The sequence below is a fragment of the Anomalospiza imberbis genome, chromosome 1 (assembly GCF_031753505.1).
Source record: "Anomalospiza imberbis isolate Cuckoo-Finch-1a 21T00152 chromosome 1, ASM3175350v1, whole genome shotgun sequence".
NCBI lineage: Eukaryota > Metazoa > Chordata > Aves > Passeriformes > Viduidae > Anomalospiza > Anomalospiza imberbis.
Genome location: NC_089681.1, coordinates 47,124,832 through 47,413,189, shown reverse-complemented (window position 1 = coordinate 47,413,189; position 288,358 = coordinate 47,124,832). Strand labels below are relative to the sequence as shown.

The 288,358-nt window shown below is 40.8% G+C and overlaps 6 protein-coding genes and 3 long non-coding RNA genes across 19 annotated transcripts; 6 read left to right on the top strand and 3 right to left on the bottom strand.

The window, feature by feature from the left end:
* Nucleotides 1-17,855: 17,855 nt before the first annotated feature.
* On the top strand, nucleotides 17,856-56,220 carry RBBP8 (RB binding protein 8, endonuclease). Of its 5 annotated transcripts, none has more exons than XM_068190777.1 (19): nucleotides 17,856-17,882; nucleotides 25,148-25,367; nucleotides 30,172-30,214; nucleotides 32,552-32,647; nucleotides 34,701-34,813; nucleotides 36,343-36,418; nucleotides 39,470-39,633; nucleotides 41,033-41,134; nucleotides 41,832-41,929; nucleotides 42,558-42,685; nucleotides 43,606-44,491; nucleotides 44,576-44,702; nucleotides 46,572-46,672; nucleotides 47,062-47,176; nucleotides 48,083-48,235; nucleotides 48,835-48,904; nucleotides 49,865-49,961; nucleotides 53,535-53,676; nucleotides 55,626-56,220. In XM_068190777.1, exons 2-19 carry the CDS (start codon nucleotides 25,256-25,258, stop codon nucleotides 55,721-55,723), a joined length of 2,721 nt encoding a protein of 906 aa, XP_068046878.1. In that variant the 5' UTR covers nucleotides 17,856-17,882; nucleotides 25,148-25,255; the 3' UTR covers nucleotides 55,724-56,220. The 5 variants fall into 5 exon arrangements, with proteins under 5 accessions (XP_068046878.1, XP_068046863.1, XP_068046856.1 ...); XM_068190762.1 differs by lacking the exon at nucleotides 17,856-17,882 and adding an exon at nucleotides 22,089-22,182; XM_068190755.1 differs by lacking the exon at nucleotides 17,856-17,882 and adding an exon at nucleotides 22,424-22,574.
* Nucleotides 56,221-86,103: 29,883 nt separating this feature from the next.
* On the top strand, nucleotides 86,104-157,280 carry CABLES1 (Cdk5 and Abl enzyme substrate 1). Of its 3 annotated transcripts, none has more exons than XM_068190730.1 (10): nucleotides 86,106-86,944; nucleotides 120,035-120,106; nucleotides 122,356-122,448; nucleotides 129,204-129,281; nucleotides 139,139-139,238; nucleotides 140,751-140,907; nucleotides 141,705-141,808; nucleotides 151,313-151,419; nucleotides 152,335-152,542; nucleotides 154,097-157,280. In XM_068190730.1, the coding sequence occupies exons 1-10, from the start codon at nucleotides 86,430-86,432 to the stop codon at nucleotides 154,235-154,237; spliced, it is 1,575 nt and encodes a 524-aa protein (XP_068046831.1). In that variant the 5' UTR covers nucleotides 86,106-86,429; the 3' UTR covers nucleotides 154,238-157,280. The 3 variants fall into 3 exon arrangements, with proteins under 3 accessions (XP_068046841.1, XP_068046831.1, XP_068046846.1); XM_068190745.1 differs by lacking the exon at nucleotides 86,106-86,944 and adding an exon at nucleotides 89,505-89,527; XM_068190740.1 differs by lacking the exon at nucleotides 129,204-129,281 and having other exon boundaries at nucleotides 86,104-86,944.
* Nucleotides 157,281-170,758: 13,478 nt separating this feature from the next.
* TMEM241 (transmembrane protein 241) lies at nucleotides 170,759-225,852 on the bottom strand. 5 transcript variants are annotated; one of them, XM_068190820.1, is made up of 16 exons: nucleotides 225,661-225,850; nucleotides 222,171-222,217; nucleotides 220,358-220,435; nucleotides 215,960-216,041; nucleotides 212,711-212,788; nucleotides 211,311-211,333; nucleotides 209,597-209,648; nucleotides 208,807-208,855; nucleotides 206,766-206,811; nucleotides 205,775-205,810; nucleotides 199,513-199,547; nucleotides 198,203-198,272; nucleotides 195,420-195,513; nucleotides 174,807-174,871; nucleotides 173,051-173,121; nucleotides 170,759-171,444 (listed from the first exon to the last, which is right to left on the bottom strand). In XM_068190820.1, exons 1-15 carry the CDS (start codon nucleotides 225,730-225,732, stop codon nucleotides 173,052-173,054), a joined length of 897 nt encoding a protein of 298 aa, XP_068046921.1. In that variant the 5' UTR covers nucleotides 225,733-225,850; the 3' UTR covers nucleotides 170,759-171,444; nucleotide 173,051. The 5 variants fall into 5 exon arrangements, with proteins under 5 accessions (XP_068046921.1, XP_068046912.1, XP_068046937.1 ...); XM_068190811.1 differs by having other exon boundaries at nucleotides 211,311-211,336; nucleotides 225,661-225,848; XM_068190836.1 differs by lacking the exon at nucleotides 173,051-173,121 and having other exon boundaries at nucleotides 225,661-225,839.
* LOC137474362 (uncharacterized) lies at nucleotides 196,210-197,398 on the top strand. Its single transcript, XR_010999320.1, has 2 exons — nucleotides 196,210-196,609; nucleotides 197,216-197,398. It is a non-coding gene; the product is annotated as an uncharacterized lncRNA (long non-coding RNA).
* Nucleotides 225,853-230,386: 4,534 nt separating the features above from the next.
* On the top strand, nucleotides 230,387-241,031 carry RIOK3 (RIO kinase 3). Its single transcript, XM_068190690.1, is given in 14 exon segments — nucleotides 230,387-230,500; nucleotides 230,502-230,582; nucleotides 231,362-231,483; nucleotides 232,283-232,428; nucleotides 232,557-232,661; nucleotides 233,216-233,325; nucleotides 234,024-234,167; nucleotides 235,060-235,187; nucleotides 236,083-236,268; nucleotides 236,755-236,914; nucleotides 237,926-238,006; nucleotides 238,095-238,184; nucleotides 238,496-238,603; nucleotides 239,712-241,031. Coding segments are annotated over 14 exon segments (1,662 nt in total). The 5' UTR covers nucleotides 230,387-230,401; the 3' UTR covers nucleotides 239,814-241,031.
* On the bottom strand, nucleotides 234,990-238,500 carry LOC137474280 (uncharacterized). The gene is made up of 2 exons (XR_010999271.1): nucleotides 237,899-238,500; nucleotides 234,990-235,678 (listed from the first exon to the last, which is right to left on the bottom strand). It is a non-coding gene; the product is annotated as an uncharacterized lncRNA (long non-coding RNA).
* A 2,692-nt stretch (nucleotides 241,032-243,723) lies between the features above and the next one.
* Nucleotides 243,724-261,057, top strand: RMC1 (regulator of MON1-CCZ1). Its single transcript, XM_068190679.1, has 20 exons — nucleotides 243,724-243,969; nucleotides 246,976-247,052; nucleotides 248,384-248,468; nucleotides 248,899-248,955; nucleotides 250,051-250,137; nucleotides 251,322-251,462; nucleotides 253,044-253,147; nucleotides 253,617-253,706; nucleotides 254,377-254,482; nucleotides 255,775-255,886; nucleotides 256,853-256,897; nucleotides 257,311-257,364; nucleotides 257,672-257,800; nucleotides 258,144-258,250; nucleotides 258,981-259,100; nucleotides 259,299-259,376; nucleotides 259,529-259,633; nucleotides 259,720-259,788; nucleotides 259,921-260,146; nucleotides 260,880-261,057. Exons 1-20 carry the CDS (start codon nucleotides 243,739-243,741, stop codon nucleotides 260,957-260,959), a joined length of 2,103 nt encoding a protein of 700 aa, XP_068046780.1. The 5' UTR covers nucleotides 243,724-243,738; the 3' UTR covers nucleotides 260,960-261,057.
* NPC1 (NPC intracellular cholesterol transporter 1) lies at nucleotides 260,973-287,952 on the bottom strand. Its single transcript, XM_068190700.1, has 25 exons — nucleotides 287,734-287,952; nucleotides 280,943-281,065; nucleotides 279,583-279,689; nucleotides 278,802-278,977; nucleotides 277,752-277,919; nucleotides 276,884-277,133; nucleotides 275,574-275,650; nucleotides 274,571-274,941; nucleotides 274,003-274,229; nucleotides 273,526-273,626; nucleotides 272,528-272,630; nucleotides 271,385-271,574; nucleotides 270,800-270,982; nucleotides 270,035-270,149; nucleotides 269,095-269,222; nucleotides 268,865-269,005; nucleotides 268,206-268,295; nucleotides 267,902-268,092; nucleotides 267,009-267,124; nucleotides 266,323-266,452; nucleotides 265,407-265,607; nucleotides 264,402-264,633; nucleotides 263,246-263,359; nucleotides 262,244-262,406; nucleotides 260,973-261,598 (listed from the first exon to the last, which is right to left on the bottom strand). Exons 1-25 carry the CDS (start codon nucleotides 287,809-287,811, stop codon nucleotides 261,516-261,518), a joined length of 3,858 nt encoding a protein of 1,285 aa, XP_068046801.1. The 5' UTR covers nucleotides 287,812-287,952; the 3' UTR covers nucleotides 260,973-261,515.
* On the top strand, nucleotides 262,379-264,588 carry LOC137474281 (uncharacterized). The gene is made up of 2 exons (XR_010999272.1): nucleotides 262,379-262,494; nucleotides 262,566-264,588. It is a non-coding gene; the product is annotated as an uncharacterized lncRNA (long non-coding RNA).
* Nucleotides 287,953-288,358: the final 406 nt, after the last annotated feature.

Genomic DNA, 288,358 nt, shown 5'->3' with positions numbered 1-288,358 from the left:
TTGTGTATGTAAAACTCGAGATTCTGCTTTGCCATTTCCTGGACAACATACAACCTGTGTTGAAGGCAGTGTGCAATAGGTACACACTGAGATTCCCAAAAGCAGGCATCTGTTTCACATTTTGGAAAACTCTTGCACTACTGTAAAGGCTGGGAGGGCAGGGGGAGGCTTCTTCTCGGTCTTGCTCACATTGAGGCTAACGGAGAAAGTTCCTTTCCACTTCTTTAGGAGCATACAGTGGATTTTGTCTTTTGCTACTACCTCGTAAACCCATGCTGTAAGAAGAAATTGCCCACACAGTGTGACAAGGAGAAACAGCTCTGGCTCTAGGAGCTGGTGGGTGACTGATGCTGGGGTAGCAGCTGACTAAACCACTCCAGACCCTGGCTACCGACAGGCCAGGGGACTCCACTGACTCCAACTTGAAAGGCAGAAGGGCTAACTTGTTCTTCCTGGGATTACCAACACTGGCACACCAAAGCCAAAAGTCAGATTACCTTTGTATAACTTGCCAACAGTTCATTTACCCTGTTGTTATCCAACATCCCATCACCGGGGGGTAAGGATGGAGGGGGGTGGCAGGTAAGCACCAGGGCACAGGGTGGGCACTTCTGCAAACTGCCAGACCAAGCAGGTTAGCCAGGGGAATTCAGAAAGGAGTGTGAAACAGTTGACCTACCTAAAAATGAATCCTCTCACAGACATAATGAAGACAGAATTTGCATTAGAAATTCATACAGCTGTTTGGAGAGGGGAATGTTGCCCTCAGGGACAAATCCACTCCCTAACACCCAGCCTTGGCGTCTCCCTCATGCCTGGCCAAGGTCCTCCCCCTCATGAGGAAGAATCCTGCCCCTGAGGCACCTAAGCAACAGTGGAGCAATCCTGAGGAGGCTGCTTTATTAAATTAAATGTCCTCGTGGGAGGATGCAATTCAGGGTTTTTTTTCCTTTTTTCTTTCTTTTTTTTTTTTTCCTCCCCTCAAATGAAGTTTCCTTCTCAGAGAGAAGAGTTTCATTTGGAAAAATGAATTCTGTGTGGCATGATTCAAATTGAACGTTGTCTCTTTGTTCCTTTTTTAAAGTCAAATTTCATAAAAAGTAATACATTTCCAAAATCAGATTGTCTCCTTCTTCAGGTCTGATTACTTACTCCAAGTTCATCATTAGGATAGTGTTATATGGATCCATGCTTTAAGCAGGACTCTCCAGTGAAAACAATGAGTGTTCTGCTTTCTGCCCAAATTAATAACACAACATGTCCAGTAGAAAATGACTAAAAGATAAATCAAGCCAAGTTAGTTTCATTTAGGCTAAATGTGGGAGTTTTGCTTTGAAGTAAGAACACAGAAATTTGGTCTTGTTCTGTTCTAAAAGAAATTAATTTGGGAAACATATCCCAAATAATCAAGACAGGCAAGCATTTTGTATATAAGTAACTAGAATGACATCCTTGAAATACATATCAGGATTCTTTGCAGATTTAATATCAGGTTTTCCATACAAAATACTCAGCATAAACTCTCAAATCCAATACTCCACTTCTTATAATTAGCTTTTTTTTTTTTACTTTAGTCATTGTAACTGCTTTATAACACACTTCTTTTGACTATTTTGTACTATTCTGCTCATACTAGACCACAAAAATAAAACAATTTCATAGAAGATGCTTAGGAGGTCTGTACTTTTGTTAAGTATGTGCTTTACTTGGTGTATCAGCACCACAAATAAACAAAGGCAGGAGATCGCATCATTGTGCCCCTGTGTGGCTCCAGTAACAGGACTTTGGGCTATAGTCTACACAGCTGTGGCCATCACAATGGTCACTTTTAGACTGCATTTCAAGCTTGTGTCCCTCAAACTTGTTTAAGCTCAAACTTGTTTCATGTCCAAATAATTTCAGTATTAACACCCAAAACAGAGCTTCAAACAGAGATTTGGAGTCATACTATTCTTTAGTCCAGATTCAAACATGTTAGCATGCAGCAAAATTACACAAGGTAGATAAGGCAGTGTAGGTGCCTTCTAAAAAGGCTGGTATCTGCAGCAAAGACAGGTAAACAACTGAACTGTACTTCAGGGCCAGAACTGCAGACACACAGATGAGAAAGTGAATTTTGTTTCACAAAGCTTTCTGTCTTGTGCTTTACCCACAACGGTAAGGGAGATGCAGCCTATGTGGCCCAAAATTTCCTGATTCTTCTTTAAAAAACCACAATTTGTTAAGTAAGTTCTATTTTAACCTAATGGCCACCTCCACCTCTGCAAGACAGTCCCCATGGGAAATCCTTTTCACAGGACAGAAAAGACAATCAGACTGTCAGAAGGGCTTTTCAGCTTGCCTTTGTTCATTATATCTTTTCAGCTCTTGAAGGTGCCGAGCCAAGTGGCAACACCTGTTGTGAGAAGAGAGAGTACAACAGACCTTGTGAACTTCTCTTCCTACCAGTCTGCTCTCACTACCCGTGTTCTACCATCTCGTACTTATATTGTTTAGACACTTTACACTTACCAGGGGATTTGTGTTGTTTTCATCTAATTATCTTCAAGACTTTCTGTATAGAACAACTTCACATAGAGCAACTTCACCCAGCTGAGAGAGGTATACAAATAAAATTTTCACTGCACTGTAGACTGGAAGAATGAAGAGAGGTCACACCTTATCTACTCATGCTGTACAAAGCTCTTATTCATGTAGGTATGGTCACTGATGTAGAGTGGACTTTAAATAACTTGTTAAGAAGAAAATTAGTATCAGAAAAGTAAACAAAATTACTAATTTCTTGACTGTTCAACTTTGCTGAGACCCACAACCTCTTTCTCATGCCTTCCTCCAAACATAAAAGGCATCTTAGCATTTTTTGTCATGCAAAAATTCTAATTTGTGTGAGACTCCGGTGACTTGTCTCATTGGCCTTTTAGGGCATAAATACCTCTTCTAAAAAGAAGAAAAAGGTCAGATTCGTTAAAGACTTCACTCTACTCATGACTACCAGGCTATTGCAATATAATGACTCCAGGAGATAGGTCTTCAGTCCTAGTGTTAAGGAATGCGATTTGAGCCGTTGCCGGTACAGACATGTCACTGATGCTACTAAAACAAAACTTGAGCTAAAATTTGTTTCAAGTCTTTACTTGCTTGCAATGGAAAGTTTGCTGGCAGCTGTTGTCATCATTAGCCTTGTGGCGATGTTTTTTTCTGAAGTGTCTTGTGTCTTATTGAAGCTTAACGCTTGTTAAGTTGGGAGGGGACTTTGGGTGATCTGCCAGCAGCAGACAATAAAGTGTTCTTTTCTCCTGTTGTAACAGAGTCGTAAGTTTTGGTTTATGGATAATGGCAGCTACACACAGTAAATTAAAACACACACAAAAAAGAGGAAAACATGAGGGCTTTTCTCTAAGCAGTCTATTTAGCCTATTACAGGCTCCCCTCGGGTTTTAAATACAACCATAAAAACACTCTAATTTTTCACCATTAACTATTTTCTTTTCTTACTAAGCTAAGAGCAGGCATTTTTATAGCCATGTCCCTCTAGGGACCCCAGCCTTACAAGCTTTGAGCAGCATAACCATCACCTCCCTTTGCTGTGGGTCCCTAGACATGCAGGTAAAGGTGTGATCTGGAGAATACCCCTTTCTCCCTGCACAGCTCTCTGGGAAGGAGCTGAAATTCATCATCTGCTAGTATGTTGTCCTCTGGTTCTGCCTTCTCACTATGGATTTCTGGGATGGATGGTGGTCTAGCTTTTAAATATGGATCAACTACATCATCTTTGTCCTTTCAACTGACATGGGGCTGTATCTCAAAGCATGCCAGGAAGCCCAGGAAAGAACCACTGAAGGAAACCATGCAGTCCACAGCAGACTCAAGTACATTGGTACTTTGCAGTGAAGCCTCACATATGGCATAGGGAGGTCTGTCAGGGCCATGGGACCCACTGCAGGACATCTGGTAATTTGTTGGTTAAAAACACCAAATGCACCAGAACCAATTAACTTCACCAGCTTCTGTGCAGAGGCCCTGTAATTCCTGCAAGCAGATAGGGAGGTACTATACCACTCTACAGAAACACACAGCAGTCTCAGATTGTTAGGTTCAAGTTTAGGTTCATTATTCTAAAACAGGTCCAGTGAAAGCTAATCAGATTAAGATAATTAAAAGCAACCAGGTACCTTCAGCAGAAAAAAACAAGACTAGAAGTCCAAGCAAGGAGCAGCATGTTTTTGCCCACTGGTTGTGGTTTTCCTTGTTTGCTCAAGTTACCTGAGTCCTTGAAGTTACATGGAGCAAGCATGGCCAGGTACTGGCATTGTTTTAGCAGCATGATGAAACTAAACTGTAAAGAAATCTCTAAGGTTTGTGAAAATTAACACAGAGCTCTGTGGGTAGGTTCTGGGCTGGTGACATAGGTTACAAAGGGAATTAATTTCCTTACAGTAACTCCAGCTCCTCAGGGCAACCTTGGACTTGTCACTTCAACTCTCTGTGTCTTTTCTCCACCTTCACATTACAGCCTCAGTGATGATGCATTGCTGCCTTACCCTTTCCTGCCTCACCTCCTGGAACAGGAGCTCCTCGGGAAGCAAGTTCCTGGCACCAGGAGAACAGCCTGGCACAGTGGGGCCACCGGCACAGATGGTCATGGCTCCACCAGCAGCAGGAGGGCGTGTGGCACCCCTGTGTCACCACAAGAGCACACACAGCAAGGTTCACTGTCCCTGCCACAGTGCAGACAGAAAGTCAGCAGGCAATAACCACCCTCTGCACACTTAATAATTTAAAGGAGGTAATTGCCATACATAACTTAAACCTTATGGGTAATTCAGGAAAAGTGGAATTAATTAACTATCTTGGCACTTGGTCTTGATTCTACTGCTAGGATGTATTATAAAACATATAAACATAATGGAAGTGTTGTTCTATTTGTCATGCTGTGTAACAAACTGGGGAAAATACTACTGAATAGGAAGCCAACATCTTTTCTCACATACACGCTGCCTTAAGAAGTCATCTCTTCAGTACAGATCTGAAGCAACAGCATTCCTGCTATTAGCTGTCTTCCAGTTACACAGGAATATGAAATACAGAAATAAAATTCCACTTGTATTACATCTGCCTTTCCTAAGTGGCCAGTGCATATACCTTGCTCAATTTAATTCTGGAATCTCAGACCCAGCCAGAAGCCAACTCAGTCTCCTCAACATCACTCACTTGGCAGTCTTTTGCCAGGTTCTTTGCACTTGCATCTTTTCCTAATTTTATTTCACGATGTTTGTGTGTCTTTTGATCTTTCTGAATGATAAAACAAGGTAACCTAACAAAAAAAAAAAAAAAAAAAAAAAAAAAAGGAACAGAAAAGCCATGTGTGAAAACAATCTCATTGGAATTTCTTTGGAAGGCTTGTAGTCTGATCTTGTAGAGGCAAATACCTCAGGTTGAGTCCTTTTTCTTGTTCTGACCCAAACATTTGCAAAAAATGGGGAGTATTCTCTCTTTTTTTTCTCATAGGATCTAGATTTCTTAAAAAAAATATTTCACACATCAGCTTTCACTTAGGTATTGAGACAGCTGGCTGCTCTGATGGAAATGCAGAGACCCCAGCTGAGCTGAGTGTCCCCTCAAAGTAAAAGGTAATTGCAGCTCAAAATTAGGCAACTGCCATGCTCTCAGTGGCAAAACTTTACAAAGAGTTCAGACTAAACAGCTGTGCCAAGAGAGATGTCACATTCTTTTGCTTTTAAAGTGTCCCTAAAGCTCAGATTTAGGAACCAGGGCTTTCCTCAGGTGCTAGAACTCTGTAAAGCAGCAGTAGCATATGTATTTCAAACATCAGCCACTGCTGAAAGACAATGAACAAAGGGCATGCAAAAGGGAGGAGAGAACTCCGAGCCAAATTCTCTCAGGTCACATACCAGGTGAGATGACACTAGTTCAGGCTGTTCACTTGTCCAAACGAGGCCCTACTGCCATCTGCCCACATATTTATATTTTTCCGGTGTTATTGTCACAGCAAGTCGTTAATTCTTTTTTTTTTTTTTTTTTTTTTAAAGCCACCTGAACTATTGTATGTGTATTGATTTGGTTGATTTGCTGCCTGTGTAACTCAGAGCATCATTAATCTGATACAGAGAGCACCATTTGAAAGGCTTTGACTAAGTACAATATCAAGTGTCACCCTGGGCTTTAGAGTACAAAAAGTACAGATAACACAAACAAAAGGGCCATATTCACCCTGGTTTAACTCTTCCAGCCTTGCTAACAATTGCCATAATGTGGTTATTCTGTAGTTGAATCAAAGGAAAATCTGAACCAGAATAGAAATGGGAGAAAGTTGCTTGGACAAAGATGTTTTCTTGATTTCTTTTGCTTGATTGATACCACTGAAAATGCCAGATGATTGACAACATTCATGTTACTGTTTCTCAGATGTTGGAATTGTCTGGTTTCTGGATAGCAATATGCTTATCAAAAGTGCTAATCACTTTCTCCACATAAATAAGATTAATTTCTCTCCAGAAAATTAATATGCAGATAGCCTCTGACCAGGACTGGTGAACTGCCTCATAAGCAGTTGGGTTACAATAAAAACCTCTGATAATGTATTTGGAGAAAGTAGAAGCAGGCATTTGCTTTCACAACAAGAAACCTTTCAAACCCAAATACACCTTGTGTTCTTGTCCAAATTCCTCCCCCTCACCTGTATTCTGGTCCATACTTCTATGGCTGTGTCAGCTGTGTCCTTGCTGTTCCCATGCCCTCCTTCTCTTATTCTCAACAACTGCTGTCAGCTACTGTCTTCTCCAACAGGACTTAACAACTACAGCACACAGGGCTGCTGTACAGGCTGCAGGTCATCAGCCAAGTGCTTTGGAGTATGCACTGTGATCCCACATGGATCTTCAGTATGTTTCCCCTATTCCTGCAACCACACATATGCATCCAGAAGAAGAGGGAGACTTTCATTATGCCAACTGGGAAAAAAAAAAAGTATGCCAAATCTCCAGTGCAATAGGGCTGTCATAAGCCTGAAGCAAAACAAAACTCAGCACCCTGTCCAGCCTTCCCACCCTTGATCACTCCTGATATTATTCACCCACAGGGCTCAGTCTAACCTTCATGTCATGCCTGTGGCAGACAGAAATTCCTATAGTTTTACTGAAGCTGAATATTATTTGAATTTTCAGTCATTCAGATGTCCCTTAAAAGAAACTTTGCAAGACAATTCAATTACTTGACCTTTGTCCTACCAATAAAATTATTTTTATCTTGAAAAGGGTATTTAGATCTGAATGACAGAGGCTGGGCTGGACCCTGCTTTGTTTCCAAGCCAACAAGGCGGTAGAGGGCCAGGGCACACTTCAGCTTTCAGGTTTTTATATAGCCCAGAAATGGGCAAAACATGATCTAGAAACTTTAAATAAGGTGAGAGTAGAGAACCAAAGCAACTGTGAACAGTTTTTAAACCAGTTCCATTACTGGTTGAAATCAACCCCATGTGCCTTGAAATTCGCTGAGATCAGAACACGTCTTTTTTTTGTGTGCGTGTGCTATTCCTCTGGTTTAAAGTTGCAAAGATGTAAAAAAGAAAAAATTATTTTCTAAAGAAACTGATGTTGTTGCTGACCCAGGTAGAGTACCTTTGACAAAAAAACAACTCTCTGCCACTGAATTATTGTTTCTCGCTGACGTTAAGAAAACAACCTGGAGATTAGCCATTGATAAATGGTTTCTACTTCCCCAAAGGTAAGTTTCCCGTTTTACGCAGCAGTGCAGACAATCGAGCCTATGTCAGATTGTCAGTAACGCGTGACACAGGTTTCCTGTAACAAACAGGCCATGTTCCAGTCTGCACATTCCAATTCCATTAATCCTTGTACTGCTTTGTGTTTAAAATATAAGTAGCATGATTGGAAAAACAATAAAGATATCATCTGAGAAGTAAGTATATAAGGGTGCAGAATTCTTAGAAAACAGTATTGCTGACACTGGACTGTCCCTGGGATTCTGAACATGTAGGGAAGATGAGACCGTGACAGAACAGGTTAACGTAATTCACATGTGCTGACAAAACTCAGGAACTGAGGGCTTAACCCCTGCTGCTGCAGTGAAGAAAGCAGAAGCAACAGATTGCTCCTGCAAAGAGCAATCACCCCTCCTTCTGCTCTGCTCTCACCCCAAAAGAGTCTCCATTCATCTATTCTGCTGGCCTATTACTGAGGAGCAGCTGGATAGCTGGCTGCACAGGGAATGCAGATGTCCCTTCCAGCACAGGCATTCAGGCAGCAGAATCCAGAATCCTTGCCAGCCCAGTTTATGAAAGAGAGGGACACGTTTCATTCCTTGGTTCTCTATGCCCCCACACACTAAACAGAGACAAGTCTTTGAAGAGTCCTAAAACACAAAACCTAAAGAGCAGCAAATTAGTGAAAAGAGAAAGTACAAATGGACGATTTCCTCACACACCTACACCGAGATCACCCATTTCAGGATGAAAAATTATTTTATGCACTTCCTTATGAAAGAACAATCCCTTAATTTCTAACACAGAAGCCTGCTTTAAAAGTAGCAGAGCCTAGATCAATACCTTAGATGTGGTTTGACACTTTATGCTTTTGTTTCACTGCCTTTTAAAGCATAACTCAAATAAGAGTCCCTGATATTTGTTCTTAGAATTAATTATATTCCTGTATTTGCTTGAATACAAGCCAGAAAGTAATGAACTACAGACCTGAGTGTCAGAAAAAAATATATGATCAAAGGTACAAATACACTATTCACTATTCCATACATTCTTTAAATTGCTGGGGTGGATAAAAGTTAGCTCACACATTTTCATTTACTGAATTAAAAAAAAAAAAACATTTGTTGGTCAGTATTCTTTGCTTTCTTTTAAGTTCCTAGCTGCTGCCATTTTACAGAGCATACTGTCTGGTCCTGACTGCACATGAGTCAGCCCAGTTTTAAGAAGGTAGGTGGAGAATTAGTGTTTGGGCCAGGTGAGAGTGTGATAGTTGTTTCCCAGTTAGTTTTGACTAGAAGTAGTTTATTGGGGAGCATGGGGTGGGAGTCCACAGAAATGTAGTTGTGTTAATTCTAGAAGATGCATCAGAGTGATTTTTCTTGGTGTTGTGCCTAGGAAAGAATAGTTTCACCACTGTGTTCTGATTTTGCATTTCTAGATGCTTACATAAGAAAACACCTTGCTGATTTGCAAATGGAAACACTCGAGGGCTCCACACTGCATGAGTAAGTCACTTTTTTAAACTGTAGATCAAATTCCAATTGTTTTACTTTCAAAAAAGCATCTGTTAAAACATTTATTTCCTAAAGAAGACCATACTGCAAGAACCTGCACGAAAGATGATTAGGAGAATTCCTTTTAGACAAATGAATTACATAGTACCCAGTTAAATGACACACATTACTTGTATAAGCACCAATTTAGAGGACATGCTCCAGGTCAACCTTTCTGAATTTGCTGAACATTTTTTGCTTATCATGGAGGAATACAAATTAATCTCATGAGTGGGATATGAACAAGCTTCAGTGGATTAAGTCCCAGCTATAAAAGGTAACCACTGCCAAAAGGACTAGGGAACACCATCAGAATTCACTAGTTAGTCCACTTTGACAGTAGGATACATTGACACTTCCTACAAGAATTTGTTCAGAAGGGACTAGGGCAAGGTAGCCAGAGTGCTGTAAATTCACACCTTAGCTTACTTCTCTCTAATCTGCCTATGTCAGACACACTGATGAAAGACAAAATTTTAAACTGATTACATTGAGCAAATCCAAAAAGTTGTCTGATCACTGAAGTTCACCTTCAAAACCAGACTTCCTGTCTTAGCTTAGCTGATTTGGAATGGAAGTCAAAGTAATTGGCTGCAGATTAATTTAGTCTAGCTTAAGTGAATCATCCAAAAAACTCTTCTATACTAAAATTCTGTAGTATCTGTTTTCTCAGACAACATGACTCAATCCTTAGCTATCAGCTGGATGCTGACCTTGTCTTAGGTGGAGACCCGGATAAAGGCAACCTGAGCCATCAGTCCTGACAACCCTGCCTTCTGTCAGAAGCTTATGGAAGCACCAGAAAAAATACACTTTCCTTCAGGCAAATTACCACTTCCCTTGGAATTTTCAGAAGCTCATTAGTACTTAAGGAAACAACAATACTTACATTGTATCTGCATTGTACTGCTTTCTTTTTGATCACTAGAGCATTGAAAAAGCTGTGGTGTTATGCTCAGCACAGTAAACACAGTGCAAAACGAAATTTGACTGGCATCATGTAACGAAGAATCACTTCAAAGTTCATATCTTTCCTGTGCAGGTGAAGAATTTGTTTTAGCCATGCAGTTTTCCTGAGGGAGGAAAATAACTTTAATACAAAAGGTGAAATCACCTTTACCTTTTCTGCGTTTGTTTTTTTGTGGCTTTTTTTTTAGTTGATCCCACCTCTTTAGTGATAAAGCAGGTGGAAATGAGGAAAATGTATAGTATAATTTCTAGACTTAGTCCAGTAACATGCTCATACTGTAGCTATCAGTTCTTTATACCGTTTCCTCATGAAATTTTTTTGAAATTGTTTTGCTTCAAAAAGTAATACTGTGAGCCCACCACTTTTGTCTGCCCTGCTGAAGTTTACCCATACCTCAGCTATCCTGAGGTATCCAGATTTTGCTGGGCTGTGCTATTATATTTATTTAATAATTGTGGTTTAAAAATTCCTTTTGTTTAAGTATAAAATTATTAAACCAGACTGTTTCACTGATACCCTCCACCAAGAAAGCCTCCCAGCATTTTCATTGCAATATTTTGGAGACAATGGCAAAGTTTGCTTCTGGATAAATCAAGAAGGTGAGTGACAGCCTCTTTGCCATTTGTGGATGTCAGAGCTTCAGATGTATGTCTCAGAGGAAGGCGGACAGAGGCTCTGCAGAGACCTGTGCTGGGGAAAGGCACTGCCACACCCTTCCCATTGCTCTTCCCCTCCTTCTGCCACAAGATACCTCCTCCCAGAAATCCTCTGGGATTTCCCAGAGGCAGCTAATCTGAAATAGGATAAAGAAAAATACTGAATGAGACATGAAAACAAGACGCTCTGTTCATGCAGTTTCAATAATGCTGCAAGACTGGTGTGAACTCTTTCCTTTTAAAGTCCTAAGAGAGCTGACAGCAGGTTAAACGGTGTGACTGTTGTAGCTGCTGAATACAAACAACTGATCATAGATGACAGAAGTTGAAGAAGTGAGAGAGGGAGAGGCTGTAGAACTATCTGCTGGGTGATGTGCTGAACTGATACAAGCATACTTACGGTTTAAGTCACAGGCTGAAGGTCAAAGGTGGAGGCTTGATGGATCTGTCTTGATTTTCCGTTTTTATCATGCATTGCCAGGATGGGAATCTTGAGTCACAATAAAGCATGGTTCTGTATACTGTATATGGACTAGCACCACAGAGAAATGGCTGCCTAAATTTATATTTCCCCCTTGCTTCAAAAAGTGAGTAGCTCCCTTAACAGCTCAAGCCAGAAAACATACACTGGAACATTTCAAAATTATTTTACCATACAAGAAAGATAACAAAAGAGGATTAAAAATCTGGCTTCAGTAAGGTCATTAGCAAAACTCCTTCTAACTTTAGAAGCTTGGAATTTTCTGTGAAAGTCATTATTGCAAAAGTCAAAAGCTTTGTTTTTGAAAAGTTGGAAAATACATTTACATTCATCTGGTGTTTTCCTAGTACCCTCTTCCTCTTGCTGTTTCTAAGTACAATAACCAGGAGAGACCAACAAAGCTTTAGGTATTGGAAGAAAAAATTCTGCAACAGGACTGCTGAATGAAGTAACAGAATGTAAGAGTGGTTAGGTTTTCCTCAATGTTCTGAATTCTGAAGATGCTTAATTAACGTGGCATTTTAAGTTTCTAACAAAAGATATTGTCTTACAAAACAAAAATACATTTTCTCACTCAATGAACCAGAAAGCAACAAATAACATATTCTTTTTTTTTAAAAACACAGACCTACTGAAAATTTTAGTGAGTCTTTCTGCAGTAATAGCTCGATTTAAACTATTTTTTCATTTTGCATATGAGACACTAAGAGAGATCTAATGTGCTAAGAATATTTCAGCAAGACTCCTACAATAGAAAACTGCAGCTTCTTAATAAAACTCTCTGGTGTATTAGTAAAGCAGCAGACAAATTAGTAGTAGAAAACCTACTCAGATTTTCTAAGGTCTTTGACCAAGACCATATGTACAGATTAAGGGATGGGAAAGTAGTTCTCATATTTAAAATAACTGAAGGCCTACATGAAAAAACAGAAAAATAAAATATCCGATTTCAGCATGTGAAAAGATAATTGTGAGGTCCATGATATCCCATGCTTCCATGTCTTCATATAGAAAGCCTGTTCCTTAATACAGTACCATGTGAAAAAGAAAACAAATAACAAAAAATATTTATCACTCAGACACCCAAACCATGACAGCAATGCCTCTTCTGGCTCCTGCTTTATAACTCTCTTTACAGCAAATACTCACTCTTCTGTAATGATTAATCTCCATGAAGAAAAAGGAAAAGCAGTCCTAAATGTCTGTAAGACAACAAAAAATAATGACATCTCAAGGTTTTTTCCTCTCAGAGAAAAATGGCAAGATTTTGTATCAGGCTTACTTTCGTAGTAAGAATAGTTATAGTTCTCTTGTAATTCATTTCTTATATCCTGCTGTCTCAGACACGGTAAAGAAGAAACTGTTGTCATCAACAAATTAGTTGCAACAAGTTCTAAACCTGATTTTGCTCAGGAAAGCATCAAAAATGCTTTAGGTTGCATCCCTTGGCTCACTTGGAGGCATTTTTCTCTAGTTAGCCTCTAGGTCAGAAATTAACTGCTGCTAACTCTCTTCCTTTTCCAAGGTTGGACTTGGCCTGCTTTTCATTATGCCCCTTATGAACCAAGTCTCCTGCCTTTACACTGCTACACAACTAGTCAAGAGGAAAGAAATATTATCTAACTGTGATAGGGGGTGGGGGCATGTGTGTTATCTGAATTTGCTTGTGAATGTACTGAACAGCTCTTGATAGCTACAGGGAGGTATGTTGTAAACTCTCTGTAATGAATACTTGTAGACATGAATGTTTGTGCATACCTTCACTATAAGAACAAGTTGAAGCCTGCACCATTTATATTGTCTTACTTTTCAGAATTGCACCTCTCTGAGACTCCTCTCCTGAAGAAGATTTTATGTGATCACTGTATAAATTGGTAGAGTTCACAGATAAGCATTACAAGACTTTTCTTGATGGAAGCTAGAAATGATGAACAACTTGTACTTTATTCTCCACTGGAAAAGCATGGAACAGTAGGTTTGATTTTGAAGAGAATTCATCTGTGAAATCCATTTAATGCAAATTATATTTGACATAAGAGAGAAATGGGTCCTTCAGATAATTATACTGCCTTCTTCAGGAGGAAAAAAAATATCTCTCACAACAACTCTGAGGAAGCCTGATACAATATTTATGTCTGTGTCTGCAAGTCTGTAAGTCTACACTTAGAACTGTTATGAGGCTGAGAACAAGAGTCAACTGATGTCAAAATATGCGTTGATACATACAATAACTTCTTTGTCTTATACTTTTGCCTTTTACTTATGAAAAAATAAATTTCTATAACTTGTGGAAATGAATATAAATGCTTAACTTAAAATCTCAATCCTGACAGCAGCTCTCTATAAGAAGCCCTAACTAAAGAAAAGCCCCTGCTGAATCTCTAAGCTGTGTACATGGTGGGTTTTCTTTGGGGGGAACAAGAGTCTGGAAAGAACAAGCTCCTTTAAGCTCTCAAGTCAAAGAAAGAGGTAGTAAACATCCCTTTTATCCCTAGGCTTTTCAGAGTCCAGTAAAGAGTTCAGTGGCAAGTACAATGCCTTTAAAGACCCACCATGAGGTTCACTATAAGACTCCAAGTTTAATGATGACTCAGGATGCAGAAAGCAACATTTCAGACCATATCTTTTTTAAGACCAGCTGACACAGTTGGAAGTAGACCAGCTTTGAAGCAAGCACACCAGCCCTCCTTAAGTCTAATATACAAGTAGAACCTTTGCCACATTGCACATTTTTACAGATATTTTGGGTGGTAATTTATTTGTGGTAATCAGTTACACAGTTTATCCAACTGTGTGACACTCATGAAACCACATCGTAGGCACACAAAGGTACATTCACATTGGACAGGGATTTACAGCTCAATATTGAATGCTTGTGGAAAGGGCTTTGGAGTCTTTAAAAACTTCCATTTAATATGGCACCAAGACTGGGGCATACCCAGAACCCAATGTCTCCATCACATTTGGCAGTGATGCCCGATTATTCAGTACAGCCTCGTGAATCACCAAAACCACTTCCTGCAGCGGACTCTCTGTAAATCCCTTATCCAAGTACTGACCTAGCCCAGCCCTGCTTAGCTGTATGCAATCATAGCCTAAGGTGGTGTGACTGCAAGCACAAATAGCATACATCTGGCATTTCAGCTCAGTTAGCTGTCTTTTTCAGAAAAGAGCCTTCCTTTCAAGGTCTAAGATGCAGTTTTATAGGAAGGGTTACTTTCCTGTAGTAAAATCATCTGACTATATTCAAATATCAGCTTGTCTTTCATGTTCAGGTCAATGGTGAAAACACTGCCTATGCTACGCAGCACTGTTTGAATTTGGTGGTAACTTCCTGCTCTGATCACAGGTTGTCTAGTAACTATTATTAAAATTGGTAAGTAAGAAAAGATGATCTAAAAATTATAAATATCACTGTGGGATCATTTTATGAACAAACACAGCTTTCAATAGTTACTCACAGCCTTTGACAACATTCAATACAGCAAACCTTTTCAAGCCCAAATGTTTAAATTTTAGGAGCCTAAACAAAAAAGAAGTACATATTTAGCAAACTGATTGTATACGTACCCATGATTACATTTCCAGAAGTGTTAATTACAGCTCTTACTGATTTTACTCAACATCTCTGACAATCACAGCAGGAGATCTGAAAATTATGGTCTATATTTGTAATTGAATAATAATAAAAAAAAAAAAAAAAAAAAAAAGAGTACTAAGTTTACACAGATGCAGGCTTCTGTTGGGGCATATGCTGATCTCTACCTACATCCTGAATAACCATGCAATATGCAGGACTACTGTGCAAGTATTCTTGCCCCACAGCCATGAATAAAAAGCAGCACAGCTGCCATTGCAGCCCATGTGCTATTCTAGCAGGGCAACTGCTGTAGTTCTTTGCAGTTATGGAAGCATGGCCCATGTGTTCCATGTTCTCTGACCTGTTTCACCTTGAAATAGGCTGTGCAGTAATTCAGGCTCAGCTTGCACAGACCTAGGGCTCCACCAAAGTCACAAGGTGGATATTCCACGTGCAAGTTCCCAGTATGCTGTTTCTCATATGGTAACAAAGATATGCTGAATCCTATGCACACAGTAAATATATTTTGCACTGGAAATAAATCTGAATTAGTGCACAGTTTTGGAGGGTTTTAGCAGGTCACACTAAAGATTTGGTGTTACATTATAACAAGTCTGTACTGTTAGTGTTATAAAAAAAGGGCATTTACTTCTCTGTCTCTCTTTGCACTTATGCTGGGCAGACCTCTAGCCCAGTTCATCTGCACATAAAATGAAACAAAATTTATAACAATAAGATCTTGCTACACTTAACAAGGATGTATCACTCCCCCACCCCTCAGTAAATTATTTTGCTGGAGGCTACATCATTCTCTCAGAGTAGTATGTTGGGAGTTGACAGAGGCGTGAATAATTCGCGGCTGAGAAGCCTCCCCAGCAGAGCTGAGCTGAGCTGCAGCATGTTGGGCCAGCCTTTGATGCAGACTGGTTGGGCAGGTTCCTGGGTGCCCCGGGAACCGGTCTGACGGGCCTGTTATGCCAACAAATTCTGGTATGATTCCATGCTCTCCAGAATGCAGAAACCTGCCCAGCCAGTTAAATGAAAGGCATATTAGGTTATCCATTGCACATTGTATATATCTTAGGTGCAGCAGATCTCCTCTCGGCATTCTCTAGTGTGGTCCACAGTGGCTTCCTCATCTCACTTACACTTGAGGTTTATAGCTGGAGGGGAAGTCAATAGTAAATATTTATCACCCCGACCAAGAACAGAACTTTTCACAATTCAAACAGAAGGGTGAGTTTTGAAAATCTTTCTTTAAAATTAATTTAAGATAACCTTAAGCAAAAAAATTCTCTGATGCTTGAAGTGGTATAGTGGCTATCTCCTTAATGTGTCTGAGTACTGCCAGTCTCTACAGCACTTGTTGACAGGATTTTGGTAAGTGCAGCTCTTTGAGCCTTTGGTGTGCAGCTCAACATCATCTGCTCTGTCTGCAGAGTATTTACTGCTGAGACAGTTCAATGAACCTATAACAGCAGAGAGAGATAGCAACTCCACAGCCAATGACTTGGTATTTTGAGCAGTTCATTTAAGTATTGCTTATATTGCTTCTCTTTTATACAGCGTTTTTATAATCCCTGTCACTTAACAACAGTGTTGTGATAAGGCATAGTGCCATTACAGTAAGATGTATGGTTACTAATTCTTGCCAGACTAACGTTTTAATAGTTAAATTTTATAAAGTGAGCTACTTAAGGCTAGATTTACCTATTTCATGGTAAGATATAGGAAACTTACTTGTCATTTTTACTGCTTTCTTTCTACATACTTATTAGAAATTTACCTGTTTAGAATGAGTAACGGTGGTGGTAATGGCAATAAAAAGCAGTGCTAGTCATAAAGAGTAGGCTGACCTGAAAGTTGTACCTGTATCTGCAGCTGAATCCATTCACAGGTTCTGTGTCAAATAAGAAAAATTAAACAGTGTGAAAACAAAAGCTGTGGAATCTGGTAACTGATTAACTACTGGAGCACAGAACTACTGGCTGAGCTGAATAGAAAGGAATGAAGACAGGTTTTGTCATGCCTGTTAGGACAAAATAACTCTTTAACTTAAGTAAATGTGAATCTTCTCAACATCTGTGTAGCTACATTTTTAAAAACCCTCACATAGCTACTTCCGTCTCCCAGGAATTCTTGATTTTGTCTAACTTTAAGCAAAACAGTTACCATTCTCTTTTGCAATGGGAAAAAAAACCCATATCATAATCAGTGGATACAAACCACTAGATACAAAATATTTATACTGGATTATGTTAGATTTTATAGTAGCCACACAGCAGGAAGCTTCAATTATGTTTACTGCCAGCTATTTCCAGGCTGATGCTAAAATTAATATTATTCTTTTGTAGAGTGCCAAGAAAAAGGCCTCCTGAGCCTCTTAAAAATCAATTAATTGAAATCACTTTCTTATTAGGAGCACTGTAGGTGTGTGTAAAATTTTTTCTTCAACGTGTGGATAAACAGAAAAGAACCTAGGAAAATTTTGTAGTCTCACAGAGGCTGATAATATTAATCAGGAAAAAAATGTTCAATTTTCTTATATTCTCAGTTGATTCTGCTATCAAATATGTAATGAAAACTTGCTAAGGGATAAACCATTCTCCAAAGAAAAATTACAGCTGGCTGAACTGCATAGTTTGCACAAGGACTCTGTGTAGAGCCTCTAAAATGCTACAAGAGAGTGTTGATTTCTAAAGTTATAGGATTTTAACACAGAACATGTTGAATATGTTTAAAATTCAAACTAAATAAACAACTTTTTCAAAATGCTGCTTGCCATCCCCTCTCCAGTTTATGTGTTCTGTTTTATTGGGTTTTCCTCAGCTGCCTTTTTTTTTTTTTTTAGGGGTCTGGAAGCACAGGGGCTATTGTTTGGGGATTTCTTTTTCCCAAATGGTAAGTAAAATATAACTTCCTATATGTTGCTTCTTTTCATGTTGTTCACTACAATAAAAGGTAGGTGGCATGATTTTTTTCACAGATCTGTTAACTTTTGCTTCAGCCTTCCAAAGCTGAGATAAATATGCATAACTACTCAAACTGGTCATGTTACCCTGAGAAACATCAGTATGAGCAAAACATTTCCGCATGCAGCTAACACAAATAGGTGCTGCTGCCTAGAGCCTGAAGACCAGGAACACTGCACTGGGGTCCTGCAACAGCATCCCTCACGTTGCCTTTTTTTTTTTCCCCCATCCATCAAGTCTTCCTAAGAGACCCGAGAGTCTGAGTTGAATAAGCCCTGGCAGTTTCTAACTATAGATGAGGGGCAGTGAAAGCACTTCAAAGAAGAGGGCTCCTTAAAAGGAACAGTATTTCTGGCATTGGGGAATTTGATCTTGGCTCAGTTTCAAACATGGCTACGCAAGCAGCTTGAGAAGAATCAAATTCAACTAGTGGGGTGATGGAGTGGCTCCTCCCTATTTTTCCAGAGAAAGCAACCACCTGTGCCAGACAGCAGTGGTGGTGTCTGTTGTCTATGTGCCCTCCCATCTGTAAGAAATCATACTACTGAGAGCACTTCCAGTTCCTACACTTCCAGTTCAAATCCCATTTAGGTAGCAGCTGAACTGTGACACATACTTGTATTTGCTGCATCTGAAGCTGGGCTCCTTCGATGTCCTTATTGGCAATTGCAATATAAAGTACATTAAATGAACATGACTAGAGAGCTAAACAATATATTTATCCTTCAGTTGCAGCTCTGCAAGTCAAAGAGGTTGTGAACACACTAGCCATGTGTGATCTATTAAATCTGATGCAAATACATAAGGACCTCACTCTTTTATTTTATACATACACACAGATACACACACACACACACATATGTGTGAAGAATGAAATAGTTACCTTTGTGCACAAAGCAAATAAAATATTTAAATTTGACTTCCCATTGTAATTCAAATCTGGTTTTAATCTTTACATCTTAATTTAAAGTAATAGAAACAAAATAAAAGTAAACTTTCTGCTAATATCTTTTAGCTCTACTCTGTATGCATATGCAGTTGCTAGGTCATCTGCTGCTACCTGAGTAGAAACACTGATGCAGCCTCTATACTCCCCCTCAAAAAGGGCAGGGGGGTCTATGAATTAAAGGCTATTTTTAATTTTATCTGTGCTGCAATACTGCAGTACTCTTACAATAGAACTTCAGTTATTAGTTGATTTGCTGGTAAATAGTCCAGTCATCAAGAAGAAAGGCATTGCCACTAAACTGTAACTGAAAATTGACAGTTCCACCTACTATCCTTAGATTAAACAGTTGAGACCATCCAGGTCTAAAATGGGCTAGGACAAAATAAGATTCCCTTTTTGCAGAATTGCTCATGGATAAGTGTTCTGTCACCTAGTTCAATGTGCCACTGTAAGGGTTATTCTGAAATCTGGACACGAGCCATGACACCACAGGAAGTTTCATATCTGTTGAAGCGCAGCAACGGTGAAGCATTTTTCCCACAATTTTATTGTCTAGGTGTGTGTGTTTACTCTTACGAGGTGAATGAGATGCAGTTCCAGTTAGACTAGTCATCTTAAGACACCCAGTGTGTGAATGTGGAATATCAGACTCTCCAGTAGTTTTCTAGCACATTCAATGAGCCAGGAATCTATTCAGTGGCCAACTATGTGATTACAGAGTACATAAAATCAAATAAATCTGGAAGGGAGATACAAGTTCAACCGTTAACGTTAATCCATTTTCACTTACTGTGGAGCAGATAAGGATAGCACTGTAGAAGACAGTGGATTTATATTGCTGTAAAGACAACATGAGATAATATGAAAACAAACAGCTCAGAGTTTATTGGGAAATAAAAGGGATGACATAATTATTTGCCAGAGTGCTTCCTATAAATAGTAAGAAAGGTACAGTTTATGGTAAAATATCTAATCGATCAGCAAGAGGAGTATTTTATTGCTACTTATCAGATCTGTGCATAGATTTAAGACATCTGCTTCTCTTAACATGAGGAAATGATTGCTTGCCTACATCACAAACTTTTAGGTCACAGAAATTTCAAACGTAGAATGAAAAGCTGGCAACAAGCATTATTTAGAAAGACTGGAGTGTCTATCACAACCTATTATGGCATGACAGCTTCTTCCAAAACAAGTAGCTAATTTTAGTTCCACCATATGTCTACTGATTTGATAACGGATCAAACTTACAATTTGATCTTACAATAAGTAATCTGCTGCTGAGCTCCTGAACAACATGTTCATTTTATTTACATCAAAAAATAAGTGGTCAAACAATGATGAGGAATGAGCAGAAAAGTACAAGATTTTTTTCAAAATACTTCAGAATTCATGGTACGTACTTGATGGGAAACCAAGAATATTCTCAACAGTGGGGAACAACAGATTTGAAGCTTGAATAATGTGTCATCTCCTGTCGGACAGTACTTCAAAATACCTCAAAAAGGTTGAAATAGTATTTCAGATCCAGTTTTATGCTGTAGCTCCTTATTTATGATGTTTTCTTGAGACCTGAGAGATTTGAGTAATGTAAAAAGAATTAGATGGAACAGCTACTAACAATTATGAAATACCTGAACACTTTTTAAATATTGCTATTAACAATCTAGAAAGTATATGTTTGCAGCACTGTCTCTTCCAAACTGATTACTATTATGCCTTCTACTCATGCCACCAAGATGTCTCTGCAAGAGTTCCTATACATATCAAAATGGTCCAGTGAAATCATGTGAAGGCAGACTAGTAATAGTGAAAAAATGTGTTTTGTTTCTATTTCATCACTAAGAACTACCTAAAATCAAGGGGTTTATCTCATTGCAAAGAGTAGGGCTGGTCCCAATGAATGAAGGAACATTGATCTGCAACTTGGGGGAAAAAAAAAAAAAAAAACCTTGAGAAGTAACAAAAAGTTCAGCAGCCTTATAATTGTAATAATTATATGTGCCTACTGGTTTCCATATTCACATAAAACAAAAATATGCCTAGGCTGCTGTGTTGTACAGCAAAATGACGAGCCATGGAAACTGTTAAGATCAAGAGAGTGGAGGGAAGGCCCCCCACATACTTCTGTGTGTAAGCCCCACCAACCAGATTACAAATCCTGGGGCACAGATAGATTTAAGAGCATAGCCTTAAAGGCAAGGCCACTTCTGGCACAGTTGTACATCCTGATGATCCTCTTTACATCTAAACCAGCAAGAACTTCTTTCAGGAAGGCTGGGGCAGCATTTGTTTCAATGCAGGCTCCTGCACACACCCTTGCTTTTCCAGAGTGTTCTGTGCCTGCTGTGACTCCGAACTGTGGCACCAGCCACGGCCTGGCTCGTCCCCTTGGCTTTCCTCTGGCAGCTCTCTGTGGAAGCCCCAGGGCTAGAGGAGGAGAGGGCTGAGACAACACCTGGTGACATCGATGAACAAACGTGAGGCAGCAGTATGGTCAGGCAGCCAAGAAGGCTGATGGCATCCTGGCCTGTGTCAGAAATAGCGTGGCCAGCAGGATCCTGTACTCGGCACTGGTGAGGCTGTGAGGCTTGGGCCCCTCAATTCAGGAAGGACACAGAGGTGCCGGAGAGTGTCCAGAGAAGGGCAGCAAAGCTGGTAAAGGGTCTGGAGCACAGGTCCCACGAGGAGCTGCTGAGGGAGCTGGGACTGTTTGGCCTGGAGGAGGCTCAGATGAGACCCTACCGCTCTCTATAACCACCAGGAAGGAGGGTGCAGCCAAGTGGGGGTCAACCTTTTCTGCCAGGCAACAAGCGACAGGACAAAAAGAAGTGGCCTCAGGTTGCTCCAGAGGAGGCTTAGGTTGGACGTTAGGAAGAGTTTCTTCACAGAAGGGTTGATTAGACATTGGAATGGTCTGCCCAGGGAGCTGGTAGTCACCCTCGCTGGCGGGGCTAAGGAAAGACTGGACGTTGCACTAAGTGCCGTGGCCCAGTTGCCACAGAGATGTTCGGTCAAAGGCAGGACTCGATGACCTCAGCGGTCTTTTCCAACCCAGCTGCTCCTGTGACCCTGTCACCCTGTCACCCCTGCCACCCGAACCCCCGCCGACCGCACGGGCCGGGGGACCCAGACCCTGCCGTTCCCCTCTCTCGCGAGAGCAGCGCGGAAGCCTCGCGAGAGCGGCCCGCGGCCCCGCCTCCCTGGGCAGGCACGGCGCTCGCTGCGGCTTTTCCTTTTTTCCCGCCGCTGGCGCGCGGAGCCGCCGGGAGCCAACCAGGTAACGGCGCGCGCTCTCCTCCTCCTCCGCCGGGGAGAGACCGCGAGCGCGCCGGCCCCGCTCCGCCCCGCCCCGGGGACGGGCCCGCCGCAGCCCCTCCGGCCCCGCCGCAGCCCCTCCGGCCCCGCCGCAGCCCCTCCGGCCCCGGGGCCCCGCCGGGCGCTCCTCAGGCACTGCCCCGCCTGCCCGAGGGAGCCCCGTCCTCTCCGTCCTCTCCGTCCTCTCCGTCCTCTCCGTCTGGGGCGCTCCCGCCGCTCGGGAGAAGCGGCGTGTGGGATATGCCATACCGCTCCTCTGGCGTCCCGGCGGCGGGGTGTGACCCAAGCCTGGCGGGAAGCTCCCAGGTGTTGGTCATGGCAGGATTTCTCAGAGCATCCCGGCGTGTCTATCGAGTGAGTTTTCTGTGCGGTGTTCGTGCAGGAGGGGAAAGAGAACAAAGTTCACCGCCGGGAAGTGCAGGAGAGTTGAGTTTGTAGGAGCAGCCGGTGGGGATGGAGGCGCCGTGTGCTCCCCAGAATCCCGGAGGGGCGGTGTGTCCCCGGCGGAAAGGTATCAGCACCGATAAGCGGCCTCGGCGCGTTTATCGGTGCTGATGGATTCCTGCAGGCAATCATTGATGAAGCCGTGGAAAGCCTGACGGTGCCGGAGGGAGTCGGTTTGTGGAAGAAGAGGGAAACGGACGCTTTTAGGTGGCTCTTTGAAAGCGGCAGTCGGCGGGATAGCAGCAAAGTAGGACATCCGGGAGAGGGGCTGGCACGGTGCTTCCACCCCCAAGCAGCTTCCAGTTCTGTCCCTGCCTGCAAGTGTCCGTACATCCAGCTCTGGTGTTTTTTCTCCCTAAGGACTGGCAAGCATTTTCTTAGAGTTGGAGACTTAGCCATCACTTTTACACTTGTGCGGCTGCCCAGGCCTGTCAAAGGCTCGACTTGAACGCTTCTTGCGAGCCCTGTGTTTTAAGAGAGGTTGAACACCTGTAGGAAGCAATGTGTCATTTTGGGATCTTGAAGCTTGGGAAAATGCCTTGCTCTTTTTTTCTTATTTGTAGTCGGTTGATGTCTGAATAATTTGCAGAAACTGAGCGGGTTTTGTGCATTTTTTTTTCTTGCAGTCATCTTGGGGGAAAAAAATTCAAAACAAACACTACGAACACCATTCATTGTCTAGAGTCAGGTGACTTTTTCATGGAAATGAGTCATCTAACATACTTAAATCTCAAACAGTAAGTGAAAGCAAGCGTGTGGTTTTCACTGCCCTAGTACTTGATAGAAAAAAGCTTGATCCTGAAACATCTGTTGAAGGTGCAAAGCAAGAGTTTAAATGCCATTCCTAATGTCACTAGGCAATTGGTTCCACAAAGAAGTGTTGTAAGATGGCTTAATGTGGCTGCACACAAAGTGGAGTATTTCAGCAGCAAAGATGCAAGCAAATCACTGTTCAGCTTATGTTGAATACGTGTAGGCATTGCTAATTTCAAAGGGTAATTTTATTTTCTATTAAGGATTTCTCTGAATATTTACTAACATGAAGCCGTATCCTGAATTTGCTATGGATAGAGCAGGTTAAAGCAAATGTGGAGCTGCTGGCTGCATTATTGTAACATTTAAATATCCTTATACTACAGAAAGCATACAGTTCAAGGGTTTCTGTTGAGAATAATGTTTTGTTCCATTATTTTTATTACATTGTAAAGACAGCCACACTGAAAATGTGACTTAAAACCGTGCACAGAGAGATGAGACAGGAGAGTGGAACCAAAGCCTCCAGGCCCTACACTTGGTTACTGACCACTGGACTGAACATTTATTGTGGTGAATCTGGGTGATCAGCTAAACCAGTAGCTGCATTCAGACACTCAAAGTTGTTTGAAGGCTTTCAAGATAGGAGATGCAGCTTCTTGACTAATCATAGACCTTGTATCATCTGAACTATAACTTATACCTCAAAAATTTGTGAGCAAATTATTCCTTCCGTTTGGCATTATAGGCATAGTGGTTTGCTTGCTCAGGATGCTAATTTAGGAATAGTACAAAATACCTAGTTTTTTTTTTTTTTTTCCTTACTGCATTTTATATTACAAGGTCATGGAGGTAGGTATGTCCACCTGGTAATGAACAGTCCCTGTTCAGAAGTGTTTGTTTAAAATTGACTGCATAAAAATGGGGAAAACTTAGAATGTCCATTTTCACACAGAGGGAATTGAAGGACAGAGGTACAGGAGTATTTCAATATTAGACACCAGAAGTGTCCAGAATCGAGTCTAGCCTTGGCTCAGAGCCAGATCTGAGTACCATGCTTCCTCTGTTGTCTGCCTGAGGGCATCATCTCTGTAAAAAACCCTTCAAAACAAGTGAGAATTATGGGTAAGATTATCCAAAATTTTATAGGCAGTCAAGCTTCTAAGAGTTATCTGACTTTGATTGTTCTTCTCAAATATTAATGTTTTGGAAATTTATAAAGTTTTGTGATTACTCTCAATTTTTTTTTCATCAGGGAATGGGAATCATTTTAATATACAATTATGAACACTTCAAGTGGATGTGAGCTTTTCTTTGCAAAAGGATGTCATTTGAATCCAAGTTGATATAAAGGGTGTATATAGACAAATCCATCTCTGATAAAACTTTTGACAAATGCTTTTGCTGACAGCCAGATTTTGGTACTATGCCTTACTTTTGGAAAACAGGAGTTCGGTATAATTCTATATTTAGATAAGAAAAAAATAAAGACTCTTAAGTGTTTTAAGCTAATTTTAAGTTGATAACTTTTTAAGGGGAGGAAAATTCTGTTTGTAATTACCTGCAGCAAAATACTTAGCAGTGTCCTAGCTTTCAGGGTGACTGTCAGTATGAAAGTTCATAAATATATATCCTCAGCAAGGTTAGACAGTAAAATTTGCATTCCATTCATGGCTACAAGTTATGCTGTGATAAATTCAAATGTAAGTGTTATCATTCTGTTGTTACAGACATACCCCCCTCTTCAGAAACAGTTTCATAACTATGTAATTTAAAATATAAAGTTTGGAGTGAGCCAGTTCTGCAAGTCAAAGAAGCTGGGAGCAGAATAAAGCAAGATGAATGCATCTGGAGGAAGCTGTGGGAGCCCTAGTTCTGCAGAACCTACAGGAGATTTCTTCAAAGAACTGTGGTCCAAACTGAAAGAATGTCATGATAAAGAAGTACAAGGTAAATCATTGAAGGTTGGGTTTGTCAGGTTAAAGTTGGTGTCTGTCAGTTACCACAGGACAACTTTGAACCAAAATACTCTGCAGGGAACTAAATAGATTTTTAATGTTTTCAGTTATGCAGAAAGTTGGACCCGGGATTACAAATGATCCTTAGAGATTGACCACCTAAGCCTGGTTTAACAGGATTAAGCTATCAACACATATAAATCATTTGCTAGGTCAGTGAAGAAAACGTAACACAATGTTACATGGAGTCTCTGCTTGCCTACAAAATATTTATGTGTTACTTTACCTTTATTGGATTATGATTTCCAAACCATGTTATTTGATGGATTCTTATCTTTTGCTTTTGGCTTTAGTTGCTTCACATACATTAAAATTATTTGCAGTGTTTTTTTCCCCTAACTTGTGCAAAATCACAGTGCAGATTAATGTTACTGAAGTGCAAATTATTTCTTCAGATTTTAGTATTCTACATTTTTCTCAGCAAAATTTGTGATGTTTTTATACTATGATTATTCTTACATTATGTGACTTGTAATAACAATTTTACTACAGATTGAACAGACACTAACAGCCATTCTTCGGTAATTCAGAAAAGATGAATTATTGCACTATATGTATTGTTACTGTAATATTGTTTTACAAGGAGTATTCATAAGGGTTTTTTGCTAAAAACATTAAATAAGTTAGCATTTTTTTCTGCTAAAGTCACATGATCCATTCTTTTTGCATGGAATTAAAACAGAATTAGTGTCTTCTAGGAAGTCTTTCCTTATGTATGAAATAGTATTTATATTAGACTGGAATAAAAGTGAGTGAGGTTTTGTGATTTAAGAACTGTAGTTATGCAAGTGGATCTTTACCCAGAACATTTCAGGGGCCTTGGTTGTTTCTACCAGCCTCAAAACAGTTTCTGATCTGTCCATTTTGGCCCAGTTAGACCATCACTTCTTAGTTTGAAAAACTCTTGGAGATTGTTTTATAATTAATAGATGTTACATGCCTCCTAATGAAAGTCTTGATTCAATAATTTGCAGCACTAGGCCATGACACTTTGTTGTTGATTATTTAAAAAAAAAAAAAAATCAGACCAAACAACCAACCAAAAAGCATATACCACTAATATGGCAACTGGAAAGAAAACAGTAGCAGACAGTAGGATTTCTTGACATTAACATATGGACTACAGTTTTATATTGTGTTCCAAAACACAAAAAATTTAACTTTTTTTAATAATTATTTTTTTAAATTGTTGATGGTTCTTTTTGGTGTGGGTGTGATGTCAACCACAGATAAACGCGGAAGTACTGACAGAATGGGATCTGGCAATCTATGGCATGTCTGAGCAACAAATACTTAAGAAACAAAAAGCTCTGATGTAGAGACTTATGTTAAGTGACCCTTTCTCTAGTTTCTTGGGGTGTGCAGCACGTGATTTTCAAGTTTGGGTTTTCTTTATGCAAGCAAGATACTCTTTAGAATGCATGCAGGGTGTGGCCAGGTAATTTTGCCACCAGGCAGTCTTTTTCATGCCTAGCCCTTTGTCAGTATGTCCCACACTCTGTTAGGTAAAATTAGGTCTTCCATGATAACATCAAAGACATGCCTGAAGGATAGTTAATTTTTCCAGAAGGTGGGGATCCTCTTATAGAAAATGGTACTGGAAGATATTTTAGAAACATCAAACACAGACTTGCCTAGACTTTGCTTGTTTCTGAAGTCTATAAATAAGAATTAAAATTGACTCATGAGTTTCCAATCTGAATGTCAGCAAAAATTATTTTAAAGGTGGTAGAAGGTGGATTAAGGGAAAGTTAGTCATTGTTGAAAAAGCTTTTTGCATGTACAATGTACTGAACACTGAAATGGTTGAATTCTTCTTACTTAAAATCCATGAAAAGTAGAATTTACGACACATGAACTTGACATGGTCAGACATGTTATGCAAGTTATATCTATAGAATGTAGACTGAAGAATGCTTTAAACTCATGCAGTTTGAAAGGGATTTTATTGAATGTCGATATTACTATATTGTAAAGGGTGTGTTTTTCACCGTAATGTAAAGAAATCCAGCTTCTTGTTCTTTTAAATTGATCACTTCCAAAATAATCCAAATTTTGGCCTTCTTCAGTCAAAATAGCTATTATTTAACTTAAATTCATTATGAAACAATGGGTAGGACACCTATATCCCAGTTTCCAAAGATGTTGGGTATGGTCAGTGTCAGTTGACTTTTCATGGAGTTCAGAAGCGCTCAACAACTTAGAATAATGGTCATTAAAACTCTTTGCTTTTATTTCCTATGTGTTGGATACTTCCATAGTGCCCAGAAGATTCAAAGGAATTTAATAGTGCTTTTTGTAATTGTAGTGATTTATTTCTACAGGTGGTAATTCTTGCCTCTTGCTTGAAATAATTATATAGATGCTTGCTGCACGTGGATTGAGATGGTTTCTGAGGATTAATTTAAATCTAAAACTCTAAAAATATCTATCAGCATAGAGATGTAAGCAGTGTTTTATGTACAAGAATGGTCTAGTTTTTTTAGTTATTGCTTACCTCTGAAAAGCAGAAGATACCAATGGACAAAAAACTGTAGTCATAGAAGAAGAGAAACTTATGAGAAAAGCAATCTCATTGATAGATTGCTGTAGGAAAGGAAATGGCTGGAAGTTCCTCAAAAGTAAATAATTATAGAAAACAGAGCTGGAAGGGATTTTAGAAGGTCATCTAGTCCATCTCTGTACCCTTGAGGCAGGATTATGTCTGCATCATTGCTGATAGTAGCTTGTCCAACTTGTTTCAAGAAATCTTCAGTGATAAAGATTCTGTGGTCTTCCCAGGCACTGTCAGCTTTAGGAAGTGCATTTAATGCTTTTGAAAATTCATCAGAACAGAAATTATCATAGCCATTAATTGAAATATTACAGCTATATAGTCTAATCAAATAGCAAGCTTCATAAAATAGTGTTTCATTAATCTGCCTAATGATAGTTTAATTAAGATCTCTGTTGCTTTAATAGCTGTAGAGTGTCATTTACTAATGCACTTACAAGCTTTAGGTAATGTAGATTTATATAGTCTACAGCTTGTCTATTCCATAAAAATATTGTGGGAAAGATAAAATTGAATTGGGAAGGGCCATAGTGTAGTTCCACAGAGTTTTAGGTGCTCCCTATGTCAAATAAGGAAACTTGAAAAAGCAAAGCTCCTTAAATGAACATACTTAAAAACTCTCAATGCTCTGGAAAAGCAAGAGGAAGAGACTACAGCAGATGTAGTAATTCAAGGCTCTTGGGTAAATCAAACAGACTGGTTTCCTGCCTTCTTATTGCAGTCATTTGAACTAAGGAAAAAATGCAACCTTTAAGTAACTAGTTTAGTTCCTCCTGAATTCAGGTGAGAGGGGAGATAGTGTTACCTGTAGCACAGTACTGGGCCTTTTGAGCCCAGCCTCTTCAATTGGTTGTTCAGGTTGCCAAAGTTACAATCCTAAATACTTGCTGAACAGACTACCTGTTCATACAGGAGATGCATTGTTGTGCAGCTTCATTCCTTCCGATGGGAGTGGAGCAGCTTTAAAGCAAGCTTTATAGGGGTTCTAATTGCAGATGCCTAATTGACTTGATGAATAGCAACTACTTAAAAAATAAACCCTCTTTCTGTGCTGATCTGCATGAAAGAACATAATGTCTCACAGGTGCTGAACACTTGGAGATAAAAGAAATCTTGCTATATTTCCTAAGAATTTTTTAAGTAGTCTGTCTGCATTTTTAACTCATTGTCTCACTGGCATCTTGTAGCAAGTATGGGTTCACTGAGTCTGTGGCTGGCTTGACATTTTAAGTAGCCTGAGGAGTGAACCTTCTCGAGCAATGAATTTTTCCCTTAGAGCTGTTCCTAGTTGAGTGTGGTAGCAGAGAAAAAATAGTCTGTTAACTGCTTTAACCTACATTTTCTATAGTAAGATGTAGTATCAACTATTTAAGCCTATTTAGGCTTAAATTCAAAATAGTCTGAAGTTTTCTTACAAGTGTTGTGGTTTTATAAGTTTATCCTGCTATCCTAAATATCTAATGCTTTTGCAAGAGAGCTTACAAGACACCTAATGTTCAACGTGATGTTGATAGCAACCTTTCATAGCTGGCCACTCCTGCTGAGAACATCAGTTATATTTGAAAACCTTTTTCCTTCTGCTCAGAATATATAGTTAGGAACGTGGAACCCTTAGGGGGAGAAAGGCCACAGATGAAATATCATTAATCAGTTCACCTTCAGATATTCCAAGGAAGCTTTGACTGAGAGAGTCTGGTAGCACATCTCCAAAAAAAGATTTTGTGCTTTAAAGCTTTGAATCACATATTTTTAATGTTTCCTTTATGTATATACACTGTAAAGCATTTCTCAGTTCAGTGATTGGATGCTTCATTTCCAGTGTGGTATTATGAATTTATGTGCACACAGAACATATTTTATGCTACTTATGTGGGCATAGTCAATGAAAGTATATTGGCAGTGCTGGCTATTCACGTGTGGTCATTTCACAAAGGTGTTTGTTTACTTGTGTAAGTGGAAATCTGTGTGTTTGTTTAAGAAGTCCTTATTTCCTGGACATCACAATGACTATATTTGTTTCCAAGATCCTTTAGAACACACTCAAAAAATCCAGAAGGAACCTTTTTCCTCTCCAGATTAGTGACATTTTTTGTCTCTCTTTGCAGCTAACAGTGGCAAACAGGGAGTTAATTTATTACAATCAGAATTCTATAACATGTGATTTCTTCTTTCCACTTTTCAGGCTTACAGCTGAAAATATCTAAGTTGAAAAAGGAAAGATGCTTGTAAGTACTCACCCTAATGATCTAGTTTATTAAAGGAGAGTCAGAGTCCCATTAATGAGCTGCAATTCTTGTAAGATCAATTAAGGTTTTGTGGATTCTTCCTTTAGATGTGTCAAAACCTCTGCTTACTTTAATAATTCAGCTAAAGTCATCTGAAGATGTACAGAGCTCTTTACAGGGTGTTTCTTAAGTATAATTTATAAATTAAGTAGTTGCTCATTTTTAATCTGAAATGATGAAATTGTCTCTCGCTTTTGATATTAGCCTGGTGTATCGTAAGTTGCTTCCATGTTCTGGAATCTTAAATTGATCAGTCAGTTTTGTAGATGAGAAATATTATCAGTGCTGTGACTGAACAAATACCAAATAGGTTAGTCATTGTTTGTTGGACTCTTTCTACAAATGCCACATTGTGGATACAGTACTGTTACATAGGAGGTCTTGTTCTCCTTGCTGCATCTGAATACCTGGGGTTTAGTATTTCAAACTTGGTAACCAGCTGACAATGAGCACCTTATTTTGTATCCCACTTCAGCATTGGAGCTAATAACTTGTAAACCCTAGGCTAGGGACCGGCCATTATGCAGTGCCTTCATAGCCAAAGACATCTGTCATGTCTATCAGGTGCACTGGAATTTTAAGGAAAGAATACCCAACCAAGAGCCTAGTTCCTTCTGTTGTTTTACTTTCTTCATGGGGCATTTTACAGGGATTAGGTGAAGGCATGCAGTATTAGTGTACATTAATATCTTACTTTTTTATTGCAAATGACTTAATGCCATAGAATGACTTAGAATCAACTAGAAGCAATTTTTAAATTTGCTATTTTAAACCTTCTGTGAGTGGCATAAGCAGAAAATATAAGGGTTTTTTTGTGGTTTTAGTTTTTTGTTGGAGGGATTTTTTAATGTCCTAAACATCAGGAAAATACAGCCTGCTTTTGTCAGACTTCAAATTTTGTCATGGCCTGGCTGTACTTGGTTAGTGAACTGAGGTAACAGAATTTTAACATTTTGTGCTTCCCAAGTAAAAGTACAAGCCTTAAATAGTCCCTCATGCTGCTTGCATGTAACTATTTTATAGGTTGAATATGCAGTTGGAATGGCCTATGTGGGTCTGTGTGATAGTACAGAAAAATAAAACATCTGTACTTAAAGATTAATTAAATATGCTTGTGACTGTACACTGTAGAGGCTTCCAGCTGTCCCACTCACCTTATGACCTATGGTTGCTAGTTTCTTGAACTACTGTAGTGCCAGCAATATGAAAATGTGGTTGGCTAAACATATGTTAAAGCGGTAGTGCCAATTTAAAAGTTTGTTTGTGTAAAATAATTGTATCAAGTTAGTAAATATGTTTTCATTTCCGGATGTATGTCTGCTTAACAGCTTTTCATGAGCCAATTTCTTGACTTCCACAAATAATCAGGCACACTGAAAACAAACAACTGCTTTCATGGATATATACAAAGGATTCCATAGCAGAAAGAAGAACTGGGAATTTCTCAGAAGTTAGTCGCTGTCATGTTACACAGATTTAGGCACTTAGTTTTTATTGAACATTAATTTCCCTGTAGAAAATAATTGTGTGCTTGTCACTCATACCATGTTTCATCTTGAAGAGATGTTGTGATCTGATAATAACATTGAAAGGGAGCTAAAATTGAGAAGTTAACATTACTGCTTTTCCCTAGCTCTTTTAAGGAGAAAATTTTCTTTGTTAATTAATTAGTTCTGGTTTTTAGAGAAGGTATTTTCCACAAGATCAAGTGCTTCTGAGGGGTTTCTTTTGTCTTTATTCATACTATGGGAATACATGCTCTATAGAGAATTTCTTCTTGAGGAAGTAAACCTCTAATGGATCTAAAGACTTTCAGAGATATCCAAACCTAATGTAGGTTTGCCACACTGCAGAATTTACTCACTGATACAAGACCAAAATGACCTGATTGTGAAAGCTCCCATTAGATTCCCAACAGCTCCACAACACAGTAAAGTGTAAGAGAAGTGTTTGAGTTTGTTCTCTGAAATTGTTGCTTGAACATTGTTAGCTTTTATGTGTTGACTATCATTAATTCTAGTTTTCACCTGAACAAAAATCAGACATAACAGATCGCCTCTATTATTAATTAAAAACTAGCTGCATCTTTCCTCTGTCATTTGTAAATTATTATTAATCAGAAGCATTAGCTTTGTTTATTGTCAGGATAGTATTTGTGCTGATGATAATCACATTTCCCAAGGATATGAAAGAAACATGCCAGAGAAAATTCTCTGGTGATAAAATAATTACTACAATTTAAAGCTAGAACAATTTTTTTCCTCTTTTTCTTTTCAGGGATGCAGAGAGGCTTGAAGAGTTCTATACCAAAAACCAACAGCTCAGAGAACAGCAAAAAGCACTTCATGACACTATCAAGGTTTTAGAAGACAGGTGAAGTAGTGTCTTTTGGTTTTTGAGTTTGCTGAATTTTGCTCTTGCAGAGTAGCTCTGGATACTTTGCAAGTTAAGTTTATTGTGTGTTGGTGTGAAATTACTGACTTGTGTTTTTTAGTAAGCCAGTCCTTTTCTAATGCAATCCAAATAGTGTGTTATAGAGAAAGCTGTAGAATTTACATTTTTCTGAATGAAGAACAATCAAAACATATATAACATATATATTATCTCATCTATATAATTAAACATAAAATCAATAATGAATATAAATAACAATTTATGTTGTATTGTTATTTTCAAAGTGCTTAACTTGTTTAATTCGGTTTAGATAGAAGTTAGATCAGCTTGGGAGGCAAACGGACATTTTAAGGCTTGTTCTTTTGTATCCATCTTTGTACAGTTAAATTTTATGTTGATCAAGATGTAATACCAGTACAAAACCCAAAGGCAAACCCATATGTTGTGAAACTTAGGAGATAACTCACTAGAAAATGTTTCAGATTTGAGGGGGTCTTTTTTACCAATTGCCTGTTTTACCTGAACTTGATCACAGGTTCCATCTGTTACCTTCTTTTGGACTTAGGTGTTCAACTCACCTTTTGATCCATTCTGCCTTTTCCTTATTTGTTCCTGTTTAATCTGATACAGCAAAGCAAAACTGATAGACGTGAAATTACAGTGCATTTTTCCTTCTTTAAAAACTATCTGTTTTGGAAAGTAGATGTTAAATTTGCTGTTAATAGGCTCTCAGAAGCTTTCTGGGAACAGGAGATCATTACATAGTAAATGGTTTTCCACTATTCCTTGTGTTACCTCAGATTTTAAAGCTGTGATAGTCTTTTTCTTTCAACTCAATTTCTTTGTGAAAGGCATTAGGAATAAGCTTGTAGCCATGCAGGTAATAAACTTTCATACCATGTAAGTAGAGAGGCACTCATGGTGTGGATGGACTTTTCTAATCCCTTAGCAGATGAATTACTCACATTGTGAAAAACAAAACAAGTATTTCAACTGATTTAATACAAGGAGATTGTAATACTGTGTTTGTTACACATTCAGATAAGCTAGTATGAAGAGGCATTTCAGTATTTTACTCTTGCCATAATTCCACAATATTAAAATACCAATAAACCAGTATGGCTTTTACTTCCAATATTCAGCTGTGAAATTGGAAATTTACATAGTTTGTTTACTTGGGTTTTTTTTTAATACTTGATGTAGCAGCAGCAGCAGTAGTGCAGAGCTTTTGACAAACTGGTTTCTTATTTAGCAGGCAAAAGAGAGTCTGGTTTTCACTTTGGTTATACTGTTAGCTTTTTGCTGTGTACCAAAAATAAATACATTCCATTTATCACCTATAAAATGAACACATATTTTATTGCATGAATGAATGTGTCAGGTAAGATGGAGTAATTCTCACCAGTCCTTTTCTGATCATGGATGTGTTTTAAACAGCTAATCTAAACTATTAGAGACAGTGGAGTAAGTGCCTCTCATGAACTTTTGGCTCCACTTCAAATTATTGGTGCTTAAATGTTTCACATTTGCTTGGCAGTTGTTGCAGAGTAAAATTACTATTCGTCCTTTTTATTGGGTTATTTTGCTTACTGACAGTACATAGCCTTCTTAGATGAGGTAGTAATTCTATTTACTGAAGTGATTTGCTTATTATTTGTATTTTCTTGAATGAACTTTATGTAAAATGGTGATGTATATCCAACAGTACTTTTAGTAGGATGCCTTACAGAGGATTTCAGTATAAAGGTGTAGCATGCTCCACTTTATATAATAAAGTAATGCATGTTGCTTTAGAAGTATCCAGTACCTACAATCATTTATGCAAATGTTAGAGCATATAGTATTAGATTGTTCAGAAATCTCAAAACATTGCTATGTGAACGTATAAAACCACAGTACTTAGTGGTGTTCTGCAGAGCTGTCAAAAGTTTTCTGGTTTTCATTGTTCAAAAGATCTGTTAAACATTGGTATCTGCTTCGTGCATGGCAATATTTTTTTAACAGAGACCTTTTTCTCTTCATTTTATTGTAGATTAAGAGCGGGGTTATGTGATCGCTGTGCTGTAACTGAAGAACATATGAGAAAGAAGCAGCAGGAGTTTGAAAATATCCGGCAGCAGAATCTCAAACTTATAACTGAGCTTAGTGAGTTTTATCCCCAAGCCTGAAGACAAAACTTGCTATTTTGTAAACCAGTTCTCCAGTAATTCCTGTAACTTGATAAAATTTATGTGGTGTGTTCAGTAAGCCCAAAAAGTTCAGTCAGGGGATACTTAACTGTACAGTTTGAAAATATGTAACATACCAGTGACTAGTCATTTGACCCACCTTCTTAGATTGAAGTGCTGATACTGAAAGTGAACTGACGTGGAAAATCTTACACTGTAAAGTGGCTACTTTAGATAAAATGTGACTACTTCTGTTTATTCCTACAGCTAGAATGATTGCCAGCTTTCCTAAGAAAATCCTGACTTCAAAAGGAACTGGTGATTGCAAAGTATCAAGTTCAGACATAAGTTGGTCCAGCTTGTGTCCTGTAGTTGGTCTTGGATTTTAACTGCAGTAAACCCATAACTGTCACATAACCAACTGAGGCCACAAAAATAGCTTTATACCAGGCAGCTTGTAGCCAGCTCATTTTGAAATCAAGAAATAGAATACGTGACACAAATTACACTGTTTGTTTCAGGTGATACACAAGCAGGACACAAATATGTTTATAAAGAGAGTTTGGAAAGATTGGTTGTATAAAGCATACAGGACAGAATTTTAAAATGTTAATGGTATCTTTACCACTAATTATTTTGTATCATTTAGTTGTCTTGCTTTGTCAAGAACAAGCAAACATTAAGTGAGATTTAGAATACGGGAAATGCCAGACAAAAAATTGTGTTTTGGTGATTAATTAAATTATAGAAATATTCGGTTCTATGCTAATACAAAACACATCAGTGTTTCAAGGACTTCTGATATTGGGCACTTATATAAAATTATTCTGAATTTTGAGTTTAATGATGAACAGCAAACAGGGTACAGCCAATCTCTTAAATACAGCTCTGAACCTTAAAAATCAAGGTGACACCTATTAGGTACAAATCTTGAACTAACACACAACAGTAGGCTCCCATGGGTTTGGGTTGAGATCTGTATAACAATGAAAAGATCATTTGATGAATCTAGAGGCAAAATAGACAACAACAAAATAAAAACAAGAACATTAAAATTAAAGTTTACAGAAGAGTTGGAGCTATCACCACATTAGTTTGAGACAGCATGGAAGAAAGGCTTAATGGTTGCTTTAGTGGCTAAAACCACATTCAAATTACTTTGTGTTTCATAGGTTATCCTTAGCCTAAGGAAGCAATTTTGTCCATGGAGACGAGTGAGCAATTTGCTCATCTTTGCAACACAGTCTCACTTGTGTGTATGTGGACAAAAGTAATTCATGATTGTGTAGAACTAATGTTGTGATACAGTAATTGTGTCACCTCTGCCTTTTCTAACATGTCATTTTATTACTTTGTAAATGACTAGCTTGAAACTTAATTTTTGTAAACGAGAAGGTGTGTTGTATTACATTTTATAATTGGTTCTGTTTCCTTCAAGGACCTGACAAGATTATCATGTTAACAGGTGTGAATTAATTTTTTAATACTTTTTTCTATAAATTTCAGTGAATGAAAAAAACAACTTACAGGATGAGAATAAAAAGTTAACTGAACAGTTCCAGCAATTACAGAAGGAACTAGAGTAAGTTTTGGGTTGTTTGGGTTATTCCCCCATTACTCAGTAGAAATGTCTGGGAATATAAGTATCAGCTTTTAAGTCTTTAAATCTTGTTTCCTCTTTCTGATAGATAGACTGTGAAAAGATAGCCTACTGCCACTATAACAACATAAGCCCCATTGAATTTTATTGTGTAGATTTTTATTTTCTTTTAGCTGTGTGCATCTTGTTTTAAACTGGGAGAAGTGAATTTATCATAGAAATTTTGCTTGACTTTTGATGACAGTGTATAGCAGAGCCTTACATCTCATGCTTTTATTCCTTGGTCGCCTCTTTACCTTTTGTTTACTCCTAGGCTAAGACTTCAGAAAAGTAGCTACTTAGATAGTCAAAAAGTCCCAGGATCTTGCAATACATTTTTAAAATAAATTTACTATAACCTTGCAATTTTAAAAGAAAAATACTATAGTAAATTTTGAAAACAAGACATAGAAATAGTGAGCTACAAATTGTGAAATTTTAATCTGCTATAGTAAGAATGTGCCATCTAATGTTGTGGTTAATGTGTGAATGTGGTGTACTGTGCAAGGCAGAGGTAGTGTTCCTTTCTTGTTGTGGTCTGACATCATCTGAAACTTATCTCACTTTTCCCTATCTGTGACTAAGTTGTATGCATGCCTGGGAAAAAAGGGACAGGATGTGTGGACTTGGTACAGAAGGTGTTTTATGCATGCGGTTTATTTCTTGTCTCTGTCAGAATTCAGCTTCAGTAGGGAGTGAAACAACTACAGTTCAGAATGACTGGAGTCATATTCCTCCTTATTTCTTAGTTTGTCTCCCATCTTTGCACCTTCATTGTCCTTTCTTTTTTCTGTATGCATTTCATCTTCTCGGGGTAACGTACTTCATGACTCCAGATTCTGGTAAAAATCTCTGGCCAATGCAGGAAAGCTGACAATGACCAATGTAACAATACATTATTTGCTCTGCATGTTAAGTGATCATTCAAATAAGAGCAGAGTTGAGTGGATAAACAGTAATTTACAAGGATGGTACTGCTGTTTTAATACAGTCACTGCATTTGGTTGTTTTGGTTGAGCTATAGTCATGGTGTTTTATTTAGAATTAGCAACTTATTGTAGGTGCAAAGTAACAGATTGTTTCTACTGCATGATACGAAATCAGATTTTTGCAGTCTTCTGTGTTTTGTAGCCAAGTTGTAATATTAAGAATAAAAATCTGAGAATTCCACATATAAGTGAAATCAGTGAAAGTGTAGAAGAATTGTATTATCTGATCCTTTATGACATTGAGATTTCATTATGCATGGATGGGAACAGCAAGGAAATTTCTGCAAAAACCTCTTCTGGGTCTCAGATAAATCCATGATTCAGAAATTATTTATTACATAGTTATTATGTACAGTATGTATGGCAACTGCTTAATTTGATGTTTTTTTCCTGTGATGGTATGTAGAAACTACCTTTTGGGTTATATAGAAGCAAGGTGCAGAAAAATATATTTTTAGTAGGGTCATTTGTCAAACAAGGCCACACGTGCCAGTACATTTAAAGAGAACTCTAACAACTAACTTAAATTTGCAAAGTAAATTGATCAATATATCACTCTGTTGTTTATTTTGATTTGCGTCTTAAGATATTGCTAGTAGATAATACAGTTTCAGTGCTTTATTTTTAAATGTGCTAGAAAAGAGGAATTACAAAATCACACAAGGGATTCGTCAAGGCTTGAGAACATCACTGCATCAGTATTTGTCATTAAGTGTTCAAAGTCAGAAGTGGTAAAAAGCCTAACTGCAAAAATGCTTTTTGTTTCAAGCCAGACGGCTTTTTAAAGTTTTCCATTACCTTACTTTATATAAGATATTGTGGTTCAGCTTCAAAGCAAGCAAAAATTTATCTGTATTTCCTCTTTTTCCCTTAGATCAAAACCTTATATCCTTCTCTTTATAGTTAGGAAATGATCTTTTGGCCTGTGTTTTCTCTTGAGAATCGTAAGGGAAAGTGCAACTGAAGGAAGATGACCAAGCAGGCTGAGTTAGATTTCTGTGTGCTTTTCTTTTACTGCCTTTTCCACATCTCACTGCCACCACCATAGGGAATTTAGCCCCTTGTGAAGTACTAAACAAGCTGTTTAAATTCAAAGATCCAAAATCAATCCTTTTTTGTTGTTATTTCCTGGCTATGTATAGATAGAATTTTTGGAAAGTAAAGACACTGTTGTTTGTTGCACCAATTTTTATATACTGACTCTCCAGCAGGCTGCTAGAGTTGACAGTGTGAGAGAAGGTAAACTTCATAACTCATCTTGTATTTTACATTACTTGTTTTCCTTGCTTTTTTACATTACTCCCTGAAGACCTTTTTGAGTTGTGTTAGAGGTAACATCAGTGCTTTGGAGGGGGATTGCTTTGAATACAGTGCTATTCAGTACTATTTAAAATTGTCCAAAAGTTTTTATTTTGTATTTAAGGCAGTATTTCTGATCACTGAATATATTCTGATTTGGAAAGCACCCAACAAGGATCATCAAGTCCAACTCTTAAGTGAATGGCCCATCCAGGGATTGAACCCAGACTCTTGGTGTTATCCAGCACTATGCTCTAACCAACTCAGCCAATCTCAGGGTCATAAACTGGGAAGATGTACAGGGATTTCCATACAGGGGGGTGGGAGAGAGACACTCATCCATCCATCCATTTCATCATTCTTTTGTTAAAGAAGCACCTGCTTCAGAGAACAAGCTATAACCTCTACAGTACCTAGCTTCTTCTGGGAAAAAGGGCTTCCATAGTGCAGTTGTATGTTGACTTCAGATGTGAAGACCTAGGGTTGTATGCTGTTCTTGGGCTCGATGGAGCAATGGTCAGTCTTTTGTTAGATGTATCTAAAAACTGGGTTGAGTATTACTTTTTTTTACAGTGTAATGTTATTGAGGTGGCTGTATTTCCAGAATTGTTGGGTTCTCATACTGTGTGATGTCCTGCTTGCTGAAGTGAAAACTCTTCATCTTGCTGACTTGGGGTTTTATTTGAATACTTGATTTGGCCTCCAGGGTGCAAAAGCAGCAAGCAGTGGAGGCAGAAGTTATTCCAGATTCTCCAGTTGTAACATCGTCATTTTCTGTGGTTAATCGTATGAGAAGAAAAAAAGAGAATAGGCATGTCCGATATACAGAACATACACCCCCAGATCTGGAACTTAGGGAGAACAACAGTGGTAAGAGTAATTTTTTTTTGTAATTAATTAAGGGCTAAAGAGAAATATCATGAATAAATTTGATTGCAAAGGGCAAAAACTAAAAAAAAACCTAAAAGCTTTTTCCTTTTTTTTGCTCTACCTTTTCTCTTTTTGTATGATAATGCATGAGTCCAGGGAAAAAAAGGTCTATAGCAGTAACTGTTACATCAGTGATATGCTCAGAACTTATTTCAACCTTCTACTTTTATTCATCCATGTACAAATGCAAATGTAACAGTTTTCCAGCCTATATTTCTTCTCTACATGCAAATTGGCTGAAAAAGCATCTGTTCAGGTTTGACTTGTGCACGCAGCAATGTCACCACCTAGTGGAGAGCGAGACAGATGTTTTGCCACATTCTGTAATTATTCTGCAGCTGAAATAATGTTACCGAAACTGGTAGATATCTACATGATCTCTCTTCGTCTGTTTTCTACGCTGTTTGGATTTGTTTTGTGTCTTAAGTTCAGAAGTATTGTGTGCATTTAATTTCCAGACTTAGTTCTGTAGTGTCATAGAAATAACTCTAACATATTTTGTCTACAAAATGTATTTTTGTGAAATAAGGCACTTTGTGCTTGTATTTTATTGATATATAGGAAATATCATAATCCAGGTCAATTTATCTTGTGGCATTAAAAAAAGGTATCTTAAGTATGAATACATCTAAATATTAGTCTTGACTAAAAGCCTCTTCCCAAGAATAAAAATAGGATAATTGTGGGATGAAAAGGGTAGGCTGGTTATTCATGCCCTTTATTTTGCATTTGAAATTTTTAGTGCTGTGAGCAGTTTCTTTCCAAGCATTCCTATCTCTTTCCATATTCTATATAAAAAATTGAGCTACTAAATGAATCCAAAGTTTAATATGTAAGAAGTGGTGTGAATACCCATCACAGTTAATGGCTGTGAAAAGCTATTGGTCATCAAGGTAGAAAGGACTAAATGGCTTATGTTTGTCATAATTCAGATCTCAGGTTTTTCACCTTTTTGTTACCTTATCTGATGCAGAACTTTGTTGTCTTGGATGGTTTATCCTTCAATAATTTCATTGCCCTATTAACAGGTCAAATACAGCTTGAATAACTATTTTTATGTGGTCGTACTAGATGGTGGTGTCTTTTGTGTTGGTATTGTTTTAGGGCTGACTGGCTGAGATCATATTTGTGAGAAAAAGGATTAATATAAAATATTTATAATTTTATTCTGACATATCACTGTCACAAATTATCAGATGTGCTTGCATTGCTGGATCTACTGAAATATTAAATCTTGCATTTAAGTGCTTTAAGGTCTGGATCATTGTCATTATCTACGCAAAATTATCACAACAGGATACCTAATTTCACCATGTGAAAATGTTTCCCCATCTCCTAGAGTTTGGAAAAATGCCACTCTTTTCCACACAAGTGAGCACTCACCATGGAGGAGAGATACTAGTGACAGACACCTGTGATCTGCAACTGTCCCCTGTGCCAAGTAAGTGTATTAATAGATTTAGTTCTAATTCCATTCAAAATAAGGCAAAAATATTGTAAAACTGAGGTTTCATCTCTTTAAACTTTTTAACACAGAAACTTAATAAAGCACAAACCTTTTTAAATACTCTAATGACTGAGAATCAGGATGGAATTATTCATGCAAGTCAGGGTTGTTGTGGCTGCTGTTCATGTGCTTTCCAATCTTATTATATTTCCCCAGTTTAATGAACTGAGTAATGTTAAACCCCTCAAAGAAGGGAAACTCGTCTATTTGTTTTCCTAATGAAAACACATGAAAAATAATGGTTTCTGTCAGTTAGGAAATATGCAAGATAAGCATTGTATTATAAATACACATTATCTCTGTTCTACATGCTTTTATCAGACTATTTGTGCCCTGGACTGGGAGTGTGAAAAGCAACTTATACATTGATTTTTAATTTTAGGAAGCTGTATTATTCAAATTGGACACATATTTCTCTGTATCAAAGTGATACAGCAGTTTGCTCTCATCAGAAATTCTTTTGCCACTTACTGCTTCCAAATACGACTTTTATCTGACAGAGATTGAACTATTTCCAAAAATGCCAGTTTTAAATTGTGAGCTTTTTCATTCTTTGTACCATCTCTGTGAGTCGAGCAAGATACTATAATGCATACGTAACTTACTGTGATTTTTCTTTCTACTCACAAAGATAAAGCTAGGGTGGGAGGATACCCTGTTCCAAAGCCATCTTTTAACTTGGCTGCAGTCGTCGCAGAAACAATTGGACTTAGTGTTGAAGAGGAATCTGTAAGTATTCCCAAATTTCTTACATAACCATCTTTTTGGGCCAGTTGTTTACAAAAACAGTGTTTTTTTTCTCTTTTGCATTAAAATTCTGCAAAAGTATTCTGAGTTCCAGTAAGCTCACTTTGGTTTGCTTTTGCTTAGTCTTTACTGACTTGAGCATGAAGAGATGTAATTCTGCTGACCTGTCTGGGGGGGTGAGGAGGAAGGTAGAGACATGGGTCCTCCTTTCAAATCTTGTTAGAACAGTGATCTAAATCCTTGGGTCTGATAAATTCCCTTTGTGCAGTAATCAAATCTAAGACACTGAAAACTGTTTCTTGGCCATGAGACTGGTTGGTGAGTCAGGTGAGATTATTTGATAGTTTTTGTTGGTACCTACCATGAAAATATAGTATGAAGACTATTTTTGTGTCCATGCATGTGAATGAATTTTTTTCAGTTTCCATAAGATTTCTTTAAGGCTTCTGGTCCATATTTCATCTCTTAGCTTTTATGATTTTACAGAGTTTTGAATATTTTGATTTGAATGGAACTTTAGAGTATTTATGTGCCAACCAAGCATATTTCTAGTTTTAAATCCAATATCTTCTCACACTTCTTTTCTTTGTTTTCCTTCACCACTTGCAAGGAGTCCCAGAGTGTACTGAATCTTCCCCTCACTAATACAGTTATGAGCCAGGCCTCAGAGAGCATGCAGTCTGAAGACTCAAGAAAACATCCAGCTTCTGAATCAAGAAATGATGACAACAATTTAGGGTGTGTTTCCACTCAGTTATAACAGTTAAAATTGTTATAAGCAGCTTATAGAAGTTTGGGTCTTCGTAGAATTTCAAACCATGCAGCATTTTGCTTTAAAGGTATAGAAGTGGAAATAAGTATTTTCATATCAGAGGGATTCCTTTCAAGTAAATAACATGAGAAGCAAAGAAACTGATAGAATGCAAAACTGTAGGCTTTTACTTATTTCACTTCTGGTTTGGGCTTCTTGTATACACAGTCCCTTATTTCCTAACTTCTCATTATTGCAAGGTGTCTTCTGAGGCCCATAACCCTGTGGATAGTGGGCCTAGAGCTGGAATACAGTAAGGATCTTATTGCTCTGATTAGGTGCCAAACGAATTGACTGTTGCCCTTCCCACTCTCCTCAGAATATTGTGGTCTTATCTGGATTTTTTTGCCCTATTTGTCATCTTGAATGTATGTTTTGTTGATGTCAGGTAAAAAACAGTACCTGAAAGGAATTTTTTTCCTTCACTTGCAGAAGCTTTAAGCATCTGTTGTGGTTTTAAGATCTATACAAGAACCTAAATAGACTCCTGTTGCACCCATTCTCACTTTCTTCCTTTTCATTGCACTGAAAGGTAGGGAGTCCTTGGATAGAAGAGATACTTAGGCAGACTTAACTCTGTCCTTGGTTCTCAGTTGAATGTGGAACAGAATTTCACACCATACACCAAAATGAAGGATGAGAGCTGTGTTTTGTTTGCCTTCTACAGCTCTAAGTACCTATCCCTAGAATAGGTTCATTTTTATTTTTCCTTCTGTTTTCAGTTAACACTAGCAGCTCACGCAGGTTTAAAGCAGATCAGCAATAGGAAACATTATAATTTTTTTATAACACTTCCTCTCCTTCCATCTGTACACCAGAAAAATCTCTCATGTTTCATTGTATTCAGTATTTCAGATCCATCTCATAACACTCCACCAAATGATGACTGGGATTCTCGGGTAGCTTCTCCTGTTTTTGGAGCTTCTAGCAGCGTGAAGAACAACTCAAGTACAGTTCATGCTCCTTGTATTTTAGATTCAGGATTGAAGCCTCATCTCAAAACCAACCTCTTCAACAATCCATCCAGTTCCAGATCTCATAAAAGTAGATCAAAATCCGAAGATGTTGCTTTTGTTGCACCGCTGAATCTTGGGTCGGAAATCAACTCAGTTATCAGCCAGGCATCTGTCCATAGGCAAATGGTTGTGAAAAAGAATTCTAATGAGGCTGTAGCCTGTGTTGGAAACACCTGCACAGCTAAAAATGAAGTGATCGAGAGCGATGTCCTTCTTGTATACCAGAAGCAACTAGAAGGCAGGTGTGCTAAGAGAAAGAAAGCTGAAGATGATCATGCAGTTAGCTGTGAGAAAACATCATTCAGCAAAAAGAACTCTGTGCCCTTTCGATCTGATGTTCAGCAGGTTAATGGGGAACATACAGGGGATAAGCCCTTGGATCTGTCTGATCGCTTCTCTGGAGTTCGTGGTCAAGAGAAAAGACAAGGAAGTGAGGAGACATATAAAAATAGACTGAAGCAAGTAACTCTGCATGACATTTTTTCACACATAGGGAAGACCATTCCTGAAGGTTCATCATCCGTTCAAAATGCCAACAATGTGAGCTGTTTATTTGGCAGAAATCTACAAGAGGAATCCTGTGTACAAGAGGCAGTGCTGGGAAAGACATTCTCTGACAGGAAAAACCAGATCCCAACAAAAGAAGAAGTTCCTCCCTTCAAATTTGCACCACTGCCAAGTTCTGCAGAGACAGAGGAGCTTTTTGATGATGTAAAGGTATACTTTTCTGACTCTTTTTCTTCTCCTTTGAAGTATTTTATTTAAGTTTTGGGAAATAGTAAAATTGCAATATGTTGTTAGGTTGCCAGTGGCCATGTACCAAATAGAAAGAAAACAAGGACAGGACATGGAGAGTCTGAACCAGCATCTGTACTTCAGCCAAACCCTTGTAGACTATCAAAAAGTAAAGCCCAGCAAAACGAGCAAGGTAACTTGATGAAAATGTTCCTTTTACTGCCTGCCTACTCCCTCAGCCTGTGCTTGGATTGAATAGAATTTTTCCCTATCTTCCTTTCTTCTACTTTAATCCCTTTGTTCTGCTTCTAACTCAGTCTCATTCTATTTGGGATTTCTCAAGATCACATCCAACATTTACAAGTTTGTGTCTTCCTGGCATACTTTTGCCACTGTATAATAAATATATCATTGGTATTCAGGTGTACATTCAACAGGCTAGGAATCTTGTTCTTTCTTGTTTGTTTAGCATTGTTATTTGTTGCAGTGTAATAATAAAATCTCATGAAGCTTGAGTTTAAACTATCTATATCAAATACTTGAAAACTATTCAAGTGTAAGCATAAGTCATTTTGTTAATATTTTCCATTATTCATAATGATCTGGTAAGGAAATTTGTACCTTTATTGATAATGAGCAAAGGATGTCATATGTTCTTTCTAGAGCATGTGTCTTCTTTCCTCTTAAGTGCTCCCAGTTGGAAAACTAACTTTTTTGAACTAGCATTTTAGAATCAAAGCTTCTCTACTCCTCAGCCAAGCTGTTACACTGCATACTTTACGTAGAAATACTTGCATTATGAATTTAAAAGATACTTGCCAATAGTGGCTGTGTGGCTTGGAATCTAAATATTCCCCTCAGAGATAAATCAAGAGGCATCTTTCGAGCAATGACCAGACATTTTTGTACTCTTTGCTTAGACCTGACACTTGTATTGTCATTGATCTAACTTCAATAGTGAACCAACTAGGGAAGGCACCCCCTGGATCTGTTGTTTGTAAGCAGAGAAGGACCGGTAGGTAAAGTGATGGTTGGGGCCATCTTGAGTACAACAGTCACAAAATGATAGTTTTCCATTCTCAGAAAAGTAAGAAGTGGGAGGTAACAGAACTGCTACCTTGAACTTTTGGAGGGCAGACTTTGGCCTGTTTAGGAGATCAGTTGACAGTCCTCCCTTGGGAGGCAGTCCTGAAGGGCAAGGGAGTCCAAGACATTCTTGAAGAAGGAAATCTTAAAGGTGTAGGAGCAGGCTGCCCCATGTGCTGCAAGGTGAGCTAATGGGAAAGAAGGCCAGCCTGACTGAACAGAGAGCATTGGCTAGAACTTAGAGATAAAGAAAGAGAGTTTATGACTTTAGGAAGAGGGGGCAGGCAGCTTCAGGAGAACTACAAGCTGTTGTGAGGTTACACAGGATAAAAATAAGAATGGCCAAAGTCCAGCTAGAGCTTAATCTGGCTACTGCCATAAAAATGTTTCTGTAAATCCATCAGCAACAAAAGGAGGGCTAAGAGAATATCCTTGCTTTATTGGATGTGGGGGAAACACAGGGACAAAGGATGAGGAAAAGGCTGAGGTACTTGGTGCATTTTTGCCTAAATCTCTAATAGTAATTCTCAGGGTAACCAGGCCCTGAGCTGGAAGACTGGAATAGGGAGCAGAATGAAGCCCCCATAGTCCAAGGGGGAATTGTCAGTGACCTCTTGCACCACTTAAACACACACAAGTCTATGGGGCCAGGTGGGATCCACATGAGGGTACTGAGGGAGCTGGCAGAAGTGCTCAGCAAGCCACTTCCCATAATTTATCAGCAGTCCCGTATAAGCAGGGAGGTCCCAGTTGACTGGAGGTGAGCAAATGTGACACCCATCCACAAGAAGGGCTGGAGTGAGGATCCAGGGAACTTCAGGCCTGTCAGCCTGACCCAGGTGACCAGGAGTGTTATGGAGCAGATCACCTTGAGTGCCATCATAAAGCACATGCAGAACAACCAGTGGATCAGATGCTTCTGGCAGAGATTGATTCTAATTATTTGTCTTTTGTTTCTTGTATTCTGTGCATACAGATGTGAAAGATAAACCCTCTTTAGAAAACTTCCAGTGGAGCATAGACCCAGGAGCTGACCTTTCACAGTACAAAATGGACATTACTGTGATTGATACAAAGGTGAACTTTTATAATAAGTCTGCATGTTCTATGATGTTGGCAAAGCCTGCAAAGCAGTACAGTGAACATTGTTCTGGGCAGACTAAACCCACTTTGTAACAAATGTGAAATTTGGCTCATTTGATACTTGTTCATGCTACAGTTATCCTAAAACATTTCCACTGTTTAGTTGTACTTCATAAACTCAGCAGGCATATTCTCAGTATGAAAGTGGACAAATGGTTGTGAGAAAGAATTCTAATGAGGCTGTAACCTGCAGGAAAAAAAGTAAATCAGCGTCCAAAAAGAAGCCAGTAACTGCTTTGAAAGTGTTTCAGATACACAGCACTGACACTGACTAAGCATTTTTTTCTGGGTGCATTTGTCACGTTTGCTTTTTTCCCTCCTAGGGTGGTTCCCAGACCAGAGTTGGAGGGGAAGTTGTTGATATGGATTATACATATGTTAGTGACAGTGTGCTACTAGAAATGAAAAATCAACAGCAAAATCAGGAAAGCAGTCCACGTAAGACTTATTTCTTTCTCTTTTCTTCACTTTGGTTTGCTTTTTTGTGGTATGATGGGATTCTGGGGATTTGTTGGAGTTTTTTTTTTTTTGGTTGGTTGGTTTTTTGAGGAAGAGGAGGAAGGAGTAAAAGGGCACTTTTTTTCCTATATGGCTAGATAGTAGAAAACAGTGTGTAGGAAAATACTGGTGATGCATTTTTATAGGCTACACAGGTCAGTCTGTTTTCTAGAGAGTCGGTGGTGGGTTTTGAGGTTGTTTTTTCTAACATAGGTTAAAAAAAAGACAGGATTTGTGCTGAGAGAGCCAGTAGCTATTCCTTTACAGTGCTTAAAGGGTGAAATACTTAACAATATAACAGTTCTGATCTCACCTGCAGTGAACAGGTAATGTTCTATGTGATTTCTATGTAATCACATCAGACTTTGTATGAGAAGACTAATTTTGTTTTTAATGACATATAAATAGAACTAGTATGTTTAAAATAAATGCAAATATGTTTATATCACTTTCACCATATGATATGTGATGAATCATGGCTGCAGGGCAGTGACTATTTCCTACCCACAAAAAGTATTTCCTTCTGCTTGGATACGTCCATAATTACAAGAACAAAAATTTCACATATCCAGTATTAAGCTCAAAGGTACCTCACGGCGATTTAGCAGTTAATCAAATTTTAGAAATGGGATCCAAGGTATCTGAAAAATAAATGAGCATTGGCCACATTTGAAAGGTTGACAGAGAGGTTGCAGCAAGAATTAAGGTATAGCTGGTTTTGAGTTAATTGGTACTGGAGCAGTAAGTAAATGTTAATTCTTTTGATATACATTTAGTCAAATTGTGATTTCTTGACTAAAATAATTGAGACACTGATTTAGATGTTCTTTGTGCTTTTAATACCAGGAGGAGAAATAACAGATATGTTTGATCAGACGACCCATGAAGAATATGAATCCTGCCTACCAGAAGATAGTCCATCTGCATGTGATGAAAGAGAAACTCTTCATGAGGAAGAGCAGGAAAAGGGAATAATAGAAGCAAGCAAGAAACTAAAGAGTGGGATATAATTTGGTTTTGCCTTTATTAGCTTACTTAAACTGCAAGAGTTGATTTGAAGTCAGACTCTGTTCTTTAGGAACAAATATGCCAAATAAACCACCAGTTCTTTTTGCATAAATTTGTGGTAAAGTTGATTACTTGTAAGGACGTAACATAAAGCAATATAAATTTTTTGGTAGTTCATTTATCACCACATAAATGTGGAATGCATAGTGGAAGTTGGCACAGCAGCAGAATACTAAATTGACTCTAAAAGAAACACCAGGTTTTGGCTACAGTTACTTACTTCCTTTCTTCTCACTATTCTAGGTTCTATTGAAGATTTTACAGTATTTTGTATTTTAAGCAGCGTTTCCTTTGATGTTCTTCGTGTCTTTTTTGCTTGCCTCACTGCTGCTTTCCTTCTGCTCCAGTAATGTTTTTTGATTGATGGTTCTATCAGTTCTGTTTTTTTTTTTTTTTGCATCTATTTGAATATGTTGTCTCAGACTGAAACATGGCATTCTTATATTTCTTAACAGTTGGTTAATAATTTTACAGAAGTTTCTGCAGGCAGTCTGTTAACCTTGTATTTTGTTTTGCATATATATTTACAGAATATGAGGATAAACAAGATAAAGCCAAGCAGAAAGCTTTTGTAGAGCCTTATTTCAAAAGTGATGAGAGGTAATTTAGTTTGTTCTCTATGGGCATTTTAAGGCTCTTTGTATCTTCCCTATAGGAAACTTGATCCTCCATAAAATAAACATCTTTGTGTGTAACAGCCTAGCAGTTGAAGATGCAGAGGTAGAAGACCTACTACATTAGATAAAAGACTTTAGATAAAAACTGGGGTAAGGGAAAAAAATGTTGAGATGCCTGTTACATTTGCTGAAGAGAAGAGATTACTTCTTCTGCTTTTTATAATTCTAGTGAATGCAGTGTTTTGTAATCCATGTGGTTTCTTACAGGCATGTGATCATGCCTGAATTTATGAGCCAAGGACCTGTGGGCTGCTTGTACAAGTGAAAAGATTTCCTTCTCTGGTATTTTTGCTCCTTGCTCTCTAGGCAATAAATGAATAGTCTTCAACAACTGCACCTCTTAGTGCCTCCTCTGTTGCCTTCCAGTATTATCATAATTGGAAGTCTGAATCTTCATTTTGTAATGATACCAAGCCCTTCAGTTAGCTTATATTTTACCTCAGTGCATGTTTTCTTTGTAGAGGAAAACTTGTTTATTATTTTGAGAGCAGTTAAGTTGAAAAGAACCTACTGATCTTGAGCCCCAACATATGGTCCTCCATGGTAATTATTGTAAGCACAACTCTATCTTGGACAAAAATATTCTATAGAAGATCTGTATTTGAGTAATTTCTATATAGTAATTACTTTTGCACTCTGAAAAGCCATAATAATGAGACACACATCTCTGGTTATGTAAAAGTTCATACTACGTTTGAAAGCTGTTTTATTTATAAAAATTGCCCTATTCAACTATGAAAGGCAGTATGATTTGGGTTTTGTAGATATTTTCTGAATTATTTTTTTAACTTGTCTGTCCATCATTTTGTTCTAAAAAATGGAAATTTCCAGTCATGTAGAAGAAATAAAAGTACTATTATGTGAAAACATTTTTGTTTTTCAGAAAGAGCACTGTGTTAGATTTTCCTCATATTGAGGTTATTCGAAAAAAAGAAGAAAGAAGAAAATTACTTGGCCACACTTGTAAGGAATGTGAAATAGTAAGTAATGCTTTAAAATGTGTCAGTCTGCCATTCTTTTAACTCCAGACAGTATCTAAGTGCTGAAGTGCTGTTTTTAATTATTAATCTGGCTGCATCATCATCATTACCTACAGCAGCTGGGAAGTAAGTGTTTACCAAAGCTGGATAACCATGTTTGCCGGTGGTTTGTTTGTTTTTAGTGCAGTAGCCACATTTAGCATGGAAAGACTTGAGTTTGATTTTTTGTGTGTATCTGCATGACAGAAGAGCTTCTTATTTCATGGTTCCAGTACAATTACTGTTAATAAAAAATACATTAGCTGGTCAAAGAGCTATTACAGGTTTCCAAACTTCAGATCAAAAGCTCTACTGAACTTTATGGGCACTGGGCTAAATAAGTTCTATATCCTGTTGTACCTTTATATGATAGACAGATCTCATTTTAGTTTGGTTGATTTTTTCTTTGTTTTCTGGGTTAATTTTTTAGATAATTGCACCAGCATAGGTGACAATGTGTATATTTATGCAAATATATACAAAAATGTCTAAAGTTACTTGTTTAAAATACTTGTTAAAAAGTACAAAATTTTAGGTTTCACATTACACATTTTTTTCCTTGCTCTCTATTTACTAAGCTGCTTTCAGATACTTGGTGTAGAGATAAATTATTGATGTAACTACATGAGTAATAAGAACATATTTTATTTAACCATTAATAGAGTTATGTTCTAATAAATGATGACTCAGTAGAAGTGTGGATTAATGACTGATCAATGGTGGATTTTCTGGAATCTTTTCCACTTAATTTCCACATGTATATAGAACCAACATTTTTCAGAGATTCTCCTGCTATTCACTTTATAGTCAAGTCCCATTTACTTAGCTGAATAAATTTATTAGAGTATGTTTTTAATGAAAATATTTTCTGAAAAATATTGGTAAAACTCATTAAATACAAATACTTTATTTTTACAGTCAACTATAAATACCATTTAAAAAATATGTTTGATTTAAAGAGTTTAAAACAAGAAAGAAAGAAAACAAGAAAGAAAACAAAACAACCCCCAAACTTCAGTCTGTTTCATGGTTCCAGAGACATGTGTTAAGCATTTTAATTTCCTGTTTCTTTAAGCTGCAGATCTTCCTTCTGTAAATCCAATACATGTTACTTTCTGTCAAATTGGAGTGATAACTGTAGTGTCTGGAAACATTCACAGCTCCAGTTTTGTGACAGTAGGTTTCTAGAATAAATGCTAGGAAAGTTTGGGTTTGTTGTTGGTTTTGGCTTTTTTGGGCTTTGTTTTTAAGTCTTCACCATTCAAGATTAATGTCTTGGAATGTGTGGAATGCTTGGCTGTGTCATTGCACAATTATAAAACTAGCTTTGAATTAAATGCCTGTGGAGGAAGGGAGTATTGGATAAAGCATAAGTGATGCTTTAGAAAATCTTGGCTTGCTGATTAGCCATATGGGTTTGAAAAGCTGCCCGAGTCTAAGGGAATATTTAGGGAGTGGATAGAGATCAGTAAATTGATTCTGGCCCTGTACTGCAGGTGGTGTGACTGGGGTCAGTTACTGTCACTCTGAGAAGACTTGAGATTTAACTTCTGCACGTGCCACAGCAAGCTGATATTAAAGTCCTTTATAAGTGCTTTTCTTAAAGCTTTGTGGAAGCATCTCATTCACTTTACAGTGTAGAACTTTTGATAAGAAGTCTTGTTTTGGTTTTTTTATGACCTTGTGATACTATCAGAGAAAGATTATAGGCAGAAGTTACAGGTAGCTTGGAAAAGTAAAATTTGTTAGTGTGGTTATTAAGTGTAGCTACATTTAGGTGAGTAGGAGGATCACTCAGGTGCATTTTTATATGCATTTAGATTACAGGAATTATTCTGTAAATTTTTGCTAAACTAATGGGAGGAATGTTTTTAGGGTTTGTTCCCTTTCTGAAACTGCAAATTGTAGAGTTCTATAAATAATTCTTTTACAGGGAGGACAGGATGAGAATGTAGTATCTTCACACATGGAAAAGCCTAGCTCGAATGTTTTGTGTGGATTAAAAATGCTGTGGACAGTAAGATCAATCTAGAAAACAACTGAGAGTTCTTTTGCTGTTTAGCTGACATACATTACTCTCATTCTCTGTCAACCCTAATAGATTTCTAAAGAAGCCAAGAAGAAAAGTTTCTTTCTAATTTATTTATAAAACATGCTTGATTTTTGATTGTTCTTATTTTCTGTTCCTACTAAACTGTACTGTATTTTTCATTGTGGGATCTGTAATTATTCCTTACTAATCATAAATTGTTTAATTAAAAAAAATGCAACACACTATCAACTTTTAGTAGATTAATTTCTAAAATTTCAAGCTATTTACAGGACTAAATAAGCAGCACTGCTAATTATCCCTGAATAAAACTCAGCAGTATTTGTCTTATACAGACATTGGAGAATTCTTATCATTCATTTTACTGACTTAACACCTTGTTCTTAATTTCTGTCAGTAAAAATCAAATTTTTACTTTACAATTCCAAATAGCTGAGAGCATGAAATAATCTCTGTTGACGGAGGTATCCTGTTCTTTTCCTGATTTCCCCAGTCTAGGTCACATGCCGTATGATTGAATGAGTTATAAACTTTAATTTGTGTTTTTGAATAGTAACACTGCCATTTCAGTAGAATTGTTTTACCATTTTCACAAGGGTCAGGTTTCTTGTGTGGCTGTGACTGTTGACTTACCAGTTGAATCAAACAGTGCATTCACTTTGAAAATATTTTGACCCTGTATGTGCTCTAAGGTCCAGATTTGTATTTTTAGGAGATACAATTAGAATTATAAATTAAAACTGTAGAAAACTGTATGGAAAAAAAATATACTCTAACTTTCTATGATGCTACTCAGGGAAACACCCAGCAAAAAGGTTTGAAGGGAGTATTTGCTTTTCTCATTGCAGCCCCCTGTACAGCTGACAGGGCTGAAAGAGTATATCAAATTTACTATAGAGACTGCTCAGCTGACAGATAATTTCTGGAGTCCCAGTGTCAGTCAGCTTCTTTAACTCTTTATTTACTTCTGATTTGAGGCTAAGTAAGTAATGAAGCATTTTGATTTAAGTTTGCAGTTACTGCTGTAAATTTGGATACTGGAAATAATTCTGCAGCATGGGTTTTGTAGTGGACTTTTTTTCCTTTTTTTTTTCTCTATAGATGGAAGCCTGACACTTACTAAATTTAAAAATTCCGATCTCTTTCAACACCTGTGCTACTTAGCTTTGTAAAATCAGTCAGTAGACTGTTGACATAAGTAATTGTACACATGCCTCAACCTTGTTACTTATGGTATGTTAAAAGATAGAAGGCTAACAAATTTGCCACGATAAAGTTATACTTAGTCTGTAAATTCAGTAAGCTTTTAGGATAATTGCCAGGTGTTTGTCACTTGGATAACAAATCTCTACTCTGGCTGTCCTCACCATTGTTTTTAGATAACTATGTTAATAAACACAGTGATTGATAGCATCAATTGTGTAAAGCAGTCACTCTATTATGTATGAATTTGTTAACTGGGATTTTCCCCCCCTTACATTCAGTATTATGCAGACATTCCAGAAGAAGAGAGAGAGAAGAAGCTAGCTTCCTGTTCAAGACATAGATTTCGCTACATTCCTCCAAATACTCCTGAAAATTTCTGGGAGGTTGGATTTCCTTCCACCCAAACCTGTGTTGAAAGAGGTTTGTGCCAAAAAAATCCTGAAAAGTACTTTTTAAAACTTTTTTTTTTGTCCTTGAAATTATCTCTAGTTTATATAGCAGCCTTTCTCACCCAGTCCTGTTGAGGTCTGTTTATCAGCAGCCACTGCAGCCACCATTGTCTGGTTTTAGCAGCTCCTGTACTACTAAGAAAGGAATATAAGGGGAATTTCTTAGAGCCTAGATAGAGAAGGCAGAAGTAATTGGGATTTTTCATGGAACTTTAAATTAAACCCTATATATTTTTGACCGTAAACAAGAATTGGATTTTCAGAAGTAAAGGCCAAGAGATTGTACTTACTTAGGAGAGACAGGCAGCACTATTGATGTCCTTTGTCAGTGTTTTTAGAGCTTCATAATACCAGATGATAATGGAAATGTTGCAGGTAAGGAGTAGTTAAACAGTTTTTCATACATATACCTCGCTTGTTAGTGACAATGAAAAGATGTGGTGTTTGGTTTGGGGTTTTTTTTAAGCTTGTCTTCACATAGAAGTTTGTTCTTTCTAAACAATTTTTCAAAATCTTAGAGCCTGGTGTAAAAATGAGGTTTTACAAATTATGTTAAAACACTGAGTTCGTAGTGTACTCTATGTACAGTTCTTCAGAAGTGGTGAAGTGCTGGGGTGAGGAGGCCTGTAAGAACTCTCTGAGTTCCTTATATCTTTACTTGTGCATTAGCTGTGAAACATTAATCTTTGCTTTTATCTGTTCTTGTAACAGTGTCAGGTCAGGCATAGGAAAATGTAGGCAGAGTTGTGAATGCATATTGTGTGATAGCATTGCATTATCATCCTTAATCTTCCACAACAGGGAGCCTTGATTTTTATGGACCATATAACTTGCTACTGCCCATTTGGAATCTGCTTGCAGCCTCATTAAAAATTACCTTCTTGGCTGTTTCCTTGTTCTTCTGGAGTAAGGGGTTGAATAGTACTTTTTAAACTTTTCAAAAGTTCAGTTGTTAATGGTTCTCAACAGGATATCAGAGGCAGACTTTAGATCAACCCTCCCTTGGAAAAGGAAATATTTTGTAGCAGTGCAGCAAGAGAACTAAAATAGGAGAGAGAGTTCCCACGATGAGCAATTGCTCTTGCCACTCCAGTGTAGTGGGATACAACATAGGTATTTCCTAGTCCTTATTGGTATCTTGAACCATCTGTTTGTGTTGTTCTGGTATGTTTGTTTTTGTTTTTTAAAATAACTGAGTTACATAGACAGAATTTTCTAGCTATGAAGTAGAAATCTACTACTCTCGTTTTGGTGGATGTTGTTGCTGATAAAGAGTGAAGAATTGACAAAAGCCAGGTGCTGAAACTGACTTGCATAAAATGTCTGTTCACTGTCAGTGTTAGCTAAGTTAAGCATGTTATAGAAATTTTCTATCCACTTTTCTTATCAGAGAGCTTTCAAGGTGTGTTTGATCCATAGGCTCATGTTCAGCTTTTTCCAGTCTTTAATAAATCTGGGTGCTCTTAAAACAGAGGGAGGTACTGTTTATATCTACAAAACACATGTGCCTGAAGTTTCCTCTGTATGACTAGGATTTACATTTTCAAAATTGATTTTTCTTAGTGAATTGAATTAGTAGTTCTTGCATACTTTGTTACTCTTATGTAAAATCCTTGGTAGAAAGAAAATGGAAGGTGCAGTTTTGTTTTGAATAAATGAACAATTCATAGTTTCCATTCTGTTCTTCATTGTCAACTGTCTGTATTGCATTACTGTGCAGTCACCTACTAGAAAGCAGCTGCGTATTTTAATGAATGATATTTGCACACTGGGATCTCAAAACTTTTATGTGAAGTCAGAACCAGTTGCCACAAAAGGAAAAAAAAAAAAAAGCTATTTTTTGAGTCTAAACACATATTAAAGCTAAAGTTATGCCTGTTTTTATATTATATTTCTTACCTCAGGTTTATTCTTTTTAAGGCTACATTAAAGAGGACCTTGCTCCCTGTCAACGTCCAAAAAGGCGGCAGCCTTACGCTGTGATGTTTTCTCCAAAAGGCAAAGAGCAGAAGACATAAAGGATGGGGAAGTGAGAAGTGCCAGCCTGAAGTGGATCTTTCCTGTCCGTAGATATTTATAGTTAATATAAACTTGAAATAAAGAATTGTGTTTTCCACAATGATAGATAAATTGTTTAATTGAATATGTAAATTTTATAAAATTAATTTGCAAGTCTGATGTACCAGGAAACAAAACTATTTAATGTATGTTTCATATAGTGTTAATACATTTTGTATTTGTTTTTGCACCTGTCAGAGAAGTCTCCTACTTTTCTTTTTTCTTTAAGGCCAGCAGCTGAAATTCCAGCAATTCCTGTCTGAACTTTGTGTGAGTGAGTAACTACTTTGAATTCACTGAAATCAGTTGTTCTTGCAAGAGTAAATGTCTGACAATGGGAATAAAAGTGACAATTTTCTAGGGTGCTTTTATTTTGCTCTAGATTTTCTTGTATTTCTTTTCTCTTGTTGCAATAATGGTTGTATCTACTTGGAATAAAGCTGTATTAAATATGAAATGTATATACTGTTCATAGTTTGGAGGTGTGAAAACCAGGAAGTCTAAGTGTCTTTCTTCAATTCTAGTGTTAAATGTACAGCACCATGTTTTCCTCAGTGTTTAAATTAGAATATCCAATATTCCTTTTATTTTTTCTTTGAAATCTCTTTGCATAGACATGTCTCATTTATTGATAGAGGTAAACATTATTATTTGTAAATTTGGGTGACAACTCTACCCAGAGTTCTCCTAGTGAACAGCAATATTCATCACCTAGGTTACAGGATTCTCCAGAGAGATTTTAAATTAATCTTTTGTAGCTGGGGATATATTTCCATACTTGCATTGGGAAAGTAAGATCATGCAGTATCACAGAGGCAGGGTAATACCTACATAGGTAGGCAAGCCAAACATCACCGTAAGATCCCTAGGAATAAAGAAGCTACAATGAGAGTTGGGTTCAAGCAGTGAGAACTCATTTAAAAAGAGATCATAAAGCAAGCAACTACTGAAATACCTGAAGTAAAAACAAAATAATAGAAAGTACAGATACAGCTGGGGGTTTATCTGTATATATTTATATGTAAAAATGTGTCTGTAATTTCTATTCTTGTACTTTATGTATGGGTATAAGAATATATTTGAAAACTTGGTGGATAGGACCATTTAAATTCAGCTGCATTTATATAGGAATGGTTTCAGGTTCTGCTGGTGGAGAGGTTGTAGCATAGTCCCAAGAAGAAAACTAAAACAAATGTGATCAATTTAACTGTAACACTAAGTGACACAAAATTCTTTTGGGTTGAAATTGCAGGCTTTGCAGAAAAGTAGAAGGGATAACAGCAGGCACTGTCCCCATCCTACCTGCTTAGTTTTACTTACTTCAGCATGTCACAGGGGTATATCCTAAGGAATGCCAAAGGCATAAAGCCTAATAACAATGAAGGTCTTTAGTCATTCCCATATATACTAATGCATATTAATAATAAATGTTTGCAACACTGTAAAACCATTTCTTGGAACAGGCAGTCAAAGAACCCATGCCAAGGTAAGTCAGGTTTCCTGGATTTTTTTTTTTTTATTTAAAAAAATAGGTGCTGCCAAAAAGTGGAATTCTTGCAGGTATCTTGAAATTTGTTTTAGAACAACTATTACATGCTCTGCATAAATATTTATCAATTAAAAAAAGTTTTTAACAAGAAGAGTAAGGTAGGAGACTGCTTATAACTAGGGGGAGCCTTTACACTGTAGAAGCTACGTCCACCAAGAGTGGAAGTACATTGCAACTTAGCAAATGTAAATTTTGCTATGAAGTAGGCTGTTTTGATGCCTTAAGTTTTAGCTTTCATATTTTCCAGATTCTGTACTGCATTAGTATATAATTCTTAACTTCATATAAAGTGTTAGCAAGTTCTCTTCACAGTTTAGTCATACAAAACAATCCTTTTCTAGCCTGAGAACCATGGACACCATTGCAGCTTCAGGCCCAAAAAGTATGAACAACAGCAAATTGAGGAGAGCAATCTGGGAGGATGGGACTTCATAACCTGAAGCTGTAATTGGACAATTAACCCGAATATGTAAATGGACCAAAACTTAGAAAAGTGTGAAAACTTGGGACCTGCCATGCATCTTGGGTGGAGTCATGGCCAGGCTCTTGTACTGCCCAAGGTGTATCCTTTGAAGGCCTTTTTAATAATACCTTAATAATACTTTTTAATAATACTTTATGCCTTTAACACTGTCTAGCCTCTGTTCTAGGTAGCCTCTTAAGGCATCAGTTTGAGAAAGTTTCTGAAAGAAGTAACTATAAATCCTATTTTAAGAACTTTATCAGTGAAAGGTAAAGTAAAAGATCAAACAATAATGGGAACCGTTTAAAGGTAAGATGACAAGAAAAGATGGGGTTTTTACAGCAATGTTCATTATGGAAGTGCCTGGGAACCTTTCTTTGCAGGGTGGGTGGGCAGAGCTGTTGGGAACTGAAATGGCAGAAAAGGTAAATGAAGTGGGTGTTGGCAAGCGGACAGGATTGGAGCCTGCTCCCATGGATGAGAAGGTGAGAGGAAAAAACTGCTAAATCCCTCACTATAGCATGGAACATGACAAGCAAACCAGCTGTGGTGGTCAAGGAGAACAAAGTAACAATTCTGCCTTGAGGCTTTAATGAAGACTCCAAGGAGATCAGTGGGGCTGCAGCCTGCTGAGTTTTACGGAGTCATGGGATCGCTAATTGGTAGGAGTGTAATGAACAAATTTTCAGACCTTTATAAATATGGTGTGAAAGAATGGCTCTTTTTACAGCTGCCATTCTAATTGCCTTTTAGATACTTTGAAGATGTCAAAATATTATTCATCTGACAGTAGAACCAAGTTGTCATGGTGCAGAAGTTCTCTCCTAGAGGATGCCTGTTTAAAGGTGCATAAGACATTACAGTGGGATTCTGCTAAGTACCATTTTATTCAGCCTATTCGTATTCTGAGAAAAGGTGAAGGGAGAAGTCTTTTAAATTACTCACTGAGCAAGTGGAACTGGGATATAGAAGAGGGGGAAATTGCAGAACAGAACCCCTTCACACACAAGAAGGGATGTGATGGATGCTAATGAAGTCATGAAGTGTGAAAAAAGCAAGGATTGCTCTCCAAGGGCAGCAGGTTTAGTTACAGGAAGAAAGGAGCACAGTGTCTATGAGGATATTACTGCTCCACTAGAGGACAGTAAAGAACTGCTTGTGAGCTTAAAGTAGTGTAAGAATTATTCTTTCTTACCCTTTGATAATTGGCCAATTTTATAAGATTTATATTTATTTTAAAATTGTAGATCTCTTGTCTAGCTCCTCTAATGCCAGAAAAACTATTTTGCTTCATCTTGAGAAGCAAGAGATCAATTGTAAAAATCAAGAAACAAGAATAGAAACAGACTGATTTCTCCTCCAAAAATAAGGATAAAGAAATAACAGAAGTCTAAGCAACCTTTGTGTACCAAAAATATTATTGAAATTTATAAATTTTTAAAATTTAGTTAAATATTTATGTTTTCAGAAGTTTCTAATTATGACTGACCTGCATTTTTAGGACACTCTTGGAATAATATGTATCTTTTGCCTGAAAGGAATGGAAGAGAAAAAGGGAGGCAATCAGAGCCAGCAACGAAAGTCTGCTAAAAAAATCACTTTCAATATTGTTACATTTATACATATTGGCTATCTTTGTCCTCTTTATGGCATGGCAGCACCTTGTAATTGCAGTCAGCTGCACTGTGAAGAGGAGTGGACTGTGTTCTTTGAGATTTGTGGGGCTTTCCACAGTTGGCAGTGGAAAAAAAAATCGGATAAAAACCATAAGCTGAAGTAGGTTTCTGTCTTTGGAGATTGTGACTGAAACCAGTGTTTGTAAGCCAAATATTCAATGACTGCTTACCTGAAGGCATTACTCAGAAGTTGAGAGAGTGGGAGAAATTTCTTCAGGTGTATTAAGTATGAGCATCCATCCAAATGGGTGCACTGTACTCTGTGTCTATTGGGTCGTGCATCCACCACCTGGCAGAACAGCCAGGATAGTCTCCTAGTTTCCTAGTCTCCTAGTTTCCTGTCCTTGGCTGGGACTACATCTTAGGATTCATGCTGCCTCTTCTCATTTTATGAGATAAGGGAAAATTTAGTAATCAATGCTAGGATTTGTGCATCTTGCAGTTATGCAAATAAATACTGATATAATATTGGTCATGACTGGAAGAGCTTGAGGACTTGACATTCATGTAGGAAGTACCCCAAACGAAACAGTAATATCTAGGAACTCATCCATTCAACAACAGCAAAAACAACCCTCTCTGGAATGGGTTGAAAGCTGGAATGGGCTTCTGAGTTTTTCTGAACTCAGATCAAGGTAAACCTCTTGGGTTCCAGCTGAGCTTATGGCCTGCTGGAGTACAGCACATCCCTAATGGTTCTTAGCATATATTCCAGCCTGTGACATTCAGACACTGGTGTGGACCCAACAATTATACAACTTCAAGTTGGTGACTTAGTGTCTTTCCCAAAAACATAAAGATGGCAAAGTCATGGCTTTAGCACTTCCAAAGTTTTACCTGTCCACCTCGCAAACAATCTCAGCCTGAGAAGGAAGCCTTTGATCAAAAAATTGGTTTTTTAGACTGCTTGGAGCACAGAAGTCAGATTGTTGGTAAAATGTCCTCAGGCAAGCTGTTTCCTGCACTGCCTATGAGGCCAACTTGGTTGCTAGTTGCTTTTAATTAGTTGTGCTTTTGAACTTTGCCTTTCTCATGCAGAAAGGATGAATGCCTTATCTCTAATGAAGCAGAATGCCTTGTCTCTAATGAAGTAGAAGGAAAACTATGTCTGTTTGCTGATAATTAGAAACTCCTGTCAAAAGAAAAAAAGAAAAATAATACAAGAGCAGAAAAATCATAGGCCAGAGGAGAGTGATGAGGTTCTTGTTGGTGGTACATCATGGAGTATCTTGTTTTTAGCCCTAATTCTCATGAGAAGGGATTTTCTGTGTTCAAATACATCAGTTGTGGAGTTTTTGGAAGCAGAAGCTGACACTTCCTTTGTCCTGTGTGTCTCTTAGTGTAGAAAGACTGCTTGGTCTCAGCATAGTCTGTCTTTATTGTGTTCCTGCACAGAGTATAAAGCTTCCAGGAGTGTTCTCTGTGTACAAGTATGAACACCTAACTATGAAGGAAAGGTAGCAAGATACTGCAGAAATAAACCCAAGGTTTACCTCATTGGAAGATGGACTTTACTCTAGGCTTAGTTGCTTTCAATAAAACCTGAAATGTAGAGTGGTTTCCTCAGATTTCCTCTTGCTTCTTTAGTCTGTACATTGCAATCTATATGTCCCCGTATCGAAAAATTATGTGCTGTAAATAATAAAAACAGTGTTGTCCTCTGTGAATTATTTTACAGGTTACAAAGTGGCAGCACAGGTTGGGTTATTGCGTCTTAGAACAAGGATGTGCTATAAAAATACACAATTCATTTTGATCATCAAGTTCAAAATTATGATTCCTCTAAATACACATAAATCTCCCCTCAATGATAAATATAAGATTTTTTTTTTTTTCGAATTGCAATTGTCTTTTGTCTCACCGCACTCCTTTAAAAGCTACTTCTCCTCTTTAGAATATTTTGTGGGATACATATGTGGCTGGATATTTGGCATCCTGGACACAGTGCAAGCACCATCACAGCAGAGCCACCTGGACTTCCTGGGGTCTGGGAGAAATTACTGTATCACTTTCATTGTGAAGAGAGCCTCCAGCCAAGGGCAGCAAGGTCTGTCTCCCACACTTAGCAATGGTGGGAGATAACCCTGCCCAGCAGGAACTTTGAGAAGGACATTTGAAGACCGCTTGTCCTTGGGTGGCTTTTGTCTGCATTCCAGCTGCAGCCATGAACAAAGCTTATCAGTCTCACTTATAGCCAAGGCTCCTGTTTAGCATCTCGTTATGAAAATTAGTCGGAGTTTGGGTCAACACGGGAGAAAGGTTTTTTCATTACAGATGGGAAAGCTGATTTGAGGTAACAGCGTGTATTTATTGGGAAGGCATCCTCAAACTAAAACATGTTACCAAATCAGGACAATAACATTTGGTACATACTTTCTACACCGGTAAGTGACTGCACTTGGAACTAACCAATGCACCAACAAAGTTATCAGTACAAACTGGTGACATGTATCACATATTCAGACAAGAAAAGTGAAGAAAATATCCCCAGAAATAACTGCAGGAAGAGTTCCATGTTTGCCTCTATTCTACACCATGTCTTCTACAAAGATATTACACACATGTTGTGATAATGCACATTAATATATTTCAGGTACTGTACCAGAATAAATAAAAAATTAACAACCATTTGGAAATACAGAAGATCTCTCTTTCCCCCCCACCCCCCCCACCCTTTCTTATTTCTGAGTGGTCTACCCAGGCCTTTAAACTTCAAAGTAGAGATCAGTTCGATTTTTGGTTTGGGTTTGGGGTTTTTTCACTTTTGATAGTCACTAACTTTAATAACTGTTTTGAATTAATTTATTTTCAGTTACTTAGTACCTTACTTGGCACGGTTCCTACTTAAGACAACAATTTCATGTGGAGAATGCTTTAAGAAAAAAAAATGTAGTGATACAAAGGACAAAACATTTATATTCCTGTATTCCAGAGCCAGTAGGAATAGACAGGAGACAGTGCTGTGGATCAGACACGCATGAAACAAGAAGCAGAGGAGACAAAATTCAGATGTAGTCATCGCTCGAATCCATATGGTGATAAAAGCCGCACAATTCCCTCACAGTCAAAGTTACCAACTCTATGAGTCTTTTTAGAACAGTTTTAAATAAAGTGAGAATAAACTAAAGCTAGATAAGAAAGAAATAACAATTTAGGGGCCTTTAGGAATACATTTTTTGTGCTTTACTTGTGCCCTTGGGTAAATCAGTTGTGGGAAAAGATAAAGAGATTAAATACAGTCTTTGAAATTGCATTCCTAATGACTCACCATTTCAGAGAGCTTGGGAATTTAAGCTGCAATTGAAAAGAAGCATAAAATGAAAAAAAAGCTAACATTATCTTGGATAATGTGTATCAGATAATGAGTTGATACTCTTTTAATGTTGAACAGATGTCCTAGAAGAGGCAATTATTTTAATTCAAATTTTCTTTTAGTTAAGCCAGTTTGCAAAAATACAGGTACTCTCTCACACAAATGTAAGGATGAATATAATTAGAAACAAGACACTATAGCTGCAAGTCAGAAAATCTAATTTTCTATTTCTATTCCATGGAAATATCCTGCATCTCAAATTGTAGTAGTCTTACACTTTGGAACAAAATAACAAAATTTTCCATTAAATGAAATCTAAAATAATAGGGTTTGAAATATTAGGCTTCTTGAAGTATTTCACTCTGCCCTAGCAATTGAACTTATATCATTACTGTCAAATTAACAGAAGCAGGCAAGAAACCCAAACTCATCATGACAACCCTCTCTGAAATCACTGTGCTCTTTATATGTTTCTAAAGTGTTTTACTTGCTGGATTTGAAATGAATATTTTCCAGCTTGCTAGCCTGCCAAGCACACTCTATTAATTGCTAATAGATCAGTAAATGCTTGGCAAACCATTCAGAGAAACCAATGGGACTTTTGAAGTTTAATCCTAATAATTTGACTTCGGCAAGGAAAAAAAGAAATGTAAAATGTTCTAAAGAATATTTTTAGTCATACTTCCCTCTACTTCTTTTTTGGTCAATAAGAGAAGCACATGAAATCATTGGAAATATGATTCTCTTCTTCTCAAACTTGTGTTGGAAGAGTTAACTCTTTAGGGAGGGTGTCAGAAAGGAATTTTTATTCCTCAGCCTCTGAGTATTGACAGAGAATATTTTCTTAGCAATCCTGGGAAAGTATTACGCATTCCCAAGAAAGGAATTGCATTTATGTCTCATCTGCACCATCTTCTGCTGTGGTTAACAGAGAGCATTGAGCGAGGGAGCTCTGGGATTGGTGGCACTTCATCCTAAGGATAAGCAAAGGAGGCTTTTGTGAAAATTTTGTCAAGACATTAAATGGCCATGTTGTTCTGATACAGTATTGTGGAAATATATATGGAAATACATGACTTATTTCACAAGTCATTAAATCTGATCAATATTTCTTTTAAAAGACAGGTATGTGCTGTGGAGACTGGTGGTTTCCAGGCTGTGCCAGCTCTTTGAAGTTACTGCATGTATGATTTTCTCACAGAGCTGGTTTCATTTATAAAAAGACATTTATGTTAAAGCAAATGTGAACTGGCACTAAAACAATTGCTATTAAAATATATTTCCCTTTGCGATGTCAACAATTTCCAACTCAGTATATATAAAAATAGCTGTCATGGGCTTTCTCAGAAGAAAACTTCTGCAGAATCTGCTTATCCTAGGACTGACCTGGGAAGGACATGAGAATAGGAACAGTAAGATTTAAGGCATTTGTTACCCAGAGAGGCTACAAATTGTTACTCCAAATGGGTCTGTAGACTTGACATGACCTCTTCTAGGGGCTCTCACCCACGTCCCCAAAACCCATGGCAGTTCTTTTACACCCAGCAAAGACACCCATGAGCTGTAGCACACACCGAGTCATTCTAGAGGGAACTGCCTTCAATTTGCAGTTATGAGACTCACAGGAGACTCCCAAAACCAAACATTTCTTCTTTCTCCCACTCTAATTTGCTACCTAGAGGCAGTACCCTGCTTTATTTTGCTCTTCCAAGTTCTACATGTACATCCATTTCCAGGAACAAAACTGATGCTTGCCTGCCAAGGGCCATCAAGGGCCTGCATTCCTGGTGGTGAAATCTTTTCCCTCACAATTCCCCATCTCTCCCACAATTCTGGATTCAGGCTTTCAGCTCAGACTAATTGAAGTGTTTTGAAAAGGGGCCCTTATTTCAAAGAGCAAGAGACTCAGCATGTTCTAAAATGTGATGGAGTTCAGCAATCAGAAAGCAAGGTGCTGTAATTCACACCCCATTGCAGAAAGCTTGGATATAGGTTGGGGCACTGGCAGAAGGCAACTCATGTAGAGGGAGTTTTGTGTGAAAATATTTCATTTTCTCAAAAAAGCATGTTAACTGTAGGATGCTCCAAGACCATTTTGGTCAGATCCTGGCCTACTCTTTCAAAACTGCCACTTTCAAAACTCACAATCTGTAAAAACCCACTCTAGTAGCTTTCCTCATGCCATCATGCAACTGGTGGCAGTTGAATCAAATGCTTCAAATTGGCTTACTGTATTTTAAATCCTATTGCCTATTTGTTGTGTTTTTAGCACTCAGACAAAGGAAACTACATCTCTTGTATAAATTTATGCTATATAGTAGCCAAGAATAAATCATGCAAGTGGAAAAATATCAAGGACAGAGTGTTGAAAAGTAAGATAATGTGATTTATGTGTGTGGCTGCTGTCTCTGCAGTCTTCAAGCAGAATATCTGCTTCTTTGCACATCTCTCATTTTTTCAAAGCTTGAAAAAATGAAAACCATAAAAGACCTGCTATTCCTTGGCCATGGCTGAAGCTGAAGGGAAGAATTTTTCAGGGAGGATTTCCAAGCTCCCACTCACTAGCCTATTCAATTTTTTAAGGCTTTGGGATAATACAGACTCATTTATTGCTCAGAAGTGGTCTGCATGTAACTTTATATCAAGGAGGTTTGATGAATTTTCAACATGTGAAATTCCAGTGTTTTCCTGGCCTACTGCCAGCTCTTCTGAGATCTTGCTCTTTTACTGCTTTTGCGTGTGCAATCAGGTATTTTGGTTGTGTTTTCAGACCATTCCCCTTTCCTATTTTCATTGCTGCACTGCTTTTGAAGGTCCTGATCTCACCACCAAGCCCACGGTTGTTGTATCAACAAAGCTGCAACCCCTAAAATCCAAAGATTGTATAAATTCCTGCTTTTACTTAAGCAAAGCTTTCAAAGTAACCTGAGAGGGCAAAAAGGCTTTCATATGCCAAACCCAGTGCTGTTATGTGACAAAAGGTAGGGAGACCCTGATAACCTCACTGGGGACATGATCCCTCCCTGCCCTTTGCTGGACTGTCGCAGGGAACCCTTAGCCAGGAGTGACATCCATCAGGGTGAGACAACAGAAGAGGCTCACCTGAGGGGTTTGGCACCTTATGGGGTGCAAGAGAACAATGTCTTGGGATGCAACAAATTTAGAGGATGTTATGGGGAGGAATCAGTAGTGGCAAAAGGAAGGGATCGTGGTGGTTTGGGGAATAATGACTAGGCAAGAGTTAGGGGATATAAGAGACCAGTCACTACCCTTGTCTGGCCATGCCCTGCACCTCATTCTGCCATCTGTCCTGTCTGCTCATTAAACTGTGTCCAGCTACATCCCTGGGTAGAGGCTCCCTACTGTTGCTGGCAGGCAAACAGAATAGGTGGCTTGGGAGACAGATACAAAAGCAGAAAAAGCCTGGGCCAGATATTTCTCCATCCCTACCTGCAAAACAGCTGGAGGAGCTGGCTACTGATCCAGGCCAAGCACAGGGAAGAGTGTGAGGTCTGGGGTTCACTGTGAGACTTGTGTGTGTGTGTGTGTGTGTGTGTTTGTGTCTCCAAAGATTGATAAGGGCATCCCAGTGCCAGCTGCCAAGTGGGCTAGGTGTCCATGACTGGCTACAGGAGGGGTCCATAGCCTCGTGTGGGTGTGTGTGCATGTTTGTCTCTGCAAGTGAGTGGGGCTGGAGCCCTCTGGGGGCTCATGCACCCCCCAGGTGCCAGTAGGTATTGGATATATTGGATCTATGAGGATAGTTCCTGCCCACATGGTGTGTCTACATGTATTCCCAACACACAGGCCTTTGTGCAGATCAGACACAGAGGGAGACAGGACTAAAACATTTGTGCTGCTTGTGCAAGTGCTGTGTTTTCTAGGTGTGCTGGTTTTGACTGGGAAAGAGTTGGTTTTTTCAGTGTGGCTGGTGCAGGGCTGTGTTTTGGATTTGTGTTGAAAAGAGTATTGAAAACACAGGGATGTTTTTGTTCTACCTGAGCAGCACTTACACAGGGTCAAGACCTTCTGTGCTCCTCATTGCACCCTGGCAGCCAGGAGCCCGGGGGTGCAGAAGGAGTCGGGAGGGGTCTGCTGACCCCAGCTGACCATGGGTGTATTCCAAACCATATGGCATCATGCTCAGCATGTGGAGATGGGGGAAGAAGTAGGAAGGGAGGGATGCTCAGAGTGATGGAGTTTGTCTTCCCAAGTCACCATCAGGTGTGATGGAGTCGGGCTTTCCTGGAGGTGTCACTGGGTAGGAGTGAGTGAGCAGCTGAGCTGCCAGCTGGGCTTAAACCACCACATTGGGTTGTGGTGTGTGGCCACATATGTACGGGTTTTGTGTGTGTGTCAATTTGGAATTCATACTCAACCTGCCTACAGACTATTTTTAGCTGCTGGGCTGCTGAATCCAGCGACCTCCGATCCCACATGTCCAAGTCTCTGCTCTACTGAATGCAGCAGGAATTAATAAGTGGCCTAAAGTCTGATTTTAACTGAGTTTTAGACTATTGGGGTTTCTAAATGAATGATTTTTTTCTTACACAGGGAAGGCTTACAGACACATGGGGTCCACCCATTCTCTGCTGGTGGCTGCTCAAGGACCTGTACAGGGGAAAGTAATTTCTAACTGCTGCACAGCCACCATGCAAAAATTAGAGAAACAAACTATGGAGGGAGAAACTTTTAGCTGCCATTAGTGTAGAGGTTGCAGCTTCTCCCATGAAATTTAACTAATGCAAGGCCATGCCTCCAGGATGGCCATGCCTGTGGGTTTCATTCTCTCATGCTGCGAGGGATCACACAGCTTCCAGCTCAAGATCATAAGATACCTGACCTGGGGCTGCAGGTCCCTCCCACTATCCAGTTACCAGGAATTTTCCAGTAAGTGAGACCCCATAAGGAGGTGTCAGTGATAAAAGCCAACCTGAGAAGAACCCTCTCAGCATCAGCGCTGAGCACACTAATAAATCATTTAGCCCAGCACCTTCTAAATACCAGCCCAAAAGAAGCAATATTTACATAAGTTTCTCCAGCCCGTGCACAGATGGTCTCTGACTGCTCATGCTCCAAGAGAGCTCTCGGTATGAACAAGAAGCGCCCTGGATGGGGGAACAGCTCAGACTTTTCACAGGGACAGTTTGCATGGTTAGCCTTGGGTATTAAACAGTGCAAAATAAAGCAGAGAGTATTTCCTATGAGTCTGGGAATTCTGACCTAATTCTAAACAAGCATCTGTTTGCTCCAAGCATCAAAGCCATGAATAAGCACAGTACACCCCTTCTTCTGAAAGTAGAGTGATGGAAAGCTTTCAAACCCTTTAAAATCCCTGAGACCCTTTAAAATTCCCTTTCAGACTCCTGTGTTGTGGTATCAAGCAGAAATGTCACCTCAGCACCTGCTAGGATGACGGGCTGGGCTGGCTGTGACACTGCTTGGAACACTTGAGCCACTGCCCAACTGAGCAGAGACAGGAAATTGTACAGGTGATGCCTCATGTCCTCCCACCAGGATAGCAAACAGCACGGTGGAAACAGGTCAGCCTTATCTCCTTGTCTGCCTTTTGGTCCCAAGTGGGACAGTTTCTCTCCTGCAAGCATTGCTAAGTGTGAGTAGTTGAACCACACTCTCACTTTCCCTCAAAAAAGTAACCTTTTTTAAGCCATGCATTGATATGGGGCAGTCCTAGGAGATGCATCATCAAAGGAGATGCATGCACAGCTGGGGCTGTGACATGGTCCTGTGCTGGAGGCTTCAACTGCAGCACTAAATTAAAAAAAAAAAAAAAAAGATGCATTAATTCCTGATTTCTAAGATTTTCCATGAAAGAGGCAATAGCAAACCCAAAAAATAGAAAAAAAAACCCAAATAGAACTAAACAACAACAACAACAACAAAAACTCACAAAAAACCCACAGAAAAAAAAAAACCACAACAAAACAACAACAAAAAGGAAGCAATAAACACATCAGCTCCACAGGGCTGTTCCAGAGGTGTCCTGGGGGCAAGCTTGGGTTTCCCCGACGGTGTTTGCAAGTTGGGCATACAACATCATTTGGCCTCCTCTTTTTCTCTATATTGTCATCTCCTGTTTGCTTCTGTTGGAGCTGTGCTTCTGCAGGTGCTTTGATAGGCAGGAAGCTCACTCAGAGTTCTGCCTGCAGGAATCTGCATCACACTGTACTGGCATCCACCCCCCACACGCTGGTATGCCCATGCTACAACAAAGCAGGAACACGCTCTGCCTCCAGCAGCTGTACCAGCAGGAGTGCGGAGTACATCTCAACATGATAGTCCCTCAGCAGACACCACTTTTCAGCCCCCACTGATGTTTTCAGCTCCTAGATGGGTGTGAGTTAGGATTTAATTCTACCCAACAGCCTCATGATAAGAAAAAAAAATTAAAACTTGGAGGAGCATAGTAATTTAAAAGTCATAACACAGAAACTGTGGATAATGCACCAGCTGCATGAAGTAACATGATCCCAGAACAACACTGCCAGAGCCCAAAACCATCATGCAGTTTTCTTTGCAAGTCTTTTGTCCCATTCTGCAGCACATTGCACACCTCAGACTGGTCCCCCTTTTTTACAAGACACCCGTCTCCCTGGCTTGTGCCTGTATGCCAATCTCCTCTCGAATGCCAGAGCATTTCTGCCTTGCCTGAAGTGTCTTCCCTGAGGCTGGGAAAGAGAAAGACCTATGGTCCCTCATCTCTTCCCATGCTTAGATAAGCAGTTCCTTCGTTGTTTAGTTCCTTTAAACAGCAGAGCAGCCACGGAGGGTTAGGGAGTCACAAGAGATGGGGAGATCCCCTTCTCCATCCTCCTGTGCCACTAAGGGAAAGAGGGAGATAAACTGGGAGCCCAGGAAGAAGGGAGGGGTGAGAGGAAGGTGTTCTAAGACTTGGATTTTATTTCTCATTACCCTTCTCTGACTTGATTGGTAATCAATTAATTTCCTGGAGTCAAGTCTATTTTGTCTGTGATAGCAGTTGGTGCGTGTTCTCTCTGTCACTATTTTGACCCATGAGCTTTTCTATATATTTTGTTACTTTTTATCTCCCCCATCTAGCTGAGGAGGGGTGGTGTTAGATCATTTTTGATGAACACCTGGCATCCAGCCAGGGTCAACACACCACAGCCTCTGACTGTGCATGCTGTAAGCAACAAGGATCTCTCTAGCCTCCACCTAATATTCAGTCTGCTCCCTCAGCAGGTAAATACTTCTGGGGCAGGGATTTCTAAAATATGTGCCAGGGAGACAGACAATGAATCACAGAGGTCAAAGTTAGCAGTCAATACTGTGACCCAAATGCAAAATGGTCTGGCACAATCTGTTCCACACCAGGGACAGTCTTCCTCACTCAGAGACAGACACTGACAAACTTCCCCTTTCACCTGGGTTGAAATTTTAAGAATGGAAGGCAGCAGTAGGAAGAACAGCTCCCCTAAACCACTGATGTGGATTGAAGAGTCTAGAAAAAGAACAAACTGTAGTAAAAGTGTAGGTAAAGTGTAGCAAGCTGTTCTTCCTGCAGCACAGCATCCCAGCTTCCGGAAGTTCAGAGATTTCTCCTACCACAGGTTGTTCACTGGACCATCATCTGAATATACAGCTTGCTCTTACCCTCCATGGAGGAGTGAGGCTTGTTCCCATGTAAAATGAACAGATATCTCAGTGGAAGTGAACAAAATGTCTCCAAGGGAATCTGCCATCTCATACTCCCCAACACCAAAGCTCATCAGCATCCTGCCATCCTGCCAAACGCTTGTGCAGCTTGGAGTGAGCTAAAGCTGTGAGTCAATAGCAGGATCCCTGTGCTGCGCATTAAAGGAAATATTTCCCTATTTTCCTTTCAGATTGTGTTGAGATTGCCTCTGTGCTGTGGGCCTGACTTGGTAACGCTTGCTCACAGCAGAAAAAACCCAAGTGTCAAGTGATGTGGAGTCCCTTCTAGGTCTCACTTTAGGTCTCTCAAGCAGAGGAGAGGAGCTGTAGTCCAGCTGTAGCCCAGCAAGCCAAGGGGAGGGAGCAGGCCAGCCAGCAGAAGCTGACAGTATCACAATGACTTGTGAGCCACCTGGAGGTCCCAGGAGGGTCTCAGGAGGTGCAATGTTCAGTTGTAAAGAGGTACTTTTCTCCCTGACAACCATAATGCCAGCTTGGGGCACTGCTGCTTTTCACCAGCTGAGCTAATGTTAAAAGTATAGACTGTTTCTTTGAAAAATCCTCAGGGAAAGCAATCTCCTGCCATTATGCCGAGGAGGAAGAGGATGCAGTCCCCAGAGAAGCCCTGCTGGCAGCTGAAATCTATCCACCAGACTTTACCAACTGGATTAGGACAGGCAGGAGAGGAAGAAGGTTTCCCACAGCCCTTCATCTCCTTGTTTTGGCACATGCATGGCTCCAGACACAGGCTTGGATCTGTGAAGGCTAAAATTTGTTTTTAATCACATCTCTAAGAGAATATAACAAAAAGCTGTTAGCATATTTGTTTGTGGTATGAATAACTAATGAAGCAAATACCAACCAAAACTGAAACTGTTGTAATTAACCACTGTGTAACAGAGATTTTGGTTCATCACAGTACTTTTACATTAGGGTGTTATCTGCTCATAAATTATAAGTATTATTTAAAAAGGGAATAATCTTAGAACAACTTGATTTGCTCTAGGAACACATTCTGGAAGTCAAATTTTTCTTTATTTACAGACAAGCAAAATGAAAATATTATGTCTATTTTCATGTGGCAGGCTTAGAAAACAAAAACAGTCACAGGAAAAGCATTTGTGATGGAAAGTTACTGTCCTCTCACTGGGACTTCTCAGACTGTGAGAAGAGAAGGAAAGGGGAGGGAAGGAATATATATATGTGTGTGCGTGTGTATGCATATATAGATGTATATATTTATCAATATATATTTAGTGCATGTTTATTTATATATATTTATGTAGAGAAGTAAGAATCACAATTTCAGGAGAAACCAATATGAGTATTTTTAGTTAACATGAGAATAAATAATACCATTTCTTAGGCTGGAAGGGAGCAATGTGTGCACACAAATGCACGCATCCCTGATGGGAACTGGAGGCCTGAACTATTCTAGTTTTGATGAAGGCAGAAATGGAAGACAACTCAATCCAGGCTCCAATTGCCTCCGCAGCTCATGTCCTGAAGACAAGGAGGGTGGCTGGGTAAGGAGAAGCATGAAGGGGGGCTGCAGCTCTTCCCCAAGTTTCCCATGAGATGCCTTAAGGGGAGATACGTGTTCTATAAAGATCTTATACACTGCACGCTGTGAATGTGGAAAGTGACTATAGGGACAATTACCATACCTGTCTCCTTTCCCTGTAAAAAGGAACATCTCTGAGAGAGAGAGACTGGGGGGGGGGGGGGGGGGGGGGGGTGGGGACGGGACAGACAGAGAGAGAGCAAGCAGGTATCTCACTCAAACTCCTCTGTTCTGCTGCCGCCTGTATCTCCCCAGCTTTGATTAAGCCAGTCCCAACAAACACCAGCCCTGACCTCGCTTCTCCCTCCATCTGCCCCAGGGGCTCAGCCCCTCTGTAAGGAAAGACAGGCAAAGAGAGAGGCTGTGGCCCAAAAAATCAGCATGTCAAAACATCAGCCAGTGCTTTCATAAATAAAAAGGAAGAACCATTGGATAAGACCCTGAGAGGCCAGGGCAATGCTCGGAGCCCACGCGTGTGCACAGACACGGTGCCACCTGCCCAGGTGGGTGTGCAGCAGGCAGCGAGGCAAACCTCACGTGCAGCGATGCTGCCTGACTTGTGGAGAACAAAACCCTCCATCAGCTCTTCCAGAAAAGAAAACAAAAGCCTTGAACAAACCATCCCCGGGACATTTCAGCCAGCAAAAAAGCTAACAAGCAAATCAAACAGAGAAATATCCCAGCAGACCTCAACTGGCTGAACAAACAAACGGAGAAACTCAGGTTCCAAAGAGCAGGGAAGCTGGGTTATGAAACAAGATTTTTGATACAAAAGGAAGCTTACAGCTATCGCTGGTGATTAGACATGGAAGAGAAAGGTCACTCTGGGTGTTAGACCACACTTCACACACACACAGAGGTTATTCAATCAATATTTGTCCTGGAATCACATGCGGCTGAAAAAATTTCAAGTGAATGGTCAGCAGAATTTAATGCTCGCATTCATTCATGTTGTGCTCTTGGATGAACATGTGTTTTTATATCTAGCACAACCTAAGCTTTAGAATCCAGGAGGTTTTTAATCAAAATACAGGAAAATCATGGAATTAAACACTACATTTGTATATGCCTTTCAATTACATTTTCAGCAAGATAGGAACACCTCATGATTTTAGAAAGGGATCTGTGATTGGAGGGAAATTATTTGAATCTCCAAGTTCTGGAACTAACAGTAAAAATAATTCAGTTAATGCTCCAGAAATACAACAGTGTCCACAGAAACCTTTCCAAAGCAGAAGGGAGGGACTTATTCCTGCCATCACTGTGTCCTCCGGCCATGCTGCTGCACTGGCATTAGAGGTTTTATTTAGGGACACAGCAGTAACAGCGGGAAGATATAATCCTCTGATGAACAAGCAGCTGTTACCCCCTGCCTTTGTGAAAATGATGATCTCAGATTGAGGATATTGTTGCCTTGAATCATCATATTTTTTTATCCCCCTGTGAGTTTGTCACAACAGATTGTTTGCTTATATTCAGATCATAAGACCATGGCTCAATTTTCTCCCCTCAGCAAGAGTTAAAGGAAATTTGACCGTAGGTGCCCTAACCATGGACTTTAGAATTTGGGTGCAAATAATGATGGTTAAAACACAAACAAAGCAAAACAAAGACAAAACCCAACCCTCTTGCCTAGTGACTTAATTACAAAATATTTGTGAGGCACAGCAGAACATCCAGTTTGGGTTATGATATACCTGATGGGTAGCATTCAGAAGACTACCACAAAGGAAGGATGCCTCCAAGTCCTTCAAATAGTGTCATAGTGTGACTGAAGTGAGATATTAGTGTTGTCTAAGATTGCAGAGGGGTTAATTTCAGCTGCACAGGGAATAGCCTTGGAGAGGAGAGCCCCAGTGAACACCACAGAGAGTTACAGAACAAAGGCAAATATAGGGTGGCTGCTTCAAGGCAGAAGCTTTCAGGGAGAAGTTTATTTTAATATCCCAGCTGGAAATTCACTGGAAAAACAGCTCTATCGGCCCTGGTCAGGAAGAACAGGAGGGCAAAGATTCTGTTCCTCTGGCAGTTAGTCTTGATGAAGCTCCTGTGCTCCAGCACAGGACAAAGCCTTGCTACGTCCTGCATCCAATGGCAGTGCTTTCTTCCTCATGCAGCTAACGCAAAAGAAAAAAGCCGTAAGTTGGTGACACTGCATTAAGGATCGCTTTGATGAACTTCAAAGAGCTGTTGAAATCATCTGCTGTGCACGCAGTGCCACTCTGCTGCTAGAGGAGATGCTGCAGGAGGGCAGGGGCCTGAGCGGGGAGCAATGTCCAGGTCAGGCACCACGTCCCGTTTCTCTTGCAAACCATTTTTCTTCACCTGCGCACCTCCTCCCCTCTAAAAACACTCACAGGGAAATGCTGATGACCCACGCTGGTGCTGTCTATGGAGAGGAAACTCCCTATTCAAAGCGGGACACCTTGCCACAAAACAGGGTTTATCCTGCAAATGGGCTGGCAGGCTTCACAGGGGATTTGCTCTTTCTAGGTTTCATCCACACGAGGCTACTGAATTTATATTTTGTAACACCTGTAAGGGAATAATCAAAGCAGAGAGGGAAAACAAAGATTGTCCGTTAATGTGATTTGTTATTCTCGGAGATTTGGCTCTCACTCTGTTTGGCATTGAGCACTACAGTGCCCTGTCTCACTGCTTCTCTGGCTCTACATTGGGGCAAAAACTGCACAGATTCAGGCACAATTAAAATGGTGGTTCATGGGAGTCACTCAGTGCTCTGTAATGTATTTCCTTAAATAGCCACAGACTTGGCCTAAAATTACTTGGCTTGATGCCCTTTAGAAATGTCCACTTCAGAAACAATTGCAAGCTGAATTTGAGCATTTGAAGTTGTGGGAGCGATTTCCCTACATGCATTTGTCTTCCTCTTACCTTTATGGGCCATCATCCTCCTGCTTCTCTCTGCAATCCAGGTATGTTCTGTACAGAGCGATAAAAACAACATATCCCTCACCTATCTCATTCTATTGGCAAGCAAATACTAAAGGCTCAAGACCAGCAGATGGCTGTTCAAACAAATTCAGGTCTTATCAAGCCTAGAAAGGATTGACACACCCATGTTTTCACTGCGTGGCTCTCCCGTGAGCTGTAAGGGTTGTAAGGGTTGTAAGACAGAAATTACAAATTTTTTTTTCAAGGGCAGGAGTATGCTTCATGATATAGTATTAAATACTGCATTTGGTCAAATGCTGATTGGGTGTCAGACAGTTTAAAATTCCTATGCATTCTTAAGAACAAAAATAGGGAGAGGTGACAACATGTCATTACTGTTTGGAGCAGCATGAAATTTAAACTAGGAAATTTCTCGATGTTAGAAAGAGGAATTTCAACACTAATTGAAGTTCTGCCATTTTAAACATTTCTCTATAGCCTGTTCCTCTTAACTTTTTTTTTCTCATGAACATGCTTACACCTCCTACAATATACAATCACTCAGGTGAAACTGTGCAGGCAGGTGGCACCTCAAGGCCCCTTGTGAGCTGCTGAGGTAGCTGAAAACACCAGTACCACATAAATCAGTGAAGACAACTCCTGAAATGTACTTCAGGTTTCTCAACACCAAGTATCAATCCTACCACAACATGACCAAAAACCTCCTTGGATGTTTTCACTGGTGCCTTAAACATAAAGGTTTCTTAGGCACCTTTAGGATTTTCTTCTTAGGGCCTCCTCACCACACTCTTCCCTAGGGATGACAGGGGAAATGGCACTCACAAATGGTCCCCACACCTGTAGCATGTTAATGTCTCATCCTGGTCCTTCAGAACCTCAAGTGGGGTGCAAGAGAAGCTATATTGATTTAAGAGCAGCAGTGAGGCAAACCAGGGCTATGTTAGCAGAGACAAGATATAGATGAACCAGGACTAAGAACAGAGCTAGAGAAGATATTTGAGCAGTGGTTAAGAGGGGTCTTATCTTGGAGTGAAACGACCCTGACTGGAAGACACAGCTCTGACATCCTTGTTTCATTTCTTTCCATTAGAAAACTGGTATTTCTGCACTCCTAGTACCAGATGGAACATAATGAGACCACACTTGGGGTTTCATTTACAGATCTACTCTTGATGTACAGGACTTCTGACTTCATTTAACTGTGTAATTCCCCCAACTTACAATCCTCCTTGAAGTCTGAGTTCTAGTCTCCCTCTAACTTCCAATCTGTTCATTCATTACCTGCTGGCAAAGAACTGCAGGTGAAGTTCTGTTTCCCTCATATCACTTACAGACATAAAAACTACTTTGCTGGCAATTGTAGCAGCTCAGAGTTAAAAGGAAAGCACATATAGCTTTGATCAGCTTCACATCAGGGAATGAACACTCAGAATATAGATTCAAATAAGTATTCAGCTAGCTGCAGCAATTGCTCGGGACTCTGACCAACTAGTCAAATGAATGTTTTTCTTCCCCAGAATCTCTTCTCTTCAAGGCATATCATAGAACTGCAGAATATCCCAAGTTTGAAGGGATTCACAAGGATCACTGAAGTACAACTCCTGGCCCTGCACAGGACAAACCAAGAATGGAGTGCCACGTGCCTGAGAGCATTGTCCAAATGCTTCCTCAGCTGTGTCAGGTTGGGTGCTGTGACCAGTTCCCTGGGGAGCCTGTTCCAACCTCTGGGTGAAGAACTTTTTTCTAATATCTAACCTAAACCTCTCCTGACACAGCTTCATGCCACTGCCTTGGGTCCTGGTGACCAGAGAGAAGAGATCAGTATCTGCCCCTCCATTTTCCCTTGAGAGGAAGCTCTGAACTGCTAGGCGGTCTCCCCTCAGCCTCTTCTCCAGGCTGAACAAGCCAAGTGACCTCAGCCACTCCTCGTACAGCTTCCCCTCTAGGTCCTTCCCTTTAGAGCCTCCTTTGGATGCTCTCTAATAGCTTTGTAACTTTCATATGTTGTGGTGCTCACACAGGGCTCGAGGTGAGACTGTCCCAGTGCAGAGCACAGCAGGACAATCCTTGCCCAGCTGGCAATGCTGTGCCTGATGCTGTGCCAGGACATGGCTGGCCCTCCCGGCCGCCTCATATGCAACTTGCCATCAACCAAGGCCTTCATGTCCCCTTTCCACAGTGCCACTCTGCAGAGTTTCATTCCTGCCTGTACACAAATACAGGGTTGCCCTGTTCCAGGTGTAAAATCCATCACTTGCCCTTGTTAAACTCCATACACTTGGGGATTGCCCAGTCTGATGTCACCCCATTCACCGTAACCCTTTGCACCTGAGCTGTGAGCAGTTGCTCACCCATCCCATAACGTGTTTATAATATTCAAGACAGCTTTGAAGTTCCAGAGTTTTCTTCTATAAGCATTGTTCCCACTATAAGTCAACATCGAGACAACATAAAGCACTTAAAATATACAACACAAGACCTTGTTTTTCAGAAGAGATCTGCTTTCAGGGCAAACATTAACCTAAAGCCAGACTCCAATGTGCTCCCTCCCACAGAACAGTACTTAATCCAAGCAGTAGTCCCATTAAAGCCTATGGAGTTACTCCTGCAGTAAGGTGCTTTTCAAAAGAGACAGCATCACTAGACTGCAGCTCTGAGAAGTAACATTGTGGTTGCATGAAGGGTGCAAACAAGCTTTTACTGCCTAGGATGTCCTAATTAGTCTTAATGATGGTTTGAATGTGACTGATTGTGTCTTGCCTCATTGGCAGAGTAGAAAAGAACTGTTTCAATTAGTATTGAAAATGAATGAATTTAGTTAGAATATTGCAGAATGCTTCATATTGACAGAATATTTAATTTTGTGCTAAACACCAAGTTTTTAGCCAGGATTTTTGTACTCTTGATACAGAACCCTCTTGCTTTGAAGGAGCTTGTTCCCATAGGAACACAGCCACACTGGCCACATGGAGACAGCTCAAACATTTCCAAAATCAGCCAGCACAAAAATTCTGATATGTATTCCTTCTATTGCTCTGGTTTGAGTCTGTGTATTATGTCCTATTATATCTAGTTGGAATTACAGGGCAAAGTAAAATATATATATATATATATACACACATGTAAAAACACACACACACAGAGAACCAAAATCTCGTTAATTTTTTTTGCTTTTTATCTGAACTATTTCCTTTTTCTTTTCTTTTTTCTGAGGGACTGGCCCAAAAACCAGCCATCTCCAAAGACATTGCAGTAAATTAGAACTAAAATATTCACTTTTGCTTTAGAAGAAGGAATTACCAGTGTGTCAAACATCCCAGCAGAGATACCCGCAGATGCACCAAGTATGTACCAAAAGCCATGCCAGGAGTGCTGTACCCTCCTGCTACATTGCCATTTCTTTCCATTTCCTTTCTGGTCCCTAAGTAAGTTTTATTTTGTCATAAGTTTTAGGATGGATCAGATTCTTTCCAGGTCTTACTTTTCCCAGGTCTTATTTCTTCACAACTTAATGGATTTATCCTTTCCTTGGGGCTCAAGGAAGCATGAATTTTAGTCTTTTAAGTTAAATGCTATCTCTCTCTTCCCTTACATTCTTCTACACTTGAATGCTTGATTTATTTAACAGCCTCACTGATCTCAACGTAAAAATTATTACACCAAGGTGCTATTCAATTTGAGCAGAGAAAGCAGAAGACTTTGGATCTGTCTTGCCTGGTGATTGCCTTTCCATTTATGTAATTTCCATTTGTTGCTTACAAAACTTTCCTGCCAAAACATGCAAAATGTATCCTGTTTAGACCAAATTTTAGCAGCTTTAATTGCTATCAGACTATTTAAAACATGTATGTGGCAAGCTGCGGTTATGGGGGTAGGACTGAGCTGCTGTTTTCCCCTGCAATGGCAGTAAGACATCCCCACTGCACAGGCAGCCCCTGGTCCTGGCAGACCCCACTGTACACCCGTGGCCATTCCTCTGGAGGTAAATTTGCTGCTCCTCCAGCAGGTGGCTGGACTCCCTCCCATTGCAGCATGAAGGCAAGCGGGAGGATTTGGGAAGTGGAGGCAGCAGCCCACATGAGCACCACAGCCATGGCCCAGGGCAGCAGGGAGCAGTGAAAGACCTCTGGAAGGCTGTGATGGGAAGCCTGTGACTTGACCTGGCTGTGATGAGAACTGCAGCCAGGCACATGCCAGATCACAGGTGCACAGCTTTTAGCAGCTCACAGGTCTGGGGAGAGAGAAGCTGCCCATCATCCTCCTCCCACCCAGCCAGCTGAGGCTGGACCCATATTCCCCTGCCACCAAAGTCACTGCCATTTCACCTTCTTTCTCAGGAGCCCAGTCACTTGTGCCAGCTTTTCTGACCACCCTGGAACAGAGGCAGAGCTGACCTGGCTGGGTTTTATCATGTTGGAAATTTGCCAGTGGCAAATATTTAGCTGAGAATATTGCTTAGGGGATCCAGGCAGAATCTGTGCCCTATCCTGGGGGCAAGGTAAAGTGGCTGCAGACCCTTGGGACTCTCATGCAGGTGGCCCAAGGTGACAGACCACAAAGATGCAGGCGCAGGTTTTATCTCTCCCCTCTGACTGCAAGCTTTCCACACCAACCTGCAATGAGCACTAACCACTGAGGATCTTCCAAAGTTAAAATGGCTCTGAAACCTTCCCTGAAATTTTGGAATGAACCAAGTGTGGTGCTCATGGGATATCATGTTGCCTGCAGACCGGAAAACGCTACAAAGCTGAACACAAAAACCCAGCTTCTGCCACCAGAAGTTTTCATTTGCTTCCTGTGTTCCCCTTGGAGTCACACTCTTTGAATATTTTCAAGAGGAGGAAAAAAATCCTTAGAACTTTTTTTTTTCTCCCTTTTTCTTGTATATTAAACATTTCCAGTCAAGCTGAACTTGTAGGAGAGTCTCTGGAATGCTCCACCAGCATGTCCCTCTGGGAACTTTAGATTCTATTTATCTAGCGTTTTTACTCACTGAAGACCATGTCTGAGAAGGTGTCAACAGCATTTTCCTTCTCATCCAGCTCCTTGGACTGACTGTCCTGCAAACTGGAGGGTTTTCTTACCTTCAGCAACCAGCAAACTGAAAGACTTGCCAACATGAATGTTTCAGAAACCTGCAGCCTGTTTTACAATTATCCTGAGGCAATTAAAAATTAACAGACACTGTGACAAAGACAGATATTCTTCCAGGCTTCCCTCTGAAATCTTAATGTCCAGTGACTCTGTACTTGATTCCAAATTGCCTCAGAATGGTAAAGAACAGGATAAATCATTGCTGTCACTTAACGAAAACCTTAAAACAGCTCTTCTTAGCAACGAGTCATTCTGTTCTACTGCAGTTGGAAGTTGATTTTTATTTACACCACTGCCTAAGGTGATTTCCAAGTAAAAAGGACATTTGCCCCTTCCTTGTTACAATAAAGATGACTCCATTTTGAACCTCATGCCTATGTTAACTCATGACAGTGAAAAAAACCCAAAACCTAAGCTTTGATTTCAAAGAAGAAAACTGCAGGAAGACAAGGACAAACAGAAACAGGGGTTGTTTTCTGTACAAATGCCCACAGTTTTTGTTTTTCAAGGGAGGGAGGAGCTATGTGGCCCTGTTCCCATTTAATCACTCTAGTAGGAGCCAGCAGGAGCCAGCAACAGCCACATTCCAGTTGCAGTTCCTACATGGCCACCTTCCTTATTTTGTCTAGATATCCTACAAGCTCACTGAGAAATGGGAGAGTATTTTAGCAGCACCCAGTAAAATGGAGCTTCTGGCGCAGTGTGGGTCTTTAAAGGACCCAATAGTATATAAAGTGAAAAAACAACAGCAGCAACAACAAAAAACCTCAAAACCAGCTTAAGTTGAATTAGGAACTTTAAAAATTCAAGGATGCAAGAAGGAAGTGAGGAGGAATCCATGCTGCATGTGCAAGCCCTCAGCCCTCCTGCTGTGTGCATGCATATGTTTTTCATGGTTTTGCCCTTGGAGCTTGCATAACCATTTTGACCAGTTTTCCAGGAAATGCTTGGCCTGAATCAGATCTAGCATGGATCTAGCAATGAAATATATTAAGTATCCTTAGTGAAGGCACAATAAGTTGGAGTAATGATACAGAGGCCAGTTTTGACTTAACTAGAATGCCCTAAATTCTTTAAGAGACAAACAACTATCAAATTGGTTCTACCACCCGTGTGTGCACTACCAGCCACTGATGATCTCAGGAACTCTTCACCACAAACATAAACACCATGCATGCCACACCTCTGACATCCAAAATAATTGGCAGGTTGGGTGCCCTGACCATCCACACCTCAGCTGATCTGAGGAGACACTGTTTCGTCTTTGCTGAGGGCACCTGCTTCTGTCTGTGGGTTCTGCCCCACAATCACACACACCACTCCAACCATGATGGTCAGTGCTCACAGATTTCTCTCACTTTCTCACTACTGTATTTGAATTTGGTTTCATGTCAACTTGGTGATGTTGGCACCTACCCTGGAATGATGCAAGCAAAATGAGGTTCTGCACAGAGAGGCAAGCATGGACCAATCCTACCCAAGGAACACTGCTTTTCCAAGAAGGTGACACTCTTCTTAGTGTCAAAATTCTACCTTTCAATTAGCAAAGGTGACCCTTAACGAGCAAAACATTCAGACTCCTCAAAAATCACCAGTGAAAAGCACAAGCACTTAGCATTTTGGAGAATCAGGATAAATTTACAACAGACTGAAGGTTTGGGCCTGGCACTAAAACAGGTCTTGCTATCCAGATGCAGTATTAGTCTTTTGCAAAGAATTTGTACTGTCTTTATCCAATTTCCATTCTTAACTATGGCTGTCAGTGAAATTTGTTCCAACTCCCCCAACTTTTTTTCTGCCAGACACTCCTTCTAAACAGAAGGATTATTAAATTCACATTCCAAATCTTTCTTCAATGCTACAGCTGCTTTCTCCTTCTGAAGTGCAATTCTTTTTTTGCAAAGTAAAGGAAAAAAAAAGTGTTTCTAAAGACTGGATTTTAATTGTTTCTCCAAAGTCGTGCACAGCAAGATTAGAGTACTCACAGGCTACGGGCACTCTGCCTGGCTATGGGGATCTGATAGTGCTATCCAAGACCACTGGTAATAATGATCTCTGTTCTCACCTACAGGAAATTATCACCAGACATCTTTGCTGAACTTCGCATAACAGCATTACCTGACTGAGCCTGATGGTCAGAAAACAAGACTGTCAAAATTACAAGTACCAATTTCATTTGCTCTTTCTTCCCCTAGCAGCCTAGGTCTTGCAGCTCTAACAATTACAAATGACAACAAAAAACTTGTTTTTGTCCCCAAAGCAGGCAAGCACTGTGCAGAAGCCACTCAAGAACTAGCCTGGTGACTCACACTGGTGACTCAGGACCGGTTATTCTCGCAGAGTTAACTCTCAGTATAACACAAAACTTGCCTCTAACTCAAATTCTGGGTGAAGTTTTCAACTCACCTGCAAAGGTATTTTTAAGCTTGTCCTGACAAACTACTCGGGACCCCAACTTTAGCTCAAGGTCTGTGGCCTTTCTGGCTGGCTTTTCACATCCTGCTGTCCACACACTTGCCTTGCAGCAGCACCCACACCATTTAAACTAAACTAAAGACAACATGAGCATTCTACATGTGTTAACTTTCCTCTGAGGGCAGGTATGTAGAGGCACTGTTTCTCTAATCCCATTCTTGAGAAAGATAAACTGCTGAGCTTTTTTTTTGTCCAAACACCCTCCACCTTCTTCAACCTCTACAAAGAAAGCCTCTCCATCACCTGTGTGAACAGGACCCCCAAATTCTATCCCGCCTTTGAACACCCACAACTGATGAGTCTCTCTTGCACGTCTTGGTGCACTGGGTGAAAAAGCCATCATGCTCCATCACTCCCATTACCACTTGTCATCTAACCTCTTACATAAGCCTGTGACCTCTGAAATAAAAACATTTACTTGCACTTGGGTAGAGCTGGTTGGTTGGAAGAGAACTTGGAGAAGGAAATGATTGAAAAAACAGTGACAGAAGCAAGCTTCCAGAATATGCCTTTTTGGTTTTCCTTTCAACTTTGCTATTTCCTCCAGTCAACCGCTGTTTCTCCATCAAACAAAAAAGTTTCAACCAGCAAAATCAATTTGTTTAACATTTTCACATATCCTCCAGCACACAGGACTTCTATAGCTCATGCTTTCACCTAAAGTTTTGCTAAGCACAGATCAAGAGGACATAAGTAATTGGAAAAAAAAATCATATTATGTTGTGCAAATTAATTTAAATTTGCTACTAAATGTATAAATAGGTCTAGAGAACCGGGTATTTCTAATGTGCCAATTATCTTTGTACTGTGGTACCCCACTCATTATCAAAAATAGGTTCACTTCAGACTGGAAAAGTAATTTTCTTCTTGTATGTGGCTTTCTCAAATTAGTTTATTTTCACTTGCAATAGAAGAGATATTTTCTCTTCTATTGCAATAGAAAACCAACCTTCAGTGTGATTTTTGGAAAAGACAGTATCCCTCAGAGGCAGCTTGTGCATATTAGACCACAAGCATCTGTTTGGGTTCATGGGAGTATTTAGGTTAGTGGGCACAGACAAGCACTTTGCAAAGTGACAAAGTGAGTTCAGCTGGATGAGCCAGGCATGGAAAGACCTACGATCTATCCTGACCACTCTAATTTTGATGCAAGGAGGTTGATAGGCTCGACTATTCATGTAAGTGTTCCTCATCGCAGAGACTGTAAAAAATGATTTTGTAGAATTCAGGTACCAAAATAATTCGGATGCACACGTGGACAAGGGAAGAGGTAACATTTCCCTCTGGGTCAGCTGTAGAGGAGCTCTAGAACAGAAGTTGTGGCTTCATTTAAAATAATGCTTCCAACAGACAGAAATTTATCCCATCACAAAAGTAATCTTGTAAAAGGAGTGCACACTTCTGCACTCATAAAAAATATCCTAAGTTAAACCAACCTCTGGAACCCCACCTGGCATTTTGGTGGCGCTTCTCTTTCTCAGACTGAGTACTGTGGGAAGATGAATTTGGGAAATATACACCAGCACTCGGTTGCCATACAGAGTTTTTGAGCTTCAGAGGAAAATACACACTGCTACTGCTGCCCCTCAGAAATGCAAGAGGAAAAAAATATCGCAGTGTATAAATTACTCGGTTCTAAGGTGGGAGGCCCGAGTTCCACAACCTATTTACAACTTGGTAGTAGTCCCTGGACCAAGGGTAAGCATTCAGTAACATACCAACTGCCAGGCTACAAAGCTGTGACATTTTTCTCTGACCCAGGAGTCCTCCTCCAAAAAGTCCTGAACTCTTTTAGAACTGGTAAAAGAAGCCTGGAACTCCTCCACAGGAGCCAAGTGCATCAGTGTCCTGACATCTCACTGGTTGCCACTGCAGGGACAATGCCTTCGGTCAGGAAAAGGCACTGCCATCAAATGAAAGTGGCAGGCCTGAAATTTCTCAGCCTTCCTCTCCAAAACAGAAGTTTGAAGGAACCACTTTGCAACCACAGGGGTACAGAGCATCCTTCCAATAGATGGGACATGTCAGTTAGGCATTTCTCTAGGGAGGAGAGTTTAGCACTCTGGCCTACCCACTTTCCATCCAAATGATCCATCCCTGCCACAGGGACAGGCACAGAAGTATCCTCTGATAAGAAAGACAAAATCAGTGTAAATCTCAAGAGAGCAGACTGAAATGAGAATGTCCATCTCAAAATAGCACTCACCTACGTCTCTAAGAAGGTGTGATCTGGAAAACATCTCTTTCCTCCATCATTTCCCCTTCCCTTCCTCACTGCTCCTGCTCAGGATGCTGCCCATGCAGTGTCCCTTACCAAAAAAGTAGCACACCCCAGAGATTTGGTGCCTAAATTTAGGGGTTGTGGTACTCAGTGTTAGTAGAGGCCAGAGATTCAGAAGTAAATCCAAGTCACAGAACATGATTCTAAGATCTTTGAATATTCAAAATATCACTTTTGAGAGGAACACATACCTGGGTCCATAGTTTCCTCTAACAATGGGATTGGGTTCTCCTTTCTGATCAATCTTTTTTTTTAATCATCAAATTAGCAAGGTTTTGATAAAATTGTAGGAGACATCACAATATTTTGTGACAGTTTGGGATGGCTTGTGAGTCATCCACCAGCTATAACTGGAATGTAATACAAGCCATTGTAATGCTTTATGAAGAAAGCGCGTGTTGCTATCTTGCGACAACCATATGCTCCTCTGTTTGTATGTATCTGTTATCCAACCCTTACATAAGCCGTTGATGAAATTATCATCACAGGACAAGCACGCTTGGAGCACGGTTGGGTTGATCACAATAAAGTAATGAAGGAATGAAGGAGCTGGATGCCGAGGTGGACTGGCCACCCGCCTTCGCGAGCCACAGCTGCAGACAGAGGCAGCGGGCAGACCTGCAGTCAGCTGCTCAACAGCCTTTACTTTGGGACGACACGAATGCAGATATCCGGGGCTTGGGCTATGTGCCCTTTTGGGAAAGAGCAAAGCAAATGTGCTTTCTCTGGCGCAGGAGAGAGGGAAGGGTTGGGGACGGAGTTGAAGGAAAGGCTGGGGAGGAGGTTGCTTTAATGTTTTAGGGAGCCCGTGAGATGTTACTTGCAGACACAGAGGCACTCGCACCCCTCAGACTGCAGCAGGGGCAGCAGGTACCGGGACAGCCCAGGCTTGCCGCATCGCAGGACGCACTGTCGGCATTCAAGCGCATCCCCAAGGGCCGCTCCCCGTCCCCGACTGTCCTCCGTGCCCATCGAGCACTACCAGCGTCTGCCCCGGGCACCAGCCCCCACCCGGGAAAACCAGCGGACAGCGCCAGGGCCACTTGGCACAGCTCGGCTGCATCCCGGTGCCGCTCCCAGTGCTGCTCCCAGTGCCGCAGACGGGCCGAGCAGCAGCCCTGGGTCCGGGGCGGTCTGTGCCGGGCTCCGAGAGCCATGTGCCGAGTACTACGGGCACAGACTCCACCTTCCCCGGCTCCCGCCCGCCCCCACGCATCCAGGAAGGGAAAAAGAGGAGGAGGAAGGAGGAGGGAAGGGGGTGAAAGGGAAGAAAAAAAAAAAAAAAAAAAAAAAAAAAAAAAAAAAAAAAAAAAAAAGAGAGGTTGAAAGGAGGGAGCTAGCCGAGACCCACCCTTCTCCCTCCTCCTCCGGGCTGCTGGCCGGGCTTTTGTTTTCCTCCAGCGCCCCGTTTCCCACACGTGATTGCCGTGTTATTGCACAGGGCGCTCGGCGGCGCGGCTGCTGCACCTATAAATACGGAGCGGGCGGGCGGCAGGGGCCCGGGGCAGCGCGGCGCGGCCGGGCGGAGCGCACCCCTCGACACCCCCATGCACCCCGCAGGGACCGCGGCGCCCATGCCCCGCCGCCCGCCCGCCTGACGGGCCGGCAGCGAGAGGCAGCGCCCGGCCAGCGGCGAGGGGAGGGGGAGCCGGCCGACAATGGCGGCGGCCGCCACCGCCGCCAGCCCTGGCAGTCCCGCCGCCGGGCCCCTGCCGCCGCCGGCGGAGCCCTGCCCCAGGAAAGCGCCGCAGCCGCCGCCGGGGCCGCCGCAGCCGCCGGCGCGCAGCGACCCCCGCCGCAGGCAGGCCGCGCTCTCCTTCCTCACCAGCATCTCCCTCGACGGGCGGCCCCCGCCGCCGGGCAACGACGGCCCCGCCGCCCGGCCCCGCCAGGCGCAGCCGCCGCCGCGGCTGGGCAGCCCCCCGGCGGCGCCCGCCGAGCCCCCGGAGGAGGAGGAAGACGAGGAGGAGGAGGACGCCTTCGCCGCGGTGCAGGTGCCGCCCGCCGTCTTCCTGGGCGCCGCGGCGGCGGGCAGCCGCGGCCGCCTCAACTCCTTCACGGCGGGGGTGCTGCCGGCGCCCTTCGGCCGCACCAGCCCCCAGGGCAGCATCGGTGGCAGCGGAGAGCTGGGGCAGCCCGGCCCCGCCGCCGCCTTCGACCTGCAGCGGTCCCGGTAAGCAGCGCCGCGGGGATGAGGGATGCTCGGCGTGCGGGGATGAGGGATGCGCAGGATGGCGATGGGCTCGGTAAGGGTGGGCACGGCCGCCGGGCGGCCGGGGGAAGCCGTGGGCAGGGAGGCCCGATAGCCGCGGGGCGGGAGCCTCCCTCTGCGGGGCTGGCTCCGCTGCCGTCCGGCCGGGGGAGCGGCGGCAGGGATGTGCGAACGTGCAGTGGAAGGTCAGCGGAGGTGCCCGAGCCTCCCGGGCGGCAGCAGCCTGTCGCTCGCTGAGCGCGAGTAGCTGAAAGTTTCTCTCCCGCTCAGCAGTGCGGGCGTGCGGCTGCACAGCCGCCGTGCCCCGCCGCAGCCCAGCCCAGCTGCGCAGCGGCTGTCACCCCGCTCTCCCGACTGCTGGTGCATTCAGCCCGTCGTGCTGCCTGTCCTATAGACAGCAGACTGAGAACCGGCTCTGAGTCAAGTGAGCTGTAGCCAGATCTGGTAGCCCACAAAGGGGTAGGAAATCTTTGCATCGAAATCCACGGATTACTGTGTGAGCGCGTGGTTTAAGCAGCGTCTCGCTACCACCCTAAATAAGCTCTTTATCTCCAAGCACTTTGTTCCTCTGGGTCGTTTCTTGCCGCCGGGTACTCTTTTGCCTTTTAATTCCCAAAGGAACAACCTCACCTGCTTCAGCTCTCAAACTGAGGCTTCTGGCTAAGAAGCTGCAATCATGTAAAAATGTGTGAATGCCTGTGGATACAAAATCACCTTCCTTCGCTTCCTTAACAATATACTCAGATACCAAAGACGGAGGGGGGAAGAAGCTGGAGGAAATGACTGTGCTCCCCAAGCCCACATCGGCAGCCACTCCCACATTCCCCATTTGCCACACTCCCTCCTAGTTTCTCCCTTGGACAAATAGGTAGACTTTGAGTCACATGTTATTGCAAGGGTTTATAAGGGTAATTGAGCATAGATCGCTGTAGAAAAGTCCCTTTCAAAACCAACCAGCTTGGAGAAATTGGAAGTATTCCAGGGGAAGGTTATCTTAGCTGCATGCCCCATTGTTTGTTTGGTTCCCCCCCCCCCCCCCCCCTTCCATCTGGGTTGTATTGGTGGCTTTTTGGAGCCCCTTTTCAGGTGCTGTGCTGGAGGGAGCCCCACCACCCCAAGTAGCATGCCTGCTGATGAGTTACCACCGTTCTCCCAGTCATGTGTCTCTCAAAACATTTTCTGCAGTGACAACCCTCTAATTGCTCAGTGGATCAACTGCACAGCTGTGTCACACACACGCTCACACTTGTGCATTTCAGTCTGTGATGTGATTCTGCCCACAGCCTTGTGGGGGAGAAGTGACCCACAGACCATGATTTGGGAATTGCTTTTCTGCTTTTGAGCTTAGCATTCAAGAGACTGGGTTCTTCTCGACCTTCTACTTAGTGAGTTTATTAGTGATGCAGGATTCCAGTATTACTTTTCTTGATTCCCAGGGATCATCCTTGGCTTTTGTTTCTTGCACGCTTTGATCTCACAGATATCACTTCACTTAGCCCTTCCTCTTCCAGTCATTTTTCCCCTTGCTCCTTTTTGCCACTTCCTGAATATTTCCTTCCACAACCTGTTGGGTTTTTTTGTTTGTTTGTTCATTTGGGTTTTTTTATTACATGAGAACAGAGTGGAGTTTAAGAGGGAAAGGTAATTATTCTTGTTGTTTACAATCTAAAAACCCAGAGTCTTGCAAGTTCAGCTGCGCTGCTAGCATGCAAACAAACTGCATGGATAACCCAAGTCTATGGCAAGGGAAGTCACCTAAGAAAACCCTTCCAGGATGCTCCTCCAGTCCTGTAGTGGCTGTCATTTGTGCTGTATATTTTCTTGTGATGCAGACTGTAAGGAAAGCAGGCTGCTGGTTTTCTTATGCTGTTTTGTTTTGTTGAGAGCTAGATTCAGTTATGGTGGGGACTTTGCATTACTCCACTGACAAGTATGAGGCTCTCCATTGTAGCACTCACTTAAGGCTAGCCCTGGTGCGGGAGAGCTCTGGGTAATGTCCCCTGCCTTTGCTGGCTGTCGTGATGCTGCACGTGTGCAGTCCGGAGCAGACTTTGCCTTCAGTAGATCTGTTTCTGTTCTGGAAGAGGTATATATTTTCAAACACCAGGCAGCTGCAGACCATGGAGGTCGCACAGAATGTTAGTGGCTCATCTTTTTAATGAAAAGGTGTGGTAGGAGCTCTGATTGCTGGGTTCAGCCTTGGCTGCACAGAAGTTAAATCACAGGCATGCACCGGGCTGGCACAAGCCCAAGAACAGAGGGTTCGAGCAGCCCTTCTGCTACTCTCTTAATGGAGAGGAAGGAGCCAAATTCCCAGCACACAGCCAGCCCTTCTCAGGACTACAGGGTGAAAGTCACAGCACCTGCTCAGGGACAGGCATTAGCTCATCTGAAGGATGAGGCAGAGAGGAAAATCAGATTTTTTGGTAGTTCACGTGTGCACCGGCTGCCTTTCCTCCCACCCTTCTGCTCTCCTTGCAGTGAGTGAGCTAGAAATTGAGTTTGAGGAGTTGTTTGACAGACTAGTCCTCTGTCCTGAGACATGTAAGTTATTACATGAAACCTTTTTCTGTTACAGTATCAGGCAAGACAGGTTGCCTTATGTTGTTAATTTTATTTGGCTTTCAAAACCATTGTGAACATATAACCAGAGTTCCCTGGCTTTTTTGTTTGTGTTAGCAGTTTGTCTAATTGCATACTAGTTTATATTTAACAAGGTTATCATTAGTGTGGTTTGGGTTTGTGCTCTATGTATATTCACAAGAAACAAACGATACAAAAAAGGAGCATGGAGCTTCTAGCTGCTTGGAGGCTAGTATGTAATTATATGTAAATGGCAAAAAATAGGCTTGCTCAGAAGTTGGGTGGTTGGTGCCAAAGGCTCCGGTCTTCCTGCAGGGGTTTGTTTCAATTTGTGGTGAATATGCGGACAAGGACATTAGTTTATTAGAAGCTAGGGCCAGGGTTTCTTTCATTTAAAACTATAATTAATTTTAATAGAACAATCTGAAATTAATGAGGAGTTCTGTGAAACCAGGTTTCAGCAACACTGGTTTAAAATAATTGCACATCCTGTGGATTAGGGGATGGTCCAGGTACCTGGTTTTGTGTATGCCTGGAATTCATCTTGCCATAGTTTTCTTTGGGAAAAGTATTGCTGTTTCCATATGTGAAGTTTCCTTTTCTAGTGGGCCATGTGTTTAGAAACAAGCGCATGCCCTTTTTTTGTATTGTTTGGTTTTGGATTTTTTTTTTTTTTTTTTTTTTTTTTTTGCTAAGGAAGCAAAACAGAAAAAGTGATTAGATTTGGAGTTCAAACGTTGCTTACAGTTGCATTTGTCTGTGTCACTACATCAGGTTTGAAGGCAGATGGGCAGAAGAATTCCTTCTGGGAGCAGCAGGTGCTGGGAAGCAAGGAGAGAGTATCTGCTGAGTAATCACTGAGGAGAGGTCCACTCAGAAGGACACTGAGGTTATCATGGTCCAAATCGATTTTTCTTCAGAATTTACTGACCTACAATATATCTCATTTCCTGATTAATTTTAAAATTAATTTATAGTTAGTAAAGCTTGTGAAAATTTAATTTATTTCTACCTGTTAGAAAGGACAGAGCTGCATTTGGCCTCAGTATTTATCTTCTGGAGAGATGCAATGAAGGGAGATGCTGGAATGGTTGACTTGCTTGACTTTTTTAGGGTTTGCAAAGTTCAGTAGGTTGTTAGTGCTGGAGGAAGCCTCCAGGATGCTGAATCCTGCCATTAAGTATTTGTGATGGAGGGCTGAGAGGTCAGAATCCAGTTCTCCATGGCCTTGGGCAGGCAGGCAGTGCAGTTTCAGCCCACAGCAGAAGATGCCTCCAAACTGAACATGTAAGAGACAAAAGAAGAGTCTTTCAGAAACAAGTATCTTACAGGCAGAGTCTGAAAGGGGAGCAGAAAACGAGCTGGGGGCACCCTCTGCCCCGTGGGGTCATCCCAGCATCAGGAGGTGGCCTGTGAGCCGCTGGAAGCACATCAGCCCTTTAGTGTGTGATGGACACTCTGCTAATTCCCTCAACCTAAAGCCCTTTGGGCAGCCTGAGTTTCAGAATGGTGTATACAAGCATAGCATGAAAACAGTGATTTAATGGTCTGAGAAGTCAATGGGAAGTGCACATGCTAAACAAAGTCTTTTCTTAGGTGTGTGACCTTGTACCACTGATAGCTGCTGGCTCTAAAGAATGGGATGCTTATTGACTTCAGCTGTCACTTCAGGAGGCTAAATTCCCGTGCCTCCCTGAAGTGGGGGGAAATGTTCAACAGCAGGGTTTAGACTCAGGTAATAAGGGCTGTTTCAGAAGGAGCACACAGTGTACAGGATCCTCCATGAGTCCTAAGGAGGACATAAGGAGTGCTGGGCGCACCCACGTCCTTCAGCACGAGCACGCTGAGAGGCTGGGTCCTCACGCTCCCCAAGAGCCGTGCAGGGGCACTCACTGATGCTGCTGGGCTCCCTGAGCTGTGCAGGTGCTGAGCGTGGCCAGCCCCACATCACACGGACCGGCTTTCACCACCCCTGGTCTCTGCCAGCCAATTCAGGGCACAGATGTTTGTGCCTCCCTCTGTTACTTCCTTTGAAACTGGTGCAAATGGGGTTGTCTTCCAGGTGTTCGTTGAAGCTGACCAGAGGTTGAGAAGTGATTGGAGCAGGATGACACACACATGGATGGACACCATAGATGCAGCACCCTTGTTCCCTTAGTACACAAGCTTTTAAAAACAAATCCTGCAGAAATTTGTTCTGGCATATTTTAGGCTCTTATTATACTATTTAGTGAGCATCTCTGTCAGATAAAAAAGGTTAATATTCATCAGACAAGGAAAAATTCCCTTTGCTGTCAATTCTGAAGAGTAGAACAGTGGGACAGAACATGGTGTTCATGAGTACTAAGGAATTAATTAGAGAGCTTCACAGAGGGACAGATGCTGAGAGGCAGCTGTGTCTGCCAGAGCCTCAGGACTCCATAGGCTTCAGAGTCAGGCAGCCTTAGAGCTGGACAGATGAGAGGGATATACCTGGTTTGGGTGCATATTAACCCCCGTAAGGAAACCTGAGCTGGTAACACATGAAAAGTCCTGTTTGCCCTCCCTGGCTGCCAATTCAAAGCTTTCTAGGTGCAGCCCTGCCACGGGAGGTGCTGTGGTTATACCATGCAGGTGCTTGGCTGGTGTGCAGTGACCCCTCATTAGCTGTCAGGAGAGCAGAAGGAGCAAATTTCAGCAGGTTTGCTTATGTGCTGGGTGCATTTCCACTACTTGATCTTTCTTTTCACCCTTTTCTTTACCTGCAAAGCTCCTGTGCAGGAAGCCAAACTGGATCTTTTCCTTAGAAGCCTGCTACACAGCTTTCGTCTGCACCATAGTAGTGTTGAAAGCACCTTGAAATAGTGAAGATTGGTAGCAGCTGTGTGAGTCACTAGCCCTCCAGACCATCACAAAAACATAGTTCCATGGTAGATAAATAGGATAATGACAGATCATAGTTTAATGATAGCTTTTGAATATGAAGTGTGCTTTAGTCTGCAATTATTATGACTTTGAGAATTCTTCTGGCAGAAGATACTGCTTAGCTTGGAACAGTTCAAAACACCTAAAACACAATTATGAGATTGCCAAGTGTGCTTTCTGAAAAGAAAAAAAAAACCCAATCCTCTACTAATTCTGTGATTTCCTTGTTTCAAAAACGTAAATATCAGGTGGGCTGTTTGGAGACTCAGTAGTGCAGTGAGTATGATGGAAGATAAAGATGAGAAGAACCAAATCTTGATTTGTTTATTTTATTTTAATTTTTTTCCCTCTGATTTCAGCTGTAGTACTTTTGTAGTGTAAGTTCTCACTACACAAATGAAAAGGCTACTCTTTATACTTTAACCTAAAAATGCAGAAGTTTGGTTTATATGTTGGGACTTGGATACACTGAAACTTCTGTAGGCACCAGCTTGTCCCTTACGAAGCGTGGGAAAGCAGATTCTATTTGCAAATGGGACAAGCTGGTGTCTACAGAAATCTATATGCAAATATCCACAGAATTCACCCCTGAACACTTGCCAGTACCTCTGAGGGTGTACTCAGCCTTTATGACAAACTCTTTTCTGGACCCAGAATTGCTGTGGATGTCTGTGGGGCTGCCACCAGATACCAGACTTAGCAACGCAGCAGGTGCAGCAAGACACAGAGCTGGCTCTTTTCACAACCAACTGAAAAAACCCGTGCCAGTTTGCTGTGAGAAGTATTCTTTCTAGAAAATGGAAATGACATAATTTGGCATATGGAGAGTATCTGCTTGCTGGCCTGTCATTTGCAAATAACATGCTGAGAAATTTAAGGAATGGTGTTTGTTTTCATAGGAAGGGCTTTCAGGAGTTTTGGGGGTTTTGTGGTGGTTTGTTTTTTTTTTTTGGTGGGGTGGATTTTGTTTGTTTTGTTTTTTCAGGTTTTTTTTTTTTTTTTTTTTTTTTCCTGCACGGGTAGGATAGAGAGACTGGTAGAGCATTTAGCAGAAGAAAATTTAACGGTAGTTGGAGAAAATGTGATGTGCCAGTGGGAAACTTCTAGGACTCTCGGAGTTTGCTTTTCAGTGTGCAGTATGCAGATTTAGGGGGATACATATTTAAAGAACTGTGAGGTTCTTTTACAAGGGCTACTGTGTTTTGTTCGTAGCAACTGCTTTCCTGTCATCAATGCTAAATGTATTTTCTGTTCTCATGAGGTGTTTCAAAGCCAGCGCTGCTTTTAGAAGCAGTGTTTCAGGGTGTTTGCCTAAGGAAGGTTTTCTGTTGTGGAAAATTGAGAAGTGAAGCAAAGGCTATCTTCTTTGCTAGAAGAAGTATTAAAAAAAAATAAAATAACCTTCACCTCATCTATGAACATAAAGCACAATTGCATGTTCTTAGGAAGCAGTGGTGCTTCCCCCTGTGTTGTTATAGATCAGGCTTGCAATTTTGTAAAATTGAGTTTTGGGGAAGGATTCACTCACCACAAATGAAATATGTTTTCCACTCTTCTTGGATGACAAAGGAAGGTATGTCCTCTCTGACAAAAGATCCTGAAAAGCCTGGGCTGTATGTTTACTTATATACAAGACTACTCAGTTAAATCAAGCACCAGTATATGATGTTTTGCTAGTAAGTAAATCTCTGCAATATCAGGGATTTGACTCTATAGTATTGGTGGGATTAAAAATGGAAAGCTAGGGAAGTGTATGATAATTTTTCAGTCAACAATGGATTGCATTTTGTGCTCCTAGAGATAATCATATTACCAAGGTAAATATGATTAAGTTTTCAAATCTACATGCTGTCAAAGCAAATCAGACATAGGCACATCAGTTTGTTGGTAAAGGCATTAAAAGAAGCATCAATTTTCCTGAAAAAAAAATCCCCTTATTGTGTAACAGGAAAAATCTGTAAGGTGACATTATGATGACTTCTTTCTGCACCATGTAGCTGGAACTGAGCTGTATGAAACAAACAGGGATGAAGCTCTTGAACTTGCTTTTCCCTTTCTCTGGGTTTTGGGTAGAATGCTGGGCACCAAAAATTCATCAGTGCTACTGGGTTAGCAGCCTGCTTGCATTAAGCCGTTTTTTTCTGCCATCCATATGCTGTTTGCTGTATGTGGCTTCACCCATGACTGTGCAGGTCATACCTGTAGGTTTTTTTGTGTGCACAAGGGACAGAGAAGTGATACTGGGATGTGGTAGTGGTGCAGCCTCAGTAGGTACCAACCACAGGCACCTTTGCTGTCCTTGCTGCTTGTGTCTTCTGTAGTGTGGGAAGGCTGGTGACAGGTTTCTCTCTATCTTCTCCCTTCTGTGGGGCATCATTTCCTTTCCCATTCCAGAATGAAGAAAGAGCCACTGCAGGTGGCTAACAGGGTTAGTAACTTCTGGTGAGGAAATTGAATGGACAAATGTGGAAAGCTCCAGCATTTCCAGCATCATTGTTTCTGGTAGGTCTGCCATGGCTGGAAGTGCAGGGAGATATCCCAGCCCTCTGACACAGTTGGATGACACAGAGGTTCATATACCAGAAAGGGGAGAGGAGAAGGCAAGAGACCCTGAGCTCTCTCTCTTTTTGACAGGAGGTGTACATGCTGGCAGAGTGGCATGAATTTAATTTCATCATGATTACCATTGCTTTTCACAGAGATAACTCACAGTACTGGAGCAGTCTGTTGCCCACTGCAGCTGCTAGCAGAGAGGTGGATTCCACCCCCAGCCTCGTAGTATGCCCTTAGAAGGGTGCAAGCAGCACAGCTTTGCCAGCCTGCTTCAGAAAGAGGGCTGCTGAATTTGAGTTTCCTGGGTGCATGGTGCTGGAGGAGGGGAGAGCAGAGCCTCACTGCCCCAAGGAGACAGGATGCAGGATGCCTTTGGCAGTGAGGGAGGACCACTGTGGCAGCTGGAGGGTTGTCTGGTTTCATGCGGTACCCCCAGCACATGTAGGGATGGAGAAAGGGGGAGCCAAGAGGCAAATGACGAGGAAGGTCCTTTGCCTTCAGGCCTGCTTGGATCACGTACAGACATTTGCATATGCACAAGTGCAGCCCATACCTACACTTCATAAAGCTCTCATTGCTCCCTGTTCAGGACATTGCTCCCTGTTCTAGGAACCTGCAGTCCCCACCTCACTGTACTCAAGCTGTGTGAAGGGTGGAGCATAAAGCAGAAGCTAGATGTCAGCTGTGGTCTGAAATGTGTCTTGAAAATATCTTTCTGGGGTTTTAACTCACCAACTTCATTCTTTGTCTTTTGTCAAACTTATTTTCCTGTTGCTTCTGCACCTCTGTTAGGACCTACAGATCCAACATAAAAGGAGAAGAATTGCCTCCTTTTCCAGTCAAGGTTGCAATCAGCTACACCCAGACAAATGCTGGGTGACAGAAGTATTGTCCACGTGTCCATGGGGTGTGGTGGATGTGCACAACAAGGAGTGAAGTCCTTATTAGGTGACAGCTACTTGAAAATGAAGACACCCATCTTGATACCTGGGGACATGGGCACAGTTGAGGAGGTTTGGTAGTTACAAGCACACTCCGCAGTTCCCTGAATTTAGTTAAGTGAATGATACCGTTTCTGACTGGAAAACATGGAGATGTTTTTTGGATAATAGGAAGAGAGGCAAAACAGCTTTCAGGTGCTACAGTGCAAAGTGCAGGCTTAGGTAGGTGCATCATGCAGGTGCTGCATCAGGTTATGTAAAAAGGTGTGGAAAACTCTTCGTCTGCTATTAATAGACTTGGAAGCGTGGCCTTTAAAGCACAAAGGATTGTGTTGGTATTTTTAAAAACAGTTCATGTAGCCTTCTGTCTTCAGCATTGTGGAACCTCCTTAATTTTATGAGGCTGTTTTCCTAAAGCAAAACTGGGTTTGATTTTTCATTGGTGGTGTTCACTGCTTTGTAGAATCCCATTTTTTAGCATAAGCTAATCCAAAAGAAGTGGCAGCTCAGAGGTGGTTGCTTAAAAAGGCAGAATTATTTACAGCAGATCACAAAGTGCCACTGTCAAGTACCTCCATTGTGGCCTTTGAGATTTATTTGGAAAATCCGTATTTTTCCATGTGCATGACTTGCCTCAAGATAAAATATTCTTCTATTTTAGAAGGCACTCCAGGTACTGCAGAACTCGAGAGCAGCCTCACAAGTAGGAAGTGACTGCACACATTTGTTTTGAGGAACAGACTTCATTGTCCCAGGCTTTTGTTTTAAAGAGATTATTAGAACTACTCGTTTCTTGTGTGTTCATTAGTTTCATTATTGATGTAAGGCTATTCAAGTCAAAGATGGTGCTAGGGTGCAACAGGGAGCAACTTTGAGCAGATGCATTTGAAAATACAAACCGCAAATTGTATGAATTTGCCGGCACCCTTGAACAGGCACTTTCAAGGCAGTATTTTCTGTTGCTGCCCTCACGCTCTGTGGGAAGGTTGAATAGATGATGTGAATGGAAATGTGTATTTTCTCACAGTGTGTTTGTGAGCTCGCAGGCTTTCTTCTCCTGGAAGATGTAGCATTGCAGCAAGAGCGAGGATGTTTTTCCCAGTGCAGTACCGGTGCTGTGCTCAGTGCTATACAAAATGCCATTACTCCTCCATATTCCTTAGGAGCTAAGCCCCAAGCCCAAGACCTGTTTAGTGCAATAGGGCACTGCAGAAGGGTGTGGATTGTAATTGGAATTCACTCCCTTGAGGATGGGCAGAGAGCAAAGAGGCTGGTGTGAAAAAGCACTTGTAAGCCACTGCCTGTTTGCAAAAATGAAGGCATCTGAAAACAACCAACCTCTGAATTAATTGCAGGGTTGCTCAGGTACAAATGAGAACAGGATTAGGCCTGTCTTTTCTATTTTAAGTGCAGAGGTAGTATTTCCAACCCTTGGAGCAATTGCATATCTTGAATATCTTACTGGATAAATGAATGTGATAGCAACAGTCAAGGGTGGCAGTCTTTTGTGTAACTGGCACTTACCTTGCAGTTGTTGCAGTTCTTTTGTATGATTCCCCAGGAATATTTCAACATGGTCTTGTCTGGCTTTTGTGGATTTTTTTTTTTTGTGTAATTTTCATATGTTAGAAGAAACTATCTTTTGAGAAGCTCTTGACACTCACATCTACTTTCCAAGATGAGGGGTTATGGTAGTGAAAACTTGATTCACATCACATCCCTGGACAGGTGGGGAGGGATCTGTTTTCTTTTTACTGGTCAGTTGTGGGCTCTCTAGATTTTAATTTTGTAATGTGGTAGATTCTGAAAAAAATTGATATTACGTTTTTTTTATTCAGTTGTTCACATTAACAGACATATTTCCTGTCTGTTGAGTGGAAAAGGTGAAACGGGAAAACCAAAATTTCAAAACTGCCATCACATGCTGATGGCAGTTTGTGAGCTTGATCAATGTAAGAGGTCTGATGTCATACCCAGCATGGTTTTACCCTTGTCCAAGGCTTCTTTTAGATGTGAACATGCAGTGACTGAGGAAGTAGTGGTTTCTGTTTGTGTGGTCTGGCAAGGGGGGCTCACTTTTTAATCAAAAGAAAATAAACAGTCCTGCTTTTATACAAAGTATAGCTGATTTCACTTTCAGTGCAAGCAATAAGGCAAAATTTTACCTGTGACTTCTATGTAGGAAGCTACCAAATGAGCCTTCATGTATCTCTCCAGAGATTTGCCAGGGGGAGCCACACCAAGGCACAGAGGGGGAGGGTTGTGGTCTTCTCTTGGTGCTGCTGTCTGCAGCTTCTCACCCTTGTGAGAAACACCTTTGTGTTTCTTCCTTATTCCAGCCAGATGCAAGTGGGGTTTGGCAAGCACATCTCTGCATTTATCTGTTCTGACCCATCCAAGCACAAAGCCATTCCACCCTTTCCTCCATGCTAGACAAGCTCATTATTGTTCAGGTCTAAGGAGGCAAAGGGTGACAGAAGCAAAACAGTGCAAGTTTTGCATAATCTGTTTTTTTTCCTGCTGCTGTGGGGGCCATGGCCCTCATATAGTGGCACTTTGTTCAACCTTCTTCCTTTGCAGAGACTACCGAGAAGGACGGAAAATGCTGCGGGTTCTCGGCCAGTTGCAGAGACAGCAGCAGAAGTGTGGTTTTGGTTCCATATCTGGACAGATTATTAAGGTCCTGCTGCTTCAAAACAAAGAATAAAGGCATATGAATCTCCTGTTATCCAAATAGCAGTTAGCAGATCCTGCCAGGAAAGGAAATCTTCAGAGTTCTCCTTGTTGCTCTGTCACAGGTAGCTGAGTGCTGCTTTGTTAGCACTTGCATCCCGCATTTTACTTGTTGAATTTTTGGAGATGGTTTCCTGCTGTCAGGATCGAGTATCCCAATTACCACTGCCCCACAACAACGCCTGTGGGGGACCCTCAGCCCTGGCTGCACACCCAATGTCTGCTCCCCTCCCCACTGCTGCAGCCTCCTGACACCTCCTTGCCCTGGAAAGCTTCACCACAGGCACATGGTGGTGACCATCACATTATTTGACCATCCTTTTCCTTGCTGACATTGTCCTGACAGTCTGCGCATGGCAGGGGGCTGGAGTTGTCACTGTGAAGGCTTTGGATGTGCTTTTCTTCAAACAATAGCTGTGTGTCTAGATTATATTTGTTCTTATTAGTACAATCAAGGATGTTTATTCTGTATTCATAGCTGAATTTACTCTGTGAGGTGCATGAATAAGTTTTTCTGGTTGCTAAAACACTGTTTTTCCTGTCTAGAGCTGCAGCAGTTCTACTCCCAAATTTGTTCTCCATTTTTTATCTTTATTTTTCTTAAAAACCTTCAAAGAATGTATGCTTGCTGTGGTTAGGTGAAAAATTAGTTCATATATTAAAAAGATGGGAAGAAATACTCAGTCTTAGGGCCTCTTTCTCTATACCCCTTCTCTCTAATATGAATACAGAAAAGATTTTGCATGCAAGCAAGTTCAAAAAGGAAGCTGAACAGTTTGTATTCATGTGTTGTTACACTGTCATCATGATACTATTTTCTGTGTATTACTTACCCAGGTATTGCATTACATATAATTTGAGAGCTTTAAATTACCAAAAATACTCTACAAAAGTGTAAGTTTCATGGGCTCCTACTTAAAGCAGAGAGATTTGCGGATGTACATTTACAGTTGATAAAACGTAATGTTTGGGGGAGGATTACTGTTAGTTTAATTGCCTGTCTGATATCCTCCTTGCAAGATTAAGTATTTTTGGTAGCAGCTTTGTGGTCTGTACCCTGTTGGCTTAATATCTGTCAGAAAACGATGTAACTGTTACTGGCACAGGTAAAATTGAGCTTGTGTTCAGCTCCCCAGGAGGGTGTTGTGAATGGGAAACCATTGTTTATGCATAATCCCATTAGTCAATATTGTTCAAAATCCTTTTTCTTCCCCTTTCTCCTCTCACAACAAAGCTCCTAGGTCTGTGGTGAAGTGTTTTGTGACACGTTTTTGAATGGGCCTTTTGCCCTGCATTCAGTTCTTTAATGCAAGAAGCTTTACCAGGAAACAAGAATCTCTTTCTTCTCTGTCTCTGTTTTTTCAGCTTGGGGCTGTGATGTTGAATATGCAGACAGACACACAAGTCAGATGATCTAAGATGTGTGATATTATGAGGTTATCCATTTCACATGATTAGTATCTGTACTGGAGTTGTTGGGCTGCATTTCATGTCTGTGCCATCTAAATATGTCTTAATCCTTTTTAAAAGATAGATTTTTGTGTGTTTTAACACACCCTCAAGGCTATTATAAAGTAAATCTTCCTTGTATTGTATTTAGTGCCATCTCTTGAATGAGGTAATTTTTAAAATTAGTTTTTGTCATTGATAAAAGGCTGTATAAAAATAGAGCCTGATCCTGCAAACACTTGCAGATATGTTCAGTCTTACTTTCCCAGGTAACTTGTTGCCTTTGACTCATAAAGACATTGCCTAAAATAGTAAAAATTGAGTAGTTTTGTAGTTTTGATTTGAGCATGAGCCCCATCAGCTGAGGTTTCTGCAGAAATGCATCATTAGTCATGCAGTTAGCACCTTCATTAAGAATACTGAAGTGTGTTGAGTTTTACAGGATTGGAACAATTTATTGCTGTAAGTGACTTCTTTGCACTACTAGGCTAGTATATTTTAAAATCTTAGAGGGAAAATTTTGAGATGTTCTTGTAATACTGAAAGCTGAATGTAGCCTGCAAGAGCACTGGACACTAAATCTGAAGTCTGTGACAAAAAATCCTTTTTATCCGAAGTGGGGTCAAAAGGAGATTTTTTTTCAGGGCACTTCATGCTTTAGGTTCTTTTTAATGTACTTAATCTAAGAAGACATGATGAGCTGCTATCAGACTTTCCTCAGCTGGTTTTACCTTTAAGGGTTTTGTTGTCAGCATAATGCTGCTTATGGAACAAAGATTTTTCTGCCTGGAGGTGCCTCGAGCTGATTTGGGGCAATTAAAGGGATTAGTGGCCCCAAAGGAGAGGCTCACTGAAGCAAATATGTTCAAAATTCCAAGATTTTATTTCACAACCCAAAGTATCACCTTGAGCTCAAATAGCTGCTGGGTTAAGCCAGCACAGAGGTCTGCCTTTGCTCTCATATTACCCCCATTTAATTTTTTCAGTTTTCAGAAGTACGCAGCTTAATTGAATTGGCTGAATGGAGTAGGGGAGCCAGATCGATATTATCCATTTTCAGGGACTCAAATTTTATCTTTTCTTTCTGCATAAGATTTTAATACGTTTTTTCATGATGGTTGGAGGCATTAGCAACATTTCTGATTCGCATGACCTGATAAAGCGTCCTATGTCTCCTCTCCATCTTTGTGGCAGAGGAAGTTATTCCAGTAGTTCCAGCTCCAGAGTCTTCCAGTCTATGGTAGAGGCTTTTCAAAGTCAATGGATTGTTGAGAAGAGGTGGAGATGCTCAGTCTAATCCCCTTGCATTCTGCTGTTTTGACAAAGTTTCTAGCTTTCAAGATAAAAACAAAAAAAGTACCCCTAAAGAGCCACATAACAGAAGGCAGAAAATAAAATTCATTAAGGATTCACAGAAATTCATGAATGTTTAATATGTTTTAGCTTTGTTTTTGTTGTTTAAACAGAGTCACAGGTCTCTCATGCCTTCCACTTTCAGAGAATCAGCAATGAATACTGAATGCAGCATAAGCACATGCAGAGTCTTTTTGTATATGTTTTCATGGAGATGAGGCTCTCTGGAAAATGCAGGATGTCACCATGGAAGTGGTAACAACTGTGCCCATTGCAATGCTGCTTTTAGTGTCGGCCTTGGTCCTGCTGTCACGGGAAAATGCAGCTGCTGGGGCAGCTCAGGTGCCAAAGTGTGCCCCAGGAGCAGGGAAGGCTGTCTGGGGAGTTGCCTCTGCACTGGCATCTCCCACAGCAGGAGCCAGGGTAAGGTAGATGTGAAAATGGAAAACAAGTCACCACACCCTAGTGATCAGCAGTGTGGTTCCTGAGGAGAGGGTGAAGAGAAATGCAAGGAGAACTGTGCATCCTTCTGGCTGCTTGACTCTGTTCTCGCCTCCTCCACCCACCCACCCACCCAGTGGTATTTGAGGTTACGGCCTGGGTGTGTGGACAGCTTTTGTTCTCTTCTCCCAGAAACTTGGGATACTGAAGTCCATCAGGAGAGACTTCTGATTTTATTTATTATTTAAATTACTTTTCTTTTTCAGCAAGGCAATTGCCTCCTGTTTCAATAACACCTTTCTCTGGATGTGACCCAGGGGCACCATTGCCTGTCACAACAAAACCAGCCAGCTGCTCTGGGGCATGCCAAATCCCCAACAGGTTGTTAACCTGTCGTGAGATGGGGTGTTGTCTCCTGCTGGAGATGTTCAGATCCCGCTTGGAGCTTTTTCAGAATTACCAACAGCAGTGCCTGTGAGTAGCTCACCGCTGCTCTTGCTGAAACTTGTCCCAACAGCAGCTGCTCGCTTTGTGGTGGCTGTGGGGCTGACAGCTGCCCACAGTCCTGGCTTTGGGGTATGAATCCAGCTGTGTGGTGTCTGATTAAAATGCCTGGGCGTGGTTGACCTAACAGTCTTTGACAATAACACATTTACTGACAATAGTAAAAGTACCTTGAAAACTGAGCAGTTGCACTGCAGGATTGTCCCAACATGCAATGTCGGGCTGGGACAAACAGCTGCCCCTTGAACTTGTGAGCCTTATATATAAGAATTTCTCTCCAGTTGTTGCTGTAATCTGTGAATTGAAATAAAAACATACTTCCTCCCGAATATTTGTGAAATTAGACAATTCCATGGCCAGCTTCTCAGTCCATAGCTTGGGAGGTTGGTGTTACTGAATTTCCTTTCAGTTTCTGATTTTTCATGTGTGTATGGTCTGTCAAATCATTTGCCCGTGGAGTCAGAAGTTAGAATGAGCATCTTTGAGATCAAGATAAATATTTTTGAAATTTAAGATTTGCTTCTGTGGAAGGTTTAATGGACTTTTTGTTATGCTCTGGAGTAGTTCACTGGGCATCAAATGGGAATAAAAACTAAATGCTGGGAGTGACAATTGTCTTTGCACAGGATTCTGCAGCCCAGCAAAAGATGCTGTTTCAGCTCCCCAGCAAAACTGGCAGGGACAGGGTAGATGATTTACAAGAGTAAAGAGGTTTTTGTCCATCATTTTGCAGGACAGAGGAAAAGAAAGTATCTCCTGTTACACTCGATGTATAAAGTGGAGATCAAAGCTTTCAGAAGAAATACCAGGTTGGGAAGGGGAAGCAGCTGTTTCCTTCTTCCTCCCACTTTCCTCTTCACTTCCCCGTCCTCCCCCATAGCTGGGATGATCTCAAATTGCTGCAGAGATTTGGGATCAAGACTTTTGTGGTGAGATGTGGATTGTGAGTGTGGTTGGGGGATATGGCTTCATGTGGTTTTTCCTACATTTGCATTAAGTGCAGAGCTGGAGGCAATATTCCTGAAGCCTGCCCTAGAGAGGCAGGCTGTTGTGGTGTCATCCTTGCATTGCCCTGGGAAACTGAAATTTCATTGACATAAAAAAGTGTCTTTTGACCGTTCCTGTTTAAGAATAGGATAGATAATTTGATGTTCCCATGTGAAACCTTGCCACCTCCAAGTGTTTGAATACTTTACAAAATACTTTGAAACTTTTTTTTCCTTTTCTGTCCTCCACTGGCTTGTCTGACAGCAGTGGCAGAATACCTCCTGCTCCTCCTCTAGTTACAGCCTGGAACTAGCGGCTGAAACAATTTCTAGAGAATAAAATTGAGGGGTAATAGAGGATAGAGAACAGCGTGGCCACGCTTCATATGTTATCTGTGACGCCTAACAGAGCTTCTTTAATACAAGACAGCTCTTCTCTGCTGTCCTTGTGTTAGTGGGACACAATCCTACAAGAAAAAATTTGGGTAAGTGAATATTAATGAAATCTGTCATTAATTATCACCAGAGCAGACTGAGGAGAATTGGGTTGCATTTTCAGTGGATTTAAACATAACTTTGCTTATGCAATCCTGTTAAACATTGTTGAAATATGTCACTGAGAAAGCTCATTATACTTGCTATATAAAGATTACGACTTTTGGGGGAGATTAAAGTTTTAGCAGCGGTCGCCGTCTTTCTTGTGGTCACAACAGCGACCTTTTAAATGTGGAGGGGTGGGGGGGGAAGCTGTGGGTAAGCCAGATTTTCTGTCTGTCTGGAAGCACAACATTTAAAGCTGTTAAGCCAAACCAGAGGAAACTCTGTGAACTTTTTTCAGGAAGCAAAATTCCTCAGAAAGGGGGCATGTTCAAACAGTGGGAAACATTCTTTTGTTTTCCTGAGTATGTATCTTTTGTATCATACATATCAGAGATGAATATGTATGCTTGTGTGTATATAAAAAGAAAGTCAAATCTAAGTGAAACATTGGGCAAATCAAAATGCTCTGTTCCCCATGAAATAGGAGTTTTTTTGATTTTGCTGTGTATGGTGTCAAAAATAAAAGCAGAAAGTCGGAGGTGGGTGTACAAGGAGGCAGGGCTGCCTTGGCTTTGGTGTGCTGGGGTGTGTTTCAGGGGGCTGCTCTGCAGACACTGCCCTGCAGGGTATTTTATTCACCCCAGGCAGCACTTGCTCCAACAAGTCACCTGCCAGTCTGAGTTAAAGCAATGTCTGCAGATAGATAGCTCTAATTAGACACAAGGCACCTGCTGTAGCAGGGATTAAAAATAAGAAACATTATGACTGGTTATTGTACAACTTGCTAGAAACCACTGTATAATGATGGTACATTTGCCATCAGATTAGGTCATGAAGCAGCTTTACTGCAGCTTGGAAAATTAGAATCAAAAATAGTCCTCTGATTAAAACTTGAGCTTTTGAAAGCTCTTCAGAGAAGAAAGATATGCAAATGCAGATGTATGGGAGAAATTAAGCAATCTGGATATGCATGATTCTTGAATTTAAAGAGAGTAATTGGTGTAACCACTGTGCTCCTCATTTCTCACAGTCACCCTGTCTTAATACAATTAAATGAAACATCAGAATGATCTGGAAATAAGTTGCCTAAAATGCAATCCATAATGGCTCAATATATTAACTTAGGAGTTTCTGTGGTCATGCAGCTATTCTGCATGTACCAGTATCAGCCTGCAATAGCAGTTTTCTTGAGTCAGATTTATTAATTTCTCCCATATTTAAAAAAAAGGCCCCATAACTTTATCACATATTTGTCAGCAGTCACATAATTTCTCTTTGAAACAACATTTGCTTTCTGATATCATCACGAGTTGGTCTCCTTCTCCTTTGCCCTTTGCTGCTGCAGTATGATTCCATCAACCTCAGGGCATCCGCAGGTCCCTTACATCCTGTCAGGTCATTTTTAAACACCGGGGGAAAAAAAAGATTGTTTCAACCAATAGAAAAAAATGGTAAAGTTCCAAAGACTGGATGTGACCAGTATTAGCCACAGGCCTGTTTGGCATCTCTATCTGTTGAGCTTGAAGGAGTCCAGCCTATTCCCTGTGACTGTTTTAGATGCTGCTCACTGGCTGAGTTGAAGGAGGTACCCATAGCTGCAGTGCAGAAAGGCGTGAGGACAGCCAGCAGCTATGGGAGCAGCCTCCTGGGATGCAGGAACAGTTCTTCACTTCTTGTGATTTGAGGACTGTTTTGTGCTGATCCCATTGAGGACAGCAGATCTTTTTCTCCCTCACAAAACCCAAGAGAAGCTGATCACTAATAATTTGTGTGCTTCCCTTACCTGGCTGGCTGCAGGAGATTTTCTGCTGGTGTGATGCACGGGGTGGTAGATGGCTGAAGCAGCATGGTGCCTTTTGGTCACAGCATCAGCTTATTAGTATAAATGAGGCTGTTTTAAACCAATTTGAAGCTGCAGTTTGCAGGAGGTCTTTGCAGGGGCTGACCTTTACTTTGCTTTATCTTACTTTGATGTCAGGATGTTCTGCAGGTCTCCAGGGGTTAAGTTGTCCATGAAGGCAGTTTCTCTGCACATCAAGCCTGCAGCTGTAGGCTGTGCTGCATGTAAGGTATCAGAGTTTGATAAGTCTTGATGGTACTCACTTCTTAAAACCTCATACCCACCTTAGCCGAAATTCATCCCCGTGTTCATTGACATCTGTTTAACTGATGTTTGTTTACACCTGGCCCCAGCCCAGTTTTGTGTATTAAAAGTGATGCTCTGTTGAAGCAGATGTTGCCTGTTGTCTGTGGCATGGGCTTGATTTATGTTACTGATGACGAGCCATGATCATGGTCAATCTAGTTGCTCCCTGTGCAACAGCTCCAGAAGACTGAACCACCTACAAGCGTGGTCTTGGAGAGAAGCAAGGAATTACAGGAGAACATAAAATCAAATAATGATACAAACAAGCAGTGTACAGTAGGATGTACCCCAAGTTCAAACATGACGTGCTCCAAAGTCAGAGGTCAGCACAAGTCTAGTGCTTATTCAGAGAATTCCCACAGGCTGGGCTGGAAAGGGCAGTGGTCCCAGCAGTGAGCACACCCCCCATAGCTGGGGCAGTCACGTTCCCTTGCCTGTTTATCAGTGTTCCCAGTCTGAAAGGCTGTTAGAAAGTGCTTCCTGATCAGCATGATAAATGGAATTTAGCATGATAATTATGTTTACAGCAGGACAGATGTACTAATGACACGTTCCCTAAAGATTTCAAATGAGCTGTAAAAGAATCAAATCTCTGCTGAAAATGCTGGCAGCAGTATTATTGATTGTGTAAGTTACAGCTGATAATTGTCTTGTTTCATTTGAATGAGACAGTCAGCTATTAATGGCTTGTGCTCTGTAATACCAAAACAGCAGACCGTGCAAATTTTGTCAGTCTGGATAATATAGCTGTATATTAGCAATGTGTCCTAATGGACATACTCTGGTGGCTAGGGAAGGGAAGAAGTGTTACAGTTAATTTCTAATGCTGTTTCATCTTTTCTATCAAAATACTTGCGTGTGTGCCTTCGGGAAGAGAACTGGTTTTCCTTATCTACAGATTGTTTGATGTAAGACAATGCCTGCAGTAAAAAACCAAGCTCTCTCTTTGTGGTTATCGAGGGTTGAAATGGAGAATGACTAATTAGCTGTCTTGTTCCACTTACCTCTTCCACAGTGGTGAAATGAATGAAAGTCTTACCCTTTTTTTTATGTGTGAGAGATCTCACAGATCTGTTACAAAGCATCCGTAAGTGTACAGTGGCATAGAGATATACATACATATAATAGAGACGTGACCTGAAAATCTGTTAGTAGTTATCAGGCCTGATTTTTAAAATAGCAGTAAAATGAATTTCAAATTGGAAATCACAGTAAGGATTGTACCAGGTTTACAGTTAAATAAAGGTCTTGTATGTAACTAACCAAATTCAAAACCCCACTGCTGCAAATTGAATTACTTTTTGTGACATCCTAATTCATTTGCATTCCCAAAGCACGTTTCATTTCATTTCATCTTGGGTAAGTTGAGCTGTAGATAATATCCCAGAGGAGCACAGTTCTCTTAGACCTAACCTACATCCATGCTCTGGCTGATTAATCTGTAAATCCTTCAAAATTTCTCTCCCCTGCTATTACATCAATGCCTGAGTAAAAAACATGTGAGCAGAATCCTGAAATGTGTTCCCATAGCATGAGAAGGACTCTTTGTGTGTTTCATTAGGCAATACTTTGGGATTTTTTTATGGGGAAACAGACCGTTGGCTTTCTAAAGAGTGTGAGATGTGTTCCTGGGTTAGCAAAAGAGAGCTCATGATCTGGAAAAACTGCCTGGAGATGCTTTGTAAAAATTGTCCTTGGTTCCTTGTGACCTTTCATCAACTTAATTCATTGCTAATGAGCTGCAAATTCATTGCAATTCATTGCAGAGCTTTAAAATTGCCCCTGAGTCAGATGACAAAGTGCCTTGTTTTATGTTATCAAGAAAAGTCCTCTGACTGAGGGAGGGCTAGGCCATAATACAACTCTGAAAAAAAAGTCACAGACCCTTTGTCTCTAAAGGCTGCTGGTGGAAGTACAGAGATTTTGAGAAGAGAAAAGGAGGGGGAGACCAGAAAAACTGAAAGTCATACATCCGCATAGGTTCTATCCGTATTCCTGTTCACCCCAGGGAAATGGTAATGTGATTGATTTGTTCCACGTAGATAGGCAGAACCTTTAAAATCAAATATATCCATTTCTGCCTTAGCTTAGTGGTTTTTCTTCCTAAAGCTATTTAAAAAGTTCATGTATATAAAGAAATTAAACACCAACAAGAAAAAACACACACAAAAAAAGGGTCTCAGCTAAAGAAGAATTAAATATGTTTTTGCCTCTACAGTCATGGCATTTGCAATGGCATTTGCCAAAGGTCTGCCTAAGGTTGTACTTAGCATAGCTACAGTTACAGCCACAACACTACTCTTCCAGACCCTAGGAATCACCCAGACTAAGTAATTTCAGACTAAGTCAGTGGACCACACCGCAGCTTTGGAAGAACCAACCACCACATCAGCTCAGGGCCCCATGGCAGGTGTTTTTCAGGTCTGGTGTTGTTATTTGCTCCTGTGCTTCCCAGATGCTTGAAACAGAGACCTCAGGCAGCCAGCTTTGACTGCTGGGAAGATTCGATAATGTTGACTGGTGCTTTATGCCCTCCTGAATTTTTTTTATAAAGCTATTGACAAGGGGATGTCCTTCATCAAAAATGTGGGATTATGGAAGCTGTCCCTGCCTCTCCTGCGCCCCAGAAGAGGAGGAGGGAGATGCACTATCACACTGCCTGTCTGGGACTTTACAGTAATTTCTAGACTTTTTGCCCCCACCTCCTGAGTGCATAGATGTCTGAAGTAATGTACAGGTTATATAAACTCGTCGTAGCTTAATGTTGTGTTGTTTGTTTGTGACAGGGAGAGCTTGGTAACTCAGATCCCCCAGACTTCCTGTAAGGTCAGGGTGTGACCCCATTCCCAATGAATCATCTCTACCAGGAGATGGGTTTGCAACTACAGTTAATTGTTTATTATTTTGCTTTAATGATTGCTTTATCTATTTATTTGCTTATATGCTCTATAGACTAGATCAAACTGAGAGCTCAATACACATTTGAAGTGGATCACTTTGAACACATTGGGGTTGGTCAGCCAACCTCTACTCTTCCTCTTTGCATAGTATGAATGCAACATCCCTTTTGAGTGTGCTGTCGAGACACTGAACAAATCACTGAATCATCCCTGAGGTTATTTGGTACAGCTATCAGTGCTGCTTTAAGGAGGTTGCCTGCTCTTGCATCTGCCAGCCCTCCTGCCTCTGATCCTTCTGACACAACATGAGGAAAGCAAGACAGTGAAATACGGAAAAAGTGAAATTTGTGCCTTGTGCTGCATTTTGATATCAGTCCCCTAAACTGTTGTTGGCCAGCTTTGTCACTATGAGATGCTATTTTATCATTCTGATAATATAAAATATCAGTAGACTCAGTCTAACAGAGTGCTCTGGCCATTTTCCTCACTTCTGATGTGTTAATGAATCTGCTTTTAGAATAAAATAGAATAAAATACTGCAGTTGGAAGGGGCCTGCAAGGATCATCTAGTCCAACTGCCTGACTAGTTCAGAGCTGACCAGAAGTTAAAGCATGTTGTTAAGGGCATTGTCCAAATTTCTTGAAGTTTTTTGTGGGTTTGCTTCCCTCAAAAAATGATTGAAAACTGCTATCTCATTGCTGAGTATTTCCTAGCCAGCAAACTTGCTGGCACCCACAAAAATTCAGTTCTCCAGTAATTACATAATTTACTAAGCAGAAGATTACTCAGATTACATTTTATAACCCAGCACTGTGACAGTATGTGGGGAATATAAGAAAATAGAAGGTCGTAAATTTGGGAACCTTTCAAGTCTGTATATGTAACTGTTTGTGGGGTGGCAGAGCAGCATGTGTTCTCTGAGCGAGTGGGGACGGTGCCCTGGAAAGAAGCTGTTTCCAGCAAAGAGTTAGACGGGTACTTTCTAGCCTCTGGCCTCTGCCCGGTGCCATGTGTGCTCTTGGGGGCGTATTGATCCCGGGAAAGGCAGTTCCCCAGCCTGCAGATGTAGGCTGCATTTGCCAAGTCAATGAAATGTTCATTAGGGTGACTGCTGGGTACTCTCTCTTGTGAAAACAGGTGGGGAGGCTTCTTGGTCATCTTCTCTAAATATTGGACACGACTGTACCCACCATACCTTCAAAGAGAGCAATGATACAGTTAGACAAGCAAATGTTACCAGTGTTACGAGAAATCCTGCAACACTTCCTTACTGGAAGTAGGGGAAGCGAGATTGGAGATCCAATCTCTTAAATGTCACCTTTTAAACCACTATCAGACTTTGTGCACCTGTGATAGGCTGAACCATGGTGTTCAGTCTGGTCTTTCACCTTTGCAGAACTAAATGTTCACAGTGGAGTAAACTGGTTTTTGAAAACATTTAAATTTTTATTAGAGTTCTGTACCAGGAGAGAGTAAGTTCAGACTGGGAATGAGCCAGTTGTCATAAGCCATGCTGAGCAAAGGACCTCAAAAGAGAGAGAAGAAAATGATCTAACCCTCTGCTACCAGCAGAAACTCAGTGGTCAAGTAACAGGAAGATGCTGTGCCCAGTCGTGGTGGCAGGGATGGGGGGAGGAGGAGGGTGTTTGCTTTTCCTGGAGTGAAAAATGCTGAGTGGCTCTAGGATCTGTCCCTAGTGAGACGAGCAGGGAAGAACTGAACTCTCCCCCTGCAAGACTCAGGTCCACAAGCTCATTGGTGCGTTGAAGTAGTTTTCCTTAGCAGTAAGGATCTGCCTTTACCCTAATAATGGATCTTGTGGTTCTATATTAGGAACATATCCCTTGTATTGCAAGTATGTTTCTTAGTAAGGCATAAGCAATTGCAGTATTTTAAGCAAATACGTATGTTTATACTCTAAGGCCTTTGGCATTGAAACTGACCATGCATGAACTAGGAAACAACAAGGCAATAATTCCTGTAGATTTAATAATATTTAAAATTATGGCATTGGACTGTCTCTCCTTATCACAGATATCAAAAAGTTGTCTGAGCTGTCCAGTATGATAGCTAATCTCTGAACAATATACATAGGCTTGGTCTTCAGCAATGAATGGCCAGGGAAAGCAGGTCATTGACTCTTGGGTGTGTAATGAGATGCTGGGAAAAGTGCCTGATCCCAAGGGTATGTGTAGCATGTGTAGCCAGAACTAAATGCAAAGTATGCCCCAGTGAATGCTCAGATTGCCATCACCTGTGCCAGCATTCGTATCTCATGCCCGAAATGCCTCATGCTAATAAGCTTTCTCCTATTTGTTTGTTGTTTGTGCCCTGCTCACGCAGGGGCTTTTTCTTTCTCTGTCAAGAACCCTTTTCAGACTATTCACAGTGTCTAGGATATATTTTTTTAGCAGTGCAATTAATTGGATGTTCAGATCTATTCTAAGTCCAAGAATATTAAGATGTGGGATTGCAGAATACGTTCTCCCAGATAGCACATGTGTGTCTGGAAGCAAGACGGGGATATGAGGTTGGGCTGTAGATAAGCTAAAAAACACCTCAAATGAAGGAGGAAAAGGCTGGAATTTTAATTGCATGGTTATGTATGCAGGCTAGAATTCATGTCTTTTTTTCAGATGACTTAGTAGTGCGTGCAGTGTGTTTCCATGTTTTCTGGTATCTACTGCATTTAGCCTTGAATTGCAAGAGAGTTTCTTAGTTAATTACAGGACTTTGGGTGTTATGGAATACAACTTTTGTGATTTGATACTTTCGAGACTTGCACACGTTCTGGCAGCGTGTGGTTTTCTCAGATACTTGGTTTGAAAGTTGATGCTTCATTTCCCTGGGATGTGATGTTTAAGGGGCAATACCTATTTTGAACAGAACTAAATATTCATTGTTTTGCAATGCACAGAGTTTTGTCAGGGATAAATGATACATGAAGAATCTGTTAGATTCATGTTAATCCAATGAAGGCTACTAGGGTGTGGTTTTTACTGCCACAAAAGGACATAAAGATGGACAGTTTGTATGTTCTTTACAGTGCTATGGTATCTGTTTTGGCAGGCATCCTTGTTTTCATAGTCAGGTGATTAATCTTGTTGTTTGCTTCTTCCCTAGTTTTGAGTGTCTCTAAATGCCCATTGATTTCCTGCTGTGGTAATGTGTGTTAGGTTATGAGGTAATGGTTGTTCTGAAAAATATAACTATGGCAATGTTGGGGCATACTCAGAATAAATCACTGCACAGAACCCTTCTGAAAGCTATCACACTGCTGCAGAGTCAGTAATGTGAAGACAGTGAATCTGTAAATCATTGGTTAAAGGTAACAGGATGTAATTTTTTGGTGCTTCAGCATCTGTGAGAGCTCTGCTGTATGTAAATGAATTTTACTGAATTGTGGCTGTAGCTCTTCATTATGGCTTGGGCAGAGCCAACAGTATGGGGACTGGGTGCAGAGGCAGCTGCCTGCAGAGGGAAGATAGCATCATTGAATCATGGAATCATTTAGATTGACCTTTAAGTTCATTGTGTCCAACCATTAACAAGCAGTGCCAAATCTACCGCTAAACCATGATGGTAAGTTTCAATTAATTACATCTTTGGAGAATTTGAAATCCTACTGGGGAAGGTGAACATTACATGTTGCCCAGAGTTAACAACATGTGGCGATTGCTCTTCTGTTCTCCCTAGATTAAACACTGGGAGTTTTTTTCCCTTCACTAGAGATTTCTTGAAATCGTGTCTTCTAGAAAGACTGATAGTGTGTCAAGTTGAATTGTGCATAATGCTAAAAAAGCACAAAAGTAAAAAAATCCTGTTCTCCCATACCTTCTGTTTTTCTGCACAGTTGCATGTACACATTCATACTATACAAATGCTTTGTCAGTGAACTGCTTGCTACTCAGCACTTGTAGTGAAGGTTCCTTATGTCTTTGGAGTGCTGGTAATCTAGATTTTATATTTGATTTAGCTAGACACAGATGATCCCTCTGGGGCATTGGGACAGGGCTGTGCTAGAATTTTGTGTGCTAATTGAAGGATCATGTGGGTAAAACTGCATAATAATATGTGAACAGAGCATTGTGTTGCATTGTGAAAGGTCAGTGGGATACTTTGGTATTGTTGTGTTTATTTTCTTCATTGTTTCTTAACTTCTTTCCTCGTTCCTACTTAATTCTAACTTACATCCTACCTCTGGGATGGCAGTGTAAGTGTTTTTCGTGTTGAGATGTTATGTGCAGACAGGTCAGGAGGCAGCAGTTCAAGTACTGTGTATTTCAGAGCTTCTTCCTTGGATATTGTGGGAGGATGAGGCTTGGAGAAGGAGTTGAGTGACAATATAGATGAAATACTGAGTGCAGGGGGTACCCCTGGTTTAGGAGGAGTGTGTAGCATGGAGCCATGTTCATGCCATAGCTCTCCTGTCATCTCTTTGTTTCTGTCCATCTTCCTGCTTATGCCCAAAAGGTTGATGTGGAGACATTTGGCATGGCATTATTCTCCTGGTTATTACTAGATTTGAAGGACCATCTCCTTGCAGTGCATATCCCAGGAAAGCAGGTTGTTGAGAGTCCTGCTAGCTCAGGATCTCTGCTTCAAAAACTTTCTTCACAGCCCACTGCAGAAAGCTGTGGTCTTAGCACGTGTTGGCATCCTGCCTGCACACAGGTGACAGCTAAATGGAGGGCTCTCCGTATGTTCTGTGTGTTTGGGTTGGGCTGCTGAATTAACAAAGCAGGCCATTTTTCAGCATGTGCCAGATGCTTTTAACTCCCTTATTGTCAAGGGCAGCATTGACAATACACTGCACGGTGTGGAAGTCCTAAATGGAGTTTGATGTTCTTTGCAGATAATGGCTCTGCTGCATAATTATGATAGCACACAATTAAAAATGGCTTTATATCGCTTTGGGTAGCTCCTGGAAATTCTATTTCCCTTAATAATTTTCAATAGTCTCAGGGTTTGTTTTTCCTGTGTTTGTCTTCCTTTAATATTGGCAAAAGATAGGAAGAAAATGAGCTGGGACATAAGAATCCCAGTAAAAACTTCAGAGGGAGGGTGAGAGGTGACTCATTAGCGGGTCTTTCATCTGGGTTCATGCTGGGGCATGAAGTCAGGGGTCAGGAAGTGAATGGGGATTCGTTCACAGCTGATGTCTTGTATAATATTTCGTAAGAGTGAATTAATTGTTGCAGCTTAGCCCGGGAGTTTGGGCAGAGGCGTTCGGCTGGCTGGCTGAGGAGCAGTTGGAGAGAAGTGGCATCTGAGTTTCCCTGGAGTGACAAAGGGGCTGGAGCTGCTGGGGACGGGGCATGGCCTGTGTCTGGCAGCTCTGCTTATACCTACTCCCCTGGCCCCGGAGCGGGGAGAGAGCCAGCAGCTGCGCTTCTGTTCATACCAAATCCAGCTCCAAAGGAGTTAGGAAAGAGAATGGCAAATGGTGATTTACTCAAAACTCAGAGTAACCTGCAGGATATCTTTGTAGCCATAATATTGTAATATATAATATACATATTTTTTTAAATTTACTTTTAGTGGTTTTTTTTTTCATTCTACTACGTAGAAACCTAGTCTTAAATCTCACTGAATAGTCTCCTTGTTTTCCTTTTACTGTTCAAGCCATTTTGGTGCTGGAAGGAACAATATGAAGCCCAAATGAAAAAAACAGCCCTAGGTGTTGCTGTTCCCATAGAGGATCAAGGTGGTGCTCTGCCTGGATTGACCTTTGGGAACTGCAAGTCCAGGGTATGTTTTGGTAGCTCCTCAGGGAGCGCTTGCAAAGGACAGATCAGCTTTTGAGCAAGACGTCTCTGAGTCTGGAGCTGGCACCTTTCAGAGGTAGATGGGTGCAGAGGGAGACTCTTCACTTAAGCCTCTAGGCAGGCCCTGAGGTATCCTTACAGGTATCCTGATCTCATTCCCAATCACTGTAAGTTTATGGTTACTTTCTTTCCACTCCCCTTCTGCACCTATCCAGGGTAGTGTTTCTGTGTGTAGGATACATCTTTTGTGATGAAGGCACAGTGGAAATAAAGAATCCAGCATTTTTGAAGTGTCAAGCAGTCCTGTGCTTGTCTGATGCTTCCAAGCCACATTAGTATAACCACAGCTGTGATCAGAAGGCTGATGGCCCAGAGGTTTCTGCCCTGTGATTCTTGCCCATTTTGCCTGGCCACCTGAAGGGAGGAGGTAGCCCAGACGTGGGAGCTGCCAACAGTCTTCAGCTCTAGAAATGTCTTTGTCCTCCTAAGTTCTCCCATCAGTGTTAATGCAGCCAGCAGGTGTTCAGGTGGTTGGCACTTGTGTGTCCTGTGTCACTGCATCTCTGAAGGGATGCAGCTATTCCAGACAAAGTGAAGAAGCTTATACTGGGGGGGTGATTTTTGTTCTGGGAGCCAGCAGCACCCACACTGCTGGCTTCAGCTCTTACAGGTTTGTAATTTTAACAGAAGCAGGGGGGAAATCACAGCCTCAACTTTCATAGAAATTAGTTGTATTTAAAATGCATCTTTTTCTTCCTGATTTTGTAGCTGTGCTAGAAAGTCATTACACATGGATTTATTTTGCCTTATCTCTTGGATTATCATTGCCTTCCTTCCTTCCTTCCTTCCTGGAGGAATTTATCCAGTGTTCTGATTGCAGCTCCTTCCTTTTTTTTATCACCTCCTGTCTATGTGGCTTAAGATTTTGTATGTTTAACATAACTGAGCTGAGTATTTTGCAGCAGCTGAGAGCAAAGATAATATTCCACTGATTGACAGGATGGTTACGGTGAATATATTTGCAATCTACTTGCCTTGGCTATTTGCTGTTTTGGCTACAGACCTGCCTTTTTTCATTTTTCCTTGTATTTAGTTTCTTTTTTTGCCCTTGTATTTTATTTAATTTTTGCAACCGAGCCATGTATTAATCTGACTTTGGAGAGGGGGAAATGAAGACAACATTTTAGCTTTTAAGAAACTTCCACAGAGATTCAGACAGCTGGTCAAAGATAAATCCAGTATGCAAGCAGGGTCATGAGTATCTTAGAAAACAGCCATTTAAAATACCGTGGCATCAAATGTCTCTTTAGTTTCTTTCTTTGGTCTGCACTTGGAATTTGATTGCAGGGTATTGGTTATTTCTGGGCACATGCACAGGGAACCAACAGCAAGGAAACAGACAAAAAATATTTTAGGTAGGTGTTGAAGGGAAAGTGATATTATTTGGTTTTTAAACAAAAGAAGTCTGTAAGTTACTTGAGACTGTGACCATTGTCCTGCAGGGGCTGATCATTAGAACAAGGAGGTCATCATCTTTCCAGTACTGAACTGCCTTTTTCTGTGTGCATTGGCTGTGGGGAGTGAGGGTGAGTTTGAGGTATACCTAGAATGTGGTGATTAAGCTAGGAGGAATTTTTTAAGGCTTTCTATGGACTAGGAGAAATTAACATTTTTGTTGAAACATCTTTAATTTGGTTATTGAGGTCAATTGTGGTTTTTGTGTTAGTTTGACATTTAGTCTATAAAAGTTTTAAAGCATTTTATATTGAAATTGCATCTGCTTAGAGACTTACCCCAGAGCCTGAATCCTTTGTGTCACATAGTGCTGTTTTGTTTTGTTCTGCATATATTCTTCCTCCACAGTAGAACGATTTTCCCATAATTATTATTGAAATAGGGCATTTTTAAACACAAAATAGGTATCAACACAGCTTTACATCAGAGTGACGGTGATGTGTGATATGAAGCAGTTTGGGTTATTTCAGTGCAAGTGTCTACATATACCAGCTGCTGTAGCATGCTAATCAACCCTTTTAGGAGTTGTAGAGACAAACCCTGGCTGCTTGCCCGAAGAGAGAAAGATGATTAATTTAAATACTAAACACCAGTTGAGGTGATTAATTCTTAATGAAGTCAGTGGAAAACTGATTTTTCTTATATTCCCTGGAAGATCCTTTCAAAAGCTTTCCTTTTCCGGAATTTTTTTTTGTCCCATGTCTGTGGCACAGGATGTGACTTTGTTCTCAGCAGGTAGGTTCATTAGTTGGCATTTCTTGTATAATATCCAGCTGTGGAAAACTTATAAAATACTGGTATTTAGGTCATCTTAATTAGGTCTGGAAATAAAGATTTAAGATAAAGTGGAATAATTGTGCATCCTTCATTGCAGCTGAACTTCTTCAGTGAAAAGAGGGTGTGATTCCTGGACAGTATGAACTGATTTCAACAGAGTTGCTCCAAATCCACCTCTCTGGTGCTCCTGTGACAGTACTGGGAGTTGATGTGATTAAAACTAATAATTCTGGGGAGAGGTGAAAGATTGTGGCAGTTTTCAGCTGGGTTGGGGTCTGGGCTGGATATCCTTGCTCTCACTGCTACCTGTGTCCGTACCTTTTATGTGTTTTCTTCCTTTCTTCCTGGATGGATTTATCCAGAGTTATGCTTGTATCATGCCCTAGGTGAGAGGGAGCTCAGGTATCAGTGTTCCTGTCCCAAGTTTGGGTGAACAAACAGTTTCCCCCACTCCTTTGCGCCGACTCACTTGCTATGTAAGGTACCTAAAACACTGCAAAATCAATACTGGTGAAAATTGACGTGAGGTCTTTCATGCTGAGAGGGGTGGCAGTGATTCCTGTCCAGCCTATGCTGCATTTGAGGATAGCAAGCAAAAATAAGGAGGCAGCATTCCTGGTGCTGGGTTTAAGAAGCTGACAGCAGTGAGGGAAGCCAGAGGACTCCAGCAGGCAACTGGATGACCAGCTGGTGAAATGCAGTTGTGTGTGTTCCTGCCACCCACTGCATCTGCCTTAATGACAGATGCAAATGCAGGATCTTCAAACCCGTGTCTGAGAAACTACCGGTGGTGAAGTTGAGGATGGCGCATAACTTTGGGCAAGGAGACTCTTGGAAAAAGGCTTCAGTGGCAGCTGGAATGTGCACCTGGTGCTGTACAGGCACCTGGCATCTACAGGAGATACCGAGTGACTAATTTGATAAATTTAGTATGAAGAATGTGGCAAGGTTGTACCGTTGTTTATCTCTTTGACTAACAACATGCCAAGTATGCTTTTGGTGTTGTAACACCACAAGATGGGAGCGTGCCATTATTTGTGTTATTAAGCTAATGATGTATAAAGAGATATTGAAAAGCCAGCAGCTGTTATCTGCCATGTCACTTACCAGTGGTGCTGGTAGTTGAAACTTCCAGCTTTTGCTTATGGATCAGTGAAACTGAAAAAGGAAGAGGAGCTCCTCCTGATCTGAATATCTCGCAATAAGAGCATGCCTGTGTCCTCTCTGATTACGGATGGAGTTGTGGGAGAACCCATGGGTGCAGGAGACAGGGGTTTGGTCTCTTCTTCCTTGTCTATGCCAGCACATCCTGAAATGCAGACTTTTTTTTTTTTTTAGCATTTTGAAGATGTATCATATCTTGCACCAAATCTTCTAAAATCCTAGTTTAGACAAAGCCTGAGGGGATTTAGGTTTGCATATTTTTCCTAAGAGGATTATGCTTCACACTTAGTTGATCTATAAATTGTTTGAGGGGTTTTCTGTGATTTTTCTAAGGACACAAGAAGCTGCGTGCACATTCAAATTGTCCTGGAATGCGTTTTCTGTGGGTTAGTGATAGAAATTTGGTGTTTGAATTAATAACAAATTGAATCACTGAAACTCAGTGTTATTTTGAACTGAAAAACATTTTGGTAATCAGATTTGTGGCACGGCTGCAGGGACAGTTGTAGCAGCACAACTGGAGGGGCAAGGGAATTGCAGGAAGGATTAGAAACTGCTTACACTAGCAACAGAGAAAACAATTTATTGTGAAAATACAGACCAGAAATAAATTAATGAGCACCTTTCAAGCATATAGGAGTGCTCATGACATTCTTGAAACTCTTCGCTTGCAGATCAAGGGAGTAAGGCAGCTCAGTGGGAATTGGGCAAGAAATAGTGATAAGTCTTTGAAGACTTTTGTCGTTCATACTCATGAAGTCTTTGTCGAGGTGCTCTGTGTCTCAGCCATGACCCTGGGAACTGATGGGTGCTGGCATAGCTCCTGCCAGCCGGGTGCTGGGGCACAGTGCCACGGCTCTGCTGGCTGTTGCAGCTGTTTTGACACCCATCGACGGCGGAGTAGCTTCAATGATTGCTAGCTTAATTTCTCTTTATGAGCCTGTGGGTGGGCTGTGTCTTACACATTCATTTATGGTATTTATGGTGTTATTGTGGAGGGTTGGGTGCAGTTCTTGTTTTATGCTGCTGTCGGGGTGATTGGAGGTTGTGCAGCAGCAATGGCTGCTAAAATGAAGCCTGTACTGGGGCATCTTCCCTGCCTGCTAGTCCAGCCAGAAAACCTGTAATGCTAAGATTTCCATCATTATTTCTTTGAAGGTGGAGGAAGGATGTGACTCAGACATAGGAAAATGGTTTAAAACATAGCTTAGCTCACCTGTGCTGCTCATGGGGATGGTCAAGCGCTTCTGTTTAAACTGCTGTTTTATAACCAGTATTGCTGGTACTATCATCTTTCATCTCACTTCAGACACTCCTCACAACAGTGATGAGATGGACATCATGGAGAAACAAGTGGCACTTGCTTGGTAGAAAGTGCAAGGGGCAAAGAGAAGTGCCCCTGTGGCAGCGTGAAGGACAGGCAGTCTCTATGGATCTATGTCTGCATTATTTTGTCATAGCTCTGTACTTGTAGCGTTGCCAGCTGTACTGCAGCATATGTGGGACTGTGTTAGATGAGTGTTAAACCCTTGAAGGAAGGGGAGCACAAACTGAGGAGGAGCTGTTGAAAAGCTGAAACTTGTGCTTTGCTGTAGCAGCTCATATGGAGTAAGTTTGCTTCTGGGTGGAATCAAACGGATTAAGATAAGCAGAACAGAACAAAATTTATTAGTATCCAAGGGTGTGGCTTGGCTAGTGAAGGGCGGTTTGTGATCTTTACTCAGTAACAGCTCTGAGGACTTCCTTGTGCCCTCTAATAAGCAGTAATGTTTTGTGTTCTGCTTTCTCTGCAGACGTCGGCTGATCTCCCAGCGATCTTCTCTGGAGACTCTGGAGGACATCGAGGAAAATGCCCCACTGCGGAGGTCATTTTATTTACTCTCTCTGGCTTCTTGTCTGTAAAGCACATGCATGGGCAGGCTTGCTCTCCCTGCTCATGTTGAAAAGTAGCTGGGTCTTCACATTAAGATATTCTTCATAGTGAGTAAAAGTGTTAAAACTTCACATGCCGTGCAAGGTGGTGGCTGATATGAATTGCACATTCCCTGGCTTTAGGTCAATAAACAAAAAGGCAGTATTTAGACAAAATGCCAGGAATTAAAATGCCAGATTTGATTAATAGTCACCATTGTCACCAATGTGAATGACTAGCCCCTAGTCAGTAGTACATCTGTGGTACATTTAAAAAGTATGTACAGATGGTTTAATACAGTAAGTTTTTGAAGGCTAGTATTTTTAATGAATTTTTACCATCTATTCTCTGAGCACATGCAAGCTTATTTCGATTACCAGCATTGCTGTCTGTGTATTGGCTGGTAGGTTTGTGACTGCTACCCCACTAATAAAAGTGCTCCCATCCTTGTTATGTTGGCCGCTCCAGTGCGGTTTGATTTGTGCATCTGGGAGACCACAGCTTCCTTCTCTGGGGACCACAGTAATTAGTCGCTAGGCAATCCTCTGGGGTGATGGAAAATGGAGCAACTGCTTAACAGTTCAAAAACTGGCTGGTCAGTAATCTGACCAGTGCATGGAATGCTTCCAGGTCAGCTGTTCAGCAAGACCGCAGCCTAAGTTTGACTGCCTCTTTATCTTAGGACCTGTAGTTCAGCTGGTTTATATTGGTGTTTAGCCTACAGCCTTGTTTATCCACATGCAGATTGGCTGTCTCTCCTTACCTCGAAACAAAGATAGCAGAGGCTGTACCAATTGGCTTTTTACCAAAGCTTGATTATTTTTACAAAGCTCACTGTTGCATGCTTACCAGCACGTTATGAAGTGTTCCCATAAGTGATTCAAATATGTATAATTGGTAAAAGATATAAACAAAGTATGGTTTGCCAGGCAGTATTTTTACTTGCTAATTTGCAGAATTGGTGGTAGAATGTCTCTCTTGGTGCCATTTTCCTGTGAAGAAGCTAACAAGGCTAATTGCAATCAGGGGTGAGGGAATCTCAAGGCCTTTACTAGCAGGAGGAAGGCAGAAATGGTAAAGTGATGGGGTGCCCCTCTCAGGGTCTGCCCGTGCCACACTGTGGTGTTTGGGTACAGTGGGTAGGGACTGGCACGGTGGTCTGTGGTTTCAGTCCAAGATAATAACCTCATGGGCTTGAGAAGCTGCTGAACTCTGCCTGTGCAGGGGAGAGGATGGAAAATAAAGGTTAGGGAAGCTCAGCAGTGAGGGACTGTGCTGGTCCGGTGCACTGGCAGAGGATGCTGGTCCCATAGGTGCCATGGAGGATGCAGCGGCCACGGTCCAGCCCTGGCTGTGCTGCGAGCACGGGACTCATCTCCAGTGCCTGCGAGCTCTGCCTCGCCCTGCAACAAAACAGCCCTGAGATGAAACAGAGAATGCTTTCACATGTGCTGTGGTTTCAGCTGATTAGAAAGAGCAAGGGTGGAAGGCAGAGGGAGGATACTGCTGTTTGTCTCATCTCTCCTCCCTCTGGCAATTTCTTTCTGTAACTGCAATTTATAAAGCACATTCAGATGTAAAATAGATTTAAGGCTTAATGTTTTGAAGAATGATTATTTTTTTTCCTGGGGTAGTTTATTTTCTTTTCAGTTGTTTTGTATACTGTCAGGAATGTGAAAAGTAATATTTAGAGTTAAAATCAAACAGGAATTATCTTTGCCAATAGGAGATTTTAACTATTTCTAAAATTAAAACAAGAAAGACCTTCCCACAATGGCTCCTTTATCAATAGGTGAGGAGCATACAAAAGTGTGGGTGTTGGTGTGAGTGGGGAAAATTGCATATTTACTAGGTTTTGGTTTGGTTTAATTTTTTTTTCTTCTCAAAGCTTGGGCTAAGCTGTCATGGCAGATTACAGGAAGTTTTACTTTGCTGAGATTTTTTGATTTTTTTTTTTTTAATGAAGGGAGGGGGATGGTGCCTTTTCTCATTATTATTTTAAATATTTTTTTTTGTTTGAGCTGTCACGTTTCCAGACTTTTTGTCTTTATTGTTCTTGCTGATTCCTAGCACAGGGTGACTTGAATCATTTGTCTCGTCTTTCCTTCCTGCTTTTGTGTAGACTTCTTGGCGGTACAGCAGGGAACTGAGAACTTTTTTTTTCTTCTCCCTCCCTTCCCTCGCAACTGATTTATTTTTCAGATGTCGGACACTCTCAGGATCACCCAGACCAAAGAACTTTAAGAAGGTTCATTTTATCAAGAACATGCGGCAACACGATACCAGAAACGGCAGGTACTGTGCATGCAAAGGCTGCTTCTGCAGAGGCAACCCATGGGTTCTGAGGGAAGGGGCAGGATCAGCATCCCCCTGCAAGAGCACAGCCGTTGCCGCTCACCACCTAATGGTCTTTGCCAAATAATCTCTGAGGGTGCAGGCTGCAGTGCATGCTCCATTCCCTAGGGAAGTACATGTCAATGGAAGTGCTGGCCCACAGATTTTAAGATCTGTGTCTCCTTAATGCAAATAACCTGCAAAAAAGGAAAATCTGTGATGATGCTGGAGCAAACCAGGCATAATCTGGTAGCGTTTTTTCAAGGATGTTGCCAAGTTCTAAGTGTGAGAGGGGAACACAGCTGAAACTGCCTGGACCAAGTTTAGCAATGGTTCAAGGATACTGCCAACATCTATTAGTGGATACAGCATGCTGGTAAATGCACAGCCAAGGATTGTTGTGGCAAGATGAGGCATGGGATCCTAGTTTCCATGGCAGATATAGGCAGAGAGGCTTCCAGGGGATGTGTGAGAGGTGCACCTGTGTCTGCAGCATGCCCTGAGCTGGGATGTGGACTGCCCAGGTTACAGCCATAGGCACTGGTGGGACCTGTACAGCAGCCCTTGGCTGAGACCTGGCTTACTGCAAAGATGTATTCCCATCTGCTGAAGGTGTATCCATCAGCAAAATAGGATGCGGTGTCATCCAGCTCAGAAGTGAAACTGGCTCCTCCCTGCTTATAAAGAACATATCTGTCCTCTCTGATTTTTCCAAAGACAATTTTTCCTTGTGTCTTGGGATTTTTTTTTTCCTTGTTCTTCCAAATCTGAGTAGTTTTGAACTAGGCCACCTAAATAGGGTGCATGTAGATTAAAGTATCCCACTGAGAGTTGACCCTTGCACATGCCTGTTCTCATAAAACTGCCATGGCTGAGAACCATGTATGCTTTGTTGGACTGATTTGTGCCTGTAGCCTTTGATTTCCATCAGACATGGAGCCACATCAGTAGAAATTCTGGCACTGCATTGAACCACAGGTTTTATGAATTGAATTCTGATAGGTGTTACTTGGCTCAAGAAAAATTTTCTTCACTTACTCTCACACATACAATTGAATGCAGTGAAAGGTAGTAATTCACATGAATGCTGTGCAAGGTGGCCCTGAGAGATTTTAAAAACAGCTTTTAGACCCAGCTGTAGTATCAAACAGACACACGCAGAACTATTGACTTGACTATTTTCTGACTAGCTGCTGATTATTGTCTTTATAAAAAATACATGTGGAATCAAACACTGAAAAGCAACCCTTTAATTTTAGTCAATTTTGTGCATAAGTAGATATATGCTCTGGGAATTTCTTACAGTAGAATATGCTTACAAGGTATTATGCAAATTCCAAAGAGAAAAATTTCTGAGATGTGTATATAAAATCTAGGCATAGACTTGACAGAAATAATACCTGCAAAAGAATGAATAAATATTTGATTTGTAAACTCCTTTCTTGATGTTTTGCAAAGGAGTATTTTTAACATATATGCAGCATTTTACCTTAATTCAAAGATCAGTCATTATGTCTGACAATATAACTGAATATTTTTCTTGCTAAGAAAGCTGTGAGAAAGCTTCCGTTATTCAACTGGCTTCTTAACTTTATCAGCAGACACAGTTTTCCAGAATATTTCCACAATAATCATAAAGATCTCTTTATCTAGAATACAAATACAATAAGAATGAGGACACAGTTTTGGCAATAATTTTCATCCTATGGTTGTAGAGCTGCAATGATGCTAGCTAAAAATAAAATGCAGAGTTAACACTTTGTGTCACCCCTATGTCTAGCAGTAAGTAATTTGAGGGCACTCTGGTTTTCCCGGGGGTCTGGATGTAGTCACTGGAGTTAATCGGCATTCTGGATGAAAAAGACCTCTAGAAATACAGGTGGATCTGCTTTGTGTATTCATCCTAAAATCAACAGTGTTTCTGAGTACGTTAAGACTTATGAAGCTGGTGTCCTCCCCAGCTGCCTGTGACACAGAGGGGCACGGGTGTTGTAATGGATATAAAACCCTCCTGGGGCTCCTTTCCATGCCTGAGACCTTGTCCCAGGTGGCTCATGTATGGTTGTGCAGGATGCAGGTGCTGAGCTGGGCTGGAGTCAGGCTCTGAGCTCTCTCCAAAACCCCTGACCCTTCTGCCACAGCATGTCAGTCTTTCACTCAAGATGAGGAACCCAGTTTTGAAAACATCTACACGGAATATATTTTTGGGTGGTGAATTTCATGACTGGGTTTTAAAATAGCCAGCACTTTCAGAAGTTGTTTCTGTGGCTTGTGACTGTGTCACAGCAAAGAAAACTGTAGTGTGAGTGATAGCTCAGGGCTCCGCTCTCCAGTAGCTGCCTTTGTTTGCATCTCTCAGCCTGTAAGGTGATGTGTCCTTGTCCTGTGGCACTGAGAGCTGTTCCCCTCTCAGCCTCAGGGATGACGTGTTGAGCAGCAATGCTCTGGGTCCAGCCTTTGGCAGTCCTGCAGCAAGGTAGGACCCACTGTGGTTAAAATAAGAGCTCAGTTATTTAGCACAGAGAAAAAGCTCATACAGAAAAATACACAGACTGGAGCTTAATCAGTGTGTCCTTGTAAAGCTTCCTCTTGATAGTTCTGATCACTGGTTAAACCGGTTTCTTTGGATTTCTAGGTCGTGGCTTATTAAAGGAGTTAGAAATTAAGGTTCCTAGACTATATTAGCAAAGCAGTCTTGTAAAACAGCACAAAATAAATTTTCACATTTAAAGACAAAGACAAGTCAACCTTGAAATACAAACTAGCACAGGTAGGCACCAGCATATGGTTTTACCCACTTTACTCAGCAGGTTTATTGGCGATATCCTCCGTAAACACTGAAGCAGAACATTAGCAAAAATGAGCCACCAAAACGGCAACCTGAGCCAGCTGAACAAACAGTTACTGGTGAGAATGGGACAAGAAGGACTCTAGAGTTATCATATATAGCAGGTATAAAAAGCACTAAAACAGCGTTCCTCTCCCACCCCCATGCCATTGCTTTTTAATTTTTTTTTAGTAAACACATCTGAGTGAAGGCCAGACACCATCATGAAATGTTTCTTTTGCTGCTCTCTTAATTGCACACACATGCAGACTAAGAGGTTGATGATTGGCAGCACCTTCACAGTTCATAATAACTCTCAGCCAACTTCTAATTGCCCTTGAACTTTTGAGATTCCAAAATGAGGGCTGCTACCCTGACAGCATCCATGGTTTGTGTGTTCACCTTTGCAGGGCAACAGAGCCCTGGCAGTCAAAAATCATCATTCAGGAATGAGAAAAGAGGCTGCAATATTCCACGTGTGGATGGTATATGTGATGTATATCACATTGTCTGACGGCAGCCCTTTGAAGCAACACAATCAAACCTAGACAGATGCTGCGGAAAGCAGACATTATTCTTCAAGTCTATCAAATTACTGATTCTGTTGAGAGCTTCGTACTCATTAAGGTTTTTTGCAGTATACACTTCATAAAGAAATTGGAAGATTAGCTTTTATACCCTTTTGCACATTGTCAGAATTCTCTTGCAAAATAATGGTTGCTCTGAACTATAATAATTAGCACAACTTTTCAGTGAAATGTGAGAATTAAAGAATGAAAACCTTTTGTGAAGTGGTTTTAAACATGTCTAGATGGCACAATTGGAATCAAGGCATGTAAACACTCTCACACAGCTTCTGAGATAGCTCCTTCAGAGGTGTGCAGGATTGTAGATGCCCTTTGTTGAAGAGTTGAAATCCAGGAAAATACTTTTCTCCCATAAGCAATAATTTGATTTTCTTGAGCAGCAATGGACTTCCACAACGACTTCTTCTCCAAAGCATACTTTGTGGCAAGTTTCTGGACTTTCTGCCCCAGCAACCAATTGCAGGCCTTCAGATTTTTTTTGCTTCTATGCATGTCATCAGACCTATACATAAAATGCTATTTTATCCCTCTATGATGAGTATTTGGCCACTGCTTTCCCCACTTCCTTTCCAGTCCAGCTCCTAAAGCTGTTTTGCATCACTCTCCCCTGGCAGCTTTGGAGATGAGGTTTTGTGGCATCCTAGCTGTGGAGGCCGTGGGTTCCTCTCATGCTCTGCCTGGGAGATCTTTGTATAAAGAGGATATGCTGATTTATGGAAAGAGAGGCAATACTTGGGTCCCAAGGGAAAGAAATCTGAAAAAAACAGAGGCTGGGCTGGTGCTTTTTATTTCCTTTCTTGTCTGATTCTTTCTGATACATACAGTTCTATGGTAACTTCCTACTGTTGTCTTTGCTTGTGGACATGGAAGCACCAGTTTGTTTTTCTTTTAAGTATTAAGAGTTGAGCGGTATTTTTAGGGAGGTGTAGGGCGTTGGTGGAAGAGCTGTATTTCCAGAAGCAACCAGGGAGGGGGATAATATGCTTAGTGGGTACTGTGGTTTTCCAAATTCAAAGATGCTTTCTGATGTCAGCCTCGAAACCTGTGCCAAGTTTCATACATCAGCAAACAAGGCTTCCAGTGAACAAGCAAGCTGTTGTGAGTAGCAGCCATTCAGCAGTAAGCAGTGGCAAGCACAAAATTAATCATATGCCAGGGTTTTTTTGCTTGTGGATTGCTGTTCCCAAATGGGAAAAATTATTCCTCCCTGCTCTGTAACTCAGTGCCGCACTGTGAGACCATCTTGAAGGATCTGAGATTTCACTTAGGTAAGGAGTGTTACAGCATTCAGACAACAATGAAGTTGTACTTCATCTGCTGCAGGAGAACTTCCTAAAGCTGTATGTGTGTTCATTATTAGAAACCCTTCTTCATTAAAGGTTATAAATCCCTCTTTGCTTTCAAACGGGATTTTAAGGAAGAAAATAGGATTGCTGTAACGGAGTAATCCAGGAGAAGGAAAATTGATCATTCTGCATTTTTCCAAGGATTACATGCAGCAGCTCTCTTGGGGAGCTAAACCTTTTCCAAGAACAATGACTAAGCTGGTCCCTTAAGGAAACAGTGTTCTAATAACAGCGTATCTGGTATGAGATTCATAGATGCATGTGCTGGTTTTCAGACAGCAAAGAGCAAAAGAGTTTGCTAGGGTTTGTTGTCCAGCTTTGACCAGTGCAGGACAAAGGATGAAAAATTCAGATTAAATCCTCACACACAGATCTGTGGGACACATTGTCAGAAAAAATCAATTTTGGAGAGTGGCAAGGCAGTGCAATAGCCCTGACAGCCAACGTAGTTGTAGGTCCTAGCATTTTCACCACAAGTGGAGATTTTTAGAAAGGTAAAATATCAGTAAATTCTAACACTAAACAGGTCAGAAAACATCACAAATTGCTGTCACTCTGTCTTAGAGGCATTTAACATGGTGCAGCCTGTTAGCCAACTTAAGAGGGAAGAAGGGTCAGTTGTAGAGTGGTACAATTTTTGGTGTCCTGAAGGTAATAAGGAAAAAGGGTCCATTTGTAAGCAGTTACATACTGGCGTTTTATATCTTACTTCTTGACCGAGCTTCTCTTTGCTTCTTGCAAGTCTGTATCTTCCAGAACTTTAATAATGTAGCTACTGGCATCCCACTCTGTTTTATGGGAAGTGGGTCTTGACTTCAAGGTGGTTTTGGTGTTGCTTAATATGTCAGAGCCTGATGGCTGAAGGCAGCAGTGTGTCTGTGTAACAGACAGGATGCTCCAAGCTATTTGATTTAAAGGAAAGTAACTCTATCTGAGCCAAAACCAGGACAGTATGACACAGTGACTTTGCAGATGTTGCAGAGATTTGGAGACTGGTTAGAAATACAAAGCATCTGCTCTGAGAGTGTCCTGGATTCTGAGGTAAGCACTCTGCAGGCAGATGATGTATGACTTCATGTAGTCAAATCTTGGCTAACTGCCTATGAGGAGCAAAGGCAAGCCATGCTTAGAGGAGGAGGGATTCAGCCCTGACATTGACTGAGACAGATGTAGCAGGAAGACGTGGGATTTGTTATGTCTGAGTGTCAATGCAACATCATAACCAAGAGGGCTAATGTGATTGAGCACAGAGGCTGGCAGAGTGTCATGGCTGGACATTGATCTTAAAGGTAAGACTGGAAGATATGCAACTTCTGAGGTCAGGGATAATGCCTGGAGACCAAGAAAGAAAGGTGATGGGGCAAAACTGGAGAAGACTCAAAAGAGGAATCTTGGAAACAGTGACAGGATCTGAAAATTTAGCATAATAGCAAACCTAGCCTGGTTGATGGATGAAGCCTATTTCAGGAACAAGAAGCTGACAATCAAGGGAGTCCTTTGGTTTAGCACAGAAAGGTCACAACCAGCAGGCAGAGTGTGTATCAGAGGTATTTGTTGGTGTGTGTCACCTGAGTTGCTGCTGGGTTTGTCTGTTGAGTTTCAGCCATTGTAGTGAGTTGACAGAATGGTCCTGTGCTTCTGTGGGTAGATTTCTTTTACTAGGAGAGCATCTGTCATGGATTCCAAGATAGACAAGATAGTCTTCATAGAAAGCCTGTAGAGGGAATGGGGCTCTACTACTCATTCACTGCTCATTTGCTGTGGCACAGGCTTCAGCACTTCTGTAAAGACTCCATAGCACAATATCTGTGAGATGTAAAAGAGGACGGAGAAATCGTCCATTATGGAAGTTTTATGATTGCAAATTTCTCAATGGTAACATCTAATGCTTTGCTTATTGTGGTGGCATTTTTAAATTTTAGTCTTTGATTTCTTTTATTTTCTTTTATATTTTAGAATAGTCCTTATCAGCAGCAGAAGATCCTTCTGTAGCATATTTTCAGTGCTGCCATATCGAGACTGTACCCAAGTCGGGTATGTATATTTATACGTGTACTGCATAGTCTTTCTGGGCCTGCATGTAGACCTGATAACAGACAACAGCATGATGAAGGCTAATGCTTTTACATACCAGCTCTGAGAAGAGATAAATGCTCTTAGGTGTATTTTCCTTTGTGGACCATTACCTGGTTAAAACTAGAGCTCTCAGTCCCCACTTTATTTATATGTGTTGTGGTATCTTTGATTATTAAGCTGGAGAAAATTACCCCCATGAAATCAATGTTCTTGAAAAAATGCACTTTTTTATTGTTTCTTCTGGCTTCACTCATCTTTGACAAAACAAATACTCCAGACAGCATGACTTTAATTGTGTAAGCCATCTTCACTGTCTCTTTCTCCTATGCAAACATAGTGCTATTATATCTAGATTTCCAGAACTATAAAGAAGCACTTGGATTCAAACAGAATACCTTTTTATTTATTACTTTTAGTCACTGGTCAGATCATTCAGTCAGTGAAAGCATTATTTTGGTGATAATTTTATACAGGTTCATAGCTGTCTCTGCAGCTGCCTCGCATCCCCTGACATGCTGAGACACTGTAACTCTGATAGAAAAGTACCTTTGGAATGAAGTAGTTCTCCGCTCTCCAGAGACTGAGAAAGCTTTTAGCTCTTCCACTGAAACCACAGAAGTGGAAGAAACTGGATTTGGCTGGAGGACGTGGCCTGGCAGACTCCGATGGCCAGCTGGGTGCAGTGCAAGGCTGGGATCAGCAGTGCTGGTGGGCAGCAGCTCTGTGACCCTGGGAGAGGCAGGAATAGCATGGCCACCATGCTCACTTGCCAGAGACCTGAGAAGTCCTTGTGGTTGACTCAGTGACTGCAGAGCACAAAATGCATGGGAAATAGTCAGTTGATACACTGAGGGGGGTTTGAAAGATCCACAAATCATCTACAGTCAAATCTTTCCACTGTATAAAAGACAAATTTGGCTCATATTTTCCAGCCATCTATTTAGTTCTGGAGAGTGATTTGTCACAATCTCCTTTTGCACCAGTAATTCAAAACAAAGGGAGATTATTTTTAATGCACAAAGGAAAGGAAGCACCTTTGTCAGAAGGTTGACTCTGTCTGCTAACTCTTACAGTAAATTTTTTCCCTTAATTAAACTGTGATGACACATCAGGCAAATTCTTGACAGACTGGAAGATTTGTTCTTTGTTCTTGAGTAAACTGTCATTCTTTTATGGTCATCATCCTGTGGAAATTGCCTCTTCATTGAAAATTGAACACATTTTGAAATTCTGATGACTGGTTATACCTTCTAAATTACAGCAGTAACGAGCCCAGCTGCAAAACTAAATATTATTTCAGCATGTCATGTCTTGTACTGTGCTTGCACAGCAAGAAGAGCATGGGATGAGAAGGTAGCAAGTGCCAGTACACAACAATCCAACCCTGTTCCTTTGGCTAAAAAGCCAAGATTTAAAAAAATGCCCTCCGTCTTTCTTCCAGAGCATCAGAGGAAGAGAGAAACAATTCAGTGGCACCTCCTTCCAGGAACAGCTGGTGCAAAGAACAGATGAGGCAGTATAGCATAAACTGTAGCCACTCTGTTCAGGCTGCTTGCTTACTTGCACATTTTGGATGTGAAGTAGGAGGGGGGAGAGATACTGGATACTCTTATGAAGTACTGTAATGATAGTATCTTTTAGCTTGGTTTTCTCTGAATCCCTGGATTGCTGATGTCTGTCCCCAGGTAAGATGTCCCAACTGGTTGTTCTGCAAATATCACTGAACAGATAATGAAAAGAAGCAGTTCCTTGCAGGGAGCCATGGGCACATCTGAAATCTGAACTGAAGAGAGCCCCGGCAGGAGTGGGAGGGTAGGATGGATGAGCAGGCAGAAGGAACTGTGCCGTGTGAGACGAGCACATAATGGAGCTGCTGCTGCTGCTTCTCCACCTCTGCTCCAACTCACAGGCACTGTGGCCAGTGAGGAAATCTCCAGGCAGAGTTGTTTTGTGGAGGCTGCCAGCCCATGTTGTACTCGAGGCAGTGCGGAAGAGCTGTACTCTACCAGTGCTGGTAGATACAGTCTGCAAGAACAGATCCATTATAGAATTATGGTAAAAGGCACCTTCTGAAGTCACAACTCTATGTACCTGTCCTGTGTGGATGGGACAGCATCACCCCTCACCACTGAGGTGCAAGAAGTGTATTCTAGACTGTGGCCCTCACTTGCCTGTCCTCCATACAGAGGTCAAACTACAACTGCAAGAATCCTCCCCAAAAACCTCTGAACCATGATTTTTAAGTGGTTGTACCAATACAAATGGAGGTCTGGGGAGAGAGGTGTATTTGTACATGAGGGGATGAAGTCTGAGGTACCCCTGGAATAAGTTTCCTAAATGCTTACTTTTCTTCCTCTATCTAGACCAGCAGAGCAAGCGTGAGAGCAGATATATAGCCAGGTGAAAGCAATGTAAGGAAAGCTTCACTGCAAGTCAGGAGCTGAAGGAGGTGCTGAGCATCTTGCTTGCTGGTATTCCTTGCCCTACAGTATCTCTTGATGTTACAGCTACCTTAGTGGTAGCTAAGGGGAGTCATGGAGTGATGTGAAAACACTTTTAACAGTGTTATTGCCTCCATTCTTAATTGGACAGACACAGAAAGGTTGCCTGAATGTTTGGCTTTATGATATACAGAGTCATTGTGTGATACACAGGTTAGAGGCAAGTGCTAGTACTGCACGTTTGGGTTGTGCAGTTGCCTCTCGTTTTTCAATGCATTGGAAACCTTAATGGATAAAGGGTTCCTCTTTCTCCTTTAAATATAAATATATCCTTTAAATATAATATTCCAAAATATGTAAGATCTGCTTTGTGAATTGTGTTGAAACTGCCTCACTGTTCATGTACTATCTTCCTTGCCAGAGATCAGCATTAATCCCCATCTAGTTCTGTAGATGGGCAGAAAATTGGAGGTGTTGACCTCCCATTTTTAGCAGAGGTGCATCTTGTGCATCCTCTGAGCTGCTGTGTCACACACCTCCTCTGTCAGAGGTTGGTTGTCACTGTAGAAGCTCACAGAAAATGGACTTGAGCCTTGATAATGTTCCACTTCCAGGACAGGGGAAGATGCCTCAGGTCAGCAGCAGGTAGCTGTGCTACCACACACACCCTCAGCACAGGTGTGTATACCCACATGCTGACCTGCTCTGGGCCCTCAGAGGGGATTTGTGTCATGGCAAACTAAAGAGTGAAGCCATTTGCAGATGGATTAACTAAGACTTGAAGGAATTATTTGTTTGGAGATATGTTCCAGATGGTTTGAGGTGAATTGGATTTCAGCCCTTTGAGACAGGAGACGGGGATCAGACACAGCAGATATTATCCTTTTAGCCATTAGGGAGGTCATGCTCCGGACACTTGAGTCCCTAAAGACGAGCTGTTACAGCCAGACTCTCCGGGAACATTCCTGAAGCTTTCTGCCCACTCCACTCCCCAGTATGGTGTGTGTAAGGGCACTCTGTGGACCCACCATGTGGCCCCAGCCAGGATGGAGAAGAAGCAGGTTCAACTCTCCCTTCTCTGGAGAAAGCAGATATCCTGGGCAGGGGAGAAGGGAGACAATTCTCCATTGCTTGCCTGTTCTTGGAGCTTCTTTAGGCACCACTTCTCCATCAGCTTCCAAGGAGATGGTGCAACTCTGGCAGTGCTCATAGATGTTGTCAAAGTTGCTCCATGTGGCTGGCAGGACATGGTGGCCTGCAAAAATGGTCTGCATATGCTTGCAGCCAAGAGAGGACAATCCAGTCCTCATTAGTATAGCCTAAGCAATTTCAGAAAAGGACAATGGCAATGTTTGTCTGTCACTGTTGGAGGTGTTACAAAGGAGGAAGAAGGTGCCCAAAAATAAAAGGTATTGCAGTTAGTTGGGTTTACAGTTCTGATGTGAGGTTTGTTTTTTATCTTTGGCACACACCATTATGCTTCATGATTTAAAAATCTGTTTTGGAAAAGGCACTTTTTAGGCTTGTTTTTATCAATGGCAAAAGCATCCACAGATTGAAATTGTACCAATTCTTATGATATTTTTGTGATGTTGTAAGAACTCTTTTAAGAGCTTCCAAGTTTCTGTGAAGTCCTGTCCAGAAGATGAATCTGGAGGACCTGGGGGAGGAGGAGAGCTGGCAGTATGACACAAATGCAGCACTGCAGCCTGGTTAGTCTTACAAGAGCACTCAGACCTGAGCTTGCAGTGACTGACTGACAGCAGGGCTGGAGGTGATGAGCTACAGGACAGAAAACTCAGAGCATCAGATAGTGCACATTCTTATAAAGATGGCCAGTTAATCTCATCTTTTCTTCTTCGTGGCATTGAATTCATTAAGTGGTTAGAAATCTACCTGCAGGAGGCATAGCTGCTGAATATTGCTGTCTTGGCAAAAATACAGGTATTCATCTGACGAAACTTGCCTCCAGCTAAAGGAAATAATGCAGTATGAGTAATCAAATGGATTGAAGCCCAGGAAACAGACTATTCTTCTGAAGTAAAGCAGCAAGTCACTAGATAAAAAGAATTTTTGTCCTTCTCAGAAATGCTACTTGCCAGCTTCATCCAGTTTTTAAAGATAAGTCACTGCTGAATTTAACTTCAGATTTAGCTAAATGCTGGCCAGAACAATATGTTCAATGATGCCAGGATCAAGAGGTTTTCAGTATAATCACCCCAAATAAATATCTAACCAAAATGATCAATTAGTCCACAGACTTGGCATTCCCAACAGCCTTCTTTCCTAAACTCTGCAATCTTTTTTCATATTTAGTGTTTAAACTGGGTAAGAAAGCCATATGCAAAATGAGGCAAAAAGAAGGACTTGTCTTGCTGCCATCAGTTATTTGGCAAGTTAGTGAGTGTGGAAAACAGGGCAATATTTACAAGAGAAATGAGAGCATCTAAATTGCCATATGGATAGTAGCAGACAGCAAAGCAGAATACTCTGTTTCATCCTTCGGATTTGTTACGGAGTTCCTTGCTGTTCTTCTCCAACAGATTTTGTATGTAAGGAAATTTTGATTAAGTCATCAATCTTGAGGGCTTCTCCTAAGCATGTATCATTCTGTAGGCCTGGGGAAGAACAACTATCTGTTTTTAGCCTGTGACAGGGAAGCTGAAATATCCCTGCATTTCTTTGCTATTGCCCATTTTCCCTACTTCTCACAAATTGAACAAAAAATGAAACCAAGCGCCTATTAGCTTTGCAGAAAGACACATAAATCTGAAACTTTTTTCTCACAATAGGACATTTCAAAACTCACTATCTCATGTATGAATTTTATAGAGCTACCATTGCTCTTTCTTGTGAGTTGCCCCGTTCCCTTAGGTTGAAATTGGCCAATGAATCTCCAAAAGTTAGTAAGTTTAATTCTGAACTTTTACTCTGTGTTGGGCAAAACATCAGGAGATGAGCTGGCATGCTGACAGCTAAATATCTTTGGAGAGGGAAAAAGGAGGCTGACCCATTAGAGCCACCTTTCCAGGAGTTTTTTTGCTGCTCCTCGCTGTAAGTTGCAGGTGGAGTTGTTCTGGCAACACTAATGGCATTAGGATCTGAAAGCTCTTGATCAATTATAGCAGGCAGTCTCAGGCAGTGGGAGATCTGCTGCTGGTCTGACTGGCAGTGCATCTTTTCCAGAGCTCTCATTGTCCTTGTCTTTATAAACAGAGATGATAAGTAACAACTATTTACACTGACAGGTGAGAGTGGCATCTTTTCTTGATGTCTCATGAACCTCTTTTGCTTTTAGAATAAATCTTAGCAGTGTGGGGGGAATAGCTAAGCATAAAATACAGGCACAGACGGCTGACATCTCTAAACAACAATTATCAGATTCCTTTTTGCAATAAGCAGAAGGCTTTTTCATGTATCTGGAAGTCTGTTTAATATTTCATGGACTCCTAAATTATTCACAGGTTAGAGTGCTCAACTGTTACTGTCATTTAAAGAGCAAGTGCCCAGCAGGAGTGTTGCATGGGACTTTGTAGATCACGTCAAAGCATAACATTTGGTTCGTTAAAGAAGTGTTATACTTCCGAAGGTAACGGCATCCAATTTATACTCTGTTAATCCTGGCTAATAAAAGACATGGTGAGATTGCTTGTTTTGATCCTTATCTATCTGCTCAGTAAAACTTTTCACCATCTGACAGCAAATCTGGGATCCCATGTCACCTGGTATGGTTCCTAGAAAATCTGTGAACTCTGTTAGATGGAGAAACTTTCATTTTTTTTTCTTGCTAAGGAAACTACCCAGTCTGACTACTCAGGAGACTGTTGGTCACATTCCAATGCCAGAGACTTTTACTGCTGGGATTGAAGCTGCTTCTTGGTGGGTGGCTCTGGTGACCCAATGAGTCCCCACTTGACTCCTCACACACGCCATTCAGATCAGATTTCCTCACCAGTTTGACCCCAGGTTTCCCGTGGCAAAGTCTCAGATGTCTCATTCCATAAAGCCATTTATTCATGGTGCAGTAACACAGAAACAGTCCAAGCTGGTGCCTCTGAAATGGGTTCCCAACCAAGGAACCACTGGGCATTTATACCCTCATAGTCTCCAGAAGTCTTCTCTTCCTCCCAAGTCTTTGGCTCCTGCCCCCCACTCTGTGTCCCTCCACCTTGCTGGCTCACTGGTTTTCATCTCCTTTGTTACCCAAAAGGCTGCAATTCCCAGCTCTGCTGTGTTTCCCAGGGTCCATTCACCTGGCTGGTGTCACCCACCATCATGCCCTTTGTTATCCCAAAGGCTGTCAGTTCATGGCCTCTCTTCTCAGGCTCCTGCCTGGAGCTCTACATTTCAATCTGCATCTCAGTCTGCAGCTTGTGAGCCCAGCTACTTGTACCTCATATATTCCTCAACATTCTGCAGTCATGGATAACTGAGACAATATGTTTAGTTTTGAGGGTGGTTTCTAAGGCTGCTTAGTCTTCCAGAAATGGTATCCATGAATAGAATATCTAGAGCTTGACATTGATGTAAATCAGGGTAACTCCCCAAACTTTGTCAGAAACTGAGATCTAGTTTTTTGCCTCCTAAGGAAATCCTATCCCTGATCTTCTCATTTTCTCAAGCTTTCCCTGCTCAAATACAGTGAAGGTAGTAAAATTAGGTTCCCATGGTTTATTTTTGGATTTGGGTGTCTGCTTGAATTCCTTGAAGTTTCTTAAAAAGCACTTCTGGAAATAAAGCAGGAAAATGAAAACTGAGGAAGAGAAGGAAGGAAGTTTACTTAAATGCCTCTTTGGCAATGACTGCTGTTCCTTCTCTGCATTTTCTAAGCACCATTTACTACTGGATAGTGGTTTGTGCAGTTCCTCAGTCCCATCAGTAATTTAAATAACTTAAACACTGTGAAAGGTTGATTTGTTTTTTCTTTGAAGTACTTGTCCTCCATATGCTCCTGCTTTGTGGGACCCCTTGACTCTGGTGCCATTGTAAGGACATGTCCTAAAAAACCTGGTGGCAGTGGATGGCCACACCGGTGCAGTGGCTGTACCCAAACAGCCGTCCCAACCCTTCCCCAGGCACGACTCACCCATCTGGGGAGGTCTAAGAGAAAGCATCCCCCAGATCTTTCCTAGTTGTTCTTGGGATGCTGGGGCTGTGTGGAGGAAGCGGCTGTGCTGGGGCTCCCCCCAGCAGTGGGCTGGCAGCCTTTGGGCTTGCTCTCCCAGCAAGAGCTTTGCCAAGACCTTCTTGAGCTCTTTGTCTTTAATAGGAGTCAGGGGAAAAAGTAAAGGCTTGTCATGCAAAAAATTTCATTAGCTTGCTGTTGATCATACTGATAGGGAACTCAAAAAGGATACAGTAAAGTTGCTTAGGAATTCCTTATGAGGTGTTAACCAAGATCTTTCACAAGAGAGAAGAGGATGTGTATAAGCCAGGATGAGCCTTTCCATTTATATGCTCATAAGAAACTGCACATTGTTTAGTACTGATTTTCCTCAAGAGAGGGAGTTTAATTCTCTGTTTTATGGACAGATTTCTCTCCAAATAGTAACACTTTATTACTCCATTTTACAACACAAGCAGTCATATACTTTCTAAAAATACAGAGCATATGTGGAGAAGGGGAACACCCCAAGTAGCTTTCACAAAACAGAGAGAATTACTGCAGTGTTGTTCACAGGGTCCTTAAAGGAGAATCCTCTTTAGAAACATCAGAAAAATGGGAAATGGAGACAATAGTGTCCATCAATCTTCAGCTAATGTCCAGGAATCATTCCAGTGTGCGCTCGCACTTGCCAGCTGACCCTGCTCCCTGCTTCAAAAGAACCAATTTCTTTCCAGTCCTCAGAGCTGCTTTTTATTTTTTAAAGCTTCTGTGCTGACCCTTCAAAGGGTGATGGATTTGATGAACGGCAGAGTTATCTATCCTTGTCTGTTAATTACATGGAAAAATTTCTCCATTATGTGTTTGCAGAGTTGTAACAGCATTATTTCTTGCTCTGAATCAGTAGGGTCTTGAATGGAAAGAAACTACACTGTTCTGATTTCAGGTAGATCAGATATTTGTTTTTATTTTAGGATTCAGGGGCTTCCTCAGGGTCTGTGTTTGTTTCATAGATAATTGCTGAAAAAGTTACAATTTGGCATTTATCTCTGTGAGAAATAGTTCCCTTAAGCACTTTCTGCACAGAAGCAGAGAGGCTAATACCATGCTTGTGACAGAGAGCTATTTTTACATAATCATTAGTCCAACCCCTCAGTAACATGATATCAGGAAACAAGAATGATAATATGACACTGTGCTAAGTGAACTCCAATCAAGAAACTAAGAGGACTTTGTTGGGATTAGAAAGTTGATACAGTCTTTTCCTTTATCACTGAACTATGTTTTCCAGAAGATAGATGCGTTGGATTTTTCCAGGAGTGAGATACATGAATTACTGGGGGCTCAGGATGCCCATGTTTCAGAGAAATAAAATGTGTGATAGGTTGGAAACAGGGTGTATTGTATGTCACATCAGGAGATAGCCCAGCCTGTAACTGGGTGAAGAGCCTGCAGGGCTTCTCCTGGCCTCCATGTCAGCATCTCTCCCACACGGAGTTTTGAGCATACACTTGGACCCCAGCAGCAATCAGCCAGGAAAATATTGCAAGATAAATATTATGGAGTTTCATACAGCTGTTATTTGTGAAGCACAGATTTTCTCCTAGTCTTTTTTACCTCTGCTCACATTTTGATCATGATGCTAAAGCATGAGATACAGCCTGCTTGTCTCAGGCATCTCATTTATCTCCAAATGGAAGATGCCAGGTGGGTCAGTCCTTCTAAAGTAGATCCCCGAGTTTCCATGCCAGAGTCATGGAAAACTGGCTTTCTCCTGTCAGCCTCCAGCAGAAGGGTCACTGGGCTTTGGCCACTCTCCTATGTTCTCGAAGGAGCAAGAATCCTTCCTGGAATCTTCCACAGGAAATGACCCCTGTTTCATGTAGGGGAACGTGGGTGTGTGGTCTGGGAACACCTGCCTGCTGGATACTTGGCAGTCAAGTGTTCAGGCTGGATTGTTATATCTCACCTGAAGTGTGGATGACTTCCAGTTCCTTCCCAGTGCCAGGTCCTGTCAGGGGTACCCAGCCATGGGGAGCCTTGCTCGGCACCATAGGCTAGGGTATGAGCTGCAACCGTGAGCAAAGTGGGGGTTTTCTCTATAAAGTGTTTTAGACAACAGAAGTGCTTCCCTTAGGAAAAGTTGTCTGGTATGTGCTTTGTATTGGCATGTCTGGATTAATGCTGCACCTTGTTTCAGCATTTGGTGGTGGAAGGTGAACAAGGCGTGTGTATTAAGAGCTGTTTCTGCTCTTCTTTCTGCTTTCCAGGGATATGAAGCTGGATGGTGGACGCCAGTGCCATTCTACTGGAGTGTGTCTGAAAGAGATAATTGGTCTTGAAGGTGTGGAGCTCGGAGCAGATGGGAAGGTGGGGATGCTTCAGTTCCTACTCCCTTAGATTTGATGTTAAAAGGGGAGAATATGGCTTAACTAATAACAAGTACAAATACAACATGCAGTGTAACACTGTAATTAAAGCACTAAAGTATGTGCAACTGTAAATAAGCTTAGCAGAAATTCATGAGGACTGCCCAAGCTGTCAACATAGACAACTCTGTATCCTTAAAGAAATTTGCCTCTGGCAATATCTGAGTGTGTAAAGCATTACTGAATTACACAGCCTTCCCCTTCCTCTAGCAGGAGGTATCACTGCAGTGTATATTGTCAGGAGCTTGAGAATAATTTCTGGTGAGAGTTGTACTTGTAATTCTGTTTGCTTTCAATTGTAGTTAATAACATTTTGCTTAATATTTTTCCAGAGAGCAGGAAGACAGTGGCACAAAGCTGATGAGTCTTTCAAAATCCAGAAGCTCATTCACTTGAATAGAATTAGCAAATATGAATCTTTAGGGAACTGATCAATTTTAAATAAATATATAGAGGAGACACAGGTTTAATCATAGAAGAAAACATTTCTTCTGAAAGCCTGATTTACTTTCTACAGTTCAGTTTTACTCAGTCTGCTGTCATCTCTGGATTTAAAGGCCCTGGGTCAATGCTGCTACACGTTGTGCTCACCTAACCAGGTGTCAGGCCAGACCACAGGCTGTAAATTCCTGAGGACAATCTTGTCTGCTTATAAATAATGAAAGCTCACATGCCACATGTTTTATTTGATACCTGTTCTGACCTCCTCGTAAACCAGTGTAGAGTCTCAAACTCTTTTTTTTTTTAATTCAATGCAATGTTATTGTTGGAAAATGAGCCAACAAGAAGCAAGGCATAGCTTTTTCTTGGCCAGGGGTACAAGCAGAGAATCAGTGCACTCTAAAAATAATTTTGTCACAAATTACTCATTCACACTTAGTCCATGTTGTGGGGGGTAGTAAATGATCTCCCACAATAAGTGCTGTGAACTGGAGCTCACTTATTACATCAATAAGACTCTGCCAGACAAAGTCCTGAGAAAGAAAAATAGCAGAGGAAGTGCTTCAATTTAGCAGTGTTTTAAGTGATTTGCCTCTGGCAGCTGTGTGCCGAGGGACCCATATAGATGATGCTAGTTCAGTAAAGAAGCTGCTGAAATGTGCTACAGAGAAGGGCTACTGGAAGAAACCTGACCAAACTGATAGATTTTTAAATCTGACCCTTGAGTAGGATTTTGTAAATCCAGTGTATTAGAGCTTTTGTGTGTGAATGTGTGTGTGTGTTTTGCTGAAGAATTAATGCCCTCGCAAAAGCATTTTTTGCATGGATGAACTGACTGCACTGAAGCAAATGCAGGTGACTGGTTTATATTCATCTGTGCCTAACTACTAAATCCAGAAAATCCTCCGTTAATTTGGCTTCTCTTGCCTCCAGTTGGATTGCACCAAAGGCATCCCACTGCATCCAAGCTGGGCTGAAAGTAACTGTGTGTCCATTCTGACTTTTTTTTTAGACGGTTTCTTATACACAGTTCCTATTTCCCACCAATGCTCTGGGAACTCGGAGGAACACAATAGACTCCACCTCGTCTTTCTCCCAATTTCGCAATGCAAGCCATCGTAGCCTTTCTTTGGGAAGAGCTAACAGCACCCAGGGGAGCATTGATGCAGGTAACTTCTCAAGTAGCTCTTTTTAATACCCTGATGGTAGGCATTTATTGCAAAGGACTGCCATGTGTTTTAGTCCCCCCATTAGCATAAATTAAATAAAATACAGTCTTCTGTGGGTGAAGCACAGCTTATTCCATATTTGCTTAGAAAGCTTGCTTGTGGAGGATGGAAGTTAAATAAACAAACAGGTTGGTACTGACAAGCACGTGGTATTGACAGCCCTGATGGCACCCAGCGTGCCTCCTCCTGTCACCAGCATTGCTTGTTCCTCCTGCATCAGGCTTGTCCTTACCTTCCTTTGCTATGGAAAATTTACAGTGGCAACACAGTAGTCATAAGCTGAAGGTGTAAATTCCACTTGTGACCTTTGTTAGGCTGGAAAGGGCTGTGTTTACAAAACCGGACACAAAACATAAGCCAAAGCACTATATGCTTAAAATATTTTGGCATGATAAATGACACAAATCAAAACATCTGCTTGAACAGATGAAAACTTGTTGCCGGGAATAAAAGTCATTGTGGAACTTTATATAATTCTGCAGTTCTCTAAGCCCTAAATTCACATTTAGCAGGTAATTCTTAAGCTTTAGGTCCTCTATGTCTTGGCAAATCACATTAACATAGAAATATTTAGAGTTGTCAAGACTTAGAACAGTTTTTCATCTCTTTAAAAAATCTTGCATGGAGATAATATTGTGCATTATCTGTGAACTCATTTGCTGCTTTTGTTAAGTCCAGAGATGTCTTGATGCAATGAATTCCTTTCAAAATTTTATTTCTAAACTGTTGTTTTATAGGTAGCGACCTGGGAGACTTTGTTGAATACGACCCAAATCTTTTAGATGATCCTCAGTGGCCATGTGGCAAACATAAGCGGGTTTTAATATTTCCTTCATATATGGTAAGTGATTCTGTGTAGGACAGAGGAATTCCCGTAACAAAATTCTGAATGTTAAGGTTTCATTTGGCCATATTTTAAGAAGACTGCTATTATTTTTAATCTACTAATAAGAGCTGTTCAGAATGCTTTGTTCTAAATGACAGTTACTTCTCAAGACATGTTAAAACAAACTCTTGGAGGTATTACAAAAGCAAACACTTTTATTACCTCTGTATTTCATAAATGCTTTAGATGAAAGGCTTGTTCAAACAATGCACTCATTCTCTGGCGTTCAGAGGAAAATTTATACTTCCTCAAACTGGCACCTATTACAAAATAGGAGGATGCCCATTGGGGTTTTTCTGAAGTCATGAAGCTACACTGTGTTTTGATGCTAATCGTTCACTCCTCTGAACAGCTTGGTTTCCCAGGTATTTATTTCACCATGGGATAGTCCTTCCTTTAATTGCAGCAATTACAAGCAGAGTCTGTATATTTCCCACTATATCCAAACCCTTAACAATACAGAGACATAATTGTTCTGTGGTCTGTGCTCTGACTAAATGTTTTCTGTGGTGAGATACTTCTGTAGCCTTTTTTTTTGATTGCTCCAAGTCTGTAGATTACTTTAGCAGGACTGTTGCTAAATGCAGTGCAGTCATACACATGTGAGCATGTATCTGTTTGGATTCTACATCCAGGGTAGGCAGTAGGGAAAATATTTTTTTTCCCCAAAGTGTTGACCTACTTCTCCTATCTATATACAGATATAACAGGATTTCAAACACTGAGGTCTAAAATGTTGTCCATGTTCTTGTTTAATTTGGAGCAAAAGACATTATTTAAGAAACTGCTAATGTATATGACGATACAGCCTTTGTATGTTCTCCATCCCAGGGGTAATTTGGCTCGTGGGTGCTCCTTCTTCAAAATAAGCTCTTAAGTGCTTCACGTGGATGGAAGATTATCTCCTTGCTAACAGGAATGTTCTGTCTGTTGCACATAGAGACTTAATTGAGTTCTAAGGCTGTGTTTATTCTAGATTTTCAAATGGGAAGTCCAGAGTGTCCTCCGCTTACTTGCTGCCAGTTTTCCTTTAAGGGTTGGTGAGTTATTTTTTGGCTGCCAACCCACAAAGTGACAACCTTTTATAGCAGCTACCTCTGTGTGGGAAAATATTTGTCAGGTTTTGATATGGTTACTGTCATGGACAGGGAACTGTCTTCCCTCAAGGAGAAAGCCATTGTTAGCCAACATCCAAAGGGAACATAGCTCTAGCAGTTGTGGCTGTTCTTCTGACCTTCCTCAGGCCATGAGTGCCTGCCAGGCAGTACGAGTCCCCTAGAATCACCTGAGATCTTTGACCCCCTTTTAACTTCATGTTCTCATGGACGTGGTTAAATGAGTAAAAATGAGGCAGCCAGGATGGCATCCTGCAAGGGAGTTCTCCATCCAGGAGTGCGTATTCAGTGCCATTCTTCTCTGTATGTTGGTTGACCACAGCATTTCAAAGTCGTATATTTGTACTTCTGTTGTAAAAAGAAGCTGCCTGGGGATTTGACAAGGGGTATGACTAGATGCCCTAAAGGTGAAAAACTACTTCAAGGACAGTTGTTAAAATCAATGTCATTGTTTATCTAGAATATATTTGCATTGACAGGGGTCTCCCTGCTTTTAATTTTCTCTAGGGTTAATTACTGCTGTGTCTGAAATAACGTCTTAGCTGACAGCTGAGGGTTTTTTCCCTGAATGTACCCTTCCAGACATCATTTCTGCAGCACTATCTGAGGGTCTGTGGGATTCCCACCTCCCTTTCTGAAGGCAGGCACTAATCTAAGAAAGGGTTGAAGGACATTAAGTGCTCTGTTTCTTTTGTTGAGGTTGATCATAGGCAGGTGCCAAGGGCTCTCTTTGCCGGGGTTTTGCCTGGCCACAGCCAAAGCAACATAGCTGTGATCCTGTGCAGGAGCTGCATGGTTTTGCACGAAACTAAGGGGTGGATGGTTATTCTTCAGTGCTCAGCTGAAAGACTTACAAGGTGCTGGTGCTTCCTTCAGCCAAGAAAAAGGAAAAAAAGTAGTGCTGGAGTGTCCTGGGAGCTTGCATGTTAAGTAGGATTTTTCAGTTTGGGCAAGGGCTTGTGCATAGAGCTGATTATAAGGCCATTTTGGCTATGTAGGAGACTTTACTCACATCTGTTTTAGACTTTTCCTGACTCTTCTGACATTCCTTCCCCCTCTCCCTGCAGTTCACATCAGTGTGAGAAGGAGCATAATAGCCTTATAATTTCAAGTCATTTTCTTCCCCCCCAAATATAAAAATCGACTCACGTTGCAATTAAAGCAAATTGCAGTCTGGGGCCAGCGAGAGACCTGTGGTCTTTTCCTGGCCATGCACAGCCACTGCGGCAGTGCCAGACCTCCGCCAAAGAACCGCAGGGGCCAGAGCAGCCGCCGGTGCTGGGCGGAATGTGGCTGGAATTGCTGCCTCTTGCAAGTGCCGGAGCAGCTGAGAGGCAGCTCTGATGTCAGCGCCCAGCATTTTCTTGTGCGTGGAGAGCTGCAGCTTGTAATTAAAGTTTCGTTACTTGGCCAGGATTTAGCATTAATGCTTGACAGCTGCAAGCTTGTCGATATTCCCCTCACCCCTCCTTATGGATGTCAGAGCAATTAATGGGGGGAAGGTGTGGAAGAGGAGTGGATGCTGGGCTGCGTCACTGCCCGCGGGATAGAGCTGCATGCAGTGCTATTACTCCCATGAGCCTGCCTTGTGCTTTGTAGGCCAGGATTTCTATGCTTGCTGGGAAAGCTCTGTTGAGGTTTGTGTGAATGCTGCATCAGTAAACGCTGCAGGCATAGGACAGACAAAATGTGTGGTCCAGTTTAGACTTCACTCAGAAATACGTGCAGCTAGCACTCTGTGTGCTCAATTCTTGTGGAGCCTGAGTTTATCATCACTGACATGGACTTTAAAGTATTTTAATTTTACAGAGATGAATTAGACTCTTGGAGAGAAGTGTTAGCTGCAAGTCCCCAGCTGTTTTTAAGGAGAAGCTGAGCTTCGTCCTTGAAGATAGGTCTGGGGAAGCAGAAGTGCTTTTGGTTTAGTCTGGTTTTGCGGGTTTTTGTTGTTTTTGTTGGTTTTCTGGGGTTTTTCTTTGTGGGGTTTTTTTTTTTTTGTTTTGTTTTGTTTGTTTGTTTGTTTGTTTGTTTGTTTTGTTCTTTTTTTGGTTTGGTTTGGTTTGGTTTGGTTTGGTTTGGTTTGGTTTGGTTTGGGTTGGTTTTTTTCTGTAGTGAAGTCTCAGGCTTAACAGAGCATACACTTCCCTGTTGCATTTCTAGAAGCAATACCCACAAATTACCTGTCAGGGGACAATTCTGGAAAGTATTCTTCAATGATTTCCCAATACCAACTCTGTGTGTTCTGTTAATTGTATTAGATGTATTTAAACTCTAGTCTGCCCTGAAGAAATAATTTCATTTTGTGTTGTCTTTGTAGGAGAGTCTGCACCCTCTGCTGCAGTATAAACAGTAAGAGGTAGAAAAAATTCATGCTGGGGTTGGGGGGGGGGAAGGGAAATGTCATGTCATAGTTAACAGATGTCTTCCTGGCTGATACTGCTAAAACAGGAATTTGTGCAGATTCTTAAATCTCTCTAGAACAGGAACTTTATCTACCAGACTAAGCATTAATTTCTTTCCTCAAATCTCATGTTGACTAGCATATGTACAGACTCGTCAATGCCCCCCTGGTCTCTCTGCATTCTTTCCAGCAGAAACTCCTTCTGTGCTGAACTAGAAAACTCATTCTCAACAGGCTCAAAGCTGATCCTGCAGCACTGCTTTTGTTGGTAACACAGAAACACAGGAGCATGTTAGCTGGTCACTGTATGCTGCCAAAACTTGCAGCAGAAGAAGAAAAGCCCAGATCAGCAGCACATTGACTTTGAGTGAGCCATTCTGTAGTCGCATCCCTGAAATATCCATCTATTTGTGCTCAAGGGATATACGTGGAATTAGGTTTGAATACTGAGCTACCATGTCAGTGTGTTTGTTTAATTATATAAAAATAAATTGACATCTCCACACCACTTATAAAAGAAGCAGGTCACAAAACTCTGCAGAGCTCTTGCAGCGCCTGTCTGCCAGCCTGCACTTGCCAGGTACCGCGCTAGTGGCGAGCACAGCCGGGCTGCATTGTTTAATATCAGTCCTCCAGTGTGATTTTAAAATTAGAACTGCTTGCTGCCCTGGCCCTTTGGTCTGACAAAAGCCCTGCATGATGATATAATGCATTTGGTGTGTTGTTCCCCCATTCTGCCTGTCGCAAGGAGCACCAAGGTCAGGAAGACTCCACTATAGCCAGCGTCCTTCAGTGCTGTCACCCTATTCTTTGAGCCACTTCTGTAGCTGTATATTAAATATCTCCAGACTGCTTTTTTATCAGCTACTGACCTTGTACCCAAAAGTCTCAGGGAGCAGAGGATAGCAGTGGTACATAATCATATATAAATCCTGTGCTCTATGCATTTGATGCTATATTTGGCTGAGATTCCAATAAATAATTATTTTGAGAATAATTCCAGAGTGTTAACAATATAAAATAAACTGGTGTCCTTCCATGTAGTTAATTTCAAAGAGGCACTTTTGAGACTATTAGCCTTGTGAAATTCAAAATCTTTCAGTTTAAGATCCTTGAATGTTAATAACTTGGTAACAACAGAAACATCTTATTTTAGTCTAGCTTCCTTGTTTAGAATTTTAATTATAATTAGGAATCACTCCCATTTGCCATCACAGTTTGAAGTCTCTTCTCTATCAGGATTTCTCATATGTATGCATCATAAGCCATAAGTATATGAATTAGGTTACTAGCAGTTGGTAGGTACGTAGCTAGTCACCTTTGGGATGCATTAAAGTCATCAGAGAGTGCAGAGTTATTGACTTCTTTTCACTTCTTCTGTGGCTCAGACCTTATCAGTGACCTACCAAAAGTCAGGTATCAGTTTTCCGTCTGCTTTCTGTGAAGTAGATTTATCAGGGGTACACAGTAACAACAGCTAAGAGAGCCTATCATACATCTTTCATTTTATTCACCTATTTTATTCTGATTTTATCCTTCTTAAGCTGAGAGATAGAGGCATCCAAGGCTAGATCATCTTTTACTGGTTGCATGCCAAAGTAGGATTTATTTTCTACAATATTTCATCCTGCCAGTCTTACCAACCATTTCAGGCATTCTCTCTCCTCCTATATTTATGAAACTATATATACAGCTTTCCTATGAGAAAGCAGCTGCTTGAAAATGCTTGTGAATGACACACAAGCTGAGCTCCAAGTTCAAAACTGCCAGCCAAGCAAAAAGTGTGCAGAGTAGAGACTTGGGATGAAGCGTTTATCACACTGTCCAGGCATCTGTCAGCTACCATATATCAAGGTTTTCATTTGTCTTGTGCAGCTTCCATTGCCAAAGTAAAATATACATACACAGATTTGTATACAGAGAACATAACAGAGCCCACGAAGGAGTATTGCTGAATGCTGAACTGAAATGTGTTCTGTGCAAATAAGCTGTGAGAAACGAGACAGACGGTTCTGGATGACAGAAGTTAAAAACATTGGAGATTAGACTATGAGAGAGACAGATTAGTAGTTCCCAGTGCCTTGTTCACGTGTCTGACAGCTCTGGGAGTACAGAGTGCCTGCCTGGTAGGAAATAATATTATGTATAAGAAAGTATGTTTGGATGGAGAAAAGCTGTGCTCCTTTTAGAGAAATACTTGCAAACCCTTCATAAAACTTTGGAGCACCAGTATTGATCAGAGCCCTGACACAGGCAATACCAGAATTGTCCTGGACAGACAGTCATGTGTTTTTCTTCACACGGCAGCTTCTTGTGGGAAACGCAGGCAGCTCAAGGGCAGTGGCCTAAAAGAGAAGAGGAGCATAAACACTGAGCAGGGAGCAGGCAGAGGAGGATGGTGTCGTGTCCAAGCCCTCCCCTGTCAGATCCCAGCTGGTTCTTGTGGGTTGCTGGACCACCCCAGAGCTTTGCAAACTCCACTCCCTTACTCGTGGCCAGGGGCAGCAGTGGGGGTTGTTGCAAGCTGGTGGTTGTGGCAAGCTATTTGCAGGGTGCATAAGCGGCCCTGGGCAGGATCAGGGTTGGAGACCAAGATTTCTGTGTAGCCTCGTCAGTGCTGTGCCCCATCAAGAGGGGTACTCAGGTTCCTGGTCAGAAACCATTTGAAAGGGAAGCTGATTTGATCACTCACAAATGCTAATCCAACATTGGTTTTTAAACTAGCTCTCAACAGGAATTTTTTAGGGGTATCTTCTGCCTGCCTCTCTGCTGGGCAGGGTCCTGCATGCACAGGATGCATTTATGTAGGTATCAGCTGCACAAGCAGCATCCTGTTGCTCAGAGTCCAGCTTCTGCAGCAGCTACAAAGGGAAAAAAATCAAGGGGAAAAAAAAAAACCAAAAGAAAACTTGCACAAATACTTTTCTTGAGAATAGGGGCAGTTAGCTGAGCTCTCCAGCATGGCACTGACAAGATGAGACAGCTGCCTTAGAGCCAGTGTGTTCAAACATGCTGCTGTTATCCTGTTACATGAATCAAAACCAGCACACACCAGCTTTCATCTGGATTTCATTATTGTGATTTGTATCGTAGAGACTGTTGTCTCGCAGGAAGCAGCAGTATTCAGAGTTGGAGAGGAGGAGATCCTTATCAACAGGACAAAATTGACAAATCTCTGTGTTTAAAAATAACTGTACCTCTTTACTGTTCTCAGTTTTAAGCTATCTGCTTAGTCTCAAGCCTCTGAGCGCTTTGCTTTAAATGAAATTTTTAAAAAGAGCTTTTCTCCTTCTAAAGAGAATTTAGCTGAATTCTGGCAAACCTCCCACAGGCTGGAGGAGTCCCAGGTAAAACAAGTCGGTGCCTGCAGAGCAGCCATGGGGAAAGGTGCATCCCAGGGGGCTGCTGCTGCTGAGTGGCAGAGCCCAGGGCTCACTCCCCCTCTGCTCAGTGGCCCCCAGAGCCACCCTGACTTGTTAGAGGTGAAAGCAGCTGAAACTGCTGTCCGGCACAACTGTGCAGCCCTTCAGCTGAGCCTGGAGGATGGACAGGCCCTCTCTCCCCTGCTGTGCCCTTTCTGTTGGGAAGTGGTTTCTGTTGTGCACAGAAGCAAAAGAAGAAGATAACATGGAGAGACCTAAAGGCAAGTTAATTAAGATAAAATGGTGAGCCCTGTGGTAATAAAGAACAAACAATGGGCAGTTAGGTTTGTAGTGAAGCATGAAATAAGGTGTCAGGTAGCTTTGTAAGGTAACACTGAACTCAATATTTATAGGATTGCCCAAGACAACCCAAAAATACTGGTAGTAACTAAAATCATCTTTATATTTAATAGGATGTATCTGGTTAGTGTCTCTTGGCTCTGTAAGCAAGAGCAGCATGGACCCCTGTTTCTATACCCTGAGCAGCAGACAGCAGTGGTCTAAGTTAGATGTGGCTTGTTTCAGTGTCCTCTTGTAGCAGTACTGAGAGGAAGCCTCTTAACACATAAAACTGCCAGCATCTCTGTGCATCAACAGCACCCAGCTTGTTAATGATCCTTTGGCAACAATACCAAGGAGTAGGCAGGCCGGCTGCAACGTTCCAGGGAAAGAAAGGAAAAGGGGTAGTTGCTAAGATCTTAATTCTTCTCCTTTAGAGGTCTGAGCCTGCCAGGTGAGATGAAGCATGTGAGAAGCTGTCTGCAGTGAAGAGCCTCGGCTGCATGGTGTGTGCATACATCCTTCCAACCTCTGCAGGGTTAAAACCAGGCAGGCCCACACATTCCATTGAAGGCTTTCTCACTGATCCCTGGGTAGGGCAAAGCTTCTCCTTCCTGTCTTTTCTTCTCTTCCTTTTATTCAGGTGTGGCAGCACATTGCTTGCTTCAGCATCAAGGCAGCTTATGAATTTTTAACCTCAGAGGCACTGCACTGTTTGCCTGAACCTGCAGTCAGGCTCATCCATACACGTGCAGGGAAGCAGGTGTGGCTGAAGAGTGTTGATGTGGCAGAGTGGCCCATGTTTTAAAGCATGCCCATAACAACACCCCGTGGCGAAAACCTGGGTTTTTCCTCACTGTTATGTTTGCATCAAATACTGCTGGGCACTATTCAGGGGAAACACATGCTCTGCTCTGTTTTAATTTCCTAATAATTCAGTACCATATCTCATAAGTAAAGTCCAGGAAAAGTTTGGTGTGTTTTACTCTCCTTCACGCTTATTTTGGAAACAGAGAGCAACATGATTGGATAAAGGGAATTGTCTGCTTTCTCTCTAGAGCCATTGCACTTTGTATTCCCCAAGCCCTTCCATATATTATTTTAGTGACAGAAAAAAAGCCTGAAAGCATATTCAGTCAGTCTTTCTGGCTGATTGCAATTCCCGTGAGGATACATTACAGCAGAGCTCCACCTTCTATAAAGGCATAATATGCAGCAAGGGTTTTGCATACCTCTTTCCACCTCTTGTTTGGTGTTAGCAGCCCTTTGCCATAATACAAATTAATCAAAACCAGAAATCAGAAGTGAAATATTATTTTATGAGCAGGATAATGCACTGCACTATCCACTGCTGCTTTCTTACAAGCTTGAAGCTGGCAGGGGGCTGTATGCCTGGGGACCAGGCTGTCCCTCAGGTGCCCAGGCTGGGGCTCCTCTCCACTTCTGTCCAATGGGCAGAACTGCCGGAGCTTGGTAGAGAATTGACACATTTCCAAAATAAAGGTTGTTTTGTTGTTGAGCTGCTAGATTTTGGCCAGGTGAATGGTGACAGAGGATTTGGGCAAAGTGCTACCTGAACAAAGACTAAGGGAACAAGAAAAGTGCTGGACACTCACAGATGCAGGGGCTGTGTTGGCCAGGAGAGCCCTTTGCAACTTGGTGAGGTTCCTTAGGTTGTAACAAAAAGGAATAGGAAGCTCAAAGGAAATAGACTGTACACTTTGAATGTTGTCCTGACTCTTTCATCCATTTACTGCCTTAACACAGCATTACTGCCTTCCACTCCCCTGAGTGACCTGCCATATAAACTGGTTGCTTATTTTATTATAAATGCATGCTACAGCAAGAAAGAGTTTGTACCGGTGGTTTATTTAAAGAATCAATTCGAGAGAAACTTACAGTGGGTCTCAGAAAATCTGGTCATCATATTGGTTATTGTGATGATTTTTTTTTTATCTTACGAGACTTCTCAGGTAGATTTCATCCAGCCATGTTTATCTTAAACTCACTCTTAGCAATACTTAGAGGATGAGAATGAGGTGTGTATTGTTCAAGGCTTGTGCTGAACAGGTCAGTTGTTTTGTCAGTCACAAATAAATAGTTGCCTTAGTTCAGACTTAATTTTCCTGTCTGCTGAAAGAGTTGGGACTGACTGGCACTTGTTTGGTATTCCTTCTTTCTGGGAGTTGAGTGATCTTTGCTACAAACTAAAAGAGTAATTGTTTCTTGACATGTGTTACAGACAACAGTCATAGACTACGTGAAGCCATCGGATCTCAAGAAAGACATGAATGAGACATTTAAGGAGAAGTTCCCTCACATCAAGCTCACCCTCAGTAAAATAAGAAGGTACGTTGCAAAGCTCGATAAGGCTGCAATGTGATGCAGCTGTCTCACATGTCAGTGCAATTCCTGCTGTGTGAGGGGAAGCACAGCACTGATTGATCTTCCAGGAGCAGTGACCAGCAGAGGTGCAGAGTAAGTCAGATGACTGCTTGGATTACTGGGATGAGTAAACAGGATAGAGGAATGTGCAAACACACACTGGTCAGGTGTCAAACACAGCATCTAACGGGACAAGGATGAGAGCTGGGCATGCACTATATTAAAATAGCCAGAAAAACAACACAACAGAGTCTCTAAGCTCATAGCAATTGGCTTAAAAAGAGACTGAGGAAAGAGAAGTGCTGCTTTTGTGCCTTGGCCAGAAGCAAAAAGAGTAGTTGTCTTCACAGCAAAGTTGTAATATTCCATCTCTGTTTCTGGTGTATCAGTCTAGACATACTGCTCCACTGAAGTAATGACAATTTCATTTGACCCTTGTGGCCAGAAGGACACTGAGCCACACTGCTCTGTAACCAGACAGTGCTGCAGTACATGGACAGAACTGTCAGTTTGGATTTGACCAACCATAACCAGCAGCAAAAGCTGCATACAGAGCACCAGTAATCCAAACATTGTTACCAAACAAATGGTATGCAGCATAGGACCTCTGATAAAATATTGTTGCTAAAATTGTCAGCGCTCTTTTGGTTGCTTTTATAGTTTGACACAACTGTCTGTTGGAGGCAGTGAGGGTGACTGCTGATGTAAAAATGTGCCATGAAATGTGCCCCCAAAACAGCATAAAGATATCAGCCCAGTAAATTATGTTTTCCCTTCCATTTGACTAAGCAGGAATCTCTGAAAACATGGCTCTTAGGGTGAAATGAGAAATGCTTTAAAACTCATCTCACAGCATACTTGTCTGGTCTCTTTACTCAGCTTGAAGAGAGAAATGCGCAAGCTTGCTCAAGAAGAATGTGGTTTTGAAGAGCCCACAGTGGCCATGGCCTTTGTCTACTTTGAGAAGCTCGCTCTCAAGGGGAAGCTGAACAAGCAGAATAGAAAGCTTTGTGCTGGAGCTTGTGTTCTTTTAGCAGCCAAAATTGGCAGTGACCTCAGAAAACATGAAGTCAAGCATCTTATAGATGTACGTATCCATAGGTTTCCAGTGTTCCATCTACATGAAGTGCCAGTATGTGGTCTGTGCAAGCCTATTTGTCAGTGGACATGCTGTCCTTTAGGCTTCCAGATATACAGCCAGCTAAACACCTATTTTTGTTACACATTTTAGTGGAAGTAGTAGTGATCAATGTCCCTGCAGAGGCATGGGAAGCTTGTTTGATGGGATAGAAGGCCCTGCTGTCAGATACTGTGAAGTTTTAGATATATCTGACCATCATTTTGTCAATACAAGGCAACAGGTGAACCCTCAGGAAATTAATTTTGCATTTAATTATGTTTTCAAGAGTTTCAGTAAGGATTCTCCTTTGGGAATGAAATGCAAATACTAATTTCAGATGGAGTCCAATAGACATTTATATTTATCAAGTTCAGCTTTTGGGCAAGAAAACCTAAGGAGGGGTTCCCATCTGAACATCTCATTCCAGATGTGTTTTTTAGAGTAAGGTGTTTGGTCTTCTACTCACTCCACATGAAAGAGGTAACATGAGGGTGTTACGCCATAATCCTCTGCAAGCACTGAGGAACCAATCTGATTTAATGCTACAGAAAGTTAGGCTGGTGTTTTGGTATGTGGCTACAACCAGCTCACTCAATGAAAGAGACATGGGATCGTGGATGGGGGCAGGACTGAACTCATGCCCTCCTCCCACAGTCACAGAGCTGGGCTGACAGTCAGTTTGTTAGAAAGCCCTCTGAATAATCGCAAAAAAAAAAATCAGCCAAGTGGAAATAGGAAGATCTGGCCTCTCTTGCTATATTGAAACGTTGGTCCATAAGTCATTGAACTTTGCAGTAGACCCAGTGGGCAGAGGAGTAGCAGGCCAGTGAGATCCTAAGAAGAGGATGAGGGGGGAAATATCCCTGAGCAACTGGTTGCCTACTTGTAGAATCCAAATCCAGTGAAAACAGCAGAGCATATGGGAGGTTTAGTACAGCACAGCACAAAAACAACTATAAAACCCATCTCACCCCCCTGAGGATAGCAGTTTCTATTTCTCACTGTTCTTACGACACCTTCTGCCTCTGAGGTATTAAGATCAAATTGTGGCAAAATAATTTCCCCATCAGGGCGTTGCAGCACAGTCTAATGCTGAAAGGAAAACTAGTGATTTCAAGCAGTGCAGGAAGTTTGTGGACAATTACAAGATGCATGTCTTCCATTACACAAGTGATTTTGATTTTTGCACGAAGCTAGGAATTTCCTGTTGCTGCAGTGGTAATCACTGTGATCGTTAGAAAATGTATCTGCTCACAGTGGAAAGAGTGAAGTGACGGAACGTGTCAGAAATAGCATGGCTGTCTGAGCTCTATGTGTTCACCTTCACAGTAAGGATTCGGAACATCCAGTTCACACAGCTCTGATTTTCTAAACCTAGAGCCATGCAAGTCCGTCAGGACAGAAGTTCAATGACAGCAGCATGCGTGTTTTGAATAATGTCATTTGTGGGAAAGCTCTAGAAAGGCAAACCCTCGTTCCATTTTTGTTAATTTATTTTTTTCCCCTCGGCTGTGATTGCAGAAACTGGAAGAGAAGTTCCGGCTGAACAGGCGAGAGCTGATCGCCTTCGAGTTCCCGGTGCTGGTGGCCTTGGAGTTTGCTCTCCACCTTCCCGAGCACGAAGTGATGCCGCACTACAGACGCTTGGTGCAGAACTCCTAGCGCTGGCTGCCCGGCGGGGAAGGGGCTCCCGACTGTTCCCGCTTGGCTCTCCCAAGCCGCAGTTACTACTGGAAATGCAAAATCAGACTCCTAACACTTCACTCTCTCTCCCCCCACAAAATCTGGCTACAGGAAATACTGCATCGACTCTTGGCTTTGACAAATTTATGTATCATTACTTTCTCAAAGCAGGTGAAGACTGAGCTGTTGGTAAATAGTTCACGTGCTGAAACTGGGTGGCAACTGACCCTACCTGTAGGGACTAGAGCTATAAAAGTAGGCAAAAATTAGAAGAGCAGCCTCCATGACCACCCCTCTCTCCATCACACAAACCCTGGAAGCCCACCGAGTGCATTCTCGTAGCGCTTTTTCTACAGACCTGCTGCAAATTCCAAGAGAACTTCTTAAAGTGAAAAAGCTTTTAAAGAAGATATCTTCACTGTGTCAAAAAGAATGTGCCAATCTATTTTTGTATCAGCAATTGAAAGTGCACTTTTTCCTGTGGGGTATTTGTGTGTGTATCCGTGTGCGTGTGTGTGTGTGTGTGTGTGTGCGACACCGAACTGATCTCAGTCCAGGTGGTTGGCTTAGCTGTTTCCAAGTGTATCAGTTACTGATGGTGAAGATCAAGGTGACCTTACATGTTTACTCCTTGAAAAACGTAACTACTGGAAAAGTGGTAAATGGGATCATTTTTGGACGCTTGGTTTTTTTTATTCTCTGATCTTTCCAACATTGTACAACTTTGAAAGGATTACACTACTGCTACTGCAAGAGAAGGATCAGCAACTGACCTTAAGTTTTCAGTCATGTTTGTGGTAAAGATGAAAGCATTAGTATAAGATTTCCGTGTCATGTTTTTTAAAAATATCTTGTGTTAAGCCACATGCATATTTTTAACCTTCGCACTTTTCCCACTGTGGAGATGGTTAGACTTGCACTCTGTAGTGTTGTATTTCTGTGCTCTATGTTAGAGTGCGTAATAAGCACATTTATTGTGCTTTATCTTAAAACAGTGTTTTATTAAAAAAAAAAAGTGTAGGGCTCAGCAGTGTAATGGGTGTCTTAATGCTCCAACAGCAGGGGCATCAGCCATTATACTTTTGGGGTTTTAATTAGGATTGACTGTGTGAAACCTAAAATCTGTGCCCATTGAGATTCAGTTCCTTTAGACACTGCAGTGCTGGAGTTTTATGGTAAAACTTCTTGCAGCTTCCCTGGTTCTGACTGGATACCCAGAAAGCTTAAAGGCTTTATCCAAGCTCCTGATGCTATATCCACACTAAGCTAATGCCGTGCTGATGGATATTGTTCAGTTGCTGTTATCATGTGGGATTCCACTCCTGTCCAATCTTCTCCTGTGCTGGTTCACTTAACAAGCCTTGTCCTCAACATGCCCCACATGGATCTGCTAAAGTCAAGTTATTACATTTGTGGTAACTATAAAATAAATAATAGTCTCAACTGTGAGATTTCAGCTGAAGCCTTACCTCTCTAAGTTTGGGAATGCTTGCTCAGAGTATGAAAAGGGCCTGTGAGCAGAACATAGAGAAGTAGGACATAACAGAGGATGCGAACACACTAATGCTTACTTTCTTTCACTCTTACTTTAATCAGTTTTATTTTTTCCTTCAGTTAAGCCAGGAAACATCCAGTTTCTTTACCAGCTTTGAGTCCTTTAAATTCTAGTATGAAAAAAGCCTGCATACCATTGCTCTACAGGATCTGGAAAGGTTACACGTCAGGACAAATGGGAATTTGTTTGATGCTATTGCTCTCCCCCAGTTCTAAAGGGGAAGGTGACTATGCTACCTTACAGTTATTAGTAATACTTACCTGATTACTGATATAGATACATTCCAACAGGATTGGGGAGGAGGGGGGTAAAGAGAAAAGTGTGCACTTAAACCTTCCCAGTGTAACATCCCGTGTCGCTGTAACCCACATGTCACTCAGCCAGCTGCAAAGTGAGGGGACGGGGGCCCTTGACAGCAATCTTACTCCCTTCTCCTCCTCCTCCTCTTCCTCCTCCTTCTTCTCCTTCCCCTGGCCCCCACACAGCCAAGGAGCAGTGGAGCCAAGAGCCTGGAGCGCACCTGGAGCCTGTGGCTGCCTTGCTGGTTTATTCAGATCAAAAAGGCAGAGGGTGTAGTGTGGACCTATGATCCAAAACAGTCTGTAGGTCAGCTAGGAGGGTTTTCACCCTTGGCCATATCCCTTTCCACCCAAATTGTGTATATACGTTTAAGATTTGTTTCTGATTGTGGAGATCTGTTTCTAACAGCAACCACTGAAGGCTAAGCAGAAGCTTTACCTTTCCATGAAGGCTTCTACCTTTTGCTTTTGAGTCTGATTTTTTTCTTATATTGCTTTATAGCATTGCAGGGAAAAAAGCAAATTGTGATTGCAAGATGCAGACTAAAGAATGACAGTCTTACAGTAGTCTTTAGAGATGCTATTGAATCAAGCTGTCATATCTTTTGCCTTCTGTGCTGCTACCCAACCCTGATCTACAGTTTACAGAGATTTCTGGATGAAATCTGATTGCTGGAGACTTTCTGCTTCTCATTGTTATCGCTGTTGTTTTGGGGGTGCAAAAGGGTTTCAGAGTGATGTTCAGTTACAGTTTGAATGTGGAATAAACACTTAAGGTGGTGATGATGTTGCACTGTTCACTTAGGAACATATATAAAGCCATATGTTGCTAGATCTCAGAGCACAAAGCTTGGTCAGTACAATTATGATTAGGACAATGGGCAGGATTTGCCCCACTTTTCTGCCCAACCCTGGGAAAATTCAAGCTGAAGAGGTAGAGAAAATCTGTACCAAACAGAAAACATGTTGATTGTTTTCCTTTGTACATGGCAATGAGTGTTGATTTACAAATGATTTTAGGTTCAACTTTAAATAGTTTGGGAAAATAATCCATTCCATATAACTTGTTCTGTTTTGAAATTATATACCGTACACTCTACCATGCAGAGTTTATTCCTTTTCTAAAAAAAAAAAAAAAAAGAATAAAAGTTTTAAAAAAATTGAAAAACACAGACTGTTTTTCACCGTGACAGTATGTAAAATTATTCTGTCTCTCATCTGTATGTGGAAAGGAGTTTGGTTTTGTCTCCCCCTGGGACACACAGCTGCTTATTAATAAGACAGTGGTGGGCTTGCCAAAGGACCCTGGCCATCTCCTGATGTTCAGCTCCTGCAGAGCCCTCACTTCAAACATTTTCCCTCCATTCCAGATCATAACGTTCTTCCCAGACCACTGTTTTGAGTTTGTTGGGATTTTATGCCCTTCTTTTTTCGCAGCAACTGGAACTGCCAGAAGCAGGGTCTCTGAGTCTCAGCTGTCAGTATGCCAGAGGATGTGGCACAGGCAGGCTCTCCAGCATTGTCTGTATCTCATGACCCCCTTGTTAACAAGAGAATTTGGAGTACGCTGCTTTGGCTTAGTCCAGGTGGTGGTAACACTTACAACCAGCCCATGTGCCAGTTGTAGTTCACAAGCAGCTGCTTCCTCTTTGGAGGCTAAAAGTTGTGTTTTGGACATTCATGTGCTGCACACCCAATTGCCCACCATGTCTTTGCATTCAAGCTATGTTTTTACACCTATAACACCCCCTAAATCCAATGCCTGTCTAGGTGGTCTCATCAAACACACCCATTTACTTGTATTTTCATTCCATGTTAATAAAATTATGGGAAAGGTTTGCCTCCCTGCCTTCACCCATCGCTCCAGAGACCCACAGTTTTAAATCGTATTTGTGACAATACAAAAATTACCATGATTTACACAGACTCCAGAACATGCAAACATACAGAAAAATACTTGGCAATCATTTTCCTAAACTACTTATTAACTTGCAATGGCTTATTTGGGATAGTTTGTAGCATATCTAAATGACAGAACTTCAGCTAATTGCTCCAGCCTCCTAAAATACAGAGCATGAGACTTGTGTGGAAGCGGTGAGGAGTGGTTTGCTAAGAGATGATTGCACCTTCCCACGATGCTAAAGGATTTTGGCACCAGGCCCCACAATAAACATGTAAAAATACACAAACAAGGTAAAAGTAGTTGAGCGAGGTGAGAGACTGAGCAATCGGAGTAACAATGCCAACATCACTAGCTGAGACTGAAATCTGTCCCAGGTTGCACCTTTGGGAAGGGAGGAGAGTGTGGGAAGAAGATTTGAACTTAATTTGTTCATCTGCCACTGTAAACTCTGTACTGAAGAGGGATTAAAAAAAAGAGGGGAAAAAAGCATCAGGTGCATCCTTTCACAGCATGTTGTGTGCAAAGCAAAAAGGCCTTTGCTGAATCCTAAACTGATGCTTCGCACCAGCTTCCTGAGAACTAGTAACAGGCAGAGACCCCCACCTCAGCCTGGAACCTGGTGGTCCAGATGAGCTCAGAGGAGAGCTCTGCAGTCCCGGAAAAAAAACCAACAAACATACACCCTGCCCAGACCCAGCAGCAAATACCAGGACCAACAGACAGGGAGGAGAAGCAGTGCTTATAGCCGGCACACCTTCAAAGCAAGGCAGGGGTGAGCCAAGAAGTTGCTGCTGACTTGAGCAGCAAACACATCCTGCCCTTAACAAGACCTAAATATTGGCTGCTATCATAAATTGCCCTCCCTACACATTCATCTGTCCTGTCATACACTCCTTTCCATAACCTTGCTGAACACCATCTTAAGCCAGCTAGGTCCCTTGCCTCTGTTACACTGTTTAGACAGATGCTCCAGGGCTTAATTCCTCAAACCTGAAGAAGTCTTCCAGTTTGCAGTCAGATTTCATTGGTGACCACTTTGTACCCTTTTGAATTCATGTTAGTATTTCATCTAACTTGAAACTGAAATCTTTCCCCTAAGTGAATTCTGGGACGTGGTGCTCCTTTAGCAGCAATCCTTAACAAAGTTCTGGAATTTAGTTAAGCAAGACACTAAAAGGAGAAAGTAGAGGCAAGAAAGCCAATCCTCTCCCAGGGGTCTCCAAGTGTAGTGAAATGTTCTCTTGGTTAACATCAATGGGCACAGCCACCGGGGAAGAAGCTGTGCAAGTCAGGTTTTCAGAAACACTGACACAAGGCCTAAACTTCCCTAATTTTCAATGCAGCAGCATCCATGAGCAAGCCTTTATATCCTTCTATCCCTTCTTTAACCCAAAGGGCAAGTTTCCTTCTTCTCCATTGCTTCCTTTTACCAGCAGCTGGAGGATTTTTACTCTTGAGAGTTAACTGGGACAGGAAAAGGATGAAGAGGCAGAAGGGTTTATTTACAAACCAGTACTAAATCACCCATGTTCAAAAACAAAGACTGGTTTACCAGGAATGGATTCTGTTCATTGATTTAGGAGAGGAATATTGGGATTTTCGCTTAGATCTTAGGCAGAGCTTTAGGTAAACTTTTCTTTAGGCTGAAGCCTTCCAGCAAGGAAGGGTTTGGAGACATCTAGACTAACTCAAACCACCTGTTCTTCCCCTGTTGGTGTACCATTTCTGTTGCCCACAGGGCTGAACTGTGCTGGGTTTTTACAAAGGACAATGGCAGTGTTTCACAGCACAAAAGTGACAGGCACAACATCAGCATTTAAACTCCCACACCAGAAGACTAAAAGAACCAACCCTGTTCTGGTCCCCAGATTTCTTCCCATTTGTGTATCAGGAATCCCTGGGAGTGCACAGCTCTCCAGGGAGCTCTCAGCTCTTTCTCCTCATCTTGCACTTCTCCAATCATCACATACATCCAAATTAAAATAAAAAGGAGGTAAGATGGCAAATCTCAACCTATTTATAGAGTGCTAAGAAAAGAGCAAGCTCACCAAATAGTAAGCAAAGGACTTTCATGCTGGTTTGCTCCCTTCTTGCAAGGAATGCTAATGGCAGTTACTGGTTGGGGAAGCAGCACACTCGCGACAGCCTCCCCCAGCCCTTCACAATTCTACATGCTCTTAACTAAACAGCCACTCTGGATGGGGAGGAAAGATAACATGCCAGGAATAGATTCAGGAGAATTGCAGAGCTGAAGAGTCTGACAGGCTGTGTGAGGGAAGGAGGAATGGTTTGCAAAAATATAAATATGCAGAAAAGAACAGGGGGCTGTGGTTTCTAGTGGTACTTTTTGTTGACAACCAAAGAAGCCTGAATATTGGGGTGGGAGTTTTGTTTAAAAAGAGAAAAAAATAGTGAAGAAACAGTAGCTCTGAAGTTTTAAAAAGACACATAAGACACATTTATTTCTAAACTGCTGTCATCCCACTCAGTCAAAAAAGACTGAATTGCTACCATTTGAGTTGGATGAATGGTCTAGACCACGCTGTTCCCCCAGTCACTTGCCACTTGCAGCTCATCTGTAACCACAAGCCTGAAGCTCAGACACCTTCTTCATGTTGCCCTGCATTCTATGAGTGAGAGCTCACAGCTCAGAGCTTCACAGCCTGTGAAGCAATTAACACCTGTCAATTTAACTGCCTCATGCAGTCCTTTTTAATTGGGAAAGATGCAGTTCTGTCCTCAGTGCAGGGCAGGAGTGCACAGTGGGCCTGGTTCCCACCTGGATACATTGGCTGCCCCTTAGTTGCATGCTGGGATAAAACCTGGCTGTGCAACCACCCACACCCATTCAGTTTCCCTTGAAAAGGGAATCACAGCACTGACAAGAAGGGAAGAAAGAGATCATCACCACAATTGTCCGCGGTAACATCCCTAGAGGGAAAGGGAGAAGAAGGGAGAACTGAAGCAGTGACTACCCAGTCATCATCATTGTCAATATAGTCAGTATCATCTTCACCTTCATCTCTTCTTATGAAGTGAGCCTCTTCTCCCAGCAGCTGTGAGAGAACTGAGAGGTTGCTGAATCAACACCATGATTGAAGTGCAACCATTAGCAACCTTCCTTCTGCCTTCAAGGTCTGAAGTGAGCTATTTGAAGAGGACTTGGTCTGACCTCTGACCTCCCCAATGCAGCCAGGCACTGTCTGCACTGGGGCTCCTCATGGAACACAAACATTTCAGCAAAACATCAAAACACAGATTTACACTTTTGAGGTGGACAAAGTCCAACACATCTCCAAACATCAGCAGGTTGCAACTATGTCAGTCTCTTCTAGTTGTGAACACTTTTTCTAGTCAAATCTAGACCAACTTCAGCTTAATAAGCAACCCCAAGGCATTTACATCATTTACATGCAGATCTTCCAAAAGCACAGCATGTTTTTGAAAGCTCAATATTTAATGCCTTCCTCCAGAGCAACATCCTCCCATGCACAGCAGAGACTGTGGTAGCAACATCTGGGGTATATCCACGGGCCAAGATGACAACACACACAAAACCAGCACGAGAACTGCAAAGTGCTCATCTCCCATGACAGCCCCAATATGAATTGTTCATTCATATTTTCTGAATACAAGATTCTGCAAGCTGCCATCTGCCTACCAGGGCAGCCTGTGTATCTGTACAGAATGGAGGTAAATTAAGACAACAACCCGAATAGAAAAGAAAAAAAAGAAGAAAAAATTACTTTTTTTTTTTTTTTTTGGTCTAGTACATAATCTCTCATTTCCTCAAACCTGAGAAATATCATGCCAAGTCAGACCTCTACCAGTCAGTGGAGCATAGGACGCATTGTATTCAGATGTATTTTCTAAGGAACATTTCAGATCACAGTTAAAATTATGTATTGTGCAGATGGATTAAGAACTAGACCCCATTTCCTCTTTTATTCCATGTTATGTGCTTTTCTCTTGACTGCTGCTGTTTAGGTATCTTATTTTCCTCCCCCCTCTCCCCATTTTTGTTCACCTTTTATTATTTCAATAAGCACAAAGATAAACAGAAAGAAGCTGATACAGTGCTGGGAGTTGGGTCTGGCTGACTCTTTCACATGGTGCATCTGGAGCTGCAGACTCCACCCTTCGTCTGATTTATTTTAAAAGCCTGCTGTGTCCATTAATGGAAAATTGGACCCTGTTCAGACTGTGATGGTGTCCATGGACAGGAAAATGGAAAGTTTCAGATTAAAGCTGCAGGAGACCAGGAAGAAAAATATCTGGAGAATTTAATTGATGGTGGCAGCACAATAATTGCAGACAGATATTAAAGAAATGGCAGTCTGTGACCCAAAGCACATCCTTGGGTCACAAGGAGGGGAGCATGAATGTCTGCAAGGCCACAGGGCTATGGAATTAAAATATTCCTCACCAGCAGGAAGTTCGAACATTTAGCAAAACCGAACACATAGGATAGAACCACTATCACATTTTCTAACCATCCAAGTTATTCACCTCTTAAAGATGTGAGACATATCTGATGACACCCATCTGATTTGAGAAAGTGGTAGGAATCTCGAAGACGTCATTCTGCAGTTTCATTAGAATAAAGAGCTTAGAGAAGTCACCTTTACTGAAAACCTGATCAGACACTGGGGAAGCCCATCAAGGTACATGGAAAACAATCAACACCTGGGTTGTTGCTGTCCATGGAGCAGAAGACAGTGAACCAGTGAAGAGACTTTTCAAATCCCAACCAAGCTTAGAGCCTAGCAGGGGGAAAAATAAATACATTAAAATCTGTAAAACCAAGCAAAATTGCAGCTTTTAAACCCACTGATTGATAATAACAATACTGTTCTCGTATGATGTTTTTTTCTTTTTTTGCAGTTAACAGTGTAGCAATAAAGTAAAAGTATCACTGTAATTATGGCTACTTATATAAAACTACCATAGAATACAGGAGAAGATGAAACCAGTATGATGAAATGGAAACTTAATGCATTTTACAACCACCCCCGCACACCCCCACACCCCCCAAAAAAACAAAACCTTAAAGAATGCTCTAGCTGAAATCTCATGCCATGGTCTTGCTTTATTGTTTGTTTTTAAACTGTTACATGGAAAATGATGATAGAATTCTATAGCAGGAACATATTTTTGGAGTGGTCAAAAATATTTTGGGCTACTTGGTACCTTCCTATTAAGGCAAGACAGCCAAATCTCCAGCCCATGAAAGAATTTGTCATGAAGTGAGATCATGAAGTCTCTCAGAGAGACCAATATGGTTAAGAGCATGTTCCATTCTCTCCTTTCCCAAAGAAACAGAAACATTTGCAAAACCCTTCCAGTCTTTACTTTTGGATGAAATGATTGCAAGGACCGGGAGGTGGTGCAACAAAATATTCCATTATTTTCCTCCTGCTAGCTGAAGTTACAGCCTAAGACATTCCCATCAGCACAGCCATCTGTTTACAGGAGCTGTATCTAGCCTGAAGCCCATACAAAGGGAAGAGAGGAACATGATTGACACAGAAGATTTAATTTGCATCAGTTTAAAAGATCTGGCTTATTAGCTTATGGTGCAGAACACGGTACTAGACCCAAGTTACCTTTAGTCTAAAAACTCTCCCTGATTTCCCACGATCTGTTGGAGCCCCACATGCTCCAACAGCAAGGGGTTACACAGCCATCTCAGCTCTTTTCCACTGCATATACTTTTTTAAAACTGACTTTCTACGGTTTCAAAGAGGGGTTTGAACCAGAATGGTGCCTTTGTGTCATGTTTTCAGAAACAAGAAGAGTAAAAAAATGTGAGAGGGATTTTGAAGGGCAAGGAGAAGTTATTCTATAGCTTTAACACTTATTCTGTAGAAGGAGTTTAAGGTCTCCTCTGTCAAAATTTTCAGTGGTGCTGCCTTTGCAATTCAGCATTTGCTCTGGTGAGCTACACTGCTTCTCTCCAAACATTTCTGAATCACAGAGGGTTTGTTTTATAGGTTTGTTTATTTGTTTTAACCCAAAAGAAAACACTATAGTTGAGTTTTTTCCATCTGAGAGACTGTGGTAAGCAACTTACCCATACAGACAGCTATTCACAACAGGAGCCATTCAGTTCTTTGCTCAGCAATTTTAATATTCCCCTTTGAATATAGCTGAACCACATGAAATTCAGTTGTGTAAGGCTCTCCTTCAAAGTAGAGATTTATTTTCTTTGGTAAAAGCTCATCAAGTCTTGAGGCTACAACCATCTGTGTTAATCTCTGCACAGTCTGTTCTTATTCATCATCAATAATAAGACCAAGGAGCACCCATGCTGAAGACAATATGAACAGACAACTATAATAAAGAAATAAAAGCTGCCTTGCTGAAATTTTTAGCTTCTGTGTCTATCCTACATCATAATTCTTTGACCATAACTGGAGACACCAAATGAGGGAAAACAATTAACTTCACCCAAAAGGAACATCATGTTTGAAAGAAAGTTCAACTGTGTTTTCTGAGTGGCCATTATGGGAGTGATTTGCAGATCTCAGGCTTTGGCAGAGGGACAGCCGGCAGCAGAGAAGAACTCGGAGGCTCCTTGCTTCTGCCTGCTAAAATTTATTGTCTCTTACATTACAGCTGTGGGGATGTTCTCTACTAACTGCAGAAGCTTCCTGCACAAGTAGATCGGGTCATTCAAATGCTGCAGGTGAGATCCAGGGCAATGCCTGCAGAGTCACATAACGGCATTACCTCCAGCTTGATCTCCACTGACACTGAAATGGGGTTGACACATCTGTCATTCAGCTTAAATGGAAACTCACTGTAAGAGCTGATCATGCTGAGCATCCTCTGCAACATGCTGATAATCTTTTTCCAGGCACTGGACTGCCCACAGGGTTGCAGAATTATGGGCATAAAGGGTCTCAATTAAAATTTCTTCTGCCTGCCCAAACCTGAAAGAACTTGATTTTTTAACTTGTGAACTTGTGATGGTAACTGGCACAGAGACCTCTTCCCTGAGAAGTCAAAGAATAGACCAGTTTCTAGGTGATCAGTAAGGGAGAAGTGACTCCTTAAGAGATGTTTTCCATGTTTGAGGCCAAGCTTCATCCCTTGGTGTCCCAGAAGGTATGTGACAGAGAAACAGCAAAAATCCCTTTTGGTTTCTGTCTCTAGTCAGGGCTAGAGGGGACGATTACCCAGACTAGCTTGGTCTCCACAGCTTTCAAAGGAAGATCCGAGAAATGTTTGCCTTTAGGTGTTTCCCATCCCAGTCAATGAATGCTTTCTGCTTTTGCGATGTGGCTGCTAATTACAGCCACACAGTCCTTACAGTGGGCATCTGCAAATCTCCAAAACCTTTCTGCTTAACAACAACTTCATGCCTGAAACACAGTCCTTTTAGCAGAAACTCCAACCCTCTTGTTAGTCTAACTGCTGTCAGTGATACTTCTTCTGTGCTTATGCATGGCAAACAGCATTCCTAGCTCTCCACTTTTCCTTTCCATCTTCATTGCCTAATGACCCAGTTTCAATCTGAATAACCATTTCCTCCAAACAACATCAAGCCTTCTCCTTATCAGTTTCAAAAGGGTTCTGCTGGCTGTTTTATTCAGCCAGCTTGCTCCAGGCAGGTGCTGTTCTTACACAGTATCACAAGGCACTCGTTGCCTGCAACTGCAGCATAAACAAACTTGTTGGTGCACCAGCTTTCCCCAGCGGCAGTGGTACAGAAATCTGAAGTTTAAGCGTAAACAGGGATCAAACTCCTACAGGAAAATGGGCCTGGCCTTTGATTCCCAAGATGTACTGGCCCTCAAGTACTTGAACCAACATGAATCTTAGGGTAGAGCAAGCACTTCTTCACCAGCCTTACCTGTGAATGTGCAAGTTTTTCTCCCTGTCAAAGCAATGTTTGTCAGGAGTCATGAAAGGTGTAGGACTGCTGATGGCAAACAGGAAGCAGAAAAGCTCAAGCAGTCACAGGGTCTCCCACAGTCACATCTGTGAGCACAGCTATGGGATTTCACCCATTGCCTGGCACAGAGAGAGACACAATATTCTTCCACATACAGCCTTCTCTATGTGGGCAGCAAGTTCACAGCTGAACAAGTCCTGGGCTATATGTTTTCAAAGCATAATGACAGAACAAAAGACAAAATTTACTAATCGTGCTCCCAGTGTGACTTTCAAAGGAGTTTTGTGTACCATCAAATCAAGAACTTTACATGCTGGCTGGCTACTCCCACCTACCATGGAAGCCAAGGCAATTATTAAAAGGTAGAAGAGCAGTGTGACTCCTTCCCATTACAGATACTAAAGACTCCCCATCCCGGTGATCAAGAAGAGAGTGCAACTTTTTTCCCAGCATTATTACAAAAACCAGTCCATTTTCTAGAAGAAATCGAGGCTTACACAATGACACTTTAGTTTAAAAAAGGGTTAAGCTTCCCAAACCAGGCAAATTATATGGAAATAGTTACACAACCTTCATAGGCTCCTCTAATTCCTTTTTGGGACTAAACAGACTTGTATTTGTAATACACCCTAGTTTAAAAGAAACAAAACAAGCCCACAAAGAAAAGCCCCAGCCCCCACCCCCCCAAACCTATGAATAAGAAATACATTTTCAGAAGCAAAACTCATCCTATTTTATCTCCTTGTACAAAACTATGTCAGTCTCAATTTTTTTCAGTCCTGCCCCCAATCTCCTTCCCCTCACCCACGCCTTCTTTTCAAATCAAACGAGCCTCTCCCTGTGTCTATCCTCTGGAACAGGATTAAAGTTTCACACTGAGCCTGTTGCTGGGTTCACAGTAGCAGATGATCTGTTTGAAAGCTGTTCATTCAGCTCTGGGCAAGGCAAATTTGCCATGAGTTTTCTTCAACCCACCATCTCCTTTAGCTTACAGGAGCTGGAGGAGGAAACCTTTCCTCAGCTCTCAGCACAGCCCCCAGCAACTAACTTTTCTACAATACTTAATAAAGCATTCTTTTCAAAGCATGTGCTATGTTGACATCGCATTTCGTGAATTCTTTAGATCTTCTTGTTTGAGGGTGGGAAATGAACATATATATATATATATATATACACTCTCATCCACCAACTCAGGCACAGGTGTTACAAAGAGTAATGGTAAACCACAGTTCTATCCCTTACCGAATATTTTAACAGCTCCAGAGCTTCTTTAAAAAATAATTTGAAAGGTTTCCCTATTGCTTTTTGCTAGATCACTTGCTCTGCAGATTTTCAGCTTCTATTGAAAGACTGGCATAGATTCTCTGCCAACACAAGGCAGCAATAAGCAACAAAAGATTCACTTCAGTGTTAAATATCAGGTTCATTTAATTAATTTAATAACATTTTCTGTTGGAAGCTATGTTAGAGCCGCTGGATCCAGAAGATTGTTTCAAAACAGAATCCCTGTAGCCTGCATTTTTGTAATCCACTTGTAGTCCATATCCAGCAGCTTTACTCTTCAAGTCTTCTTTTGATGGCACTTGGCTTTAAGCAGATGCTCTCTATGATGAAGGCCAGCCACATGCATGAGTCATGCCACTGCAGTGGATAACACAAGCCTTGTCCCAATTACTTTGTAAGAAAATAAAAAAGACACTTGGAAAATAGGTGTAAGCAAGGTAGGATCAAAAAGGTACGACATGATTCAGGACCATCTCTGTCAGTGATTTGATCAAAACCAGTAGATGTGAAAAGGGCATGATGGGACAGCCTCCAGCACCTGCTGCCTTTTAGAAAGACTAGCACACTCCATTTTTTGTCTCTAGTCTCATGTGTTGACAACCCAAGAACAGTAAATTCCTTAAATGCTGGATACTGATAAATGTGGTGAGTTTGGTATCAGCTGAGCTACAGACCCACCACTTTGCATTCCGCATTAACCGGTCTCATTGCTTCTCTGCAACCTAAAGGAACTCCTCCTTCCTCAGAGCTGTGTGTTCAGCACTTTGTATTTTTGACTGACTCAAAAAAGGTCAATTAGATATAAATGGTCCAACCTTGCATATTCCTGCTTCAAATTACTTAACATAACTGTTCACGAGTCTTGCAAGAGCCATTTTAAGCTTGAACTTCTGAGGTTTCCTGCTTTGAAGATCACTTTAACAACCCTGAAGTGTGTTCTTTATTATGCAGCATCCCTCCTTCTGTGGCAGAGCTGAATGAAAGACCAGGGCACTGCTTTCACAGGAAATCACCAGGTTTGCTCTACCCCATCCCCTCCAGTTCCCAACCTCTGCAAGCAGCCAGTAGTGCCTGCCCTGCCCACATTTCTCCTCTGCTGCCATTGCCTGTTCACCCAGGGCTGTGAGGACCAGGGAGCCCAACCAGCTCTGCGTCTCTGCTCCCTTGGGTGCCACTGGTGGGAACATACACCTTCCCAAGGGCAGTGGTGGAGAGCCAGGGTCATCTTGGTGCCCTCCTAGAGCTGACCTTTAGGTTTGTATGACCTGCTCTGCACTGGCAGCTGAGATGCCATCTCAGGGCTTTGCAACTGCTGCTGGTCACCAGTTCCTGGCTAGCATCCCCAACCCAGCAAACATGTGTTGAGAAAGGCACCACTTGTTCCAACAGCCAGAAGTCCCCCAAGGGCTCTCTTCCCACCACCACTTGCCCCACCACAGGGCTGACCCTTTGACAGCTCACTGTGAGCAGTGCTGAACCAGCCCTTGGCTCCCAGGACTCTCCCAGAGGCAGATGCCACACTGGAACCTGTCTGTGCTGCCCCATCTGCCACAGCCTGAGCAAGAAGGACGTCAAGCCGTGCCTTCAACACCTAAAGACAACTCCCAATATGCAAAGATGGATTTTGAAGGCCACTGAGCTCTATTTCCATCCCAATCTGAGTTTTCAACAAGACTGATGAGCCTCATGCTGCTCTGCAGAGGTCACTCTCACCTGAAGCAGGTGGGGTTGGTTCAGAGGGTACTGAACCAGTCGTGTTTGACAGAGGAGCCCAACTCCACTGTTAACTGTGGTTCTTTGATTTGCTTATGTAGCAATCAGTTTAAACCTGCGCTTTTTACTTACCTCAAGCAGAGTCTCAGAAATGCAAGCATGCTGCACTAAGGCAAAAAAATTGCAAGCAGAAGTTAAATAGTTCAGTGTTGTTTAACATGCGTGAGTTAAATAAAAAGGCAGTTGCCTTACTGTGCAGGAGGATACTAATGCAGTATCTGCAGGCATTGAATTCCCCCAGAGCCCAGACAACAGAAATACCTGTTGCAGCCAAACAAGCTTCCTGCAGCCATGCCAAGATACCCTCTGATCAAAGTGCTATTGCAACCCTGGCTGCTGGTTTGGCCTCTGCCTTTCCACTGAGACCACCAGCAAGAAAGCAAATGGGTGTTCTGCACATTGCTATGAACAGCACAGACAAGATAGAGGAAGGGAAAAAAAATACAGACTGCAGCCTACCCTTGAAAGTTATGCAAGAAGAGAGGTACAAGATGAGCTTTTCCCACAGCAAGGCTTCCAGCTCCTATTGCAAAACCCCGGCAATCACGCAGGGACTCTTCCACAAGGTCTCCTAGGGTCACTATTCACTTCAAAGTCAGCAGCAAGGTGGCACAGCAAGGATCCTACTGCATTGCCACAACTGGCTGGCAGAGACAGTTGCCTGGGGAAAGCCAGAATGCTGCAGCCATTACTCCAAGCACTGTCTGACTTTACAGACTGGAATGCCATGAGGACCCATGGCTGGCTGTGTCACGGCTCACTGGGTGTACGAGCCCAACTTACCATGTGGCTCATGCTGGTTTCAGGACTAGTGCTCAAGCTCAAGCATTTATTTTTTCATGCTTGTCCCTCTCTTCCCCCTTTCTTCTCAAACCTAAGTTTTACCACCTGGCAAAAAAATGGCTCACACCAAACTCAAGCCAGAGTGGGACCCAACATACACAGACAACATGCCCCTACGAAGAGACCTTTTGTGATAGACTGAGATAAGCTTAGGTACAATATTGACCAGAGTACTTCTCTCATAAGCTTCTCTTTGCAGCAATTTTTTTTTTCTGAAAACCAACTAATCTCTTTCTAAAGTTCTCTAGTCATAGAAACTGACTGCAAACATTTGTAAAATTTACCTTCTTTGTTAACCTATGGTGTTTTATTTGAAATTAAAATGTAGCCATATTTTCAAGCCCATCTGGTTGAATTTGTTAGATTGAAGCCTCCGGTAACTGTAGCCTTGTAGAAACCACTTGTCTTGTCTAGACTAGTTAGCCAGTTTGTATCTACAGAGAAATATGCACTTCCTAACACAGCAATCTATTCAAGATGGATCATCTCTATGAGGGCAACCCTCTTTCCACTGACCATGAAGGAAACTTAGTCAACTTAGATTAAGGGACTACACTTTACATATCTAACATCAAGTGAGACAAGTCCCATTCCTCACTGAAGATGTGTTATCAAGTTCCTTTTACCATGTAGACCTTTCCCACAATATAAACTCATCAGTTAATATTACTTTCACATAGATTGCAGGCTCTAATACATCAAGACTAATTTCTAACAGCCATTAAGCAACCAGAAGTGAAATTACTTTAAGAACCCTCGAGATTAATTTCCTTTCCATTCATTCAAGGTTCATGTTCTTTGTTTCCTCTTGCAATAATTTAAGAGACAAACCACTGCTGGGAACAGTACGTGTCCCTCCACCCCCTCCAGCTGACAAAAATTGGCAGAGTTCAAGAGAAATCTCAGCGAATGGGAGAGAAAAAAATTCACAAAGAGCAATTACTACAGATATTGAGATTTATTGCTGATTTTCCCTTTCTGAAAGGCTGTCAAACTGCCACAGTTCCAGAAGGGGATTATCTCCACAAGCCCTTTGGCCCCAGTCCCTGTGCCAGTTCAGACAACATGACTAGAGACCTATGTGTGGCAGCTTGCTGCTTACAGAACAGTTGGAGGAAAAATCCATCCTTCCAGATCCTGAATTTATATGTTGTTTGGTATGACCTGCTGTCTGCTTCAAACAAAAAAAAAAAAAAACACCAGGAGCATCCCATGGGGAATGCTGCTTTTCCTGAGTTTAGCTCCCTGTATAAGAAGCTGCTACTGAGTGGTGCTCACACAGAGCCAGCATGATACAGTGCAGTTTTTTATTTACCACATCAATCTGATATAGGTGGTCTTGTGCTTTGAGGCAAAGGCTCCTTACCATCTTTGCCAACTATGCTGCTCCTTTACCAGCACTATTAATAGCATAGGTTCTTTTCTTAATTTAAAAAAAACCAAAAAACAACAGATCCCTTTCCTCATGTTTGGTTGCACTTCTTCATTCCTGCTGCTGCTTATTTTTCATGATAGTGTCTCTAGGCTGCAAGTCAGCTCTTTTCCAGCTGGTGAGATCTGGTTCCTCTTTATGTGCCTGTCCTTTCAGTGTAAACAAGCAATGCTTCTCCAACTCCACTGATCACAAGGCTGTAAACAAAGCATATCACAAATTTAGCATCATGCAAGTCCTTCTACTTGATATAAAAAGGTATTATTTGATCTAAACATATTCCAACCTAGAGACAGTAACCCAGGTGATTTTTTTCATTTGCCTTGCTAAGAAAATGCTGAAACCCAAAATATCTTATTTAAATGATCTCATCAGAAACCACCTTTCCTGGGTTGGTGCTATTCAGTAAAAATGCACAGACAGGAATCTAAATGGAGAAGGTTGCCCCTAGTTACAAGAATAGCTGCACACCCCTACACCTGCAAGAATAGGAAAGGAAGGCAAGAGAGTTTGAACCTTATTAGCCTATTGCTTCCCTCTTGCAATTTCTGTTTGTGTTCTGTCCTGAAAACTTTCCACTTCACAACATCAGGAGGAGATGTAAAGCCTAGGTTTTGTGGACAAGGTGAAATCTGAGAAAACCTTTTCACGTTGGGGTGATCCCATTGGCATAGTGAGGCCAGTAGAAATTCCTGTGTTTGCCTCTCTTGGTGAGGTGAAAGGAGCTGCCCCAGCCAAAAAGGCACATGTGCCCAAGCACTTCTTTCCTGCGCTCACAGCACAGCCGTGGCACTAAGGCTGCTCCCCAAGAGTAAGTCTAGGAGCAGGGCTCCAAGTCAGGATGAATAGTTTTACAAAAACCTTCATTTAAATATGCTATCAACCCCCGCAATGCATGCAATAGTTAATATATCCCCAAGTCTCCTCTGTTATCTCTCACAGCTGACAGGAATATGGTAAGATGACGACTCTTCTTCCCTTTTAGAACAGTGCAAAGCTAAGTGTACTGACCTTTCATCTTAGCCCCATGGCTTAATTAGCTTATGAAACAGAAAAGCTCCTTACTGAACTTTATAAACAAAACAAACTTCTGTTAAGTTCATTTCTAAGAGCACTTTTTTTTTTTTCCCTTGGAAAAAAAAATGTAAAGCTAAAGGCTCTTTGGTCTAATAGCATTACATTCACTTAAATCTTAGCTTTGGTGAGCTGTTTTAAAAACCACATAATTGCCCTTGTTCCCGAGAGGAAAAAAATATTGTATAACAACAGCACGACATCCTACAATTACACAGTAAAAAGCCCTGGAAAGTAGGTGCTACAGACAGTCTGTGACGTCCACTGAGAAGACAGAATAGCTTTGGTGTGGAATTACCAACAAGCAGCAAAAGGTTGCAAGGGCTGCAAGCTTTTCAAAAAGGGTCTAAACCACTGAGTCTGGCCACCTGCAGTTGGTAACAACTTCTGATTGATGTTTTTTCTGGAGAGAGTTAACCCCCATATCTTATTTCAGCTCCAGTTATAAACACTATGCATCTATTCCTTTGGAATCTATGGCTGGATAATATACACTTTGTCCTAAAGGAAAATAAAAACAAAAACACTACATACAAAAGACCTTAGACATTTTTTTCTGTTTCTATAGTTGTCTTGTTTTCTAAATTTCTAACAGAGATTAAATCTGTCTCTGACATTCCCTTTCAAAAATGAGACTGGCAATTATGTACAAAGGATGATAAACTGCCCAGCCTTGTTCTGTAAAAAGATGCCTGTACCAGAGCTGTTCTTTAATATCATATGTCTTACATCAGAGAAGAAGAATCCCTTTCTGAAGGATTTGAAATCTTGGGATCCATATGCCCATGCAGTCCAAAATACTAGGCAAATGGAAACCATTGTTGTATCTTCAAGATGAAGCAGAGCAAAAAGCATGGCTAAATGCCAGCCCTTGATTTTACCTTCATCTTCCCGTGTGGCAAACCCTCCAGCTTCTGTTTATAGCGGGGTGACAGCTAACTGCACTTGCCCATAGTTCAAAAATGAACATATGATATTGTCCATGACCACACTGGAGCAGCACTAAAAGTCTCAGTGATTAATGTTGTCATGAGTACTTTGCAGCTGCTATCATCCAACAAACTATTTCCAGAGCTTTGCTGCTAAGTCAAGGCACTGCCAATACACAAGCACTAACAAAATTAAAATTAAAAAAAAATAAATAAATTGTTTTCTTTTTAAATTATGACAATCAAAGTGTAACAGTGGCCCAAGGGCTAAAGCAAATTTTCTTTTAAACATACAGATGTGTTCATCATTTATAGACGTTTCAGTCCATATAGGGCAGGTGGCACGTGTGCAACTCTATGGGTCCGTGTGCTCACATTAACAAAGGTACACATTAATTTTTAGTGCACATGTCAGTAAATACAGATCTATAATCAAAGTCTGCCTCCAGCACACACGTGACAGACCTGCACAAACACATGCAAAACATGGTGAAGAGCAGCAAGTTAATGGCCTAGACTAGGAGTGTTTTGTAGGTGCTTTAACATTGGTTAAGTCTCTGACATGCACAGGCAGCATGTATTTCCTAGAGCCAAAAAAAATGCACAACTTACTTCAGCATTTGAGACTACATGTGCCTAAAATACAGATAGGAATCCGTATTAACACATAAGTAAATGGGGCCAGTCTGAATTGGAGATTCTCCTTTCTATAAGGCTCTTATCGCACCTGAAGAAAGGATATGCAAATTCCATTCAGTGCAGAGCTGAATCTTTAGGATGGCAAACTGAATGAATCATGAATCAAGCAGAAAGAAGGATGCTTAAAGCTTTTCAAAACTAAGTAGATTTTTATTTCCATTAACAAATCTGTCCTCAGAGACACATGCCTAACCCCATATTGAGAAGTTATTTGCATGGCAGAAGCATTTAGGAGCATCAGCCATGCTCTGTGATTCCCTTTCACTGTGTGCTACACAAACGCAGATCGAAAACACTGCCTTTAACCAAAGGAGTTTGCACCCCAATCCTTTATATTACTACCTAAAAAATTCAGGTTAGGTGATTTGTACTGTGTGGCCACACATTACAAAATCCAGATACAGCTCTGGAAAAAGTTTATTATCATTATTTTTCTCCAGTTTAATTTTATGCATTCACAGTGCACAGTGTGTTAGGGAAACTTGAATGCACACTCTTGGTTAAAAAGATGATGTCAGCAAACCTTGACTTCAGTGTTTTACTTCCAGTTCCACCACTAAATTGCAGCATGACTTTGAATGGGTAATTTATTTGCCTATTGGATCCGTTTGCCTCACTGTAAAATGTGCTGAGTGAATTGTGGTGAGGTTTAATGTCCAAAATGTCCATGCTCTCCCTCAGAGGCAGAAGAAACACACTTCTGTTACTGTACTGCATCCATCATTGCACACCTGGTTCTCCTTACATGCAAAAAATACTGACAGCAATAGAACTTGTCACTTAAAAATATTTCCACATGAACCACTGTGTGAAAATTCATCTTTTCTGTTAAAGAAAAAGCTCATGTAGGAACTTACCAAGAAATGGTTAGTACATTGGCAGTCATGACAAAGAAGAACGGTGATAAGCTAGCAGTGATAACCTGTTAAATTGAAAAGAAGGAAAAAACACTTTGTAAACTTTTGATACTACAAATGAAAACTAAAATACTTTTGCTGAAATTCAATTTCCATGTGTGCAGTCATAGCTTCTTCTTTTAGTTGAAGATAGTATGATAGTCACACATCACAATTCGATTTTGACTCAAGACCGAATCCAGGACGCAGCAGAGGCAGGGCAGGGAACCAGAGCAGGGAACCTTCTCACATAGCCCAGCAAGCCTGGCCTAGAAGCCTGCTGGCTTTTACTTGTTGACAGCAGACTGGGGAAAGCAGTCGGATCCCAGGTTTGGAAAGCCTTGTATTTCTGAGGAGAACAAGAGCTTGAAATGTGTTTGTAGGTGTATAAAAACAAAACAAAAATTAACAAGGGTACAGGGTTAAGAAAAACAACACAGCTTCAGTAGGTTTATGTTACAAGTCTCTCATTACCCCCAGGTGTCCTGGGCAGAGAAACTAGAGACAAATGACTATGCATTCCAAGCAGTGATCCCAGAAACAGCTAGATCCTGATGTACAATGGTTTGTAGCGGATCCCCGCCTCAGCAGCTACAGAGCCACCACATCTGCAGCCTGCGTGCAGTTTTGGATGTTTTGCTGCCAGATGCATAATGTAAAATGGAAAGAGTTCAAAGAACAGTGACAGAGTCATTAGATGGGGGGATTGATTTTCAGTCAACAGTTAGGATAAGCAATGCCTGTGGGAAAGGAAGACTTGGTAGTGGTTTACAAAAACTTGGGAAACACAAGCACTGAGGAATGAAAGGAACTATTTAGGTTAATACAGAATTGCCCAAGGAAAAAGATGAAATTAAGAAACAAAACATTTAAACAATTATCAGCTAAGATTTCCTAATCATTGTTTGCCTACTTGACTCCCAGGGGAGACAGCAGAAACTTCATTTTGTAATCTATTACTTGTTAAAGCATTACTACATGTGCAGTGAGGAAGCAAATGCCATTTCAGAGTAGATTCTGTGCACCAGAGCTTGGACTAACAGTGTGTTAGTCAATACCTGCTACAATTGTTATGGCCACATTTTAAAAGGCAGGCTCTAAATCTGCCTGGAGTGTAATCAGTGCAGGATCACATGCAGGAGTGGCAGGTGGAGAAGGTTGTGCATCCTCTCTCCAGTCCCACTCTATGAGTTAGGTGGAGAGGGGACACCAATCTAAATGCAGCAGTGAGACCATGCAATGGCACAGGAGCAAAGGTGTTCAGTGGGGACTACACAGGACTGTCTCCTCTGGCCTCTTTGGGGATGTTTTGTACTTTAGGGAGATTCAGGCATGCAGGTGGCTTTTTTCGTCCTAGATATTACCATAACTCACACCAGGACTGTTCTCCATGTGCCTGTAGCCCAGGCCCCTGTCAGAGGAATGAGGCAGGAGATGGACTTGATCCAGACAGGATAACACAGGACTGCAGGCCCACTCCAACCCTGCTCAGCAACCACTCCATCCCTGCTCAGCAACCAAATTGCTGGTACCAACCACAGACACACCTCCTGATAAAAACTTCATCTGACTTCAGAGTTTTCACACTGCCAGCCACAGCAGTGTACAGCACAGGCAATGCTGTATAGCTCTAAGCCAAAAGAAAAAGTGAGCTCCTACTGCTAGGGAAAATCAAAGATAGGTATCTACATTTATTGCCTTGTATCTATGCATGTAAGCAAACATACAACTTAACATGTATACCCAAAAGAGACTGACAGAGGACAAAGACAAGTCACAAACAGAGAGTTATGCTTCAAAACTCAAGATCATATTGCAACTGTGCACATTCAGTGGCCTGTCCCATAGTTATTTGCAGCCAGAGAGAGCTGACACCCACTCTAAACAGTGGAAGTTAACTATTCAGGAGCTGAATCTTTCATGCACTTTACTTAAAAACCAGCTGCGAGGCTGAATAGCCATTAGTTCAAAATCAGTGCTCTAAAATAGTTTGCATCTCATTCTAGAGGGCTGGGTTCTCCCCTTACAAAGAGTGCAGCAGATGCACTGACCTACAAGGAACCATTTCTCATTTACTCTGGTGTGAATGCTTGTGGAATTAACTGTACTGAGCTTATTTTAGGTTAATGCTAACTTATTACATAAAAATATACAATACTAATTACTGACCATGTAAACAGAAACTAACAAAGGATGGCAGCTGTGGTACGCACAGAGCGTTCTTTTCCTTAAGCTCACCTCCTCAAAGAAGCTGAAGTGCTGTGTTTGAGAAGTGGTACAAGTTAAAGTTGTGTCTCCCACTCCCTTGTTGAGCCCTGTTTATTAGAAACTTGAGAAGAGGCCAAGGGCAGAGAAACAGGCATTCAAGAAACCTCCGAAAACAGGCCCTATGAGAAACAATACACCATTCTACTGTGATCATCCCAAACTTCTGCAAAAATGCAGGCTGTAGCCTTTTGGACTATTATAGCTGAACACTGTTGTATTTTTGAGAAATTATGTAAGAGTCTCTCAGTGCCAAAGACAAAATGTGGGTTGGAAGAGCGCATGAAGTAAGTGTGTGTAAGGAAAGAAAAAACAAATCACAAACAAACCAAAAGGAAAAGACATTGCTAAAATGTCTACCTTTGATGATTTCTCTAAAAGAAGAACATGTTTAAAAATGAAAAACAAGTTTTCAGAGAAGCTAACAATGTAATTTGTTCCAAGGGAAGAATCTAAATCCTAGGGACACAGTAGAGAAGGTAATTTTCATTTAAGTACATTTCAGTATTATCTGAAGTGTTTTAAGTGCACATTTAGTTTGGAAAAAACCCCACCCACACTGATGTTCTGAATGGCCTTAAAAAAAAATTTAAAAAAAATAAAAACCAAAATAAATTCACAACAAGCTAAGTGCAGTAATCTTTCTTTCTTCAGTTTAAAGGTCACAGTTGTCCTCCTAGGCATTCAGATACTTTAGTAAAAGGAATGAGCTTTCAAGACAAAAGAAAGCAAGTTAAAGGGCAAACTAAAATTAATGATTTCCAAATATATTTTGATGCTGAATCTGTGAAACTAAGAGGTGGAAAAGAAAATTTTAAGCTATAATATGCTTATTTTGAACAAAGCTCCCCAAGATTTTGACATACAGTCACTAATTCCATCAAATTATACAGGCTGGATGGTTGAACGCCAACTATTTTGACAACAGGAATAGTTCCATGGACTCTGCCTACTTTTAAAGGAACTGTGACCAGACAGTATTACGAAAGCTACTTTAAAAACATTCATACCCGGAAATTTTCTTACAAAATTCTGACACAGCTTTCGATGATTAGGAAAAAATTCGAGCGTAGCATAACTTAACAAAACATTTCCATGTGAGCTGAAATTTTTCCTAAGAAATCATTTCAAACCCTTCCTTGCATGAAAAAACAAAACAAAACAAAACAACCTCCCCTCAAGATTGTTACTTAAAATAAATCAGTCTAAGTTTATTCTGTCATTCCATTGTACTGCAAAAATAAGACCCATTTTAAAGGAACAGTTTATTAACACCTATTTGTCTTGATTCCAGCTATTTCTGTAGTTCAAATCACTGAGTTATTCACAAGTAATTTTAAAAATAACCAAAAATCTTGGCATTTCAAATTGTGCCTTTGTACCTCAACCAAAGCCAGTTCTAGTTCTTTACAATGTGTATCAGCATTGCAGGAAATAAGTGCATCCTTGTAGTGGATACTTATCTGGGATTAGGTCTGAGGGGAGTGGGCTGATCTCCTCCACACAAGAGATTGGGCCTGAATAGTCAGGTAACAAAACACATAAATACTCCAGTATTCTTCACATAAATACTCTTGTACAAGGGCTGAACAGGAACCAGGAGAAAAAAACAAAGAGCAACTCAGCCAGTTAGAGGTTTCAAACGTATTGGTTACAGGAGATTGCCAAATTCAAGTCCCCACATAAAAGGTGAAAACCTCAGGTGTCCCCATTATTCTGGGAACCAGAGACTGGCTCAGGTGCCATAAAACATTCCACACATTGCTTACATTTCCATTTCCATTTAATAAACTCCTATTAAGGACAACACAGCACTCAACCTCAGGATCAAAAGAAATTATTCAATTCCAGAGCTCTAGAGTTTGCCCCTTACCAGGCTGAATTAGTGGCAACTAGAAAAAGAATGGCAATATTGAAATGCTGGGTAACAGACTAAGATCCATGACAAAGAAATATCCCAATGTGTGGAAGAACTTTTTGCACAGTAGGGATAAATTCAGCACATAAAATCACTTCTGCACAGGAAAAAAGCAGGAATAGGAAAAAACGTGCTCTGATGTGACCACTTTTTCTAAATTTGCTTTACTGATTCCTGAGTGGAGGGAGGCACAATTTCTACTAGCTTTAAAGGGTTCCCAAGGAACTCTGACAGACAGACCACTGCTCAACTCATTACGTGAATGATTTCCTCCTTTCTCCCTATCACTTCATGGTCAGATATGAAAAAAAATCCAAAGAGAAAGTAAAATTTGTCTCATAAGTGTCGTTTCAAGAAAACAGGAGGGGAAATGGAATTTATTTTAGAATAAGAGACTAATTTAGTTTACAGATAACAAAATAAAAAATAAAGACTGGAGAATTTCTTGCTATAGACCTTAAGAACAGGTAAGATAATTATTGAGCCAGCTTCCCTCTTAGATGTTTTTCTTGAACATATAACATCAGAAAACTCTGATAAGTCTGACATGTGGCTTGAAGACAGAAGATGGCATCCTAAGGGTTCCTGGTCCTTGGCAATGCACAAATTTGGATCCTGGGAGATAGAGGAATGTGGAACTCTGCATTCTTTGCTGCCTTGAGTTCTCCACTGACCAGCTGTGGTTATACCACAGATTCTGGAGTGTCCAATTTCGATTGGTTCAAACCCAACATCACAGGCCAGATAAAAGTGTCCTTCTTGACCAAGCTATCATGGATCCCCTTCAGCCCTGACTTTACAATCACTTCAGAGAAAGATTTCAGGCTGCAGAAGCTGGCTGTAGATTTTGAATATTTAGCATTTCTGAGTTGTTCAGGAAGATATTGTTTATATAGCCAAGAACACAGATAAGGACATTTTCAAAATTTAGATTCTGATTTAATCTTTCTATCTGGAATGGAAAGATATGGTGGGGATTTAGTCCTGACATGACCATGATTTGTTAATATTACCCTCTACTTGTACATTCCATATAAAACTGTGTTTTCTCTGAAACTTTTAAACTGTAAAGAAGTTAAATGTCATCGTTCTCACTGTGAACACAGACTACTTTACAAAAGTTTTCTTTAGTTTGTGTACACAGAGCCAATCCTTGTAACTTCACTTCCCCAAACTGCCAAAACCTCTGTCCTTACAAAGACGTGTATTTTTTCCAAAGAGAGTGTTTTGAAACAGCTCATCGAGTTCACTCACTGTTCAAAATAAATCATTCTATTTACCACTGGGTCATCTTCTCAAAACATCAGGGAAAAGATTCTGATGTACATAACCTTTGTTTTCATTCTACTGTCAGAATTAAAGTAATATCAAGCTTTTTATAGACATAATATTTGTTCTGTCACTCTCTGCGTGGTTTAACCAGCTGCTAAGATAATCATCAGAAATCACCAGGGAAATGGATCATTGTTAGTACCACTGAAAACAGCTACATCTGGATAGTCCAGTATTACCAAAAAGATAAAAATTACAGCAGGCAAACATCAATAACAGCACATAATTTTTTTTTCTTGAGGTAGAGGCACTGAAATAATTTCACAGATTTCAGAGTTATATCTCTTTTGTATATATGTTTACTTCAGAGTAAGCATATGTTACATGAGCATACAAAATGTTTCCATGCCAGGAATGGAAATATGTCAAAAAAAACCCAAAATCTTCAGAATAGAAAAAAAGAACAACTAATATTTTAATGCCATCCTCTGTATTCATTGATTCACAGGGATTTTCTAAGCTTTTAATACAATTTCTCTTTTTTTACATACATTTTCAATCTCAGGTGGTCTACGAACCATTTCCATCTAGCTCTCCTCTACTTTCCTTCATACAAATTTAAGACAATGAAACATTACCAGATGAGTAAATTCTCTGCACCATAGCAAGAACACTTTCATTCACAGACATCCAGCAGCTACAGAACCAGATGAATCAGCAGATGAAGGCATTGACTGGGACAGCAAAATACACGGAAGAACAATGAGGGACTGGGATCTCTGGTGTCCAAACCCCAGCTGAAGTGGTCCAGCATATACTGACAAGTCTTTTTAAAATAACCCAGACTTGAGAGATTTTTACAGAGCAGGTGCTGACTGTGAGGTTTCAAGCTGCAGAAAGTCAGCAATGTTTAAGGAGAGGCACCAAGGAACACCTGTAAGCTCACTGATTGTGCAAGGCTGGTACTGTCACTGGAAATCTGCCATGAGTTGGCAGCAAAAATCCCTGCTAAATATGACAAACATGGTACATACCCTCCCTCACAAGAAAGAGAGGATGGGACTAGAACTAATGTCAAGTCTGACTGGATTGCTGGCAATTAGGGCAGGGAAAAAGCAAACACAAACAAAGTGTGCAGAAAAAAAACCCTATTTTTTTCCTATGGTGATCAAATAAAATAAAGCACTGTTAACAGCTGCAGATACTCTACACAGATGTCCTCCATTGTGAGCAGAATTAAGCATCTGAATGAATCCTGCATATAAAAACAGACCAAAATTAAAGTAGCATTGGCTATTTTATTTTATTTTAGGTCAGCTTTGGGGATGATCTACCACAGGAAAAAAACCTCCCTAGAAGCTTTCAATTATATTGCTTATTGCAATAACAAAGCTTTCCATGAAATCTTTACAAGCTCAAAGGCTCTTCACAAATCATTTCTACAATACCAAGGTCAATCTCTGGTTAAAAAAGATACAGCAAATTCAGGCAAAATTGCTCTGACCAGCTCTCCTGTAAAGTCTCCTCTCCCTAGATATTCATTTAGTTGTATTAATCAATACAAGGAAACAAAGTCTGAGATCTTTCAACTTTGTTCTGCGGGTCTGTTGTTACCAATCAAAAAGCAAGACAAAATTTGCTGCTTAACGTAACGGCTTCAGGTGATAATGCAGCCCCTGAAGGAGCACTACTAGTAAATCCACTGACAAGGAAGGGTTTCAATCAGCCACACAACTTTTTCCAAGGAAAGGTAATGAAGCTTTAGCCTTGAACCACTAAAATAATGGCTCTTCCCAAAAGGAACAGCAATGCCATGATCCTACCTGAAAAGCTGAGGAGCCCAAACAAGGGAAAGAAACAATTAAAAGTGAAATAGATTGGAGGAAAGGGGAAAGCAAAACAGGCTTCGCTCTCAGTTCTGCCCATTAGTTTAACTCGAGCACATCTGCTGTGTTACCCTCAGCCTGACCAAAGTGTAGACATGCCCTGAGGCATTTCATCCCCTGACAGACTTAACTGGAGACTGTCAGCCTATGAAATCAGCAGACAACACAAGGAGTTTGTGCATTACAGCATACTTAGGTGCACATTGCTCATAGGAGCACTCTGCTCCACTCTTCTGAAGGAAGAAAACCCTTTAACCCTTCTCAAATACAAGCTGCTCCTTAAAGGATAACCCGGTGATGCTGGCACCATGGCAACAGTGGCACCATGGCAACAGTGACAGTCAGTACCTTCATGAGCCACACAGCTTTGATCCAGCCACACAGAAGTTTTTTCAGCTACTGTAAATTTCTTTGAGAACATTTATTTCATAGTTGCCCAAATGCCTGCACTCATCTCCTTCCCTAAAGCATTTATTTTCTAAAAGGAGGATTTGGTCACTCTCTTCTGCCCTTTCTTTATATTTTATGTTTCTTCTTTTTATGTTTTTTCTTAGCATTATTAAAGCAACGATGGTAAATTCCAGGGGTTAAGAATACAATTAATTCCATGTATTGTGGCTCAAAAGCAGCCAGAGTTTTAACATGCCTTAGCAGTCAAACGCCTAATGATAATGATAAAACTTAGTTCTAGTGCAAATGAGTCTATTTGTTTTTCATAGCAATAGATTCTGACAAAGCTTAAAATCAGCTGCATGTTATGTTTAAAATATAAAACATACTAAAAGTGGAGGGAGAGGGTAGATCAAATGACACACAATCAGCAAGTTGCCCTCGAAAATATTTTCACAACAAGAGCAGGACAAATGCGTGCCTCTAGAAAAATCATCAGCTATTTCAGGGTAGTTTCTCTTTTTTACATTACAAATACCTAAACCAATAATCTCTGTACTGCAGATTAGTATTTCTATATATTAGCTTTTTGACTGCTATGAGAAAGTCGATTTCTTAATTAGCCCTAGTATACATATGGCTATCTATATATATAGCTAGTATATCTGTAGCTTAGAGAGAAGATAATCCTCTGCATTTCTGTTGTTGAGTACTTATATGCAGTTCCAGTATTTAAAGAATGAGGTATGCATCCTCTACTTTCTATCACATTTATGAAGATTTTTTTTCAGTGCTGTTTTCTGTAAGTTCTTTTTGTTTCCAGGATTTGATGACCAATACAACCATAATGCTGATCCTGCAAGTGCAAGGTGGGACCAATAGGTGGTTGCATCCTTAAAGCTTCCTTAAAGTCATTTAGCATCCTGTTTTACCAGATTAATACATGATAAATGTACAATCCTTTCAGAATAATATGCTACAGTATCTAGTTTTTGAACCTGAGCATCATGTGAATATCAAAAGCACTGTGAACTGCTGTCTAACTTAATCATTTTTAAATTCCGTATAAGACAAAAGTGGCCAAGCTATTGTGCTTCCACTGTATGCATCTCATCAGCAGTTTGGCTGCAGGAGAAAATGAACCATTAAGGTTTCATTTCTTGCCTTTGAATCACTTCTACAGAATCCTCTGCCTTCACCTCTTTGAGGTATGTGGCACCTATCTTGATGCTCTCAGCCATACCAAGACTTTAAATATAGCTCATAGATGGCCATTTAGAATCCTGACCTTAATTTTCTTCTCTCTCTAGTGTCACTCTCTTTTTTTAAACTTTACAACAGCCACCACAAATATATGGTGATTATTTTATGTTGCAGAAACATCTTACAATGTTAAAGTACAGTAAGGAAAGAAGGATATGTGGATTACAGAGTGTAATTAATAGAATCTATGTAAGAAAACTCTTCTCTTACGAGAAACAGGATATCATGGTCACGTTTACAATGATCAATGAGGAACAAGGCAAGACAAGACTCTTCCTTTTCAGCAAGACCTACATCTATCATTGTATAAACATGTATCCATATATGCATTAAAATAAAAATATGTACTATATATATACACACCACAGAAATACATAAACATACATGACTGATGAGACAGGACAGAACTATTACAAGCACATTGTGATTTATTCTGCTTTTCTCAAAAAAAAGTGAGACATTTAATGAAAATCAAAACTCTTTTCTTCTTGGAAAATACCACATTGGGTTAAAAATTATGGGGATTGTAGTGATTTCCTTCTGAACATCAAGTAGCCGCTCCACACAACCTTTACTTAGACATAAAGATCAGAATTTCTGATGAAAGGCAAAGCCACAAGAAGAATCATTTGCCCTCTACTATTGGAGATAATGGCCAAAACATCCATTTTCCCTTCTAAGACTAAGAGCTTGAACAGTGACACCAACCTTCAGCCTATAAAGTGGCTATAGTACAGAACCCAATTTTAACAGCACCTTTGCTCATATTTTAAATATTTATCTTAAATGTGCCCATCTATAATCCAGATACTGTTTATACTTTCAGAGTTACAGTTCTAAGGACACAAGGGGAATAGCCTGCACAATTCTTGAAATTGCTGTTCCTAAGTGTGCTTTGCTGATATGGAAACACAATCAATCATGATTCAAACAGGTGTGTGCACACGCTCCAGACTAACACCATCTATTCAGGTCAGTTCTGCAAACAAGAGGCACAATCCATACAGCTGAAGCTTTGTCAAGTAAAGACAACAAAAGTCTTTTAATGGGGGACACAAGAAGGTTTCTTTATACCAAATAAATCTGATTTTCTTTGAATTTGTTGAGAAGCATTTTGCCCATTCTTGCTATTTCACCAAATTTAAGACCCAACACCCCCTGTTTCCTGTAGATGCTTCATGCATTATAATGCTTAACTGTACTTTTCCTGTATCTTTTCAGCCTGTCAAAGAGGCTCTTTTGCTTACATGCTGCCTTATTACTGCAAAGGCCTTAAATGGCTCCTGACATTTAGCCTCTCCCTGAAACTTCGAAGTTCAGAAGCTGACAGGGCAATGTGATTCATCATCTTGTTCATATTTTATGAATTATTAAATATTTGTGCAATGGAATAAGCATTTCAACAGCAACAACAACATGTTGTAAAGGTAAACTTCTACCTACTAGGACCACAGACAAAAACTGGATTGGACTAAGATAAGGTTTAATCAAGTACTGGATTATGGCAGAGGATTTGGGAGAATTTATGATTCTCCCCTAATGCAGCAAGTCTGGCATCAATGTGCACATCAGAGAAAAGGAGGTATTTGTATCTTAACCTTAGCTGATACAAAACTTGCATCTCATGGCATGAAGGTTATTAATCTTCCCCTTTCTCTCCAAGAAAACTTCCATATAATGTCTACTATTGCTGAAATTGTTCAGTCCCTGGAACCTTTTAAGCAGATCCAAGACTGTAAAAAATATACACCTCTCTTTACTTTTACTCAGTCTCAGTATTATCTTCTCTTTCAGACACTGAATTTTACTGATCAGTAATATGGTACACTGTGTAAAACAATTACTTTTTCTATCTGTTTTGAGACGTATTGATTTTCAGTTTTGAGCAGCAGTCAGCTGTACTACTGCTGCAAAATACCACAATAAAATACACTTCATTTTATGTTAAGCTCAGCAAGAGCTAGCCTTCTGGTATTCCAAGTTATTCTTCATCTCATGAGATCATGAAGATAATTCAGATGAAACAACCATGATTTTCGTTGTCACACTTAAGTGGTGAATTTAACAGCTAAACTGACAGTTTGCTATGTATATCTGGCAAGAAAGGAGCTGGCTCCTTGGGAAGGAATGAGCTCAGCATCTGCCTATGCCTATCTTCTTCCCAAATGCTGGATGCCCATGAGTGGGCATCAATCAGGAATAGTTACTATAACTGCCTTGCAGGAGAGGATGCACTTCCAAACAGGTGAACCATGACCTCCACAGCAGCAGCTCAGTGATGGCTCAGCTGGCATCCAGGAGAAAAGAAAAAGCTGGTTCCAGCAGGCAGCGTGTACATTAGATAAAACCTTCACAAAACAGACCAGAAGTCTGAGAGCAGTAAATGCCCCCTGAGCAACCTGGGAATCCAATAGCAAACTTTTCTTTTTCACATAGGCCTCAGGCGGGTGAATACCCACCCAGCAGGGCACTCTGAAGTCACTGCCATAACTGGCCCAAAGATCCAGATGGGGACTAGCCCAAGACTGATCACATCTGGAGCCCTTTGCCGTGGTGGGGTGTGTTGAGTGGGATGCTGCACACATTCTCAGAGATTGCCCTTTCCATGCCAGATTGCCCGAAGGTCTCATGCTGAACACTGCAGACTGAGGCTGTTGTCAGTTTAAGATCTGTGCATTTCTTGAGTGCATCTTCAAACCCCTCCTTGCCCCCAGTGTCACCGCTACAAGAGAGCAGACCTTGTGCATGCTGCTTTTCTTTTTCTTTCTGTATGGAAAGCCCAAACACTGCTGAAAAGGTTCAAGGGGGCTGTGAGAACCAACGAGGATGCCCAGCTTAAGGGGAATTCTTTAGTGAAAAGAAATGCAATGCAATTTTCCATTGTTAAAATCTATAAACACACCTGAAGTGCCTATGTTCCTTGTCAACATTATCAGATGTAAAGTATTTTTCTGTCATGACTAATTCAGAACTCTGCGGAGGATATCAGCAGTATCAAAATAGCATAGGAAACTTTGGAATGCGTAATCAAGGTTTTTTAAAAAAAATCTGTTAGCAAAAATAGCAAGTTTCCATCAGCCTCTCTCCCAGATGACACTTACAGTTTTGGTATTTCTATGCATGTATAAAGTCCATTTCCTATTGTATTTCCCATCTCACAGCTCCTTTGGGAAAACCTAATTCATAAACAAAAAATTCCCAGAGAAGATAACTAAATCTCCCTACTGACCCCTTTCCATACTACCCAACAAGAATAACAGAGGCACAGTCTCTGCATTGCCATTCTTTGGTGTGTTTATGCTGTTTTAGTAATGATGTAATGGAAAGAAAGTGACATGCTATTATTACTGTTATTATGCTACGGACTGCAAGGAAGAATTGATTTTCTTTAAGGTTTTATTTTTCCATTTAAAAATAACAGCCTTTCCAGGGCTTTCTAAACATTAAATGTTACAAAAGGTCAAAATATTACATCATAAACTTTAAAAACTATGATACTTGAAAAAATATTTTTTTAAAAACATTTATTCAGTTGATCAATTTTGAGCAATGCCTTTTATGAACAATGTCACAAGGTTACACACTCAGCAGTCTCTGTGTGCCCCATGCACGGGAAGACGGTGACAGAACTGACTGTAATTGACTATACTCTTGGCCTCCCATTTCCAAAAAGAGTTGGGGAAGCCTCTGCAAGGCAGATCCATTCCCTTCTGGCCCCTTAGAACAACCATGCACAGCAACATGCATAGAGAGAAAGCTGAACTCTGCACTCTTCCTCTCCATGCTATAAGACCTGTGTACAGGTCAAGAACAGCCCACTGCCATCTCCTGAGATTTTCTGAAGCCTATGTGACTTCCCTGGGTACCACATATTTCAGGAACAGAACATAATCCATTTAGTCTGCCTTCCCTAGAGCTCTATGGCTGGTTGCTGACTTTTGTTGAAAGTCAAAATTCTAATCCTTAAACAGGTATAGGACTGAGAATGGACTGAGAAATGAATACACTTGAGGTTTGGCAAAGAGTTGGTATGAGTTGGGGAGGAAGAGAAAGACACAGAGACCTGTTTCAGAGAGCAGCATCTGAAGTTCCTGAAGGAAGCCACCTGAAATGTGACACCCAGTGTCTACCATAGATGTCAAGGCTCAAGATCTGTGAGACAGCCTGGAGACATTTCACCCATGAAGGTATTTAAAAATCAACAGGGAACATTTTGAAAAGAACAGAGAACCAGCAAAGCAGAAGAAGGTGGCTATGTCTTTCTTGGTTTGGAAGCCCAGCCTTAGCTAGCTTTGGAGCCTTCAACATTAGTATGTTACAGAGTGCACAGTTCTCCCATGTAATTTTGGCATTTACATCAGTGCATTAGCAACGGAAATTACTTCCAAAACAGTTCTCATTCTTTTGACTTCTCTTTGTCACGATAATGATTCATCTCCCAGCCTCAGCTCTCCATATGCTAGTAACTCCAGGAGATTAAATTAAAACATGGGAGACTAGGAATCTATTATGCAGAAGAACAAATAAACCTGCATTCTCTGCAATTCAAAATTATGTTAGATTTGAAAAAAAATTACTTTTGAACTGTTTTTTTGTACTGTCAAGCATATAGAGATGGTTTGTCAAGGCTAGGAATGAAAAAGTATCTTCCAAAGACATACTCCAAGAGCACGGTTCTGCCTTTAGCTTTACATTAAAGAACACACCAGTACCAAACATACACTTCAAATGGATATCATAATAGATAAAAGGAAACAAATTCTTTCAGAGCATCTCTTAGGGCTCAATGTCTGCTAAGACTGGATTTATTATATTAAGCACAGCTGAAAATTGTGCTGCGATTCCACCCCCAAGTCACAACACATAACTTTGTGTGACCATGTCATGCCCAAAAGCTGTGTAGCTGGCTTTTTCAGTGGATACCCAACTGTCAGCCATTTACACCACCCTCACAATATTAAAATTTTCCACTACCTGGCAATTCAAAATCTCCAACAAGTTTCAGCTGTTCTTACAAGACAGCTTCCTTAAATTGCAACAGTGCCCCAGGGAGCCTGTGTCACTTAGCTTAGTGGCCATGCAGCACACAATGAAGTTGTTATGGAGACTGACGTCTCCCCAGCAATTATATGGAGTAATTAGTGTTGGCTGCTACAACGTAACTATGAGGCTGTCTCCATGGAAACTACCCTAAACCGGTATTTTTAAGGTTTCAGCAACTAGTCTTTTTTACAGACCCTTACAATGCAGTGAAGTTCACACTGATTGCCTTCTCTGCTTGAAGCTCAGCTGAGAAACACATTTTCTTTTCCAAGGTATTTGCATAGTCTTCATGGTGACTCACAGGAATCAACTATATGTAGCAAGAATAAATGTACATATTTCATACAGTGAGGACCAATCAGAAAGCAATAGGGATTTTTACCATTTTTAATTGACTTTATCCATGTATGTGTGCACATCCACACGCATGACAGTGCACAAGGTGTGTAGATGGAACAAGTTCAGCTCTGCTTTTATGAACCCCTTCTTGGAATCCTTGAGAACTTGAGGGTCACATCAGGGTCATCTTGAGGGTCATCTGAGATTAGAGATGCACTTCTAACCACACTGTTGCCACAAAGAGCTCCTACCAATAGAGTCCAGTTGGGTCTAGGACACAATTGTCCCTCTCTCACAGGGTTTTGGCTTGCAGCTGCACAGTTTTCCCAGGCTGGGTGAGCAGAGATCTCGAGACAGTCTTGCACAAAGTGCAGGATCTTTGCTGCATGAAAACGCACCGTGTTTATGGAACTTCAATGGGAGTTTATGACATTTTTGCCTAAAGCTTTATGATGTCCAAGCCAAGAAAGAAATGGGATTTTCAGCCAAGTATCTCACTGTCACTTTTTCCTGAGCCAGCAGCATGCAAAGACACTACTTCAGTCTACAATATAACCAAGTGGGCAAGTGCCAGAAAACCAAGCACGTTCCTGTTCGAGTTATGATATTCACATAAAAATTTTAAACAGATTTTTAAATTCCAGAATCCTGTTCCATTAAGGCAGAGAAGAGCAAGGGAGAGACATTTACTTCAGAAGGTACCCATGACAGGACTCTTTTATAAATTTCCTGCAAGTAAATAGCACCCAGCAGAGTATTTTCTAGCACTTGCATGCTAAGCAGCAGTGAGAAAGGAATTAACAGGTATACAAATTGAAGCAAATGTTTTGACAGAGGCTTTAAGATTGCAACAATGTGGAAAAAAGCATGAATTAATTTTATTTCTTTTCTTTGGTTTGCCCCTGGAATTTCAGCAGATAAAATTCTCATGTGAAATGCTATATGTGAAGAGAGGTGCAGCAAGCATAACAAGGCTAGGAGCCCCAGAAGGCCTGCAGTTGTGGCTCTCCATTTTATTAGAAGAAGAAAAAAAGAGAATTTCTGCTTTAATAAAAATATCAGTACTTTTCCAGCCATTAAGATGGATATCATCAATTATTTTTGCACTGACATGAAGAGGGACCTAGTCTATCCATTCTCTTCAAGACACCATGGGGAGCAAAGAAGCAAAAACACAGACCCAAAATATAAAATCCAAGACTACAGGAGTCATTCTGAATAGCAGGAGGGATTCTGAACAGCCATTATCCATTTGGGGGGAAGACTAAACCTGCTGGAGTATAAGTACAGCTGGTACACAGAACCCTCAGATAAGGGATGCTTTCAGACACTCCTGCAAAGCTGCTTTCGCAATGTCTGGCAGCCAGCATTAAATACAGGATGACCTGGGGCATACACATCTAAAGTTAATAAACAAGGAACCAAAGCAGCTGTCAGAGGATGCTTTTATGTACTAGGGAGACTCCAACACTGTTCAGATAAATTATAGATTACATAATAGTGCCTGGGATGTTTATATAGAAAATATAGAAAATCCTGATATGATTATTCTATATTTCCTTCCAACCCATGCACAGGAAAATCTGTAAACCTCAATGCAACATAATTTCAGTTATTGAATTTCCTTTCTTCAGGTGAGGCAGGAAGAAAAAGATGATTCAAAATCCACTGACCTTCCCATTTGTTCTTCCTGTTTATAACAATCTGCTTCAATAAGTTCTTACTGGAAACAAGCTGAATTCCCTGCTACAAGTTTTTTAGGAAAACACTAAACATAATATGAGAAATGAAATTCATAAGTAAACAGTATCTTGCTCAATTTTTCCATTCTGTTAACAATTTAAATTATTTCTGCTGCTTAACTTTTAGAGACCCTAACATGCTTCATCACCAGATATAGATTGGCAACCTTAATCAAAACAAACTCACTGACAGCACTGTTAGAGCTCATTAGCATTCTCACCAGATGCTTCTGTCAGTATATATGAGCATCTCCAGTTTTTTCTTTGCAGTACATGACCCAGGATACTAGCACAGCTTTCAAATTAAAACAAGAAATCTCAGTACAGCTTCAAATCCTTGCTCTTCTGGGGATTAAATCTGTGCAAGGCTATGACAAAGCATTTAGTATTTCTTGGACTTCTTAAAAACTTTTTTTTTATACAGATCGCTTCACTGATTTTTTTTTCATTTCTCAGGCATTTATACAGATATGACTAACACATACACTATTTGCTTTCACAGAAAAAAATGCAGAGAGCATTTGTCACTATAATTATCACACAGGACTTTATACACAGATGAAACCTGTGCTTCATCTGTCTCTGTGCAAAGCAATGCCCTAACATGAGAGCTGTCAGAAATCATTACAGGAAAGAATTAAAAAACCTCATGCATTGATTAAGTTGCCACAGCCAAAGTAAAGATCATAACAACAAGTTACAACCCAGCTCCAGTTTTTAAGTGAATGAAAAATGAGAGGGCAGGGAGGCCAAATATGTGGGCTTGATAAAGAATGTGTCCTTGGATGTGCAAAGCAGAGCTGATCAGATCTCATGGTTAATTTATTGGAAATGAAGCTGTGACAACGATCTCAGCCCCAGCTCATCAGTCACATAGGTACAAAACATCCAAATGGAAAACAGATTTTCCGATTCCCTGCACCTCCCTAGAGGCCTGTGCTGCTGTCTGAGGACTACAGCATTCTCCCTTCTTGGCTCATTTGCAAGATAAACATATTCTGGCCTCAAACGCTGCTCCTTTCCAACTGCTGGTGAAAACTCCAGTCAGTCTGAGAGATTAGGAGGATGATCTAGGGCACTACTCAATCCAAGAAAAATGCTCATGTGGGAACACAAAGCTGTTGTTGTGACCAGAGGTGTTTTTTGTTGGTTTTTTTTTTCCCACTGGATCCCATTCTGCAAGTCCAGATACAAATACTTTCTATCTTTATTCTTTATCCACATTAACTTCCTTCCATTTCTGGTTTTTTTTAAAGGGAGCCAGACACTTAGACTTAAACAGATTTTTACAGTGCTAGTTAGCTAGTTAAATGCTGCTTTTCTGCACTTACTGTGATTTAAGATGTGACTGACACAGCCCTCATACCTGGACAATGCTTAGCTGGATCAGTACATAGTTTTACCATTTTCAAACACCTGCAGGAAGTAGCATTAATGATCAGACAGATGGAACTCAAATCTTAACTGCACAGTACATATAGCTCCTTGTAGAAACAAGGTTCCTTCGGAGAGTTTTTTGGGAGTAGTAGATCAGACCCTACCCTTAAGGCAAGCTCCAGCTCAGCTCTTGCTTTCTGCCTGTCTGTGTCTGTCTCTGCTTTGATCCCATTCTAAAACTGATGTATGTTGCTTCCAAACTTTTCAAGCATTCACTGACTTTTAACCCCAAATCAACTGCATTGCAGCTCTTGGAGCAGCAGTTCCTCCATGCTCCTCATGGTCCTTAAATGGGTATGGTAGAACCCTAAAATAAGTCATGTAGCAAGCTTTAAAACTAGTAGAAGACATTAGGGAAACTGCTAGTGTTGGTAAAATTATTAGTGCTACAGACAGATCTCATGTATTCATTATTATTGCCCTCTTCACACTCAAGACATATAATTTGAGCACTGGGTTAGAAGCTACAACAGGAAAAGGATTAATTGCTCTGTTACAAAAACCTTCCAAGCAAGATAATTAAACAATGTACATTAAAAAGCATGCACTTTTAAGGCTGAAGAACAGATTAAATTCTTCCAGTGACACAGGGACAAGCTTTTAGTTGCTATGAAGGCACATAATTTCATTGACAACAGTGGCTAGAACAAATTTTGTATCACATGTCTGGAGATGGCCAAATCCCCACAATCTAGAAACCCTTGAACTCTGGGAAAATTTTGATCCAATCCAGATTTTATGGCTCTGATCCACTTCCACTGGGATGGACCCAAATATGCTTAAAATATATTTCACAACACATTTTTGCTTGCATTTTTTTCCAGTAGGTCATAAATACCACATGTAAAACCATTTACCCTCATTCACAAGACCTACTAGCAGAGCCAGCTATTACAATCTCCAACCCAGAATGTTAAACAAAAAACAAAACCAAAAAAACACCAAACTAAAACAAAACAAAAAACCACAACAACAACAACAACAACAACAACAACAACAAAAGACTCAAGAGCAAGTTTTAGATCAGTTGACTTTGCTACCACACAGTAAGAAGAAAGCTAAGGTACTAAAATCTGCACAGTCAGGATGTTTGAAAGAAATTCAAACCAGTGAGAAAAGCCATGTGACTTGTACAGTGGGGAACAGTTTACAAAGCACAAACCAAGTCATAACACTACACTTTTGTTATCCGCAGAAAAAACAGACTAATTTGACTACAGTTTCTAAAGAAGCATATTATGCAAATCTATGGTTTGGGGTGTGTGTGAGGGGGTGATAATTTAACAGCTTCATTCACTGTAATAGGAAAGGTGAGATCACAAACCACATGGGAAGGTTGTGGTTTTCAGACAACCTAGCTGAAAGTGACGAAACTAAGTAAAATATAAGCAGGGAAAAGGAGTCTGAGAAGCTCTTTTGACTGCATTCACCACCAATAATTTTAAAACTGAGTTGTTAATAGCTTAAATCAAGTACAGCCAGACCCCAGATCATAGGATAATTCCAGAAGGAATGGACCTCAGGAGATCAGACTGGGTTGCTAAGGGCTTTATCTAGTTAGGTCTTGTAAATCTTCAAAGACAGAAACAGCACGACCTTCCTAGGCAACCTCTGCCCTTGCCTGACTTGTCTTTGGGTTGAATAAATTTTCCCTTGTATCTAATCTGAATCTCTCTGTTTATTTCACACACCCCTACACAGCACTGTGAATAGCCTGGATCTGTCTTCTGGATGATTTCTCCATAGCTACTGGGTGGCTGCTGTTTCTTAGGTGCTTCCAAAGATGTCCTTCTTCCAGGCTGAACAAGTCTGGTCCAGCAGCCACTCCCCAAAATGCAAGTCATCCAGTCTCCTGACTTTCCTGGCAACCCTCTGCCAAACTCATTCCAGTTTATCAATATCTTCCCTGTATTGAGGTGCCTGAAACAAGGCTCCCTATTCCAGATGTCAACTAAGAAGTGCTGAGGAGAAGGGCACAATCACTTCCATGAATTTACTGTCTATCCTATTGTAAGTACAGCCCAGGATACTTTGGGGTTTTTTACCTGCCAGGACACACTGCTGCATCATGTCCCGCTTGCTGTCTACCAAAATCCCAGGTCCTTTTCCACAGAGTTGCTTCCCAACTGTGCAGTCTTCCAGTCTCCATTATTGCCACCAACTCTTCCTTCCCATGTGCAGGGCTTCACATCTTCCCTTGATGAATTTTCTAAGATTTCTGTTGGGTCATTCCTCCAGCCTCTCCAGATCCCTCTGGAAGGCAACCCTATATTCCAGTGTTATTGACAGATCCTCCCAGTGTGGTGTCCCTTGAAAATGTGAGTGCACACTCTTCTCATTCTTCAATGAAGATGTTAAATAGGAAAGGACCCAGGACAGATTCCTGTGCCATTCCACTTGCCACAAGACTCCAGTTAGAGTAGGAATCATTAACCTGTGCCTTCCGAACCTGATCCTCCAACCTATTTTTTACCCCTCTAGTTGTCTGCCCGTCCAGACTGTAAACTCTATTTTTACATAATAATATTGTGAGACATACCATCAAAAGCCCTGGTAATGTCAAGGCAAATTACATCCTCAGCTCTCTCCTACAACAAAAACAGTGAGAGTTCTGGTATTGAACTTCAGGGAATTAGCTGTAACTCTTGGCTCAAGAAAGACATATTGCAAACTGTGTGCAAAATGGCTGGAGTACACAGTCACAGAAGAAGAATTCTCCAAAATAATTCTGGAAAGTATAGGTTTGTATTACTGGGATTCAATAGTCCAAATCCTTAGCTGCAATAATCATCCCAGTTCCATTACATGCAGTCTACACACAGTATTTCATCTCAGATAATGATCCTGGGATATTACACACCTGATATTTATTGTCACAGCTCTACATGCAAGTTGCATAAACAGGATAAGGGAAGCATCAAGGAGGGATAGCAAGAGAAACTAGAGAGATACAGAAATTCCTCAGTTCTCCTGGGAGATGCACAGATGCACTGTGTTGCTGTGAGGGTCTTTCTCTTACCTTTGCAAGGAAACTCCAGGCTGCGTATTGCCCTGAGGTTGTGCTGCTTTTTAGCTTCACTGTGTGCAACATCAGAAGGAATCCCAACAGTCCACTGCAAAGGATGGAGAAAACTAGTTAGTAAAATCTCTTAACTTCAACTAAACAACCTCTTACAGACATCTTGGTTTTCCTAATGAAGAACTGAAGTGTTAATCCCATTTGGAGAATGAAAGCTGGTGGTCAAGAAGCTTACATTATGTTCAGTACACCTAGTGTTTTGTTCAGTCAGTGACTAGAATCTGAATAAAGTAAGTCTGACACTCTTATGGCTGGTGTCTAATGCACTTGCATAATCAGAAAAGTAGAGATTATTGAAAACATGAGGTGAAATATTAACTTCAGGCATTGAAATGGCTCTGAATAACAGCAGTGCTAATTTCAGCAGGAACCTCACATATTTGGCAACTAACGCACTTCAACCTCCACAGAGCCTTGAACTGAAAAAATAACCACTGGAAAGTTTCTGCCTGAAGCTTTTAAGCTGTTTAAACTTAATGAAGCCAAAATTCCAATTAGGAAGTCAAATACATCTCTACTGTATAACAAATAGATGGCTCAGTAATGCTGGGAACAGGATACTCCAAAGTTTTCTGCGGACAATTAAGAGAATTTTGATTCTTAAGTCTTACAGGACAGCAGTTCCCAGAACTCCTGTAGCCTAGACTACCCTTAAGGAAATTTTGTTCCACATCGCAACAGATTTTATGGAGTTCATGAGATTTGGCTCTGTATTTTGTTTCACTTGTGACATATGTACAACCCACTGATTGTGAACCAGTGGAACAGTGTAAACCAGCAAGCAGGGAACAGAAAGGGCCTTCAAAATATGTAAGGCACAAATTACTGTGAGGCACAAGAGATTACAAAGTGCTGTGGGAAGCTGCATGGGAAAGGAGATAGGATCAACACAGCACACGGGTGGTGAAGCAAAAAGTGCCTTGGTGTTCACAGAGGGTATGATGTTCTGGATAGAGATGCCATGCAGTTGGTCCACTCTCTACAGCAGCAGGAAGGGTGGAAAATGGTGGCTCCTCAGGACAGAAGTTCTGTGCTGGGCTCCAGTATACCAGCCAAGTGCTGCTCCCTGTGTAACACATGTGGCCAAGTTCCTGCTCAGCTGCATGTCCATACAGGCACCAAAGAGCAGGGTAAGATAGCTTCCCAGTAGTAGAAGGCATTGGGAATTTTTACATTGAGCCATAACACAAGATCCTTTGGGATGTATGTGAAGTCTGAGGCCAAGGAAGTAGATGCTGCTTTGATGACAAAAGATAGGCCTAAACTCAGCAACCTGTTGCAGAGAAGGGAGCACTGAGCGGTAGAGCATTCCACACCGAGAAATGAGTGAGCTCAATGAACCAACATTGCCCATACTTTTAAGAGTCCAGTAGCTTATTTCAGACCTTCTGCCCTGCTGTGAAGGGCTCTCAGTCATGGAGATTTGAAGATATTTAGTGCAACTCAAGAGATAAAAAGGTGAAACAGTGAAATATAATACTTAAAATACTGATGCCACAATTAACAGCAATTTATTTCATTAAATAAATTGAGCACTTTGCACCTTACTGCTGATGTTTCAGACATTCTGCAGAGGCAGTAGATTTAGCTGCATGAATTGCTCTTACCTTACATTGCACAGTATTTCCTCCAAATCCCATATATCTACAAAGACACTCGATTATAAAATGTAGGAGAGCAACTGAGATGTTTGTTTCTCCATCTAACCATTCCTTTCCCTTTCCTGTAATGTACAGTGCTATCTACTACACATGTACTGAAGGTGGGCCAATGGAAACAGAAGTGGGAAGCTACCACAGAGGTAAAGTTCTAATGAAGTGAATGAGAAGAATATCTGGGCTAGACAGATATCCATTGGATCCTGCAGTTAGACCTCACCTTCAAGAAAAATAGATTTCACCTACCTACAGAATACCTAACTGCAAGTTACTTGTAGTGTGGATAGACTACACTTGGAAAAACATAACAAAAACCTATGTACATTGGAAATTATTTAACAATCATTCTCAATATACCCTTTCAACAGAAAATTCAGATTCAAGTCAGAAAATCCCTTTCAGGAAATATTTTTGCCATTAGTTAGCATGAAAATATATTTTTCTCCCCTCTTAAAAAAATACTTTTATTTGGTAAAAGACTGTGGGGGGAAGATAGGAAGTTTTTAAAAAATTAAGATCTATGGGAAACATATTTATGTTGTCCTGTGAGAATTATGCCAATATGCAGTGAAATTTTACTACTGAAAATAATGGAATGCTTGTTAAAGCTTTTCTTTTTTACCCAAAACAACATTCTGCCAAATAACAAGATGTACAGGCAAATAAATCCATGGACACCAATATACAGCTGAAGACTAATACTTAGTAATTGCTGCAAACAGCAAGTTTGGGCTTATCTGACTTCAGAAGTATTTGAGAGATGCTATTTATCAAAGCTTTACTACACTGGGTAAACATTATTTTACTGGTGACTGGGAACTCTTGCGATCAGAATGCACTCACTCAAGGAAGCATACTTTCAGCACCTTTGAATCTCAGGCCATCAAATGCTTACCCACAGACATGCAAAGATTTATTCTTTGCAATTCTACTGGCTTATGGCAGTAGAAACTAGTATAAGTAAGGCTTTACATGCTGCAAAGGTTTTAACTGAGAGTATAGGCTGGAAGTCAATTGAATCTCTTATTTTGAAAACATTTACATGACCTGTTATAGAGAGGTTACCTGGCACAGCAGCTGCTATGAAACCTGTAGAAGTACAGGAATGGAAAATCCAAGGCACTGAAGAGATCACCTGAGGGACAAAGCAATACACTCAGTAGGTAGGAAAAAAATTACCCAGTGTTACAAGCAATGCAATAGCAATTACATGAACATTACTAGTTTAACATTCCTTTGAGCCTTTACAGCTGGCTGACTTTTCATTTATGATGCTTTCCACATTTCTGGTGTGTTTAATGATTTCTCTCTGACCTTGCTTCTAGCCAGTTCTTGCCTTTGGTTGAAAAAGGGAAAAGGGATACCTAAGAGTATTTATTCTTTTCCAGTATTCAGAAGGTCCTGCTTAAGCAACAGTTGCCAGTGGACAGACATGTATCATATCCACTTCTTTTATTACACAGCATGTGATAGCTCCTACTGAAACAACAGGAAACACAGACATATGGTGGTTGCTTCCCCCTCTGGCATTTGAACTCTGTAACATAGAGCATGTTGAGAGGTTTAAATAGTTCTCCTAGCCTAGGTCTAAGTAGAGCTCGAGTACTTGCATTTCCAGGAACCTGGGCTTGGGTGCTCTTAGTGGCAATTCCAGGAGTTCTCTGGCCTTCAGGCTCTATAGATTTGCATGAAGCTCCATCTTTCACTTTTTGAAATGCAGGACTGTTTCACTTAACATGAATGTATGTCCTGGTGGGGTTTCCTACATACACAGTCTGCACCAGCAGGAAAAAGGGAGAATTTATGTTTCTTTAAATGCTTCCTTCTTTGTTTTTCTGGCTGAACAAACGAAAGCAACCTTTACCCTCCTAATTATGAACACACCAGAAGGTAGGAATAGTAGCCACCATAAAATACTAATTTTCTCAATGTTTACCACCTGATGTGCTGCTACTTCAAATCCTGCTATGGGCCCAAGCAATGGGATCTGTGTTATGAAAGCAACAAAACAAAAACTCTGCATAGCACTGGGGACAATGCAGAGAAGGAAACTCAGTTCTATCTGGACTGCGGGGACATTGCTCTGAAGAGGACATGTTGGCTTAGGGAATCCTTGTTCTTTACCATGCACCACCTCAAAAACTGTTCTTTGCTGTCAGTCCTTACTGCTTGTTTGCAAAGGACAGCTAAGAATGGTATTGGGAAATATCATGCAACTTACACCAAGTTATATACCCGTCTCGCCTCTTTCTATGTGATAACATATTATTGGTCATATTCAGGGCTAAAATCCTAAGGGTTTGGTCGCTAAAAACATGCACAGAAAGCAAAAGCAACATAGAAACCTAAGAAAGGAAGAACTCAGTTCACTTTACCTGCTGGATGGGATGCAGAGGCCAACAGCACTACACTAAAAAAAGAAAAATTAATTGGATGCTACAGAATTTATGACATGGGCTGAAGATTGTAAATTGACAGGTTTGTGTTTGTTTTTTCATGGTGAAACTTATTCCAGTTAAGTAGAATAACGGAGACACAAATACCAATTAAAAGAAAACACAAGTTGATTGGAAAGGAATGTCTGGGGTCACCTAATAAAATTTCTGACCTGAAGCAGGACTATCACGAATATTTGATGATGCCCTCTGGTTCTGTCCTAAAAAGGTATTTCTCAAAAACCTACCAGCACTGAGATTCCACACCTCTCTGGGTAACTTTCCCAGGGCCACTCTACCCTCCCAGCAAAGTTTTTCCTGCTCTCCCATTTTTAAACCACCAAAGTTGCAATGTATGGTTGTTCTTCTATATTATGCTGAATATTGCATGTAGACAAGTTAAAAAACACATGAAAATAAAACCAAGTACCAGCCCAAATTATTCACACTTTCCAGATACAAGTGAACAAGAAAACCAGCAGTGATCAGTTCTTTATCTGAAGTATTATCACTTAAGTTTTCTGAGGTCTTACAAAGACCTCACCCTTTTGAATTTGCAGTGTAGGGTGTACAGAGCCTTTTTTTAGTGTTACTGATTCTTCTTGTAAATTTATCTTTTTTTTTTTTTTTTTTTTTGCACATTTTTCATTCCAAATAGCTTTTAAAGGTTAGAGGGCTACAAAAACACTCCGAGGTGCTGTGAGATGGGATAAGCATGCATGTCTGTAAAGCTACAGCTTCTTCCAGTTACCAACAACATACATCCATGACAAACACTAAGGACAAGTGGGAGAAGAAGAAAAGAGTATCTCGAGAGTTTGCTTTTTGGTAAGCAGCAAGTACTACACTTACAGAGGTAAAAAGACATTCATTAATGTTATGAATGCTCAAGCATTCCAGGCCAACTCCCTCTTCCAGGGTTAACACAGCTACCATTTCCAAACCTGGTCACTCACAGCTGGTCCCAGCTCTCTACATGACCAAGCTTCCATGCTTGGTGACTTGCCCTTGGCAAGCTTTGGTGGACCCCAGCAACAGTCACAGAATCACCTGCAGCAAATGGAACTGCAAAGAGCATGGAAATCCTATGGCCAAGGAAGCCCTGGGGAGAAGCTTGTCAATGAAATCAGCTGTGGAACACAATAGGCTGAAGGAGGAAAAGGTTTATGAGGGACAGACAGGCAGGTATTTTATGCTTCACACTTTATAAGTCTTTGAAAGGCATCAGATGGTATAGTATGTTCACATTCTCAATATTTATATATGTTTTTTAAAGATGTTATTGACATAAAGGTATTAAACAAAGCAAAGCAGATCACTTACAATAGGTAATTTGCCCTACCCCTCCTCCCCACACATGGATGCTCTCCCTGTAAAGGGATGCCAAGAGTAATTCACAATAAACAGGCTCAGTTCCTCCATTTCCTGGTAAAGAGAGAAAAGGAAGCAAAGGTCTACTGCTTTTGACTGAATAACAGAGAAAATAGGAGACTGACAGGGAAAGTGAAACTGTATCAACAGTGATGAGAAGTAGGGCTATACCACTGAATTATTGTTTTTTGAATTATTACATTGTAAACAAAAACACACTGTGACTGGGAAATAGTCAGAGAGAAATTTCCTTCTGCAACCAAGAAGAATTGATAACCCTAACAGACATCCCAGGTTTTGGTCCAAACAAAACAACAGGAGAAGAGAAACCTTAATTGTGAAGTGCAGGGCAGGTTAAGGCAAATGGATTAGATGGCATTACAGCTGCTCTGGAGCTCTGCTCTGAATGAAGCATCTGTAAAAAAGACACGATGATGCTGTAAAACCAGATTAGGGATTCAGAGGTTTCTAGCGGGACAGCCTGGATGGATATGAGGCTGCAGCAAAAACAAATTCTCTGTGCTGGATTCCTCTGCTCCTCTTTTTCCCGTGTACTCAGTATTGAGGGCTGGGTCACTCGTGGTTTCCTTTCTGGATAAAAAGAGGTTTTGTCAGCAAGAAAAGCAATTTATGCCTGCAAAGCTGCTCTCTCCTATTGCAGAAAATCTACTGCAGCATTTTTAATACACAAAAGTGACAGATTAGCAGCTCTTCCAGAAGCCAGATGTAGTTTTGCTGCATATAGTAGAGCCTTTACCTCATGACTTTGTCAGTGCCCTTTATTCAAATTCATTTGGAATTCTCCTGTATTTGTTTTCTCCTCACAAATGGTTGCTAGGCCATCTAGGCATGACTTTGTGAACAAATTTCAGACAGGAACAGGGACCGGGATGGACCAAAACTTTCTTGCAGGTTCTAAAAAAGAAGTAAAATATCTCAACCTGCCTCGGCATAGGAAAAGGCCAAGAGGAGATATAACCTGCTTCTAAGACATTTATGTCTCCCTCAACATGCCAGGCAGGCATTACTACTCCTCCTCTCATGCTACCCCTCACCAGCTAATGGGGAGAAATCTGGCTCCCCTTTTATAAAAGTGGGGGAACACAAAGGAATAAAAGAAAATGTAAAATTACGAGAAAAAAAAAACACTAGGTAGTAGGACACTAATGCAGAAATCAGAGTACAGAGAAATACAATACTTCAGTTTAAAAAAGGGGGTGGGATCAAGAGGATAGGAGGATTAGAGGCAGGATCTTGGAAGTACATTGACCCTCTTCTCTTCCTCACTGCCCCAGATGCTTAAATACAAGGGAGAGGGATGAACTGGCACTGAGAAGCAACATTACCCCTCCCTTCTCTGCATAGCACAGCTCTGCTTTCCCTCCTACATTTGTTCCTGGCCTGGCTCCCTTTTTAAAAGCCATTGAATAATCATATTGGAAGTGATGAAGTGAGAAGAACACCAGACTTTCAACATCAGCAAATATTTCTTCAGATCTGTTTGATTCTGGAAAGCTCCCATTCATATACATTTACTTAGGGTGTTCTTTTCTTCCAAACTGTTCCAGATTTCAGAACAAGAAATAGTGCATGGTGTGTAAGGACAGCATATGTTAGGAAACTGCTCATTTCAGTTGCACTTCTGGAAGCATCCAACAGAGCCTTCTCTTTTCTTTATATATATATATATATTTTTTTTTTTTTAACTCTAACACATTGGTATATTCTAACATCCAGCAATTTGTGGCAGATCTTTTAATCTGCTTCATGCAGGCAGTCTCTACACTCAGTAGAGTATAACTGTGCTTTCATACTGAACTGAGAAACACTTTGAACAGCCTCTATTACAATAATCCTATGTATTTTTCTTATGTATTAAGAAAAATTTCTTCACTAAAAAGCTTGGAATCAAGCATTGGAATAGGTTGCCCAGGGCAGTGTCTGACTCACCACACTTAAAGGTATTTAAGAGACATATGGGGCTTAGGGACAAGGTTCAATGGTGGGCTTCGTAGTGCTTGGTTAATGCACTCAATGACCTTAAGAGTCTTCTCCAACCTAAAAGATTGGATGATTGTAAACACTATCTGGCTGTGTCCACACAGCTGCATGTCTGATCTAGATTAGAAATAAGGAGCTTTAAGGACCTATTGACAATAATTTTAAGAGGAGAAAGTTGCACTGATACCACACTAGCAAGTTCCTTCATAAATCATAGAATCATACAATCATGCTTGTATAGACAAGACCTCCAGTACACATTAAACTGTCCTGTCCTGGAGGTGGAACTGTGATCCTGTCATGGCCAGAACAGTCCTTGAGAAGGCCTGAGAAGAGGAAGCAGCATATACCTTAACACATTCTAGGTCACAAAATTTACTGCTGGGTACCCTCTGACAGAGATAATCCATGTCTACAGTAATTCTGACCCAGAGCTGCAGTGAGGAGTTAGTGCTCATTCAGAGAACATTCCTTTAGTCAGTGATATTTAAAAGCAGTTTTGATTGTTTTCTACAGAAATTAAGTTTGTGCAGTAAAGCTGTGTGTACACAGCTCCACACAGCTCTCAAACATGCTGAACAGCTTCATCCAGATTTGGGAAGTGGCAGTGGTCTCCAAGATAACTACATGTGCAGGGGTCTCACACAGAGGCACACCCTGCCAGTGCCTCCTGCAGCAGGATTCCAGCCCCATTAAACACTGGAGGTGACAAATCATGGAGGTTGCAGACAAGATGAGAATTTCTGCCAAATTTTATACCCTTTCAAACATCATTAGCTGTTTTGACAAAACAAAAATCTAAAAGAATTCAGATGTCACTTATCCCGTTGTCCATGGTACTGCTTGTTTTCCCTAGGCAAGATGAGATCCAAATGCTATGGATTGCGAACTTTTCTGACACATAGAAATGTATACACAGACAGACACATAGACATATAGATAGACCCAAACCAAACAAATAAGCATCCAGTTTGCCATCTCACTTAAGCCACCTGTTTTCCAGCACAGTTGCTTTGCACCATCATCTTGTGCGCTATGCTGACCTTTAAGCCTCTTCTTGGGGCAAAACTTTGGAAGCTTTGATAATAAATTTTTGCTCTTAAACAGATGCTGAAAATAGCCATCTTCCAGTTTGCATAAATCCATTGTTGGATTGTATGTTAGTTTCTTTTCTGTAAAAAGAACAGTTTTAAATACATATATTGCTGCAGCTCACAGTTCCTTAGCGAGACCTTTCTCCCTTTCAAAAGCTTCCATATAAATTATCACACTTTTCATGTAATGTGGGACTCCTGCTCTCTGCTGGACACAAGTTCACAGACTTCAAAGGACCAAGATCATGAACTAACAGAGAAGCAGTCCAGGCATGACTTTTCAATCAAAGCTGAAATATTAAGGCCTTGGGCCAAAATCTGAGTTTAAAGATTCAGGCCTAGATGCAATTTTCAACTAAAATGGCAACTGAGAAACAGTCAGGCAGCTGTCAAATGAAAATCAATTGATTTTACTGCTTGGTTCATGATTTCCCTTCGACACAGAGAAGTAGCTACATCTCATTCCAGACTTCATGGGTTATTTCTGCATGTGGCAGCATATTTGCAAATTCCATAACTAATTCTTCCAAAGTTTCAATAAACACACCTACCTTTTTCGTGTAAAATTGATTTGCTTTGCATTTCATAGTAGATGGAAAACAACAACTGACTTAAACAATTGCCTACTTCAAGCAAACTGATATCCAGATATTGTCCATTAATGGGGCCCTGGTGAATCATAAAGGCAAAAGCAGAGGCCTGCATTACTTATTTACAGAAATAGGAGATATGATTGAACTAAGACAGAAAGAGATACAGTGTTATCATGTTGACTATGCTCACAAGACAAATGGGAATTGAAGGAAAGCAACTGTCATACATTGGTGTCCCCGATGTACTTTTATCAAAGATCTTTCATGTGGCCAGACAAGAGCATATATCCATCTAATCAAATAGATTAGCACAACTTCACTTTTGTTATGCTTATTCCCAACTTCTGCTCCCTCCTTCACTCCTTCTGACCACAGAAGGAATTTCTTTGCATTTATTATTCATACTTTGTGTTCCCAAATGACTTTAGGTATGAACCCAAGAAAAGAGGCCAACATATATTAGATGTGATTTCGGATGGAAGAGAATTGAATCAAGTCTCTAGATGCCTTACTTGAAATAAAGCCTCACAAAAACCTAACAGAAGCCATGTACTCTGAATGTCCTTGTTTGTGGCTCTTTGAAGAAAGGACTGGATTTAAAAAAGCAGGGGAATCTGGTCAGTGACTCAGACTCTTTCACTAGCTACAAAATAACAAGCCACTCTTCTATCTCCAAATCAGAAAAACAACTGAAAGTCAGAATTACTCAATCCCACTAATGGCACTCTGAACAATCAGTTACTGCTCATGTTCTTTGCACACAGTACTTTTGTAATCACTACCTCCTCTTCTGTACAATTTTGTACAAGTTTTATTTTCTGAAGTGGGGTATTGCCAGGGAGTTACTCTGTAAATATTATTTCTGGAAGTGGTAGATCACTTGTGCACACGGTGATTTAGAAATTCATAATTAACACCTCGTTACCTCCTCAGGTGTATATTGGCATGTCCATCTACAACTGGAGCCAAAAAAATTCAGCTGCTAAGCCATTCAGCTTAGCACTGTTCTTTCAGTGAACGTCCTGCTAAATAAATGCATTTAAGTAGTGGTAGCTATGAGTTTCTTCAACAAGCCAAGGTTGAAAATGAAAACATATACCACATAAAACCAGCTCTGGTGTATCAAAGGCTTATTCATTTTACCTGAATACATAGTTGATGTACTGTTGGTCCAGATCACTGGGAGAGGAGGCAAAGAAAAAAAGGTGTTTTTTTCAGCAATGCACTTCATTTGGTGTAACAGATCAGTATATTAAACAGTAATATATATTAATTCTGTAATATTACATTATATTAATTTATATAATATACAATAAGGTTAATATTAGGTAATACTAACATTATATTATAATTATATGCATTATAAAGATAACATAGTAATAATTTTATCAACACCAATCAATTAATTATCAATTAACCAATATATTAATTTACACAGGATCCACACATTATTTCTGTTGTTATTGTCAGTAGGAGTTTCATTTAAAGTGAAGATAAAGTAAGACTGATTAATATTTAGACCCATTAACCAGAGATTGAAAATGGTTTTGAAATAAATAAGCTTATCCATGCGTGTATATTATCCATCACGTGGAGTGTCAACATACCCATCTCCATCCATAAAGAAAACTGCAGATTACAGACACTGAACATGCAATGCCACTTGATTCCAAGACTACTACTGTGTGGCTGCAGTTCTAACATGCACATGGGATTAGTGCAAGGTTCCAAGGTGTTTAAGGTACTCAGCCATTTCCATCCTGTGGTAAGCCACCAGCTGCTGAACACTTTTGAGACTGTCACAAAGGCAGATACTGACAGATTCAAACCATGTAGCTTTCCACGTGAACACAGACTAATATTTCCTCTTAACACCTGTGCCAGTAATTAGGGGTTCTTTTTCCAGGGCTGAGTCATTACCCTTGGATAATACACTGTTTAAAACTAATTCAATGTTCCAGTTAGCAGTATAACTATCAATAACCACATGCTGTTACTACCAACAATAAATAAGGCTCGTCTTGCAAGAGTAGTCATTAATGATTAACCAGGAGTGGCCCAGCTCCTGCTGATCATGCAGAGCTCCCTACATTACAGTCATCCCACTTTATGAAAGAGTAAGAAAACACATTACCTTAAAGATCCAGGTTTCCACAACTTGTGAAATACTTTGTAAGCCCCTGTAATTGAAATGACACGTGTAATTGCCATATCATGCGATCGTTCTGACAAACAACAGCTTGTTTGGCCGTGGTACTGGCAGACATGGAACCCCTCTGAATTACAGTTTAGCAACACAGCACAAAGGATTCCTAAACCATGAGTAAAATGAACCTATTGCTTCAAATTAATGGTTTTTGAAGTGTTATCAGCTGTGAGCACAGTCACGCTTCGTGGTTCTGCCAGTCCTTCTGAGGATGAGACATCTAGCTCACAGCAACAACAAAGGAGAGACTGTATGATTGTGCATGGTTTCGTGTGTAAATACATACAGAAAAGTGCCACAGAATGGATTCTTCAGCCTACACCATTTTGAGGGTAAGTTCTATGATATATATGATCATCAACATAGAGCTGTCGGGTCTGAGCCATCTTTCCCATTTAAAGTTCTCTCAGCTCTAGTGTCTCCAGGTGCTTTACATTCTTGACCCACCCATGTACCTATTGTTAGCTTCCATTTTTGTCCTGGGTAAAGATTTGAGCACTCATGGAAGAAATGACACAGCTTCAGGCTGTTTTTTCAGATCCTTTCTTCCAGGCTTTGGGGTAATTTTTTTGATTCACAGAGAAAACCAGAATACGAAAAGTCAATCCAGTAGAACACTATGAAATACATATCCTCAATTCTGTTTCCATTACACAAGTTGAAGGGTAGGGCACACGTCCTTTCTGTAATGATATGTCTTGATTTACTATGCAGTAAGTTCATCTGTTTGCCCTCTCTCGTAGCACCTTCATTCCAGCTGATAGGAAATCTAATTACATAAATAACTACCAATAGCAATATCAACTCTCAAAACCAAGAGAAATGGAAGGCAGCTATATTTTGAGCATAAACATTCTGTTGGCACTTCCTACACATTTCAAACACACAAATGAAGCATTCTGAAGACTCTCTAAGCAATTTTCCACCTCCATGACCAAGCATTGCTTTACAAATGAGACTCCTTGGCTTTGAGAAAGCAAGAACATCACTCATCACAGCAAACAAGTATTTGAAGTGGAAAATCCATGGCTTTTACTTTTATATAAATGAGCAAATGTTTACCATATGATATTTCTCAAAAAACCACCAAAACTATTTCTTATTTGTATGTTAACAACATTTGAGATGGGGATCTCTAGACCTTCCTAGACAGGAATACATATAAACATATTACCTCTGCCCAGAAAATTTTACAGTATGAATAGAAGAAATAAAGAAGGAATATCTCTAATCTGCAGAGAGGACTTAACATATGAATGAGTCACTCAGTATATAGGACAGATAAAAATCAAATACAAGTCCCTTATTATCCACCAAAATACTCCAAAACCCCAAAATCTCCTATTAAATATTACTGCTCTTGTTTACTTCAGATTTTCTAGTCTGACTGTTTCTAGCTTTTCAGGGAACAACTACTATTTATCCAAATCAACATTTAGTCTAAAAAAAAAGACAAGAGAAAACCTGATAGGTTATGCAACTCATTGTTAGCTTTTTTTAAAAATGTGTACGATTGCCTAAAAACCTGCAACATTTCAACATCCTTCCTCTGGGACCATAATCCATGATATTTTAGTATATTTTTGACAGTTTTTAAATAAAATCTGTGTGTGCAACAAAGCTCCAAGTACAAGTTATTGCTTGTTTTTTTTCATGTTTCTTCTCTCCTCAGAAAGAAGTCTCTCTCAATAGGCAACCATCAAAAAACAACCAGAAAAGCTTAGTGCTGATTAAAATTGCATGTTCATTTTCTCATCCACAGTTAACAGACTGCAATATGCAATGTGTTCTATTGTTGTTTTCAACATAAAAGCTATAAAAAGAATGCACTTTCTTATATTTACAGATCTCCATTCTTTCCAAGTGTTTCTTATGCATAGAGACTCAAATATCAGTAACTTCATAATAAAGCTGGTTTCTCCAACACATTTACTCCTCCTAATTCTTTTTCTAGAAGCAAATTACTTACCAACACAGATCAAGTGAATTAGAGCCCATAAATATCCGTTTGGATCAAACTGCAATGAAAAACATCTACATAAATAAAAGCATGAACATGTATACATACATAGTGTAATTCCCCTGCAGTTAGCTTTGCAAAGCAAGTACAGCGAGTGGGAGCTGTGCTACAAAGAAAGGGAAGATGACTAAAGGAGACTAGGAAGACTAAAATTCTTCCTGTCACACACAGAAACCTGACATATGCCAATTATGCAGGCTCTCAGCTTGTCTCAGCAAGGATAATTCTATTTCAGATGTGTACACCAATTTCCAGACTCACCTGACTTCAGATATTAACTGAGGTATCTAAAGCAAGAAACCAGCTTTCCCAGGTTTCCAAAAGAGACTCTCCAATGATTAGATATTTCCTGAATGGAGCACTCTCTGGAGGCACCTCCTTTCTTTCTCAGGTAGCTACAGAAAGCGTGTACAGTGAATGCAAAACTAATTCAGGAAATACCTGAAAGTACACACAACTAATTAAAAACTAAGTGATTTGCTGTAAGCACTATTAAGAAGTAAAACTGTCGTTTCCCCAGCCACCACTTTCACCAAAGAGCTGTATGTCCACACTGTTCAGAGGTTTTACCATGATGCACAGTAAACCCAGCAAGACTACAACACTGCAACAGGAAACATTTACAATTCCCTTGCAGGAATCCTACTCTAGCTCACCAGTAAAAGCTGCATCCCTCATATGCTAACAAGATGTCAAGCATTAAGGCCTAGCTCAAGCTGCTTTACAAAGCAGATCTCACCTGTGTGTCACACAAAGGAAGGCACACTGCTGCTGCCAGGAGGAACAACACACTGGGGAGAAGAGAAAGAAAAAATAAAAATCAAGACCAAAAGTTTTCAACCTGGATTTCTACTCCCAGCAAAGTAGAGGCAATTCCACTCAATTTTACACTGACACTTCACTTGTTTATTTTCTTATTCTATGTTTAAAAAATAATTTCTGCCACCAAAATTTTTACATAATGCATTCTTCATAACTTGTACACAGTAAAGTTTTATGGGAAAAGAAGCAGCATAAAACACCTCAGAAGTGATAAAACCAAGATTTTTTGGTAGAGAGTATTTTTCTTCACTAACCATCTGGCTTCCCTAGGCTTTTTCAAAAAGCCAAAATCAGCCAATTTATGGCTGATACCAAAAAGTTCTTTCATTGAGACTAATTGGCTGTTACAGCAATTCCAGCAGATGTGACTCCATTACAAGTGACATTGTCACTCCAGAGCACAGAGCAAGGTGGAATTGACTGGTTATACACTGGAAATGTCTTAAGGACAGCACAAGTCCTCTCCTAGTCCACCAACTTAAGCTAAATAAATTCTTAACCTGTGGCTGAGTCAGTATTTCTTTAAGCCACAGGGAATACACTGTGGAATTTCTGTGGACTGTCACTATTAACATATTCATTTATGCTTTGCAGCTTATTTTCCTACTCTCTAAGGGCATGGGAAAAGACAGAATAAAGATTATTTTTTAAATTGTATCCTGGACAATAACCCAGTGGTGAAGACAAGGCCACATAGTCAGATAATGGAAACAACAGGAAGAAATTATGAAGATAATGCCTCTAAGTACACTAAATAATAACTCAACATTATCCATTCTAAAGTACAGCAAAAATATTACAGGATGTGGAAGACAGAAAATATCCATTCTTCAAGGGGATGTGGGGGCATAGAATCAAAATTTTAACCCATAATTGGTTGATTTCTGTTTGTCCCTTTCCATCTCCTTTTTGAAGCCTAAACAACCAGGGCCACCAAGGGTTGGTAGTTGTGCAGCCTAATATCACAGAATCATCAAGGTTGGAAGAGACCTTCAAGATCATCTGTTCAACTCTCAACCCAGCGCCACCATAATCACCCCAAGTGCCACATCCAGAAAACTCTTCCAGAGATGGTGACTCCACCATCTTCCTAGGCAATTTATTCCAATGCCAAACCACTCTTGTAGTGTATTTTTTTTCCTAATATCTAATCTGAACCTCCCCTGGTGCAATTAAAGGCCACTTCCTCTTGTCCCTTCATTTGAGACATGGCAGAAGAGACTGACCCCCTCCTCGCTATGAATGATTCTAGCAGAAATGGATCTCATTTACCTTTTGTTTCTAAGGAAGGAAATTTTTAGCTACTTTCTAACACACTAATTTTCTTTCTCTTACTGTTTATGATTACCCACTGGAAGTTCAAACCTTCCAAGCCTTTCCAAAAGCATCGTTATAGGCTGTTTTATCATTAATTTCATTTTTGTAAGGGGAAAAAACATATCAAAATATTCAAGCAGTTGCTAAAAAAAATTTAAAATATTTAATTACTCCTATGTTGCAATTCAGGCTCACTGACCACAGGAATGCGCCTTACATTCTTCATTGTTTTGGTGTGCCATTATCTGAAGCAAATACAGAAGCTGGAGCCAAAACAAGTCTGAATTTGAATCTGAGTAGTTTTAAAAGCTTACCTACAGACTTTCAGATGTGAAGTCTGCTGTAAAAAAGAAAGTATGATTAAAACATTAAAATTTAATTATAAAAATGGTAAAATAGTGTTTTCTCCTTCCAAAAACTGGAAAGTGATGACAGCTGATCTTACTGCACCATACACATAAAAACTGCAATGAGCAGCATTCAAAATTTGAGCACTGCTTAGAAAATTTAATTTGATAAAGAAGAATCAGGATTGTAGATCAGCCTACTTCATCTTGATTTTTATTTTCAGATTACTTACCAGCAAGTAAACCTAAAACCAGACATGAACTTTATATCTGCTCCTCAAACTTGACTTGAATTGTACGAAAATTGTGTAACATGTATTCAAATACTGAGTTTTCCTAATTGGGTACTACCTCATACTAACCAATCTTGATCTAAACTCATGAAATTTTCCCAATTCTTTGATGTGAAGTTATTCCTGAGGAGCTTTCTGTTAGGCCTGTGTTTGCATTATCCTTATCTGTAGTGCTTTTGTTTTTAAAGAGAGGAGTCATAAGCTTGTGACATAGAAGGAAAATGTGAAACACTTTGACAGGGACACTAATCAGAGGGCAATGACACAGGGACATGCCATGGTACACACTGCTATGTCCCTTAGGCATAACCTTAGTGATCTCTTTTGTTTGTTAGATGAAGTAAACACTCATTTATCTGTCTTCTATACAGAAAACTGTTATAATGAATGGAAGATGCCTTTCACAGCAAGCCAGAGGCCACTGTAGAAACAACTTTGTGATGAATGATTTCCCAGTGTTAGCTCACACAACAACACTGTAGTCAGTTAGGAAAACATTTCAAAAAAAGCCTAAAAAGAAGGCTTCCCAGTGCAGTTTGTAAGGAAAAAAACCCCTCCAGTTCTTACAAAAGGGTACAAGAGTTTTTCTCCTGACTTTCATAGGGGCAGAATCTCAAATATTCAAAACAAATTCAAAAATGCACCATTCCTCCTGCATTTTATGTGGAGATGTGACCTATCTGTAATCATACAATACACAAGATATTATACTGATTAGATCTAAGAGCATAGTCCTCATTCCTCTCAGCTCAAACAATGAGATTTATATGTGGGGCATGAGAGAGAGGGAATAATAATTTTCAGAAGCAAAAACTAAGCAAGGCCAAGCCAGTCTTAAAAATGCAGATCAGGCTGGTGATATGTATTTGCAGTATTTCATCCAACAAGGGGAAAGGAAACATCAGTATAGATACTTGTCAACAGCAAAAAGCTCTCTCAGGGTCTCATTAATTAATTGCTATTACAGCAAGTCTAGAAAAATACATGGCACTAATGCCTGTATTAAGAGAAAATAGGTATCTTGTTCTGGGGCGGTTCTATCACAGGAGTTACCTTGACTAATAGATCAATTACCTCTTTCTGCACAAACTTCTGGAACCCGCAGGTTATGACTTCTGCTGCATTGTGCACGGTGAGGAACACTGGGATTGGCTGCCATGGGGAGAGAACAAAAATGCTCAAATCAACCCAGAGCAGTCACACACATAGGCATTCCTCCTAGAAACAGCTGTCCCACATGTCTGTGGTTTGGTGTTTTGTTTTTGAAGTTGTAAACCCATGCCACATCACCTAAAAGAGACTTAACCCATTCCAATCACTAGCACATGGGCACAGGCATCTTTAAATTCAGACCCTCCTGCACACCTGCTTGCTGTGTCTCCCACTGCTGAGTGCTCAGTCAGTTTGTTTGTACCCAGCTGCCCCAGTGAGATTTGCTCCAGGTTTTGGCCTCTAGTTTTCCCTCTCTGATCCAGGATCTTCAGCCTTCACAGCAAACAGCTCTCATTTGTTATCCCATCTCTGTCTGCTGGTACTAAGAATACAGTGTGACTCCTAGCAACAGATTTGCAGGCAAGACAATTTTAGGTGATTGCTTTCAGTTACTGCTAGGAAGAGCTGCCCAAAATTAGGATAGAAATGCAATAGTTCTTACACAAATGATGCTGAAATTATACCCACTGAGGTATCTGGACACCATCCCAACATGAAATCATTAAGAAACAAACCCCAGTGATAACAATAATGAATCAAACACCCATTGCCCTGGGCAAACCCAACCAGAATTAGTGGTTCATAATACTTCCTCCAAATCAGATCCATGGTCTCTCAGACAGCTGAAACAGAAGCAATTCTCTGCACTGATTAAGATAATCTAAAGACTAAGCCATTTTAGGAAGCAGTATTTCCCTACTCGTGTATGGTATTTAAATCACAGTAGCAGAGAATGGATTAATTTCTGAGTGATGTCCAAACTTTTAAGTACCAGGTGATAGAAGCAGCAAATATCTCTCCAATGGGACTTTGTATATTTTCTGTAATTTTCTTTTCTTTACATGTTAAAGAAAAGAAGCCAGATAAGCATTGCTCATTAAACATTTTAAGTCCTAATGACAACTGGGGTGGGTCCATAGCCACAACAGTTGCACCAAAATATGAATGGAAATCACACAAACACAACTGGCATGAAGTTGTTGGACCCAACTTCACCAGTACTGAAAACCAATCTCTGTTGCTGGATAACTGAGAACATAAACCCAGAAGTATTAAACATGAAAGTACTCTGAGCTTGACACAGTAATAGGAAATACAAGAAATACCCATAAACAAGGAAAGTTGACAGCAGAATTTAAATTCTTCCCTTTGTGAAAGCCAATTTGTTGGGTTTTTCTTTCCTCCCTTCTGCTTTTGGCTCTTCTAAACGTGTTTTGGAGCCAACAATGGCTCCAGTTTGCCTAGCCCACTTAACCTTTTCCATATGTCTATTGCCTTTGATGCAACTATTTCTTAAATTTGTGAGTGGGCTTAATGCTTATGAAAAGAAAGGCAGGGTGAATACACTCTGAACAAATCTCCTGTCATGGCTCTGCATACTTTTTTTAATCATCACAGTCCAGAGCTAAGCAGTCCTCCTCCAGTTCTAGTCCTAAATCCTTGGTCTGGAGAGATTGCCAGCACCTCTAGGAAGAGGCACAACAGAGATTAAAGTTGTAGCTTTGCCAGTATACAGGAGTGTTTGAAAGTGGGTCTCCTTGGATTTGATAATAAAAGTACACATAATTTCTGCTTTAGGAATAAACCCACTTAATTAAAATATGCTGTTGAGATGAGCCAATTCAGCTATGAGTTTGGAAGAGTCCACTTTCATTTTCACTGACATGAAATTGTTGTAGACAAAGTTATTGTAAGTAAAGCTTCTACATAGGACTGAATTTAGTTCCACTACAAGGCAGCACATAATAATTATAGCCTAAGACTGCTTTTCATTTTGTCTTGCCTTGTAAAATGGCCACAGAATTAGATCTCTAAATCCCCATTCACGTACAACAAAAGCCATTAAGAAATGTGAGATGCACCTTAAGAAAAGTTTGGGATACAAATCAAAATCCTTCACAGCCCTTCTGCCTCTCCAGTACAGCTCACTCATGAATGACCAGAGCAGGAGCAGAAGGTAAATAGAGTAACTTTCAGGATGACCAGGAAGTAAGAAGAAATAACAGAGAGGATGTGATTCTTAGCTCTTCCACCACCCATGTGAGTAAGCAGAAAAAATGCTGCTGCCAAGGCTTCCAGACAAGGCTTTCCTTATGGGACTTTGCTTACCTTACACCAAAGAAGACCAGTGGAACTTCCTTTGACAAGGAAGCAAGAGGAAGTAAATGCAATCACACTGAGAGAGAACTGATCTGGGAGCATGGCGCTTCTGAGCACATGCCTGTGGTTTCCCAAGATTATTTGTGACCAAGATAAGGACCCCAACCTTGCTTACAAGGACAGAGACCTCGTGTTCTTTTTTGCTCTCTCTACTGGGATTTTCATGGGATCACTACAATCAGAATCTGGTAAAAAAAAGTCCCTTTTGATCCTCCTTAAGACTGAGGAGGTGACAGGGGCAAGCTGGCTTTGGAGTTACATTAAGATGCATTGACAGAATGCAGAAGGGAACTAGTGCAGGATTTGAGCTTGCAGACTGAATAACAGCAGCAATATTGTTATTTTAAAAAACTTAATGCCACCAATTAATTTTACTTCTTTTAGGGAAGACTATATAATGTAAGCATAAAGCATTCAAGTTTCATGGAAGGAGATTTGGCATTCTGTAAACATTTGGTAAATTACTGTGATACAAATGAATCGTAAATGGAGTAATCTAACCCTTCCCATAATCTCTTTTCAACTTTCTATTTATTTTTCAAATCCTGCAAAGAATCAAAACCTTCTCATTGAAATGGTCTTCATCAGTTTCCTGGAAGGATTTCTCACAGATCCCACAACCCCATTCCTCCTTTTGCAAAGTTACAGCTACTGATTTCTTCATCTTCTTCCCTACCTGTTTAAGTCAGACCACTGAGGATCTGTTCAGCAAAACACTAAGTACTCTGTAGAGGTGCTGAGTGCTTCAGACTGTCACAGAGATGCTTTTTGATACTTTGTAGGATTGCACCGCTGCATTAGCTCCACCAACAATGGATCTATTATTTAAAGTCTTTCTCCCTCCTTCTCCCTCAATCCAGGAACAGCATTAAACAACAGGTATGAAGGGAATGGTCTTTGTTTACAAAGTAGAGGTAATAAAGAGCTGGCTTCTACAGGTTCATTTCTTACCAATCTAGACAGTGCCCTGGAGCCAGCATAAATAATACCCACAAAAAGTACTGATGCAGGAAGCCATGACAGGATTTCAGACCTGTGAAAACAATTAAAATCCCATTATTTCACCACATTCTGTTTACATACAGAAAGCAACAGTTGCTTGCAAGGAATGTAATAATAGGTATTTATTACATTAATTTCAAACATGTGCGTGTTAAAGTCAGAATCAGATTGCTCAGTATTCTTCCCATTTACTTAGGAGTCCAAATTAGAAATAATTCATTTTGTCTAATCCAAGAGAGGAAATAACTCCAGATACATTTTCTTTGTTTTACTCTTTCCCTGGCTCCTCTCCCTCCAAAAACATGTTGGGTTTTTTTTTCTCCCTTAGAAATTACTCCCACTGGTATTAAAGGAGAGACATTTCAACTGATTTCCTTGATGTTCTGTGAAAGGAACGAAACCTGACAAATGAAGGCATAAAGTGGCTCACTTGCACAGACAGCACACATTTTCACTATGTACAAATACACTGGGCCACCCACACATTCATTTCTCAGCCAGATTTACAAAGAGATTCTTCCTAAAGATCAGATTGTCTCTGTGGGAGCCTATCTCTAGAGATTTCCTAATCATATTCCTTTGACTAAGCCAAACTCCTAGAGGCAGTTTGACAGCTAATGGAGGAATGAAGTCATCAGATTGATCTGATTAATTTTTTTTTTAGCCATGGTTACTGTAGTAGGATCAGGTTTCAGTTCTGAGAAGGGGCTTCAGAACTTGCACTTCTTCTATTTTTGATCTCGTTACTTAAGGGAAAAAAAGGATCAGGTAGGTGGTAAATTTCAGAGAGAATAATGTAAGATTTTTGACAAGGGAAGAAAGGACTAGCCGTGAGGCAAAGGCTCAATCAAGGGCTTCCAGGACTGAGGACATGGCTGCCCCACTCACTCTTCCCAACCTTTGAATTAAAGTGGAGAAAACGTTAATGGGCAGTGCTGGTTCTCAAAACAAAACCAAACTGCTTGTAGCTCTTTAGTTTGCATTACACTTCCAATTAACATGTAAGACTTGAAATGTAATTGTAGATACTGGTACACCAGCACACTTCATGGAACTCAAGAAAACAGACCACTAAACACTGAAATCAGAACAGTACGAATAAAGATAAAACACGCACAAAGATTCATGTAATCACAGACAAGGGAAAAACCATAAATACCACATTTCCTCCGTTATATATATATAATTTTCCAAGATAACAAAAACCCAAGGTCACAAAAATCATGTTTAGATCCTTTAACTGGCATAAATATTTGCACTGGGTTTTCTTGACTAGTCACCATAAATTTTTATAAAAACACAGTTCCTTTTGAGGTTATGGACTTCAACTGGAATCTCGTCAAGTCCAAGATCTAATACTGTCATACCTCATTACCAATGAATTCACATCAGACACCAACAAAAATACCCCAGCACTATTGGAATAGCAACAAATTGAAGTAAGGGGGAGGGAAGAAAAGGAAGTGACTCTGGGAAGATAAAAGGAACACAGGATAAAAACCAAATTTTCATTTAGAACATTAAAATATCACTCTTTCATGTTCCCCACCACTAAATTGTAGGAATCCCAAATATGTCTTCATCTCCAATGTAATTCTGTGAAGTGCAACGGAAAAGGACTTCAGATGCTTTTTCCATGATGTAAGGGTAGAATTTTATGCTGCCAAGTGGGAATTTCAGGACTGAAAAAGAATGCACGGATGTTTGATGCAATGTGTCAGCATCAACAATCTGTCTTGTATGTAAACCAATTAGCAGCTTCTCCTGTTGGCAATACACTCATGTACAGGCAAAGTAGGAAGAGAACTGATGAGTTTGTGGTAGCTGTAGGGCTAAATCCAAATCCCATGATAAGCAATGGGTAGGTTCCCCCAAACAACACTTAAAGAAAGGCTCTGAGCTGCTGCTTAGCTATGGGTGAAATGCAGCACTACAAGAAATGCCAATCATAACACATCAGACTTATGAGCCTACAACAGCTAGGCAGAAGCTGGGCAGCAGACTGGAAGCATTATGCAGATGCTATGTGTTGCTCTGTGCTCCACAGAGGCCTTGTTTTGGACAAAAGCTTTGCAGACAGTCAAGATTTGCTGTTTAGAAGCAATGACAGAGAGTTCCTTACAGTATGTCCTAGGGGGAAGCAGAGGCAAAGCAGGTTATCCACAAAACCTGAGTGAGATTACTCTAAACAATACATTTTTATTTGGTCTTTATAGTGAGGTTAGTATTCTGGAATTTAGACAAAGGGCAATGATCTCTATGTAATAACTTAATTCTGCTGAGACACTCTGGGATAACCTGAACTGGCTCAGAAAGTATATCAGATCAGTTCATGTGAAAGAAAAATCGAGACTTTGTGGACAAAAACAAACAAATGGATGCAGTTTATTATTTGAAGCACGACGAGACTGAAGACTGGCTATGGTATTCCTAAGTATCCTACACATAGACAAAACCCTCCCCTCTAACCAACAGATAGATTCAGAGACAGATGTTTTGTAAGGGGGGATGGAAATGTCCATATCCCAGTAGTAGCATTAAAATCACCTTTGCACATTATATATGTTTATTTGTTTGTTTGCTGGTGAGTTGTTTGATTGTTAGTGCTTTGGAGGTTTAGAAGGTTTCCATGTTGGGGTTTTCAGGCTGTTTTTTTTTTGTTTTGGCTTTGATTTTTTTTTTTTTAAATACAGGAAATGAGTGTTACAAATCCACCTCTGCAAAGCAATAAAGCATGTGCCTAATCTCTGTGAAGAAAGGCTTAAACTCATGCTTAAATAGCTGGATGAATTATAGCCAAAGTATGTAAATTAATTCTGCTTGTTCCATTCAGTCTATTCTAGAACAGGTATTCTGTATTAACCAAGCTAACAAAGAGGTCTCTCAAGAGGTATTTCAACTCCTTTCCCTACAGTGTGCTGACATCTAGTGGCCTCAAGTCTCCAGGGTCAAAATATGAACTAATTTTTCATCCAAGCCTTTCTTAGATAAAAACAACCTCTTCAACATCAGCGAGTGATTCTTGTCCTCTATTTTCTTTAAGGTCTTCCCAGGTTTTGAAAAGACAAAAGTACCTTTTTCCATGCTGGGAAAAAAAGATTCAGCTTCTTCAATTTCATTATTTGAAGCAGAAGTAATCCTTAGTGTACAAAAGCTGAACAATAAAAGGACATTACTGATGGCTGTATTCTTCTAGACTGTTCTGTGATGACAAAATATGCATAAACAATATAAATTTGATATTTTTATATATATATATATGTATATATGTATCAGTAACTGCCAGCAAAGCAAGGTTTGGACCCTAATCCTGTCTCTGCCAAAGTCATTGACAGCTTTTATGACACCCTCAGTTTATTGCAGCTATAAAATAGGAAACTGAATTCTGTTTTCATTTATGACCTCACTTATATTTCTATGGTGATGTAATCACTTGTATGGACATGAAAACAGACCACAGCCTGGTTTTTATGACATACTCACAGGATTTCATTCCAAGTGAGGAGATTCAATTTTTCAAGCCAGCCGTTTGAATCTCAAACAGAAAGTTCATCAGTCACTTGCTAATACAGAATCACTGAGAAAAAGTTACATTAGAAGGGGTCTGGCAGTCATTTAGTTTAAACTCTCCCAGCTTCAGAGTCAAGTCACATTACTCAGGTCATTGGCCAGGAAGGTTTTTAGTTTCTCCTGAGATGAAGATCCAATGATTGCTGTGGGCATACATCTTCTAAATGATACCATTTTGCACAATGAAAAAGATGCTGCATTCCACATTGCAGAATGGATCCACCTGAGCAGAGTACAACATGACAACTCTTCTGAATTGTGCTGGCACACTCAGCTCAAGCAGATGATCTTGTTTACAAAGCACCATTTAATTTGGAGTTTTATTGTTAATATCAGTTAGGAAAAGGCAAATGATCCCCATTTATAAGACACAGCTCTCAGAAAAAGACAAATCACATTTGCAGACTACATAGCCCTGAGGATTTTGAGGAAGATTGTGTCAATGCTCTTAACTAACATTACCAAGCTTATTCTTACAATACTAAGAAACAATCCAGGGAAGAGATATGGACAGATGTTTGGATAAGACATCCTTATTGTTTTCACTTTGGGCTTTTTGGTTGTCTTACCAAGGTTAAATTGAATCTACTTGTGTCATTGAACACCCATTTAACTAAAATGTGAGTTCTCTTCTACATCTGTGAAGCAGAACACCCACACCCACACCCCCACACACATCAAGCCCTATTTTAGCCAGTTAATAACATCCATGACCAACTTAACTATGTTGTAATCCAGGAGATAAGTGTTTAGCAGATACCAAAAAACCTGCAGTACCTTGAACACAAGTTTATCTCCACCCAGCCCAGCTTCCAGGAGATGTGAAGCAGAAGTCCACCCACCAATGTTTGCCACCTGAAATAGAATGACACTAGGAAATTATATGTGAGGCCTAGGGAGTATGTGCAGATAACTTAGAATAAGTAGCAAGTAATGAACACTGACTTCTTTTATACTTTAAAATAAGTTATCAGCTTTCTTCTTCCTTAAGCTAGTGGTTTTCAGAGAGGTGTTCCATGTTTCTTGGGTGAAAATCCTTGAATATCTAGCACAGTTCAGACAGAGATATTGTATTATAATGTTAAATGATATTAATATTCACAACAGGTATAGAAGTGGGTTTATTTATTGCTCCCATTCATTGCAATGCATTTAAGCAATTTTTTTAAATCTTTCTCACGCATACAAAAATAAACAAATATTCACTCTATGCAGTACTAGTGCATAGTGGTAAATATTCAATGCTACTACCACAGCTCACTTCACCTTTTTTTGGATGAAAAGCATATGAGAGCTTAAAAGCCAGGTTTCCCTGACATTTGCTTCAGGTTTGACTATGCTCTATCCAAACCAGTGGTGAAATCCCATCAACTTTATTGTGAAAATTTTCCTCTTGTCTCAGGTGTTAAGGACACAAGTTTGTGACGGTTTCAGATGCTTAGGACTATGCAGTATGGTCTTAGATTATACAGAGAACAAAACCAAGGACAATGAAGAGTAACAGCATGAACTGAGAATTACATTCTTTTCCTCTTTGCCCATCTGTCACAGGTCTAAATGAAAGTGCATCTGAGCCACTAAAAAAATTTCAGGGAAAGGTCACTTTTAAAAGCCAAAACTTAAGGAAAAAATACTAAGATGCTGAAATGCATTGCAAAATAATAGGAAAAGGAAATAACTGTGGTGACACAGATGCCATAAGGCAGTTGCTTGCCATTGAAATACACTTTTCTGTTGATTTACCATGTCTATTTTACATAAATTACTCAAAATCCTCTCCCCACATGATAAAAGCCTTGTGCAAGAAACAGTCCCTGTGTATGTGCCAAAACTGAAGAAAGCATTCACTGCATATCTAATTGAGCTGAATACATTCATAGTAAGTGGAGAATCCCAAGGCAATTATTCCTAGAGTTGATTGTAGTCCTGGGACTGCAAGTCAGGCAAAAATGTAAGCCATGCTAAGCAGCAGAAAAGGAAGTAACGATACCCAGTGTCTGCAGTTTTTAACACCATCTCAAAAAAGGGGGAAGACTTGGCTCTAAGAGGCCAGATTTTCACTAAATGTCTCATCAACAGCATTGATGGAATATATGGACATTTATCAAAACATTAACTTTCTCATTACGGTCATTAAGATATGATAGTGACTCGTGATGCAGACTTACAACCAAGGCTAAGCATGAAAAGAAGGAACATTTGCTACGGCATATCCCCAAAAGCCTAAAGATGGGTTTAAGTTTGGTTTTCTCTAGCACAGCAAAAGAATGCATCATAAATACACATTTTCCACATTTTCCTCTCTTCCAAAGAAGAGAAGTTGTACTGTAATTGCTAGTTTTCTATGCTGAAGCTTAGGATTTTAAGGAAAATGAGAAATTATGGACTCTATATATCTCAATTACATCACCTCCATGATGTTTAAAAATTAACCAAGACACATTAATGAATATTTTATTAAGGCTTCATGAAGCATGTTCTCTAGACAGCAAAAGCCAGTAAGGACAAGAAGTAGTAAAGTTAGCTTCAGCAAGGAACAGCAAGATGTAAAAGTAATTTTTCAAACCACAATTCTTAAAACCATACTTACCCTTGAAAAAGGGTAGGGTAGGTAAATTGCAGGACAGACAGGACATACTGGAAAACAAACAGCAAATTAATGGACATCAAACACCTATAGTTCATAATATTAACAAACAATCACAAGCAACAAAACAAACACAAAAAGTTCTCATTTTGCTTTATTTTAGTAGAAAAGACAAAAAAACAAGTTTAGCAATTTCACTTGTTGTGGTGTATTTCCTCCCCCTTCCCTCATCGGGCTGCACTATGATCTCTGAAATGCTTGACAGGCCTCAATCTCGATGAACACCATCTGGGCTAAGCTCCACTTGAGCTCATCAGAAACACCGTTGGCTCTCAGGAACTTAATGCTGTCCAGTGAGCTCCTGTTTTTTAACAAACAGCCTTGGAGATTAATTTTTCTTGCCTGTATAAGAACCCAAGTGGAACAACATTTTTGTTATTGAACTTTCAAACAAAGTTACCAACCTGCATTGAGGCCAGGAAGGAAAATCACTTCGTCTAAACCCAACTCTTTTGTGACCCTATAAACATCAGTCTTGAGTGAGACCCTTTAAGCTCTTCTGGACCACAGCAGGATGCAACCAGCAACCTCTCTCTGAGTGGGACATCTCTCAGAGCCAGTTAGTTTGCTACTCTTGGAAGATCTCTGAAGGACAATGATGGATCCTGGGCTGATACCATCCACTCCTCAAGATTCAACCTTTTTCGCGTGAAGAAGATGCAAGAATATCCAAAGTAAGTACTTCACTGAATTTGAGGGGAATTTTCCCTGGGTATAACTTGTACATGTCCCTTTAGGTCTGAGTGTGTGTGAATGTGGATATGCCGTAGCAAATTCGTTTTGAATATTGCTCTCTTGGATTCTTAAGTACATTAAGTTTGTAAGTAAGATAGTGAGTCACTGTTATGCCTATATTAAATTCTATATGAATCTTTTGTTAAATTGTTTAAATTAAGCTTTTGATTAAGAGCTGCTATGTTTAAGTGCTGTTATAACCTTTAAACTAAACCATTCATCAAATCTGGGGTTAAGTTTGGCAAGTGGGTCCACTATGAATGCTGGGACTCAGTGTGTCTTATTCCCTTTACTATTCCTACTTCCATGCAGATAATTTTTGGTTGATTGATTTTTAGATCGATTGATTTTAGTTTGATTTTTAGTCTGCTTTAACCATCTAATAATGATGTCATAGATGTAATGATGTAGTAATGCAATAATGATGCAATGATGTCATAATGTAGTATTGATGGCAGTGGAGTGAACCTCACCAACAAACTTTATTGTGATTTCACTTTAATATTAAATCTGCTTTTGCCCATCCCTTTTCTGGTGATTCTCCAAGTGACCTAAACCACTCACTTACAGCACTTCCCATGCCAGAGCTGCTGGATGCTGCCTCAGTCACTGCGGAAAGTAACAAGTGCTAAAGTACACGAGGCATGGAGTGGACACACTCAGCAATGGAGAAGGCTGTCATCTGAATCGCACTTTCACTTTCTGAACACAGTCCATACACCACGGTGAATGGAAAAGGATTAACAGGAGCAAAAAGTCATAAGCACCAGTCAGTTAAAATCACATCATACCAAACAGTCAATCTTTGACAGAACCAAGACCAATAATCTAAACATAATTGTCTCCTTATGGCTAATGTATCTTACAGACTTAACACTCTGCTTACACACTGTTTTGTGTAGAATATTAAGCAGCCCATAAAGCCCATCCGAGATGTAAGACATGGAGGTAAAAAGCAAAATCTGTGTCATTGCTTTAGCCTGCTTTGTCTGGGCCTGTATGTATGGATGCTAGTGTCTCTTCAGACTAAATATGTACATATGCAAATGTGATGCACAAATACATGCTTTCCGTGTCTAACAACTTCTCATGATGAAGTATATAAATACCACTACTGCAAAGGAGAAGAATGATTGAAGCTTCCTTAGAGGAAATGAAAGGTACCTGCTGTTCCTTCCAGGAGCCAGCAGAAGCTGTCAAGGGCAAAAGGAGAAGCTGGAAGCTTTCAGCAGAGAGCAAACTGTGCTGAGCACCTTGCAAGGTCAGTTTTCAGGTTTGTGGGGTGTCACTAAAAAGCTGGCATAAGTATACAGAGACAAGGCATGTTGATTCACAACAGATCCTTTTACACATACACCTGTCAGAACTGCCATGTGCATTTTACATCAGGATGATCTACCTACACGTCTGTACCCCTGCTTGCATTCGCACACCACCTTCAACAACTGAAAGGTCTATACTCTGGTTATTTTTAACTTTATTACACTAAAACCTACATGCAGGTTTGAAAATGGAGGCCCTATGTCAATGTCCCTATGACCTCCTCTCAAGCACAGTTAAGCCATGTTGCAACCTGGCAGCCCTTTTAGCCCCCTTCTATTAAACTAATCACTGCTCCCAGCAGTCTGTCAAATCAAGTGCATTATCTCTCCCTACAACTTTGCTTCACGTCTGGACTTCAGTCTACTTCTGGGCATCCTTAATGGCAAATGTATCTTGGAACAGAAACCACTGGCCTATGCCCAGAAAAGATTTCATTTTCACCTCTGAGATGCTGCTTTTCTCTAATCCTCCCTCAAAATATTCGTACCCTGATTGCTTCACCAATATTTTTTTCTTTCAAAAATCTGCACCAGAAATACAGACACACTCTCTGACAAATAGGATAGCACAGAACAGTTAATCTATCTCCTCCTCCCAGAGTGAAAAAACTGCTTTCAAACTTATGCTTAAATTATACAATTTTATTCACAATGCAGCCATCTTCAGTCTACTTCTTATGCTTAGACACTTCAGCAACACTAATACAAAATTGTTACACAGTGGAAAACAAACTTCTTGTCCTTAATTCGCTGGTTAATTAAGTTGTCAATGGAAGTTAATATTTGTTTCACTTCTGAAATAATACTTTGAATATTTCACATTTTTCCCTCGGATAGTTGATATCATTGTTCCAGTTAACAGATCTTCTTTTGGGAATGAATGCAGTTGCCAGACACCCGATAATGAACTATATACAGCATCAGCGATGCTTTCAGTGCAGCAGAACTGGCTCTGTAACACTTCATTCATTGGAATGATACGATGCCAACCTCCTTGCTCTCCTAAACAAGACTATAACGGAACTTATCTGACGTGGGAGAGTAAAGCTGTCACACACTGAGCAAAACGAAACCGGTACCCTATCCGCAGTTTCGGGAGCACACTGGGATGGGCGGCGGGCTCGAGTGCCACGGACTTTTTCACTCGTGGGGTAGTCCCGTCCGGGAAGGGCTGGTCCTCCGGCTCTCCCTGAGCAGGGCAGGGAAAGCACGGGGCACCGTCTCTCCTCCTTCTCCTCCTCCTCCCGCTCCTGGATCCCTGCACTTCCCTCGCCCCCCGCTCCCGCAGCCGCGGACCTGAGCAGCCAGCGCCCCCGCACCTCCCTGCGCCCCGCCCGGCCCGGCCGAGACCGGGGCGGCCCCGCGCCCACGCTCACCTTGTTGGTGAAGCTGGAGGCCAGGTAGAAGAGGCAGAAGGCGAGCCCGCCCGCCGGCCTCTTCAAATACATCAGGCAGCGCGGGCGCGGAGCGCGGCGCGGCGGGCGGCGGCCATCGGCCGGGGCAGGGACACGTCGCCTCAGCGGGCGCCGCCTCTGCCGGGCCGCTGCTGCCGCCCGGCGGCCGTGCCGGGCTCAGGGCGGCCGTGCCGGGCCCAGGGCGGCCGTGCCGGGCTCAGGGCGGCCGTGCCGGGCTCAGGGCGGCCGTGCCGGAGCGGCCGGCAGCGCCGCAGCCCGGGCACAGCCGCGGCCCAGGCGGCAGCGGCCAAACCGTGACGGGCCGGGGAGGGAGGACATTGTCCCCTCTCCTCTGCCCTTGTGAGACCCCACCTGGAGCGCTGCGTCCAGCTCCGTGGCACTCGGCACGGGGAAGACCCGTAGGAGCAAGTCCAGAGGAGGGACGCAAAGATCGTCGGAGGGCTGGAGCACCGCTCCTGAGGAGGCAGGCTGAGAGAGTTCGGGATGTTCAGCCCGGAGAAGAGAACGCTCTGGAGGGACCTTACACCAGCCTTTTCGTACCTAAAGGGAACCTGCAAGAGAGCTGCAAAGGGACTTTTCACATGGGCATGTAGTGGTAGGGGGAATAGCTTTAAACTGAAAGAGGGCGGATTTAGATTAGATGTAAGGAAGGTAATTTTTTACGGTGAGGGTGGTGAGATGCTGGAACTGGTGGTGGATACACCATCCCTAGAAGTGGTCAAAGCCAGACTGGACGGGACTCAGAGCAACCTGATCTAGCTGAAGACGTTTAGCAGGATGCCCTGCCCTGGAATGTGGTCAAGCAGCTTGGTCAATGCCCTATTCACAAGGCTATCAGTCCAGTGGTGGAGCGAGAGAAGGCATCAAGCTGGTTTTGGTGTTGAATTATGACAACACCAGTCTGACACATCAACCCAAATTAACATCCTGACAGTGAGGTAAAGATTTGGCAGACAAGCTGCTTAGCTGACCTGGAGATACATGACTGCTAGTCAGTCACTGCACACTATAAAAGTCCAGTCCGTTTCCATATGGTTAGGTTCGTCCAACATATCCCTTCTTGGAGTGTGTATGAGGATTCCTCCTTTGGGTGGGGACACCCCTCAAAAGTGAGTGAGTGAAAAAGATTTTGCCCATGGTCATTGACATGGGTGAATGACATCCATCTCTGCTTTAATAACTATTTATTTTTTGCTGGTTTTAATAGAATTGCGTTAATATAGTTGCTTTGATAGAGTGCACTGTACCATCCTATTCTAGTAGTTTTATCTTCTATAGTGTGTAGTAAATAATTCTGAGTAAGATCTCTTTGTGTAATAATTTACCATAATGAATCATTCATTTTTATATAAATAGATCTGGTTTGCCATAATTTATCCTACAGAACAAAGCTGTACAAAGGTTCAATCACACCTCTATAATTTCTTAAACTTAAATCATCAGCAGTCTGAGGCTAAATTGGATCCAGCTGCACCTTGGCTCCTCTCTGAGAAGGAATTTCGAAAGCAAGGGGGTCCTTTCTGCACCTCATGGCTCAATGGGAGAGCTTCTCTAATAAATTTTGTCTGAAGCCCCCACTCACACTCATGACAAGAAGCCCCTGCTTATTGCAGGGGGGGTGGACTAGATGGCTAAATTTAATGGCCCCTTCCAACTAACTATTCTATGATTCTATGATTCACTGGTGACGTGTGAACCATAAATATCCCAGGCAGGTCAGAAGCAGTGAAAGACACACCCTGTCAGGTCATGGTTACTGAGTGATCTTTTATTATGGCCAAGGTAAGCCTTGTTTTTCCCAGTCCTGGTATTAGCAAGGCCCTATCTTTGCAGTTCTTACCTTGACTTTGCTTAGGTAACACAAAGTACAGGGGTGCCTCTCTGTACACGTACACCCTCTTTTTAGAGGACAGAGCAAAGCAGCATAAATAAGGAATTATTTATGAGCATGGCTTAAACTAGGGAGGGAGGGAGGCGCTAAGTGGTCAAATCCAGGCCATAAAATGAGCCTAACCTGCTGCATTTAGCCTCAAAAGACAAGGTCAACAGAGTGCAACAGCTGAACAGCTGACCAAGACAAATCCAAGTATTTTGGTGCATCAGATGTGATCATATCTGGTTTGTAAGGCAGTGGTCCAACACAGACATTGATTTCCAGTGCTGAAATGTTTGGTTCATCCAGATTCACGGAGATCACTGATGAGCCACTGTAATGGATGTGTTAGAGATAGCAGGGAAATCAGAGATACAGCATTTCCACTGTGCAGAGCACCTCTTTATGTACAAATGTGAAATGTGTATATGGCAAACAAAGGCACACTTTGCATTGTGCCACAAATTCAGCCTGTAAAGCTTTAAAAAAGAGTAAGTTTATGGATATCTACAAAGACTAATGTAAGTATGCAGTAAGACTACTTTTGACTTTTTATTGCAGTGGGGTATCACTTTCATGCAAAATATTACAGTGATATCTCTGAGCTTTTTGCAGTATTTCTTAGTAGAAGTGGGACATATATCATAATCATCTTGGGCAATGATATATTTTCTTACAGCCAAATACAGAAGCAGGTATGAATTCTTGTACGCCACTTACAGCGAGGGATTAAGAATGAAGAGGTAAATTTCTGTAAATTTCTTAACACAATTCAGTTCAAAGCTTGATCCATTCATATGAGAGGTCATGGGATCGAGGCCTAATCAGGAAATATTTAAGAGACTAAAATAGAAAACTTATTTTTGAAAACTAAAAACTTAATAACAAGGCATAGAATATTTAGTTACTGTTCGTGTCTCTCTGAATCAAAACCTACCAAAACCCATTTTCTTTATCAGTGCTTGTACAGCTGTAGAAGCAAGAATAATGATTTTTCCCAGGACAGCAGGACATTGCTTTGGTATCCTGTTCACATATAAAACTGTTAATTTTAGACAAAGAAGATAGAAGGGAGCATGACAGTAATCTTCATACCCCAAAAGGGTATTTTTTTCCCAAAGGGAAAAGGGAAAGAATTTCTTTCCCAAAGGGAAAGAAATAATCTCTTTTCACCAGGGTTAAGTGCAGAGAAGGTAAGAAACATGGTGGTACTGCAGCACCAGACAAAGCCACTCTTGCCAGCATTTGGCAGTGCTGTGTGTCATTGAACCTGACAATCTTAAAGGTCTTTTACAACCTAAATAATTCTATGATCCTAAAACGCCTTAGTGGCACAAGCCTGTGTCATGCCTGCAGGTTGTGTATTACAACCTGGGTCCCTACCCTCTTCCAAATGGTTTGTCTTTTAGCAGGGAACTTTCTGGGGTAATGAACTCTAGAACAGAGTGTCTTAGGAGATTGTAATGTGTTACGTCATTGCAGGTTGCTAAGGACAAATAAGAGGAACTTTGGCCGATGAAGCTGATTCTTGCATGGCTGAGAATTGATATGAATGGCCTTACTGGGCCTGCCTGGCAGTACGGGCTTTGCTAGATGTGAAACAGGGAACTTACTCCGAGCGGGCTGGGGGATCCCTTACCACAGAATCCCTTACCACTTCTGCCCTTGCAGAAGTGCAGCTTTCCTGGGCTGGTTTTCAGATTATCAACAGTGACTGTGACAGCACATTTGTCTGACTGCAGAGATACCTTCAACAGATGGTGATAAGCCAGCCAGAGGAGATTTCTAGGCATTGCTTGCTTCCTTTAAGGAAACTTGCCCAAGTAGACCTAATATGTCATAGCAAAACACTATCCTTTCGCTGCTGTCCTGGAAATAGGGCATTTTACTTTTTACTCACAACACTATTTTCCAGATAAACATTACATATAAAATTGAGGTGTAAAAGGCAGCAGTTCACATACAAAGTATTTAAATTTGGATCTATAGTGACTTACAGGATTGAGATCAAATTAATTTGTTTGCTAATGGTTTGGTTAATTTGTTGTATTTTTTTCCTCTTCCCTCAGTTACTTCCTGAAATAAAAACAAATGCCAACTATTTCATTTCACAGAATCAATTAGGTTGGAAAAGACCTCTGAGATTGAGTCCAATCTATGACCAAACACCAAGTGGACTAGACCAGGGCGCTGAGTGCCACATCCAGTCTTTCCTTAAACACCTCCAGGGACCGTGACTCCACCACCTCCCTGGGCAGTCTATCCCAGCGTCTAATCGCCCTTTCTGTGAAGAAACTCTTCCTAATGTCCAATCTAAACCTCCCCTGGCGCAGCTTAAGGCCGTGCTCTCTGGTCCTGCTGACTGTTGTCTGGGAGAAGAGGCCGACCCCAGCTGGTTACACCCTCCTTTCAGGTGGTTGTAGAGAGCGATCAGGTCACCCCTGAGCCTGCTTTTCTCCAGGCTAAACACCCCCAGCACCCTCAGCCGCTCTTCATCACACTTGTGCTCCAGACCCTTCACCAGTTCCGCTGCCCTTCTCTGGACTCATTTCATCCATTTGTTTTGCCGCTGGCTTACTCTTTGGTTTGTTGGGATTTTTTTCCCCTCCCACCCTTAGTTCCCTTGGTTACTTCCCGAGATAAAAAACAAACGTCAACTAATTAATTTCTCCCCTTCGCGTCACCGCCAGCCCAGCGCAGCCCGGCGCTGTCCCTCGGCCGCCGGGCAGGGGCGGCCGGGCGGGGGTTCCGCCGCCAGGCTCCGCACGCCGCCGGTGAGGCCGCGGCCGCCCCGGTGACATCACCGGAAAGGCGGGTCACCCCCGGCCAATGGGCCGCCCGAAGGCGGCGGAGAAGCGCGGAGGACCCGGAAGGTTTCGCAGTCGGAGCGTTGCTGCCCCGCGGAGAGACCCCGCTCCTGCCGCCGCCCGCCCCTGCGTGCCCGATGGACTCGGTGGGAGTCGCTGCCGCCGCGCCCGACGCCGGGCCGGGCCCCGCCTGGCAGGGCAAGGTGAGCGCTGTGCCGGCACCGCGGGGCCGCGCCCGACGCTGTCCGGGCTCCGGGGAGCTGGAGGAGGAGGAGAAGCGCTGAGGCCGTGGAGAAGCGCTGAGGCCGTGGAGAGGGCGCTCCAGGTGCTGCCAGCACCACCAGGGTGGCGGTCGCTCGGCAGAGCGACCCCAGCGCGGTTTGCTGCTACCGGCAGTTATCTCCTTGGTGGTGAGAGCTGTTGTGACAGCCTCAAAACTGAGTTGCTTTCCTCCGGGGGAGTTGGAGCTGAGTGAGCTCGGTTGTCCTGGCGGTAGGCAGCGAGTGCCGGCTTGCTTGGGTTTGTCGTTCCCCAGCCCCCGCCTCCCCGAGCGAGGCGTTGTGTCCCTCTGCGGTGGTGAGGGCATGTTTTACCATGGCTGACCTTTCAGGGCTCTAGGAGCGGGGGAGGAAGCTGTGCGTAAGCCATCGCTGTTGGGTCATTCCGAGAGAAGTTTTACATAGGTTGTGTGTCTGCTTGTATGCAAACCTTCTGGGGAAGCTTTACCCCTGTCTCCAGAGGGTACTGACACTGACAAACTGTCTTTTTTTCCTTCATTAGTAAGTGACTATCAACAATTTTTAAACCCCGGTGCTCCCTATTGAGTTTATGAAACTGCTCTTTGAGTAGTTCCCCAAGTATCTATAGAAGAGCCTTTACAAGATTACATGAGCTTATTTTGGAGCCAGCGATAGCTAATTATCCTGATTATTGTGTTGCGACTGCACAGGTGTTGCTGACTTGAATAAAATGTTTATTACAGTGTCCGTGGGGAGCCCCTAGCACAACTTCAATATCATGTTCTCTTGCTGATGTAATGAGTGAACAGCTGGCAAAAGAATTGCAGCTGGAAGAAGAAAGTGCTGCTTTTCCTGAAGTGGTTGCGTAAGTTTAAGTCCTGGATTAGTGATCTCCATAGTTGTGATGCCATCTTCTCTCTCTTTCATTTTCTTACAATGTGCTCAGTGCATAGCAATATAGTAAATGATTTGCCTGTTCCCCCTGACTCTGCTTCCTCAGATCTTCTTCAGTGAAATGGCTTCCCCAGCTAAACGTCTTCTCTGATGCTCTTCCTTCTTGATGTTTTCTTTGTATTTTCTGGGGCTGTTAACAGCGTCTGTAAGCTGTATTTACAGAAATGTCAGAAATGGGTTTTTTCTACCCTTTTAGGAACTCTTGTCAACAATATACAATGTTATTTTGAGAACTATCAGGTATATCACCTGTATCCTCCCACTACCTGAAAGCTCTAAACTAAGGCCAAGAGCTTACTAGTTCTAAAATTGTACAAATTTTGACTATCTTTCCTGTGAAGCAGAACAAAGCAACAATATTTGGGATGTTTTAAACATATAAATAAGTATACACATGCATACACCTGTATGCCTTCTTTTTTTTTCCTGAAGAACATCTTAAAAATAGAGCTTAATGCTTCTTGCAGAATGGCAAACAAGCAAACGTTTAAGTAAAATTTACATCGTTAATGAGTGGCAAAGAGAAATGAAGTCATGATCTATTAATATTTAGTGTTGGCTTGGAGAGGAGGCAGACAGCTGAGATCCATTCCTTTCTGTCAGCTCTGCATGAAGTCTGTTGTATAGAGTGGGAAAGTAGTATAAAGCAGTATTTCTGCTTAGATTGCTGTGTTTAATTTTTTAAAAATTCCTATTTTCATCTTATGTAGTGCTGCTGAAGGACCATTTATTACAGGAGAAAATATTGACACTTCTAGTGATCTAATGCTAGCTCAGATGCTGCAGATGGAATTTGACAGGGAATATGATGCGCAGCTTCGGCGTGAAGAGAAGAAGATCAATGGAGATAGCAAAGGTACCTTCATCAGAAGGAATACTTTTGCTTTGGAGCTGTTTTTGGCACTTAGCTTAAATTGGCAGAGCTGTGAGGAAGTAGCAAATCCCTGATAATCACAGACATGCTTATTTGTTTTGTTTCTCAAGTCTCCATATCCTTTGAAAATTATCGGAAGGTGCATCCCTATGACAGTGACAGCTCAGAGGATGAGGTTGATTGGCAGGATACCCGTCACGATCCATATAGAGCAGGTATGTGACAGCTTTAAACAATACAGTTTCTTCAGCCAACAGACATGAGAGTATGACAGAGTTAAATTAGGTCTTGTTTTAATGTAAGGAGAGACACCAGCTACATTTAAAATCAGGTCACCTCAGTGGGACGTGTCAGCAGGAGGTTGGGTGGGTAACTTCAGGCTTCTGTCTGCCAGTATATTGGCTTCAGTGGCTGAATCTGGCAAAATAACCAGTGTACATGGGAAGTATTGTGGGATGTGCTCATCTGTCATCTCCGTTTGGATGATATGGTTACATACCATCTGCACATGATACTGACTACTCCTGTTGTAGCATGCCAGAAATGTGTCTGACACCCCAGAGAAGGCAGAGAAGTAAGTTGTTACATAGCCAAAGAAGCTGTCATGCTTAGGACAGGAGAAGTCTGCATTAAGATCATACAATTGAAGTCATTTATTCTGTTTTATAAATAAAATTATATTACTTTTGTGGATGTTGTGGGACTTCTATGAGTATTGCTTATGTTTGTTTAGATGTAAAGTCTGGTTTCTTTTTCTCACTGCTGGCAGATAAACCTACTACTACACCAAGAAGGGGTTTTATAGGAAAAGGAAAAGACATTACTACAAAACATGATGAAGTGGTATGTGGAAGAAAAAACACTGCTCGCATGGAAAATGTAAGTGAAAACTTAGGGAAACTTATTTTGTGTGTAAAACTGGAATGCTGCAATTCAGCCAAAGAACTAATGCTTGTCCACCAATACTGCTGAGTAGGGGGCTGACTTCTGTTTTTTCCCTGTTGGATGAAAGCAATGCACTCTTTGCTTTATTGGTTGTTCACATTGTTTGAGTTTTGTGGGTTTTCTGTATAAAAGTAGTTTGTTATTGAGCAATTCAAGAATTTGCAGAGAACTCTTTTGGGAAAACAAAACTATCAGCAAGTCTGGCACACAAGCAAATCAAACACAAAAGCTCTTTTTGAAAAGCATAGCTATTGTGTAATCTTTCTTCTAATTAATTTTGTCTGATAAGCCAACTAACTTATTTTCAGTCAATTGTTTGACTTACAGCTTTTCAGTCTGTTTATCTGTAGTACATACCTTTCATTTTTTTGAAGGTAACTGGTGCAACATCTGTAAATAAGGAAATGCTGCAAGTGCTATTTTTGCAGGACGTTAGGTAATCTCATATCAATTTGGGCAGAACTTTGAGTTCTGAGTTTAAAGCAGTGAGTTTTTTAAACATAGTGACAACATTGCACAAAGTAGGTATTACATAGGTCCAAATCTATCCTGAGTTTTTCCAAATCAGAATGAGAAATTTGTTTGTGCCAACTTTTGTCCTCTGCTTAAATTCTTATTATTTCTGCTCATAGTTTGCACCTGAATTCCAAGTTGGGGATGGAATTGGGATGGACTTAAAGCTGTCAAATCAAGTCTTCAATGCCTTAAAACAGCATGCGTACTCTGAGGAACGTCGAAGTGCAAGGCTCCATGAGAAAAAGGAGCACTCCACTGCTGTATGTTTTTAATAAAGTCTCTCTATCTACTCCTTATCTTGTGTAATAGCTAAACTCTGCTGGGTAACTTCTTGCAACATTCCATTTTTAGTAAAACAGCTAAGCAACATTATGTTAATGTTGCTGAAGGAACTGATATCAGCTTGCTTCTACTAGAAAAAGGCTCTTTGTTTGAGCTGCATTACTGTGAGAACCATGTTGAAGTAAGAGCAAGCAGCTACGGTTTTTTCTCTTCGTCTTTCTAAACTTGTCTCTTAATCAGCTACGTTGAATAAACTGCCTGAAAGTTATTTATAGAAACATCCAGAGGACTAATCCTCTGTAGTTGAACCATATGGCTCCAAATATCTGTCTTCATAACAAGTTTCAGGAGGATGAGGTGACCAACTGACCTAATAATTTAGGAGTTTAATTGGTAGATTGTATGGGTGAGTTTGAAGTAGGGCCTCTGGTAATTCCTGATGTGGACTTCAAATTCATATGTTTTGCTTTGCTTTATTGTTACTTATAGCAAAGAATTATAATACTTGGGATATTGTGATTCATGATATGTAAAGGCTTCTTGAAAACACTGTAGAAAGTGCTGTTGAGCCACAGTCTATATGTGCTATTAGTAAAATATTCTTTGTGCTGCACAGCTGATGGGAAACATAAGAGTATTAAATCATTAAATCAGTCCTGGAGCAGATTTGCTTTGCTTCAGATGTTTATTTTGGTTTGGCTATTTTTTCTCCCCTTTGTCAGTTGAGAGAAATTTTATTAATACATTATTCTTTCCACTTAGTTGAATTCTTGTGGTATATAAATATTCTAAACTCATGGTAAAGCAAAGAATTGGTTTATTGAATTGAGTATTCATGTCACGCCTATTAATCCTATTAATCTCTTGTAGGAGAAAGCAGTGGATCCTAAAACACGTTTACTTCTGTACAAGATGGTCAATTCTGGGATGCTGGAGACCATCACAGGCTGCGTCAGCACGGGAAAAGAATCTGTGGTTTTTCATGCCTATGGAGGAGAGTGAGTATATTGTTTGCTACTGATGATAGCTTTAAGTACGAGAGATGATTTAAAAAGCAGAAAACACAAAAATATTTAAACATCTGCACCTTTTTTATTTCTGAGACTTAAAGGCTGTATTCATGTATATGCAGCTAATAATAAAATCTGAAAACAAACTGATACCAACCACAAAGTAAAAGAATCCCCACTTTCTTCCTTGGAGGCTATTAATGAATGGGGACAAATCCACCATACCTTTCTGTGGAAAAATATGTATTCCCTTTATAAAAAAGAAGTCTTCCGATTTTTGAGAGACTCTTTCCACCGACCTGCCCTAGACCACAGAGCTGTCCTGAGGCTCTTGGGCTACATGAAGGTTGTCTTTCCATAGAGACGCCTCTATTGCCGGCTCTATATTTGCAGCTCAGTGGAGGTGCTGTTTGTTACTTTCAGGTTATCTTGAGAATAGTGTTGGGATGCTGCTCACTTCTTGAATCCTTCCTGCCATACTGGAAGGATTAGATTACATTATGGCAACTGCATTGTGTTTAACTGAGTTTAAACCAGGGATGTTGGAGAAGGAACTAATAAAAGTCAAATACAGATAATATATTTAGATGTCAAGAGAGAAGGTTGGAACTGGGGAGAAAAGATGCGCCTTAACAAATTGGGAGAGGCAATCTATTTGATAAGTAACTTAGAATCAAAATGCCAAAACGCAAACGTTCATATGTAAGTTTAATCATAGAATTGTTATAAACTTAAGTTGGCTTCTAAATGTGATAGAAAACTAGATCCTCTCATATATTAAAAATTGCTGTATGTTGCAATGTATAAAACCCAAACCCATGCATTTGCTTGTAAATATGTGAATAGTTAACTTTGTTATTTATTTGTCTTTTCCCATGAGCAGTGCAACTGAAGATAAAGTTATTCCTCCAGAATGTGCCATCAAAGTGTTTAAAACAACTCTTAATGAATTCAAGAACCGTGACAAATACATTAAGGATGACTACAGGTTTAAAGACCGCTTCAGTAAACTGAATCCACGAAAAATTATTCGTATGTGGGCAGAGAAAGAAATGCATAACTTAACAAGGTAAAGAAAGAAAAAGGAAGTGTACTTGCCAAATGCCTGTCAGTTTCCTATTCTCTGCTTAAGGAAGATACTCTCTGTCTGGATATTTGACTTTTATGCCAAAATAATATACAACCTGCTACAGATTGAATAAGCCCCTTTTTTTTTTTCTTTTTTTACAATTTAATAAGCTGTGTCAGCATCTTCACTGATTTTGCAGCAGAATTTACAGGCTCATGAAGTTAACAGGTTCTGGTTGTAGAAGTGATTAGTATTTAGTGAGCATTAGATTCACTTACAACTTCAGAATCTGAATTTTCCTGTGTAAAATACGGTACAATTTATAAAATTATTCAGTTTTCAATTCTCTCAAAGACTTTGTTTACTCTGGATCAAGTTTTTCACAGACCTCTCAGATTGCAAAAGAGATAGCAGGAACTAGAACTTTGGAGACTTTGAAGCTTTTGTTCTGTTTTTCTTAATCAGCATCTATTTTGTGATCCACAGGATGCAAAATGCAGGAATTCCTTGTCCTCAAGTGGTTATCCTTAAGAAACACGTCTTGGTTATGTCTTTCATTGGCCAGGATCAAGTCCCAGCTCCTAAACTAAAGGATGTAACACTTAGTAGTGAAGATATGAAAAAGGCCTACTATCAGATCCTCAGTGTAAGATTATGCTGATTTCTCCTCCAATTCTGGGTTGTATTTTCTTTTAAGGGAATAACTGTAAGGACAAATGAGCACTTATTTACTTTTCAGGATGCTTACATAATTTTCAAGATACAAAGTCCAGAGTCTTATTTTGCTGCTGTTTAATGTGTGACTTAGACTCAGTAAGAAATTATGCACTGGAAAAAAATACAATTAAATTTAATCTTAATCTGAGTGGAAAACATACTGGAATTTGATGACAAACATATACTTAGCAGCAGAGGAATTGTGAGCAAGTAGTCCTCCTTTTACAGAAGCAGTATGTGGTTTAGAAAATTCTCTGAAGTCTTTCTGGGCTTACCAAACACTTAATTTACAATGCTTAAGCACTCTCCAGTGGATCACACACCCCTCTTCAGCAAACCTAGAAACTGGAGAATTAATTAGACTATTGCATGGTGGATGCTTTAATTTCCTATTATCTGCTTGATTCAAACACACCAACTGCTGACTGTCTACTCACCATGACATTATAGATGTTAAAAAAACCCAACCAGGCAACCAGCCCCACAGCTTGGTAACAGGAGTGGTCTAGGTCTCAAATGAATGAGACCAGTGAGCAACACAGCTGTGTCTTAAGTGAATTTGTGTACTGGTTAGGACTCGGTCTCTACAACTGTGAGACTTCCTTCCCATGTGATAGGAGTGAAAGTGACACGTATTTAGAGAATATGCTTATCTGTCTCCTGCACTTGGACTGCTTGGCAGAGCTGACTTGAGTTTACCAGAGCAGCTCTTCTGACTTTGCCAAAGCTAAGCTCAGTGATAAAATGCTTAGTGTGCTGGCAGTTTGCCAAAATTGCAGTTCCCTGGATGGAAGTGTATTCAAGAGTTGGGTAATTTACCTTATTATGTGGGTGATTAGAGAAAGGTTTGGGTTGTTTTGGCTTTTTTTTTTTCCAAGTCATGCTAGCAATATTTTTTTGGAGTATAGCATACTTCCTTCATTAATTTGGTTCCTTGCAGATGATGCAGCAGTTGTATAGGGAGTGCAACCTGGTCCATGCAGATCTGAGTGAATACAACATGCTTTGGCACGATGGGAAGGTGAGTTTGTTCTTAATTTGGGGGGGAAAAGTTTTATCTGCTGTGAAATACTAATACAAAGTGAATTGCTATTTCTCTGTGACTACAGGTCTGGCTCATTGATGTCAGTCAGTCTGTGGAGCCAACCCATCCTCATGGACTTGAGTTTTTGTTCAGAGACTGTAGGAATGTTTCACAGGTAGGACTTCCTTGTCTGACAGTCTTCTGTTACGCTGCATGTTTTCTAAGATACAAGATATCTTAGGTATGTAGAAGATTACTCTTGCACATTTTCAGTGCTGATAGTGTCCTTCTCTGAAAGTGAAAAAATGTGGAAAAGTAAAATTATACCACTAGAACTTAAAACTGGAACTTCCTTAGGTTATGTTTATCCATGGGTCAACAAAAACAAAAATGTAGTCTTGGGTAAATGTAGTAACCGGGGAAAGTCAAAGGAATATTTTGTTCTGTGTAGTAAAGTGTTTAATGTGTGCTCTTTATATTGACTAGTTCTTCCAGAAAGGAGGCGTGGCAGAAGCACTTAATGAGCGTGAACTTTTCAACGCTGTCTCAGGTTTAAATATTACAGCTGACAATGAAGTAGACTTCCAAGCAGAGGTATAGTTTTCTCTGTCTAACAATTTAAATTTGGTTAGCTAGGGTAGCTGTTATAATACCTTAACCTTCCAGATTTAGTTTTTTGTGACTGCTGTGAGTAAAGCTTCAGCAGTCATTCTGCATCTCTTTTTAAAACCTTGAGTATTTCAACTTAGTACAAACATTTACAGAAACTCAGATTAAGAGACCTCTCCACTCCCTTTCCTGATCCCCCTGCTCCCAAGCAGAAAATACTTCATGTTGAATATAGTTCATTCATTTCAGCATTAAGGCAAATCTAGTGATCTGTTTTAGTTTAAAAGCTGTTGTCTTGCCTTATATATATACATTAAAGGTTGTATAACAAAATGAAAGTTGGGTTAAAAATAATTATTATTCTACTGCTTATTTTTCATGGTTTAGATGTTAATTTATTTGAATTTAAAGTTTAGGCTAGCATTTTTAATTTTGAAGCTTAAAATCATGCTAATGTAAATATGGCCTTAGGAATCTTTGGTCACTGTTGGCTTTTAGTTTTCACCCTTTGACTGTAACTCCTCAAGGCCTGCGTCCTGATACCAGATTTAAAAAAAAAAAAAAAAAAAGTTGTCAAATGTTCCATATTTTCCACTTAAAGTAAGGGCAATGTGGCAATTCTACTCTCCCTAATTACTAATGACATTGTAGGTTTGTGCTAGTCCAGCATGGAGTAGGTGGGAGCTGGTAATTAGGTGACTCCTGGGGCAGATGGTCAAAGTAATTAAGAGATAAAGGGAACATAGTGCCACAGTTCCACAATCTCTGTGTCATTGGAGAAAGGCACACTTCTGTACTTTGAGGAATACAGCTGAAGTCTTAAGAAATCATACAGTCCTCCCTGCAACTGGTGCATTTTGGTTACATAGCTTCAAACTGTAAAGGAGTGCTGCTCATTTTAGTAACTTGCTGAGAACAGATATTTGAAGGTGTACCTGGCTGTATTTGAGCTGTCACGTGACTGAATATTTGAAATAGCAACATTTTACATACCTGCTCTGGCCTCAAAAGCTACTTTTTAATGCTGTTTAGAAGCCTTCTGCTACTGGCAGGGTTTTAGGATTTCAACATGGTTTTATTTTTGGCTCTCTAGATTGAAGCTTTGGAGAAGATGAATGAAGATCATGTGCAGAATCATGGAAAGAAACTGTCAACGTTTTCCAGTGATGGAGACCCACCTATATATGATGAATAGCACTGAGTTTATAGTGGCTGACAACACAAAACACAAATTTACTGCTTCTAACTACGTTGGTGCAGTGGTAAATGTCAACTGCCAATGTCAAGAGAGTGGTGGTTGGCTGGGAATACCAAAATGGAAAACACAGCAAGCATATGGTGATGCCTTGGTGGTTTGCTTTTTTTTTTTAAACTTGTCCCACACATCAGGCTGGCACTGTGAGAATGGACTGTCACTACCACTTTGAACAGACTGACAACTTCACCAATTGCCCAGTTACATTAGACAAATGTAGCTCAGATGGTCATATTTTGCATGATTCAGGGCTGAAATATCTTTTAATCTACAAAAAAAAAAAACATTAAAATCATCTATATTGTCCAAAGTATCTAGTGGGAAAGCACACTAGAGGAGCAGCTCTCTTTTTTTTCCTAATGCAACTTGGAAAACTAACTAAACATTGTTTATGGACACAATGTCTTTCATTCATCTCCACCAAGGGCAAAATGAAAAGGCAAACTATGCACTGCAATCATATGAAAATGTTAATTTAGAAAAGTAATATATTTATAAATGTAAAAGTCTGGACTTTTTCATTTGAAGTACAGGGAACGTGGCTCTAATTATCTCTGTAAATACTATTGGGTATTACATGGGAAATATATTTGAAATCCAACCAGCACAGGACTTCCTTGGTGGCATGCCAGGAAATCCTGAGTCAGTGATGTATAATAAAAAGTCAATTCAGGAAGCTTCACTCTTAATACACAAGTGGTTCCAAGAACTTGGTGCAAGCCAAAAATAAAACTATAATAATCCCGTTTCTACCTAGAATATCAATTTGGAGCATCAAATGTTCCTGCCCTGAAGATAATCATAGACAAATCTGAGTATTCTTTTTGCACCTGTAAGCAAAAAAAGCTTTGTTTAGAAATAATGATGACTGATACTGGTTTCCACGGTCTATTTTTTTTTTCCAGCAACTTTTAAAAATCTACTGATGTTTCTCTCCAAAAAAACGCATTTAAAGATGAACTGATGTGGTGGGATAGTTTGGAATTGAGGAATTCTAATCAACTTCTTTTTAACTGATTTCTGGTTTCTAGTTTCTGATGCTGCTCTTTATCAAGCAGAATATAGTGATGCTACACGTGACCTCACAGTGTGCCGTGAAAGTGGCTTTTTAATCTTTTTGTTGGAAAACTGGTGGTGAAGTAAAATCTTAAGATCTTGTGATATTCTTGCATGGTTCTTTGCATCACAGAGGCCTTCATTGATCTTTGGTGCTTCACTAGAGCAGCCTTAGGGTAGGACTACACCAATTCTTTACAACAGTATAAAAATGACTGTTTGGGTGGGTACTACATGAACAGTAAACAACCTTGGTTTCGCCAGTTTCATCCCAACACTTGGATCCTCTTTCTAAATTAGACAAGTATCTTGCATTTACCCCTTACAAATTCCTTTATTTCAGAAGTATCTTTGGGATACTTAAGTCTGTTCCAAATTTCTCAGTGAAAAAGTTTCCCAAAATAATGGTATCAGGGAAAGAACAGACTAGGTACTGCAAGGGAAGTGCTAACTCTTTAGGAAGACTGCAAGCTGCTGCTGTCAAAGATACCCAGATTTCCTTCAGAGGAGAAGGCTTTAAAAAAAATAGTCCTATTCTTGGCTTATAACTAGTTTTAATATTCTTAACATTTCTTAGGGGGGAAAAATCTCAGAACAGTTGCTAACACCTTAAAATGTTCTTGTATAAGGAAGATTATGATTGCTATAGCTATTTGCATCAAGTAAGAGGAAGAAAGCAGAAATAACAGTGAGTGAAGGAAGGGTGTGTTTTGAGCTACTATTTGAAACAGGCCCCTGCTTGTATCTCTGTGCTTGGACCAAAGCCTCAGTTGAACTGTCATTTTTAATTTCTTACTAAAATCTGTTTAACACAGGCTTAAGAAAACCAAACACGCCCTAAATAAATGAAGCAATTTTTCTTGAGTCTAATTTAAAGCTACTGGGCCCAAATATATGATATACTATATATTATATATCTTAGTATGTTTTCACCTCCAGCAGTAAAATTGACTCAGGAATTTGAGATTTTAAGACACTTGGGCATGTTTCCAAGTAGTTGAAAACAATAATTTGCTAAAAGAAGCATTTTCCTGGACTCTGTTGAAATAAAAGGTTTATTACTGGGCAAATAGAATCTTAGTTTTGAAATTGGCCATTAAGGTTTATTACTATCAGACAAGTTACAAGTTGTGTGTGTTATTTACTCGTCTGCTGATTTCCCTTCAAAGATACCTCAGTTTCTATTGCAATTGTAGGAAGTCCATGCTGGTTTTTAGAGAAGTAGGAAAGGGTAAATGTCAGTAGAATTTCTTAAATTTTCACCGTAGATTAACTGAACTTCTAGTTACCAAGCAATACATTTTGTTACTTTGTAAAAAAATGATAAACTTTAAGGTACTTTAAATGCTTTGGATATACTTGTCATCTCCAGTTAACAGAACTGTTTGGTGATGCAGGAGGATTCTGCAGAACAAACAGCTTGTTGTAATTCTTAGTTGTGACTTTACTATCTCTAGTCTGATGTGAAATTAGTGCAGGTGGACTAACTGAGTCACAAGTCATCCAACAGTTGTTTGCATGATACTTCGTTAGTATCTGTACTTAAATTTCTATTTCTCCCATACTGGACTGTGCTACCATTTTAATCTGATATTTTAAAAATTGGTATGATCTTAAGTCTTTTTTCCCCCCTATTTTTAAATTTTCCTTTCTAAACCAATAAGCAAATACATAATTGATATTCTCAATTTCTAGATCATGAAGTAGGGCTTACAGCTAGTGAGCTAAGGCATTAGCCAGTGCATCAACAAAAAAGATCCCATCGCTGTTTTGTCGTCCAAACTAAAATAAATGTTCAGCATAAATGCTGAGGACCAAGCCGGGCTTTGACTTCAGTAATGCTTTATTATTATTTTTCCTGACCTATTTTACATCATTAAAAAGCAGTTTCCTGCCAAGGAGCAGGATCAATAGTGACAGCGATGATGCAGTAATTGTGGACAAATAAAGGCAGATCTCGGAAGAAGCTGTTTCATTTTTTTCCTCCACATAAAGGTTTAGCGTTTGTTTTTGGTTGGTTGGTTTTAAAATCACTATAAAAGATTGGGCCAAAAGCCCCAGTCTGCTGCTGTGGCCTCCACACTTGGTTAAGACAGTGTTTTTGCTTGCCTCACCACTTTAAAGTCCACTAGCTTTGCCTTTAAAAGCAGAATAAATCCTCCCAGCTAGAGCAGTGCCCTGCTAAGTGACACTGGTAGAGTCAGAGCTTACCCTGGCACCTTAATTCCCTTATTTCCCTCCTCTAGTATGTGCCCTCCTAAATATTCGCAATGCGTCCCGCATTGTAACGCTCTGCTCACTCCACGTCTTTCTCTTCTACCACCTTGCCAGCACTCCCGCCTTTCCTGAAGCGGACTTCGCAGCTTCCCAGGTTTCTGTTTCCGTCTGTTAGGCTCACCGGTACGTCTCCCGCATGGGCGCTCAGAGCTGGGGGCACTGCCAGCCCCGCTCTCCCCCAGCAGCTCCGCGCCCCCGGCCCCGCTCTCCGCTCTCCCTCAGCAGCGCTCCGCGTCCCCGGCCCCGCTCTCCCCCAGCAGCGCTCCCCGTCCCCGGCCCCGCTCTCCCCCGGCAGCGCTCCCCGTCCCCGGCCCCGCTCTCCCCCGGCAGCGCTCCCCGGCCCCGCTCTCCCCCAGCAGCGCTCCTCGCCCCCGCTCTCCCTCAGCAGCGCTCCGCGTCCCCGGCCCCGCTCTCCGCTCTCCCCTCAGCCGCTCCGCGCTGCCGGCCGCTGCGCCTTTAAGGCGGGAGCGTGCCGCGTCACGCGCCCGGGCAGTGTAAACAGGAAGCGGCCGCCCGAGAGCGGGGCTCGGCAATGGCCGCCGCCGCGCGCCGCCAGCCGCCGGGGCCGGCCGAGGACGAGGCGCCGGGAGCGGCAGCAGGAGCAGCAGGCAGAGAAGAAGGAGGAGGAGGAGGAGAGGGCGAGGGGCGAGCGAAGGGCGGCGCGGAGGCCGGCGGCTGCTACCTGGCGCTGTGCGCGCGGCCCGTGCACTTCGAGAAGGCGAACCCCGTGAACTGCGTGTTCTTCGACGAGGCCAACAAGCAGGTGGGGGCGGCGGGGCCCTCCCGCCCTGCCGCGGGCCGGGGCTGCGGATCCGGGCCTGTGGGCTCGGCCCGCGCCGCTGCTGCTCGCCGGCTTGCCTGTGCTTCCCTGCCCGCCTTTGGTTTCCTGCCGTCCCTCGGCCGCCGGGCATGAGCCCGGTTGTTCCCCTTCAGGACCTGTCATCGTGCTAGAGGCGGTAGAATTTCGGTTTTTTTCCTTTACCGATTTATTAGGTTGGATTTCACCTGCCTTACTCTCACTGCCGTAAGGTCTTTCTGGAATTCATCGGAGTCAGCGCTTTTCCTTTCTGTTCCAAGTGTCCCCACACGACTTGCAAACTTTGTCACTTTGCTCTTAGCTTAACTTCCCTGAATTTTTCACACCCCTTCCAATTCCTGAAATTACATGTATTCATTAAAAAATGAATAATTACAGCTTTCCTTGTGGCACAGACCCAAGTGGCCATTTCTTGGCTTTACTGCTTTTAAGCAGGTTCTCCTTAATATCCATATGGGCTCCTGAGAGTTCAGCTCAGTACAGCTAAAAGATCCACAGGCTGTCATGAGGCTTATACAGATGTGGATACATTCCACTACTGTCTAATTCCTGTAACCATTCTTTGACCTCAGCATTCATGGAGCCAGAACCTTCAGACTTTCTTCCCCATATAGCTGGCATGTGTTGCCCCATGTGTGGACATGATCAGTGGCATGTTTGGAGAGGGAGCAATATTTCTGGGGTGTGTTTCTTGCTGTTGCACTGTTCAGAATGATTACAGAGTAATTTAGGTTGGAAGAGGTCTCTGAGATTATCCAACCTTTCCTTGATCACCATCTTGTCAACTAGACCATGCACTGAGTGCCGCATCCAGGCTTTCCTTAAACAGCTCCAGTTCAGCAGGTGGTACCTCCACCACCTCCCTGGGCAGATTATTCCAGTGTCTAATCACCCTTTCATGGAAGAAGTTCTTCCTAATGTCCAGCCTAACCCTTCCCCAGAACAGCTTAAGGCGATGTCTTCTGGTTCTGTCGCTGGTTGCCAGGAGAAGAGGCTGGCCCCACCTGGCTGCAGCCTTTTTCAGGGAGTTGTGGGGAGTAATAAGCTCACCCCTGAACCTCCTTTTCCCCAGGCTAAACAAACCCAGCTCCCACAGCTGTTCCTTACAGGACCTGTGCTCCAGACCCTTCCCCAGCTCTGTTGCCCTTCTCTGAACATTCTCCAGCACCTCAATATCGTTCCTGAATTGAGGGGCCTGGAATTGGACACAGCACTCCAGGTGTGGCCTCACCATTGCAGAATACAGGGGGACAATCACTGCCCTGGTCCTGCTGGCCACGCTATTGATGATACAGGCAGGATGCCATTGGTTTCTTGGCCACTTGGGCATATGCTGGCTCTTGTTCAGCTGCTGTCATCCAGCATCTCCAGGTCCTTTTCCACTGGGCCACTTTCCAGATATTTCTTCTTATAAACCATTATCTTTGAGGGCCACTTGAAATACCCTATCAGGAGACACTGTATCAGTGTGTGGATGTAATATAACTACACAGAAACTGATTGTTGAGAGCTCACTTGAAAGATTAATATTTTCCAGTGGAAATTTATTTCTCTCTGTTTTCTTATTACCTAAAATAGTTTGATTTCCATCGTGTCTCTGAATCATTTGTAACCAGCGTTTCAATGACAGTTTCCCATGTGAGACCTGTCCATGCAATCTTCTCATCTTGCAGAGATTAAGAGAGTGTTGCCTTCATTTTCTATCTTCATAATACTAAAAAAAGTTAAACTTAGTATTTATCATTCTAGTAAGGCTGTGGACTTGCTTGCAATTTTTAACCTTGATACCTGTATTTCCTGCCTGCGCGTAGCAGACTGGCAGCATGGCTGATATTGCAGAACAATGTCCCTGTCACCCTGAGCCCTGATCTGTGTGCCTAGCGCTGCTGCACATATAGCAAGGACCAATAAGGCATTTGCCTGACTTTCTTTTTCCAAGCTAGGTAAAGTTTGTAACAGCATGACTCTTTTTTTTTTTTTTTTTTTTTTTTGTTATCCCAACTCAATACATGTCATCTCTCTAGCAGGTTTTTTACATGTATGTGTGAAACTGGACTAAAGGAATTCTCAGTTGCTAGGGCATGTTGGCTGAAACTCCTTAGGTAAAATCAATTGCAAATCTCTATGATAATCTATTACTATTAAACTATTCCTTTTTAATAACATGTTCTGACAGGATCAGGCTTCTGGGTCATTGAGTTACATCTCTTCCCAGTCCCCAGGCTGAGGTCCTTTGTCTTTTAAACAAAGCCCTGATGTCTTAGATACTTTTACTAGTACATGACTTAGGAAAATATAAAAGAAACAAAACCAAGATAAAGGTTTATAAAAATTTTTACTGATTTAATTTTAAATTTAATTTAATAAGCCTCATGACAGCCTGTGGATCTTTTAGCTGTACTGAGCTGAACTCTCAGGAGCCCATATGGATATTAAGGAGAACCTGCTTAAAAGCAGTAAAACCAAGAAATGGCCACTTGGGTCTGTGCCACAAGGAAAGCTGTAATTATTCATTTTTTAATGAATACATGTAATTTCAGGAATTGGAAGGGGTGTGAAAAATTCAGGGAAATTAAGCTAAGAGCAAAGTGACAAAGTTTGCAAGTCGTGTGGGGACACTTGGAACAGAAAGGAAAAGTGCTGACTCTGATGAATTCCAGAAAGACCTTACGGCAGTGAGAGTAAGGCAGGTGAAATCCAACCTAATACATTTTTGATTTACTTGTCCAGTAGTTCAGAATATGCCTGCAAGACTGTTGCAGTACCATGCAATCTGACAACTCAAAGTAAACTTGCAATTCCAGATTGTCTTAGTGTGAACTATCAGATCTGCAGAAGAACAAAAATTGTGTTTAGTAAAAAAAAAATAAAAGGTGTGGCTTATAGAAGAGGAAGCAGGTGAAGGTTATGACTTTGAAAGAGTTAAATATATGTTCAAAACTTTTTTTGTAGGTTTTTGCTGTTCGATCTGGTGGAGCTACAGGAGTTGTTGTTAAGGGTTTGGAGGATAGAAATCCTATTTCCTTCAGGTATGGCACATTTATCTTGGGATAGAATGATGGAATCTTCCAATTGTATGGTGGTTAGTCCTGATCCACTGTAATTCAGGCATTAAACTTAAAAGTAGTTGTGATCATATTTCGATTTGTTCTTAGATATAATCTTGCAATTAAGAGGTTATGCTTTTCCCTCCATATGGTCTTCTGGGGGGAAAAAGTAATTAGGCTGTGACTTCTTTTTTTAAACAAGTCTTTTATTAAAATATGCTGTACATATGAGAGAGTGATTCCTATCCAAGGACTTATCCAAGGATACAGTTTAGCAAGTGATGTCTGTGATTCAAGCACAATCATGTGTGCTTGAATCGTATGTGCATTTGAACACACATGTCCAAACCTAGATGCGGGTTTCTCATCTTCTGTTCCTTGTTTCATCTGAATTGGCTTCTTCTATGTCTTCCATTTCTTGTGGAAACATTTTTGCAGAATTTGACAACAGTAAACTATTTTACATGTGTCTCTGTTAAGAGTGATGGCTCTTTGTACTCTGCTGTGCATATGTAAGGAAGTATTCCTTTATTCCATATCAATCCAAATAGAGATGAAGCAGTTTGTAATCAAAATGTGTTTACTGTGATCTCTTGGGTATTGCATAGGGCCTGTCCTGAAAATTGCTGGGTTTATTTTACTTTTTTATTTGATTACACTTATCAGTCCTGAAGGAGCTGAAAATATTTAGTAAACTTCATGATGTTCCACTATTTTTATACTTGACTCTCTCTCTCTTTGGCCTGACTTAATAGCATATGGTGGAGGAACTATATATACCTTATTCATGCCAATTGTGCTGATGCTTGTTTGGTAAGAATATTTAAAAAATTTATTTTAATGGTGTGAAAACAGCCTCACTCTCCTTTTAACATCAGAAGTTCTTCCAGAGGCTGTGTCCTAGTGGGAAAGCAAGGAGGTTTGTGTCAACTAGCAGCAGTTCTGGAAGTAACAGAGCAGATTGCAGGATGATAGTGTCACAGAACTGAGGATGCAGGTTTGGAGAGTCCCACAAGTCTTCCAGTTTCTGCAGGCCAACAGAGCTGAGCATTTGCAGTGATTTCAGGTGCTAATTTGTGTGAGCTTAGCCATGATTCTGCAATTGATGTGTTGAGGACCTCTGAAGAGTGAGCTGCAATGTTCTGTCAGTCTGGGTTTTGAATGTATTAGTCAGGCAAGAGTAATAATATGTATTCAAAAGCATTTGCATTATGCTTTTTTTTCCTCCATCATTGCCTTATTTAGGGTTTATTCTTTAAGATTTCCATAACTTTTAGATTATATTTCCATAACTTCTGTTTCTTTCTGTATAGGATGGAGGACAAAGGAGAAGTGAAGTGCATCAAATTTTCCTTGGGGAACAAGATCCTGGCTGTGCAGAGAACTTTAAAAAGTGTGGTAAGAAATGTACACCCTGCAGCTAGGGAAATGGAGCTGGAAATCCTCTGCTTCAGAGTAAAATTCTTTGAGAGAAATGTTCAAGAAGTCTGTTGGCTAACAGAAGCTGTAGTGAAAATTCCTCCATCATCCTGAGAAATGTTCAAGAAGTCTGTTGGCTAGCAGAAGCTGTAGTGAAAATTCCTCCATCATCCTGAGAGGCTGGTCAGGCAACATTGTTGTCTTGCTAGTATCATGATTTAAACAAAAAGTGTAAGGGGGAGCCAACTCTGTCAAGGGTGAGGTGGAACAGAAGTTTTTCTTCACTATATATATATATATATATTCCATCTAAGACACTTTGATTAACTAATATCTATTCTTTGCTATCTATGTATGTATCTTCTCTGTGCTTCATAATTGCTAATCCACTTAATGGGTGTTTTTGCAGGATTTCTTGAATTTTATTCCAGATAGCCCTCAGCTAGAATATACACAGGAATGTAAGGTGAGTTAAATGTCCCAAGCTTATATGCTTAAGTGAAACTCTGATGTTAGTTAGGCTGGTGACTACAAGAGAGCTAACTGAGGTACCTTAAAAACACTAACATCAAGGAAATGAGAGATGTAAGCACTACTGTCTATTGAAATTGAGTGAACAGACAGGTATTAACAATACCAGAAAAAACTTCCCTGTGTTGTGAATGTGATTGTTTCCTAGAGGGATCAGAAATGCTGTGGGGGCAACAAATGTCAAGGTTTGGTAAGGAGAAGAGACAAAGTGCTGATGATACAGAAACAGTGGACAGTGATTATATTAGTGCTAGATATGTTAATGTGGATGTTCTTTCCTAATGTCACTAATCAGTAATATTACTAGCTATTACTAGTTTTCATATTATGTTTGCTAATTTTTAATAATCCTTCTAATTTTTGATGATTATTTACCAGAAACAAGTACTATTGTAATTGATTGATACTTTCCAACTTTTAACTAAAACAAATTACATTTTTGGGTAATAGAATGCTAAAGTAAATTTTTATACATCTGATTTATACAGATTTTATACAGATCCTGTATCCCTGTAGTCTTTAAAGCTGAAACACTGTCTGCTTCATTATTTAGGATTATGAGTTTAAGTAAACCATTCTAGTAAAACCTTTATGGTAATAAAACTTCTGTGTGTAATAGGAGTAGATTCTGAGTGAAGTCATGCCAAATTTTTCCCTTCAGTTTTTAGTTTCTCTCAACATCTCTTCCTGCTTTTTATGTCAGGAACTGGTTGAATTGGCAGTAGAATTTGAAGCAGAGGAACTTAGTTTTATCTAGGGTGAAAATAAAATTTGATTGTATAATAAACTTGTAAATGTTACATGCTGCCAAAATTCCAGGCCATACAGTAATTGTGTTCATATGTAATTTGGGAATGCTTTATAAAAGCAACTGATGCATGCTGGGTGTCTGGTTGGCCAAAAGTATTAACTCCAGAGACTGGATACCTAAATTGCCTTTGGTCTCGTGTTCTTCATTTAGTAATATTAGCTTACCTGAATAGTTAATTTTTCCAAGTAAAACAGTGTTTGTTTGCTTGTTTGTTAAAAGACAAAGAATGCCAATATTCTAGGATTCTGCTGGACGAGTTCTACAGAAATTGTCTTCATCACAGATCAAGGAATTGAATTCTACCAGGTAATACAAATAACTCCCGTGGGACATGCTTAGAGATGTGAAAATGTAAATTTGTAACAGCATATTTGAATTCTTTTCTTGTCTCTGTAACTGAGAAAGTGTACTGCTAAAAAAACAATTTCTGCCATTTGGTTTGCAGACTACAATTTTTTAATTTTTAAGAAGAATACATTTTTAGAGCAGGGCAAATTTATCATTTACAGGTTTTAAGACCTTGTATAAAGGAGTACTCAACTAAGCCTTGGGAACTCTAGATTATGAGATGCTCTTGGCTTGTATGGAAATGAGTATCTAAATCTAACGTGAAATACAGCTTCACATAAAACAAATAAGCATTGGGGAAGATGTGTAAATGCTTAAAAGGTGGCAAAGAACTAATAATTGACTAGCTAGTACCCTTCTGCAACTTGCAGCTTTCTCCTGTGTTGGCCTCATTGAGTTCCTTTATGTAACATTTAATTTCCTTTGCATGTGTTTTTAAAGATGTCTGATGAATAAATACTCCTTTCTAACATTCATCATGAGTGATATTTAAACACTTCTTAAAAAAAAATGGTGCACTTCCCAATAGTTTCAGTCCTGGAGCTAAGACACATTGTTTCTCATAATTACTGTTACTAATAACTAGTACTAAAGAAAGTAACTGAAAATGCAGCATTATTTCATGCTGATTGAGGGGAAAAATATAAATTTAGCACCTGAAAGAATTATGAATGTCAACCCTGCAGGTAAAAGGACTAAATCAAATAAGTGTCATTTTAAAGAGAGGATATTTAAGCCCTTGAAGAGAATTGATTTATATACTTAGTTGTCAAAATATAAAAGATTGAGGAAGCTGGGGAGTGAAGGCAGCAAGAATATTGTAAGAAGAACTTTTTAATAAAACTTCACTAGTTGTATCAAGCTAGGTGTTTTCTCCACTGTGCACAGAACTTATACCCAGATCTGGATGAGTGGGAAAGCACATCACCTTTAAGATCATTAGTATTTGATGTGTATTCTTTCCTTAGCTACAGTAAAGTGGGGCCTCAGCTGTAATTGTCAGGTTTCTGATTGTTAATTCTAGCATGGTAAACGTCTTTACACTTAACTGTTTCATGCTTAACATCCCTTGCACCTGCACATTACCACTTATGCTGTTGGAATCCTGGTGGTAGTATAAGGCTAATATTTCATGTTTCCAGGTATTGCCAGAGAAACGAAGTTTAAAACTTCTGAAGAATCAGAGTATTAATGTCAATTGGTACATGTATTGTCCAGAGAGCTCTGTCATCCTTCTTTCAACCACTGTCCTTGGCAATGTCCTGCAGCCATTCTATTTCAAGGTAAAGGGATATGTTCCAAACTTGTCATTTAAATTTTTTCCTAAACTACATCTTCATCCAAATATTCTATTGCTTGAATTTCTTCCAAAAAAGTGCATGTGTTCACATCATTGTATGACAATAAGCAAATCTATAAGGCAGCTCCTAGTTGATGGCTTAAAATTAGGTAATTCAGTCTTTCTTACATGCTCTTTGGAAAGATGTGTGTCCAGACAAGGCTGGGCTGTTGACCTTGAGAAAGGAAAGAAAAGACTGGTGGTGACTAAATATTTTACAACTTTAATTCCTTTAAAGAATTTTTTTCACTTAAATAGGTATTTATGATTTAATATGAACATTTGCTCTCTGTAGTATGATAAAGAAAAATTAAGGGCCTTTCTCTTGTGATTATAATTATAACCTCCCAGATATGACTGGATGAAAAAGAGATAAAGGAAAAAGGTAGCACTTAAGGAACAACTGTTGTCCCAAGCCAGAGAGGGCTTTGTCTACAGTAGCTATTTCTTTTGGTGTTCTTCACTGTGGGCAACACTCATTGTTACTGGGAAAATATTTTTCTTTTTATCTTGGGAAAATGTGTCTTGTGTCTGTTTTCAGTTAATGATGCAGTCAGGTGATGTTAAAAATTAGGAAAATAACTACAGCATTTGTCTTGCTCCTGCCAATGGATTAGGAAGATTTCTGTGGCAATTTAAGGGAAGAGATTAAAAAGCATCTTATTCACATGAGTTTCCTGGTTTGTGTTAATCTTACATAGGGTCTGCACTGCATCCTGACATGATGTTCCCTTAGGTGGCTGGGAGGAACCTACTAGCCTTTCACAGTTTTCTTTTTAACAACTTAGGTTATGGTTCCCCCTCCTTCACATTTTGTGTCAAGTTGTAGGTTGAAGCTAAATAATTTTTGTCTTGTGTTCAGAAGGTCATATTTAAAGATCTCCTGAGAAAGGTCCTGTATGAAAGTAATACTTGAAAACAGAGGTCTGGCAAAGGAAATAGTTCCTTAGTATTCACACTTCACACTCAAGAATGAATCAGTAAGAATAGGAAGTTAATTTCAGTAGAAGGTTTGGAAACTGTGAAAACTTGCTTAAATATAAATTCCATAGAGGAGAGCAGAAACTTTGGGCAGGAGAAGGGACATGCTCTAAGTAGAAGGCAGGGACTAAAGGAGACTGTGACTGGTAGGAGGTAGTGATATTTTCTCCTTCCCAGGAAGCAATTATTTAAGTGTTGGAGCATATACTTCTCTGGAAGAGGGAAAGTAAGTTAAGAGAACTGCTGTTTGAGATCTCCAGACCATTTGTACTTGGGATTTTCATACAAATGTGTCTTGACTGAATTTAAATAGAAGTATTTTTGTAGCTGAAGTCATAAAATCAAGACGATAAAGCTTCTGAAGTTACAGAAATGTGTGTTAAGAATCGCTTGGGTTTTTTTTAGGAAAGAAAGCACGAAACCCTTTCTTTTAGGCTATGACCGCCCTTCGCCTCGTTGGGGCGCTGGTGATACAGCTGTTGGGCAAAGGCGGCTCGTTCCTTTCTGGTTCAGTTTGTCACAGTTCTTCTTTTCCCTTTTACAGAGTGGGACCATGTCAAAACTATCCAAATTTGAAATTGAGTTACCTGCAGCACCCAAGTCATCCAAGCTCAGCCTTTCTGAAAGAGACATTGCTATGGCTACAATGTATGTATCTCACACATCAGGTCTTTCTTGGGAAGGTTTGGGAATGCTGGGAGAAGATAAGGACATTACAATGGTTGCACTTGTTTCTTGTTTTAGCAGTGCTGTTGCTTTAAAGCACTTCAGTTACTGCCTTGAACAAAGCATCTAAACAACCCTCTTGGAGCAAGGTGGGGAGGGGAAGCAAATGGAGAAGTCTTACATGAGATTGTTCTGGATTACCACAGACGTTTGGAGAATGTTTCATTTTTTAGTTGATATTTTGGTAGGGGAATCGTTCACGGATGCCAAACCTGATAAATCACAATGCATGGCCTATACTCATGCAAGTACTGTTTAATCTTTCACTTTTAATTAAATTATTACCTGACTTAGAATCAAACATTCTATCCTAGAAGAAAGGATGAGATTACCTAAGAGACTGGTAGAGCTCTTAATTGAAAATAGTGATTTAATCCTGTTGTCTTGTTAGATACGGGCAGCTTTACGTTCTCTATTTGAGGCATCACTCAAGGACTTCCAACAGTACAGGAGCAGAAGTAGTGCTCTATCACTTACCCAGGTAAGGGCAGAATGAAGAACATTAGTGGCAGTTCACATCTGTGTCAGTGTTGTCGTTTAACCCCAATTGGCAGCTAAGTACCACCAGCTGCTCTCCCAAACCCACCAGCTGCTCCCCCAAACCCCTGGTGGGAGGGGCAGGAAAATCAGAAAACAGTAAAACTCATAGGTTGAGATAATAACAGTTTAACAAGTGAAATAAAGTAAAAACTAATAGTAGTAGTAATGAAATGTGCATAGAGGAGGGAATAAAACCCATGAAAAGCAAGTGACACAGTAACAGTTACTCACCACCCAGCCTGTCCCAAGCACTGATCTGTGCCTCCTGGCCAACTTCCCCCACTTTATATACCAAGCATGATGTCCTAGGGTATGGAATATCCCTTTGGCCAGTTCAGGTCTGCTGTCCTGGCCCTGCTCCCTCCCAGCTTCTTGCACACCTGCTTGCTGGCAGAGCATGGGAAACCAAGAAGTCCTTGACTTAGAGTAAGCACTGTTTAGCAGCAACTAAAAACATCAGTGTCTTATCAGTGTTATTCTCATACTAAATCCAAAATACAGAACTGTACCAGTTCCTAGGAAGAAAATAAACTGAGTCCCAGCAAAAGCAGGACAAAAAGACATCTTAAATAGGCTTGTTGACCAGTTCTTATTTCTCTTTGTTTCCATAGAGAGGGCTCCTGTAAGAAGACACATATTTTAAAGCTGAACAGAACTGGGAAGTTTGCCCTGAATGTAGTGGATAACTTGGTGGTAGTACATCATCAGGATACCGAGGTCTGATTTATTTATATTGTGTTGTGCCGTAACTTTGAGAAGTTAGGGACAGGTTCTAATAACCTAATAATTTAATTTAGAAATTATTTTTCTTTGGGCTTAGCTTGGCCAAAAGCCAGAATATTTGCAGAAACAAAACCATAGCACTGTAAGAGATACAAATTTATCCTTTTATCCTGATCAGGGCTACTGGTAATGCCTGCTATTTTCTTACACTGTTTTTGCTTCTTGTCAGCTTCTTATGCTGTTTTGCTGCTACAGTGTGTAGGCTTTTAAGGCATTATACAAAGAAGTAGAGTTAAATTGGATACTAAATTATCAATCCTGGGAAACTTATCATATCACAAACATTTGAATGATACTGTTTCTGTGACACAAATTTACACTCCTATAGTCTGAAGGCCTGGCTCTCTAAAAACTTGTATGAACACAAACCTTCTTGTGCATCTAGTAGCACAGGTAAAACTTCTTGTCTGTAGTCCCAGCAGCAAGGCTTGGTCAGTGGTTAAGCTAAAGTGGTACTCTGCTCTTAACTTGGGAAAAGGCTTGGACTTCTTGTATTATCTTCTCTTGATGGGGGCGCGTTACCTCCTTGGGAGGATTAGTTTATGTTTCAGTTATATTTCATGTTGATTCTACACATTAGCATTTAACCCAGAGCACTTCCTCCCCAGCATTTTGGTCCAGCTGTAAACGTGACTGCAGAAACCCAGTAAACATTACTCACTTTGCCTTTGGGAGACACCAGTAACTGAAGTTTCGCTGGCACTGAAAGCAAAGCTGCTTTCCCTGGTGGTCCATACTAGGTTAGAAGTGTTAGTGACTTGAGTTGAACAAGACTGAATGGTAGAAGTGTGAGGATAGCAGAGGAAGATAGATAATTTTCCCCGAGTTTCTAGCATCCTTAACTATGCAGTATCAAAGTCATGTGTTGTGCAACAGACTGAGAGACACTTTTTTCTAGGGTAGGTAGTGACAGTTCTAGGGGCAGTGGTTTTAGACCAAAGGGAGATAGATTTAGATGGGATGCAAGGGATGGAGCTTTTTACAGTGAGGGTGGTCAGACCCTGGAACAGGATTCCCTATCGCCGAAAGGGTTCAGTACCAGGTTGGATGGGGCTTTGAGCAGCCTGATCAGTGAAAAATGTCATCAATCCCAGTACATGCCTTGCAACCCCAACCATTCTATGATTCTAGCAGAGAATACTAGATGGAAATGTGAAAAGCAGACTGAATGCATGCAGATGGGTGATTCACATTCGTCAACACTAACTTCCTCTTTTTAATTGCAGACTTCAGTTATATTTGACATCAAGCTAAAAGGAGAATTTGATGGGTCCACAACCATCCATCAGTTTGTACTTCCACCTCGATCAATACAACCCTATCAAATACCTGTAGCAGGTAGAACCACTATATAATGAAAAACCTAACACTTAGCAAGAGTACTTGAATATAACAGCTCACATACAGGAGTGCTTCAGGTTACTAACACTTCAGTTATACATATTTGAGAGGGTGAGGAAGGAAGAAGGTAAGAAGCAATTGAGCAGGAGTTGGTGTTCCAAATGTGTGCCAACTACAGAGGAGTTGCTGTTTAAGGGGCATGTTTCCTATAGTACTTTGCTTTTACACTTGAAAAATGTCAGGTTTAGGGAGTTTTTTTGCCATGGCTTTCAAAGCTTGTGGGTGCTCAAATGCACTTCATGTTTTTCTGGCTTAAGTCAGGACTCTGTGACTTATGAAGTTAGAGGCTGAAAGACAATTAAAGCTCAGAATCAAGTTTGGGATCAGTTTGGAAGTAATGCTACAATCAGTGTTAGGACTCCAATGCTTAGATTCTTCTTGGATTACCTTTCTGTTCTCCAATACTAGACGTGTGACAGGCAGTTACCCTCAAGCTGGGAGTATAGAAATAGCCTGAGCATAGTTTCATTAGCAGGTGATAAAGCAGTGAGGTTCTCTTTGTAGAAGAGAAAGATGCTTCTATACAAAAAGATTGCACATTAAAAGCTCCAACATCTGATAGCAAGTATGATAAATCTGCAGATGGAGATTTGTAGGTTAGGATCAGAATGTACAAACCACTCTTCCTTTTAAAGAGTATACATTTAAATACAGCAAATGGAATCTGTGTACTTAGAATTTCAGTACTAGAGCTGAAAACCAAAACAATCATGTTTTGAAGGATTTGTTTGCCTTCTCAGTATCAGATTTTCTTTGTAGATCTGGCTACACAAATGGATCCTTCTTTTTGACTACATGCTAGAGTGTTACACTCCATACTTACCTTTTTGACATAAAATACTTGGTATAGGAGAGCTGCCAGAGTTACTGCTGTTCTTCACCTGATGTTCTTTTTTTCTGCAGGCCCAGCTTCTGTGACAAGTCAGGCTCCTGTTCCATGTAAACTCTGTATCCTTTAAATCCTCTCAAAAAGTAAGAACCTCATTCTATGTATCAAACAGGGAAGAATGTAGCATTTGTTACCTTGGCTCTTTAACAGAGCAGTTTTAGCTGATTATGCACATGTACTTCAAGATGAAATATGTGTCATAATAGCCTCATAATGCTTTCACAAAGTTGTAAATGCTGAAGTCTGGTGTAATACCACATTTCCTAGTTATTTGAGACATGTGTATGAAATTACTGAATAGGAACACCATAAAATTGAAGACATCATTCCAAGAACGTGGTTCAAAACCTCAGAAGTAGAAGTGACAGTAAATCAAAGTATGTTAATGGGATCTGCTTCTCTATAGTAATGTAAACTCAGGAGAAACAGTTTAGCATCAAGTTAATATAGGTGTTAAAACCTTAACATTTAGATTCTTCTTCTTGGATTGTCTTTCAACCTGATATTATCATCAGTGCAAGTGAAGGTAAGTGGTGAGCTCTTGGACTCTACAATACTTGGTATCAGGAGGGCTAGTTTACACTTTCAGTGCACAAAGCAGCTTAAAACTGAAGTGACTTACTAGGTACATCTGCCAAGTTGATTGCTTTTGGTACTGTTAACTGAGGATTATCTATCTCTACTACAACTTTTCAAGGGTAATGCTGCTCTAAAATATGGGCTTAGAAAGGCAAATAAACAATCCCAATGTGTTTTCATTTAAGGGTGGAAAAGTTGTATGTCTAGGCTATACCGTACAAGACAATTCACTTTGTTTACCTCTTCAAATCAAGGTTACCTCTGGAGTCTTCAAGTGAAACTTGAACCTGTAGTTAACCTCTTGCTAGATAAAGGAAAACTAATGGATTTCCTTCTCCAAAGAAAAGAATGCAAAATGGTTATCCTGTCTGTATGCTCTCAAAGTAAGTTCAAGTGCGTTTTCTGTATCTTGAAAGTACAATACTGTTTATTCATAAATACTCACCCAAGTTAGCTTAGCTGTTCTTAGATTTGAGATCACCTCTGAAGCTGCCTTGGTCCTTGGGATGTCATTTGTCTCAACTACCCTTGGTCACTATTCTGAAGGAAATTAACAGCATGAAAAATAAAACTTTCCCCCCACTTCAATTTAAATACACCTGACATGACTGAAAGTATTTCTTAAAAGTTAAAAATTAAATAGAGACTATAGATCACCTTTTGAAAAAGGCAACATTCGGGTGCCTGGTTATGTCTCCTCATAGTTCTTTCTTTTTATCTTTTCAGTGCTTAGTGAGCCAGAAAGAGGATCACTGTCTGTGATTGCAACTGTTTTTGACAAACTGAATCATGAATATAAGAAGTACTTGGAAGCTGAGCAAAGCTATACAATGGTAAACCATGTTAGCTATAGCAGCTTACAGAGACAGAACAATGCTGTTTGCTTTTCAGGTGATATCAAGGTGAAGGCATGCTCCTTTCTACTTAGGAAATTCAGGCTTACCCCAAAAGGTCCTGACTGCCTCAGGCTCACAAGTGAAAGTCTACCGTGGAAAATGCACTAAGACTCCCACTTGACACTTGTGTGACAGGTGCTGCATAGCTCATCTCCAGAGTGATGAGTTAAAATACCCCAGTGCTTGAAAGCAGAGAGAAGGTAGAAGCTGAAAAAGCAACTCTGAATCAGTAACTACTACCTTGGTTTCCAAAGGACTGGTTTCACTGCACATTGCACATGTATCATGGCATAATAGGCAGTCCTGATACATCTCAGTTACTTCTGTTAAAGTACCAAATTCAAGCACCAACTCAGAGTACAGTCACATACTCAAAACTATTCTAAGCCTGAGGGCTGATGTCAGTGTAGTTAGATTCAGCTCCTGGCTTTGAGGTATATAAGAGCAGCTGTATTTATGTCACTTTATAAAGCAGTTTTAAATTTAATATTAAATCCCCACTGAACAAGATTCATCTAATATAACATGAACACAGATATGAATTTGCTTGTTAACACAACAAGTTTATAGTTGTGTTTGAAACAGAAATCAGTCTGTACAACTGAGACTGACTCAAAACTGTACTACACTAGAGTTTTCTTTCTAAAAGACCTTTTTTTCCTCCTAGGTGGTAGAAACAGGCCTGAGTAGAAGTAATCCACTCCTGAAACGTCCTGTCCGCACTCAAGCAGTTATTGACCAGTCTGATATGTACACGCATGTTTTATCTGTTTTTACAGAGAAGAAGGTAAGTTAATTTTAAGGGCTAATGAAATAAATTTAAGGGCTAATTTGGCAGCAGTCTTAGATCAGCCAGCCTAAGTTGACAGCTTGAAACTGGCTGCAGGAATCTTTGTCAGGATTAGGGTATTGTGATGCCTATTCTTATGGGGTTATTAACAGAGAAGCTATGCGAGTTCCACTTAACGCTTGCTTCTTTGTCCAGGAAGCACCTCACAAGTTCACTATAGCTGTCTTGATGGAATACATTCGCTCTCTCAACCAGTTCCAGATTGCAGTTCAGGTAAATCACTTATGTGCTAAGTACATTGCCCTACTCCATGAAGTTTTAGTCCAGTATTGGTCACATGTGTAAGTTCTATACAATATTGACTTGTAGATTGTAAAAACACATATAAAGACATGCCTTTGATTGTCTTCTTCCTATATTCACAGCACTACTTGTATGAGCTGGTCATCAAAACCCTTGTCCAACACAACTTGTTCTACATGCTCCATCAGTTTCTGCAGTACCATGTGCTCAGTGACTCAAAGCCCTTGGTATGTAAGACAAGTAGCTCCAATAAGCTAGTGAGGGAAGTGGGAAGTCTTCAGAATTTTAAGGTTTTTTTCTACTTTTGCCCTAGGCTTGTCTCTTACTATCCCTGGAAAGCATTTACCCTCCTGCACATCAGCTCTCGCTGGACATGTTAAAAGTAAGCATTTCTGACTCTAGTAACTCCATGTCACATGTGTGTTAGACTGGTCAAACAGCTTCCCTGACCAGGTAGCATCAATCATTTGCATGCATTAGAAGCATTGTCTTACAGCTGTGATTGACTTCACAGAGACTTTCCACAGCAAATGATGAAATAGTGGAAGTTCTGTTGTCCAAACACCAAGTTTTGGCTGCCTTGAGATTCATCAGGGGTATTGGAGGACACGACAGCATTTCAGCCCGCAAATTCCTCGATGCAGCAAAACAAGCAGAGGATGAGATGCTTTTCTACACCATATTCCGATTCTTTGAACAAAGAAACCAGCGGTTACGAGGAAACCCCAGCTTCACACCAGGTAAGCAATAAGCAGTTTGACCAAGACACTCAGTTGTGCAATCCCGTTGAGCCTGTATTAGATGATAAAAGCTCTTGGCATAGTTTAGCCTATATTTTATACTCACCTTTAAACACAGTTCCAAATTAACTTGTCTTACTCCTTTGTCTACTGCACCCAGGAGAAAAGAGGCTGAACTAAACAAACTTGCAGATAAACCTGTTTGACTTGCAGTTGCTCTCACTGCTTAGCTTAGCAGAGCCATTGTCTCCAATTAGTGCTTTCTCCTGAAGTCAACAACCAGGTTGGGAAACCTTTGAGTTCAGTTGTCTATTTCCACTAATTACAAAAATTCAAGGCCTGTTTTATGCTACAGTTCTTTCTTTAAAAGCCAAGCCTAACTGCTTGCACCAGCAACATGTTCGTAATAACCAGACATTCTGTAGGCGCAGAATCCCACCCCACACTCTTGCATCTTGACAGTATAGGGCTCTCATGGCTGTGAATCTGCTGGTTAGATCTATGAACTAGATCCAGGAACTAGATCAAACATCTGCTTCACCTCAAGAATACCAGTCACAGGACTGGAAATACCTCAGTATTCCAATGCTTTCTGTTTGTTCAACTCTGGTACTCAAACACATTAAAGATAAGAATTAGTACCAATAAACAAAGGTAAGTGAAACTACACAATCTTGGTTCTTGGTTGGGGAGTTGTAAAGCAAACATGGAACTTTTATTTTGTCTTCCGTAGGTGAGCACTGTGAAGAACATGTCACCTTCTTCAAACAAGTTTTTGGAGAACAAGCTCTCATGAAACCCACAACATTCTGAAAGACTCTTCAACTGAAATGTATAAACTTAATTTATTGCATTTAAGTAGATTTTTGAACTACAAAATTGCTATTTTATAATAAAGTATATACAAGACATTTTGGCAAATAGTACTAAAAATATTACAACTTGTGATGGCTTCCCCCTAAAAATAGAGACAAAAATTGCATTGACCTGCATTTAAAATTAGTGTCAGTGGTTTAGCAGTCCATTCTTATACACATCACCTTAATTTCATTGACAAAATGCTATTCATCTCTCACTACAGCTGGTTTAGGTTTCTGAAGGAAAAAGATGCAACCTCTTGAAAACAGAAGTGTTTTAGTAATCTTATTAACACATCTAGATTTAGTAATACTGTTACTTCAGCCACACTTAGCATTTCCTGAGTTTAAAGCTATGTCCAAAGCTGCAGCTGGTATCTTCTAGTTGAATCTGTGCAGGAGTCAAGTCTGTGGTGGTTACAGTGTGATAGTCATAGAACACTGCTGCGCTTCAGTTCTTAGGAGTTGGGCCTAAGCCGCAGTTCGGGCAGTCCACTGAACACTGTTAAAAACTAGAAGTAGAGGAGTCTCTCCCGTTCTGTACCTCTGGTCCTCTCTTGTGCAGCACGAGTTTTAGCTTTATTTACTGATGGGCCTGAGTGAGAGAACACAGTTATCCAAAGGCTCCACATCTCAGCTGATCAGTCACCAGGAAGCATACATGATCTTACTGTCTAGGGCCAGCTTAAGAGTCAGAAACATGTTTCTGCTCAGCTGTTAATTGCTGTCAGCCCCAACACAGGCAGTGGTAGATGAATCCACATCAGTCTTAAGCCCATTAAAGGTAGACTTAAACTGAGCCTTACTTAAGGGCTACACTATACACAAGTATTTTCAAATTCAAGAGTATAGTGCTTGGACTATCCTCACTGAAAGGCAAGATTGTTTCTGCAAACGCAGGAGCAGTGACCCACAGGAGGTTTGTTGCTTCAACCCACCATCCTGTCCCCAGGTTGAAAGATGCTAATCATGCTGCTCTCTGGGACAGCAGGCACCTTCACAAAGCACAGCAAAGTGCAACCAACGTGGGCCAGGCAGTGCTTGCTTCAGTTCAGCAAGCCCACAACAGTGAGCCTGCAGTGCCACCAGTCAGCCTCTGTTTTCCAAAGGACAGGCCATTTGGATGAGAGAGGTACATCCAAGTGCTGCTTTTCATCTCTGCAAACCTTTCCATGTCATGGAAAGTCCAGACAGCTATTTTTGTTTGAAGTGTGGTATAGAGCAGACTGTCACATCTTACCTATGTAACTAAGCAGAACTGGAAGAAATATCAGTCCATGTGTTGCTCCCAGCAGAACCATAGCTAGATACATCCTGAAGTAAAATATCTTGAAGATTTGAGATTTGGAAAAAGCCAATACTACAATTCCTCCAAATTTGGTCAGCGTGATACCACTGAAAACCTGGCAATAACAACAGTATTTTATTGATAAGTAGGAGTTTAGGTAATCCATTTTCCTTCAAGTATTTAGCATTTGGTAACATTTCTGTGTAAGGCTCCTATATGCAGTATAAGGCTATATAAGGCTGTATGAGGCTCCTATATGCAGTATACCTATAAGGCTGTATAAGGCTCCTATGTGCAGTATACCTCCTGCCCTGCCAGTCTAGAACCAAATCAAGATGCACTCGGGAGAAGAATTCATCTTTTTGATCCCACAGGACAGGCTCGGTATTATTAAAAATCCACTCTGATCTGTGCAGCCACCTAATTAATTTTTGCTTCAGGCAGATACAAGTGAAAACCATTACTTAATTTAACTCACATTCCAGTTAAGTTCTGTACCTGGGTGTGGTACACATATCAGAAGAACTGTCCATTACAACCCCATACATGTCACTTAGTCTAAGACAAGTGACATGACAAGTCTGCCTAAACACTGAGTCCTGCTTGTTCTCTGCAAGCTCCAACTGCATCCCATATTCACAGCCACCTTGACTATCTGGAAGAGAAATACTTGAATTTTAATGGGACAATTTGAGGCTTATCCAAACTACTAGTTCAGCTAAAGCATTTAGCTCTCGTCTACTATTAGGCAGTAATAACATCAGATTAAAAATGAGTCTTCATCACCCCTATTACTAGTAGAAGCCTATGTTGACCTTAAGAGCTTTAAGTATTCCAAAACAAAAAAAGCAAGGCCATCTTTATGACTTAAGACTGTCACCTATAACATTTCTTAAAATAGTAATACTGTTACTTGGCTACTCATTGTCCCCTCCCCACCCAGCAGATACTCACTGAGCTGCCCATGTGAGACAGAGCTTCTTCCGCACGCTCCACTCTACTGCCCTTGGTACTGATGGTGAATGCTCTTGTCACATGACTGCAGAATTCCACAGCAATGCCACAGCTCTGGAGAGTGAAAGCACACCTGTGTAAACTTCACTTAGATGAGCACTTTGATGGCAAGGTCTCTACTCAGAATTCTGGATGGGCTAGAAAGATTCCTAGCAGCTGTCATCAGTCCCCAGAGTTAAAGTACCATGGCAAGTTACAAACTTAGTGTTGCTTCCCAGAGGCTGTTGCAGGTGTCTACCACACAGGTAAATTACTAACAGACAATCAAACAGGGAGGGGAACGTGAGATTGTTTCAGAGGTCAAGCTTCCTGAGGTTGAAGCGAGCTGCCTTTGATGCAGTGCATGTAGTGAACATTAGAATCAGTTTACAACTATTAGCTGCAATAACATTGCTTTCCAGTAACACCGAATATACATCCTGATTTGATACCATGACAATTCAGCTGATCAGTTATTTACAACACTAACTGAACACTTGGCTAATCTTAGCCTTATCTAGTAGATAGACTGCCTTGAACATACATCTAATTGTAACATGGGCCAACAGTTTACACTAACCCTCAGACCTGCCATAAACCTCTAGAGAAGACGGTAAGCCAGAGCAACCAATAGCTGCTTGCTGGAGTTCTGGAGTGCTTTACCAAGGCTCTCTCTGCCCAGATGATTTCAACCACTTATGAAAGTGAACAATACTGCTGCTGGCACATCCCAGATCTACTCTGTAGAACATAAATACAGCAGAAACCTTAAGACAAACCTATGCATCCTCCCCTCCGGCACAAGCCACCTGTGTTGATGTGGAGCAGCACCTAGCCTAGACAGCAGCAACGCAGCTGTTGCTGCAATACAAGAGTGACCTCCACCAGATGCAGTATAGCTTCAGTTCAATTGCTGTATCTTATTAGTACTAGGACTAGTTGTCAGAATAAACTTATTTTCTCTTCTTCTAGATGTGTTAAGATAGTTCCACTACTGTTCAAAGGCCTGTCAAAGTTTAGTAGCAGAATACTCCTCAGTATCACAAGTGTATATATATAGCACACAGAACTGTTCAAAACTTGGAAACAGAAGCAAAGAGCAGTCGTGTTGACTTACCATGACAAGATTTACTAATGAAACTGCATTCAAGCTGATGCCCCAGAGCCACATCACTCCAAACATGTTGACGATTATCATAGCAATAGTTATTGAAACCACAACAGCAGCCCATACTTCAAAACCAAGAAGCACAGTTGTCACCAGAAATATTGATCCCAAAGAGATGCAGAGGTTAAAGATAGCATCGTGCACAATTGTCAAGTATTGTTCATAGAAGACATAAAACACACTGTAGAAAAAAGAGAGGTTGTCATTAGCCATCTTCCCTTTTATATGCTGATATTAGATTAGCTTCTGTGCTAAGGATAAAGTAATTCCCCTCAACAGAAGTCACCAACAGAAACTGGCTTCCTTGTATCAATGGAATGTCATGTAACATTCTGTAGGAGTTAACTCCTTACTAACACTTCAAATAAAGATCATGGTCTCAAAGTCAGTGTAATTCTCATATTTCAATACAAGCAGCTACAGTAGATAACCAGAAGGCAGGTGCTCAGATCCATTGTGATATCTGCAGGAGCTACTGCAGATGGACCATAAGTACAGGTAGGATTCTTTGATGCAGAGATCAGTATTTCAGATGTACAGATACCAACTCAATTTTAGTGTGGTACTCCTATACTTGACATTGCTGCTCCATTTGCTTTACATTTAAATAACTTATTTGAAGTCAATACATTCACATCACAGCTTACAACTATCCATGTCAACATATCTGCTTATGTTTCAACTATTAAAAAACCCTACTATGAAAGGCAGGAAATGCCCAAAAATGGAGTCAGATCTACCTTTGTATTGAAGGATTTAAATTCGTTATCAATGACAGTAGAAAGAGGCCAGTGCTATGGATACAAATTATATCTTCCTAGTTTTACTAGAAATCCCCAAGTCTCTGCATTACCTTCTGTTAGACAAAACTCAGGTTTCTAATATGTTATTCGCCAGCACCTTTTCTGCATTGCTCAAGTATTTGTCACCAAGGCAAGAAAGATCTAACCATACCTGTAAGGAAACACTCGGTAGTTCTTCTCTTTGATGCCCATGGTTTCAGTAATATTGTCTGCTATAATCCGAGCTTTCCTCATAGCATCAATAAAATCAGATGATGTTTTCAGTACAGTATGGTAAGTCATAAAATAAGTGGCTCCAACCTCAGTTTTGTTGTTTATAAAGTTGACAGCAGAATTATATGCGGCATGTCCTCTATAAAAACAGCAAGCACAGGTATGTATCAGACGTCAGCACTATTCAAATTCATTAGCTTTTATAACAAATAATTTTATGGAATCATAGAATGGTTTGAGTTGGAAGGGAGCATAAAAATCATCTATCTAGTTCCATCTCCGCCACAAGCAGGAACACCTTCCACTAGACTATGGCTGCTCACATGCCATCCCACCTGGCCTCGAACACTTCCAGGGATGGGGCACAGCTTCCCTGGGAAATCTGTTCCAGTGCCTCACCACCCTCAGAGTAAAGAATTTCTTCCTAACATCTAATCTAAACCTACCCTCTCTCATCTTAAAGCCATGCCTCCTTGTTTATCACGACACCCCTTAGTAAGAAGTCCCTCTCCAGCTCTCTTGTAGGTGCCCTTTAGAGGGCTAAAAGCTGGTAGCTGTTTCTAGCAGCTTCTAAAACTATAAAAGCTTCAGAGCACAATACATTTCAAGATTGTGCAGGATATTCTAGAACAGACTGACCATAGATACTGTCTCTCTTTGTACAGGGGAAAGCTGCTGTTCCATTTAGTTGATGATGCATTTGGATTTTTTTCAGAAAATAGTACAGCACTGGTGAGATGTCAATGTTTGTATGGCTTTTAGGAGGACATTAGATATCTAACCTCCAGACAAAACCCAGAGCAAATTTCTTTGACACGTTGGTCTAAGCAGGGTCTGTAGAATAAGGCTCTTACCCTTTGCCACATTTAGGATTTGGGTTGTCCGATAGGAACATTGGCAAGAAGGTCATGAAGTCTTCACCCTGTGGTCTCTGCTTGCCTTCTTGAGTCAGTGGTCGACAACGAGTGCAGGATGGATCACTGACTAAAGAAATACAGGAAGAAGGTCATCTACACGGTCAAGTATTCTTTTTCCTAACACTAGTAACTTCTAAATTGCATTACTACAGGATGCAATTCCATAAAAAGCATTTTTACTGATGAATGAACTGATTCATCCTGAAATTGCATGTAAGATTTGTAGTCCTTTATTTGATTTATTGCTACTAAGGCAAGGGCTGTCAGAGAACTCTTACTTGTGCACTTATCTCCATTAGATCTGATGAGAACTACACCCAGCTGAAGGACCTGAACAAAAGCAGAGCCCCAAGTTTGAGTGCTCTAAGAAAGCCAAGAGAAGGATCAGAATTTTTACAGTAAGTTACATTGGCTGTCTAGGTAGGCTGTTTTCAGTCTGCAGCATTCCAGTAGAATATTGAAGCTCATTCAAACAGCAGTTCAAATAAATTAAGAGGACAACTCAAGAGGTTCCTACTTCCAGTAAGAAAAGGTATTCACTTGACTCATACCATGAGAAAATGTTTTGGCTGTGAAACTTATAAACCAAACTAATTCACTAGCAACAAGATGGATGCCAATACCTGAAGCATTGCAAAACTGTCCAGTGGTATTGTAGACTCTGCAACAGGATGACTGTGGCTTCACCCAGTCAAAGTAGTCATCAATCCAGGATGATGGGGCATAGCCTATCCTCGTGCTAATAAAAATGACACAGCATATCCATCATCAGTAATTTTATGTTTAATTCCAAACCATATCACTTGATCTCTCCAGTGCCAACTTATGCCATGTCAACTCATTCTTGTCAAATCTACTCAGCTCTTCATATGGTCCAATGCTCCAGTACCCCATCCAAGAGCCATAATGTTCAGGTAGCTCAGAACACTGCAGCTAGAAAACAGCAGGAGCCTTTTCACTGCATCCTGTTCTGCTGCCAAGCTCAGCTTTCCATTCTCCTGCCTACTCTGTTCCCCATACTATTCCACACCCTGTTGTCTCAGGCAAAGTTCCTCCTTCAGTTTAACTGAAATGAACTACAGTGGAAGGAATTGGGAAAAGACCTCCTTGAGTTGTTAGCTGCAGATAAAATTCCTGCTTAGCCTCCCTAGGCTAGCCTAGTTAATTCACCAGGTTTAGAAGCTGACGATGCAGGGTTTTTCCAGAACATCATAACCTGCTGAGAGGTTTTCACAAGTTTTTCTTACTACCATTCCAAGATTCCTTGAAGGATCAAGCCCCTTTTCCAAACCCAAGTACATCAATGTATCCCATCAGTCCAGACAGGTTTTATCCTCATTCTAGAAGACTGTCAAAGCTGCTTCCAATCCCCTTCCCTCCCAAACCCACAATATAAAGCAAATAAAATAGAATGTCAGTTTATGACCAACAGCTGAGCCTGAGTAAATCAGGAGGTCACACTGCTCAGCTACATCTCTTCCATGCAACTATGCAGACACAAGCATGAAGGACTTACTAGCTACCAATTTCCGCAGCATTGAAGACTTGCTGGACAAGTGAATCATTATTACATCCTGTTCCACCACACACCATGTTCTGCCCTTCCAAAGAGGTGTAGTTGTGTCCTTCTTCTAGGACAAAGTAGACAGGGGGACCCGCATGCAGGTACTTGCTGATGTGGCTGAAGTAATCTATTACATAGGAGTCCTTCAAGGGGAAGTTTTGAGTTACTATTATGGAATGTTGAGGTAGCACAACAAAGTATCAAGGTTTAAATTCAGCCACAAACTACTGAACAGTGAGATGATCATAAGACTTACATCTGGCATTGAGAGAGCCTGATCCAGTCCAATCTCTACATTGTGCATAACTGCTGCACTGAATGACAGGATACCCACAAACACTGCTATCTGCAAAAAAAACCAAATCCATGGAAGTGAGAACTGCACAAAAACAACAGGCAATAGGAGTCATTTGTTAAGCTAATAGGAACCATGCAAAGAGGCTCTAGTTTAAATATGTTATCCAGGCTTAATACAACAGTGGTAGTACAACATAGCTACTCAGTCCCTTTGGAACTGTAAGGAATTTATTCTTAGAAATCATCAGTGAAGGTTACAAACACCTTCTGTAAATAAACATGGTAACTTTAAACTGAATCACAGATTCATAAACAATGCTCTGGATTAATGCAGTGTAGAAGCCAACACATGCTTGTTTTTATACATAGGCTAAAGTAATTTGACTGCAATGTAACTCTTAAATCTAGGCTTTAGACAAGCCACAATCAAGCCTCTATTTACTGAAATACCTTTGCAGCTACAAAAGCTTATTTCTGTTCTTATGCTGAGAACAAAAATACTAGAAGCTTCATTCGTTTCACTGTATTGAAGATTTTTCTTCCTCATTTAAGCCTTCAGGCTCACTGCTCTTTTGTTCAAGTTTAGATGACTGCTTATTTGAAATAGATTATACATACTACTATTGGTCTCATCCAATCCTTAAGCAGATATGGAGAAAAGAGATTTTTGAAGAACAGAAATAACATGTTCTCAGAACGCTGGACTCCACTCATTTCTTCACTGCTTTTGATGCAACACAGAATATCCAGTCTATTACTCTGAAAACAGATTAGATGCCAGAGTTAGAGCAGTTCTGCAGATGTCGTCATCCCCATTACACTGCAGTTACAGGTGCACTTATACTCGCCTCTTGACGCTTAATATCCAAGCCCAGGAGACTCACGAAGCAAGTGACTTGAAGAATAAAGTCTATGAGCACAGCCATTCCAGCAAACAGGGAGAACGTGCGAACCGCTGGCATCGTAGACAGTGTCCCTGGAGGAAGTGACCCAGTTTGTTAAGAGAGCTCCCTTCTCCTGGAAATGCACGAGCATTTTCTAGACAAACATCCAGTTTACGTGGTAGCCTTATAGCAGGACAAAGAGACTTTCTTTCCAGAGCAAAGAAAACAGCCCATACAAGCCTGGCTACAGCTGCTGTCTTTGACCTATTTAACAGCACTGAGGCTGTGCAAAGCAGTGACAAGTTCTAAGCCATGACTCAATTCCAAATTTAGGTGCAGACTGTGTAACAGGGCAGTTAAGGAGGGCTGTCAGGCAACATCTTGCTTCAATATTAAGCCACTCCAATGCAAGTTGATCCAATGACAAATTACTCTGCAGGTAAACAAAGCCGTTATGAAAGAAGGCCAAATTATACTTGTAGGGCAACAAAAGATTTACCTCTAAAGAATTATAAAGTGAGCCTCAAACATAAATCTGTCATAGGGGTATTTTTCCAACCAAGGGATATTTCAGCAAGATGAATAAGCGCAATATACCCTGGTATTTGATCTATTCCTAAGGTCAAATTTAGACTTGTTGGTCACTGCAAGTCCGTAAAAACCTCCAGCCTTTCAGGCTGAAAAGCTTGACAGATTCAGAACTGGATCTTTTTAATTGTGCCAGACTCTTAAAGTACTCCAATGCCTGTCCCCAGCAGAAGTTTAACTTGATAGTAAGAATGAACAACTAAGCTAAAACAGCCTCTACAAATTCTTACTTTGCTTTTATATTTTATATTGCATTTATTCTTGCAACATGCTGTTATCATAAGGCCCTTATCTTCAAATATTAAAGGAGTCTTACCAAGAAAGAATGCCACAGTCTCTGAAAAGGATGAGAGAAACATACTGGGTGCCACATCTCCCAAGACTCTGCCAATCTGTTTATCCAGAGTTTCACCCTGAAGGCGCTCATCTCTCTGTTTTAAGGCAATAATTTATTATTATTAGGAATCATGCAATTTATAAAGCTATTTCATATGGCTTTAAAAGCCCCAAAACTTTAAAATATCCTAAGCATCTTTTGTTGCTTTAACTGCATTAACAAGAGTTAGATAAAAAACAGCTGAGACTCTAAAACAAGAGCAGCCTGAACATTACTTGCTGTCTTGCTTGAAATTTAAAACATAGTGCCAAGTTCAGTACTTCAGATAAAACTACACATTTTACAGAGGCGGTACCAGTTTCAGTGGGTTACTGAACCTTTCAAATTAAAAAGCTTATTACCCACTAAGACTTCGTGTCAGAATTTCCTAGTCTTAAGCACGTAGTTTAGTTCATGACTACTGCTTACAATATGCTAAAGTTACAAGTGATCAAAACACCAGTTGAGTTCTACAACTATTTTGATATCAAGCAGCAGTACGAAAAATGCAGAGACATAAATTGTTGGGTTGGGTTTTTTTTTTTTTTTTGTGAAGGCAGAATGTACACAGTTCTTGGCTCTTTTCCACTTGTGACAGTCCAGAGCTGCTCAATTGAGCTGAGGACTGAAGAATTCCTGCTCCAAGTTTACAGCCTTCAAAAATGACAGGCACTTTTAGAAGAGTCAGTATGAAAGAATAAATACCTGAAGTGTCTGAACCATAATGAAGATATTGTCCACTCCAATAGCCAGCACCAAGAAAGGAATTACTTCTATCACAATCAGTGTCAGTGGGATTCCAAAGTAGCTGAAAATGCCTATAGAACATGCTACTGAGCTCAGTACAATCAGGATGCCTGCAATGCCCAGAGAGATCTTCGAATCCACCTAAAAAATTGTACTAAACATCAGCCAAACAAGCGTCATGCCACAGAAAAATTATTGCAAAGGCAAAAGCCAAATGCTAACATTTAGACATTTAGTCTAGGTAGCAGAAAACTTTTCAGGTTTTTTTTGAAAATCCAGATATTAAAAAAAATATCAACCTTGAAGCTACAAGTCTTAAAGGTGACGTTAACTGAACATCAAGTCAAAGATCTTAGCTGAGACTGTGAAACACACATGAATTGTTTAGTACAAGAACAATACTCCCCCTAACTCCTGCCCAAGGAGGACTCAATGCACTAATAAAAAATTGAACATCAGCATTCCGCAAAAATAGTTAAGTCATTTGCAGCTATCAGCAAGCTCTAGCTTCAGTCTTTATAGCAATGAAAACTATACACATACCAGCAGTCTTCTACAGCTCTGGATATGTCCCAAAGCTATCGAGATGTACACAAACATCACAATATAGCTTATCAACACAACGCTAATATCACTGTTGCTTTCGCGGTTGATCTCATCTTCAATACTCCGTTCAGCAGAAAATGATATCGTTAAGTTTGAATTATTGTAGTTCTTCAGAAAGTTAATAAATCTAAAAAACAAAAGCAAGAGGTCGATCACACTTTAAAAGGATAAAACATCTACTAGCAATACTTGAAAGTCAGTTGATGACAAATTTACATCATCTGTGTGGTACAAGAGTACCCTGTGGCCAGACAGTAGTTTGAGGGGACCTTTCTCAGTGTTAAAAGAGAGGTGCTGGCTACACATACCTGGAACTCTACTTTAAGAACTAGAAATACACTACATTGAAATACTTTCCATGTTCTATCTAGTGTTTGAGGACCAATTGCTACTTTGCATGAGCTATTTCAAACTCTAAGCACAATTTTCCTCAAAGTTAGACCTAGGAATACACACAGGAAAGATGACTGCAGCTTGCTTACAGTACTGGAACAATTTATTAGCCCTTGTTTCAGTTCCCCAACTTGGGAGGTGCTTGTGACACAGGCAGATGCTTGTCATACTTTTATTTTGTCACAAACTTTCTAGTACAGTAGTTTTTATCTGAACTGACAGCTAGAGCAGCTGGCTTGTGTAAGCTAGCTCTTCAAGATGGTAAGGGGGATGAAAGCCTTAGATGTTCATCTGGATGACATTTTAAAAAATTAAAGGTAAAGAACTACAGCATCAGGCTCGACCTTTCCATCCATGGTTAATGGTCCAGTAAATTAAAGAGTCTACCAGCGTAATTCTAGCCACAATAAAATAAATCCTCTCTGAAGTTGCTTATTGGCAAGTACTACTGAGCTAGATGGTCATTAGGTGGACTAGAATCTATGCCTCAAAGCAAATTAAGTGTGCCAGACAAAGTCAAGGTCTTATGACCAGCACAGTCTGTTTTTAACCAGTTTTGCTGCCTCTCAAAACAACTCTATAGTTACACTGAAAAACCATCAGTATAGGGCAGGTGTTTTTGCTTAACAACATTTAAAAGCTGCTTTAAGTCATGCATGCATTTCAGAACACAGGAAGACTGCTTACTCTTTTTCCCATGCCAAGGCTTTCATCAGCTTTTTTGAGTCATTGTAGTAGTTGTTGACAGGAAAAGTAATAACAAGAGCTGTAGCATTATTATAGTTATCATCTGTAGAAGAAATAAAAAGTTTGGCATTAAAAAAATGGAACTTACACTCTAGTATAAGATACAAATAAGTTTAAAATTAGCATTGCTCAAAGCAACTCCAACCCTACAACTCCACTGAACACCACTGAGTTCTCAAATAAGCTGAAATACTGAAATAAGAACCTAAAGCTGATAAGCACTACAAATTGTATTCCAGAGTAATTATTCATTGTTTAACATGCTCATGACACCACAATGTTACATTGTTGCGCAGTTAGACAAAAAGCTACTATATAACCACTGAATATGATTTTCCATCTAATGAGAAAGGTGACTTCCTAAACACCGTACCTCTTGCATACTTAGATTTTACTCAAAGCAAATGCAAATCCCCTACAGTTTATTAAAGAACTGCTTGCCTTTAAATACTATTTTAGATATATTAAACACAACTTTAATTAGATAAATTGCTTGAACAAAATCCTGGCTTAAGAGTAATTATGGAAGAATTTCCTTTGTGGACACTTTAATCTATTCTTAACTACTCTGTCAGATCAGTGACAAAATATTCTAAGTCAAAGCAAAATACACATATGTCCCAGCATGTCAACCTGAGCTACTTCATGTCTTTATCTTTTACCAGGCCCAAAGCAGACCAAACATTTGTCCTGTTGACAAGTATGTTCTAATTACAGATTGCTTGCATTTTGCACTTCTAGAGTAGTCTGCCTCCAATCCCAGCACTGGTCTACTGAAAACTTACTTAAAACACCCTTACTTACTGAAAGTTAACAAACTCCAGTTTCTCTGGACTGCATTTAAATAGCTGTGTTAACAAGAACGCACCTTTAGCACAAAGAACAGCACACAAGTATGTACTCTCAGACTTATACTGCAATATTGTTTTGCCACTCACCATCATATCCTCCCAACACCAGCCACGGAAATACAGGTCCACCAAATGTTCCTAAGCAGGGATCGTGAAGCAAGCTTGTGTCATTTAATGATGCTGGAGCCCTAAAGAGATCACCAGCAATAATTGTTAGCTTCTGCTTGACAGCTGAGGCACAGCACAAAACAGTAAAAAGCTGGTTTTTTTATAACTGAAAATCAAGACAAACAAGACAAGACTGCTAGTAGTACACTGCCCTGGTGCTACATTTGCTTTGAATTTAAATACCGCTTTAAAGGTGTCTGTCTTATAGCCTTTAAGACAAGGAGTACCTTCTAACCAACTGAACTATAAACTAAAGAGAAAGCTTAGAAACTGGTCTTCTGTCCAGAATTCTTCAGAAACATTGAAAACATGTTTAAGATAAACCAGAGTCAGTCCCCACACCAAACCAAGCTGAACTGGTAACTTGATTAAAAAACATGCAATTGTACTGCTCACCGAACACAGTATAAGAAGTGAGTGTGGTAATCAGCATAGACAAAGAACTCATCCCCAACATTGTGATCCAGAACAGAATGGCTGTTCTGAAAGTAGTTCAGTACGCTCAAGATAGTGCAGTTGTTGTTGTAGGGAGCAAGAGGAGCCAGGCAAATGTCCTTCAGCATTACAGTCTCATTGTCATAAGAAGCAGTTATGTTGACAATAGCATCCTGCAAATCCAGTACCTTTAAAAGAACAAACCATAGTTTAAGAGCAGCACAAGAAAGCACTTCCCTTGCAAGACAGGACTTAAGTGCATGCAAGTTTCCAGAGACAGAGGCGCACGTCGATAGAAGCACATTACAAAAACATTATTTCTGTGTTCATACTATGAACGGAGACTTAGCTTGCAAGTGTCTAACATAAAGGTTTTCAGCAAAAAGCTTTTATAGTAAGGCTATGATTTTTAATATGAATATCCAGTGACTGTTTTGATGGATACATAACATTGCACGTGCAAGCCAACTCCATGTGGTTATACCTGTTAAGTATGCTTAGGTCTTTGCTCTTGGAAAGTCCCAATTACCTGATGAAGAATATCTTTGGTAAGGGGAGGCCCAAAAGGTACATCTTCTCCAGATGGGTAAGGTGAGTAGGTGTCTGGGCGGCTCTTTGGTGCTTGAATAATAACTTGTTCAGTACGGAAGAAAGGTCCAAAGTGTGTGTCAAAGTACTCCTTCTCCTTGCGGGCTTGGCTGCTTGGGGCTGACCAGAGATCGACAGGATTTGTAGTTGCTTTAATATATACAAAGCCTGAGCAGCACATTGCAATGAAGACCACAGAGAAGAGGATAACAGGACGTGGATTTCTGACACAGAAAGCCCCCCACGATGTAAATGTCATCCTCAGGCCATTCTCAAACCTTTCACCAAGCCTTTCAACACAGGTAATGTTTCCTGCAAGAAAACAGTAAATATTCGAGAAGTCAGTTAAGTAGCATTTTCTTGGAGTTCACGCCAAGAAAGATGAAATTTTATTCTGTTTGTAGGAAGCACCAGAAGCTATGTCTTCACTGACAGTCAGATCCTGGGACCAATCCCTGACTGAGGCCAAGGGGCAGAAATCAGCTCGTACCGGTGTTGCCCCTTTTAATGTAAGGTTGGGTTTGACAGCAGCAGGTGTAGCAAATAAAGCTAAAATATATATAAGCAATAAAACAAGCTACCTCAGCTGGTACACAAGTTATAGTACAGTTCTTTCCTAGTATGCTTTAAATGGATATATGGATGAGTCAAAACATGATCAAACTGATTTTAGCATCACATTGTCCTCTCTACACTCCTACAACAAAACTCTCCACAACTTCCTTGGAGCTTAGCTAGATCAATGATGGGTGTACCCAGGGCTTTCAGCATCCAGCAAAATAGGGCTAAGTACTACTCTAAAAGAAGAGAGATGCTGGTCAAAAGGCTGAAGGCCCTCTCAGAATGCACTTTTAGCCTAACAAAGCTAAAACTGCAGAGCCCATCCATAGGAAACGGATACACTTGAGTTTGTAACAAATCTATTACTGTTATCCAAGACATACCATTGTCACGGCGGGAATTCACGGAAAAGGCTACATTGCTGTCAATTGGGGTGTAGTCCGAGACAAAGTGCCGCCTCCTGCAAGGCAAGAAGCTGTGTTATCCTGCTTGTCCCAAAAGGCATCTGTACTGTTTGTACAACAGTCTCCGGCTTTGTGATCTTTTGGAACGCCATGTCAGCTATCTTAACAAACTTTTTCAGCTTACATCAAGCACAGATTTTTAATGCACATTTAGAAGATTACTAGCATTAACAACACAGGGAATTTCTTTAAATTGATCCTAACTTGTTATCTGCAGGAGATTTTTACATTAGAAATATTAACCAGGCATCTCAAACACACCATTTCATGATACCCACCAAGGTAAGGCAGCTGAACATATCAAATTGTCATACCCACTATCCTTTTCCAAGCAGACTCAATTCTTACTATAGAGCAATTTCAGTTTACTGGTTATAACTGAACAACCATAGAATCAGAGTGGTTTAGGTTGGAAGCAAACTTTAAAGATCATCTAATTCCAACTCCCCTGCCATGAACAGGGACACCTTCACTAGATCACTTTACTTAGAGCCCCATCGAGTCTGGCCTTGAACACTTCCAGAAACAGTGAGTGCACAACCTCTCTGGGCAACCTCTTCCATTGATTCAATACTCTTATGGTACAGAATTTGTTTTTAGGATCTAACCCACATCTATTCTCCCTCAGCTTAAGACCATTGCCCCTTGTCCTGTCACTACATGCCCTTGTAAGAAGTCCCTCTCCAGCTCTCTTGCAGCCCCACTTTAGGTACTGGAAGGTGCTGTAAGGAATCCCTAGAGCCTTTTCTCCAAGCTGAACAGCCCTAACTCTCTCAGCTTGTCTTCATAGGAGAGGTGCTCCAGCACGTGATCAAGGGTGATATGCTATAATTACTGAAAGCTCAGCTTTCATTTAGTATTTTTCAAAATAGGAGACTAGAAAAAAGTATTCATTACTTGATTTACAATAGGGCAGTGACTGTTTTGTTACGAATGTGTGTTTTCCCAGACTTCTGCATACTGAGTTATGAAAGTTGAAGAATATTGTATGGGATTCTGTAGCTAGGAATGCTATGACATGTGTGCATTAACTAAACCAACTTCTGCAATCACTTTCTACCAGGTGATTTTAGCTGTTAGAACATTTTTTGTAAGTATATGTGGTATCTGCTACAGAACGTGACTTTTGGCTGGCTGAAGTAGTCAAAGACATAAGTATCTGATCAGGGCAAAGAAGTTATCAGGGATAAACAAGTGACTTGCAGAGCTCAGCATTTTGAATGCTTTACCTGTAACACCAGACTCCAAAAACTAGTGCAAAAAATATGAGTAGAAATCCCATGTATGAGATCCACATGATGACATACACAGCATCCAAACCAAACAATAGCCAAGGAGGAGGCAATGGAGGGGGTTGAGGTTTTGGACCACAGACAATTGAACAGTCCTGACAGCTGCATGGTCCTGTTGAATCATCCATGGACTCATTACAGCCTTTGGTAGCGTTATTCATAGGGTTCATTCCATGGACAGGAACATCTATGACAAATCACAAGTTGCAGAGACAGTTTACTACCAGGAAAAATTCAGACTGTCCCAGTTATGTGAGTTAACCCTTTATATGAAAGCCCACAGCCCCTGTGTAGAGCAGCATTTCTTGGTCCTACACATGAAGAATCCACTGCCTTTTCCACAGCAGGTACCAACTATTTACAGTTGTCTAATAATTAAATGACTGGTCATGTCTACATAGAAACACTTCAGTCTGTAAAAATAACAAGCACATACTTCTATCATCTCAGCAATGATTTGTCATCCCTCTTATCTATTCATATTGTGAATTGCATAACAATAATTTTCTGTTAATGAAATCCTCAGGGATGAGGGTACTGCCCATTTCCCAAGGAACACAACTAGCCAGTTACCTAGGTTCAGTCTATAATAGAGTTCCAGAGATTTCTACAGTAACAAGCTGTATAGAAAAAAGCCCAAGCAGAAATTTAAAAAAAAAAAAAAAAGTAAGTTAATCTCACATTGCTTTGAAAGCCTCTGACTGCAGACTTTCATTGCTGGGCCGCTGTTTAAAAATCAACGCTCTAGCCATAGCACCCAGCCTTTGACAGGAGTTTCAAAGGCAAGGACTACTCAGTTTCTTACCTGAAAAGATTGGAATTATGCTGAAAGGAGTTTGTCCATTGTCTTTACTAAACATGTACTCAATCCAGTTGGTTGCATTGCAGTCCTTGACATCCTTCCCACACAGCAACCCCAGTGCTTTAACATTGCTCGATGGAGCCTCTACATCTTTGCAGGCATTGTACATTGCTGGGAAGAGTCATTAAACCAATGTTATAATTTCAGTAAGCATTCCAAGTATTTCCAATATTACAGACTCCCCAAGTTCCAGGAACATACTTACAGTTTTCAAGTAGAAACATCTTAGATAGTGAACTAATGCTTTCCCTTGTATTTATATTATTCAAGGTTGCAATGCTTTGTTACAGCTACCTTGCTCTGAGAAAGCCACTCAAATCTGCATTATGCTAGAACCTACTTTTCTGCTTGACAGGAAACATTACCTAATATTATTTTCAGGGAAAGCTATGAAAAGCATTTATGGTACTTTCAACTTGTAGGCCGTATATGACTTTCAAGTGTCTCAATTTTATTAAAGTTCACTGCAAAAAGCATAAAAAGACTGAATTAATGACTTAAGCTTGCTACAAAATCAAAATACAACCCCAATGTATTGTTCTCTAAAAATATCTGATTTTGACAAAGGACTAGACAGTCCATTTCAAGACTGAGTACCTCTTAGTGAACCATCGTAGTACACTGTGTACAAACTTTACTATCATGCTTGCCAGACTGTTTTAGTATCAGGTAGACTTTGGACATTCAATTCTTGGCAATAACTTTTTTTTCTGAAGTTACAGTCATCAGGGTTATCAACTATTAACCGTTTTTATAGATGTTCATCCTCAGCTGAACCTTTAAAGCTTTTAACAGTGTCAGTGTAATGTCCCCTGCCCAGGCAGAAGTTAAGTGTTCCATGAGTTTTAAGGGGGACCTACTGTTACCTATGTGATAACTCAAACTTCAAAAATACAGTCAAAGAGATGTTCCCCCCTCCAAATTCTTTCTGAAAAAGCACTGGTCTTGTTACCTGGACAAAAACCAAGGTAAATTAACAAACTGTTTACTCACCATTTGCAAATTGATCTCCAATGAAGTACTGCAGCTCTGTAATGCTACTTTTGTTCTCTTTTAAAATGGGATCATAGTAAGGTATGGTGCTTGTAACATTCAAAAAGTCAGACTGATTTGGACTACAAGTCAGTTCACAGAAGAGGTTTATCAAGTTGTAAAAACACGATGGACATCTGGAAGGAAAGCCAATTGATAGGAAAGCCAATGAACAGCAATTAGATTAAGAGGTAAAGGTGCTAGGTAGGTCAAGTCAGATATGCCTTGCAAATATAAACATTCTGCTCAGAGCAACAGAACAAAATATTTAAATTCTGCAAGACTTTAATCAGCAATATGGCAATTGCTGTTGATGCTACAGATGAACAATTTTAAGCACCATAAATCACTAATAAAATTGCCTGCCTCAAATAGCAGATTCAAACAATTTTACTAGAATTTGAAGAAAAACTTAACTGTTGATAGTAGAAAGACTTCTTAGACTTCTTCAAGTCTTAGTTAGAACAAGACCAAATGCTACTTGGTCATCCTCTTCTGAAAGTTTCATTAGATAAAGTAGCTTGAGACGAGCTAAGGGAAAGTTTATTCTACCAGCTAAGTCAATCCAGACTTGTAGTTGTTTCATTACATTACAGCCTGCTGCTGTGGATGAGAAAGTCACTCCAGAAGCTTGCTCCAATAATCCTTTAAATGAAATTACCACTTTTTCTACAGTCTACTTGAAAACAACTGCTTTGTTATTCTGTTACAAAATTAGTTGCTTTGCCATTTGTTAGCATACCTGGAGAGAAACTGCAGAGGCAGCTGCAAGTTATTTTTCAAAGTCTGAAGCTGATGAACATCACAGCAAGTGCTAACATTGCCAAAGAATAAACCTGGACAGAGTTCCTAAAAAAAAAAAACCAAAAAACAAATAACATTGAGATCAAGAGGAAAGGAAGAAAAAGCATGTTTAAGACTTCAGAACTCATTAAAATCATGGGCTCTGTGTCAGCATATTTCAGAACACAGTAGCTGTTGCTGTGGGAGACACATAGGAGAAAAGCAGTCCAGCAAACAAGATTTTTGTTTAGAGAGTAGAGAGAAGAATCACTTTTTTCACTTCTTTTATTCAAGGCAGCACTTCCTTTTAAGAACTCCTTCAGATGAACTTTAGCCACCAGAGTCTATATATAGAATGATAATGGCATTTGAGAGCCTATAGGAAAGAGGACAACACATGTTTATCCAAGTTGAAAGTATTCCTGCAGCTTATCCTCTAGTACTCCTTCTGGATAGTATCAGATTTTAAAGTCTCAGAAGGTAAGCCACTAACCATAAAACCACTGATTACCTGGAAGAGCTGCTTCATGCTCAGTGTGTAGAAGAGACAAATGCAATTAACACTAGTATAACTGATAGCAAGATACAAGAACTGTACATTAAGTATTCAGAAACAATACACAACAGCAGTTAGCTCACCTACATATTTAATGAAGTCATTCCTGTCACCAGTCTAACCATTGTTTAACTCTGTAGTTATTTAACTCTTTAAAGCTTTGAACTAACAGATGCCAGAAGGCAAATCTGGCAATATGCTGTGTTGTGCATGAAATATATAAATTCTATTTTGACTGTGGTTTCATTCACTTTGGCAGCTGAAGCCCAAGTAAGGAAATACAGTCTCACACTAGGCACAGCTAATTTTGTCCAAATTTGCTCCATTTGAGCAAGTATCAGTTAGCACCTTCCTTTATCAGGAATGATCATCTAAAAGAAAATAGTTTAGTCTTGTCCTTTAGAGATCAGAAGGGCATAACTGTGGAACACATATGCTGGGAGAGTCTTCAAAAAAGCAATTTGAGTAAAGAGTAGTCAAACCAGTGAGGAAAATATGCAAGGAAGTGAACAAACCCTGTATTTAAGATTTAAGGTTTTGTCCGTGACAGCCTCTAAACACATTTTGGAGACTTCTCCTACCTCTGAAAAGAAACTGAGGTAAATTACCTTAACCCAGCTGGACCTGAGAAATCAGAGACAATTTGTCTACTTTCTCATCAGGTTAGGATGAGAGGTCATAGCACAGGTCCAAAAGAACCCAATACAGAATTCTGCTGTTGGAGAATTATTTTTTTAGCAGCAAACCTCCAAGAGACGCTCACCTGCATTAAGTCATAGCCATCTTCTGGTAGTGCTATTGGTGGCCCATCATAAGCACAGTTGTACCTCTTGTCTCCAGAAGCAACTCCACATTCTCCATACCAGACACACATTTGTGGAAGTACCTAATCAACAAAATAAGTCATTAACTGCAAGGAATAGTTGCCAAATATCTCAGCTGTTGTAGAATTTATGTCCTACTACTCCAAAAGCCACTTGCAGTCCAGATTAGATTACTTCCTGCTAATTAAAATATCAGTGTGTACTACATAAAGCACCCATTAACAAAAGCAGGTGTTTTTGACATGGTGCGCACATCACCAGTGATCTTCAGCTTAGCTCCCCACCTTCCCTTGATCATTACAGAAACAGGAGGTGCACTGCCTATAGTTAAGAACAAGTATAAGAAGAACCTAAATCTTATATACTATAGAAGAACCTGTATATACTACAGGAGAACCTATATCAATACCTGAAAAACATCTTCAAGTACAAGGTGATTTAGAAAATAATTTGTTCATGCAAGACAACAAAAGAATTGGTGGGTTAAACTGTCACATTAGAGCACGAGTCAGTGCACATGGAGATAAACTCATTGCTTATGTGCAATTTCACTTCCTACTGACACCTTCCAATCCCTCCTGAAAACTTATTACAGTGACAGATTGAGGAAATAGCAGCACAGAGAGGATTCGGAAACAGAACTTCATACCTCTGTATTTGCCATACATATATTGTGACAAACTCAAAGGGTGCCCTCCATCACCACTTTCAAGCCTAAGCATGGAACGTTTAAATGGGATTACAGTGCTAAGAAAAAAGCCTAATTTTAAAGATGTTTTAATTTAAGGGACTAATGAAAATCCAGAAATGGGCATAAAAGAAATTGAAAAAAGGCAGTGGCACCTTGAAGGCCTTTTATTTTTGTTCAGTGGTACTGACAATGAAACATCTGAGATTCTAAGCCAAAATATTTATTCTGAAAATTAAAACATTTAATGCAATAACAAGTTATTTACAGCAAAAGCTTTAATATAGCTCCAAAGTTTTCCTGCCACCTGGGCTGCAAGCAGACTGCACAAACATTTTGCTACACTTCTGCCATCTCTGATCAGGAGTTTGCTTAGTACAGTTTGAGATAACTGACCTATTTTGATCTCCTGAACAACCTTGACTTAGCATTTTAGAGACACCATATGCTGTTGCTGCAAGGGCAGACTGCTGTGCTTTGTGCTTGACCACGTATTTTTTACCAACCAGAGAGCTACCCAGAAACACAGTGCCTCCATAACATCCATTTTTGTGCTGAACAACACTGACAATTCTTCAAAAAGTACATCAGTAGCTGGTTGCTTATCAGGGACAATAACCATCATTAATTCACTCAACCCAAGACTTGTTTCCTCCTTCCCCTAACCAGGGCAACGTAGGCCAATTCAAAGTTACTCCCTGCAAGCCAGGTCTAAAAGTCAGTTTCAGTGCCACTCATCTAGATCACCATTTAATTTGTCTAGTCTAGTACATCTTCTAGTTAAACCCAAAACCAGCTGTTAAGTATTACCATGTTCTATGATACAAGCTGGATAATATCCCTTAAGATTGCACTTACAAACACTGAATGTTTAACACCAGCATAACCCAAAAAGTCAAACTTCCATAACTTGTGGGCTATTTCTCAAAACCACATTGTAAATTTGTTCATGCATCAAGGTAATCTAAGAAGCTAATACTAATTTGATGTAAATGTAGAAGTCATCATCTTCAACTCTGCTTCCTCATACCTATATGCCCCAGTTTTAACAGCAAACAATCTACTAGCAGTGAAAATAGTTCTGCTGTTTATACCAGCATCAGAAATTAATTGTCTCGTCAAGAGGAAGCACAGATTCACTACAACTCTTGCAAAATGGCAAGGAATTTGGTGCTACTTTGCAATGCCTGTGAGAAAAGGATTAGTTATTTCTTCAGTATCAGGCTGGTTTCTGTATTTAGTCTAGAATGGTTTGTAATCATCCTTTCTATAAAACACTTTCTGTGCTTCATTACATCTTGTTATCTAACACGTCTTATTTTTAAAACACATAAATTCATCAACCCACTCTTTAGAGAAAGACTTAGTTTTTTCCAGAGTGGAATGTGTGGGAAAACTGGTAATGCAGTTAACAGTTACAAAAAACTTATCAGGGCACCTCTTGCATAGAAAAGCTTGAGTAAATTTCAGCTACTATGTCAGTCTGACTGATAGTTCAATTGTTTAAAAAACATTATCTGCGTTTCAAGGCAGCGATTCCTTGGTTAGAGCTACATGGATACAAAACAAAATACAATCTGTCTTATGTTTATAAATTTACCTACAAGGCTTTGTCATCATTTTCAGGACAGAACATAAAACAACTTACTTGCACATGACACTTAGTAATGTACCAAAAGGTATCCAGCTAAACACAAAAGAAAAATAAAGCAAGACAAAGTTCAGCCTAGTATTAGTTTACATTTGAATTTGGATAAAGAATTTCAAATCACATTCCTGAAGTTCCACAGCAATAAAACATACAATGGAAAAAAAACGTTTGCCACTGAAACTTTCAGCCTGTTTAAGAAAAGCTGAATAGATCAGCAGCTTTAAACTATTAGAAGTGCACTTGGGCCTAGAACTGCAAGTCTGAATACTCTGTTTCAATATTAACACCAAGAAGGCAGTTTCAGAAACAGCTTAAGAATTTACATTTATGCCATTACCTAGCAGGATTTCACTAATAAAAGCCTAAGTTTTTTCCCTGAACCAGTAAGCTTTGGGGATGCTTGATTTACAGTGGTCGAACCAAGTCAATAAGCCTAAAAGCCACCAAATCATTATGCATCAATAGCCTAAATTGAACTGCACAGCTTTTGAACATTAACAAGTTAATAGCCTGCTTACCATTGAGTCAGCCCCAAAATACAGGAGAGGACTGGTCTCCCATGGCCGAGGCAGCATTCAGGGATACAAGTAACTATGTAACTACTCCACTACCACAGATAAGATAGAGCTGACAGTTCTTCCCTCTGAAAACCCTCTAGTAAAAGCTAGATTAAGTTAGAGAATAAGACAAGCACTTTGCTCTTTCCATTCTTTCAGACGAATGCTCCTATGAGGGTGGGGTGAGATAGGGATGACTAAGTGTGGTTTTAAGTAAGTCATAGTTAACAAAGCTGCTGTTTGCAAGTCAGACTTTTAGGTCAGATAATTGTTCACCTGGGTATTAAGTTTCTTAAGTGGGCGAAAGCCTAGCCCCAAAAGTAACAGCGAAATGCTATGCTGAACCCATTTGCCTTCTAAACAAGGCAAAATACTTAAAACACTCCATAAGTAACACAGGGCTAGTTCATGGTTTTGATTTTTTTCTGTATGTTTTCCTGTTAAGATCACATGACTAAGTACTTCATATATTAAAATGGGACTTTCCTAAGTATTTCATAAAGCAACAGCAACATAACCTTAGATAAAGGCTGTTCCTTCCTGCCTCTAGCATATCTTAGAAACCACTTGTCAGTACACTAACACCAACCCTCAGAGTTCAGAAAACCATACTCTTGTTTCTGGCAGGCTTAGCCTGCTTGAAGAGAAATTTCACCTCAGGCCAAGGGTCTAGGAGCCATTATAAAGAACTTGCACATGAGCGAGTATGGGCATTCTACAAAAGTTCTGTTAAGAGTTTTCTGGTTCCCAAGCATTATCATTCATTTGTAATTGAACTAGTATTCCAACAGATCATAAACACATTTAATTCAGCCCATGTTTCTTCAACTGCAGGTTGAAACAAACCCATAAATTTTGATGCTTCCAGCAGCATTCACCACCACCAATGAATACATAGCTGTTAAGGAGACAAAGAACAATGATGATGCTGTACACAGAAACAGCAACTGTTTGTGGTCTTACAAATACCAGATGACAAGTGAACACTGTTTGATTCTTCAAACTAGGATTACTAATATATGGAAAAGGCAAGAGCATCAGATACAGCTGTTTCCCTTTCCTTCATCTAGGATGATGCATCTGGGATCTTGCAGGGCAAAAAGATCAATCCAGGAAAGAGCACACTCTTCCCCTGCACCCCCTTAGTATCTGCTATTGCCAACTAGGTTGAGAGTTCTAAGGAAACACTATAACACCTTTAATAAACGGGTGGTGTTTGGGTGAAGACTGGTTTATGGAACAGGTGACCAGGTCAAACTCAGAGATCTGCCCCAGAAGTTGCATATTACCTCACAACTCTTCCTGTGGGGAAAAGAGGTGCATGGACTAAAAGAAACTTTACAGGTTTAGTTCTTATTCTTTATCTCTTTCAGTAACTTGTTCAGAGCCATGCTTTATCTGTCAAGCTCCTCCTGTTCCTTTGCTCACCAGCCTCTTTCCTTTCAGATGGAAAAATCATTACTACTCCTGGTCAGGCAAAGCAAGCCACAGTTTTGGAGTCATCCAAGTACATTTCAGATGCCACAGTAAAGTCAAAGTCAAGTAAGAAGAGAAAGCTGCAATAACAGTAATAATTCAGTACCTGTGGGGACAAGCTGATGTTACTGCAAGGACGCATGCATGATCAGGAAGTGCAGGGCCCCCAGGTAGCACCTGTCTGCAACTAAGTCCATCTGCACCAAAACAGCTCTGATGTCCCGCAGGTTAATAATACTGCACAACACCTGGATTGTTTTGGCTACTGCCCAGCTAGGTACTACTCAGTTCTGCCAGTCACTCCCTTCAGTCATCTCTCCCCTTCTAAGGCAGCTTCCTCACCTTCCATCCAGAAAGGCTGAACAAGTCACTCCTGATTTTCCAGGAAGTCATTTAGATGTAGTGGTTACTGTCTTGTTCTGGAGCAACACTGCCATCCCCGACAAGGTAACACCACACTGCAGCCACTTGGCATGAGCAGCACTTGTCATTAACACATTCCCATGGGATTTCAGAAAATCAAATATAGCTTGGGATCCTAGCTGCTGTATCTAAGCTTGATTAGCCAGTGATTTAACAGCTTGTGTTTTAGTACAATTACACAAAGATCAATTGCAATAGTGGCCATTAAGCACACAAATACCATCTAGTGCATTAGGACATTCATAAGAAAATAAAATAGTAATGGATAGCTGGCAAAAATCTTGTACCATGTACTATTCAGAGTGAAAGATACAGGCTGAACACTTCAAGTCCATTGTGTACGCATATGTAGTGGAAAGATTGTGAGCTGAAGTGCCACTCCAGTCCACAGACTGCTTTGAAACAGAAAAAAACCATGACATATGGCACTTTGGATTGCAAACATCACAACTGAAAGCACAAAACCATTACACCAGCAGTACACTTGAGAGAGAGAACAGTTTACCTTTACAATGCTTCTCTTCAGCAAGCATCTAACACTATATAGGCTCAGTCTAACTGAAGGACCAGTTTCTCTTTGAAAGATATCAAGAGTCCTCTTTGTGAAGTGTCAGGCTGTAAATAAGAGTTAATGGCAAAAATCCCTAATAAAACCACATTCTGCCTTCTTACAGTACACAACTAAGACCTGCATGATTAGAGTAATTTTGCAATGTTTACTTTGAGGGACCACAAAGCCTCTGCAAGGATTCCCCTAAATATTTGGGGAACTTGATTCGAGTTCCTGTAGGTCAGTCTCCTCCTGATAAAGAAAAGCATTCTGTCATTTCTTTACCAGACTAGGACACACCTCATTGCTCCAAGATGATATCTCCCTCCAAAAAACATTACATAAAGGTGCACTGGTTAGCTGTGAAGTACCATTAGTTACTCATCTGAAGATCACAAGTCACTACTAACAATCACCTTCTCCAGTGGTAACAGAAGAATTAATTCCTCATTTTATGTTCAAGCTCTTAAAAAAGTTTTTTCGAAGAGGATATGAGAACAGTACATACACAAGATGACAAACTGCTATGTTTAATAAGAGCTAATCATGAAACTTGACCTAGAAGTATGTTTTTAACGTAGGTAGAGAGGGAAAGAAAGCCAACCACTAAGGCTTACAAGACACTCCTTGTTTCTCCAGAGGAATGTAGAGTATCTCGCTCCTAGCTTGCACTACAGCATAACAAAACATGACTGAGAGGAGTGAATGCTTTATCATATTTTTTCATAAAGCTCCCAAGAAGTCCAACATACTCTAGTCCTCGATTTTAAGGAAATACGTAGTCTTACTACTGGCACATGAAAAAACAGCAGCTCTCACTCCGCACAGATCGTTACTTCCAAGAAGCCGTCACCTAGCCTAAGTTACACCCCAAGCAAAGCGAACCAGACACCAACGACATCTGCAAGCCTCTGCCGAGCATGTGACTGCGTGGCCACTCACATGCACTGGGCATTGCATAACCAGAGCACGCCACGGGAACGCGGCATCCCGGGGGCTGCCGCTGCCGGGTGCGACCGCAGGGGACGGGGACTGGGCGGAGGCTGAAGTTCGCGGGTGCTTCCCGGCGGGCCTGGTGCGCCACTGGCTGACAGCCCCGTCCCGACGGGGACCATGGGCACGGGAGAAGGGGGATGAGCCCCACCGGGGACGAGGAGGGGACACACCCCGGTACTTCGCTTCAGCTTCGCGCCGCCCCGAGCCCAGGGGCCTAACCCGGGACACCGCCGCCCTCACCCAGCCCCGCCGCCGGTCGCGGGATGCGCAGGGGACACCGCGGCTCCCCCTGCCCCAGACAACGCCCGCGGGATCCCGCTGCCCACCCGCCGCTCCCTCTACTTCCCACCACGCCGGGAGGCCCGGCATTCCCCACCCCACGGACTCACCCGCACGGGCGACAGAAGCAGCAGGAGGACGAGGAACCCGAGGCCGCTTCGCCCGGGGCTGCTTTGAGGGGTCCCCATGGCGGCGCGGGCTGGAGCGCGGATGACCGGCAGGCGCTGTGGGCAGCAGCACGGAGCAGCAGCGGATGGAAACAGGAGGAGGGCGGCGAGGCAGCCGCGCCAGCGCAGTCTGGAAGGGCCGCTCTCGCCCACCCGGGCGGAGCCGCCAGCCCCTTCGAGGAGAGGCCGAGGGCCGCCCCAGCGCCGCCGCCAACCGCGACCGCCGGCCCGCCCCCGGCACCGCCTCACCCCGCACGGCCAAAACAGGAACACCCTCCTCGATACCACCGCCCCCTTCACCGCCTGCCCAGAAACACCGCCCTCCGCACCGCCCGCCCAGAAACACCTCCCCCTTCACCGCCTGCCCATAAACACCTCCCCCTTCACCGCCCGCCCAGAAACACCGCCCCCGGCACCGCCTCCCCAGCGCGGCCTGGCCCGGTGGCGGCGAGCGAGGCGCCCATCGCGCCACGGCCGCTCCGCGCCGCACAGGGCGCGGGGGGGGGCAGTGCTCTGTGAGGCCCCGGGGGGAAGCTCGTCCCGGTGTGGGAACGGAGCCGTGCCCCTC

What these genes read in the sequence shown, in the direction of transcription:
- RBBP8 (XM_068190777.1), top strand. Translation starts at nt 25,256, where the DNA reads ATGAATGCATCTGGAGGAAGCTGTGGGAGCCCTAGTTCTGCAGAACCT. An exon ending in TCATGATAAAGAAGTACAAG is followed by an intron (nt 25,368 to 30,171) that starts GTAAATCATTGA and finishes TCCACTTTTCAG; the next exon opens with GCTTACAGCTGAAAATATCT. An exon ending in ACTTAGGGAGAACAACAGTG is followed by an intron (nt 39,634 to 41,032) that starts GTAAGAGTAATT and finishes CCCATCTCCTAG; the next exon opens with AGTTTGGAAAAATGCCACTC.
- CABLES1 (XM_068190730.1), top strand. Translation starts at nt 86,430, where the DNA reads ATGGCGGCGGCCGCCACCGCCGCCAGCCCTGGCAGTCCCGCCGCCGGG. An exon ending in GAAAATGCCCCACTGCGGAG is followed by an intron (nt 120,107 to 122,355) that starts GTCATTTTATTT and finishes TTTATTTTTCAG; the next exon opens with ATGTCGGACACTCTCAGGAT. An exon ending in TAATATTTCCTTCATATATG is followed by an intron (nt 141,809 to 151,312) that starts GTAAGTGATTCT and finishes CATGTGTTACAG; the next exon opens with ACAACAGTCATAGACTACGT.
- TMEM241 (XM_068190811.1), bottom strand. Translation starts at nt 225,732, where the DNA reads ATGTATTTGAAGAGGCCGGCGGGCGGGCTCGCCTTCTGCCTCTTCTAC. An exon ending in CCAGGGCACTGTCTAGATTG is followed by an intron (nt 212,789 to 215,959) that starts GTAAGAAATGAA and finishes TCCCCATGGCAG; the next exon opens with CCAATCCCAGTGTTCCTCAC. An exon ending in AATGTACTAACCATTTCTTG is followed by an intron (nt 173,122 to 174,806) that starts GTAAGTTCCTAC and finishes CCATTTGCCTAG; the next exon opens with TATTTTGGACTGCATGGGCA.
- RMC1 (XM_068190679.1), top strand. Translation starts at nt 243,739, where the DNA reads ATGGCCGCCGCCGCGCGCCGCCAGCCGCCGGGGCCGGCCGAGGACGAG. An exon ending in CTATCAAATACCTGTAGCAG is followed by an intron (nt 255,887 to 256,852) that starts GTAGAACCACTA and finishes TTTTTTCTGCAG; the next exon opens with GCCCAGCTTCTGTGACAAGT. An exon ending in CTGTTTTTACAGAGAAGAAG is followed by an intron (nt 259,101 to 259,298) that starts GTAAGTTAATTT and finishes TTCTTTGTCCAG; the next exon opens with GAAGCACCTCACAAGTTCAC.
- NPC1 (XM_068190700.1), bottom strand. Translation starts at nt 287,811, where the DNA reads ATGGGGACCCCTCAAAGCAGCCCCGGGCGAAGCGGCCTCGGGTTCCTC. An exon ending in GGTGTTGGGAGGATATGATG is followed by an intron (nt 272,631 to 273,525) that starts GTGAGTGGCAAA and finishes TTTCTTCTACAG; the next exon opens with ATGATAACTATAATAATGCT. An exon ending in TTATGGTTCAGACACTTCAG is followed by an intron (nt 270,150 to 270,799) that starts GTATTTATTCTT and finishes GCCTTAAAACAG; the next exon opens with AGAGATGAGCGCCTTCAGGG.